We start from the raw sequence: 234,287 nt of genomic DNA on the forward strand, positions 1-234,287 counted from the left end.
ACTTTGTGTTTTAATAAACTGCCGTTTCCATGCGATCAGAGAAAAGAACAGTTTTCAATCCTCTTCAGTCAAACTGATTCAGAATCAGTTGCTCATGGACGCAGTCAGAGATTCAGTGATCAAGCTTCAACCACAGAAAAGCCTCAAAGTCGAACATCTGCAAAAACACTTTGAACTATGAAAGAACTCCCTTTAGTTTGTGGCTGATTTAGATTTGGAGTGGGGCTGCCGCTGACAGATTATCATGATCATTTAAAGTCCACATTATTCTCTTTAAACAGTCTGCTTTTGTAGGGCATCAGTCCAGAACCCAAAGAGATTCAGTTTACTGTGTTAGAAAACAGAACAGCAGAACACGGTCACAGTGGAGAAGCTGCAACCAGAGAAGCAGAGAAGCATCTTTAGCACAGCTTACAGTGTGTGTATATACAGGATATATTCTTCAAAATGCCCACAGCATCCTTTGGGTGTTTGTTCCTGAAGTGTTTTGGTTGACAGACAGCTGAGGGAATATTTGGCTGAAAGTCTGAACAACAAACCTGCAAACTGATGGATCAGACGTTATGAACACAAGAGATGCTTCAGGGAAGTCCACAGCTCAGAATGTGGAGCTGATGCTCAGAAAGACTTCAATAGTTGGTGAGTTTTAGAGTGAAAGAAGAAGAAAAGACTCCAGTTAAATTCGTTGTTTCATGTTTCTGTTTGGCGGTTTCTTTCTGCTGTGGGACCGCAGACACGCACTCATTCACAGCAAAGCTTTCAGATATTTCAGGCAGTAAATAACTCTAATGTTGGTGAATTTATTCATTATATTTCAGGTTAATCAATAAGTTGTTTTATCTATCTTGCTTTGTTGGACCAACAGCCTGAAGAGATCTATGACATAATTTTCTGTCCCCTGACTAATGGAGATATTATCTCCTCATTGTGAATTATCATCTCATGACAACAAAAACTATCTCATCATTCTCAGAATTACCGTGAGCTAAACGTCTGCTGACGGCCGTCTTGTGCTTCTCGTCATGACACATGGATCTCGCAACAATGGAAAGATCTGTATGCGACACTTACGAGAGCTCATTATTATGATGTAATTATGACTTCTGCGAATGATTTAGTGTCTCACAGTTATGGGATCAGAAAGGCGATGGAGACATGTCCCTACAAATGTCAAGGTGCTGCTGAATTGTCCCTGCCAATACTTTGACAGATGTTTGAACTCCACAGTGTCACCGGTCAGATCTGTGCAGAGCTGCCAGTTTGTGTGTTTCCTGTAAACACAGTTTTATAGCTGTGAGACCTGGATCTCAAGCTCACAAGAAAACTACATCCTAATTCTGATCCTTAATGTACAGTTGTGAAATTGTTGATACTGATCTCGTAACTGTGGGACTTTTATGCAGAATTCTGACATCTTTTGATGAAGCTAAGTCACACATAATCTTTTTTTTTTTTGGTGAAATCAATGTGAACAGATTTGTTGTGTAACATTTGTGGCCTTCCTGATTGAACCCAACGCTCCTCCAGCGGTTTGCAGGTTGTCACACAGACGTGGTTTTATACAAACAGTCGTAAATATGAGTGCAAAGGCATGCAGCACCACCCACCTCCACCAGTGCAACATCATCAACAGCTAAAATTCGACAAATCCAAAAGAACTCAGTGTTACAGGATAAAAAACAGAGGTTATAACTCTGAGTTAGTGAACAAAGAAAAGCACAATGTGGTCACTGTTAGTGTCCATGCAGTGGGTGTTGATAAAGTTGGACCTGGATGTAACAGTGGTGTCTGTAATCTGAATCCAGGATGGATGCAGGGTTACTTCATGGAGGAGGACTGTCACCATGACAACCAGTGCTGATGCAGAGCAAGTGGAATAAAACATTCTAGTGATGCATTCATGCTTTGCTGATGGAGACGGGAGGATTGTAGATCCTGTATTCAGAAAGTTTGTGTTCGTTTGGTTCGAAGCTGAGCTGAAAGTGACTGAATGTGCAGATTGATCGTAGGACGACGTCCTTAACATGAGGTGAAGCACAGCTGCTTTACAGTGAGAGGTGTGAACTAGAGGGAGGGGCAGCCGGTAAACAGGGAGAAAAAGGTGCATCATCTGCCTAAAAATGTTTTATCTTAATGTGGAGCATCCATTTGTCTGAAAGATGAATCTCAGAGTGTTGTTAACGGCACTCCACGATTTCCACTTGATCTGAATCCTCTGGAAAAAAAATATCCCAACTGTTGCAGAGACTCACAACCCAGACTGTGTGTTGCTAACCCAAACAGGCGAGTCTTTGAGGATTCTGCAAATACCTCCAAAATGCCTATAATATATTCTATATGTGTGTATATGAACAATAATACATACGTGAGATAGGAAAACTTCCATAGGCTTAAATCTCTTATCTCAGTGAGTGATCTCAGTGAGGGTGAGTTTTTATCTGTCTTCCCTTAGTTAAGGCAAATTTTCGTTGTCCTGCTAATCGATGTCTGTTACTGGACAGTTTTGGAGGTTTTTACCTGAAAACCAGTAAATTTATATCAATATTGTTAAAATTGTAATTTAAGCAAGTGACAAACATGTTTGTGTTTGATTTGTTGTGTAACTTTCGAAAATATGTTTACATTAATACGGAACATGGAAAACACAATTTTCAATCTCCTGTAGTGACAATAGGAAGACTGAGGGACAAGTTGTTTCTCTATCTGATGTAACTTGCTGTTGAAATAGATTTGTGAACCATATTTGTGAGGGACAGGTTTCATATTTTCCAGGAAAACTGTTTAAGTTTATTTAAGTCATTGATAAACATTACTGATCTAAACACGATCAAACAGCACATGTAAACTGTGCTGATGCTGAATTTACTGTTCTGTCCTGTAAGGTTTGTGTAATTCTATACTTAGTCCCAAACTTTACTCTTAAATTTGAAAACGTGATTTTTGGTTCACAGATTACAAAGACCAAATTCTGAATGTCAAATCAATCTGTCCTTTCTATACGCAAAGTACGCAACATATACAGTCAGTCCGAATTCCCCTGCCAAACTGTTCTAAATTGTATGAATGTGCCGTACACGCTGGGTCTGTTTCTCTTTCCCATATATGAAAGCTACAAAAACATGTAAATGTATCTCTCACCTCCTGGCTGGGCTCACTGGTGTTCACTGCATGAAATGGATTGTTGTTATGTTCAATAAAACATGCAAAAATTGTGTGTTTATACATATATATATGTTTAGAATTTGTACCTGTAAAATAGTATGTCGTCTGCATACAGTTTGACGTCTGCTGCAGGTTTGTATTACTTTGATGTTTGTGCTGCAGCCAATGGTTCCATGAAAATTGGAGATAAAGAGTGAAGGAGTGGATATCGCTGTTGAGCACCCTCATGTTAAATGAAAGCTTAATTCAACATTATTTTCCCCACAAAACTTTGAAATGTGTCAACTTTCTGTCTAGAAAACAGGAGATTTGAATACGGGACCCTTGAGTGCTACTCTTCAACATTTAAAGTAAAATATTCCACATGGCTGCCTGTGCTGAGTGTTAGTGCTGCATTTGTGTTCATCAGATGAACTAAATTACAATAATCAGATTTTACAGCTACTGTCAATGTGCTTGGCTTAGAGGAGAACGAGGGAAGAGGACAGAAGAGAAAATGAAAGGAAGGAAACGAGAGAGAAAACATCTGGACTCACGGGTCAGCTGCTCATCTGCCCTGAAAAGCATTGTCCTGTTTCAACCAGCTGCCAGACCAGAGACCAGGCCACGACCCACGGTTTGAGACACGGGTCTGAGTGAAATCAAATCCACCATCCTGTTCATGTCCTCGTCTTATCACATGTCTCTGCAGGAGACCAGCTGTCCACCTGCCTGCTGTCTGACGGAAAACCAACTGAAGCTGTGAGAAAAGTTCAGGAGAAACCTGGTTTGACGGAAACAGTAAAAGGAGCACAGAACGGGAACTTACTGGTGTTTTTCCATATTTTAGCTCATTAACCACAAATCCTGTTTACTTTCACATCTGAAGACAATATTCTGGTCAGATTTAATGTTCTGACAGATCAGCAGAGAAACAGCAACGTTCTGAGGTTTCATTTAGAAACTGGCTCCATTATTTTGTCTGTTCCACTTGTGGGTCTATCATTCAAATCATTATTTATTTTTTATATATTTCACATTGTATATAATAAAAAAACAAGTTTTGTCTCTTTGTTCTTTTGCATTTTTGATTTCATTCTTATTTGATACTTTTGAACAAAGTCAAAGTAAACTTGAGTGAGTTTAAAGACTCCTGTTCAAAGTCTCAGTGTTTCTCTACAAAACTCTTGAGGTTTGAATGTATTTCGTTCTTCTTTCTCTTGCTGGTGTGTTTCTGTGTTTCTCTGCGTCTTAACATTTTATCAGCTGTTTTTAGATTTAGTCTTCATCTTGAGATCAGTGAGTGTTAGTTTTAGTTTTAGTTAGAAGTCTGAACATTTCAGTCCAGTTTGAGACTTCAGAAAACTGCTTTGAGATAATGTTCTAAATGATAACCTGAGAGGCTGTGTTGTGATAGAGTATGCTACAAACTGTTATCTTCATACATGTTTAAGTGTTTAAGTATTTGTAAAGTTAATTTCTATGGCTGCTGGATGAAAGGAAGCCGATCTGATAGTGGTGATGATGATGATGATGATGAGCGGGAATGTGAAGGATACAGGATTTCTAATTAAAGAGCTACAAGCTGAAAAAACAGCAGAATGGTCCTTTAAGACTGAAGGCCATCACTGTGTTTGACTTCCTGTTGTTCAGTCAGTTCATTTCTCCTCCTGTTCTCAGTCGTCAGTGGGTGTTTTACCCAACTGTTTGTCTGTCAGGCTCGTCGTTGAGTCATGTGACCTCTGTCTTAGCTGGAAACATTCATCTATCCGGTTTCTCTTCTTTCCTTCCTTGTCCCTCCATAAAGCCCCTCTAATGTCTTTCTTTTTTTAGTTAAGCCTCCCCCCACCCCCATCCGGCTACCACATGTAAGTCTTTGTGGTGTCGATCTGACTCCCCCCTGCGTCCTCCTCCCTCTGTCCCGCCTCCCTCTCTTCCTCCTCCTTGTCTTCCTTGTCCTTCTCGGCCTCGCTCTCCCACAGCGTGATGAGCGGCGGGTACAGCTCGTTCAGAGGGATGGATGTGGCGTGCTGTATGTACTTCTTCAGCGAGTGTCCGCAGGATTTGTGCTTCTGCACGCGGCGGCCCATGTAGACAACCAGCAGCGCCATGATGGACAGGGCAAACATGGAACCCATGACGGCCGCCAACGCCACGCTGCTGCGCCGCGATGCCACCATCTCCACCGAGAACCCCGCCTCCTTTGTAGTGACGTTCAAACAGGAGGTGTGGACAGCAGAGGAGGGGGAGGAGGAAGTAGATGGGGGAGTGATGGGGGTGGGGGAGGAGCTAGGGGAGGAAGAGGGGGAGGTGGGGGAGGGAGGAGAGGAGGAGACGGTGAGGCAGACATGGTACTCTGTGGCGGGAAGGAGGTGAGTCAGATTATACTCCTGAACATCTACAGGAACCTGTGAGGGACGGAGAGAGAGAACAATGAGTCACAGAGCTGAAGTCATGACATCACTTCCTGTCCAGCCTCCGTTCATCATATAGTACAATATCAATATAATCTCTTCAGCATGTCTTTCATCAGACTTCCTGAGCTTATTATCAGACAGATCAGCTCCAGCTCCAGATAAGAGAAATTAAAATCAAAATTGTGATTTTGAAACAGTGATTTTAGCAACTGTTAAACAATTTAATAAAAACAATCTCTTAATCAATGTGTGCAGTGAACTAACCACAGACACTCGTCTGTCCTGCAGTTATTACAGACGGTGAACTAACCACAGACGCTTGTCTGTCCTGCAGTTATTACAGACGGTGAACTAACCACAGATGCTCGTCTGTCTTGCAGTTATTACAGACAGTGAACTAACCACAGACCCTCATCTGTCCTGCAGTTATTACAGACAGTGAACTAACCACAGACGCTCATCTGTCCTGCAGTTATTACAGACAGTGAACTAACCACAGACACTCGTCTGTCCTGCAGTTTTTACAGATGGTGAACTAACCACAGACGCTCGTCTGTCCTGCAGTTATTACAGACAGTGAACTAACCACAGACACTCGTCTGTCCTGCAGTTATTACAGACAGTGAACTAACCACAGACACTCGTCTGTCCTGCAGTTGTTACAAACTATTAAGTAACCACGGGTGTAGAGAGGGTGGATGTGTTCACCTTGGCGGTGTAGCTGATCTGAGGGTTGTCAATGTGCACAGTGGCACTGATCCACCGGGGCAGGGGGAGGGGGGAGTCCTGCTGGGTGTGAGCCACAGATGATGAGCCTCCACTGGGATACAACTTCCACTCCAACACCACCGACTGGGCGTGAACCACCTGACAGGAAACAGGAAACGTCAGTAAATATCCACTCTTTCAGGGATCAGAAATGAATATTTTGATAACAGCAATAATAAGAATATAAAAAGAATATAAAGAATATAAAATATATTGTCCATTACCTTCAAACGATAAAAAGCACACATAAAAAGACTGAGTGTAAACGCAGGAGTGTTCAAGTCAAAGCAGGTACCTTAGCCAGCACCACCAGAGAGGCTGCAGCACTGGACAAGTTCCCCATCCAGGGCTGCTCTCTACTGGGCTCGCCGCCCCATCGGTTCCCTCGGCCCCACCGCCAGCCCGCAGATCCCTGAGAGTCCACAAAAACTGAGACACTCCTCGTGTCCGCTCCCTCCATGTTCCACGCTACACAGGTGTACACACCTGAGAGAAGACAGACAGGTTTGTTTTTAGATCATCATGTGGTCTACTAAATCTACTTTCCTGCTTGTTTTCAGACCTGCAGTGCATCCCAGTTCTCTTAATCCACATGTCCTTCACTTCCTACACAGCCTGATCGCAGCCTGATCACACCTGGACCACACTTGGACCACACCCAAACCGCAGCCTGACTGCAGCCTGATCGCAGTCTGATCACAGCCATATTAATAGAATCCTGCATTCTGTATTCACACTGAGCTCAGATCTGTCGAACCTGTGTGTTACAAGACTTCACTGCTCACATGCTGAATGCCAAATAAACTGGATTTATTTAGCATTTTTGTGGTTGTGATATTATGCTATGAAGTCTTATAGATTGGTTAATTTGTCAAAATGTTCTTCGGAAAATGGAAATGATGTAAATATGTGACATTATTTATGATGTAGATTAAAAGGATAAATTACAGATCATGTGGTGAAAAATTTGTGGTTATTTTTTACAAGAACACCTAACAGTCTTCAGTTCTGTTACTGGTCCCCGTCAGGATCAGACTTTGAGAGGCGTGTCGGGCTGATTAAACACTTCAGGTAAGGCGAGGAAGGCCCTGAACGACTCTGAGCCAGACAGCTCCCCCTGCTGGCCAGATGTGGACCAGCGGCTCAGACTGACCTGTGTCTGACGGCTCTGCGTGTTCGATCACCAACGCTCCGGGCTCCGAAACACGATGCTTCTTCCTCTTCCTGCTCAGGCCACGCCCCTCCTCTGATATGATTGGTGCAGCCATCGCCTCAGAGCTCACCTGACCAGGAAGGAAGAAACAGAATTATTTTATTACACATTTTAATACTGAAAATGATGTCACAAAGCGTTGATTTAAACAGACATTTAGCAAAGTGAATCCACAAAGGGAGCATATGATCACGTTTCATGATGGCTGCAGGACATGAAGAGAGAACGATGGCGAGCGTGCAGCCCCTAACAAGAGCCTATAAGACCACTTGCTGTTTTTAAAACCATAAACTTCTGCATTCTACTGAAGGTCAGTAACATCAGGCTCAGTGTGCTGATCCTGCTGCTGCTGTGAACTCTGAACGCCCGCAACTCCCCCGACACAAGCTCTTGGTCACGCCCACCTTGTCTCCAGTCGGTGTCACCCAGTAGAACTGGGGGGCGGGGTCAGCGTCCGCCCAGCACTCCAATGTGATTGGCTGCCCGGCACTGACGTTCATGGCGGGCGGGAAGGCGTGAGTAGAGATGTGAGGCAGGCAGCTGTTGGTCCGGCCAACGACGCCATCGGCCCCGCCCCATCCAACCGCCACCACCTCCTGCAGCTCCCGACCAATCAAGTGAGGCGGGGAGGAACAGAGGGTGATGGAGGACTCTAGCATCTTGAGATGCGATTGGTTGCCAAGGTGAGGACCCCAGGAGGAGAGACAATCACATCGCAGGGGGTTCGAGTGAAGAGACACCTCCTCCAGGGAGGGGAGGGAGGAGAGGAGGTCTCCAGAGAGGAGGCTGAGCTGGTTACTATGGAGCAGGAGAGTCCGGAGGGAGGACAGGTCACTGAGGGAGGAGGAGGAGGACAAGAAGGTGGAGATGAGGACAGGAGAGAGGGCAGAAGGAGGTGAATGATGAAAAGAAAGAAGGAGGGATGAGATGAAGGAAAGAGAGGAGGAGGAAAGATGACAGTAAAAAAAAAGAAAGCAAGGAGAAGAAGAGAAATGAGAATGAGCAAGACTTGCATCCTTCATCGTCTGGTTTCATTCATTTGTTTATGAAAAAAACACACACAGAGAGACACAGAGAGAGACAGACAAAGAGACAGAGAGAGACAGAGAGAGAGACAAAGAGAAGGACAGACAGAGAGAGACAGAGAGACAGACAGAGACAGACGGACAGACACCTGAAGGCCTGCGGGTCGATGTAGGACAGTCGTGGGTTGTTGCAAAGCTCCAGTTTGGCAATTTCTGGAAGTTTCTGGAAAGCTGCTCGTTCCACCATCAGCAGCTCCTCCATGTTGTTCAGACTGAAGCCAAAACACAACCAACATTATGATGGTGATGATGATGGTGATGATGATGATGATGATGATGATGGTGCACAGTGTTGAATCATTCACAGTGATCAAGATTCACATTTCAATTGATCAACATTACAGTTGCAGTAACTGATGCTGAGTCTGTCCAGCAGGTGAAGCTGTTTCACTTCATGTTACATCCCTCATCATCATCATCATCATCATCATCTTCTTCTTCTTCAGTGATTTAAGTACAACAGGTCTGTTGTGTCTATTGACTGTGTCTGTTTTCTATAACTGGAACACCAGTGGAGCCAATTCAGCAGATACTCAGTATACAGATCAGAATCTGGGACCAATGAAAACCTCAATCAGGACAGTCTTCTTTTTGCAGTTTTGTTCTCAGACTGACCTGAGCTCCTCCAGGTGCTGAAGGTTCTGGAAATCTCCTTGCTGGATTCGGCTGATTGGGTTCCTGTTCAGATCCAGGAACTTGAGGTTAGGGAGGACGCTCAGAGCATCCCGAGGAACAGACCTGCCAGGAGAACAACGTCATGTCAGCCAGCATTGCAGTGAGCGAAGGTTACTGGGGGAGTTTCAGGGGAACTGATTCAGAGACTGCGTTCAGGCACACCTGAGCCTGTTGTCGTAGAAGGACAGACTCTCCAGGTAGTCGAGGCCCAGGAAGGCGGCGGAGGGGACAGAGGCCAGGCCCATCCCCGCCAGCACCAGGCTGTGGAGGCGGGACAGAGGCAGGAAGTTCTTCTCCTCCAGACCCAGGATGGGGTTCTCACCGATCATCAGGATCTCCAGGGACGGCAGGGACTCGAACCAGCGACTGTCGATGGCCACCAGCCGGTTGGAGTTCAGGTGGAGTCTACGGGGCAGAGCAGAGGGCAGGAAATGGATTCAGATAGAGTGGAGGCCTGCCCTGCCTGTCATTACATATTCAATGAGCTGCAAGGAATGATGGGTAAGACATGACAAGACAGAAAAACTCTAAACTGAAGAACCTTCATCGTCATGAGAAGAAAAATGTAAGACCACCTGAAGGTCCTGTAGGTGGTCTTTCAGGTGGTTCTAGTGTAGGAGACCCTAGGGATTCTGTAAGTGGTTTCAGTGATCATTCTAAAGGTTCTGCTTTTAACAGAGTTGAATGAGGAAGTGGGAGTTGAAACAAAGAAGAAGAAGAAGAACAAACTACCGGAGCAGGTTGGTGAGCCCAGCAAAGGCTTTTGGTCCAATGGAGGAGATGTGGTTGTGATTGATGTAGAGCTCCTCTAGGCTGGACAGGTTCCTCAGACTGAAGTCCTCCAACTCCTCAATATGGTTCTCCTCCAGGTACAGAGTCACCAACCGGCCCAGAGAGGACAGACCCATAGAGCTCACCTGGACAGACAGAAACTTGAGATGTCAACATATTCATGTACTGTGCTGTCAGTCTGTCCTGTGAACTGAGATGTGGACACCTGTCAGACTGTGCTGAGGGCGTTTTTGTAACAGCACTGTCAGACTGTGCTGAGGGCGATGGAAAACAGTCCTATCAGACCGTGAGGAGGGATAGGATGGATGTACAGGACTGTTATACTCTACTGAGGACTGAGATGCACAAGCCAGTCAGACTGTACTGAGGGCGGAGATGTGAGCATCCTTTCAGACTGTTTTGAGGACTCCATGTGCTTCTGCTCTTGTCGTCACTACTTGCCTGACTTGCTGTAAATGGACTGGTTTTATAGCACTTTTCTATTTCACTTTTGGCCTCATGGGATATGTTGCACTGTGGAGTGAACAGTAATTAACACACAGCTGTTTTAATACAGCATTGCTTCATCGACTTGTCCTGTGACTGACTGCTGCGGTCACAGGTGTGTTACCTGTGTGAAGTGGTTCTGTGACAGGTCCAGTTCTGTCAGGTTGGTCAGACTCTGCAGTTCAGCGGTGATGGAGGAGATGTTGTTACTCTGCAGCAGCAGCACCTGAAACACACACGTTTACTGCTCAGTTCAGACTCAGACGCAGCAAAAAACGTCACTCTGTGATAAACACTCAGCAGCAGGTGTGTCAGGTCCGTCCCGTCACCTGCGACAGGAGCCTCCAATGTCTACATCCATCCATCCATTATCTATACACCGCTTAATCCTCTGAAGGGTCACGGGGGGGCAGGAGCCTAAATGTCTACATTACAGTGGCTGTCTGAGGCTGCTCGGGTCAAACTGTGAGACTCGTCTACTGATAGCTGCTGGACACCACAGACAGCCAGCAAAATTCAGGGCCAAATTCGGTTGGAGGGACGTGTCCCCTCACTTCCAGTCTGATTCATTGAGTCCTCTGACTGTCCAGCTGTGGTGCAGATGTTAATTTATCAGCAGGCGCTCACAGTATTTAAACTTTACAAGCAGCAGCAGTTACTTAAAGACAGTTTTAAATGTAATATTTTGTCTGTTGTCTAAAATCAAACAACATAGACGTTTGCTAGCAGCTAACATGCTACGTACCATCAGGCTAGCTGACCCCAGTGTGACGGACATGGTGTCATGTGACTATGGAACTTACCTGCGTGTCAGAGGAAACGTTGGCTGGTACTCTCTGCAGGTGCAGTTCATTACAGTCCACGGTCCGGGCCTGGTGGTACACAGACTGGGGGGTGTACCAGGGCCTCGTCTCACACACACACTGCAGAGGACACAGCACAACGCCACCTGCAGGCCGCAGCACAAACAAAACCCAACCTCAGGTTAAAAACTCATGATTTACACTTCACTTCATGTGTCCATCAGCGCCTATAAAACTGTTCTTTACCTTGACTGGCCCCGCCCACTCCAGCAACCACTGATGATGTCACCAGAGAGAGGAGGAAACCGAGAAGGACCGCAAATCCCATGGTGTACTGATGGAGCGGAGAGGGAGTGATGATAGATTGTGGCGACAACTTCCTCCAGCAGGTCAGAGGGGGGCGGGTCACATCGACAGCTGGATGGAAGCACACAGGAAGTGATGTCAGAGAAGATACTGGATACTTTTGACCAGGTTTGACCAACAGATCTTTCACGATCTGTTTTTCAGGTTTAACTCAGAAAACTGAATCAGTTCACTTTTGGATTCTGGATCAGATTCTGATGATTCGGCGGGGTGTTCAACGATACTTCCTGTTAGACGTCAGTATGTCGACAGATCTCACAGATGTGTCAAAGTCAGTTATTGTTGTCGTTATATACTGTAGAGCTATGTTGTGACACATGATGCTGCAGAGACTTGATACAGTTTTGTGATTGGTCAGCCCTGCAGACGTTTCCTTGCAAAAGATTTATGCATTACTGCGTGTAGATCAGGCGTGTTAGCTTAGCATTTAGCATATTTCCCAAAACGTTCAATCAAACAGAAAGTCCACGTGACGATGATTTTTCCTCAACTTTATACAACATGAATGTGACTCTAACACACACACACACACACTCACACAGAGAAAATGTACACACAGCTCATTAGCAGTAACTGTGTCAAACTTGTGTTGCAACAACCATCAACACACACCAGCAACACAGTGTGAGAAGGCAGCCAGATCAGTGTGTCTAACACAGCCCTCATTTATATTGCACACACACACACACACACACACAGACAGACAGACAGACACACACACACACACACACACACAGACAGACAGACAGTCAGACACACACACGCACAGACAGACAGACACACACACACACACACACACACACACACAGCGGGGCAGGAAATGAGGACACCTTGCCTCTGGCGCCATGGCAACCAGCTAGGAAGTGATATAGAATAGAGTTGGTAGGAGGGACCTCCAAGCAGCTCTATGATTGGCCCAACCAGTTATCAGGTGTGTTTGAGTCCAAAACTGATTCAAACTGTTCAGTCGTGATGAACAGAGAGAAAATACAAACAGTGTATCGATAATTTAAAATTTTGAACAAAAGATTCAAATTGTATTTGAGTCAAACTTTCATTTTTGTTCAGAAAATTGATTTTCAAAAGAAAATTTGCATCCATTTTCATTTTATTAATGGAAACAGAAAGAGAAAAATAATTTAAAATCAGTATCTGACCTTCGTCAGACTTGTGAGTGAAGCAGCAGCTGACAGCTGACAGCAGCAGCCGGAGCTCTAGACAGGAAGTCACTGAAACACTCATTTCCTGTTAGCTTTAATACGATGTCATGAGCTTGAGCTCAGCCTCCAATAATAGCACAGACTATTAAAGTATGATATCAGCTATCTGTGATCGTCATGAGCGATTATAGTTCAACGAGCCATCAGATCAGCTCACTGCTGAACCGTAAACCAGCTGACAGACCGCTCGCCCGCTCCCTCTCTAAAGCTAAAGACGAAACATTCTTGATCTGTCAGATCCTCACATGGCTTCACGACACTGAACTCAGTCATGTTCACATTGTAGATCAGAAGTCTCACAGATTGTATTCAGTCTGTCTGGATGAATTGAGCCTCTGTGACTGACAGACGACATCGAACACACAGAGCAAACTTTCACATATAATACATGAAACGTTTCTATAAAACCTCATTTTAATGATCCAGCATTTAAACCAATCAGCTCTTAAATCTGCTGAAGAGATACACGTACTTCCCATCATGCCCTGCAGCTTTGCAGATGGTGGAGGGCAGCCGCTTCAATCTCGTCAGGTGACATCACAGAAATGATCACCTGTGATTGATCTGCTCAGGGCTGATGTCGCCAACGAATGTTTTTCTGTCCAGTTGATGCTCGATTACGTCAGAATGTGAAACCCTCACAAACATGTTTCACCTTTTCACTGACGGGACAAACAGACACTGCTGGGGGATGTTTTTCGCAGCAGGAGATTGTACTCTCCAGGTTGAACCTGAACGCAGCGCGGAGAGCAGCTCTGACAGAACGTTCAAACGCCTGAACCTCCTTCTTCTTGTTAACGACGGACCGAAGGAGGTTCAGCTCTGCTCCAACATCTGAACACGTCTCCTCCCCCCTGCTGCTGCTGAGCACATGGAATATTGATGAGGTGAGATTAATTATTTAACGAGCTGCGAGGGCCTCGTTAAGTGTCCTGCTGAAGAAGCTGTGATTGGAGGAGAGCAGGAGACGCTGGTTAATTAACTCTGAGTGGTCAGACACACATACACACACACACGTACACACACACACACACACACACACACACACACACACACACACACACACACAGAACAATATAGAACAAAGCAGCCCACACTGCTAACGACCTCTCAGAACAACACAACAGGCCCAAAATAAGGCAGCTGCTGGACGTCTCCAGTCAGAAGGAGACAAGAGGCGTTTAACTGCAACACGCCGTGAGCCTCTGCAGTGATTGGCTGATGCTCCTGCGTTCAAGCACTGAATTGGGTTTGTTTTAGTTGTTGCTGCTCACAGTTGGAACATTTTCTAAAACACGTTAAAACATTTGCACCTGTTGTTCCATTTAAACCAGGATTAAAAACGACCGCATGTCGAATGTGTGACGGTTTTAACTGTTTCTTTGTTTTCTCCTTCAGGATTTTAACTGTTCTCTGACATCGCCGCTGTCAATGATCCTCTGAGCTGTTAAATAATGGTTGGAGGAGCGTGGATAAGGAGCAGTGTAAGTGTAAACGGTTTCTAGGTCGGGGTTAGATTCTTTCACCTGTTCACTGTTGCCATGGTGATGTGAAGGTGTGCAAACTACACAACTAACCTCAGACCAGATGTATGAATTACAAGTTTACACCATTTGGATCAATGCAAGGCTGGGTTGAATAACAGAAAATCATGTGATCGGGGCTGTGGGTCGGATTGTAAATGTTTTTTAATCTCCAGAAACATCAATGTCAGTCACACGGTGACGGAAACACACAGCAGGAAATGAACCAGAGCAATGAAAAATGAGTTGAAACTGAAGAAACTTGGAGTGAAGTGTCCTCAGACTGAAAGCAAAGCGAACAGGAAGCTGACTTTTCAGATAATTATATTATAACATTAGAATTCTAATATGACTACAGACTGCAGCTGAGTTCACCTCAGCGCTGTTCTGAGATCTGAAATATCTCACCTCCACCTGCTGACCTCTGAGCTGCTGCAGCTCCATGAAGCTCGTTTATGATTCCTCTGTTACATCAATAACATCATCCTGTGACAAAAACACTGCATGTCTGTGTGTGTGTGTTTGAGTGTATGTGTGTGTGTCTGTGTGTGTGTGTGTCTCCGTGTGTGTGTGTTTGTGTGTGTGTGTGAGACTCGGAGACTCGAGCCGCGACTCGAAGGTTTCAGTCTCAGATGGAAGAACAAATCATGGCTACAGGTGGGAGGAGCGGTCAGAGTTAACTGAGAGTTGAGGAGGTGAAGAGAAGGAGCTGATTACGTAAAGCCAACTGGTTGTTACCGTGGAAACCTTCTGACTGTGAAACAACTCTGCTGAAGTGAAGAAACTCTGTGACCTAGTTTGATCCAACAGATCCACAAGAAAGATTACGCAACAACAAGTCAACTCATCAAGACAGTCAATCTGTGAGTCACTGAGGAGGAGAGGGAGGAGGAGAGAGAGGAGGGGAGGAGAAGAGGAGGGAGAGGAGAGAGGAGGAGGAGAGGAGGAAAGGAGGAGAAGAGGAGAGAGAGGAGAGGAGGAGAGAGAGGGGAAGGGGGGAGAGAGAATGAGAGAGAGGAGAGAGGAGAGGAGGGGAGGGAGGAGGAGAGGAGGTGAAGAGAGGAGGATAGAGAGAAGGGAGAGAGAGGAGGGGAGGGAGGAGGAGGAGAGAGGAGGAAAGAGAGGAGGGGAGGAGAGAGAATGACAGAGAGGAGAGAGGAGAGGAGGCGCGGGAGGAGGAGAGGAGGCAAGGGTGGAAACAAGAGAGGAGAAGCTCTGGCAGCTGCCCAGAAGAAGCAGCATGGCCGACAAACAAACTTTAAACACTGATGAAGTTCATGTCTTCGGATCAAGAGCTCCTGAATCAACAACAACAACAGCGACAACAACGACAGGCCTAAATATATAAAACCAGAATCAGTCATCAACAATCAAACTGTGTTTCAAACAGTTTCCTGAAGTGTTCCTGAGTCCAGGTATTAATCTCTTTATCCAATCACGTGTTGACAAAGTGTTGAACCTCGCTCCATCCTCGCTGTGAACCACTGAGCCTTTCAATCATAATACTATCACCTGTTACCAATCAACCTGTTTACCTGTGGAATGATCCAAACAGGTGTTTTTGGAGTGTTCCACATCTTTCCCAGTCTTTAGCTGCTCCTGTCCCAACATTGTATGAAACATGTTGCTGCATCAGATTCAGAATCAGCAGATATTTACAAAAATCAATGAAGCTGATGAGCTCCAACATTGTATATACTGACTTTGTGCTGTTTTCAGGTCAGTTTATGTCAGAAAGGATCAGCAGGTGATCTCATTTAGTTATATTGATTGTTTTACACAGCGTCTAAACAGGCGCCATGAAACTGTTTCAGTTTTGACTAAACCTGACTCACCTGTCCAGATGTTCAAAGGGTCAGAATCACCTGTGATCCGCTCATCGTACCGGGCGGATGGTGACACTGCTAACAACTGCTTATGAAGAGCTGCTGGGTGGAGCCAGGCTAGCTGTTTCCCTCTGTTTCGTCTTTATGCTAAGCTAAGCTAACTAGCTGACTCCAGCTCTGTACTGAACAAACAGTGAAGGTAAGTTGGTGTGGACTGCTGTAGTTTTACTGTTGCTGTTAAACTGGATCTCATATTATTGACTGATCAATATGACGTGTCCACACAGCTGCCGGCTGGATTACGTCATATTCAAGCGTTTTTTTATATTCTGTGTGGATGAAAACAGATGAAGTCACGTCTTTTTCACCATCATCTTCCTCAGTCAGATTATCAGCCAATGAGAGAGCAGAGTCGGTGGGACTAGTTAGTGTTCAGTGAAATATTCAAACTGATCAATAATACAATCAAACATTTTTTTCCGATCATATTCACCGTGAACTGTGACGTCAGCCCCGACTCTGACATCATTAACTTGAGTTTCAGTTCATTTGAAGCTGCTGGATGATGCGTTCAGGACATTCGTATTTATGATTTACCTGCATTAATATTCAGTTTTCCAACAGACTCTGAAGCGGTTTAAAAAACGGATCCCTGTGCAGAACCGCGCGGTCCTCTGAGCTGGAGGACAGACGCCCATAGTCTCACCTTGCTCCTCCGCCTGCAGCTCCTGCAGCTCCTGCTGCTCCTCCTGCTCCGCCGCTCCGAGCCGCAGCGGGACGACCAGAGTCCGGGAGACACGCACAGAGTCCGGCACAGCGGGGGATCTCTGGTTTATTCGGGTTTTGTAGCTCCAGATGAGGACGAACTGAGTCCTGCTGCCGCCGCTATAATCTGAAGAGCCCCCCCCCTCTCTCTCCTGTCCTCTGTCAGGTCCGCAGCAGCTGACTCGGGATCAGCCAACCGCATTTATAGGCCACTGGCTGACGGACCAATCAGAGCTCGGATGCTGCACAGCGGTGATGGAGGGGAGGGGGGGTCTGCTACCATGACGTAATGCTCCAGATTTTCCTGATGACTGATGATGATAATGATATCTTCCTGCTTCATCTCACTTCAGTCCGCCTGAAACTTCACGTGGAGACTTCAGGATGAAGCTCAGGTCACCTCCCTCAGTCTGAGGAGGAGTCACTGTTGATCATGATGATCCAACACTGAAGTTAATTATGCTTCATCCTCACAGCAGTCAAATCTCACACTGAGCTGATAAAATACAGTGAAATGAAAAACCTCAGAGATCCACTTTTTAAAAGAAGAGGAGGGTTAATATCACAAAACACAGTATTTTTATTATCCCTATTAACCATGTACAATTCAAACATTTTCCTCTGAGGAAATCCTTCCAGACAAACTTCATTTTATACACTTCTTGTGTATAATGTACATACATATATAGTAGATTTTTGATTCATTTCTGATTGATTTTTATTTTTTTCTACATCTCCTTCTTTATTCTTGCTATAAGTGCTGACTCAGCATGGGATCAATAAAGTTTTATCTTAAATGAGAGGAGGAGCAGGTTCACAGACTGACAGGACAGCTGTTAGCAGCGCAGCTAACAGAGAAGCTAATGTCATGTTAACTCAGGCATCGGTCCAGACCCTCTGGAGCTTTGATGGGACACAAACACAACATTTATTAAATGAGGTCATGTTTTCTGTGACTTCATCGTCACTGACACACAGCACCAGCAAACACTTCTTTAAATTAAAAAAAATACATTCCTACAAAGGGGAAGAGATAGAGAATCTGATTGGCTGAAACCAGAACTGATGTAAGCTTCAGTTTGAGTACAAACAGACACCCAATGAAACTGATAATCAATCAATCAATCAATCACTCTGATGCGTTAGTTGAACTGCTGGGACAAACATCAGGCGACTGTTTGTGTCATGTGATGGAGAGGATGACTCCATTACAGCAAGAGAAGAAGAAACACCAGACGCTGCTGACATCATCAGTGACGTCACACACATCCAGTAAATCTGCAGTCAGCATTACTGGACAAGCGATGAAGACGAGGATGACCACACTGAGGTGAAGAGGGTTGAGATGGAGGGAGCAAGGAAGATGACGATGATGATGCTGATAAAGATGACCACAGGAAAATGATAATGATAAAGATGACCACATGAATATGAGGAAGATGTCAGTAGGTCTTCAGTGTAAAGACAATGTGGATGAAGAGCCTGATCTCATCTGATCTGACAGCAGCCTCTGATTCGTTGGCTCGTCTTCTGACAGCAGCTTCTGATTCGTCGGCTTGTCTCTCTGTTGTTTCAGACTAAAACTAAAAGGATGAAGTCAATAAACCTTGTTTATTGAAATGCTGGAGCTCCTCAGCACTTTATAAAGAACAGACTCCCTTCAAACAGGTTGTTCTGGACTCCTTCATTTAATCTGCGGACTGAACTCTGAGCTGCTCAAGTCTTGATGTCCTTTACACCGTTTGGTCTCAATGGCTTCAACTTATGTGCTGAGCACATAAACCAAAAGAGTTTCAGCGTCCTTCCACATCCTCAGGAGGGTTTGTCCTCAGACGTCACATCAGGACCAAGACTAGGACAGAGTTTTGCCTTTGAAAAGTGAGTAACAGCAGTGAGTCACATGACTGGATCCCAGAACTGATCGAATCGTCAGAAAGACCGTCTGTCCGTCCTTCAGCTCTGCGTTCACGCGTTTGATGCACGTTTAAAAGACAAAACAAACAGAAAACAGCAGGTTAAAGTGTGACAGGACAAACTGCTGACTCAGCAGGTCAGTTTCCTCTCCGATGAATGGCGGCAGTTTTCACTTTCTGTCTCCTCAAAGTTCTCCCACAATGCAACGCTGTCTTTCCTGCCAACCTGTTTCATCTGTAAATGTATGTCAGCCTGTACTCTGAGCCTCAGTGTGTGTGTGTCTGGCTTTAGTCCCAGATGACAAAACACACACACATGCACACACACAGTGTTTTAACAATGATTTCAATGAGTGAAGAATAACTTTGCTTTATTAAACTGATCTGAGGGCAGACGTCAGTACAGACGCACTGCGGCTGATTGTGTGTTCAACAGTCATGTATTGTGTGTTACATAGATCACTAATAGATCATTAATAGATCACTAATAGATGATCTGTTATATTGATGTGTTTACATGACACTTTATGAGCTGCAGCAGATTCATGAAACATCACCTGAAAGTTTGATCAACAATGAAAGAAAGAACTCCAGCTTCCATTGGAGGTCTACCTGAAACTCTCACTGCTGCTCACACACACACACACACACAAACACAATCTGCCCGTGTGTGTGTTTGTGTGTGTGTGTGTGTGCCTCCGTTCTGAACTCCCACCGAGTGAAAACAATCCTGCTGCCTCTGAAATCCAGCTTAGTTTGGATTAACACTGAAGTAAACCTTAATTCCCATCAGGAGTGTGTGTGTGTGTGTGCGTGTGTGTGTGCTGGGGTGAGGGAGGGTGATAGAAGGCAGGACACTGACATCAAAATCTACAAACTTTGCATTGTGGGATCATTTGAACTCATTTGTGAGGACATCTCTCTCCGTTGTCCCAGGGTCCCTGAACTGCACACCAGCTGCAGCAGACACCAGCCAGGCTCCGACGGCCTTAGCAACAGTAACTACTGGGGACGGAGCTCATGGCCAGGTGGTAAAACCGTTGATGTTTGAGAAGAAGAAAATGTAATTGTTGTTGTGCTTTTTCTTTTTACAAGCAGCATCTGCGTCCTGCAAACTACTCAATCCAGCACGGCATGATGGGAAACGTTTGCGTTTGTCCACACAAACACGGAGGACAGCAAAGGTGACACAGGACGAGGTCTTTCTGCACAGAAGGACTCTGACCAGCTAAGCCAGAACCAGGAGCTCATACCTAAAAGAGGGGCAACTTGTGCCACATGGACCTACTTTGAAGACTATGATGCAGACCAGCAGCCTGAAGGACCAATCAGAGAAGACTGGACTTCTCATGGAGGCAGCAGCCAATCAGAACGTTTAGAACAAAGGGTGAAGAGAGGCGCTTCGGTGACGTACAGTATGAGATAAACAACGTATTTTAACATTAAAGCATGTAAAACTGTTCCAGTAGACCCCCAAATACAAGCATGCACCTGAGATCACGTCACCTTTAAAGTCACCTGACTTCAGTGTGTTTGTTACAGATGGAGACTCAGGAAAATGCAGAGTGCATGAAACACTGATTTCATGTTTCTCTGAATGTCAGTGTCAGCTGTTTTCATCTCAGTACACCTGACAGAAAAAAGAGAAACATCTTTTAAATGTTATTTCACAATCAGTTCATCATCATCATCGTGTGCTCAGGGTGGTCCTCTGGTGTTCATGAGCCCTTCCCCAACACACACACACACACACACCTCCTGTAACACCACGAGTCAGTGATCAGACAGACGAGAGATTACAGAACAAAATAGTTTTATTACGTCCTCCCAGAGAGAGTGTGTGTCTGTGTGTCTGTGTGTGTGTTTGTGTGAACGTTCATCTTGTAGAAAACCAGGAATCATCTGTAGAACATTTACACCAACAAAAGTCCATAAAAATAGCTTTTCTTCTATTGTCTCCAGTAAACGACACGTGGAACATGTAGAACTCTGTCTCAGAAAAATAAAAGCAGGCCCGCCCCCTTACATCAATAAACTCCCCAGCCAATCACAGCTGAGGAGGGGCGGGGCCACGCAGGATCTGACAGCGACGAGAGGCCACAGAAACAACACATCAGCAACACTCCCCAGGCCCGTCACACGTACACAATATATAGATTTGTACGATCAGGTTATATTTAGATTATGTACAGAAAAGGTTTCCACACGAACCTGCTGATAGAAAACATGTTTACAATTCAAGGTAAGAGTCATCGCCTGCTCCCAGAGCTTCCTGTCTGATGTCATCTGCTGCAAAGAATCATGGGACACTCCCAAAGTTAAACTGCACGGAGTCTTCTTAGTGACCATGTTTCAATATAAATTCACCACATGGCCGTAAGTATGTGGTCAGTTAGTCTGGTTTGATGTTTTAAACAGTCAGACTGTTTTTTATTAGACTTTGTGGCTCTTAGCAGAAATTCACTTATTAAAAACAGTTTTCATGTCAGCTCCACAGGAAGAACTCTGCATTGATTTCATTGATTGATTGATTGATTTCTGCTGGGGACCTGCCTGCAGAAACACTGGAAGCTTGATCAATAATTTCTGATTCTCGCTACATGAACACTACGGCTGTATTAAATATTAAAGGTTAGACCTGTTCAGTCAAACAGTGTAGCAGTCATTTGCTTTCATGTCATTCAGCTGATCACACAGCAGAGCACAGGTGAGGGCTGGAGACCCACAGTCAGTACAGATCAATACATTTGATATGTATCTGTTCAGGATACCTTTCTGTGGACTGGCGTTAAGCGCTGTCCACATACTTTTGGCCACTGAGCTGACTGTGTTCATTTCAGGGAGGTCCCAGAGGGCATTGCTGTCAGAATCATCCAATCAGAGAGCTTCAGTGTTTGTTGCTATGTGGTTGATGCAGGTTGATCTTTGACCTCAATCAATTCACAACTCCTGATCAATTCATTTTTAGATAGTGGATCAATGACTGCAGCTCTAATGGAGTCATCTCCATGGCAACAGGAGGATCAGACAGAAAGCTCCAGATTCCAACAGATGTTCCTAAAAATCTGATGGCAAAAATAAACTTCAGAGATCAGAGGATGAACCTCCTGAAGTTCGACAACAATCGTCGACAGGTGAGAACAGCAGCAGTCAGACATGTGACCGAAGCGTGAGCCTATGAGAGCTCTGCAGTACAAACGCTTCTGCAGTTTGAGAGCGACAATCTTCTGAGAGACGTGATGCTGCCGCAGTTTATGATCTGCGATCAGCAGGGAGCAGATCACTCAGATCAGCGCTGGATTCTTCAACACGTGTGAAAAGTGATGTGCCAGATCTCGACCGAACATCGTCAACGCCGCTTCAGGTGTCCGAACGCGTCGCCGCGTCTGGATCTCATCGCTGCTGTAATCACTCTGTATTTAATTACTGCTAGTCGCAGTGCTGCGGATGACTGCAAATGTCTCAGACCTCAGAAATGTAGAAACCTGTTGATACCAGTTAATCTGTCCCTTTAATATCTCTCCCTGCGTTCGATCATTTCATCAATCGATAATCAATCAATGATCAATCTGTGCTGATTCACAAAATATTGGACTTTGTTTTTTATCTCACATTATTTCACATGTTGGATTACCTAAAAACATTAACTCATTTTCCAGGAAATTTATATCACAACATAAACCGATATCAGAAATTGATAGACCCTAATCAATACTGCAATAATGTTTTCAACCATGGTGGCTGACTTTTCTAATAACAAACACCTAAACATTCAAATGTTTAAAGGTCATTCTGTTGTAGTACAGTTATCGTTACTCATGATTCAACCGGCACATCATTTTTTACAGTGTACTTCCAGCAAACATGACGGCCAGTTTTAAAAATGGTCTGGATGTTACCCAGAATGCAACACGGTTACTAATCAATATAAAAACATTCTTCATGTTCTGCTGGTGAGAGAAACGTTAGCTTGATGTTAAAGATGTCGGACTCAAAGCTTTCCACTAGAAATGGCTTATTTTCATCGTCATGCTCTGAAAGATGAAGCTGTGATCATTTTAAAAAACAATGATGCATCTTTCTTCTGCTGCAGCTCGGAAATCTTTAAGGCTTTGTCGCTCTTTAGACTTTATACACAATAAAAACACGTCGTCTCTGGTAGAAAAATAGAGTCATGCTGTAAAGGAGAGAACAGTCGAACACGATGGCTGGGTGCTGCGTTTATGTCACCACTGAGGCTGGGAAATCACACCGTCAGGAACTGATCTGAGGCTGAAATGAACTGAATGAAAACGTCGGCAGACTTTCAGATTTTTATGCAGATGTCTCCTGAGTGGAAGGTTTTTCCACTTTTGGACAAAAAAATTCAAAGAAGTCGGGTCGGGTTCTGATAGCTGATTCAAGGTGGGATCTGGTTCTAGGTTGGATCTGGTTGATCATATCAGCTCTAAATAACGAATAATAACACTGGAAGCAACTGGATTTTCTAGACAACCCTCCGTCCTGGGCGGTGCTGAGGACTCCTCGAACGCTGTTACCTCTGACGGCGTCTGAACGTCACCTGGTGTTTGAAAAGAAAACTATTTGACAAATAGCTGTGTCATTAACGAATAAGTACAAGCAGACACCAGGTGACGTTCACGAGACACCAGGTGGCGTTCATGAGCTCACGAGACACCAGGTGACGTTCATGAGACACCAGGTGACGTTCATGAGACACCAGGTGACGTTCACAAGCTCACGAGACACCAGGTGACGTTCATGAGCTCACCAGACACCAGGTGACGTTCATGAGACACCAGGTGGCGTTCATGAGCTCACCAGACACCAGGTGATGCTCATGAGACACCAGGTGACGTTCACAAGCTCACGAGACACCAGGTGACGTTCATGAGCTCACGAGACACCAGGTGACGTTCATGAGACACCAGGTGACGTTCATGAGACACCAGGTGACGTTCACAAGCTCACGAGACACCAGGTGACGTTCATGAGCTCACCAGACACCAGGTGACGTTCATGAGACACCAGGTGATTCTTCCAGCGTCTCAACTGACAACCTCCTGCTTTTATTTTTCTATTATTTATTTTTTTGGTCAGCTGAGTATTTTTGGGTTTTATAGACCAAACAATTGATCAACTAATTGAGGAAATAACTTTCATCACCAGCTGGAGTCGAGCTGAGTCTGATTTACAGATACACTATATTGCCAAAAATATTCGCTCACCCATCCGAATAATCAGGTGTTCCAATCACTTCCAGGGCCACAGGTGTATAAATTCAAGCACAACGGCATGCAGACATTTGTGAAAGAACGGGTGGCTCTCAGGAGCTCAGTGAAGTCCAGCGTGGTACTGTGACAGGATGCTACCTGTGCAACAAGTCCAATCGTGAAATGTCCTCGCTCCTAAATATTCCACAGTCAACTGTCAGTGGTATTATAACAAAGTGGAAGTGATTGGGAATGACAGCAACCCAGCCACAAAGTGGTAGGTCACATAAACTGATGGAGCGGGAATCAGTGGATGCTGAGGGGCATAGTGCGCAGAGGTCGCCAACTTCCTGTAGAGTCAATCGCTATAGAACTCCAAACTTCATGTGGCGTTCAGATTAGCTCAAAAACAGCACGAAGAGAGCTTCAGGGAATGGACTTCTATGGCCGAGCAACTGCATTCAAGCCATACATCACCACGTGCAATGCAAAGCGTTGCATGCAGTGGTGTAAAGTACGCTGTTATAGCTGCAGAGGGTGGGCCGACGTCATATTAAACCATATGGATTAAGAATGGGATGCCACTGAAGTGCATACGCGAGTCAAGGCAATACTTTGGCAATATAGTGTACATCAACAGAGTCTTAAATCTGATATGAAACACTCAAAATGAAACCTGAACCCAAACTCTACTTAAGCGGAAACCGTCTGATCCATCATCAATCTGAGTTAGCTTAGCATGACACGACAAAAATGGGAACAGCTGTGAAGTAATAAGTATTTAAACATCCTTTTGTCAGAAGTGTTCATGTTGTTTTTACTCACGACTTCAGTTTCACTGAATTCAAAAGTTCAGCTTCACTCAGTTCCTGGTGTGTGTGTGTGTGTGTGTGTGTGTGTGTGTGTGTGTCAGCAGCCTCGTCGTCACACGCAGAAGCATAGAAACACGTCAACAGCGTCATCACGAGGAGCTTCAGCTCCGCAGCAACAATAACAGCAACGACAGCAACAACCTGCAGCTCAGCAACAGTCAGGGGGTCGGGCTACCGTGGCAACCACAGAGCTCATATAGCATCATAAACAACAACAACGACAATAACAACAATAACAACAACAGTCTCTTTAGAACCATAACACGCGTCACTGTGTGTCCACCGGTGGTTCAGCCTCACTTTGGATTTGGGGGGAAAAAAAACACAAATTTAAAACTTTATGGTTTGCAGAAAGCTGCAGCTCTGTTTCGGTGTTTCTGCTGATTTTGATGTTGCCACAAGTTCAAGTTATTCAAATCACGTCGAATCTCAGAGGAGTAACACTGGATGGTCACACACAGCTAATAAGCTACGATAGCTTCCTACATTTTTGACTCAAAGGTCAAAGTTGATGTAGTTCACTGACTCAGCGACTGACTGACAAACAACATGAGGTCTAAGTGGTCTACCTCATTGGAGTCACTCAGTCATCAGGGAAAAGGTGTAGTTGTCACAAATTGTTCTCAAAGCAGCCCTTTCCATTAATATGCCGTCAGGTGTGAATAAGGCTGTGAGGAACATTCAGTCGTCACTTTAACAGACAGATGAAGCAGCAACGTTCTCGAAGGAAGAGAAAACGATTGTTAACGTGAAAACTTGTGGCAACATCGCCGCAGATTTATAACACCTGGAATCCAGCAGTCACCAGTCAAAGCTGCTCAACAAACGCCTACTGCACGTCTGGAATGAACGCTGAATTAAAGCAACATTACGCAACCACTTCGCTTCAAAGCAACCCGTTAAAATCCTTCTGACGGTGCAATGACTGAACGTCACACTCTGCAACTCCGTCACACACCTTCAACTACAGGTGTCAGCTAGGAAGAAGTTAGCGTCGTCAGCACACGTCTGTCGTTTTTCCAACAGAAATGTGAGAGCTACAGCAGCTACTGAACATGATGAATTTCCTGTTTGTCGGACCACAGATGAGACATGAACGAGGTTGGATGAGCGACAGACGGCGGAGCGGAGTGTTTCTGTGGGCGGCCTTGCTGATACTCTACCAACATTTTACAACTTTATTCACTGAGTTTGGTGAAACTGGATCAAATTTTATGGAGAAAATAATTAGGTGATTTATGAAGTTTCATAACGTAAAGACAACTTTACTTGTTGCTAATGTAACCGCTAAAGGCTGCTAACTGCCATTAGCTGTTAGCTTAGTCAGCTGTGCAGCTAGCTTAGTCAGCCCGAAATGTGAGCTCGGAGCACCGGGGGAGTGTTGGTGTTTACACCACTAGAACAGAGGGCCTGGACCACCCGTAGGTGGTGAAGGTTTAGCAGGGACTGCCGGCAGGGGCAGGGCAGTGGGCTAGCTGGCTAATAGGACCTCTCACTGTACGGCTAACTGAGCTATCTAGCTAATGGCAGCCACAGTTAGCGGCCCCTTTAGCAACAAGTGAAGCTATCTGTCCTTGAGGAGAGTTGAGGCAGAGAAGCTGGAGGACATCAGAGGAAAAACCAGGAAACCTTTGCTCCATAAAATAAGATCCAGATCAGGGTCCTGGTCGCAGCTGCTGTAAGTCACCTCAGTATGACAGCGGAGTAAAAGCGAACTGCACTCAGAAACTGTAAGCGCTCAAAAATATTAAGTCTTGCATGATGTTGCTTTTAAATGATCCTCAGTTATTTATCAATAAAACAAACGCATCATCGACAATTTGAAGCCGAAGGAATGTGACTATGTCCTCAATAAAACCTCTGAACAGATTTCACTCTGTTCTCCTGCAGAGTCGCTTCAGTTCACATGGAAAACTTCTTCCTTTATAAAATATACAATCTGTCACAGAAAGAGACTTTGATACAGAAAGAACTTGGCTGTGTAAAAACTCCCGACGAAGGCTGAAAATCCATCACCATCCCCATCCCTCCTCTGTGATTGGTCAGTTCAAAATGAAGCAGAGGAGTTCTGTCCAATAACAGGCCATGCATAACTGGAGGAAAGGTTGCGGCCAATAAGAGCGAAGCAAAAACCATTAAACAGACCTAAAAGTGGATGAGAGTTAATAAAATGTTTATCTGGGAGTGATTAAATCAAGCTTGCCCAGTACAGTCAGGAGCCATGATGACCACCAGAAAGCAGCCAAGTATTATTAAAGAATGTGCAGAGAACACTGCACTGAAAACAGGAAACTGAAATAAATAACTACTTAAAAAAAAGACGATAAACATCAAAACGCCCCGAAAGAGACGCAGCGTGAAAGATTTGCGATCAATCTGAATCCCGGCTTCACGTGAATCCAGAAGTTTCCTCATGAACACGAAGTTTCTGATCAAAACCACTTCGGTTACTTTGGAAAAGTCTTTTCTGCTTGATCCGAGATGAACTGACAGGAAACGAGGTCTGCCGGCCTTCAGTCTTCGGTCAGTCTGTAACAGTAAATCAGTTCTGATATTAAATCAAAGCTTCTCCAGTAACAAACATCTGGTTCCAGTTTATTTTACCTCATATAAACTGAGTCTGTCGGTTGAACTGAAGCATCAGTTTGTTGACAGACCAACAGTTAATCCGTTATAAACTATCTTTATATCAAAGTTGCAGCCCTCAGTAGAAGAAGAAAAGAAAGCCCTCCACCTCGTCGTTCTCCACCTTTAGATGTGATTTCTGTTCTGCTGTCAGCTTTCAAAGACGCGTTCAAAGTCAGGAGAAGCAGCTGTTTTCAACCGACCCCTCGACAGTGTCCGACTGCTGCTACAGACGCTCTGAGAGAAACGAGGGGAGGGTTTCAGGTGGATGAGGCCCAGACACCCACCTGCTCTCTGCACATTTAAAAAGCATCGTCAGAGGCGTCCGGAGGCTCCGGCATCTCCAACGTTCAACAAACTGGGACTTCTGTCTGTTTGGACGATGATTCTCTGGCTGTGACTAATTCCACAAATGAAAGGTCCCCATAAACCGCCTCTCCCAGTCAGGCAACAGTGCCCAAAAACTACGTGGCTCCTGGTTCCTGAGAGTTTCAGAATCAGTCCAGATCCAGTCTTCCTCCGGGAAGCGAGGCGAGTTCTGTGCCCAGTGAGGAGCTGCTTGAGGCGGGCAGGGAGCTCAGGGTTTCTGGGGTCCGGGGGAGAGAACCACAGGGGTGGACAGACCATCGACGCTCAGAGCCGGGATGTGGATCTGATTACTGCCGTTAGTGGGGAACTGAAGAGGACAGAGAGGGAGGAGGTCAACATTTAAGTTCACTCAGAAACACAATCACACCTTCAGCCACTTTTTCTGCTCATTACACGTCTCAAAGGACCAGAACGAACGGAACCAGTACATTTACTGTACCAGTGTACTCCAGTACAAATCTGAGGTACTTGGACTTTACTTGAGTATTTCCATTTCATATATGTATGTCTTTATTCTTCATTTCAGAGGCAAATACTAAACTCTTAACCTACATCTTTAGCTATTTTTCAGATTGCCATTTGCTCCATTAGCTCCAGATTAGCCGCTTAGACGCTAATGAACCGCGAATTCACACTTCGAATGGAGTAATTCTGCATAATGAGTACTTTCACATAAAGAATGAATTAATCGGAGTATGAAATGAGTTAATAAACAGCTGCAGGTGTGACAGACCACAGTGACCTTCATCCTGCTCGACCTTCACTGCTTCTGTTAAAGTATCGTCAAACAGTTTACTACACGTCTGAATCACATCCTCTGCTTTTAATGTAAAATATCCCAGAGACTCGATATAAAGCTCTAATCCTGCACTTCTATATCACGCACACACACGCACACGGTTGAGTAAACCTCTTTATCTTCATCATATATCTGGATAATCCGCTCTGAGTGTTTCATCTGTCCATGAAGCTGCTGCTGTATTTTCATGTCTGTTTGATCTGAGAATTGAACTCACTTGTTCACTCGTTCATTTTATAAATAAAGCTATACACGAGTCAAAGCAGCTGTGGCGTCTGTTTGAGCATCAGTTCACTCGACCAGAGGGAGGCGACAAAGTGACACATCAGCAAACACACACACACACACACACACACACACACACACACACACACAAGAGGAAGTCTCCTTAAAGCTATTTGTTTTTTCATCAAAGGAACAAAATTACTCAATGCAACAAAACGTTTGTCTCCAGTGTGTTCAACTCAAACCTGAACACACGAAACCGACACCAACAGAGGGTCCACGGAGAATCTGCTGTTTATCATCTCAGTGAACTGAAGCTTTAATAATTCTCTGTTATCTGGTAACAGATGGTGTAAAAACTGAGCCAGAAACCTGCAGACTCTCCAGCTCTGTGTGTGTGTGTGTGTAATAGATAATATATATAATCTCATAGTTTTAAAATATGATCAAACTTTAAATATCTGTTTTCATGTTTCTTAGATGACCTGATGGTGGCGCCAGAGGAACAGGAATTCCTGCTGTGGGCAAAATGAACGTGTGAATCAAACAGTTCTGTTTTGTGTAACAGGCATGTAAAAACTCATCTGTGAAGGTTCTCTGTGTGGTTTCAACACTGAACGTCTGTGACGTTTGCAAAAGTGTGATATGAGCTCTGCAAACCTGTGAACAACCTGCAAAACAAACTTCAAACTCCTCTTTGAAGATGAGCTCTGCAGTTAGTGCAGCTGATCGTCACAACAGCACACATAAACACTGTGTCTGCTCAAAACCTGCCTGTGACCATTTGGTCCAGGTGAATTCTGCGACCCCTCCCTGAAAACACAAACCAGGTAGAACTCTGAGGCCTGTTTCTTACCTTGACCACCTCTCCACCTGCCATCCTACAGGTGACGCCCCATCACTTCTCTGACACATTCTTTAAGAATACTTAGAATATTAAGGTATAGCTACTATTTAAAAAGTAAGCGTGAGACTCAAAACACACAAAGCTTTGAAGTTTTACTTTGGCAGGTCATGGCCAATCACTTCCTGTTACAGACTTTGAGGATATAAGAGACTGACAGTACACCTGAAATGAATGAGAGTAATTTATCTTTATTTGCCTCAGCGGCAGAGACAATCAGGCTTTAATTTTTCTTATTGTCTGTTTTCTGATCAGCTCCTGTTTTGATCTGCTGCTGATACAAACTCAACATTTCCTCCATGTTTACATGTTGCTTTGATAATCAGTGTCAGTTTCTTTTCACAATAAACTACTTGCAGCAGCTCACAGGGCAGAATAACTTCCTTTCCAGTGGTGCTTTTAATGCAAAAAATGACAACGTTGTGTTTTTTGTTTCAGTCTATGTGTGCCATTTAAATAAGAATCAATGCATGTGAAGTGCAAACAGAGAGGTACACTGAATTTAGCATGTGAGACATTAGAGTGCTGCACACTGCACCTGACTATGATCAGAGTTATGAACAGTGGGATCAGTCTATTACCTGGAAGGAGAGTTTGGCCGGGGAGCGAGGAGCGATGGGACTCAGTGTGCTCCAGAAGTGGATGGTGGAGGGAAGAGGACTGGGAGTCAACAGGACCGGAGTCTGGACGGACAGACAAGAACCCATCAGAACAAGAAACAAAATCAAGTTCTCACAGTTCTTCTTCTTGTCTCATTAAGACAGAGAGTCAGAGAGAGAGACAGAGAGAGAGAGACAGACAGACAGACAGACAGACAGACAGACAGACAGACAGGTGTCTACCAGAGCGTGGGAGGTGATGACTGTTGGGGTGAGCGTGTTGGTCGCTGATCCTGGAGCCAATAAACTGTTAACAGCCGCATTCACCTGCAGAGGGAAACACAGGATATGATGTCACAGGCTTCACCTGACAACGCACCTGTTGTTTTAAATAACCTGTTACTAATTCACTGGTTAATGATCTTTAAGGAAACTGTTATATTCAGGCTTCAGACCTTATCCAGGGAGAGGCCAGGGGGAAGGGAGGGGGAGGAGGGCAGCTCCAGGCCCCGCGGCTTCTTTGGTTTGGGAGGAACAGCGTCGGATGTCGAGGTCACCGGAGGAGTCACAGCCGAGGAGGACATCACCGGAGGGGTGGAGGGATCTGATGGAGACAGACAGACAGACGTGAAACTGCTGTCTGCTGTAACACACACAGAGACTGACATCATTAACGCCAATTCAATCAAACTTTTCTTCACTGAACAGCCGGATCTACAGTCACATTCTCCAGATAAACTTTCAATATAAGATCAATAATTTAACATGATCAACTTGATAGTTTTGAGTCAGGACCTTCAGTATTTGGATGAAGCAGTCAGATTTAGTACAACCCCGATTCCAAAGACGTTTAGACGCTGTTTAAACATCAATAAATAGAATGTGATCACCTGCTGATCCTTTCTGACATAAACTCACCTGAAAACAGCACAAAGTCAAGATATTTAATGTTTGAGCTCATCAGCTTCATTGATTGTTGTAAATATCTGCTTATTCTGAATCTGATGCAGCAACACGTTTCAAACCAGTTGGACAGGAGAAACTATAGACTGGAAAAAAAAACACCTGTTTGGATCATTCCACAGGTAAACAGGTTGATTGGTAACAGGTGATAGCATCATGATTGGGTATGAAACGTCCTGGAAAGGCTCAGTGGTGATGTGATGTATCACCTCTGTTCATTAATGTTAAACTGTGTAAAAGTGTCGAAACATGGTCAGATGTTAGTGGGGGGAGTCGTTATCTGTGAGGCCGCAGCAACAAAAACATTCAAAACCGGCTGCAACAGAAACCTCAATGAAAACCTCCATCAGCAAGCTCATGTAACAGTCACTTCCTGTTACCTGTTGGCGTGTCCTTGACCTCCTCCTCCGTCACCCCCTCCCCTGCATTCTGCTGACCTCCGGCCCCAGGCTCCATGCAAGGTGGGCTCTCCACAATGGTGAGCGGGGACTCCGGTTCCCCTGAGCCACAGATCAGCTGAGGAACCTGGAAGGAGAGACGTCACGAGTCATCAGTCTGAAGCACGACTCAGCAGAAATCAGGAGCTCGATCACTGACACAAACTGTTCACGCAGGTCTGATGAAGCTGAGCTCAGTGACATGTATTGAATACTGGATCAGAAGGATCAGATACTGATACTCTGATCAATAAAGCCATTTCATACTTGATTCTTGTGTATAAATTAAACTCGTCAATAAGAGACATTTGGACTAATCACAAACTCTCGACTTCCAGCCTGTTTAATACCTTCTTAATCTCGTCTTTCACACACCACACTGATTTAGGAGTTCACCTCCTCCTCTCACCTCCTCCACCTGTTTCTCCTCCAGAGACACCATCTCCAGCAGCTCCTCCTCTGACGGCAGGTTCTCCTCCTTGATGACGATGGGGGGAGGCGGGGGACGGGTGGGGGGAGGAGCAGAGGGAGGAGGAGCGATAGCAGGAGGAGTGGCCGCCATAGGCGCCTGCTGCTGCTGCTGCTGCTGCTGCTGCTGCTGCTGCTGCTGGGGGGGAGGAGGGTTGATGATGACGAAGACAGGTGGGGGGTGAGTCGGGTGAGGGGCGGCGTGAGGAGGGAAGGCAGCCGGGTTGGCGACTCCCCCGCAGTCATCCTGCTGCGGCCCCTGGGGGCCCATGGACACGTGGGGGGGCGGGACAGGACTCACCGACCCCCCGACCGGACCCAGGGGGATGAGGGGGGTGAGGGAGGATGGATCCCCGACGCTGGTGAGATAAATGTGAGGAGGGTCGCTCAGAGGAGGAGCAGGAGGATTCTGGGAAAGAAAGAGAGACAAGACTCTGAGAGGCCGGCCGAGGATCAGTCTGGACCTGAGACCCTTCAACACACCTGTCCCTCAACCGCAGACCACACCCCCGGTTTTTCATCGATACACAGAGCAGCTCTGCCGTTAAACCCCCCAACACGCAGCTCTTTGCTTACATTCTTTCATATGTCTGTAGTATTAATGTGACCACATTTATATAGGAGGTCAATACAGGTTTTAACCATTCCAGTAACTCCCAGTAGTTCGTCTTTGTCATTCAGGAATATTTATTTTATTCTACAGAGAAATATTGTCAATCTTAATAATAACAATAATAGAATAATACAAATAATTTACAAATACTGTAACATTACTATGAATATCAATATCTGTAGGAATATGCAGAATGAAGATCATCGTTTATTATTATTCACTCTTGCTGTAAAGAATAAAAATTCTCCACTGGTGGAAAATACATGTTTTATTAACAGCACAAAGTGACCATGCAAGGGGCGGGGCCTGATACTGACCTGTGATTGGCTGGCAGTGTTGGCTGGTATCTGGGGGCTGAGAGCTGGAGTTGGACACGGAGACGGCTGAGTGACGATCACCTGGAGAGCAGAGTCACCGACTGACGGAGAGGATTTAGACTCCGATAGTACGCAGACCTGAGGAGGAGGAGGAGGAGGAGGAGGAGGAGGAGGAGGAGGAGGAAAAACGTGAGAGGAGAAAAGATGAGAGAAGGCATCAGCACAGAGGAGTATTCAACATCCTGCTGAGCAGGAAGGCACTGATAGTCCCACATCTGATCCCCGCTCTGAGGCGACCTGCAGGGACCGAGCGCTGATCTGAAACCAGCTGACATTTTGTCCCCACAGTAAAATCTCTCTGTGCGGCTGATTAAGATAATATTCTATGTGTACGACAACATGACACCACAATTCTTAACTATGTGTAAATGGAGACATTCACATACCAACATCCTGTCTGGACTTCAATCTGAATTAAGTGTCTTAAATGCTTCGTGTGTGCCATATTGTTGATGTATCATTAAATATCAGCACGTTTTCTGCCCTTTTTCAGGAGATTCTAACACACTGAATGAACTAATAACTGTTCTGATTACACGCTTGTTAAAGGAAACAAGGCCTAATGTTAGTGATGAATGTTTGAATTAAAGATTATCTCACACACACACACACCTCTCTGGGCGTGCGATCCACCTTAGGGGCAGGGTCTTGTTGCAGCAGCAGCTCTGTTTTGATTGGCCGTGGGTTGGGTGAGGCCTGCAGCGATTGGATGGTGAAGGTGGAGTAGAGGCCGGATTTCATGTAGTCATTACGGGAGCTTTTCTGGGAGCTGCTGGGTGACGAGCGCTGAGGATCAACACAGAAATCAATCGATCAGTCTATCAATCGATCAGTGAGCCAGTCAGTAGATTCACAGTATATTTATCTCACTGTGTGTCCATATCCTGCAGAAATCTACAGCAAAATGAAAAAGAAAGTCAAAGTGTACCTGGGGTAAGCCCTTTGTCGGGCAGCCTGAGGTCACGCCCCCGAGGACTTTTGATTGGCTGTTTGGGTCGGCACTGTCCCTTCTCTGGCCCTCCTCTCCGTTGCGGACCCCCTCAGGTAGAGAGGGGTCGGGCTGACTGACGAACTTGTAGACAAACTTCTGCCCGCTCACCTTCTTTATGATGTTCTGAAAGAAGAACACAAAATAAATGGAAAACCAGCAGCAGGTCTATACAATCCGCCGACTCCGAGACGTCACAACGTTCTGACACTTTTCTTTGGTACGAGGAGCCACGTGTGCTGAACTGCACTTCACGCACACATAAAACACACACAGAGCATTTAGTGCTCAGGCTCTGGCGTTATCTCTTCACACCACAGAGCAACATTCACTCGTTCACATCAAATATGACACTGGACGCTTGGTGATGTAGTGAATATTTTTCTTCTGTAACACAGTAGCAGCATAAACAGTTCTACTGCTGTCAGCTGTAATAGCTTTGACTAATTCTACTACTACTACTGCTATTGCTAAGAGTACTACCTTGTGGTAGTGTACCAGGGTGTTTGTCATAGCTTGTGTGTGGTCCTTTATAACAGCAGAATGTGTAGCAGTAGTATTACATAGCAGTAGTAAAAGGATAGGAAGTTAGTATTACACAGCAGAATTATTACTAGTAGTAACTTATAGTTATACTGGAGAGCGGTACTATAAGGTACTACTTATAGTAGTCTGGCTCAATTTGTTGTAGTTTATGTTGTGTCTGTTCCTGTGCAGCAGCAGTAGTAACAGTTGTATTATTAATAGTTTTGGCAGTAGTGCCTTGTCGTAGTACAGCTGCCTCAGTTTGTCGTATTTCACGTTCTGTGTGTTCTTGTGCAGCAACTGTAGTCACACAACACCGAGTCCAAAAAGTCTGGACTGAATCAGTCATTTCCAATCAAACCAGTTTTCTCAAGTGTCCATGTCCTAATCTCCTGCCCTAGCAGACCACTCCATAGAAGAGCCAAAAGGTCCTCAGGAGCGCCCCCTGTAGTCCAACAGACCTGAGTCTCCTCAGCAGATCCAGTCTGCGCTGGTCTTTCTTATATGGTGGATTTGGACTGTGAGTCCAGTCCAGTTTGTTATTCAGGTGAACACTCAGGTACCTGTAAGATTCAACCATGTCACTGTCTGTTCCCAGGATGTTCACTGGTGGAAGAGGAGAGTGTTTGTCCACCACCAGCTCTTTAGTTTTCCTTGCACTGATCTGGAGGTGGTTCCACTGGCACCAATCCACAAATCCCTGGCTCGGTTCTCTGAACTCCCTGTTGTCCCCATCTGTGACGAGGCTGATGATTCAGAACTGTCAGAGAACTTCTGCAGCTGGCAGTTAGTTCTTTTGTGCCTCAGGTCTGCAGTCTAGAGGTCCTCCTGAGCTCTTTCCTCATTGGGTTTGTTGTGAGGGACAGTTATGTTGTTGGGAGGGGGTCGTCCTCATGGAGGACTGAACGGGGGGAGGGACAGAGGCCTGATCAAATCTACTGACAAAAAGGTTCAGATCTTTCACCCACTTTCAGTCCCCCACAGGCTGAGAGTTGGGTTCCTTTAAGCCAGAGGTGGTTTTAGGACCCTTCCAGACTTTACTGATCAGGAGTAATCCAGGGTTTGTTGTTGGAATAACACCAAAGAGTCCTGGTCAGCATTCTCCACACAGAAGTTGATCTAGTCCATGGACAGTGTGAGAGACTGTCGATGTCCACTGTTCCATGTTGAGAGTGACAGCTTGTACACAGGCAGGAGGTTCAGCAGACTACAATCAGATCTTCCCAGGGGAGGCAGAGCTGAGGTGTTATATGCCTCCTTGGTTTTGGCATAGAATGAATTCAGTATTTTCTTTTTTGTGGTGTAAGATGCAACATATTGAGTGAATGTGGACAGAGAGGCATGAATATAAACTGCCATTGCAGTAACATGCAGGAATTCCCTCAATAATTACCATGTTTTCATGCTAGCTGCTAACAGCTCATTGTCCTCAGTGCAGTGTTGTCCTCTAATAGTGATCCTGCCAAGAGTTACACCATCTGTCATTAACAAATACTGCCGGCCCTCCTCTCTTCCTCTTACCGCTCTCCCTCATCCCATCCACCCGCATCTTCTGGAAACGACCAAGGCGTTCACGTCCAGAGTTGGTGTGGTTAGCCTCGTCCCCACGAACACCACAATGCTACATGCCTGGTATTCCCTCTGTTCTTGAGTCAGAGATACGAGCTCATTCATCTCGTTGTGTAGAGGTCTCACCTTGCCATGAAGATGGAGGGTGACCCTGGCGCAAACAACGGGCTCATGGCTGCTGGATACGATTATAAATGATGCAAAGGCCCAATTGAAAGACCAGGACATGGAGGACGAGCTAAAAAACATTAACTGTACATAGAAAGTACTGAACTAAGCTGAGCAAACATGAGCTAACGTACTGCTGCATTCACATGAAGTTTACAACCACATGTTAAGTAATTCCTTCACACTGGGAGGAAACAGGCGTGATGTGGATAAAATAAGCTAATAATTAATAGCAATTAGCAATTAAACTGACAATATGACATCACCATAGCAACATAGTGTCAAGCATGTCTAGTATAATAATTAGTGGTACCTTGTCATAGTAGTATCGTAGTGCTCGGCTCAGTTTGTCGTAGTTCATGTTGTGTTTGTTCTTGCGGAGCCCCCACAGTCGGGCGACCTCCTCAGCGTCCAGCAGCTTGAACTCTCCATCCTCACCTGTCCACGAGATCAGGTGACGCTGCCGCTGGTCCTCCAGCAGGTGGAGCAGGAACTGCCACAGTGTGATGGAGGGGTCCATGGCTGAGGGGGGACACATACATGCAGACAGACAGACAGACGAGGTTTGGCATCATTTCAATGTTCAGAAAAATGGCGCCGATACGTTCATTTCATTTCGAAAAACCAACCAAACTTCTTACATACACACACATCAGACAGTGCGCTCTGGTGGACAGACCCCGTAATGACTTTCTCTACTGGTATTTATTGTTGTTGGCCAACATAAACTGGAAGCTCACGCTGCTATTACGAATGGGTCATGATATATAAAAAGAATGAGTCTAAAAACGATTAAGTTTAATTTCAGAAAAACAGAAAGTTAAAATCAAATACTATTAAATACTCTTTCAAGCACTCATTCTTATTTTTTCGATGATGTAAGTGTTTTCTCCACGTGTTTCCATCCATCTGCGCAAATTCGTGAATGGAGCTGTGGATCGATCGTACAGACACAGTGTCTGTGTGTCTTAATGTGTGTGTGTGTGTGTGTGTTAGCTCACTGTGTAGCAGCGTAGCAGTACAGACACTGCGTCTGTATGTATTCACTTGTGTGTGTTAGCTCGCTGTGTAGCAGCGTAGCAATACAGACACTGTGTCTGTGTGTTCATGTGTGTGTGTGTGTGTGTTAGCTCGCTGTGTAGCAGTACAAACACTGTGAATGACAGGGTGTGAATAAAGGATAGCTCCCACGGTGGAGACATTCACACCGTCACACAGTTTTTACCGTCACACCACTCAAACCTCGTAGCTAGTAACATATTTCATAAAATAATTCTGTTCTTCTCTCAGTTTTATTCAAGTATTTCTTTGAAGGACTGACGTAAAAAAAAGGTAATACAGTTAAAATTACAGATACGCTGGCTACGAGACGCTGGTTAATTAACTCTGAGTGGTCAGACACACACACACACACACACACACACACACACACACACACACACACACACACACACACACACACACACACACACACAGTGGAGTGGATTAAACTGAAGAAGCACTCTTCATGAGAAAGTGAACCTGTGAGCGTCTCTCCTGAAAAGGTCAACATTAAACAGATCACAGCGATGCCAGTCAGCCATGCAAATGAGCCTCATTACCACTGGCTGACCTGTTACACAACTAACCTATCAAACATCTTGGAAACCATTGCCATGGTGAGAGACCTTTCATTAATGGTAACCAAGGCAGAAGGCCGGGGGGGTGAGAGACAAGTAAACACAGACAGACAGTGTGTGAAAGGCTACTGTTGTTCAGTACTGACACTGCTGCTGCCGCTGCCCTGCTCGAAAGCACTTCAACACAACTACTGACGCTTAATGACATTACAAGCAATAGCTGAATCTACCTTCTTTAATTATTACTATTATTATAACCCCCCCCCCTCATCAATTTCATGTTCTGATTGTAATGTAAATTACTGCAGTATGTCTGCATTTTACTGTGGTGTTTTGGTTTTGTTCCTCTGTTTCCTGGGTGAAGGTCTGAGGGTTGTGAGGGGTTCAGGGGATGTTTTTAAAAGGGAATGCGGGAATGGGAGGGAGGGGGATCCGACAGTTACATGAAACTGTTTAAGTTTAATGCGTCTATATCTTCACTTCTCAGTATGAACTGAAAATGAATAAACAGACTGCAGTGTCCAACCCAGAGCTGCACAACACATCGTCCCAGCGTTGCCATCGTGATGTAAGTAAGATAAATGAGCTCAAACATGTCATGATGGACTTCTGACTGACTCTCAGCTGACGTCAGCTTCGTCCTCAGCGTCAGATCGTGTTGTTAAGTTGGCGTCACTGAAGCCAACTCCTGCTGAAACATAAGCGTTGGTTCTGGACTCAGGAGGAGGAATAATCTGGTGGATGTTTGCATTTTCTCCAGGAGTTGCCGGTCTTGTGGGGACCGGCAGTCAAACCTGGAGCAGAGTTTTCAGTTGTCTTTCTTTCTGTGGTTAGTAAGTGGATTGGAGCTGAGCTGTTTCGGGAAACAAAACGGTGTCTTTACAAAGTGGACTGAGCTGTGGGACTGTGGGGGGCATCTTTTCACCATCACATACACACCACTCTTGCTTTGCTTGCTTGATCTAACACACCTACTGAAAGCTGAATTGAGTTGCGGCCTGTTTGTTTTTTCAGTGCTGGTTTTTGGTGACGCACATTTCCTTGCTGCTTGCTTTTTGTTTTATTGTTTCATGTGGTTTGACGGAGCTATTTTATAATTATTTGTCAGACGTGACTGACTGGCACCCCTCTTCATTTAATAGTGTCAAACCAGCTTCAAAAAAGTTCTAGAATGATTCATTCTTTCCAAATAGAGCTACTGAAGCCATCTGGTGAAAACTCTGTTCTTTCATATCACAATATGCACTGCAGGAAAAAGAAGATTGCGATGGCAGTTTTTCCAGTATTATGAAGCCCTAGTCTAAACTAGAGCCAAACACCTCATTTTAGAGTTTTTTTAAAATTAAAATTATACCAGTGTTAATTTTGATTTGGTTGATGTAAACTAGTTTCTGTCAAATTCCAGTCATTTGATTTTTGTTTGTTTTAGTCAGCACAAATTAAAGACATTTTAGTCTTGTTGTCCTGCATTTTTAATTTCTATATATTCTGAGGATTTGAGGCCACAGCTGTTGCCATCGTTACAGTTACCACGGTTACAGCTGTCAATCTCATCGCTGTTTACTTGTTGACACGTAGCGTCCATGTGACTCTGCAGTGATTCGACACACTGACTCTCCTCAGGATTGGCACCAAAACCCAGAATCAAACGAGCCCTGGAGATGAATTTTTAAAGAAGTCCATCACATGCATGAACATCTGGCTAAAGTGTATCACATACAGGCGGATGATACTTTTATTTTTATTTTACTCAAGTTGCAGCGACGATGGACCAAGCCACTACACCTTCTACTGCCAGTGGTCCAAGCCAAAGACAAGCCCCTTCACAACTGCAGCTAATGGGAGGGTGAGGGGGGAGCAGGTGAAGGAGCGAGCGTGTTGAGCCATCTACTGTGGCCCGCCTCCCGTCCCCACGGCGGGTGGTGGTGGAAGAGAGAGCTACTCTGCCCCTCCCCACAAACCTCTGCGCTTCAGCCTCCTGCACAGTGTGAGAGGGCGTTTCTGACTGCAGCGAACACCATAAGCCAGAACCGTTAAAACCTGAACGAGACCTGTACCCAGTAAATCCAGTTGTGATTCTAAACTCTGAACAGTCCTGTCGGTCTTCCCTGCTCACCTAGCATTAGCATAGTTAATTTAAACACAAGATACTTGTGCTCAAACAGAGGATTCATTCTCAGTGAAGAACCTTACCTAACCTAACCCTAACCCTAACCTACCATTTAGCCAATGCTAATGCTAATGCTAATCACTAAGAAGAACAGAAGAAGACAATACAGTTCTGATGCTACCATTTAGCTAATGCTAAGTGCTAACCGCTACCTGCTAAGAACAGAAGAAGACAATACAGTTCTGATGCTACCATTTAGCTAATGCTAAGTGCTAACCGCTACCTGCTAAGAGGAACAGAAGAAGACAATAAAGCTAGATTCACCTATACTGTTAATGTTAACTGCTAGATGCCAATGCTAACTGCTAAGATACTATCATACTACCACCGTTTTAGCTATTGTTAGCTGCTACAATGCTACCACAGGCCTAGATGCCACATGTAACTGCCGATTGCCACACTACCATCATCTACCCCTGCCTCTCACCAACTGCAGCATAGCTAGCTGTTCTCTCCACTGCAGAGCAGCTGATCATCCAGAAGCTGATTCTCTGAAGATCTAGAGGTGGATTTAGATGTTTGACTGTCACCATCAATCCTGAACTGACTTGATCCTTCTGATCAGGAAATCAGTGATGGATTTATTGTGAAGATTCACACAGCGGCACGTGAAGCCGGATAAACACATAAGACATAAGGATACTGTGTGTGTGAACAGTGAATGGATGAAGCAGCTTATCTCAGTCCTCCAGGCCTCTCTACAACAAAAGGTAGAGCGTGCTGATGGTTTATTTCCACAGAGACGTTGACTGAGCTCCACGCTGCTTTTCATCCCAGTCTGACTCACTTCACGCTGGGAACTGACCAGAGCAACCACAGCTACAAACAGTAGGAAATACATTAAAAACTGTGGAAAAACTGGAACACACCAATTAAATTACAGTTTCTGATTCCCAAAAACTGACAGTGATTAAACATTTATCTGACAAATAGAGCTGTTATTCTGACTCTCTGCGTGATGCTGACAGCAGTGACGGTGCTGGTGATTCACAAAAGCATCTTTTCCTGTTTTTATGTGCTCCACCCTTTTTTCCCCCACTATCTTCTTATGTTTTTGTATGTAATCCTCATTCATAGTCACCACAGTATAATGGGTTCAAACATTGTTAACAGTCTTTCTTCTTGTTCTTGTTGTTACTTGTGATGCTGCTGTTGTTATTAGTGTTGTCATTATTATAATTGGTGCTGATGCAAACTTGTGTCAGTTGACGCTGGACTGTGTTTGGGCTCACATCCACTCAGTTTGTTCAGTGTTCAGAAAGAGAGAGAGGATGAAAAAACAAACCACTTTCTCCACCAGAGAAGAAGAGTGTGGTTTCCTGCCTACATCCTGTTCCACTGTGATCAGTCTGTCAGTCAACTGACACGCAGACGACCTGCACACATCCTTAAAGATACAACCAGTAATAGTAATACTACAGTTCCTGCTGATAGTACTGCGACTGCTCACCGGTCCTTCCCGTGTTCATCCTGTTTTCTGACTCACATCATTGACATGTGATCAGAAACGAGTCATATCTCACCAACACTAACACTCGCATCAGAGTGTGTCAGCGTTGCCAAGACAACGTGTGATAATTACATCACTGACTTCAACCTGTCTCCATGATAATAGTCTACATCACGGCTGTGTTGACATTTTTTCAGCTGTGTCAAACATCCTTGTTACTTTTTTATCATATTTAATCAGCCTCGTCCTGTTTAAGAGTCAAGTCAGGCGTCAGCTGAGACACCGTAACCATGTTTTTAGTCAATGAAAGACGGTTTTTTAGTCATCAAAATATATGGAACTTTTAAATCAATCATATGAAGTGTTTTGTAGCAGTTTTATTTCATCATCTGATGACAAACACTGGTTGAATGAGCCACAACTCTGCCTTCTTAATGTAACACCACCGCCTGTTTCCTTAACCTGTCTCAGCCTCTGAGTGGTGAGTCTTAATGAGTCTCCTCAGGTTTGTGATATTCATACCAGCTATTTACCTGCTATATTTTTGTGTGTAAACTGTTGCCGTATTGCTGATACTCGTACAGCACTGGAAATGGAAGTCTGCAGTCACTCTACAGTATTTGATCTGAGCTCTTTTGTCAATGAAAATAAAGACAGATTCTGCTAAGATTATACCTTTTAACTACATTTTAGTTGCATCTTTTTTCTTTAACAATACTGCATGATGATTTCATCAGTCAATGTCGACGTTGGAGCCGTCTCCTCATGGTCTCCTCTTAGTCAAGAAATAAAAGTCTTTGAAGGACATTTCGCTGCAGTTTCAGTTAACAAAATGAACACTATTGAGGTTCAGTCACAACCCAGATTCAATACAAACTGATCCTTTTTATTTCTAACCAGGGCCATACAGTGCAACATCTGAAAACATGGCTGTGTGTGGTGAATGAAGCTACCGCTGCAGTAACAGCTTTACGATATTTGTGCGAGGGACAGTCTGAAATGGTGCTGAAACTCTCGTCTGACGGAGATCATATTGTTTTAAGACACTGTTTTAAAAAAAAGCCAGAGCCTCTGGTTTGTGTGTAAGCTGAATCGATGCTGCAACGGTGTTAAAAATCACGTCGTCCGCTGCGTAGAATCCATGTTTTCACCAACAGTTCCCACAATTCCTAGGGAACTAGGCCACACATGAGTGTTCAGTCTATCCAGGCAGGAGGTCTGTCCACAATTCAAATCATCGTAATTCGCTGAATACTACTCACTACAGTGAAATATTCACATTTTGCTAACTTATTTTAGAAGTCACATGGTGTATATAAACACACTGTGTAGAGCTGCAGTTTCACAGTTACAGTCTGTAAATTAATCTCATATAAATGTTTAAAAAGACCTGACATAAATGATCTAAAATAAGTATCATGACAGTCACTTAACTTCATGTTATCTTAAAATAAGGATCACTTATTGTGATAAGAAACAATGAAAATAAGGTGAAACAAGAGATCAATCACTGGATGTAACGAGTGAACGATGTAACTGAGTGTGGATGAGAAGCAGCAGCTCTCGTCGTGTTGCTGCAGCAGAACTGATTCCAGGAGACGAGCCTTAAATAATGAGTCCTTTAATGAAGTGACTGTGGTCAATCACTGCAATCTGTTGGCTTCTGCTGAAGAACAGAGAAATCTTCTGGACTCTAGTTTTGGTTGCTACACGGCTTCATGTTTGTTTGTGTAAATCACTGATAAGACACGGATCACAGATTTGTTCTGTGTGATCAATGTGAATCTAATGTAAATGGGTATCATTTATTTATTATCATTTTGCAGTCAGAGGTGTTCTGTATCCGCAGTTTAACATCAGGGACAAATAAAGAAAATGTTTGTGTGAAAACATTTCCTGTTGAGGTTCGGATGGTGGCCTGAAAGTAGCATTGATGTCTTCTGTCAGTAACACGACTTTTTCAGTGATGAACTGAGCTTATTGTGGTGGTTTTTAGAGATGCTAACAGACGTTTTATACTTGTGCAGCACACTTGTGTAACAGACTTTCAACTTCTGCAGCACCCATGATATGTGAAAAAGCTCATGAACAGCCCTGCTCACTCTGTGTTTCTTTGCTGTACTCTGTCGTGTTTCTTTACTTACAGTTGTCATGAAATTAGCTATAGAGACCAGAACCGTATTTTTGCACCAGGCTGTAATAATATGGGGGTCTATGGGGACTGACTCACTTCTAGAGGCAGCCTCAGGTGGACATTTAAGGAACTGCAGTTTCTTGCCCTTTTTCAGCCACAGAGTTTTATGCTTGGTTTTAAGCACCAAGCTGGTTTTGTTTCTGGTTTGCACCTCTTCTTCTTCTGCTCTGTTGACTACAGCCACGCATGACAAAGCCTATCCCACCGAGTCTGACGAAACAATGCTTTTCTCCTTTGTGCGATATTTAAATTTGGTTTGACACTTTTCATTTAACATGACCAGTGTAACTTAACAGTTTTCTTGAGGACTTGTGACCTCACACCACCTTGGCTTCGGACCTGATTCAGGTGGTTCAGCGAGGACGGAGATGTTTACAACCTGAAAACACACCTGAAGGCACCTGGTTTAGAGCAGACGTGTTCTCAGGCTGCAAGTTTCTACATGCTGCTGGTGCATGAAAACAAACCAGGTCCAACCCAGCTTTTAATATAATGATAATAACTGCTTTCACATCCCACCTCAAAACACACACACGTTCACACACGCGCTGAGCTGCAGGCTGCTGCAGGCCTCAGCAGCTTCCACACACCTGTTGCAACGCTGCTGCAGCTTCTCTCCAAACTGCATAGAAACACAGGCAAGGCTGCAACACACACACACACACACACACACACACACACACACACACACACACACACACACACAGAGAGAGAGAGAGAGGGAGCTGTATCCTCCATCAGCAGCATGTAAACACAGCATGAAGAAGCTCCATTAGCAACACGTCTTACCGTTTATCAGCGGGTTAGAATCCATATTCAGCTCAATGTGCCGTCTTGTGTCTGTGCTGTCTGTCTGTCAGCAGGCTCAGTCCTCCTCCATGCTGCTGTGTTGTGGTGGTTGGTGTCTGTCTGTCTGTCTGTTGGGGGTTGTCGGAGCAGTTTACAGCTGTCAGAGCCGGACTGAGGAGGCGACGTTCAGCAGCTTCTCCCGCGACCTGCTGGCGTTATGTAACCGCTCCGAGCTGCTGCCGAGCTGCCGTCGCTCCATGCTAACAAAACCACTCACCGACAGCTCGAAAATCAAGCTAGCTCGGCCCAAGAAACACCGTCCAAAAACACCGACAAAACAGAAAAAAGTCAAATTATGTCTCAGAAATCACTACCAGGCGCATTTACAGCCCTTAGCCCCACATCATTTAGTGCCAATTAATATGCTAATGTTAATTTTTGACAGCCTTAATTAGCATAAAAATGTGAGTTACCTATATTTCTGAACATGTCCATAAAGTGAGTTGAGGTGTTTTAATTTCCGTTACATCCCTGCTGTCTGAACCTGGACGTGTTGACAAACGCTGATGGGAGTTAGCTGGCAATGCTAACGCTGCCAAGCTAACGCGTTTTTTACGGTAAAATTGTGTTATTTTTATCTTCCCGACGGATTCTGAAGCAGTCGCTTAGCCGACGGGCTGCCGCTCATGTTTTAGCCCTGGCAAAGTTTCTCCAACTTCAGGGTTTTCCTAGGGCTGAAGCTGCTAGCCTAGCATGCTAATCAGCTAGCCTAGCCTAGCCCAGCTTGCTGCTGTGACAGCCCCCCGCCTTCCTCTCCTGCTGGTGCGTCAGCCTCAAAACAGCGCTGTTGACTGCGGACCAGATCCACAGAGTTCACCAGAGACCCTCCAGCGTCCTCCGACACGGAGGAAAAGTAGTTTGTAAAATCCGTCTGATTGTTTGTGGGCAGCACGCGGACTGAAACCTCCGTCTGTAAACACTAAATTCATCACTTAGATGTGTTTTCCCACTTTCTTCCTGAACAGACGAACGCCTTTTCACGACTTTGACCACCGTCAAGTTACCGGCAATTCAAACAGTCACACTTCCGGTGATGGATTTCAAGATAAAAATGGTCTGTTGCGTTTGAACGTCCACTTTTCACTCCGTCTGCTGATAAAGCCCACCAGATGCGTCAGAAAGCCCCGCAAATTTTCCAGTAGTCTTAGTGGACCGGGTAATGATTTTTTTTTTATCAAGTAGGGCTGTAAATACCAACAGACTTAGGTCATGATGGATATTATAGATATTATGGATACCATCTGGATTATTATAGGCACTGTTTTTATGTCAAGTCCATTTAATTTCTATAACCCAAAATCACAATCAAAAAGTTATCTTACAACACCTCAAGGCTCTATTCAGAGGAGGAACAACTGCACAAAAAGCACTTTAATGGAAAGATTAGATGGATTCTAGAATCAGAATTACATACATGACACCCGACCATAATGTAGAGAGATACAATTTTCAGAAATTACAATTGAACACTTAAAACAATAAATAAAATTGATGAGACTGTTATTTTTAATACAAAGAAAATTATAGGTTCAGTTGGTGTGGCTCTGCCTCGGGGAACTCGGAACTTCATTTCTAACTTCCTGTTCATGATTCTGGTCTGCTGATACACAAAAAGAAATACTGTCTTCAGAAGTTCAGTATTTTGCTGCTTTGTCAACTTTTCAAGAAACTGTGGAAACACCATTTGATGATGAAGACCATGAGGTGTAGTCGAAAGCTTCTGAAAGAAGAAAATTAAAGTTTTATTTATAAAGCACCATCTCATACAAAAACAGCTCAAAGCTCTTTACAGAAAACAAAAGAGCAAAAAGGTGCTTATATAAACAAATACATTCATGAATGCATATATACATACCCACCTACAATCAGTGCAAACGCAGTGTGTTGGTTTAAAGGCCAGCGGCAAACCAAACTGTTCCTGTTCCATAAATGTTGAATCTCACCAGACTTTGAAAGTGCTTGAGATGGAACTTAAGTTTGTTTTGTCAAGATTGTTATTATTATTGTCAAAAAATTTTACCTGAGATTGTCTACTTGTGTGAGTGTATTAAAACAATTAGTAATGCATATTCATATATGCATCATATATAGTATGATCATTAGTACCTTGTACTGATTTACGTTTATGTTTATGTTCATATTTGTCACTAAGAATAACAGCATGGAAGTTCAGGATGGTAAAGTGTCTCCATTCTCAGATAAAATAGGCTCCTATATTTATTTCTGTTGTTCTGTGTTTAACGTGAATATGACAAATGTTCGGGTAAAAATGATAGTGGTGGCCTTTTATTTTGGAGGGAAGCCATCGCACTTTGCCGGAATTCCGGTATGTTGTATGATGTGAAACTTGACGCAGCGCGCTGTTGCGTCTGCAGCAGCGGGGTGGTGACGTCAGACGCTCTGCTGCTGTTTGATCACCGTGAACCTGAAGCTGCTGTCGAGGAGCCGTTGAGCAACACATTCGATCAAGAGTTGTTTCATAATCACGCTGGACTGGTGACTTTCTGTCAGCCAGCACCTTGGAGCTTTACGCCCCACTAAATACTCAGAATACTGAACAGAGTTTGGTTGGTGGCCAGTCAGAGATTTTAGGTGGGTGAAGTCTCACTCATGACTATTCCTAAAATCCAGATGTGAAGTTTTTCTTCTAGAGGAAAACAAATTTAACATAAAACAAATCTATTTTCTTCATTTATTTTGCTGCTTCTTCAATTTTACAACTGAAAAGTTAGAAACTCTATCTGCTCATGAAGACCATGACATGTGGTCAAAAGCTCAGAAAATTGATTTGCAACTTCGTACCAAGACGGACAACTTTACAACTATGATGACTTTATCCAGCTTCTGTGTGTGTTCTTCAAAGTCAAGAGAGGATGAGAGGCCGCTGCTGCCGGGGAGCCGCTGAGCAGAGCACCAAGCCAGTTCGACGCTGGTGCTGGTCTGATGGTGGCTGGACTCAGACTGTCAGATGTGAATCAGCTGCAGTCGTTCAGCCAGCAACGAAATTCATCTGAGACCCAAACTGAACACAAGAGGAGTGTGTGTGTGAGTGTGGGAGTCATCTCTCAGCTTCTTTACACCACTGCCTCTATTTAGCATCAGTTTCCATGGCAACAGGCTCAGTGTCGTCGAGAGCAGCCGAGCTGACGCCGAACGCTCCAGTTTTTATTACGACTGTTATGAAATGCATCACATCACATCTGTTCAGCGGCTGCTAAAAACTGATAATCACATCTGGGACAAAACAACAACCATGGCCAAAAGTCAGTGGACGGCTGAGCATGTGATAGAGGCACCATGTTCAGCTCCAACAGCCTCCACTCTGCTGCTTCCAGTCTTTCACCACATGTTCAACCTGCTGCATGACGTCACTGTGAAAACAGAGTTTCTTCAACAAACAAGCAGCATTCACGACCATACTGCTTCAACAATAACCCAGTATCAATGAGGAGTTTGGACCAAACCAAGGAACACTGGGCTGTCCACATATTTTAGACCATATGGTGTATTTTTTTAATTAGACAAAACATCCACACAGACAGGAAGAATTCAAATTCAACAAAGCAAGATTTACATTAATGAGAAACATCAATCACAATAACGGGATGTTATTTTGAAGGGTAGCAGAAACTTCCTGTCAGTCAAGTTGCAGTCTGACATTTTTGTCTTTAATAAACAAAAAACAACACAGAAGTCAGACACTTATATTTGTGGTCAGTTGCGCTAACAGTTTCCCCCCACTCCCAGTCTTTGTGCTAAGCTAGGCTAAACATGTCACGGGCACAGATACGCAGTCTGTAGAGGTGATGTTCACAGCTGCTGCTGTCAGTGGTAACATGTCTGTGGGTCATTTTCCCCTCAGTAATGACTGCAGACACGGTGAGCTCCTGTCAGTCTGTGACCTGGCTGCTGCTCCTCTCATTTAAACCTCATCTTTCTATTTTAAAGTGGATCATTGAGTTTTTATATTTTACTGCATTTTATCAGCTCAGTGTGACTTTTGACCTCTGGGTGAAAATGTTTCTGCACTCCGATAGGTGCTAACACGAAAATGGAAACATAAGGGCCTATTATGAACCAGTATGATGACAGACACCATTAAATCCATCAGGAGAACAAGAGCCTGTTGCCATGGCAGCAACAGGATGGGGCTCATCTGTTTACAGCCTGTTTTTGAGCCTTTTGGCTTTATCTCCTTTACAAGTCTGCTGAATTAGCTGTTAGCCGCTCCTGTTAGCTGTGTCCTCATGGATCTACAGACAGCTATCACTGGATCACTGTGATGCTGAAGACATTTTAAAACATGAAGATTCTCAGGAGGTTCTGCAGAGTCTTCTTCTCTGGTTTCTCAGTGGATTTCTGGAGTTTATTCTGGATCCTCGGAGATAAAGATCTCCTCAGGAAGTGAAGTCACACTGAATGAGATCAACATGTGTTCCGTGTGTGTTCTGACTCTGAGGAGGAGTTTTGCCTCCCCTTGAGTCTGTGCGTTACACAGCAGACCCTACAGTTCCACCAGGGTTAAACTGAGTCCTGAACGATGAGTGAAATCACTGAGGAGCTCAGAGGAGGTTTCATTCTCCTCCTCCTGTGATGTTCATCTTCTGAACGGAGCTTTATTCTCTTCCTGCAGAACATCGACAGTCAGGTTTTATTAAACGTCCATGTTGAAGCTCGCTGTTGTGAAGAGGCTGAGTATTTAAATGTCCCTCCTGAACCGTCCTCTGGTCGTCTACAATGCGGACCAGTCTAGAAAACCTCTCTTCCTGTGCTCTCCGGCAGGTCTGTCAGTCCCTGCAGCTCCCGCAGACCCTGAGGAGAAGAAGAAGACGACAGCAACCAATCAGATGTCTCATCTGACTGAAAACAAGACGCTGACTCAACCAACATCTACTCGGCCCCTGCATTCCTGTCTGAAAGGACAGGAACTGATCACTGAGTACATTGATTAAACTGATGTAACACTACTACACTACTACATCAGCACTGCGGCCGCAGGAAGTCAGTGTCCTGCTGAGAAACAGCTGGAACAGAGTCACACAAAAGCCTCGAGCGCTGCTGCTGGATGAGCTGCATTTATTATCAGTCGTTATCAGAATTTACTGTCACTCACTGACATTCAAGACACAGTTACTATTTCATGAAACAAAGAATAATTCATTGATCAGTAACTGTCAGCTGCAGCTCTGACGCTTGTTACAGCTTTTCACTGTGAATCATAATAAAATGAAACATGAAGAAGAGAGAGATGGAACTGACCTCCAGCACCATGCGGATGTTGGCTTTAATCTTAGCCGAGTCTTTGGTGAGCTGCTCTGTGAAGCTGAAACACATAATGTTAGCATAGTTAGCATCTCTCACTCATAACAATGGACACAACGAGCATTGAGCTAATGTATAACTGAAACTCTACAGATGTTTCCCCAAAGTCAGGTTTTCATTTCAAACTGTGCATGGACAGCGTTTATACAGCACTTTCCTGGTCTTCCCACTGGAGGAGCCACCGACACTCTGACCACCACCTGCTCTACACCCACTCCACCCCCTGTAGGTGGTGACTCTATCTCTGGCTCGACTGAAACAAACTGTATTTTATCTTCCACTGCAGATAAAGTCAGAGCTGAGGTTGATTCTCTGCTGGAGGTGAATGGTTCCTGGAGATATAAAACCTCAGAAGAAGAAGAATGGCTTCGGCTGCTGTGTTTTAATATCCTGTGATGGTGAACTGACGCTGTGAGCTGACTCGTCTTCTTGTCGATGAATCGCAGAGCTTCGTCGTGGTTCATCTCCACAAAGAAACCGTAACCGACTGCCACAAAGATCCTGGACGAGTCCTCACTGACAGACAAGAAGAAGAGAGGTCAGAGTTAAAGCATGCATGGATACTTCCTTCAGGTTCTACTGCATCTTCTGAAACAACCAGAATGTTTTGTTTTGGTTCTAATGTGACAGCTAATTAAAATCTTTGAATGCCTTTAACTCCAGCAGAGGGTCTTAATGAGGGGCAGGCCTGTATTAGAGACAGGCCTTTATTTCTAGTTCCTGCTGCTGTATTGATAGGTGTGTCATCCTCCTGACATCATCCACTCTGTCACAGTCACTAATATGGTTTGTAATTGATCAGTGTGAATTGTGTCTATCAGAGTCATTGATTAGTATTAACAACAGCTTACACTTCAGCCTGGACGAAGAAGTTACAGCCAAGATCAACTTCAGTCTTCAGCCGCTGACAGCCCAACTCCTACAGGAACACATACACACACACACACACACACACACAAACAGTTTGTTTCATTGATTTCCATGTATGTGTGTGTGTCCATGTGTGTGTGTGTGTCCATGTGTGTGTGTGTGTGTGTGTGTGTGTACCTGCAGACTCTGGATGGTGTTCTTCAGCTGCAGGTACTGAGAGATCTTCTCATAAACTGAGTCTCTGTGCTCCAACACCTTCCTGAGAAACAAACAGTTTCACAGGTCATCACTCTGCATTAACATCGCAATCTTGATAAACTTTATTGATACAACACATTTCAGGAGGCAAATAAAATCAAACAGTTCTAAATAAGATTGAAACAAATTGGGATAAAGTACCCAACACGACAATACCACAATCGACAACAATAATAATAATAATAAAACAAAGCAGCGGAAATGAAAGAGTGAGCTGACATGAATAAATAGGGGTTTTAAAAAGGTTGGAGGGTGACTGAGTTCACTCGGTTAGAAGTAGTTCGTATGACGTCAGAAATCGTTTCCTCTGCGCTCAGAAACCAGCTGTCGATCAGTGTAGAAAAAGGCTTCGGGTGACTGAAAACGTGAGAGGCTGTTACAGTGTCAGTTTGATCACAGTCTCAAACTTCTCCAATCAGATCGCTCCTGATCTAAATCCTCATTCGTCCTGTTTCAGGCTTGACTCCGAGTGTTGAGTCGTGATAGAAAATCTCTGTCTGATGATCTAATGCTAATCGCCCACAGATCTGTGAGCTCCACCCTGAAGAGCTTAAAGATCATCAGCTCAATGTTAAAATCACCCAAAAAGGGACTTAAACCCAAGAAATTCACTGAAGTAAACACATAAGATCATATTCGTAGACAAAGGTGAAAAAACTTGACAAGAACAAACTCTAATCTTTGCCTGGAAGAGTTCTGTAGTCAGAGGAGGAGCTGTGAGGGAGCAGAGGAGGAGCTGTGAAGGAGCAGAGGGGGAGCTGTGAGGGAGCAGAGGAGGAGCAGAAGGAGCAGGAGGAACACACACATTCTGATTCAAGAAGCTAAGCTCTGATTGGCTCCACAAGACACCTCTTGTATTACACAGGAAACCTTCAAGAGCTTCAAGACCTTCAAGAGCATAAAACCCCTTTTGTCTTTCCTCAGACATTAAGTTTAAGTTTAAGTTTATTCACTTTATTGATCCAAAGACTGGGACAACGCAAACATGCACCATGCAGTGAAACACACATTTGGGGTGGGCTGCAGTCAAGCGCACTGCAGCATATTGGGGGGGGGGGGGTTAAGTGCTTTGCTCACGGGCACATCAGCCGGTTAATGGAGGGGGAGGGAATACTCCACCACACCCACATTTTTCTGCCGGTGGGGGAATCGAACCAGCGATCTTCCGGTTCGACTCCGGCAATCTTCCGGTTCGATTCCCCCACCAAGCCGCTTCTCCAACCTCTGTTGGACTCTGCAGGACTCTCCACCAGTCAGTTAGACCTGAATATGGTCTTTGGATGAGAGGCAACACGTTTCAAAGCTTCTGCAAGTCCAGCAGCTCTGTGTGTGTGTGTGTTGTCGTTGTTTCGTGCAGTGTTGTAGCTCTGCTGTGTGTTGGTGTCAATAAAGTTTTATTCTACTCTCTCTTCGCTCTGCAGTCCAAATATCTTGACTATCTCTATCTGACACTTTAAATATTGACTCTGGATTATTGTTCAAATGAAAACTGTCCACTGGACCATCAGAGTGGGTGTGTTATGGTAATAACGTGCAGAAGCTCGTGCAGTGAGTGTCGTTTTGTGTCTCTTACTGTAAATCTCTCTTCAGAACTTCGTTGATGAAGTTTTCATACTGCAGAACCTTCTGATCCACGTTAGCATTAGCATCAACGGGCGGAGTCATCCTCACTGTCTCTTGAGATGCAAACTTCCGCTTGTTATGAAGATAAACTCCGGCAGTAACCTGCTGAATGTCTGACGGACGTTAATTTTAATGCTTCTGTGTCAATACCAAGCCGCAAACTGTTCGGTTAGCACGCTGAAGCCTCATGAAAACACTGATCTGACCCGGCTGTAGATTCGCTGTAAACAAGTACTTCCTGATTTCACAATAAAAGCATTACACTTTTGAGCCACAGAATTAGAGTCAATAGAAAAAATCTATTCTAAAGATAAGATAGATATCAATATTAGCATTTCAAACAACAGCAGGAGAGTCTCTTTTCTGAGATAAAAGAAAAAACATGCAGTGGAGCATTCAGAGGAGAGGTAGAATGAGATGACTTGCTAAAATAATATTCTACAAATATGAAATGAGATTTTTCATGAAGTGCTGATGATGTCAGTCTTCATGTCAGTTTCCATGTGAGTGATTGACAAGTGCAGCAACTCATTATTTTCATTTATTTTTGTTTGTTGCACTTATTAAATGCCATATCGTAACCTGTTTTAAACATCTCTACTAAGTACACCATGAATAATAATGATGATTTAATGATTATTATATTTTACTCTTTGAATGACAATAAATGCCAAACTTTTTTTAATCACCCCATCAGTAAAGATAGCTGTTGTCTTGTGTAAGGTGATGGACCGACAGGTGTATCTCTTCTACCTGCTCTGCTTCTGTAGATGGACTACTCACGTGACGTCACTGTAAACAAAGATGGCGGTGGCTCTGTAACTAGCCCGTTTAACAGAAAATGTGTATTTAAAACTGCCCTGTGCGTGAACAGTTATATAAATATCGTATTTTATAAAAGACATACGTCTGCGTCTCTTTAGTTTGTGTCAGACACAAGTGGCGCGTCGCCAGCAGCTCTTTACAGCAGACAGTTCTCGTTAAAAATCTCGTTTTAGCTTAGCTAGTTTCGCTCGTAGGTTACCATGGCAACATATGCCAAGACGATGTTAGCGAAGAGTTAGCTAGTTATTAGCTCGGGTTGGTGCTTGCTTTTGTAAAAGTTAATATTTCCTCACAAAAGGTTGTTTCGTCGTTGTTTCCTCCTCGCCGCATGAAAGCGCACTGTTAATATGTCTAGAGGATTTGCAAGATTGTTAGGTACCGCTTTTTGGTATTGAGTCGATAAGCTCAACATCAATGAACTGCTAGATTTCTTAATGGAGTTCGTTTTTATTTTTAATCTCATAAACAATTAATTAGTCACGACTCAGGCGTTGTCATCGCTACTGACGATATTCAGGAGCACCCCACCGTCATGTTTCATAATAGAACCTCTTATGCAGAACTACGATTGAGAAATATCTATTTTTCATGATTCTGACTCCACGCGAATTAAATGCAGTTGCAGTGTAGTGGAAACAGTCCACTTCTTCACCGTGAGAGATCAGTGTGAGTCAGTGTGAAGACATGGAACAGTACAGCATTCTGGGTCGGATCGGTGAAGGGGCTCATGGCATCGTCTTCAAGGCCAAACACATCGAGGTATCACTGGTCCACAGCACTAACATTAGCTGACGGTTATTTTTATTTAGGGGTAAGTCAGTTAATCAACATGATACATGACAGAAAATTATTGATGACTACCTCTGTAATTAATGAATAATTTCAGACGGATTTCCAACAAAAAGGCAAAGATACTGTGGTTCCAGCTTCTAAAATTTGAGTTTTTTATGCTTTATTTTGCTGTATATGATAAATTGACTATCTTCTGTCTGATTTTGGACTGTTGATCGGATGAAAGACGACATTTGAATATGTTACGTTTGGCTTTGGGAAATTATAATGACCATTCCTATGATCAATATTATCATAATTATGGGATATCATTTACATACATGTAAATGGAAAAATCAAAGACCATCACTAATAGCCTTAAAAAATGAACTAAAAATCTTGTTATCCTCTCTAGTACTTTTAGCTGAAAAATATGGTCCAATACAAGAACTTTGCAACAACCTGTCACTTTTAATGCCTTAAATGACTGTAATGGAAACGTCTTCATGTGTCCTTAAGCAGCACTTTCATGGGTTTGAACTGTGAATGTAATGGAAAGAAGGACTGTCTCATGTCAAAAGATGGACTGCCTGCTTTATTTAGTTATTTAGTTTATTTTCTATATCATCTTAATTTCTAATATCTTGGTTAATATATAGATTTTTATTTGCCTTGCACTTGTTTATGTTTCTGTAATAAGTCATAGTGGAGAGACGTACTGGAATTTATAAATATTGTCAAGTTCAATAAAGTTGAAAAAATAAAAAAATAATGACCATTCATCACTATTTTGTCACATTATATTGAAACAACTGGTAAGTCTATCATGAAGAAACTCATCAGCAGATCATCACAGGTGATGAAAGTAGGAAGTAGTTGCAGCCCTTTTTGTGTTTCCAAGTAAAACACAATCCTCATTTTAAATCAGCAGCAAACAACATCCCCAAATTTCCTCCCAGCTCAGCAGTGATGTTCTTCAAATCAAACACAACAGTATGCTACTGTTCCACCAACCAAAGGAAAGCACAGACTGACGACTGGTGTCAGAAAAATAGTTTTAAAAAGCTAAAAAAGTCTTATTCTGAAGGTCAGAGGTCCATCACTGCCAGGAACACAGCTGGACTGGACTGAGTGCTCAGTTAATTCATCAGCGCACATGTCTTGCTTTGTCAGTAAAGAAAGTATTGATTATGATGTTTTGAATGCTGTCTGTCAGACAGGAGAAACAGTGGCTCTGAAGAAAGTGGCTCTGAGGAGGCTGGAAGATGGCATCCCCAACCAGGCTCTGAGGGAGATCAAGGCCCTGCAGGAGATCGAGGACAACCAACATGTGAGTTTGAGTGGACGCCATGTTAGGGTCAGAGGTCAGAGGTTAGCCTCACACTCCTCCTCCTCCTCAGGTAGTGAAGCTGAAGGATGTCTTCCCTCACGGCACTGGCTTCGTCCTGGTGTTTGACTTCATGCTCTCTGACCTCTCCGAGGTTATCAGGAACTCTCAGCGACCTCTGACCCCTGCTCAGGTCAAAGGTTACATGATGATGCTGCTGAAGGGCGTTGCCTTCCTGCATCACAACAACATCATGCACCGGGTGAGTTTCCATCTGTGTCACACAGACTCTTATTTTATCTTCGTCATGTTGTGTTATTTCTGACAGATGTTATGATGCATTCATTTTCAGACGTGGATTGTGCACAGTGCATTGTGGGATTGTTTTTAGGAATGAGTGGACATGTCATGTGTGAATGTTTGAGGATACATATTGAGCTTCACACTCTCACACTCTCAATCAAGCGGAGGACAGTAAAAATAGTCACACATGTAGGAACAGGAAAAGATTTCTGTTCCTGTAGCTCTTCAGAATAAAAGCTCTGACGTGTGTGCGTGCATGTGTGTGTGTTTGTGTAGGACCTGAAGCCAGCAAACCTCCTCATCAGCTCTTCAGGTCATCTGAAGATTGCAGACTTTGGTCTGGCCAGATTGTTCACTGAGGAGGGGGAGAGACTGTACAGCCATCAGGTGGCCACCAGGTAACACACACACACACATACACACACACACTGAGCCATACTATTGTTATTGTTATTATTATTATTATGAGCTAATTTAGCAGTGGACTGATGTTTCTGATTGTTAGAGAGACAAACAGCAAATCTTCCTGCTACCCTGTATAGAGACACACGCTTTGATGAAAATACACTAACAACTCAAAACACTCTGAGCCCCAAACCAAAGTCAGGATTTAGTTGGAGAAAGATGTCACCATGGAAACAGAAACAACATCAGAGCCTTAGAAACAGCAGCAGAATCAAACCTGGTTCTTCTGTAGAGCTGTTATCATCTGTGTCTCTCACCACTTCCATCACAGTTTCTCCACAGTCTCTCATGGATTCTTTTATAAATGTCACACTGTGGTTACAATGATTTTGTGGTGGTTTTCCGTTGTTATCATAAACTATAGAACTGGATGGTGATTATAATTCATGTTGGGAATCTAACATCTAACACGCTGTCCGGGAACTGTTCACTGTTTATGTCAGTAGAATAACTTTAAGTGATTTTACTCTACAAAAGCATCCAGAGTCATTGTGAACAGTATGTGTGTGTGTGTGTGTGTGTGTGTGTTTTAAGGTGGTACAGAGCTCCTGAGCTGCTGTATGGAGCCAGAAAGTACGACGAAGGAGTCGACCTGTGGTGAGAATACTGCAGCTGCTCATAATAGTGCTGCTGCTCACACGACTACCCGGTTTACTGACACTCTGAATATGTTTGAGATGTGGTCACTGATGATGGAGAATAAAGTTGTTCTGTACAGTCCAGATCATTCTGACCAAAATTAATCCTTCAGGTGACCCTGGAGCATCTGTCCACTGACTACACATGAAAACTTTAGCTGCAACTCAGCACCTTTCTGAACTTGCATCAAATACATGAATAAATAATGAAGCGCAAAACTCACAGCTGAGCACCAGGGGGCAGCAGCAGTTTGAAGTGTGTGTGTGTGTTTCAGGGCGGTGGGCTGTATTTTCGGGGAGCTCTTGAACTCGTCTCCTCTGTTTCCTGGAGAGAACGACATTGAACAGCTCTGCTGTGTCCTCAGAGTGCTGGGAACACCAACACAAGACAGCTGGCCTGTAAGACATGCACGCATGCGCACACACACACGCAAAAACAAACACACACACACAGATAGAAACCTTTCACATGTTCTGCATCCAGTTTCTACACATAATACACACAACAAACAATAGCAACAGTAATAAACTTTAACCTAAACTAGCAGTACACATACACACAGTTCTCACCACCAGTGTTGTACCTAAGCTAATACTGCAGTACTGTCTCGGGTGAAGTGATGCATGTAAGACTACAAAATGATTAAGTTAATACTTAGTGTTTGTGTGTATTAATATAGAAATACAATAGAAATATACGCTACAACATATGAACATGATATATAGTACAGGACTATAGCATAGAATATAAAATATTATGTAGTGTAAAGTAGCCAAAAGCTTAAACACTGAATGTGATCTCATCTCTTAGTTGTCAGCGTCTGTATTCATTAAGGCAGGAAATGAAATGATTGCAGTAAACAGGGCGTAATGAACTAAAGTTTAATTGTCTTTAAAACAGCTCAAACATCTGATGTTTGTGTTCTTACATTAACTCTTACATTAAACATGGGTCGAAGCTTCATAATTATCCAGTAATTAAAGGAGAGATGTTGCAAGAAAAAATTATGGATTTGCTGATCAGAAATCTGTTGATGGGCAATAATAAAAATATCTCTCTTGTCTGGATTTAATCAAGAAAACTGGAAACAAACACATATCATGTTCTCTATAAGTTCAACATAGAAGCTCAGTTAGCTTTAATGGAAGAACCGGGTTCAAAGTATCCCAGTACATTTACTCAAGTACTGTACTTACAAGTACAAATTTTCCATTTGATGTTGCTTTCTGCTTCTGCTCCGCTCCATTTATCTGACAGCTGCAGTTACTTTTCGTAGATTTGACATTATGCAGAATGCAGAACTTGAGCTGTGATTGGTCGAGTCTGTGCTGATGTTGGATCCGTCTGTCAGTGCACCTGTTGATGTTGTCTTTGTGTCTCCAGGAGATCGTGGAGTTGCCAGATTACAATAAAATCACCTTTAAGGAGAATCCAGCGATCCCATTGGAGGAGATAGTCCCTGACACGTCTCCGCAGGCTGTCGACCTGCTTTACAAGTTCCTTGTTTATCCGTCCAAACAGCGCTGCTCCGCCAGACAGGTAAGAAACAGGAAGTGAGCTTCACATCAGTTCCTCAGGGCTCCGTCTGAGGTCCCTCTTTGTGTCTGTGAGTGCTTTTATTTACAATAAGGTCTGGCTCAATGTTTCTGTACCACTAGTGGTCTCTGCTGGTATCACAGGTGGTCTCATGGTATGCATTGCATTGTGGGAAATGTGTTTGTGTATCTTCACATCTGCTGCTCAGATTTGGGCTGTTGTGTTTGTGGGTAGAGACTAAAGCATCATTTAATTAAAGAAGCTTGTTGGGTTTTGGACTGTTGGTTAGATGTTTGATGGACTGAATGATTGATTAAATCAGAGTGACCTCATCAAACGGTTTGTTTTAGTCCAAAGATATTCCGTTTATTATCATATTAATATATAGACGTTTACATGTTTAGAGGTTTTTGTCTGTGGTTGACTCAAAATGTTCAGCGTGGAGGATTTAGTGACATCTATAGTGACTGCTCAGCTGGTCCAGAAACAGTAAAACCTGCACCTGACTCAGTAATTGATTGATGTATTGATTGGTGGTCCACCTGTGCTCCGCAGGCTCTCCTCCATCCATACTTCTTCTGCTCTCCTCTTCCTGCTCACCACTCAGAGCTGCCCATTCCTCAGAGGGGGGGCCGACCCCCACGCCAGCGCCTGCAGGCTCCACCCACTGACTTTTCATTGGACCTGCCCCTGCAAAGAAGCGTGGTAGACCCTGCACTGCTGCAGGGACACGCCTCCTGCCTCTGACCACCCGACCAATCATCTTTGTCCTTCAGTGACTCTGCACAAAGAGTCGTTGACGTGTTTTTATTTTCTGTCACCTGCTGAAGCTCTTTACACATTTTCATTTGTTTCGCTTCAGCTCAGGTGTGAGGCCGACCTTCATCTGACCTTTAGACAGCATGAGATGATGATACAACACGTTAAATGTTCACACTACACGCGGGATGTTGTCATGTCAGTCCTCTGGCCTCCAGCTGGCTGTTGGTTTTCATTATGTTCAGAATGGAACAGTTACCTGGAGTCTAAAAACACCTGGATCTTCAGCTCCTCACACACACCATTATCAGTCTCTGTAGGTGAGTGTGGACTCACCTGTGGACTTTGCTGCTTCTGAATTCATCAAAGAGACTATGATGAATTCATGATGCTTAAGTCTCTTCATAATGAAGACGAAAGCATCATCACTGTCCAGTGGTGAAGTATTCTGTCCTTTAAAAGCAAGAGTAAAACTGCTAACACCTCACTGGAAATACTGTGTTACAAGTAAAACTGTGTATTAGCCACTGTGTATGTACTTAAATGATCAAAAGTAAAAGTACTTGTTCTGCAGAATGACCTGACCTGTTGTGTTGTTTTATTAATGGATCGTTAATTAATGATGTGGGAAGATGACAGCAGTACTTTAATGGTGTAGTTGGTTGTCATGGATACTTCACATTCTTCTGGGTAGTTTATTATAACGTCACACATTTTTATACAGGTCCTTTTTTAATTTTTAATTAATTTTTTAATTTAATTTAAGTGTCAAATTACTGTTGTATGAGTAAAAAGTAGCAGAAAAGTACATTACATCTACCTCAAACAGTACTTGAATAAATGTACTTAGTTACTTTCCACAACTGGGATTATCATTAATGAAGATTAAAGCCAACTTATTAAATAAATAAGCAAATCAGTCCCGTTCATCTCATTTCAAAAATAAAGGAACTCGAGTCAAAGTGCGGCACCTCCCACTTCCTGTCTGCCCTCCTGTCTGTCAGCTCAGACAGACACACAGGCAGACAGACAGACAGCAGTGTGACTGTGAGCAGCTCCTCAGCTCTGTGAGTATCAGCATCACTTTAATGTCACTGTGTGTTTCTTTACCATGAGCAGGTTCCTCCTGCTGCGCTACAACGAACCACTGATTCACTCTGCGTTCCTTTAGTTTGAGGATTTAAATTTGTTTTATCTTTTATTACTTCTCCCTTTTGATTCTGTGATTTATATGTTGTGCTGGTATTGTCACAGATATCCTGTGTGATTAGCAGAGGTGGAATATAATTAAGTACATTTGTTCAAGTCTTGTACTTAACTTCCAATTTGATGTACTTGTACTTATTTCCATTTCATGTACCCGTATACATCTCCTCTACAGCTCAGAGAGACACGTTGTACTTTTTCCACTTTTATCTGACAGCTTTGGTTACACTTCAGATTCAGATTTTACAAGTCAAATGTGATCAGTTATTAGAATTTTGATTGTTCCAGGTGAAACTGCCCACCTGTACTTACAGGTGAGTGTTGAGCTGCAGAGTGTGGTCAGGTGTTCAATGGCCGCATGGTTTGGGATCCTTCCCGTTTGATCACAGTCATCAGATTGTGATGAAGCTCTGAAATTCGGTTTTCATGAATGCCACACTGGCTGGACCATTCAGGGCTGCCGCTAAAACAACTTGTGTTTCTTCTTCTGTTCTTAAAAAATGTAAATGTTGTGTGTCTTGCAGCCTAGCCCCACCCCTTCACACATCTTCCTCCAATCAGCAAGCATGTCCCATGAGGCTGAGTGGCTGACTGCTGCCAGTCACCAGGTCATCAGTCAAGCTCACTGGTTGGACAACTCCAGCTGTCAGTCACTGAGCTCTGCCTACCTTCTTCCTGTTGATTCAGCTCTGACCCCAACCCCCACCTGCCTTTCTTCTGCAACACTTGGCTGGAACAGTTACTATGGCATCCTTAACCCCTCCACCTCCGCCTCCCCTAGTGATTGGGCGCTCCCTGGCAGTATGTCATGGGGGCAGGGCAGCGTACCTGGTGAAGTATCTAACTGTCTGTCTGAGCTCCACCTGTCTGCTGCGCGTCAGAGTGTGTTTCATGGTTTTGTTGGTGTGTCTGTTCAGACCAGCGGGAGTGTGTGAGCTGCGGGACGAGCAGCGCCTCCCTGTGGAGGAGAGACGCTGCAGGAGGTCACCTGTGTAACACCTGCTGCCTCCAACAGAACACCAACAACCGACCCCTGCTGAGACCAAAGAGGAGAGCGGTGAGACGTGCACACACACACACACACACACACAAACACACAAGCACAGACACACAGGATGAACAGCAGTGTGTATTAACGAGCACAGTCCCTGTTACATCGATCAATAAATGAAAATAAACTGTTTCCTGAACTGTTCGTTTGTCTAAACTGTCTGATGTGTTTTCAGATTGTGACTCAGAGAAAAGGAACTCAGTGTGTGAACTGTTCAACTGGAACTACCACACTGTGGAGGAGGAACAGCGCTGGAGAGCCAGTCTGCAACGCCTGTGGCCTGTACTTCAAACTGCACCAGGTACTACACCTGTCCCGCAAACTGCACCAGGTACTACACCTCTACTTCAAACTGCACCAGGTACTACACCTGTCCCGCAAACTGCACCAGGTACTACACCTCTACTTCAAACTGCACCAGGTACTACACCTCTACTTCAAACTGCACCAGGTACTACACCTCTACTGCAAACTGCACCAGGTACTAAACCTGTCCCACAAACTGCACCAGGTACTACACCTCTACTTCAAACTGCACCAGGTACTACACCTGTACTGCGAACTGCAGCAGGTACTATGCCTCTGCTTCAAACTGCACCAGGTACTATACCTTAACCATAAACTGCAGCAGGTACTACATCTGTACTGCAAACTGCACCAGGTACTACAACTGTATGCAAACTGCCTCAGGTACTACACCTGTACTGCAATCTGCACCAGGTACTACACCTGTACTGCAAACTGCAGCAGGTACTACATCGGTAGTGCTAACTGCAGCAGGTACTGAAACTTCACTACAAAGAACAGCAGCTACTTTAAGGTGTAACCTTTGTGTGTGTCAGGTCAACAGGCCGTTGGCGATGAAGAAAGATGGAATCCAAACCAGAAACCGCAAAGTGACCAATGAGGACAAAAGGAGCAGGAAATCTGACCAATCGGTTACTAAGCTGGCCAGGCTTGTCCCGCCCACTGAGGAGGCCATGTTTGACTCCTTCAGTCAGCTGCCATGTGACCTCTGCTCCTCCTCCTCCTCTCTGCTGAATATGAACATTTAAAACATTTAAAATTTTGTTAATTTTGTGTTTTTTGTACTTAAACTAATAAACTACCTGAGAACTGATTCTTGAAAATAAATCATTTTTATACTTTAACATTTGTCAGCTGCTGCTCTCTGTTTGCTCTTTAATGAACTTATTATTATTAATATTATTATTATGTTGAAGGGATTCCAGATGTTTTCAGACACAGTGGTATCATACATTCTTTACAAAAATATATAGATTTTCATACTCAATAGATCCATCACGTGTTGGTAGAGATGGAAATATTCTCATGATAGGTTAGAAATAGTGTTTTTGACATGTGGCTCAGTTTACAAACTGCCCTGACCTGAATGCAACACGTGTCACTCACTCAATGTGAAAACGTCCAACAGCATGAAACATCTGGAGCATCTGCTGCTGACAGATGTGAATTCATATCGCTGATAAGAAGAATCATGTTTTAATGGTTACCATGAAAGGAGAAGCTGTTGATGATTGAGCTCACGTACTGCACACTGATTATTCTGGCAGATTAAGGTGAACTGGAACCTCACATGTCCTCAGCAGCTCGGACACCAGCTCAGCAGCCTCTGGGAGACGCTGCAGTACAGAAACACACACAGGACGAGATTAAAGCTGCATTTACTAACACAAATGATGAAAACAAAACCTGATTGTTTCCTTCCTCCGCCGCCGTGTGAATCTGATCAAACAGCAGGTGGAGCTGATTCTCCGCTACCATTAAAACCACCACCGAAGAAGAGACACAACGAGGCGGCGTCATTCAGAGAGCTCCAGTCAAAGGTGAAACGATGAAAACAGGATGGACATCAGACATTTCTGTTAGCTTCATGTGTTCAAGTGAGGAAGGCCACAGCCTCCTCCTCATCGCTCCACACACACACACACACACACACACACATCTGATGTTTTCACTGGAGCTTTTAGTCACATGACTCATCATTATTCACTCAGTCCGTGTTTCTGGTTTCATCCACAGACGACAGGAAACACGTATGAATTTCCATGTTTTCACGTGGATGAAACACTGAGCTGTCTCTTCCTCTCTGAGGTCGGACCGTTCGCAGCGCTTTGACCTCTCAGGTGCTTCAGGTGTCACACTCTGGGACACTCTGGGCACAGACGCCTCTTTGTGTTTTCAAATGTCTGCTGCAGCCTCAGCTTGCTGCGAAGGAGGAAGACAAACTAACGAACAGAAACGAACGCCGTCTCGAACATCCGTTCAGTTATCGTCCACACTGGAAACGCCCCGACAGGAAGTGAAAGCTGAGGCTCAGCGGAGCGCCATGGTTGCCGTTCATCCAGGCGATGCTGATAAGCAGCTCTGACAGACGCCAATGTATGCTGATGTGCAGGCAGACAGTGAAGGCAGCCCCCCCTCAGAGCCACCTGCCTGCTGGAGGCCGATGTTGTGCAACGCAGGAGGCTTCTGGTTTCTTCTGGTTTTCCGGACCCAGAAAAAAAGGCCAAGAGAGGAAAAGGGAGATGAAGTGAGGGCGGTTGGTGGTCTGAGGCCGGCCAGAGGATCTCTATCTCGATCTACCGCTCTCTCGCTCTCTGATGTGTCCGTGTGATGGCACTGAGCTGCTGATGGATGACACCAGGAGATTAGCAACCACAACGCACACACACACACACACACACACACACACACATATATATATACACAAACGCACACATACAGAGAGACACACAGACACATATACACATATATACACACCACACACACACATATACACACATAGTGAGTGAGACACACACACACATATGTGCACACACATATACACACACGCACACAAACAGAGACACGCACACACACAGAGATACATATACGTAGATACACAAACACATATACACACATGCATACATACAAAGAGACACACACACACACACAGACACACACATATATACATATACTCACACATGGAGATACACACACATAGAGAGACACACCCACACATATACACACATGCAAAGACACACACGCACACACACACACACACATATGCACACATAGTGAGTGAGACACACAGACACACACAGACACATTTTACACACACCACACACACACATATACACACATTGTGAGTGAGACACACACACACATATACACACATATATGCACACACATATACACACAGGCACACATACAGAGACACGCTCACACACAGAGATGCACATACATAGATACACAAACACATATACACACATGCATACATACAAAGACACACACACACATATATATACTCACACACATATACACACATGCAAAGACGCACACACACACACACAGACACGTACACACACACTCACACACACACATAGAGAGACTCACCCACACATATACACACATGCAAAGACACACACACACACACACATATGCACACATACAGAGTGAGACACACACACACACATATATACACACCACACATATATATACACACCACACATATATATACACAAACGCACACATACAGAGAGACACACAGACACACACAGACACATATACACATATATACACACACCACGCACACATATATACACACATAGTGAGTGAGACACACACACATATATATGCACACACATATACACACACGCACACAAACAGAGACACGCACACACACAGAGATACATATACGTAGATACAGAAACACATATACACACATGCATACATACAAAGACACACACACACACACACACATATATATACATATACTCACACACGGAGATACACACACACACATAGAGAGACACACCCACACATATACACACATGCAAAGACACACACACACAGACACGTACACACACACTCACACACACACATAGTCTTTTTTGGGGACACTACATGGACTTACATTCATTTCCTGGAGACCTTAACCCAAAATGATTTACATTATGGGGGTCTGCAGATCCTGCTGTCCCTTTCTCACGACATATCCCAGCATGCTTTGCAGCGTTAGCCACAGTTTGTAGCTGTCAGTCACACAGTGTACCGTCTGACGCTCTGAATGTGATCTGAGCTGTTGGTGTCGGTCTGAAATCGCTCTCTGATCTCTGTCTGAGCAGGCTCAGAGTGTGTGAATGTGTGTTTCAGATGCTCTTCTCTGTTTCTACAAACACAAAGAACAGAAACCAGTTTTCAATCAATTCAAAGCAGGAAGGAAAGAATCAGTGTCACCGGTGTTGGTACAAATATGCTACATGGCCAAAAGTATGTGGACGCATTGAACGAGTCTTTTCAGAAACGTGTCGGTGTCATTTTTGGATGAAGCTCAGTGAAACTACAGTCCTTTGATTTTCTGTTTCTCTGCTTCATGTTTTCATTTTTGACTCTGAAGCACTTTAATCCTGTGAATGTTTCAGTTCAACACATATTTCAACATTTTTCCTCAAAATGACAAATTCCATCTGGTATTTGTTTCTTTTGAGTTAGTCTTGAGTTTTGTTATATCAGAAATTCAAATCTTAATATCCAACCTCTAATTTCTGAGTGCAGACAATCAGAACACCAAACAGCAAGTTCAATAAAAGCGTTTTATTTCTATCTGGTAATAACTTTTGTTTGAATTCATGGATCATCTCAGTGTAACTGTAAATTATTTTTCACTTGAATTCCTGTCAGCTGCATCCGCAAAGCAAACATCAGAAACAATCCAACAGTTTACAGAGCTGTACAGGTGTGACATCACCAGTATGTACAAATCAGCTGATCTATGATGTCGCTGACAGGAGATACTTTGTGTCTGTCACTGAGCTACACTATAGCTGTATCTGCTCATCTCCACGGTAACTGAACCTTTGATGACACTTTTCACATTTTTCTGTAACCCTGTGTGGCCTGCAGGGGGCAGCACACTGCAGACTGAACACTGACAGTGAGCCCCTTCATGAATCATTTTTCTTTCTTATACTTTTAAACTTGTTTTCTTTTAGAAGCTCAAAACTTGAATTTCATGTAAACACGACGGGTCAAATGTTTTCAATACTAAGACATTTAGATCTATAACTCGTAGTGATGAGTCCAAAATTTTGACTTGATGGAAAAAAACTGTGATGAATTGAATTCAATATTCAGTGTTGTGGAAGCTGAATTTGCACTTCACAGTTTGACCACCGGTAGGTGCAATACTGGAGACTGTACATTCATCCATTTAAAAGTCAAAATTAAAATGACAAGACTGGAAATTGTGTTTATGTATCACTCGTTCCCACTGACTTGATTTTTCTGTCACCAGCAAAAACAGTAACCAGCACCAATAATTTAATTTTTATATCCAGAATTTTCTTTTCTTTTTTTTGTGCTGTTTGTTTCTATCAAGATTGAAATTTCTGATGTAAGGAAATGAAATAATTTGAACTCATCAGACGTGAAATAGTCACATGATAAACTCACATGTGCTGCTGTTGTGATGGTTTTTACTTCAGGAATTCAGGTCTTGATATCAAATTGACATAAAATCACAGAACAGTAAAATGCAGGAGGCTGCGTGGCTGAAAAATGACGTGAAAAAAAACTGAAAGCTTCAGTCAGCTGGAGAGGAAAAGACATGTTTCTGCTTTTATTTTGAAATCCAAACCAGCCTCATTCTGAGAGGAAAAGTTTCTGCTTCAGAGGAGAAAGCTGCTCTTGCTCTTTGAGTCAGTTTCTGAACTGGTGACATCAGTGAATTAAGTTGTAAATGTTCATCTGGATCTGATCCCCCTTCAGACTGAATGAGTCGAACATCACTGATCCGGATCCGGCCCGGAGCTCGGATGTGTGTCTGTGTTCCTGTGATCATGGCTGCTGACCTTGGTGTGAAAAAGGAGGGAGTGAAACGCGTTTCTGGTAATCTGGTAGATGCTAACATGCTGACAGCAACAGAAAGACCTATGTGTGAACCAATATTACGACAGAACCAGTTACATTCATCAGGAGAGTGAGAGCCTGTGAAAGCTCATCAAGTGTTGTTGCCATGGCAACAGGAAGCTGCTGCTCTGTTTACAGCCTGTTTTTGAGCCAGTCAGTCAAACTGTCTCCATGAACCGTTAGCAGCTCCTGTTAGCAGTGGACAACGATCGCTGTGATACTGAAAAAGCTTAAAAAGCATGAAGACTCTCAGGCGGTTCTGCAGAATCTTCTTCTATGGTTTCTCAGCAGATTTCTGGAGGTTTATTCTGATTGGGCCTCAGAGATAAAGATCTCCTCAGGAAGTGATGTCACACTGAATGAGATCAACATGTGTTTCATGTGTGTGTGTTTCGACTCTTCCTCACCTCCTTTGCTGTCACCTGTTCAGACGTCTTAAATTAGTAGGTGAGCTTTCATTCCTCCTCTGTGGTGTTTATTCTGTCTCACTGGGCCTTCACTGTTTCATCATTTGAATGAAGAAACATTTTCCGAGGTTCGTCACTTTGCCTTTAAAAGTGTCTTGTCTCAGTTTCTCTCAGCTGTGACTGTGAGCTTGTTGTGATCAGATATCAGATATCATCATCTTCATGTCAGTAAAATTCACTCATGAGCATTTTTATTTTCCTCATCTGGAATAGTCTGCAGTTTTTCCATTCTCTTCAATACAGTCAGAGTTTTTTTTTTTTTAACATCTAGTGACCACTAGAGGGACTGGGAGTGACAGGGCTGATGGGAAGTGTAGTCCTAACATCGAGAAGCAGAAATTCAAGAGATGAGCAGCAGCTGAGAGCTGATCGTAGTTTTTCAACAGTCCAACAAGAAGTGACATCATTAAAGTTTCAAACAGAGGCAAAAGAACGAAAAATAAATCAGTTTTCTGAGCTTTTCAAAATAAAAGACCTGCTTGTTATCTGAGGCTGATGGACACTGACCAGGCAACAGGATTCAAACACACAACTCTGGTTCTCCCTGACGCTCACATTTCTTTCAAAGTGATTCAGATTTAAAGACAGAAGAAACGGTTTTAAGTGGATTTGTAGCGCGTGAATGAATCCTGTGCGTCTCCTTGCTGTGGAGCTGCTGCTGTGTTTGACGTGGACTCAGGATGGCTTTTATTGCTGAAGGCTCGAGGTCTGAACTGGAGATGATGCACCAGCACAGTAATGACTGTTAACTGTTCATTCCCTGACAAGTGTTGTCATTCACAACAAAATACAGGATTGTTGTGTATTATTGTATTGTGGTACCTTTGTGAGGATTTACACAATAAAATAACATGGTGTAATCATTTGTTTTCCTGATAACTGATAATAACCTGGGTCATATTTTTATAGAGGAAGTTTTAGAAGTCAGGTTTCAGTTTATCTATCAAGCTATTGATGAAATACATGCAGTCTGTAATGTGTCTTTTTTATTTGGTGTATATGCTGTGTTTTTATTTTAAAGATTCTATTACATGTTTGTGTTGTTTAACATCCTGAGAGCATGCTGGAAATAAATCCTTTGACTTTAACAGAGGTGTTTTGTTGATAAGGTTACATCTCCACATTGCGGGAAGAAGTACTCAAAACCTTTACTTCAGTAAAAGTAGAAGAACACCGCGATGGTACACACGTTAAAGTCCTGCATTTAAACAGCCTCTTACCACTCCAGTAAAAATGAGCCTATCCAAGGCAGACCCGAAGTCATCTGAAAGCTCTTCTGTCCATTTGGACAACATGCATGGTTTTGGTTTCTTTTGAAAGGTAACACTTTTGTATCTCCAGCAGTCAGAATCACTAAGTGCTGCTGGCACTAAGTAACAGAAGTATGAACACACTGAAGCAGAGGGTTTTTTTTCTACCTAAATATTTGAAAATGAATATTCTAATTTTTTGTCTTTCATCAAGGTGTTCTCCAAAAAAAAGACAATTTATATTATTTTCTATTTATGAAATGTAAATTTTGTCCATCTGTGTTCAAACTATGTGCAGTATCTCAATTAGCACTGAAATTCTCGATATGAAGCGATTTGAGCTGTATATAATCCACTAAATTGGCAGATCTGCGTATTCAGAAATTCATTGGCTATTCAAAGTGTCAGTCTTCTTCAAACCCAGTCGTGATTGGTCCAATCTTCGGATTTGAGAGGAGAAGGCGGGCTTACATTTAACTCAGACTGTTATTGGCTGCCCAAACTCAGAGAAACTGGAGCCAAAATGGCGCCCGTTTTAAAACGTTTTAACACATAAACACATCACCTGCGAGTTTAAAAGTTTAAAACATCTTTCTGTGGATTATTATCATGTTTTGGACTAAATATCTTTGCTGCAGTGGATCTACTGGACCTTTGTGGATGTTTCCAGACCGTTTTGTCAGTGTGTTTTTGTTCTGTGGATCAGTGAGAGACGTCATTGGTGAGTTGCCGCAATGATACGTCAATTTAAATCTGTTGTTTGTCTTCTGTTGGTGTTTCTTGGGTCTCCTGTTGTGATTGTATCTTGAAATGGTTTCCATCAGTCAGTTCTGGAGAGTCTTTATCTCTGTGTGTAATAAGAGTATAAACATGAACATGGCTTTGTGTCAAGGACGAGAGGGACAATAACCAGTGAACGCTCCTACAGCCCAGGGGTGGGACGTCCAGATGTTGTGTTGCTTCAATAAAAATAAAAAGTACCTTCAGCCAAATATATTTAAATATATTAAATCCATAAGGATTCATCATATTATAAAACTATCTTCAAGCACTAATGTCCACTGTCAGGAGTGCAGTTAGAAGTACAACAGTCCCTCTGAAATCCAGCAGATTTAAAAAAAAGCTCAAGTGTTTTCCTGTATTAAAGAATGATCCACTACATTTGTCTGGCAGCTTTAGTTACTAGGTACTCTTCAGATTCCTTTCTGTCCAGTGAAAAGCTCCTATCTCCAGTCTGGATAATCTAAAGGATGTAGTTTTCCTTCATGTCTTGAGAAAATTCTCCTTCTTCAGCTAAATAAACTGTTTAAAAAGCCTCTTGGATCAGCTGAAAATGCATCGTCACAAAGCTGAAAACAGGCTGTTTTTCTGAGATACGAGGTTCTCACAGGACAGCCAGGCTACAAACATATGATGATCTTATAGAATATGTAGGAGCCAAATATGTGTGTCATTCACTGATGTGAACATGGGGTGTCGCTGTAATGCCAGCCTATTTGGAATTACCTATAAAGATAGAAGGATGTATGTTGACGTCAGGTGTTCAACCCGGAAGGGCAAACGGTTTTTGACCGCTGTGGCGCGGAGGGATTACGGGAAGTTGTATGTTTTGGATATCTGTCACGAGCGGTGCATCAAAGCAATAAAGTATTGTCATGTTGAAACAAGCGCTGTCTGTGGATTATTAAAGGAGCAACTCAATCGCGGCATCTCAAAGCGAAGCGCGTCGACCAGGTCACACCGGGGAAGACATCTCAGGAGTTAGCATTGGGCTAACCCCTTCATTCTGTCAAAAACCTGCACCTTTTGGAACCAGAGGAAGCCCCAGCACGTTTGGGCGAGCCAGCGGGCGATCCAGGAGGACGAGGAGAGCCGCTGGGAACTGTTGGTTTCCTGACGCGGTTTGGAGCCAGGTTTGCCGCGGTACGGGAGAGACGCGGAGGAGCTAGGTTGCTAATGCTAAAGCCGGCTGTGGAGCATCGGACCATCGCACGGCGCCCAACGCAACGCAATGCAAGGAGGTATGTGTAGCGCTACACTCTTTGATGGCCATCTAATTTGTGTGCACACATAGATATAAATTCAATGCATTGGTAACCGGCGCGCGTGGATAATACATTTTGCAATTGATTCTCGTTTCGTTGCGGCAGACTGCTAACGACTGACTGTTCACTCAATATGGAAATGCGCGATGCGGCATCGGACATAGCCACCAGGACTGATGCACGAACTGCTAGTAGACCCGGTAGTGTGACTAGCAGTGTTGAAACTCAGACTCAAAAACGGGTGGTTAAACTGACGGCTAAAGCGCTTGCCGAAAAACTGGACAGGTTGCAAAATGGCAGAAAGGCCAAACTAAATAAAGCAACTACTCTGAGAAATGTAATACAAAATTTAATGTCAAAAGGTGAAAACACCAAGGTTCAAAATGTTCTTGACGATTTGATTGAAATGTGTGAAGAAGCAAAATGCATGCATGATTCTTTGTTGGTTTTGTTGCCATGTGATGAAAGAGAAAACCATGAAATATGGTTCAAAGCCAAAATGCTTTCAAATGATAAGTGTATTGCCAATGTGAAAATGTGGGTTTCTTCTGTTGAGGGTAATGCACATGATAATTATGTCGATGATGACGTAAATCCAGATGACAGTGTTTCAAATGTTGGTAGCAAGCATTCAAGCCAAAGGACTGGTTATAGTGGAAAATCAAGTACCACGTCCTCTGCTAGGATTAAAGCTGAGGCAGAGAGAGCTTCACTCATCGCCCGCATTGCAGCTTTAAAGGCGAAACATGCTCTGGAAGAGGAGGAACAGCAGCTGAGAAGAAGGAAAGAGCAGCTGAAGTTGGAAACTGAGCTAGCTGCCTCTGCTGCTAAGTTGGCAGTACTACAGGCCTCTAGCTTGAAAGGCACATCTCAAGCACCTTCAAATGGCATGAATTCTTATGTGGAAAGGGAACAAAGGAAAGGGGATTTCAGTGTCTTAAACCCAAAGGCAAAGGAATTCAAACCTGAAACCTGTAAATCAGCACAACAAAATGACATGATAAAAGTGTTATTACTGCATGATAACACAATGGATGTGCGTTCAAAGGGAACAGTTCAATTGTTAAAACCCACTTCAAGTTTTCAACATATTCCCAATCAACAGCAACAGGAAAACAATCTCCTGGGAATGTCACAGCCTTTGCAGGATCAACGTGCAACTGCTCACATTGAGGATGAGGAAGTAAAATCTGCATATCTCCAACCAGTCAATCAAAATCCATCTGGAGACCTTCTTTCCATCATGCAGAGGCAAAATGAAATAACAGCAGCTCTGGTACGACAGCAGCGGTCACTGTCTCTACCACCAAGAGATATCCCCATATTTGATGGTGATCCTCTCCGATACAGGTCCTTCATTAAGGCCTTTGAGCAAGGAGTGGAGGGAAAGGCAGGACAAACGGATTGTCTGTACTACTTGGAGCAGTTCACTAGAGGACAACCACGGGAACTGGTGCGTAGCTGTCAACATATGGCTCCTGAGCGTGGCTATGCAGTGGCAAAGAGTCTGATAAAGGCACATTTTGGTAACCAGTACAAGACTGCAACTGCGTATATGGAAAGGGCATTGGCCTGGCAGTCAATAAAATCGGAGGACGTGAAAACACTCCAGGCCTATTCCTTATTCTTACGCGGCTGCTGCAATGTAATGGAGGAAATGGAGTACATGCAGGAGCTGGACATGCCGGTAAACATGAGAGCCATCATTTTGAAGTTGCCTTACAGAATGAGAGAACAATGGAGAACCAAAGCTCACGACATCATGGAAACAGCAGGCCACAGAGCTAGCTTCAGTGATTTAGTCACATTTATTGAGCGTCGTGTCAGCATTCTTTCTGACCCTCTGTTTGGCGACATACAAGATCAATCAATTAGTGCCACTGGGAACAAAGCTCTCACCAGATTCAAGTCACAGCCCAGGAACAAGGTTAAAGGAAGTGTTGTTGCCACCACAGTAACCTCTACCACCACCATGGAACCACCTGAAGAAGTTAAAGAGCCAACATTTCATCCAGAGAAGGCTGAATGTGTAGGATGCCTCTGCTGCTCTCGGAATCACTCATTGGAGGAGTGTAAGCACTTTAAGGGAAAGAAGCACAAGGAAAAACTTCTCTTTTTGAGGGAAAGGGCAGTTTGCTTTGCTTGCTTGTGCGTTGGTCACATGAGCCGGGATTGCGAGAGCCGCTTGACATGTCAAGTTTGTGGTCAAACTCATCCCACTGCGCTTCACATCAAAAGGCAAACTGCAGCACCGGAACAGGAAAGAGAACCATCCAAACATTCTGGTTCACTCACAACATGTGGACATACAGGGGCCGGTAAGGACCGGTGTGTGTTGTCCATCCTTCCTGTAAAGGTCAAAGCATCAAAGGGAAATCACATCATAAGTACTTACGCCTTCTTGGATCCTGGCAGCTCAGGCACATTTTGCTCCGAACATCTAATGCAGAAGTTGAATGTTACAGGAAAACGAACAAACTTCCTGCTGCGTACAATGGGACAAACAAAGGTGACTCCAGCCCACTCATTATTTGGTGTAGAGGTATCTGGTCTTGACAGCAATGACTTCTATCTTCTTCCAGAAATTATCACACAGCAGAAGATGCCAGTCACTACCGATGACATGATTACATCTGAGGACCTGTGTAAGTGGCCATACTTATCCAAGGTGCACATCCCCAGCATAAAGGCAAACGTTGACCTGTTGATAGGAACCAACGCACCCAAACTTTTGGAACCATGGGAGGTCATTAATAGCCAAGGGAGTGGCCCATATGCTGTTAAAACTGTGCTAGGATGGGTGGTTAACGGGCCGCTGGATGGAGGCAGCGATATGGACCAGGAGCCTCACTCAGCTACAGTGAACCGGGTGTCTGTGTGTAAACTGGAAGAAATGCTGGCAAACCAATACAATCAAGAGTTCAACGAAAGAAATTTCGAGGAAAAGCAAATGTCCAGAGAAGACCTCAAGTTTCTGGAAATCATGGAGAATTCAGCAGTTCTTAAGGAGGGAAAGTACTGTTTGAAGTTGCCCTTTAGGAAAGGAGAGGTTTCTCTGCCCAACAACTTTGCAGTGATCAACCAGAGGATTCAAGGATTAAAGAAGAGGTTCCGTCACGACACTCGCTTCCATCAGGAATATGCTAGGTATATGCACGAGCTAATTAGCGAGGGCTATGCAGAGCAAGTACCTCAGCAACAACTGTGTCGTGACAGTGGGAAGGTGTGGTACATTCCTCACCATGGTGTCCACCATCCAAGGAAGGGATCTCTGCGTGTGGTGTTCGACTGTGGAGCCACATTCCAAGGTGCTTCTTTAAATAATGAACTCCTGCAGGGTCCTAACCTTACCAGCTCGCTGCTTGGTGTCCTTGCTCGTTTCAGACAAGAGCCGGTAGCTTTCATGGGAGATATTCGAGCCATGTTTCACCAGGTGAAGGTTCTAGAAGAGGACCGAGATTTTCTTCGTTTTCTCTGGTGGCCAGGTGGAGATATCACGAAGAATCTTGTGGAGTATAGGATGACTGTGCACCTGTTTGGTGCTGTGTCTTCTCCTAGTTGTGCAAGCTATGCATTGAGGAAGACTGCAGAGGATAACCAGTCCGTATTTACAGACAAAGTTTTTCAGGCAGTGAAGCAAAACTTTTACGTGGACGACTGTTTGAAGAGCTCAGCCACAGACGCAGAAGCAATCCAAACAATAAAAGATCTCATTGCTCTGTGTCGAAAGGGAGGCTTCATCTTGGAAAAATGGATCAGCAACAGTCGAGTTGTTTTGCAAGCCATCAATAAGGATCAAAGAGCCAAGGACCTGAAGGACTTGGATTTGGATCAAGACAAACTTCCGATGGAGAGAGCTCTGGGCCTACAATGGTGTGTGGAGACGGACTCTTTCAGATTCAAGATGGAGATTAAACATCAGCCCCTCACTAGACGTGGCATGTTATCAGTCAACAGCTCCGTATATGATCCTCTGGGTTTCTTGGCACCAGTCACTTTGCATGCAAAAATGATGCAGCAAGAACTCTGCAGGAGAGGTTGTGGATGGGACGATGCTTTACCACAGGACATCTTACACCGATGGCGAAGGTGGATTGAGGACCTGGATCTGCTGACTGCATTCAATGTGGACAGGTGCATCAAGCCAGTGGACTTTGGATCGGTCAAGCACGCCCAACTGCACCACTTTGCAGATGCCAGCGAAGCTGGATATGGAACAGCAACCTACATCCGGATGCTGAATCAAGAAAATCACATCCAAGTCACTTTTCTGCTTGGTAAGGCCAGAGTAACACCACTGAAGGCTGTAACCATTCCCCGACTCGAGCTGACAGCAGCCGTCCTCGCTGTCAGAGTGGACTCAATGGTGAAGGCAGAGTTGAACATCCAGTTGGAGGATTCAGTATTTTGGACTGACAGCACTTCAGTGTTGAAATATCTGAACAATGAGGACAGGCGCTTTCACACATTCGTGGCCAACAGAATCTCAACCATCAGGGAACTATCTGAACCATCACAGTGGAGACACGTCAGTACTAAAAACAATCCAGCTGACGATGCATCGAGAGGAATGAAGGGCGCTGATTTCTTGAAAGGCAACAGGTGGCAAAAGGGTCCAGCTTTCCTTTGGATGGAAGAAGAGGATTGGCCTAAGACTGTGTTGGATGTCACACTGGATGCCACAGACAAAGAAGTCAGGAAGGAGGCAACAGCCAATGCCATCAGGTTGTGTGATGTTTCTAGTCCCACAGACCAGCTCATTACCTACTTTTCTGACTGGAGGAGGCTCAAAACAGCAGTTGCCTGGATCCTTAGGTTAAAGGCCATGTTGTTGGAACGAAGTCTCCGAAGGAAGCAGTCAGAAGCTTCTGTGGTGGAGCTTTCTGAGTCTGCAAAGGGAGAGAGACAGCGGATCACATCTCAGCCCAGGAGCAACATCTTGACACTGAACGAGCTAGTGAATGCAGAAATTGCTATCATTCGCTTTTGCCAGCACCAGAGGTTCAGCAAAGAGGTTTCTGCTCTGTCATCAAAAAGAGCAACTGTGAATCGACAGAGTCCCATATACAGGTTGGACCCAGTTTTGGAGGATGGACTTTTAAGAGTCGGAGGAAGATTGAGCAGGGGATCAATGCCAGAGGAAACTAAGCATCCACTCATTCTCTCCAAAGAGCAGCATGTTTCTATGCTCATTCTCAAACATGTACATCAAAGTCTGGGCCATGGAGGGCGAAGTCACACTCTGTCTGCTGTGAGAAGGAAATTTTGGATCACCAATGCCAATTCAGCAGTTAGGAAGATTGTTGCTGAATGCGGCTTTTGTAGACGCTATAATGGAAGAGCAGTGGAACAAAAGATGGCAGATCTTCCTGAGGCAAGAATCCTTCCTGATTTGCCACCATTTACCAACACAGGAGTGGATTACTTCGGACCAGTCGAAGTGAAGAGAGGAAGATCAACCTGCAAACGCTACGGTGTTTTATTTACCTGTATGGCGAGCAGGGCTGTTCATCTAGAGGTGGCACCTTCTCTGGAAACAGATGCGTGCATAAATGCTTTGCGTCGGTTTATCAGCAGAAGAGGACAAGTGGAACATCTGAGATCAGACAATGGTACCAACTTCATTGGGGCAGAAAGAGAGCTGAAGGAGGCTCTTGCTAATCTGAACCAGGACAAGATACAAGGAGCTCTGTCGCAGAGTGGAATCCGCTGGAGTTTTAACCCACCAGCAGGCTCGCACCATGGGGGTGTATGGGAACGGATGATCCGGTTGGTGAGAAGAGTTCTCAGCTCGGTACTGCGGCAGCAAAGGCTGGACGATGATGGGTTGCACACGTTGTTTTGTGAAGTGGAGGCCATTTTGAACGATCGGCCAATTACCAAATTCTCGGAGGATCCCAATGACCTGGAACCACTCACACCTAACCATCTGCTTCTCCTAAAGGGCAAACCGTCTTTTCCACCCGGAGTATTTGGACCTGATGATCAATATGTGAGGAGGCGATGGCGGCAAGTGCAATACCTCTCAGATCTTTTCTGGAAGAGATGGGTACGGGAGTACCTACCCTTGCTTCAAGAAAGACAAAAATGGAACCAGAAGAGGAGAAGCTTGAGTGCTGGAGACATTGTTGTGATCATGGATCCTTCAGCTCCTCGTGGTTCCTGGCCACTTGGCAGAGTTCTGGAGGTGTTTCCCGATAGGCATGGTTTTGTGCGTTCTGTGAGATTACAGACGAAATCAAGTGTCATTGAACGACCAGTGACAAAACTTTGTTTGGTGTATGGAGTGTAAAAAATGTTGGTGTTTACTGTGAAATTTGACTCCTTTTTGTATCACTTTAATGAATTGTTATGTCTGGTGGCCATCACAATTAGGGGCCGGTGTGTAGGAGCCAAATATGTGTGTCATTCACTGATGTGAACATGGGGTGTCGCTGTAATGCCAGCCTATTTGGAATTACCTATAAAGATAGAAGGATGTATGTTGACGTCAGGTGTTCAACCCGGAAGGGCAAACGGTTTTTGACCGCTGTGGCGCGGAGGGATTACGGGAAGTTGTATGTTTTGGATATCTGTCACGAGCGGTGCATCAAAGCAATAAAGTATTGTCATGTTGAAACAAGCGCTGTCTGTGGAAGGAGCAACTCAATCGCGGCATCTCAAAGCGAAGTGCGTCGACCAGGTCACACCGGGGAAGACATCTCAGGAGTTAGCATTGGGCTAACCCCTTCAGAATATGATGCATCGCTGTAGATTAAACCAGCCAACAGTATATAAAGTAGTTCAAATGAGCTCAACCTGAAACATCTACAGCAGTAATATTAATCCACAAACATCAGATATGATGAGAAACACTGACAGCAACATTTTACTGATACACCAACACTTTGACAATAAGTGCTTTAAGTGCATTTTACTGATAACACAGCATCACTTTTATACTTAAGGAAGGTTTTAAATGCATGGCCTTTACTTGAAGTGGCGAATTTTCACACTGTTTTGTAGTACTTTTACCGAAGTAAAGTATCTGAGTACTTCTTCCACCTCTGCTGATGCTGCTTGCGGTGACTGTGATAAAATTTTCTTCTGCTGTTGGTGTCGACAGCCTTCTTTATGTATTGTCTGTAATTGTTGTTTAGTGGTGTTTTTCATTGATTTCTTCCTCTCTTGTTGTATTTATATTTGTCAGCCTGTTGTGTGAATGGCTGAATACACTGTGGATGTTTTTGGGATTCACACACTAAGTGTGTGCAGTTATAAGTTCTGCTTGTTATGATTCAGCAGTTGGATTCTGTTCATGGATCCTCATCAGTTTCCAGCGTGGTGGACGGTCTCTCAGAGGTCCAACAGAACCAACAATGGAAACAGACAAGTGTCTAATTAGCAGCATCATTAATACAAATCAATTATAAGCTACACATTGTTGAAGCTGATTCCCCTGTTTGTCAGGATGTACTTTGTGCTGCTGTTGAACTGAGCTGTTGTACAGAGAGGCGTTTCCATTATTTCGTCCACCCTTCGTGATATAAATGGAACATTTGAACTCTCAGGAAGGTTTTACATACGTGAATAAAGTGCAGTGGAGGTCATGAACTGTGACCCTAGAACAACTCACAGCTAACACAGCTAGTAGAAGCTAATGTTAGCATATCAAAGGAATAGTTCAACACTGTCTCTGTGTTAAGAGCTGGAGTCAGGACACGGTTAGCCTAGCTTAGCATAATGACTGGAAGCATAGAACAGCTAGCCCAAGAAACAATTTCAACTACTCCTAAAAACAAACTGTAGTTATTACATGTGTGTTTATTTTCATGCCACTCATTTAAGTAGCCAGGCTAGCTGCTTCCCTGTGTTTCCAATCTTTATGCTAAGCTAGGCCAACCACATCATAACTCCAGCTCTGTACTGAACACACTTCAGTCTTAGAAAGAGAATAAATAGAAATCCTCCAAAATGAACTATTCGCATTAGTTTGTTAAACGAGGCAGTCGGCTAATTTACGAGCTAACAGTTAGTCCAGGGTGACTGATCTCAGACTTTCAGAGTCAGGCTGGATCTAGACAGACAGACAGACACATGTACATTAAACACTGACAGACCACGAGCTGCTGCAGGCAGCTGTGTGTTTACAGCCCAGTTTGACACTTTATTAAAGCAGTTCAGTCATCTTCCTCCGTCATCTTCCTCTAATGTTCCTCTATTGTTCCTCCTGCTGTCTGGGAGCAGGTCTGACGATGAAACTGCTGAATCCTGTTCAGACCTCGGTGCTTCCTGGTCGTCTTTGGACCAGAACCTGAATATTCAGACCCATCATTAAAAGCAGAGTCCCAGATCAGGTGATCCTCTGATCAGCTGCTGGTCAGAACCGATCAGAGGATCAATCACCAGGACACAGTCTTAGAAAATGCATAGAAGACAAAGATCCAAATGCCCTCAATGAGAGCAGGCTGAGGGGCGGGGCTAAAGGGCAGCGCAAGGTGCATGGGAGTTGTAGTGTTGCTGTGGAGGGCATGCATGCAGGCAGACAGACAAGTGATGGATGGATGGATGAGACATCACAAACCACTTCACCAACAATGTTCATAGTGGATTTTTCCCATCAAGATTTGAACCTCTTTACAGACTAAATTTTATTTTACTTTTATTTTACGATCCCAATCCAATTTCTTTAATATTGATTATCTGCTGATTCCCAGTCTGGTCTGATACTTGAACTGTAGATTAAATATGGATATGACCCATTGAAATAACAGCTGTAGATGCTAAATCTGACACACTTGATTTTTATGACCTATCAGATCCAATACTGCAGGTTGAAAGCGACAAAGTTAATCATCTTAAATTATTGATCTGGTATGAGCCAAAGTTTAACTGGAGAATGTGTGATCTCTGTCACAGAGAGTCTCAGTCCACTCTGGTTGTTCAGTGGTGTTACAGAGTGAAGCTTCTTTCACCTCCTAAACAATTTTTGTCTAGTTCAGACGACAAACTGGCAACTGTTTATTCTCCCATCAAGTTATTGACTGAATTAGCGTTAGTTAACTGTCTCTCTCTCTCATTCACAGTGCCTTTAATTTAGCTCATACTGATCGATGAAATTATTCCTGCATCAGCCTCAGACTGATCCCTCAGATCAACATCAATCAGAAATGAGACACAGACAGGTTTTCAATCAGTCAATCAATCAATCAAACCATTGAAATGTTTTACATGTAACTATTTTGAGAATTAAACACTTTCGTCATTTTTCAAGCAACAGATGCCAAAAATCTGCTGGTTCCAGTCCATTTCTTTGTCAAATATGACAGTGAATGTTAGTTTAGAACAAGGCGGCGTTTGATGGGACACAGCGGTGCATGAAAGGTTGAGCAGCAAATGGCGGGGTGAGAACAGGAAGTGACAGGGTGAGAACAGGAAGTTGCAGGGTTTCAACGGGAAGTCGCAGGATGTGAACAGGAAGTGTTGGGGTGAGAACAGGAAATGGTGCGGTGAGAACAGGAAGTGGCTGGGTTTGAACTGGAAGTGGCAGGGTGAGAACAGGAAGTGGCAGGGTTTGAACAGGAAGTGGTGGGGTGAGTCGTGGCGGTGTCTTTGCCTGCAGCTTCAGCATCAGTTTGCAGGACGAAGGCTGAAATAAAATGAGGCACTTGTTATGATCCAGAGCTGCAGGTTGTCGGCCATGTTGGCCACAGAGTTCTGCTCTACCATGGCGGTTGCTATAGAAACAGTTCATCCTGTCATCTGAGTTGCCATGACGATGTTATGGTTATTGACAGCCAACAGGACCACAGCTGGACCTGAAGTGTGTGTGTGTGTGTGTGTGTGTGTGTGTGTGTGTTTAGAGTTTATGGCTCTGTTACGTCATCAGGGCAATTTTTTTTTTTTTTTTTTACTTTTTACAAGCAAGCAGGCAAATCTGATCATCTCTGCGTCTATTTAATCTCTAATAATTATAATAATAGTAATAATAGTAATTGAGCCTTTACATGTTCAGCTTATAAAAATAAAAAATCATTCCAGTGATATTCACATGCTCAGATTACACAGGATCAAAAAACATTGCCTTCAATGTGCGACAGCAGTTTCGTCTCGGAGGCTTCGGGACTGAAAGGTTCTCATGTTGTTTGCATACAAGTTAAAGTTAGAAAGATGAAGATGCGGATGAATGATGTCACAGACAGACCTGTATCAGTCCAACATCAGTGATCCTGACAACTGGTATCATGAAGCTGGTCACCTACTGGCTCAGTTTATGGACGTTCAGTTTACAGTTTGTCATTTCTGAACTGCTGCAGTCATTTCACACCACAATGTGTAAAATGTCTTTGCAAAAATATTTGGTGACGTTGTGAAGACTCAGGGCTAGCTGGTGAACTGCTGGAGTTGCCGAGCTAGCTGCTAAGTTGCTAGCCCGGGCTAGCTCCAGTTTGTCACATTAGCTCCCGCAGATTCCCTCTGCTGTCGTTTACTCTGCGTCACATTCTGTTCAATAAAGTTACTGAAGAGGGCAAATAATGCAAGCTAACAGGCTTGCTAACAGTCTTGTTAGCTTAGCTTGGTTGCTAACAGGACAGTAAGTGTCCACTGTTTCCTCACTGTGTATGAACCACGTCTCTGATGTGGAGCAGTTTTTACTTTTGAATGAAACTGGATAGTGACACAGCTAATACGCTAAGCTACGGTAGCTGGACTCTCCAGCTCTCCATCCAATCAGAGCTCAGCTCAGTCATGATGGTCTGTTATTGGTCAACAGCACAAAGTGGCAGATCTTGGTGGTCCCTGCTCACTGCCTCTGTGTGTGTGTGTGTGTGTGTGTGTGTAAGAGCTCGTCATGAATATAGATGAAATATGTAAACCCCATTGACTGTATATGAGGATCGTTGACATGATGACTCCTCAAAAGTGAAGTCAAACCATCACTATTGCCCCCTGGTGGCTGACAGCAGTATAGCTGTCCATGTTAGCAGTTGGGACATAGACAAAAACTCAATGTACATGTTAAACAAACATGGTTCCTATAATTTTACGTAGTTTTACACGCTGATGTATGTTCAAGTGTTCATTTGATACTATACAAAGGGGGTATGGCATCATGATTGACAGCTGAGCCCAGTGTTGGAGTCAGGAAAGTGTGTGGGCGGGACCTCAATATCTTAGCTCCACCCTCCGACCACCGCTGCACAGACTCTGCCTCCAAATTACATCAGCAACACAACATGGCAGCACGTGTTTAGTTTGGCTTCATTTTTGTGCAGTGGGAGGAAGTGGAGATAAGTCGTCCATCTTTATCTTTACAGTCATTGCTTCACCCCGTTTTAAACGTTGGCGTGTAGCTGTGACGTTGTTCATGAAACACTATCGTCTGTTTCGTTAAAAGTTCTTTTCATCATGTTATCCTTTCACTTGGTGTGCAGATCCATAAAAGAATCAAATCAGTCAAACATGATCACAATCATGAGTGGAGTATTTAATCTGATGTGGGATCAAACAGATGATGCCTGTTAGTTACTGCAGATACTCAGCTAGAATCAGCCAAGAAGAAGCTGTAGGAACAGACAAAATACCATTGGCGAGGCTATCAATATGTGTCGTCCATCTTTAAACATGCAAAATACATTTTCCATTAACAATCCAAGTATTTAAGGTGTCGCTCTAATAAAAGGTGAGGGTGGGTTTCCGTTCTTATTTCAAACCCTGATCTGCATGAGTCTAAAAAGATGTTAAAGGTTCTCTGTCTTAGCTGCAGTGTTGGAATGAGAGTGTGCGAGTCATGTCCGGAATAAAAGGAACTTATTTCAATATATGAAGCTGTAATCACCATTCGTTCGTCTGTGAGTGAAGCTTTAATTTCTCTGTTAGATATTTTATGTCTGACATCATAGACCTGAAAGAGATTCTACTGTCTTATAAAATAATCTGTTGCTCTTCATTACTGTTGTCCCTGGCAGGATCCTGTAGGAATGATGATGGTCAGTAGTCGGCCTGTTGACAGCTTTTGATACCCTGGTTACCATGGTGAGCTACCCTGTTACCATGGTGAGCTACTGTGGTTAAAGGTGCACCAGCATCATGATACCAGAAAGTCAGAGCTGGAATACACCCTAATCTGGCCTCATGATACAGGTCTCAGGATGCACTGAGGGATGATGGGTAAAATAAAAATAAAATTGTTGGTTAATTAGGCGGCTCTGTGTGCAGCTGTTATGTCATTGGCCAGTCAGAGGCCTCAAAACCCACCCACCAGCCGATCAAAAAAAGTCCTTATCTGTTTGCTTTTCATCCTCCAATTAGAAACAGAATTGGTTGCTGTCATCCAATAAGAATCGGGAAGAGGCGGGTCTTCTCTCTTCAGGCCAATCAAAAAAGCCCTTTTAAAGCAGCCAGTGAAGAAAGAGAATGTCTTGCTGTGAACCAATCAGAGAGAGAGCCCGCCCACTAGTTCCTGCCCACTGAGCCGACTGCCAATCAGAACCTGCGTTAGTCTCTGCGGGCTCGGCTTCAGCCAGGGGCCTGGGGCACTCCCCTGTTCCCATGGCGACTGTGCTCTCCTCCAATCAAAATCCTCTCTCCACCCCACAGTGGCGATGCTAGCTGCTGATAGGCTGACCTCTGAGAAACTGGCTGCTGATTCGCTGTCAGACAGATGCTGGCTTTCATCGTCGTCCATCGGTCTGAGGAAGGAGAACGCTGCCCTCTGAGCTGTAGCTGAGCTCCCAGAATGCTTTGCACGGCGGGTGATGCTGTCATCTCTCTCCTCCCTCCTTTCCCTCCCCTCTCCCTTTTCCTCCTTCTCTCTGTCGGTCTCCGCTGCCTTCCTCCTGCTCTTCGTCTCGCTCCTCCTTCTCTCCTTCACTGCACCTCCAGGACCCCCCACCTCCACCCTCTCCTCCGGCGGAGATGTGTCCCGGGATCGAGCACTGTTCCTGGGTAAACTCCTGCTCCTCCTCCCCTGCTCCCTCTGGCCATCCCGCTTCTCCTTCTGCCTGACAGTCTGGCTTGTTTTCCTCCTCTCCTCCTCTTGCCGCCTCCTCTCCTCCTCCTCCCTCCTCCTCTCCTCCTCCCGTGCCTCCTCCTCCACCAGGTCCAGGTCCAGATCAGGAGGCCCTAACCCTCCTCCTCCTCCTCCTCCTCCTGTTCGTCGTTTGGTTTCTCCCTCTCTCCTCGCCCTCGTCCTCCTCTCTCCTCCTCCTCCTCCTCCTGTACCACTTCCTCCTCTCCTCTGCTGGCTGAGGGAGGCGGTTGTCATGGTTACTGTATCCACATCCTGCTCCTCTGCGTGTGAAGAGGTGGAGGGGGAGAGGGCTCCTTCCTCAGGGCCTGGCAGACAAACAGAGAGAAAGTGAGTGCTGACCTGCAGTTCTTCTGACGTTCACCAGAGGCTGCTGTGATCAAACTCATTGACGTGAATGTGAACACCTGCACCAATCACTGAGCTTGATGTTCCACTGTGGAGACATTCAGGAAGACAGTGTGATGGATTGTCAGCACCCTCACTTTGTGTCCGGTTGGGCAGTGGTGGAAAGTAACTAAGTACTTTTACTCAAGTACTGTAGCACAACTTTGAGGGGTCTGTACTCAGCATTTCCATTTTGTGCTACTATACTTCTACTTGGCTGCATCTCAGAGGGAAATATTCTTCTTTTTACTCCACTACAATTAGTTTAGTTACTAGTTACTTTACTAATTAAGACTTTACATCAATGAAGTTATTTATTGAACAGATTCAATCAAATGGAGAGATCAAATGAGTCAGTATTTCACTGAATTGATCAAAGGAAAGAAAAATAAACGTTTGTATTAGAACTTGTTTTTTCTTCTTCCATTGATCTTCTGACGACCCCTCAGATCAATCTGGTGACCCTTTACAGGGCCTGACCCCCAGGTTGGGAACCACCAGACTAGGCTACTGAACTTGAATGTATAAGGTGCTAAAACTAACTTTGCTGACATCCACTGTAGTACTGATTCAGCAGTATTAATAATAATGTAAAATACAACAGAATCATTCACAGAACAAGTACTTTTACTTTTGGTACTCTGAGTACCTTTTGATTAGAATACCTCTGTTCTTTTGCGGAAGTAAGATTTGAAAGGAATTACTTTGACTTGTAATGGAGTACCTGTACATTGTGGTACTGTTACTTTTACTGAAGTAGAAGATCTTAGTACTTGTTGCTGTACTGCGTCTCCATCCTTCACGTCCTGTCATTCTCTACTCTTCTCTCGTTAATCACATCTTAGACCACATGACCACCTTATTGACAAGCTCTCACATGAAAATACGTTTGGAACTCGTTAATACTCATAACTACCACTTTATCAGGCTTCTCAAAACATACATGTGTGAACGTCTGTGATGAAAACGTGAAGATGAAGAGGTGAGAGTGAGGAAGTGAAGAAGATGAGAGGAAACGCGTTCAGAGGAGAACAGAAAGTTACCAACCGCGAGTTTTCAGTGCGTCCAATCACGTAGAAGCAGGGCTCACCCTGTTTAGAGTTGGTCATACACAGAGACAAGCTGGACAGCTCCACTGAGGAAGAGGAGGAGGATGAAGAGCAGAACAGGAAGTACAGGAGGAAGCAGTAAGAGAAAGAAATCAAACAGTAAGAAGGCTGAAATCAAGAGGATCCCACAGCTGTGATTGGACGATTCACTGAGGATTTAAACTAAATTATAAAAGTTTTCTTTTAATTCATTTCTTGTTCTTACCAGTGGTGGAAAGTAACAACTTGAAAATGAAACTGAGTATTTGTGAGAAGTTTTTAAAGATGTATCTCTTCAGTAGGAACCAATGAGCTGAGAGTCACAGACAGGAAGTCGGACAGTTTTGAGAGACGGACTAACGCGTTGTTGGTTTGAGTCTGAACATGAGATTTGATGATAATAAGAAGAATGTGAGTAACACTACTGTATCTGTAATTATGATCCAATAATATTAAATCTGTTATTTAGAAATGGGCCATTCTGCATTATGAGTAGTTTTACTTAAGCACTTTAAGTATATTTTGACAGTAATACTTTTGTACTTTTAAGTTTTACATGTAGGACACATCCTTGACACTTGAGTACTTTACTGTGGTATTCCTACGCTTACTGAAGCAAAAGATCAGAGTACTTCTTCCACCTCTGTGATGAGTACATAAAGTGTCAAAGGTAGAAATTCACAGAGAAACAGCAGGAGAAACAGAAGAGATGAGTTCCTTCAAACACAAACTGAGATGTGTTTCCTGCTTCAGCTGTCAGTCACCTGAGTGTCAGGTGTTGCAGTACAGTACAACAGTACACAGCTTACTGCATCTGTACTGTAAGTGTATCAGGTCTCACCGTAGTCGGGCACGTATCCGTTTCCTTTCTTGAGGACGAGGTGGATTCGATGTCCTCCTCTTCTGATCTGCTCCACAGCCTGACTGTGAGTCATCCCTGATGTACTGTCTCCATTTATCTCCACCAGCTGATCAGACACCTGAGAGCAGGTGATATAACAGATAATTTAATAACCTCCAGAGGATGAACCCTTTACTGTTCAATGACCTGCTGCAGCCAGTAGAGGGCGGCAACAGCTCTTTGCTTTGTCAGTTTTGAGCAGTTTGTTGTTAAATATTTAAAGTACAGAGAGCCGTGAAGCAGCTGCGATGTTGAATGTTTGATGCTCAGAGTCTCACAAAAACTCAGAACTGAATCCTAAAGGAAAGAATCACCGACAGCATGCAGGAGATCCAGAGTGAGCTCCGTCTGTCGGTCTCTAACAGAAGCACTGATCACCTGCTCTGACGGGAAGTGATGAGAAAATATGATTATTCCTTCTATTTGTCAGATCATCTCGCTTCCTCGAGGCTGGGAGTAAATATTCCATGTAGACTGATGATCTGTCACTGAATCGATAAGTTCTATTATTGATTAATAGCTGAAGTCATTTTCATGTGTTGTGGAGGGAAACAGCTGCAGCTGTGTTCTGTAACAACACTGAACTTTGAATTAATTAATTTGTTCTTTGCGGCTTCACAAATATGATTTATTTGTTTCCTTTTACATTAAACTGAATATGTTTGGGTTTAAAGCTAAAACAAGACCTAACAATAATCCACTTCAGCAAGAAAATAGTAAATAATCAGCTGTTTGCTGCTAGTGCCCCCTAGAGGCCGCAGTGTTTATTACTGGAAACATGGAAACATCACTGATCCTCACAGTTCATCATCTGAAGATCTGCTGCGTTGTGTGTGTGTGTGTGTGTGTGTGTGTGTGTGTGTGTGTGTGTGTGTGTGTGTGTGGTACCTGTATCTTGTTGCTGCGTTGGGCCGGCCCCCCATCCATCAGTCCCAGTACATACAGTCCCATGTTGTACTCACTGCCTCCCCTCAGAGAGAACCCGAACCCTGTGGGACCTCGTTCCAGATCCACGCTGTAGAACCTTGGCTCGTCCTGACAGACAGATTATAAAACTGCTGCTGATACTCGTAGTACTACTTCATTACTGCTCCTGTTACTCTTAGTACTGCTGCAACTATCCTGGTATTATTATTTTTACCACTACTGTGATACTACTACTGTTCCAACTAATGCTGCTACTGCTGCTTGTACTATTCCCATTAATACTGCTTCCTTCACTACTACTTCAGCTGCTACTACTAACTGTGTTACTGCTGTTTCTCACCACAAGAAGAAAAACTGAGATCTATTATATTTCAAGTGCCGACTGTCTCCTCCATGTCCCCCAAAATATCCTAAAATCTCTAACAATTAGACTCTTATTGTTTGTAACATTTCGTTCAGTCACATCTTTCATGGTAATATTACAGTTTTACCCTCAAAATATTAGTTTAATATTAGTATTAGTAATAATATTATATTACTTTATTCTCATAGTACTGCAAGATTTAAAGGTGTCATTTTTCTATTTTACTTCAGAGTATTACAACTCTTTGTCTTATAAAAGTACAAAATATTTGACTTAATTCTCTCACAGTAGCTGTGATACTTACTACTACTTTAGTGTGTAATGGTACTGCTACAGTAGTGTGTACTGGTACTGCTGTAAGACTGTTAGGAGTCAGAGGGAATGTGAGACTGACCTTTGACCTCCCTCTGGATCCTTTCATCATCCGACCATCAATGTCCAAGTCTGCTCCTTCTGACAGAGAGGATGAGTCTGAGGAGAGGAGACAAGGAGAGGAGACGAGGAGACAAGATGTTTTGTGAAATGAACATGGAGACGAGACATTTTATTTCATGTTTAACAACTTGATGAAGGACATGAGCAACTGGACTTTAAAACACTGCTGGAGGATCAACAGGGATCACTGTTTAACGCAGAGTTGTTTATCGCGAGTGTCCCTGAACACAACAGCAGCGAGCATACATGCAAAGTCTCATGTGTTAAGTCTCATGTGTGAAGTTACATGTTTGAAGTCACATGTGTTAAGTCACACACCTTCTAAACAATCTAATTTCTTAAATAAATGTCTTATTTCTTTAACTGTCTTCTACAGCCCTGAACACAGAGCTGATACACAAACGCATCTGCATCTGCGTTGAGACGTAGCGATGCCTCACAGAGCTAACGTTAGCTGTTCAACAACTGTAGCTAACCGCTAACTTGCTTTGCTGGGCTAATGCTGGTCAGTCACTGGGGTTCACGCCCCCTTCTGTTATTGAAGAGGGAAAACAAAGCTCTCAGATCTAATGAGCTTGCAAGAGGTCAGTTAGCAGACCTGCTAACTGTTAGCTTAGCTCATTGGCTAGTGGGACAGTGTTTTGACAGCTGCATCAGTCGTGACTCCTCGCTGTGTGTAAACCAGGTCTCTGTTGTGGAGAATTTAGCCTCTGACAGATCAGGTTTAATGACACTGGATGGTGACCCACAGCTAAGCCACGATGGCTTCCTCTGTTTTGGACTCTCCGGCTCTCTGTCCACTAAGTTTAGATCTGTCAGGACGGCTTGTTTTTATTGGTCAACACAGGGAACTCATTCATCAAAACTCTGTCTCATTTGTGTGAAGTTTCAGTTCTGAATTGTTCAGCAGTTGAAAAATGATGTGTGTTCATAGCCTGATGTTAGTTTACAGACGTGTTGGTGGTATGCTGTGGTGTAACTTTGGGTATCTGCTCGTATCCTGAGGTCAGGTGTTGCAGTCAGTATCAGGTGTGTGTCCATACGGTGTCTGGGTGTGATGCTCAGTCTCAGCGTGTTCCCGGCTCTCCTCAGGATCTGAGCGAGGTCTCGGTGCTGCAGACCTCCGACCGGTCTACCCTCCACCGCGTCCAGCTGGTCTCCAGGCTGAATGTGGCCGCTGCGAGCCGCCGGGCTGCCGCGACGCACCGTCACAAACCGGTGAGACATCAGGGAGGGTGCTGCGAGGGGGGAGGGGTCACATGGTCAGACAGCAGCCAATCAAACTAAAGTACACCTGTAACCATAACAACATTTGGTCAACGCTTGTGTTTGGTGGCTTCTATCAGCCATTCACAGTGTTCGCACATTAACAACATTATTATGAACAGAAATGATAATAAAATCAAGCAGAACAATCCTGGAATCCAGTTTTTTTGTGATGAAGACTTTAAACCACTCTTAGCACCATCCTTCCTCCCTCTCCTCCACTCTGACAGCTGTGTAATAATAAATGTGTCCGAACTTTAATAATTGAGGTCTGTTCAGTGTGCTTGGCTGAACTAACAGCTGCTGCAGCAGAAAGAGGAGGAACGAGCAGAGATGAAACAACAGCATCTGTACAAATATGACCGCCGTAGGTTTTGACCTTTGACTGCAGGTGGTCGTTTCAACTGAAGCAAAGCATGAAGAAGCAGCTTTGATGCTGGATATCGCTCTTTCTTTAACCATGATAGCCGTCTTCTCTAATCTTAACCAAGAAGCTTTTGTGCCTGATCGATGGTGGGTCACTGTGAACTCATTCAGCAGCATTTCAAACCACAAACTGCAGCAAAGAATGTTTTTCTTCCATAAGTTTAATCAGTGTAGACTGGATAATGATGGCTTTCGGTCTATGAGGCAGGATGTATTTCAGTTTGGAAAACGTGAAGAAAGAAAACAACATTTGTGGGAGCTGGTTCTTCCAACTCAGACTGCCAAGTTCACACACACACACACACACACACTTGAGCCTAAATTAGCCTAAAGATTCTGTCTTGGAGAAACAAATTACTGAAATCAATGAGGACAAAGAAACTGGAAACAAGACAAACTTAAAATCGACAGGTCACATGACAACAGGTCACTGACAGTATTAAACACCGAATGATGTACATAAACTACACACTGACTGTGAGTCATGTTCATAAACTACACACTGACTGTGAGTCATGTTCATAAACTACACACTGACTGTGAGTCATGTTCATAAACTACACACTGACTGTGTAACATGTTCATAAACTACAGACTGACTGTGAAACACGTACATAAACTACAGACTGACTGTGAGTCATGTTCATAAACTACACACTGACTGTGTAACATGTTCATAAACTACAGACTGACTGTGAAACACGTACATAAACTACAGACTGACTGTGAGTCATGTTCATAAACTACACACTGACTGTGAAACACGTACATAAACTACACACTGACTGAGTCATGTTCATAAACTACAGACTGACTGTGAATCATGTTCATAAACTACACACTGACTGAGACATGTTCATAAACTACACACTGACTGAGTCATGTTCATAAACTACACACTGACTGTGAATCATGTTCATAAACTACACACTGACTGTGAGTCATGTTCATAAACTACAGACTGACTGAGTCATGTTCATAAACTACACACTGACTGTGAAACACGTACATAAACTACACACTGACTGAGTCATGTTCATAAACTACAGACTGACTGTGAATCATGTTCATAAACTACACACTGACTGAGACATGTTCATAAACTACACACTGACTGAGTCATGTTCATAAACTACACACTGACTGTGAATCATGTTCATAAACTACACACTGACTGTGAGTCATGTTCATAAACTACAGACTGACTGAGTCATGTTCATAAACTACACACTGACTGTGAAACACGTACATAAACTACACACTGACTGAGTCATGTTCATAAACTACACACTGACTGTGAATCATGTTCATAAACTACACACTGACTGTGAGTCATGTTCATAAACTACACACTGACTGAGTCATGTTCATAAACTACACACTGACTGTGAATCATGTTCATAAACTACACACTGACTGTGAGTCATGTTCATAAACTACAGACTGACTGAGTCATGTTCATAAACTACACACTGACTGTGAAACACATACATAAACTACACACTGACTGTGAGTCATGTTCATAAACTACACACTGACTGTGAAACACGTTCATAAACTACACACTGACTGTGAGTCATGTTCATAAACTACAGACTGACTGTGAATCATGTTCATAAACTACACACTGACTGTGAGTCATGTTCATAAACTACACACTGACTGAGTCATGTTCATAAACTACACACTGACTGTGAAACACGTACATAAACTACACACTGACTGTGAGTCATGTTCATAAACTACACACTGACTGTGAAACACGTACATAAACTACACAATGACTGTGAAACACGTTCATAAACTACACACTGACTGTGAGTCATGTTCATAAACTACAGACTGACTGTGAAACACGTACATAAACTACAGACTGACTGTGAGTCATGTTCATAAACTACACACTGACTGAGTCATGTTCATAAACTACAGACTGACTGTGAATCATGTTCATAAACTACACACTGACTGTGAGTCATGTTCATAAACTACAGACTGACTGAGTCATGTTCATAAACTACACACTGACTGTGAAACACGTACATAAACTACACACTGACTGAGTCATGTTCATAAACTACACACTGACTGTGAAACACGTACATAAACTACACACTGACTGTGAGTCATGTTCATAAACTACACACTGACTGTGAAACACGTACATAAACTACACACTGACTAAACTACACACTGACTGTGAGTCATGTTCATAAACTACACACTGACTGTGAAACACGTACATAAACTACAGACTGACTGAGTCATGTTCATAAACTACACACTGACTGTGAAACACGTACATAAACTACACACTGACTGAGTCATGTTCATAAACTACAGACTGACTGTGAATCATGTTCATAAACTACACACTGACTGAGTCATGTTCATAAACTACACACTGACTGTGAATCATGTTCATAACCTACAGACTGACTGTGAATCATGTTCATAAACTACACACTGACTGTGAGTCATGTTCATAAACTACACACTGACTGTGAAACACGTACATAAACTACACACTGACTGTGAGTCATGTTCATAAACTACACACTGACTGTGAAACACGTTCATAAACTACACACTGACTGTGAGTCATGTTCATAAACTACACACTGACTGTGAAACACGTTCATAAACTACACACTGACTGTGAGTCATGTTCATAAACTACACACTGACTGTGAATCATGTTCATAAACTACACACTGACTGTGAGTCATGTTCATAAACTACAGACTGACTGAGTCATGTTCATAAACTACACACTGACTGTGAAACACGTACATAAACTACACACTGACTGTGAGTCATGTTCATAAACTACACACTGACTGTGAAACACGTACATAAACTACACACTGACTAAACTACACACTGACTGTGAGTCATGTTCATAAACTACACACTGACTGTGAATAATGTTCATAAACTACACACTGACTGTGAGTCATGTTCATAAACTACACACTGACTGTGAAACACGTACATAAACTACACACTGACTGTGAAACACGTACATAAACTACACACTGACTGTGAGTCATGTTCATAAACTACACACTGACTGAGTCATGTTCATAAACTACACACTGACTGTGAATCATGTTCATAAACTACACACTGACTGTGAAACACGTACATAAACTACACACTGACTGTGTATCATGTTCATAAACTACACACTGACTGTGAAACACGTACATAAACTACACACTGACTGTGAAACACGTACATAAACTACACACTGACTGTGAGTCATGTTCATAAACTACACACTGACTGTGAAACACGTACATAAACTACACAATGACTATGAAACACGTACATAAACTACACACTGACTGTGAAACACGTACATAAACTACACAATGACTATGAAACACGTACATAAACTACACAATGACTGTGAAACACGTTCATAAACTACACACTGACTGTGAGTCATGTTCATAAACTACAGACTGACTGTGAAACACGTACATAAACTACAGACTGACTGTGAGTCATGTTCATAAACTACACACTGACTGAGTCATGTTCATAAACTACAGACTGACTGTGAATCATGTTCATAAACTACACACTGACTGTGAGTCATGTTCATAAACTACAGACTGACTGAGTCATGTTCATAAACTACACACTGACTGTGAAACACGTACATAAACTACACACTGACTGAGTCATGTTCATAAACTACACACTGACTGTGAAACACGTACATAAACTACACACTGACTGTGAGTCATGTTCATAAACTACACACTGACTGTGAAACACGTACATAAACTACACACTGACTAAACTACACACTGACTGTGAGTCATGTTCATAAACTACACACTGACTGTGAAACACGTACATAAACTACAGACTGACTGAGTCATGTTCATAAACTACACACTGACTGTGAAACACGTACATAAACTACACACTGACTGAGTCATGTTCATAAACTACAGACTGACTGTGAATCATGTTCATAAACTACACACTGACTGAGTCATGTTCATAAACTACACACTGACTGTGAATCATGTTCATAACCTACAGACTGACTGTGAATCATGTTCATAAACTACACACTGACTGTGAGTCATGTTCATAAACTACACACTGACTGTGAAACACGTACATAAACTACACACTGACTGTGAGTCATGTTCATAAACTACACACTGACTGTGAAACACGTTCATAAACTACACACTGACTGTGAGTCATGTTCATAAACTACACACTGACTGTGAAACACGTTCATAAACTACACACTGACTGTGAGTCATGTTCATAAACTACACACTGACTGTGAATCATGTTCATAAACTACACACTGACTGTGAGTCATGTTCATAAACTACAGACTGACTGAGTCATGTTCATAAACTACACACTGACTGTGAAACACGTACATAAACTACACACTGACTGTGAGTCATGTTCATAAACTACACACTGACTGTGAAACACGTACATAAACTACACACTGACTAAACTACACACTGACTGTGAGTCATGTTCATAAACTACACACTGACTGTGAATAATGTTCATAAACTACACACTGACTGTGAGTCATGTTCATAAACTACACACTGACTGTGAAACACGTACATAAACTACACACTGACTGTGAAACACGTACATAAACTACACACTGACTGAGTCATGTTCATAAACTACACACTGACTGTGAATCATGTTCATAAACTACACACTGACTGTGAAACACGTACATAAACTACACACTGACTGTGTATCATGTTCATAAACTACACACTGACTGTGAAACACGTACATAAACTACACACTGACTGTGAAACATGTACATAAACTACACACTGACTGTGAGTCATGTTCATAAACTACACACTGACTGTGAAACACGTACATAAACTACACAATGACTATGAAACACGTACATAAACTACACACTGACTGTGAAACACGTACATAAACTACACAATGACTATGAAACACGTACATAAACTACACACTGACTGTGAAACACGTACATAAACTACACACTGACTGTGATAGATTATCTGTTCTTTGGAAATCAGTTTGAGTGCTGCGGAAACATTCACTGAATGGTCGGTGGTGATGTGAAATACAGCGACAGGAATTAAAGGATGAAAAAACCTGCCATGCTCCTTTTAGTGTGTAACAACACTTTACAGGCTTTAAAAAGACTAACTTTCTGTGTGTAAGAGGCTTTACAGTTACATCAGGGATCAGCAGCCAGCTGTGTCTCCATCATGGACCAACTGGACAATCAGCTCTTATCTGAATTCTCATTTCAAGATACCGACATAATGAATGTAACGTCTCTCCTGTCTGTAAGAACATAGAAACGCCCAAAAAACGTACGTGCTGGTTTGTATGATCTTTAGAAAAGAGTGCTGGAGTGTGTATCACAAAGATTACTGACACACACCGCGACCACAGAACACTCTGCTGTTTCAGCTGCTGGTTGAAAAACTGCAGCTGAGCATCAGCTTTAGATGACTGTGATGTTTCTTCTCTCTCTGCAGGTTCATTTTCATACAAACATTAACTGAAAACAATGACTGTCAGGAAGGAAGGAAGTGAATCTAAACACTTGGAAAATGAAAATAAATGGAGATAATCTTAAACCAAGCTGGTTCATCATAAACATGCATAAGACCCAAATAAACATATAAATACAAACACTGACAGTAGACAGTAGGTGTACCTCTGAGTATAGATAGAAATATAAAAATAAAAATACAGGTATGACACTGACTGTGATAGAAATGAAATGAAACCAATGGTTGCCTCAAAGTAAGGAAATCTAACAACTGAGTGGGGTCAGAGTGGGCTTTTTTTGTTTTTCTTGGTCTTCTAAGAGAGTTCGTGCCGGTCAGGAACGGTTGTCGCTGTTGTTGTTGCCTGTAAAGCTCAGAGACGCAGCATGTGACCCTGGTCTGAACAAATAAAGCGGAGTGGACTCCGAGTGTAAAGTAAACAGGATTCATAGAGAATGGACTGAAACAAAAAAAACACCAGCGTGGTCCTTTAAAGTCCCTTTAAAGGACCTTTGAAATATCAAAGAGTCAGAAGTCTGTGTGTTTAATTGTTTAAACTGAACACAGAGCTGGGGGGGTGAATGTTAGCATGTGAGCTGATAAGCAAAGTGCTGAGTTCAACATGTTCAGAGCCGCGGAGGAGGAAACATGATGCTGCAGAGAGAGAAAATAATGTTATGAAGGAGAGGACACAGGGGGAGGACTGTGATGTTACCCAGACAGACAGCGATTTTAAAAACCGTGGCCCTAAAAATAACCAAAAAACAACATTAACGTATGAAATCATACAGCGTGTCTGTTGGATATCGATGATGGAGCCTTCAATTATAACAGCTCGGATGTGGGAAGCTAAGACATTGTAAAGTCCAGCTAGTGTCCCGCAGAGGACACAGTGGAGTCATTATCTAACGCGTCCTGGACCTGATTCTCTGAGAAGATCAGGTCCAGATGAAGTTGGTTTCAGTCTGCTGAGGTTGTGGTGTGTTCACTGTCTGATTGTCAGTGTGATGTGTTCACTGACTGAGTTCATTTCGCTGCACTTGACTCTGTGAATCATGTATAAGAACATTTGGTAAAACTGTTCTTTCAATCACAGTTTCTCTGACTCCAGATCTGCTGCAGATGGAAAACCAATGAAACATGAACCTTAACTTGATGTCTCCTCCTTTTCCATCATCACACATCCAATGTTGTGTAGATACATACAACTTTGTCATTAATGTTTACATCCAACAGCTCGGCTCAGTCCTGTTCAACCTGTGTGTGTGTGTGTGTGTGTGTGTGTGCGTGCGTGTGTGCGTGTAATTTCACAGTACAATAAACTTGGACTCACCTGCGCTCCAGTTTGTCAAACACACACACACACAGAGCTCCACATGTCTGATCTGATGAATTATGGATCATAGTGACTATTATTAGAAAGTTTCATATTTCCTATTCAGCGCGTGGTAACAGCAGAGCTAATGACTCGACACGCACGTTTACTTTTCCGCCATTGTTTCAGCTGCTCATTTGTTCTCCTTTAACGAGCTATGTTTCTATTCTTCTAAAAACATTATGAGGGAAAAATCTTCACTGACGGTGAACGTCATTACGTCATAACCACTTCCTGTTTCAGAGTAAAGGCCTTCATCAGGTCACGACTGGCACTGATAGTGATCTAGCCAATCAGACTTTGGCATTCCAACCTATGCAGATGTCTCATGTGTGACTTTAGAGCTGACGGGACATTAGTTTGAATATGACTGTATGAACATTGTTCATTTTGTTTTTGGTTGATTGTGTTTTAAGATGAAGTCACAGCTGGAAACAGATGACACATCTGGACACAAGCGGCGCTCCATCAGTCAGCTGTGGTGAAGTTTACAGCGTCTGTCGCTGATGCTTCCTGTTACATAAAACACACAAACGCACACAGGGTTGCACTTCTATCATTGTGACAACCCTCATTGACATTCCAGAGCCATTTACCCTCACATCAAGCATCACAACTGAATGTCTTACCCTAACCCCTAAACCCTAAACCCTAAACCCTAAACCCTAACCCCTAGCCCCTAAACCCGAACCCGAACCTAGACCCTGACCATGACTCTGACTCAAACCTAGTAAATGTCCTCCCTTTCCAAGGTCAAATACTCAAACTGGTTCTCACAAAGATAGCTGTCCAAGTATGCACTAGCGCACACGCGCACACATTCACACACACACACACACACACACACACACACACACACACACACACAGTATCTGAGGAATATTACATGTGGCAGATTCAGCACTGAATACACTGGACCGTGTGTGTCAGTGTTCTATTTTTGGGTTCCTGCAGGATCCTCCACAGTCATAGAGGAAATACTCACACACACACACACACACACACACACACAAACAAGATGGAAATTCAGTGTACAGTTCACAATGAAAGACATTTTTAGTTTGTTTTTAATTGTTAAAAGTAAAATGTGTGTGTGTGTACAAAATAAAATAAAAAAATACATGTAAGTCAATGTACAGTAATTGAAGTAATGGAAACGTGTGTGTTTGTGTGTGTGTGTGTGTGTGTGTGTGTGTTAATCTTCCTTTCTGTACGACCAGAAGAACCAGAACCTGCGACTTTTCAGTTTCCACTGAACATTAACACTGAACACAGGTCAGTTTTGTTCAACGACAGTTCCAATAAAGTTTAGTCAAACACGACCACTATGTCCTCAACAGTGTTGACAAAAAGAGAGAATGAACAGAAAGTAAGAAGTATGAAAGACAGAAATCGAGCTGGAGACACCACAATAAATAAAATATTACTACTTTAAAATACTACTACTTTGAAGTAAGTGAACAACACACCACAGCACAACAACAGCAGAACTTTTAAACTTCTCTTGAAGTATAAACTGTAAATCCAAGACTTTCATTCCATCACATTTACTCTGGAGCAGTTTGAGGTTCAGCAGATCGAACCAACACTTTGATTGATGACCGACCTGATCGATCACTGAGCTGCAACCGCTAAAAACGTGCAGGAGGTTTTCAAAGATACCAAATCTGTCAGTTTGGACTTTTCAGAAGAAACACAACTTCCAGAGAAACAACTCAAAGTCAAACATTTTGTGTTTCAACCAACAGAAACAGTTTGTCCTGCTGACTCTCTGTAGCTCTACGAGTCATAAATGCAAATCCACTGATAATCATAGTGAAACCAGCTGGTACTCGACTGTAACACACACACACACACACACACAGATGAGGTGAAACTATTTCAGACATTCCTGAGAGCTGATAACGACTGAAGAGGAGGGCGAAGGCAGAGGTGGAAGAAGTACTCAGATCTTTTACTTCAATAAAAGTAGAATACCACAATGCAAAAATACTCACAATACACATACACAATACACTTAAAGTTTCATAAGTAAAAGTACTCCTGATGCAGAATGGCTCATTGTAGAATCATATATATTATATTACTGAATTCTAATTGTTGATCCACTCGTGTTCATCACTTTCATGTTGCACCTGGTGAAGGTGGAGCTCATTTCAACATAGTGTAGTGAAGTAGAAGTACAAAGTAGCATTGAATGGAAATACTCAAAAAAAAGTACCTCAACATTGTACTTAAGTACTTGTACTTGAGTAAAAGGAAGGAACAGACAGAGAATTTACTGTAAATACAAACATGTTGTAGTTTGAAAGAAATCTTCATAATCAATACTGAAGCCTATAGATGGTGACGTCTGTCACGCCTCTGAGCCAATCACAGCAAAGATTTATTACACTGTGATCAGCTGGAAGTTTTTGCAGTGCGTTGCTGTTGACCTGTTTGGTGGAGACCAGACGTGGAAACAGGAAGTCAGGATCTCCATCATTGGTGACGTTCCTCCGTCTATTACCTGTGACTTCACCTAACAGCTGAGCTGAAACCTCAGGAGGAGAATTAGTGAAGGAGAGCGTTGTTGCTGCTGTGGAGCTGCTAACACCAAAGTCAAACTGTTCCAGAGTGTCAGTTTGTCTGGAATAATTTATAGAGATGAAGGAGAGGCTGATGTTGAAACTAGCAAGTGTGTGTGTGTGATTTGACCTTCATGGTGGACATCACCAAGAAGCTCTCAAAGTGGTGTTTGGTGAGAGGTTTCAGGACATGAAGAGTCAACAAAAGGAACTGAACATATTTGCTGTTTAATGAGGAACCAGCTGATGTTTCTGACAACCAACAACATGAAACCACTGAGCTGCAAAGCAACGAGCTGCTGCTGAGAGCAGCTCTGTTCAAAACCAAAACCTGGAAAACCATTATCACCATCATCATCATCACTACCATCTGACCCCAGGCGCCTCACCAAAGTGAAGTTCAGCAGTTCAGTCATCACAGAGGTTACTGTGATAGATGATGGCCCTGAAAGGATGGTTTAAGAACTGAAATGGCCCTTGATGTGACCACACGTTGGTCCCTGACCCATCACAGATTGCAGTCTTTTACTACCTGAATGATGAAGAAGTTGCTACTGTTCAACTCCCTGGAACAAAAAACTACAAAAAAACATGGCGTCTGAAGCTGTGTGTATGATACTGGCTGTGTTGAAAAGACGAAAGAAGAAGAATCCACTTGAGTTTTCTTCTGTTTCACCTCACAGCACCAACAACATCGTTCTTCCTTCACTTCAGCTTGTTTGCAGGTGAAGAGCTCTGCGCTCCTATTGGTCAGTGTCACCAACGCGTCGTGGACTTTCTCAAACTCGGTGAGAGAAGACAGACTGTGAACTCCTCATGCACAATACAAACACAAACCCAACTATAAGAATATCTGCTCCACAGAGCTGCAGGTGGTGAAAACCTCCTTTAACCAAACCAGGACAAAAACATGGCAGGACTCATAAAGACGGACTCATGACCTCAATGTTTCTAAATTCCTGGTTACAGCCCTGACAGTGAACATTACACCATACTAAAACATTAGGAAGGGATCAGTTCGTAACCAGGAAGGATTACACACATGAACACGTCACAAATCTGTCTGTTAATATACAAAATGTATCTTTAAATCAGTACACAGAGTATTTCTATTTACCACACACACACACACACACACACACACACACACACACACACACACACAGTGACTTACGTTTGGAGTCCTTCACAGTTTTCAGAGCTGACTGCAGTCGTTCCAACATGATGATCAGTTCAGACCAGAAACACCAAAAACTACAACTGCATGCTCTGCCTGTACACCTGTCTGTCTGCCCACCTGTCTGTCTGCCCACCTGTCTGTCTGTCCACCTGTCTACCTGTCTCTGTGTGAAGCAGTTGCGCCTCTGAGAGCGGAAGAGTGAGACTGAGTATGAGCTGGAGAGAGAGCGAGAGACAGCTGGGGGGGGCGTGGCCATCAGAGGCAGATAGAGGTGGGAGGGAACTGAAACTAACACACACACACGCACACACACACACACACACACACAGGAATGTTAACAGTAGAGATTTTCTGTGTTCAGAGTAGAGACTGAGATGCGTTCGAGTGCTCCGTCACTGTGTTGTAAACCTCGCTGTTCCTTCCAGTTGAATGCAGCTGAATCAGTGGAACAAACACTGAAGCTCAGCTGCTGCTCAAATCAACCAGAGACTCACAATAACTGTGCATGAACACATTCGCATTTACTGCAGTAAACTGCAGAACTGCACTAACAGAGAGCTGCCAGCGCCCCCTGGAGGCAGCAGAATCCATTACAGTCACAATATGATCAAACTACCTGCTGAAGATTTATCTGTTCTTACAGCCTGTTCAACTACTAATGTTTGTTACTCCAGTACTCTACTTGAGTACAAATTCAAAGTATTTGTACTGTAAGTATTTCCATTATGCAACTTTGTACTTTTACTGTCTCACATCTCAGAGATATATATTGTACTTTTTATTCCACTACATTTGTCTGACAGCTTTAGTTACTGGTTACTTTTCAGATTCCTTCCTGTCCAGTGAAAACCACTTATCTCCAGATGTGTTGATGCTATTGCTTATATTCTTAACAGATGAACCTTCATAAATTCTCTTAGGAATCACTCAAAAAAGAAACCCCTTATAACTTCAGATTCACCTGACAATCATCAAATTCGTTTTCTTCAGCACCTTGTGGCATGTGGCATGTCGTGACGACGCCATGCGCCTGTAGATGTTTGAGTGAAAACCAAGATGAGTAAAAAAATTAACTGCAGCTCACCTCCATTAGTCACTTCCTGAGAGGCAATGACGAATCCAAAGCCTTCTCCTGGCCGCCTCCTCAGCTCCACCTCCATGGTCTTTACTCCCCCTCTTCCGTCCTTGGCCACTGCTCCCAGTGCTGCTCCCCCAACCCCTCCTCTGACTGGAGGAGGCCCACCGGCACTTTCCTCTACACCCAACAAATCACGTGGCTCTAAGGTCAGTGTCACAGGAACTGAGTCCAGGAAGCTGGTGCTCTGGATGAGGGCTGAGGCTGGGGGCCCGTTAGGCGTCTGGGCCGGAGGGGCTCCTGAAAAACAAGGAGGAAACAGGGTGTTGGGAGCAGACTCAATCAGTGTAAACATGACAAATTAAAGCTCTGCATTGCTCAAGGGCACACAGCACTAGGCAGGAATGTGGTCACCTTGGTGGGTTCCTGGGGCTGGTAGGTGTCCCTCCTGGGGACTCTCCGGGGCCAAGCCGGCTTGGGTGAGTGGGGGGACGCCCCCCACCAAGGCACCCGTGGACTGTGAAGGCAAGTCGGTTAAATTGAGAGGGTGGGATGAGGAGGGGGTGACCGGATTGTGTGGGGAGGGGAGTAGCTTGTACAAGTTGGGGGTGACGAGTGGGGAAGACATAGGACCTGAGGGAGAGAGAGAGATATTAACTGATTTATTAGTTCACAGAAACAGAACAAGTGTCACCTGTAGGTCTACTCATGTTTTTATTGATGCCCAATAATCAAATGTATTTAATTCAGTTGCTCCAACTGAGAATCCTCCATGAATGGATGACAGGGGTTCAGATCTGATGTTCGGTTGTACCTCCTCTGTAGACCAGGAGTACCACCTCTCCCTGTTTGGTGTGTTCTTGCAGGACTCTCTGGACCTGAGGAAAGAAATGTAACGATGGGTTTTATTTTTGAAGTGTTTAAATGGAAACTTGTTCCAGAAGATGCTCCACACTGCTGTAAGAGTAAGGAGTTATCTGGGAGTCTGACCAATAGGCAAAATATTGCTGTTAACATTAGCAATGTACACAGTATTGGGTGTACTGTGTAACAGTTCAGACTATGACTGCTGTCAAATTTTCTAGGAAATCTAGTACTTTCTTTTGTTTCCCTCCAGTTTCATCTTGTCTCTGCATGGTGAACACAGATGTCTTCAGTTGTGGTTAGCCAATGAGAGTGGAGCATTCAGAATCTGGAGGTTCATGAGACTGCATTGATCCTGACTGGTTGGATGTTGGATCAGTAGTAGTCTCTTACCTGGGAGAAGCTGAGGCTTTGTACATCTGCTCCGTTGATCTTCACTATAGCGTCCCCTGACTGCAGCGAGGGGCAGTGCCTTCGATCCCAGACCCGCCTCACCACCGCCAGCTGACCTCCTTGCCCTCCCGCTGTTACACTGAACCCCAGTCCCCCACTCTCACTGCGCCCGAGGGCCACTGGTACAAGCTCCCCACCAGGAGCTGAGCCAGGCGACCCCGCGCTGAGGGGGAGCTCCAACCCAGGGTTACCCCGGGTGGCTGGGGAGGGTGCTTGGTGATTGGCGGGACAGCCGTTAAAGCCGCAGGGTGGGACATCTCTGGGTGGGGTCAGGGCGAGGGAAGTCTGGGGCATTGGTGGGCGCTGCACGGGAGCACCAGGAGGTGTGGAGGAGGAAATGGGGTTGTTAGTGGTGGTGGGGCTGGAGGAGTTTTGTAGATGGCCTGTCTCTGGCTGAGAGAGGGGTAGTTTGGACAGAGTATGGGAGGATGAGGAGGTGATGGGGAGTGTGGAGGAGGAGTTGGGGAGTGTCGAAGTAGACAAATCACTCTCTGATGACTTGGAACTCTGATGGTGGAGGAGGGAGGAGGAGAGGGCGGGGAGAGTGTTGCTGTTGTAGCGAATCAGAGAAGACCTGCGAAAAATGGAGGAGCAAGAGGAGACAAATGTTTATTTTTAAGAGGATCATTATAAAATAAATAAATGACTACAGATACTACTACTACGACCCCCCCACCACATATCATCCAAATAGAGCTTGTGTTGTTTTTATTGGTGGCAACAACTACCGGACTAACAGGGACACCATAATATTCCATCTTTAGTTAGGACAAACAACCAGTCATACACTGAACAGTCACCTGCATCAAGGTGTGCTCGCAGACTGATCTTCTTCTAGCACTTCTGCTATTGTTGCTAACACTGCTAATGCTAACGCTGAAGCTCCGCTCACCTTCGCGTTCCAGCATTGGACATGCCACCATCGGAGTCACTGTGATTGGCTGCTGTCCTCTCTGGAGGGGGTGGTGGACCCAGTGGGGGGTCAGAGGAAGTGGGCGTCGGTGGGCCTGTTAACCCGTTCGTCATTGGTTGAGCAGTGTAGGTGGGTGGAGTTTGACTCAGTCCTGGATTTTAGAGTGAACCAGACAGTAATTATTAGTCAATTAACTGATGAATGAGTGAAATAAAAAATTGACAGGAAGATAACAGGTGGATGAATATATAGGTATACATTATATTAAATTATAAATGTCTGTATTAAATTCTCTGTAGACATCAGACAAAGCAGATGTTCATGTTGTTCAACACATGAAAGAAAGTTTCATAAAAACAGCATGAAGAGAGCTTAGCTGATTGACTGGATATGATAAATATGGACGGTTTTGGTTTGGTGCAAACGTCTCTGTCATTTGATTTTATTGGTTTGAAGTATGACAACAGCTCAATGTCTCTCGCTTCTCTAACTTCAGTGCATTAAACCTGGGAGTTTGATGACGTGGACCTTGATGCTAACATAGACGTGTCACCTTCCTGACCTGGCGTGCTGCCGTTGGTGTCCAGCGGTCGGCTGTAGGTGAGGTGTGTCAGGCTGCGGCTCACACTGGGGGGGTTAGGAGGCTCGCTGGGAGTCTGTGGCTGTTGAAGGTGTTAGAAGTCAGATACAAGGTTATTGTTTTATACAGGGCCACTGTTTCTGCAAAATAACAAGAAGAGAAATTATAATAGTAGTAAAATTACTGAGAATAGTGAAAGTGAATAAAATATACTGCGTACCGTCTCCAGACTCTGTTTGGGACATCCATCAGGGTTATAAAGCATTGGGTATCCTCTCCTCAGCACCACATCCACGCTCTGACCCATCGGCACTGACTTCAGCATCTCCACCACCTCTTTATGAGAGCGACCCAACACACAGCTGTCATTGATGTAGACCAGGATGTCCGCTGGAGGACCAGAGACCAGGACACACAGTCAGTCTACAAGTTGATATATCATAATCTGACATGTTCAGTTGTCAGGGTCTTGCTCATCATTGAGGCTGAGAGGAACTGCAGGTGGACAGTCAGACTGCAGATGAGCAGAAGTAATGCAGTGTTGTGAACACCACCACAGTCCGGTACATCAACTCAAGAGTCAGTCAGTGGTTCAACCCTCAGCTATGCTATTACACTGTCCAAAGAAGGAGATCACAGAGGTCACCAGAATCAGGTACAACTCAGGAAGGCAGTGAGTCATACCTGTATGATGCACAACCTGTTTCATTTGCTCTGAGGGAAAGTCAGCTGAACTGCATGAAGCTGATCAGAGAAGCTCTGCTCTGATCTGTGTGTTACTCATCTGTGAGCGGGAAACACACCGTTGCCTTCTCAGTGTGTGACAGAAACACCTTTCACACAACTGGACTGTCTCTGTCTGTGTTGATTTGCCCAAAACAGCCGATGTACCGACTTTACATTAGCTGTACGTTAGCGCTGACACCACTAACGTAGTGACTTTATGCTAGCTGTACGTTAGCACTAACAACACTAATGTTGCAACTTTTTGTTAACTATACGTAGCACTAACGTAGCAACTTTGCGTTAGCTCTATATTACTATTGGTCACCTAGTTTTTTCTCAGATTTTTTTCTATTTTTGGTCTTTTCTCTGCTGTTAAACATTTTTCTGCAGCTGCTGAAACTCTCAGCTCTGTTTCCCAGGAGATTTCATGAACTCGTGTGTGTGTGTGTGTGTGTGTGTTACATTCCTGACTGTTTATCCTCAGTACATGTGAGCAGGTCTGACAGTGGGAGAGAAAGGAGGCTGTGTGTGTCGGACAGATTAAACAGAGTGTGTGTGTGTGTGTGTGTGTGTGTGTGTGTGTGTGTGTGTGTGTGTGTGGATTAGTTGTAGATCATGAGATTGTGTCCCTGAGAAAAATAAAGACCTGAGAACGAAACAGCAACATAATCCTCCAGAGAGAGCGAGCGTGTATTTAAACCACCGTCCGTGTTTTATAGCAACTCAACATGTCACAATACCTCCAGCCTGCATGTGTATTTAAAACTGACTGCTACATAGAACAGACATTACTGACCTGTGATTTTCCTGCAATGACATAAGAATCTGATTGAAATAAAGGAATGAAAAGGTGCCCTGATGACGGCAGAGTTTCCAGGAAAAATAAAACGGGTCAACATGGCAGTCAAATATAAAATGTGAGGAAGCCTGATGTGCAGCAGGAGGAATCTTTTTTTATTCGTACACCAGAAACATTCCTGCGAAATGAATCTGACTTCTCGTGTTATCATAACTGGTAGATATAAATGCAGTCATTTAACTGAGTCAGTCAGGTGACAGACCGGCCTGCTTGTTGGAGGAGAATCTCAGCACCTGTTGGGTTCACTGAGTTGAGTTCATTGATTCAGATCTTCAGGCAGGGAGTTCCAGGTCTGAGGTCTCTAACTGTGAAAAACAGGTCACCTTTAGTCCTGAACCAGGACTCAGGAGCAGCCAGCAGAGTCCTGCCTGAAGATCTGAGGTCGTGGCTCATGGAGGAGCAGAAGTTTAGCAATTTAACTGGGAGCTGAACCCTGAAGTGTTTCAAAGGTAAGAGAAGACCTGAACTTAAAGATGCTCCTCGACCGATTAAAAAAAGACTGAACAACTGTAATAAGTTTTTCAAGTGAAAGATTACTGTCAGATACTCCACCCTGGTTTCTGGCTGCAGGTTTGACAGCGAGCCAACATGTTTCTGTAAGATAATGACGGACCTTGTAGCAGCAGAAAGAATGATTTCAGTTTTTTTCATTTTGCTGCAGAAAGTTTTGGTACATCCAGAACTTTATTTCTGACAGACAAGATAATTTCTAATGAAACTTTGTCTTCTGATATTCAGTGTAATCACTCTGTACACTGAACAACAGGGGGACAATGACGGAACCTTGGGGACCACCACAGGTCAGAAGGGCCACAGAGGAGGAGGCATCACCGACCACTACTGAAAAAGTTCTGTCCGATAAATAAGATCTGAACTAGTCTGGAACAGTATCCCTGATACCAACCCACTTTTCAGGGTGATCCAATAGAATAAGATAATCAGCTGTATCAGATGCAGAGCTCAAATCCAGCAGAAACACTGAGTTTGTTTTATTATGACTCTATTTAGAATTTATTATCTATTATCGCTCCCAGAAATGTAGTTTCAGTCACTCTCACCCCCAAAAATTCTGAATTTCTTAAATTCAGTGATAGTTTGTTCAAATCAGGCTCAAACTCTTTATCAACAGTTTCAGTTCCTGTACTGGCCGTCCTCCAGGTGTGACACCTGTACAAACTGCTTGGCTCTGTGTAACTGACATACTGACAGTAGTAGTGGTAGTAGCAGGAGTAAAAGACTCTCAGTACCTGTATTTAGTGCTGGTGGCCCTCCAGGCGTGACGCTGTACACCTGTAGAAACTCTCTCGGTCGACTTCCTCCGACAATGTTGAAGCCGAACCCTCGAGCACCTTTAGACAGCCGAGTGTGGATGGAGTAACCCTTCAGCTGACTGGGCTGCTCAGTGAACTCTGGGACTGAGGACAGGTGAGGACAACAGGACAATCATTGATGTTTTTCAAAGCTCAGCTTGTCATCCAGGCAGAAACCAAAGTATTTCTAATATCTACATTCATTCCAGTGGGACTGTTCATTTTCAACATGCAACCTGTTTGATCAGGATTTAACAGCAATTTCAGGTCAGACTTTGCTGTGCAGGTGCTGCTGCTGTACCTGGCCAGCAGGTGATGTAGTGAAACACACTTTGTGCCAGGCAGCATCTCTCAACAGTTTCTGAACTCCTGCTGCTGCTGCTTTTCTGAGAGGTTTCATTCTTTCCTGCACTGGAGTTTAATGTTTGTCTTGATAAACCCACACATTCACATTCTGTTATATTTATGTTTTCAAAAGCGTCTCAGCTTCTTTGGGTTGTTTAAAATACAGCAGATTATTGTTGGTGGTAGAGATGAACAGATATGTTAATGTCAAATCAAACATAACTAAAGCTGTTAAATAAATGTAGTGAAGCAAAAATCTGAAGGAGCATAAACATAAATAATCATTTAAAGTACAAATACCCAAAAATTGTACTTAAGTACAGTACGTGAGTGAATGTACTTAGTTACTTTCCACCACTGCTGTGGTCAAACACTTGATTACAGCCTTGGTGTGAAGGATCTTCTGAAGGAGAAATAAATGATCTGTTTCGTGTTTTTAACATGTGAAAGTTGAATCACAGTTAAGTGACTGATGAGTTCACCTGAAGTCATTTAAAGCTGCAGCAGACTGCGCAGGTGAAGAAGACAGACAGAAAGATGAGTAGAATAGAGCTACCAGGATATTAAAGTGAGTCTGTGCTGCCCCCTGCTGGCTTTCAAAATAATAGTCATATACAGTAACAGGAAGTGAATTTGCTGAGATTTTCATGTTCATCAGTTGAGATTTTCCAACAAAAAACTACTTCCAACCGGAAAAAAGTTGATTAAACATTGAAATATTAAAAATATAATTTAATGAAAGTCTCACTTTGGCCTTTATGTATTATTTGAATGACAAGTCCATCTACTGATGTTGGTTTGGACACTTTATCTTAAACCTGTATTGTGAAACTTTTTTCTCCCCCTTCTGGCAGTGAGAGTAATTACACAAACACTGTCGACGTGCTTTTGACGCCATCCTCCTCCATCCTTCTAGGTTCTGTAGTCTACTCTGTTGCTATGGTTACTCCCCCTTCCAGTCCCCGCTGGTTGATGTAAAACACATCACATCCAGAGCAGGAGAGTCTCCTCAGACTAAGACTTAAAACTCTGCTGAGAGCATTCAGCACTGTGTGAACTCTTTTGACAAACGCTGGAACAGACTTTCATTTATATGTAAAAGTCCTACATTGCAGGTTTGCAATCAATCAATCAATCAGACAAAGAGACTTACGTTCTGTACAGGAAGTCGTCTCTTTGCTCTGAGCTCGAGGATCCAGCCAGCTGGTTGTCTTCGAGTTATGACTGAAAGAGAGACGTCATCATCATCATCATCTGCATCAGCATTTATCTTAATACATCCAATGTCACAAGGAATTCTGGGTAAGGTAGGAGTAGCGTAATTCATAATTTTTTTAAAAAGTAAAAAGTCGAGATTAAAACTGAGGTATTGTTTGTGATAATAGGACCTTTAAAGGATAAAGCCATTCTTATGTACCAGACTCCAGTGAAAAAACATTAAATTTAAGGCTTCAACATGGTCAGAGTCCACAGTGAGAACAGTCAGAGTCAAACTGTTCAGCAGACACCAAAATAAAACAAAAGTCTGATTACTGATGCTTTTAAATGATCAGTCACCATCAGTGTCATTACTTACTCAATGTAGTACGGCTCTCCTGAATCACTGAATGCCATCTCCCAGTTTTCAGGCAAGGGACCACCTAGTGCTCTTCCTCTACCTGCTCCTCTTCCTCCCCCTCCTCCATTCTCTGTTCCCTCCCGACTCCCCACCGCAGTCTCCCACGATTGGCTGAGAGGCAGAGTGGTGGGCGGGGCTCCGGCCGAACCCGCTAACAGAGGGAGAGGTGTGCATTTGTTATTTTTACTTATTTGCCGTAAGTCAGTACCGCTGACTTTTACGCCTTCTTGTTCAGAAACTATTTGATCCATGTTATTGATCTGATATGAGGCATCTACTCCTGAGCTCGAAGTGGTGTGACAGAGTGGAGCTTCTGTCTCTAACTAATGATCTGTGATCAGTACAGAAACTGACTGCAAAGAGAACGGACCAGGTGACAGAATTAATATTGATCAGTAACAGCTGATATGAGCTGCAGGCGGAGGGTGACGAGACGCTGCTTCCTGAACGCTTTCTACACTGAGCTTTGATCAAGAGACACCAGAGATAACAGATTCAATCAGACATTCATGAGAGTCACAGTCTACTGAAGTGTGTGTGTGTGTGTGTGTACCTGACAGTCCACTGTCCTCCTCACTGTTGTCTCCTTCCTCCACAGCTTTCTCCAGGTTACTCAGAGATTTGCTCCTCGTCCTGAAGTTCCTCAGCAGGTTTCGGTGTTCCTGGTACGTAATTGGTGGACTCTCTGGGCCGATGTGGACAGGCCGGGGTGTACCGTAGTAGTTCCCTGTCAACGGAAAGAAAAGAAATGACCCAAAAATGAACCAGTAACAGAATGTAAATTTCTACATTTAAATATATATACTTAATTAATGTTGTCAATTTTCCCCCAAGTTATGGTCGTCAAATCAGAGTTTTGGTTAACAGAGCTGAAAATAAAAGAAATAAAGACCAGAGAAACAGACAAATGATTTATGACATAGGGTTTTGAAGCCAGAGAAAGGTTAATTTTTTACTAATTTAAAAGAACTTCTGCATCCTCACTTTGTTCAGTGGGACCAGAGATATTTACGTGTGAATTCAGTTTCTATTTTTGTCTCATTAATCCCATCAGATTAATACTGCAGAGAGAGAGACATGGTAAAAGAGAGAGATGGATGGAGGACAGAGTGAGGCAGGTTTGAAGGATTAGAGACAGAAAATCCTCTTTTCCTCCCAATCGCTGTTAAAAACTTGCCTCGCTCAGGGTGTGAAAACACTGTACCACATCCTGCCCATTGATGGAGGCTTTTTATTTTCCCTCTGTAAAATCATTTGTAAAAAATAGCTATTCAGACTGATGACGTCAGATGATGGACGGTGTGATGCGAACGGCCTGCTTGGATTTAATGTAGCTGGGTTTTAATTTTGGATGGACGTACATGGATTTACCATATTTCCTCAAATAAAGGCCTGTCCCAAATACAGGCCAGGGCATAAATAAGAGCGTGTAAACTCCTGGTTCCAATAAAACATTGTGTATTTTTCCAGCTCTTTAATTTCATATTCAACAATATAATCATGCTATTTGTTGCTCTGGATTACTCATCTTAAGTAGTATAGTCCTGTTTTAGTCACTGCAGGTTTTTGTGTGTTAACAACTCAGTGTGTATTTTGTAGTAATGGACAAGGGCCACAGGACGGCAGTAGTTACATATGAAGTACACATATGAAGTATTGTATATAGTAACCATAATCTGATGAGCCAGATGGCTGACTCAGAACCATCTGGGAAGTTGCTATCTGTCTATCACCGGCTAACTTCAACCGATCAGATCAACAGACTGTGTTTTTAGTACGAAGCCAGACGGTAGAAAAACATCTTCCCCATGAAGAAAAGCCTTCAGTGTTCTTTGCTCTTCTTTCAATGAAGAAATCCTCTCCAGTTCTGACGGAATTGATGCTACAGCAGCATCTACGCTAACCTCCTTCAAACTAACAGTCGCTTCTCTCGCAAACCTCACACCTAAACCACGGCCAGAGCAGCCAGCACTTCCTGATGGACCGCTGATTGGTCCGAGGCACTGTGTGCAAACGTGGCAAGACGGATTCTTGACTTGATCTCATGAGATCTCATTTTGTGTCATGTGATCTTATGAATCCAGCTGCCTTACCGCAAGGCAGCGGTAACTATACAAGTCACTGACTTTTCCACATGTTCCTGCAAATATTTCACAATAAAAGCCTTGTTAGGAAAAGTCCCAAAAAAGTCAGGCCTCTGTGTAAAATGTAAACAGAAACAGGATGCGATGATTTGTGAAGCACTGAAACTCCAGATTTTATTGAAGTTAGCACGAAGACGACAAATTTCATAGTTTTTTAAAATGATTTCCTCATTTAGACTCTGATGCAGCAACACGTTTGAATAAAGTCCTGTCAGGCTGATGTTTCGCTCTCCGCTGCAGCTCCTCTTCTTTCATCAACACTCAGTGAGTGTTCAGACCAGCTGCTGTCATTCTGAAAGTGGAACGTTCTCTCATTCAGGTTTGACGTTTGATTTCAGCGGCTCAACACTTCGGAGTTTTCTTTCGTCATATTTTAGGCTTCATAAAGCTCTGAGTGGGACTGCAGACAGGTCGGTTCAGCAGCTGGACTCTCTGACTGTTGGAATACGAGCAGAATGTGGTTTGACGTCGTCTTGCTGAAATAAACAAGGTTGTTCCTGAAAAGGACGTCGTGTACTCGGCAGAGTGTTGCTCCAAAACCTGAATATGTGGTTCAGCATTAGTGGAGCCTTCACATATCTGCAGGTCAGCCATGTGCACTGATGCCCCCCCCCCTCCCATACCATCACAGGTGGTGACTTTTGAACAAGCTGGATGGTCCCTCTCCTCTTCAGCCTGGAGGATACAGCATCCATGATTCCCTAAAAGAATTTTAAATGTTGACTCGTCAGACCACAGCACAGTTTTCCACTTCGCCTCAGTCCATCTTCAATGAGCTCGGGACCAGAGAAGGATCTGGATCTGGTTTCTATACGGTTTCCTCTTTGCATGGTCGAGTTTCAGCTTCATTTGTGGCTGCAGTGATGAACTGTGTTCACAGACGATGGTTTTTAGAAGTGATCCTGAGCTCATGCAGTGACGTCCACTACAGAATCTGTCTGAGGCCTGAAGATCAGGACCAGCCAGTGGTGGTTTTCAGTCTTGTGTGTCGTGTGCAGAGATTTCTTCAGATGAATCTTCCAATGACATTTTGTTCTGTAGACAACGAAATCCACAAATTCTTTGCAGTTTGAGTTGAGAAACATTTTTCTTAAATCGTTGCAGTATTTCCCAGCACAGTCTGTCACAGAGCGGTGAAGCCCTCCTCATCTTTACTTCAGAAAGACTCCGCCCCTCTGGGAGGCTCTTTTTATAGCCAGTCATGTTACTCACCTGTTGCCAGGTAACCTCATTCATTGTGAGGTGTTCCTCCAGTCTTTTGTTGCCACTGTTCCAACTTTTTACAAACGTGTTGCTGCATCAAATCCAAACGAGGACATGATTTTCAAAAACAATGAAACTTCTCAGTTTCAACATTTCATATGTTGTTTTTGTGCTATTTTCAATTAAATCAGTGTTTGAAAATCATCACTTTGTGTTTGTATCTATGCTTCAGCGTCCAAACCCTGTCCTTTGGAAACAGGGCTGTAAAGGGACAGTCTGCTGTTGTATTATTGTGGGTGTGTTTGTTTTTCAGACCTTTGAACTTGCCGCTCTCCAGCAGAGCTCCAGACTCCTCCAGAGAGAAAAACTCTTCAATGGACACAAAGTTGTAGTCGACGCCTGAAATCTCTCCATCCCGAGGCTGCCGGGTCGTACCTGTGGGGCGAACACCGTGATGTCATCACAGAGGGACAGAGCTGCTAAGATAATTAGCAGGTGAAGAGGTCTCACTCAGTCAAATTGTGTTGAGTTTAAACTGTCAAATATTCCACTCTGTGTGTGTGTGTGTGTGTGTGTGTACGTTTCCCAGTTCATAACCAGACTCAGCCTTCTCGCAACTTTTCCATTCAGTGTGTGACCTTCTACACACACGCACAATTTAAATACCACGAACACCTTTTGGTCCACTTCTTGTAATCATTAACAGAGTTAATCTAGACTCCAACACTTTACAGAAATTCAGAGGACAGAAACCTGCTGCTCTGATCTTTTTCATCAATGACTGAATCAATCAGTCTATCAATCAATCAGACTGATTGATTATCAGTACTGTATATCAGCTGAGGTTGAACTTTAACCTTCAATTCTAACATTCATTTTAAGGATTAACCCAGTGTTTTATTTCAAGGTTTGGACCTTTTCACTCAAAATCTAATATGGTGAGGTCTTGTACTCATGGAGCTGCAGATACCAGTACATTAAACACCAGTGTTACATTAAACACTGTAGACTGGGGCCAGTGTTACATTAAACACTGTAAACTGGGGCCAGTGTTACATTAAACACCGTAGACTGGGACCAGTGTTACATTAAACACCGTAAACTGGGACCAGTGTTACATTAAACACTGTAAACTGGGGCCAGTGTTACATTAAACACTGTAAACTGGGGCCAGTGTTACATTAAACACCGTAGACTGGGACCAGTGTTACATTAAACACCGTAGACTGGGACCAGTGTTACATTAAACACTGTAAACTGGGGCCAGTGTTACATTAAACACTGTAAACTGGGGCCAGTGTTACATTAAACACCGTAGACTGGGACCAGTGTTACATTAAACACCGTAAACTGGGACCAGTGTTACATTAAACACTGTAAACTGGGACCAGTCTAAAATAGTGGTGCACAATGCATATTGACTTTTATTTAACTGTGTGTGTGTGTGTGTGTGTGTGTGTGTGTGTGTGTGTGTGTGTGCGTGTGTCACAGTTGCTACCAGCTGGTTTCACTGTGACTCTGTCAGTGGATTTACATTTATGACTTGTGGAACAGAGCTGCTCAGTGTTCAGAGCTAAAGGAATAATGTGTGTGTGTACAGGTGTGTCTTACAGGGTACAGCTCGCAGGTACAGGTTCTCTCTGATGAGCTGCTGCAGCTGACTGTCCATGGAGCCTGGAGTGAAACACTTACTGAGGTACAACCTGAGGTCCTTACAGAGCGACGAACCTGACCGACCGACACACACACACACACACACAGAGGATATGATATCATAGTGATGTCATCAGATAACAAACATCACATATAGTCTGTATTACAAACTGGAGGTGTGGAGTTTGAAAGATGCGGCTGGAGGCTGTAGTGAAAGACGCTATACAGCTGCATTGTGGGAAATGTAGGATATAATGTTTTTGGACTTGAAGTCAGGATGTCTCCATCGCTGCTGCTCAGATCAGTTTTTAATCTGCCCCTCACAACAAGTACTGCTGTCTGAAAGAGACACACTCAATACACTTGAATGTCCTCTCTATTGAAAGCATGGCGGTAATAAGGAGAACTGGACACTGGGTTCAACGAGAGCTCATAGAGCATGCTCAGTGCAGACTAGCTGTGTTTCAGTGTTTTTCCTGTGTTTAGCATCAAATTACAGTTATTTCCTGGAAACTACATTTTTGTCGCTGCACAGCTTCCGTCACACGTTACGCACTCAGCTGCTGCCATTTAAGTCTGGCCTTCAAAATAAGAGTCTAGGGTTGCAACGAATTATTATTTTCATTATCAGCTAACATGAAGATTATTTTGTCCATTAATCAATTAACCATTTAACCCATAAAATGTCTGAAAATAGTTAAAAATGTCCATTATACTTTCACAAAGCCCAACATGACTTATTCAAAAGACTTGTTTCATCTGACATTAAGTTTGAAACATAAAGACAGTCAGTTTACCGTCATATCAAACACTGATCACATATCACATGAGACAAACTGGAACAAGAACACTTTTGGAATCTTTTCTTGAAATATGACTGAATCAAATCAATTAATTATCAAAATAGTTGGCAGTTAATTTCCTGGTGATCAGCTAATGTTTTAATAATTTCAGCTCCATAAATTTCCCTCTGAACTTTCTTCACGTAAAGTTCAGAGGGAAGGTGCTTCAGAGGTAAATAAAACATGCAACAAGAATGTGAAACAAAATAAATAAGAACAACATGAAACCAATACCGTGACTTTTTATAGGTTAACTGACCTGGTGAGACAGTCTTAATTCTGATTGGATGAGGACAGGAGTTGAGGACTCCTCTGACATCCCCCAGAGTCATTCCTAACACAGGCGTCCCCCCAATCTCTAAAATGATGTCGCCCACAGTGGCCCCGCCCCCATGGGCCGCCGTGACGAATGGGAACTCGCCGTAGTCTGCCCCGCCTCCGATGGCCAGACCCAGCTCTCCTGAGCCGCCGCCCAGCGGGACGAAGCTCTCCTGGACCTGAAAAAACAAAATCATGGAGGACGTGAAAGTGGCGTGAACACTGGAGAGAGAGTTCCGGTTTTCATTCATGTATTAAACCTTCATCATTACCTTGGAGCGCCAGTGCAGCTTCTTCACTGTCGCTTTAGACATGGCGGCTGAGCTGCAGACAGGAAAAAACAAACAAACAAAGTTACTGAGCATGCTCGCTCTGACTCACACACACTCACACGTTTTACCTGCTCTTCACACAACACAGCTTTAAAGGTCAGCTGGCTCTCGTCAGTTTGTCTTAGAAGACAAGGTCCAGTTGCGAACGATTGAATGCCCTAAAGCTTACAATGACCTGGATGAATGAAATATATTCACAGGCAGCTGGCTCTTATTTACATTGAATTGGAAAAAAAAAACAGTGTTGTACCAGTAGCGCTCACACCTGTAAACACCTGTGAACACCTGGCGTATACCTGTCCGCACCTGTAGTCATCTCTTTACACCTGTGAACATCTGTCCTTGCTCTGAATCTTCTTTACCTCCTCACGTCCTAACTTGAAAGCTTATTGTCCATCTTACTACCTCATTAGGAAGCTTCTTTACCAAACTCCAGACCTCAGAATGTCCCTTCACAAACTGACACCACATACAACACAGCTACGTGTAAACACCTGTTCACACCTGTAAACAGCACCTATTAAGGTAAGTAACCAATTGTACGCATTTGCAGGCACCTGTTTTAAACACATTTAGACATTTGTACACACCTGTTCACGCAAATAAACACCTGTGAACTGTAAGGTCCCGTAGACACCTACACAACACCTGCAAACCAAATGTAAACAATGTAAACCCTGTATCGAGAAATACACGTGGACACCTATGAACACTTGTTTACACCCGTCAACAATTGTTCACACCTGTAAACATTCGATGTGGGACGGTTTAGGAAATGAAAGTTAACGTGATTAAACTCTTTATCTGGCACAATTTGAATACGAAGCACTTTATGAAGAGAAAGCTAGTAGAAAGCTTCTTTACCTCCTCGCTTTCCTCCTTGCTTCCTTACAAGGAAGCTCACTACCTAACTGAATGCATCTTTACGTCCTCACTGAGGAACCAAGAAGTTCCTTCACATCCTCGCTATCCAGCTCGGAAGCATTTTAAACTCTTTGATTCCCCACAAAGAGGCCTCTTTACCTTCTTGTTCCCTTACTAGGAAACTTCTGTGACTCATCACTACCTACTACTACTAACTAGGAAGCATCTTTTTCTTCACTAGGAAGCTTCCTCAGTGTGTAACCAAGAAGCAAGCAGTTACCTTCTGGCTAACTAGCTAGGAAGCACTGTTTTCTTCTTTCTTCCTTGTTAGAGAGCTAACTAGGAAGCTTCTCAACCAAACTCCTGAATCTAAATGGACCCTTCAGAAACAGAATCCACAGATGTGGTTTTATTCTGTCTGCGGTTTTAATTCGTCCCCCAGCGACAGTTAAACTGTGATGAAATGTTTAATCAGCAGAGAGCTGCAGAGAACAGTTTCCTGTGTTCTCCGAGTGTTTGGGATCAGTTCCTCCATCAGCTCATCGACTCTGCTTCATCTCAGAGAACAGCAGATGGTGGCAGACAGCAGGGAGCCACACACACACATTATATACACACACACGGCCACAAACACACACTGATACACACACAAACAAACACAAACACAGGCAAACCAGCCACTGACACCATTTCATTTATACACAATCAGACCCGCAGGGAAACACACACACACACACACTGCTAGACGTCGTGTATTAAATATGGATGAGCATATGTGAAGGTGGGAGTCAGTGAAGAAACAAACAAACGTCCCTGAGCAGCGTCTCAAACAATCAAACTTTAAACTAGAAATTTAATAAAAACATAAAGATGGAAGCTTTCTCTGAAGTCCTGGTGTAATGTGGCAGGAATGGAAGTGAAGGTAGTGAGGAATTAAAGAAGCAAGGGAAATGTCTGGTAATGAGGTAAGGTGGCAAAAAGCATCCTAGTTATGAAGCAAGGAGGTATAACAATGTCTAGTTAGGAATCCAGGAATAATTAAAGGAGGGAGGAGGTGAGCAAGGTCCCTTGTTAGTTGGAAAGGAGGAAAAGAAGCTTCCTAATTTACCTTCCTTGTTATGTAGTAAGCAGGTAAGTACGAGGCAACAAGATAAAAAAGCTTCAAACTTAGGTAGTGAGGAGACAAAGTAACTATCTAATTAGTGGAGAGGAAGCTTCCGTTTAGGAAGCGAAGTGATGCTTCATTGTAAGAAAGCAAAGACAAAGAGATGTTTCAGAGTAGCTCCTTGTTAGGTAATGAGGAGGCAGATAAGTTTCCTAGTTGGGTATCAAGGAGATAACGAAGCTTAGTGGTAAGGAAACAATACCACCTTGATAGCTAGGAAGACAGAAGGCATCCTTGCTTCCTAGTAAGTAAATAAGAGGAACATGAGAAGGTAAAGAAGAGTCCTCGTTCTGTATTGAGGAGGTAAAGAAGCGTCCTCGTTCTGTATTGAGGAGGTAAAGAAGCGTCCTTGTTCTGTGTTGAGGAGGTAAAGAAGCGTCCTTTTTCTGTATTGATACGGTAAAGACGCGTCCTCATTCTGTGTTGAGGAGGTAAAGAAGCGCCCTTGTTCTGTATTGAGGAGGTAAAGACGTGTCCTCATTCTGTGTTGAGGAGGTAAAGAAGCGTCCTTGTTCTGTATTGAGGAGGTAAAGACGCGTCCTCATTCTGTGTTGAGGAGGTAAAGATGTATCCTCATTCTATATTGAGGAGGTAAAGAAGTATCCTCATTCTATATTGAGGAGGTAAAGAAGCGTCCTTGTTCTGTATTGAGGAGGTAAAGAAGCGTCCTCGTTCTGTATTGAGGAGGTAAAGAAGCGTCCTTTTTCTGTATTGAGACGGTAAAGACGCGTCCTCATTCTGTGTTGAGGAGGTAAAGAAGCGTCCTCGTTCTGTATTGAGGAGGTAAAGAAGCGTCCTCGTTCTGTATTGAGGAGGTAAAGAAGCGTCCTTTTTCTGTATTGAGGCGGTAAAGACGCGTCCTGATTCTGTGTTGAGGAGGTAAAGAAGCGTCCTCGTTCTGTATTGAGGAGGTAAAGAAGCGTCCTTGTTCTGTATTGAGGAGGTAAAGAAGCGCAGTAAAGAAGCATCGTTGTTCTATATTGAGGAGGTAAAGATGTGTCCTTGTTCTGTATTGAGGAGGTAAAGAAGCGCAGTAAAGAAGCATCCTTGTTCTATATTGAGGAGGTAAAGAAGCGTCCTTGTTCTATATTGAGGCGGTAAAGAAGCGTCCTCCTTCTGTATTGAGGAGGTAAAGATGTGTCCTTGTTCTGTATTGAGGAGGTAAAGAAGCGTCCTTGTTCTGTATTGAGGCGGTAAAGAAGCATCCTCGTTCTATATTAAGGAGGTAAAGAAGCGTCCTCGTTCTGTATTGAGGCGGAAAAGAAGCGTCCTTGTTCTATATTGAGGAGGTAAAGATGTGTCCTTGTTCTGTATTGAGGAGGTAAAGATGTGTCCTTGTTCTGTATTGAGGAGGTAAAGAAGCATCCTCGTTCTATATTGAGGAGGTAAAGAAGCATCCTCGTTCTGTATTGAGGCGGAAAAGAAGCGTCCTTGTTCTATATTGAGGAGGTAAAGATGTATCCTCACTCTATATTGAGGAGGTAAAGAAGCGTCCTTGTTCTGTATTGAGGAGGTAAAGAAGCATCCTTGTTCTGTATTGAGGCGGTAAAGAAGCGTCCTTGTTCTATATTGAGGAGGTAAAGATGTGTCCTTGTTCTGTATTGAGGAGGTAAAGATGTGTCCTTGTTCTGTATTGAGGCGGAAAAGAAGCGTCCTTGTTCTATATTGAGGAGGTAAAGAAGCGTCCTTGTTCTGTATTGAGGCGGTAAAGAAGCGTCCTTGTTCTATATTGAGGAGGTAAAGATGTGTCCTTGTTCTGTATTGAGGAGGTAAAGAAGTGTCCTTGTTCTGTATTGAGGCGGAAAAGAAGCGTCCTTGTTCTATATTGAGGAGGTAAAGATGTATCCTCATTCTGTATTGAGGAGGTAAAGAAGCGTCCTTGTTCTGTATTGAGGAGGTAAAGAAGCGTCCTTGTTCTGTATTGAGGAGGTAAAGAAGCGTCCTTGTTCTGTAATGAGAAGGTAAAGAAGCATCTTCATTCTATATTGAGGAGGTAAAGATGTGTCCTTGTTCTGTATTGAGGAGGTAAAGAAGTGTCCTTGTTCTGTATTGAGGAGGTAAAGAAGTGTCCTCGTTCTATATTGAGGAGGTAAAGATGTGTCCTTGTTCTGTTTTGAGGAGGTAAAGAAGCGTCCTCGTTCTATATTGAGGAGGTAAAGATGTGTCCTTGTTCTGTATTGAGGAGGTAAAGAAGTGTCCTTGTTCTGTATTGAGGAGGTAAAGAAGCGTCCTCGTTCTGTATTGAGGAGTAGAAGAGTCTACTTGTGAATGGATCTGGAGGCTGAGTGCTGTTTCTCAGAGACAGGATGTGCAGTGATACTCGTCACAGTGTGAGGTCGACGTGTGCTGCCATTAACACATCATTAACACATGCTCGCTCGCTCTGTCTCTCTCTCTATCACTTCCTGTCTGTCACCTCGTTCACTTCAGTTGCTCAAGCCTCAAAATAAAAGACGTACAACGTTCAGTTATTCAATACGTGAACCCCGCTGTGTGTGTGTGTGTGTGTGTGTGTGTGTGTGTATTGTACCTCTACAGATGGATGGTTTGGGTTGGTGTGTGTTCAGCTGCCATATCCAGATTATCTCAGTGTTTCTGTTGGTTTCTCTCTCTCCTATGTTTCTCGTTATGTCTCTTGCACTTCGTTTTTTTCTCTCAGTTTTTCCTTCACTTCCCCCCCCCCTCTCTCTCCCTCTCCCTCTCCCTCTCTGATAAGCCTGGTCAGAGTACAAAGTGTGATGTAAGTCAGAGTGTGTTTAGGGAGTGGACTTCATTACTCTCTTTATGTGCACTGTTTAAAGGAATGTGTGTGCGTGTGCGTGGTTTCGATCTACAGAAACTGTCCATGTGTCACACCTGTGTGACCTTTTGTTGACATACATCATGGGTGGAGCAATAAGTGGACATGCAGGCAGAAACCACAACTGCTGACTGTGATTGGCTCATACACCTGTCAATCAAGACAGCAGTGGCATGGCTGCAATGGAACATCAAAGTAAAGCCTCAGGCCGACAGTAGTCGAAGAAGACGTGTGAATCTGTACTGATTTCAGAGAAACGTTGGAGGTTTTCTCATTCACTTCAATCAGAAGTGAATGATCAGATTTTCTCTTTCTTCACATATTCTAGTCAGTGTTTTGCACATTGTCTCTTGTAAACGCTGCGCAGTTCATTTCATTTTAAAACATATATGTTTATTGTGACCATTTTGCACCAAACTATGAAACAAATTCACTGTATGTAAGAACCTGCTTGACAATAACTTGATATCTGAGTGTGACTCTGATTCTTCAGTAGTTCACAGTCACACAGTCTCTCACCTGGACCCAGTAGTCGCTCCTGATGAGCAGTTTTATTTTGGTGTCCAGTCTGACTGTTTCCCCGTTACAGTAAAACCGTTCATCTCAAACCAACCCCTTTGACCAACAGCGAGCCGTCCTGACAGAGCTGAGCTTTGAGTGGATGGAGAGCCGGAGAGTCCAAACCTGATGAAGCTGTCGTAGTTTTTAGCCGTGTGTCGCCATCCAGTTTTCTGTATTTTTGCTCTGCGGGAGTTTCAGCTGATAACAGAGATGCTGCCAGTCAGTTCATGATGCAAATCAACTGTGCTGCTACTGCTTCGCTATCTGACAGTTAGCAATCCAGCTAGTTTGCTCCACCATGTTCTGAGCTAGACAGCTTGTTAGCAGTTAGCTCGCCAGCTGCAGCAGTTCATTAGCTACAGGAAGTCATTGTCAGGAAGCACCGAGCTGTCGGTGTAAAGTTGAAGTTGGACTACAAACAGAATCTTTGGTTGTTTTTTATGAGACTGGAATACTTTTCTCTCCACGTCGCTGTATTCCAGCTACCAACTGGATTATTTGTGCTGAATCTGGATTAAAGAGCACAGCCTCTGATAGGTTTAATCTGTGAGGTGTTTTATTCTGATGAGTCTGATTTAAACCCTCCAAAAGAATGAAACCAGCACAGACGGACGGCAGAGAAAATCTCCCAGCATGCCTTGTGTGATGATGATAATTTGATGCAGTTGGATTACAATCAAACATAATGGATCTCAATAGAGTTTAGATGATACCAGACACAGGATGACTGAGCTGAAAGTCATGGAACATCAGGAAGCAGTGACTTCATCCAACAACACTAACCAATAACAGGCTAACAAGCTAGCAGGCTAACAAGCTAGTGGGCTACGAAGCACTGAGTCTACTGTGACTCTGGAACGTGAATGAATCTGGCGAGCCCAAAGCTTCAGTCGGTTTCTTTGTTTTTCTTCAGCGCCTGAGTGACAGGAAGTGAGGAGGGCAGCGAGTCTGTGCGCTTCTTGAGCTCTGGTCAAATCATCCTTTTGCTCAGGAAGCTTCCTCACTGAGTGAAATGACCTGAAGTATCTGAGTGGCAGCCACGATAAGAGCTGTCTGAATGCTCAAGAAAGGTGCTCAGTGCTTCTTTTGTCAATTCCTTCAGTGAGACACTGGATCATCCTTCACATAATGGAAAGGATGATGCCTGTGAATATTCTCATTCATCCAGGTCATTGTAAGCTTTAGGGCATTCAATCGTTCTCAACTGGACCTCGTCAGTTTGTCTTAGAAGACGTTTCGCCTCTCATCTGAGCAGGCTTCATCAGTTTGTGCGCACCAGACTAGATAGGTCAGCTCTAGTCCAGTGCAATGGTGTTAGGTTCAAGTATTTATCCCCTGAGTGAGGCCAACCCCCCAAAACCAAGAATGGTATCACTCTATTGTGAGGCAAACGATCCTCCCATTAAGGCGGGGTAGGGTGCAACCCTTGGGTGTCAACGACAGTCGTTTGCCTCGTTAGTGTCCCATTGTTGTCATTGGGAGGCTCCTTGAGCCATGTGTGAATGGCTTTGTTGTTTATTTTCAGAGGCTAAATCTTTGAATCTTTTTGGGAGAGATGAAAGGACAGCATTGTATGTGGGAGATAGGTGGTGTCTCAGACCCCCCCTCTGTTCAGAGATGGTTTTTCAACCTTGACATAGATGGCTTCTCTTACTCCTCTTTCAAACCATCTGTCTTCTCTGTCCAGAATATGCACATTTTTATCCTCAAAGGAGTGTGCTTTCTCCTTGAGATGCAGGTAAACATCTGAGTCTAGACCTGAGTTTGTTGAAGATTCGCTGTTTCTCTGATACACCAGACACATATGGAATGACGATGTTATGCCGTCTGTCCCTCTTTTCTTCCTCTGTCACCCTGTTCTTTCTGGAAGCAGTGGAATTCAACTCACAAAGTAATTAATATAAAATATTGTTTATCCTTGTAATAGAGCATTTCTACAAGGTAGTTTTGGTACTTTTACTTCAGTCAACGATCGGAGCAGTTCTACCATCACTGCTGGACTGACGGAGGGTTAGAGACTCTGTAAAATCAGTGTATTTCTACCTGCCCATGGTAGAGGTAAAATATTTGTCTTTGTAAATATTTTAGAATCTGTTCAGTGTCTGATGAACTTCCAAACTCATGGATCTGTTACTCAAACTGTCTGTAATGCAGAATTTCAGTCCGCACAGGTGCTCGAACACATCCTCGTGTTATCTGTGGCGTCTCTGAAACAGATGTCACAGGACAGCAGAGCGAAGCAGCAGCTCGAAGGGAGGACGTGAGCCGGTCGGAGGCGAATTAAAACGTTAGAGGGAACAAATTATTAATGTGAGAGCAGAGTTTTGAGACTTTCCAGCTCCGTGGACTCAGACTGATTTTTATTCAGCAGGTCATATGTAGGTCAGTCACATCCAGAGATCCTCGTGCTGTTTGTGTGGATGTTCACTGTAGCCTCGTTTTCGTTGTTTTCCTGTCTAACTGTATGTAACCCATTTTTCATCCTCTGCGAGTGTGTGTGTGGTCAGCTGGATGCTGACTGATATTTCCAGTGTCTCTAATGAGGCTACGGATCTTCAGACTGTGCACTTTAAACCAGCTCTGACACTGAATCACAGCAGTAATGACACGCAGTCAAACAGGGTAAACCGAGAGAAAATGACTCCATTCTTCTTACTGATAATCTGAAATTTCTTATTCAACTTGCAGACGCAGAAAACAAATGTTAAAAGAGATGCATCACTGTTTACCTGGTCCTAAACACATCATATAATCTCTGCAGTGAAGACTCTTGGAGTTTAATTAAAGGTTTTCAGTGTTTGTTGGTGAGATGGAAGACTGATGTATGATTCCAGTGAATAATGTCCAGAGAGACACATGTTGTCTTCACTAAGAGACTGTGTGTCCGGAGGAGTCCAGAGGACTATTATAGAGCTTCATCACATGGAGCAACAACAATCATCTGAAGAATATCAGCACAACCAATCAGCTCGTGGAGACTGCGATGCTTCAAATATGGCCGCTGCTGCAGAGAAGCTACAGACTGAAACGTGGAGGCTTCACAGACATGTTGGACCTGCAGATCAGAAGATCCAAACAATCAGCTCAGGGTCAAGATCAGAGTCACTAACTCAGGATCTGATATGTGAAGTATGGTCACAGTCTGCCTTCTGCGCCTGAGCTTAAGAGAGACACATGACATCAGGGACCTGAGGACAGTCAGACCAGGTCTGCCAGACCCAGAGGATTAGACCCACGTCTACTCAGCCAGTCCTGATCCAATCCTGATCATCACAGTTCACAGTCTGCCTGCTTCCAGAAACACATTATTCTCCTGTGGTGGTGAGGATGATGATGCATGATTATCCTCATCCTCATCATTTACTGTTCCCTGAGCTCCTCCCCTGACCACTGATTGTCCAATCACAGGGTAGCAACAGCAGCGAGTAACAGCAGGCGAGTCCACAAAGAGTTTGCTGCAGGAAGTAAAGGTGTGTTTTTTTCTGTCCAATGGAAGCTGCTATTGTTCGCATGCCTGCAGCACGAGCTCATGTCCCTTCCAGGCGATGGTATATCATTAACTAACAGCATTAACGAAAGGTTCCTGTTAAAGGACTGGAACAGTGAGCCAGTCGGCCCTGGATCACGTTAGCCGCTCTGTCCTGATCTTGTTCACTTTACGGTCAAAGACTCAACAAACGATGAAGCATCAAACCTTTTTAACTCCGCTGTTCATCTGTAGGTGTCGTCAGTGCTGTGTGAGACCTGTCAGCGTCAGGCGGCACTGACTCACACGCTCCTCTGGGAGCTGTAGTCTTTGGCATCAAAGATCTTCTATGTAACAGCTGACTGTGAACGATGAATGAGATTCTTCTTCAAAGCCAACAGCAAACACCGTTTAATCTTCAAACTCTCCGTTTACAGTCGAACAGCTGCTGTTCCAGGTTCATGTACAGGTCCACCAGGAGGCCAAAGAACAACAAATCCAAGCTCCTCAGTCACAAATGTGAGAACGTGGTGTTGAACGGTTTTGTCAACAAGAGGTCCTTTACTGGAGTCTTTTCATGGCACTTTCTTCTTCTACTGCACCACATTTATCTGACAGCTTTAGTAACTAGTTTTAAACTCTTTATATGTTTTACACATGAAGAGTTTATAAAATCTGATGCTTTGTTTGACTACTTTTACTTTAATACTTGTTTAAACTGTTGGAGTTTGTTAAACTACAACAGCTTAAACAAATACAGCTAAAAAAGAAAAGTCCATTACTTAATTAGTCGACTGGCTAAAGCTCCTCTTCCTTCCTCTCTGATAGTCAGATGTTCGTCTGGATTCCACTCTCATGTCTCTGCAGTAAATATGATGCAACAGCCAGCAGCTGATTAGCTTAGCATAAAGGTCCTGTTCTCTAGTGGTACTGTGTTCTTTTGCCTCAGTAATTCTGTCCTCTGGACCCCAGAAATCTGTAAATCTGTGATGTTTATAAAAGCACTTCTTCTTCTTCTTCTTCATCGTTTGCGAGCAGAATCTGCAGATGAAGCAATAATAAAGCAGCGTCTGTATGTGCTGACGGTCTCATGTCAGTTCGCATTTCAATCTGCTGCATCAGACACTAAAACTAAATGTTCACACTGATTCTTCTTCTCTCATTCTACGGACAGCTTCATCCACCCAGCGGGCGGAGGTCAGAGGTCACTGCACCCGACGCGTGTGAGTCTGGAGACAGGAGGATGATGAAGCTGAAGAGGATGGTGGCTCCGTGTTGTTGTTTCCTGTCTGGAAACACTGAGCGCCTCTGACAGCGGCTGTCGGCCTGAATCTCCGAGAGCCCGCAGACACACGGCGAGCAACCTCTGATGACATCATCACCACACAGGGCTGTTTACGATGATGTCATCGGCCGACAGATCGACGGACTGTTGCCGGGAGACAGAGATAAGCATTACAGCCTGCTCTGCCAGGGGTCAAAGGTCAGCGTTTGGTGTGTGATCACATTTAATGCAAACTCAGCAGTTCCTCCATATTCACTCAGAATAATGTTCATTTCCACTGATTCATGTCACACTGTGAAGCTTTGTGAAGGACCTTTCACTGACAGCAGTTTAACGCTCTTCACAAAAACAGCAAAGAGAAGCAGGACGACAGACGTCTTTAAAATATCAGAAATGGTGAAAAAAGTCTGAGCTTCACAGCCTGAGAACCAAACAAATTGAGGTTGAACGGACAGAAAAGCTCAACATGATGAATTCACATCGCTTCTTCTTTATCGTTCATCAGACTCAACACTTCCTGCAGATGTTTCACATTAAAAGCAGCTGGAGTTCTATTAAAAATAACTGAACAAGCATCAAAAGAACAGCAAAGAAGAAGTGATGCTGTTAACCAGAGAAAGAGAAGTGACTCTGCTGGAGTCATCGGACGTTCGGGTGCAGCTCGCTCCACCTCCAGCTGACCACCAGGAGATCGTTAGTATTTATGATTTTAGCTAAATCGCTGTTTTCATTCACATAACAGCTCACATCACAAATACGTCAGGAGACAACAGTCAGCCAGTGAACACAAGCTACACTTAACAAACGACACCACATCTGACACCATCCACCTCCACCCAAAGGGCTCCAACCAGCTGCTGAAGCTTCCATCACTTCCTGTTCATCAAGCACATGAAACGCCGCAGACCCTTGAAAGGGTCACGTGACCGCCGGGGTGCCGAGTCGGCACTACCGCTGTGAGCTAATGTGTTAGCATCTTTACTGCCTGCTAACTCCTGTTAGAGCACGCTGACTGGCGGCCTGACGAACCTCTCAGCAGGAAGTGATTCTTCGTTTTACGGAGCAGAGGTTGGTTCTTCTGATCTGAAGACGCGAGCTGAAGGATGAAGGCCTTTCACATGAACACTCGTGGTGGATAAAACGTCCCGCTTTGAGGGAGGAAATCTCACCGTACGATGTTTGTTCAGCGTTTAACTTTGTGTCACGCGAAGCTTGACATTCTCCTCTGAGCTGAGTGATAAACTCGCTCTGATGATTCCAGCGCCTGAAGCTCTGAACTTTTCACTCTCTGAAGTTTATGTGAATGAAACACAAACAGAGAGAAGAGACGGCTTCATGTTGCCGATCAAAGCTCCCGAAAACGTCACATCAATCAGGCTGAAATTTACAAGACGAGCAGAGAGAAAGATGAATCCTGTCGAGTGCTAACATGAACCATCTGAAGCACCTCCTCGGTCTAAAAGTATTCTGTTACAAGTCCTGAATCCAAATACGACTTCAGTGAAAGTCTTATCAGCAAAGTGTACTAAAGTATTGAATGATGTTACTCTGTCTCTTTCATTAAGGAAAACATGTGAGAGCTTTTTGATGTAGTTTGTCCACATAGAGTCAATTCTGCACTTTGTATATCAGCACTGCATCATATCATATAAGCACGCCATGCTTCTTATAGTAACTAGTAACTGTGCCAGACAGATGTAATGGAGTAGAATTATAACATAATATAAAATTGAAATTCTCAAGTAAAGTACAAGTATGTCAAAATTGTACTTAAGTACAGTAAATGTACTTTCCACCTCTGGTGAGCAGCTCCTCTTGTATGTAGCACCTCCTCTCTCATGACATACAAAGGCCCGCCTCCTGTTCCAGGTGACTCACCTGCTCTCAGTGATTTAATAACATGTCACACAGCTCAGGCTGTAGCATGTGATGCAGCCTGGTGTTACCACTGAACCACATCGGCCGTCAGCAGGAGTCATCGCACACGTCCACCTCATCCTGTCCAGTCAGGCCATGAGAACAAAGACTAACAGTTGTGTTAGTTAACAGCTGTAACAAACATGGAGGCTGCTGCAGAAACAGGCGATCAATAATCAATCACGTCCTAATCAAACAGCTGTAAGAACATCAAATATGTCTTCACAGCAGTGGTGGAACAAAATGTGCTTCATATCTGATCAGAAACCACTGACATGTTTATTTACTGGTGATGAAAGCTGAATAGGAACATGTATTCACTCACTGACAGACCACCTCCTCTCCTGCACATCAGTGTTAGTTAGTCTCCTGCTGTAACCTGCTCCTCTCTCCTGCTGTAACCTGCTCCTCTCTCCTGCTGTAACCTGCTCCTCTGTCCAGTTACACATCTTTAGTGTAATAAATTCTCTGCTTTCAGGTGTTCCACCACCTCCTGCCCAGGACGAGACCTGCTCCTCCTCAGCGACGGAGCCTTCTGTTTGTGCTGCATCTTCCTAATAATTCACCTCCTCTTCAGGAGGAAATCATATCCCACTGACAGCACCTCCTCACAGTGGGTTCGTACATTTCAACACATGTTAACAAGCTGCTCTTCAGTAGTAAAACACCTCAGATACACGATCTACACCTGCATCCACCCACATCAGCACTCACTAACACAGCAGCTCCTCTCCATCAGTTAGCCACAGTCTCCCATCGTAAGCTGCTCCTCCTGTGTGAACCTCCTCCTGCTGCCATTCATTATAAGCGGTCACAGCAGACAAAGAGCAGCTTCTATAGCGCAGATCCAGCTGCTGTCCACCATGTAAACACACACACACACACGGTGTCACCTCCGTTCACTCACACTGATCCCAGAGCAGCTGGTAGTTTACAGTTGTGGTTTTACACGGTGACAGATGAGACCTTCAGGTACACACACTCTCTCTCTCTCTCTCACACACACACACACACAAACACATGATGGAGGTTGTGACCGACAGTCCGCTGCTCCTCAGCCCGGGCAGCAGGCGGCATGTGTCGGCTGTGAATGTGCTGACAGCGCCGTTTGTACCTGCAGGAGAAAAACACGCCGACAAACCGGGTTTCTCGGTCAAAACGGCCGAGAACGCGCCCCAGTTCTCGTGCCTGGTGCCACGGAGACAGAACACGAACCGGGACCCCGCGGCTCCGTTACCTTCATATTTCCTGCCGTTTTCCTCCGGTTCTCCCAGCCCCGCGCGACGCGTCCTGTCCTCGCTCCGGTGGAAATCCTCTCCGGGATTTTAGTGTATTGATCGCTCCCTCGGTGCTACTGCTGCGTGCGTGCGTGTGCGCGCGGCAGTGGGCGCGTGCACGCGTGACAATGCGTGATGTCCACTGCAGGTAAAAACGCAAAGCGCTGAAAGGTGGAAAATTATACACACACACACGTGCACGCGTGTTTTTGTGTAATTGTGTGTGTGTGTGTGTGTGTGTGTGTGTGCGCGCATGAGATGCCCGCAGGTAGCTGTGCAGCAGCAGCTTAATGGAGCTTTACTACACAGTGAAAGCAATGACGAGTTAATGTCGCTCCACCATCCTCCCTCTCTCTCATAGAGGCAATAAGGAAAGAGAGGGTGATGATACAGGAAGTGTGTGTACGTGCGTGTGCGTGTGAGGGGGGGGGGGCACCAGGAAGGAAAAAGGAAGGAAGTGAGAGAGAGAGAGCTCCACCTTCAAAAGGAGGAGTCTGCGTGATGATGGGGGTATTCAGGGTAATAGGCTGACATCAGCGTGTGTGCGTGTGTGAGTCTAACCCCTCCAACATACTACAGTATCTGCAGTCATAGATACAGAAGATGCAGATTAGATTGAATTTGATTGTCACTGCAGAGTTCAGGAGACAAGAAAACCAGTGAAGTAACACACACACGCACACGCACACACACGTATAGTAACAGTAATAACAATAGTACTAATGATGAATGCTTTTCAGAGACGCTTTATTAGGTTCAGGTTAGTTCAGTTAAGTTCATTGATCACAGAAAACAAGGCAACATTACTGACACATAAGGAGCAGCTGTGAAAAGGTGAGTTTTGATCAGCGAACATTCACACGTTGGCGAGGTCTCAGATGTGTTTGAGGAGACGTTCCAGAGGAGGGACAGCTGTGGAGGCTCTGTCAGTCCAGGTCCGGTGCCTGCTCCTGAGTGCTGGAAACAGGAGGCTGCATCAGACGAGGCTGTAGTGGTGGAGCCGGCTGCTGAGGTGGGAGGAGGCTTTGTGAGGAGAAGGGCTTAGATTTGGATGTGTTGTGGGCCTGGGAGCTGGTGGAGCAGGTGGAGGTTCTGGGGGACATGGGCGTTGTGAAGAAAGTTGCAGCAGCCGTGAGTCCAGAATGTGATGAAGGTCTGGATCAGTGTTCCAGCAGCAGAAAAAAGCAGTTGTGGTGATTTGACCGATGTGGTGTTGGAGGACAGACTGCTGTTGGAAACAACAGAGTCAGAGTGGACTTATTGATGATGAGGCAGGAGGTGTGAGTGGATTTGGGTCTGATGACGATCACATCTGATTTTCACTGTTTAGATTGAAGACGCTGGTTTGAACCCATGATGTAATGAGAGTTCAGTGAGGCAGTTGGTCAGAGTTGGGGGAGCCGGTTGATGGATGTAGTGGAGACGTGGAGCTGCACATCATTGTCCCTGACGATGCTGCACGCCCTCTGCAGAAGACAGCCTCAGTGATGGGGGGTGGGCAGTTTTCACCACCCTCAGCTTTGCTTCCAGTCTGTTGGTTGGAAGTCCAGTATCCAGCTGCAGAGGGAGCTGCTGATGTCCGGGTCACAGAGTCAAGAACTGAAGTCCATGAACGGTGTTTTCACAAAGGTGTTACTGTTGTCCGGGTGGGAGAGGGCGGAGCTGTGCAGATGGTGTCCTCTGTACTCCTGGTGCGAGGCAAATTGGAGGGGGTCCAGTTTGTGTGGTAGGCAGTTTCTGAGATGAGCCAGAACAAGCCTCTTGAAGCCCTTCATGATATTGGGGTGGAGATCATGAAGACTCACTGCAGGGGAGTGTTTAGGCACCAGCATGTGATTTTAAAGCACCTGGGGACAGCTGCTTGGGCCAGAGACAGGATGAAGACATGGTCGGGGCCTCAGTCAGCTGCACATCTCTGAGCGGGTGTCTGGGGAATCCATCAGGACCAGCAGCCTTACCTGCATTGATCCTGCTCGTGCATGATCACGATCACGTTCAAGCACATCAGGGATAGGAGGCGCCGCTGGTCGGAGAGGTGGTGTTGGTGGGTGTGTAGTCCGTGATGGGCTGGATGGCTTGCTACACTCATCAGAGGCATCTTGTTGACGTGCTCTTCGGTCCAGCTTGAGGCTCAAAGAGATCTTAGCTGTGTGTCTTCTCACCCTCCTTCTACTTTAAGTGGATCTCAGAGTTTTTTCCTCTCCTCAGGAGGTGAAGACACACTCACTAACATCGACATGTGTTTCATGTTATGACTTTTAGGAGTAGGAGAAAGATTTTTGACTCTACTGCACCTCCTTCATATCTTGACTCTCCGGCGCCCCCCTGAGGAAGCTTTAGTCTTTGTCCTGCTGAATGTCTGTCATAGAGCAGATCCTGTAGATCCACCAGAGTTAAAGCGAGTCCTGAACAGACTGAGTGAATAAATGATGACATACATGAATCATGTGACCTAAAAGTCTCTTCCAGCTAAGAGCTGAATGTGTGCTGCGATGATGAGGAGCCTGTAACCTTCCTCACATTAACACATAAGACACAAATGTCTGATTTCCGTTATGTTTTCATTCACATGACCTTCTTCTGTGGTGGTTTAGTGGCATCGTCTGGAGAATCACCTGCTGTTTATCCAGTGAATCATAATCTCACAGCAGAAGTGGATCGAGACAAACATTCAGTCATGTTCTGTTTTCATGATTTTATTGAGATTGAGTTAAAATTTCAGGTACATTTGGATGGAAACCAAGCAGTGATATAATTCAAAGAGTAGCACATGAATAGTTACTTTATTTTCACAGAAATGTGAACCCAAAATAAAGACCAGGGTGAAAGAGTGTCCAAACTTAAATAAAGAATAATTTAAAACTAAAACTGACAGAAGCCAAACAGTGAAAGCAGAACAAGCAGGGTCACCTCAAAACAAAGAAAGAGCTGACAGCTCACCTGGTGACCAGCGAACCAATGTCAATATTAAGACGTTTAAAATGGTGATAAATGATAAATTTAAAAACATGTTAAACTGAGTACATCCCCTGTTTGTGTCCTCACAGTACGGTAAATGTCCTTCAGCGCATCGTGTTCCTGTCTTATTAATCTGCTTCGTCTTTAGTTTCTTGTATCTCATCACGTTTATCTTTTGGTCGTTTCTCTTCTTCTTCATCTGCTGGTTTATCTGCTGAGTGTTTCCTCTCAGTCTCAGTTTCTCTCTCTGAGACAAAGATCTTCTATCACTGCTGAGACCTCTCACTGCAGGTGTTTCCAACGTTTCACGCTGTCATCATCTCTACGCCCACAGGAAGTGTTTTTCCTTCATGAAGCTCATATTCTACACCGTCCTGTTGGTGTCCATGTTTTTGATCAGTATGCTGGAGATGTCCCTGCCTGTACTTGTACTGATGGATCAGCAAGTTTAAACTGATTACTGGTCGCGGCAGATGGTCGTTCACCATGATCCCGCTTCTGTTGGAGGTTTTGTCCTCCCAAAAGGAAGTTTTTCCTCAAAAGATGCCTCTGCTGAGGACGAGCTGAGCCTTCAGCTCTTGAGCTGAGGTGAGAACTGGACTTGTGTCAGTGTGAACATGTTTCTGTGTTACGGGTGAAGTTGGATTGATGGAGACTCAGTCTGTTCTTCTTCTGTCTGCCTGTTTGTATTAACCAGTGATGAAGATGAAGACCACCGCCTGGAGACACGAAGACAAGGACTCGAAGCCTGACTCAGACGACCTGAGGTACGTGACATAGATGTGAGGTTAGATGCGTCTTTAAAGATCAACTCCTGTTAATGCTAATGCATGCTAATCACTGTATTGAGCTGCAAATCAGCTGTTTCAGCAGTTTGTGGACGAAACAATAAAAACAAAAACATGAAAATTACGACAGCAGCATCAAAATGCTGCTGACTGGAGAGAAGAGGAAACATTTATGAACACAGAAACCTCTGGAGTCCAACAGCGTCCGTCTGTCTGTCAGTGGTCTGAACCGGTGTTGTTTAATGAAGGCGAAGAGCCAAAAATATTCTAAATTTATACCATGGTCTGGGTGAATACTTGATTCTGATTGGCTGCAGGGTGTCCGTTAAAAAGTGTTATAGGACACCTATAAAAGAAGTTCCGGTCAAATTGCCTGATTGTTCTAAATTATTGCGCTGGCTCAAACGCTAGTGGGTAACCGTGGCAACAGAAACTCAGAACATACGATAACACGTTATTTCACAGTTTATTTATCAAAATGGCAAGACAGTAGACAAAACATGAGTGATTTTATAGTTTCATTTAACCTGTTTGGTAAAAACGATTTAGGAAACTATCTGTTTACTTTGATTCTTTGAAACAAATTTTCGCATCATCCTCTGGACAAACTCAAGCGGTAAGAGGTGCACTTCTCCTCTGAAATGATACTTTGTAACGTAACATAACGTTAAGCAATCATCTCACTTCCCTCCACTGATCAGGCCTAATATAAGAGCTGCAGCCGACTGAGCTGCAGGTTCTGTGGCCAGAGCTGGTTACCTTGGCAACGCGTCACAACGAGAGTTATTTAATAGTCCGCTCAGCCGCTTCTTGTGAAAAACTTAGGATTTTTAACGGTAAAAAACAACATTAAGGTATACATACTTGATTTAATATTTATTTTTTTCATAAGTGACCATGGTATAAGCGGGATAATGCCCTTCGAGGTGTCCATTATCAGAAATGAATGGACTTCGCGGAAGCAGAAGTCCGCGTCATCCATTCATTTCTGATAATGGACACCTTGTCGGGCATTATCCCTTACTTAGTGGACAGTTAAACTGATAGTGTAAAAAAAAATTCCATCAAAATTTTCTACTATGACATTTGAAAATGTGCATAAAATTGCATTGATGAGGTCAGTCGTCAGTTTTGGCCTCTGGAGGTTAATGTGCTGTTGGTTAATACATCATTAATACGGAAAAAAGACTGTACTACTCTTAACAGCAACCTTTTCATATAAATGTCACCAGTCGGACTACACTGGTCACCAGTGTCATAGAGTTACTGGTTCAGCTGCAGCAGCGTCTCATGCTAACAGCTAACATGTAGCATACAAATAATAAACATGGATCACATCTGATGGATCAAAGTTACAAACCGGAAGGCAGAAGTGTGACGAGTGAAGGAATAACAAATCAGAGCTACAGGAGCTGAAGATCAAACTGAAGACGCTGTAGGAGGTCAAAAAAACACGAAAAGAGCTGAACGAGGAAACACGATACATGAATTACAACCACACCTGGTCCAATAGAGTCACCTGGTTCACCTGTGCGTCTCTGCTGCTGACTGTGTGCTGTCAGTGTCCTCATAGTACAGTATAACAGGAAAAGACACAATAAACACAACTGGAGAACAACAGAAACAGGTTACAGAGTATAAAGACCAGTGGTGGAATGTAACTAAGCACATTACTCAAGTACTGTACTTCAGTACAAATCTGAGTATCTATTTCCATCTTCTGCCACTTTATATTTGTACTCTGCAACATTTATCGAAGTTACTTTACAGATTAAGATTTTAAATAGAAAGTGTCGGATGACATCTGATGCTCTGTTATTGATAAAACTGCTGAACTGGATACAAAGTGGTTCAGCTCCACCTGCAGCAGCTCCAGCAGTAACAAACCGCTCCAGCATTGATGCTCCGGAAATATTAAACTATTCAATTCATGTATAAACTCACAGGGGACATTTTACTGCACTGAGTACCTTTACTTTCAGTACATTTTTCTGATTATACTTAGATTTTAATGCAGGACTTCACACTGTGGTATCATTATGAAAGTAAAACATCTCCTCTACCGTCTGCTGATGTGTTTCCGCTCCAGAGGGAGGCTCTAATCAATAGCTCTTCAGTTAGTGTCATGGAGATCTCCAGAGAAACACACACACACACACACATACACACACACACACACACACACACACACACACACACACACACTCACACACACACACACACACACACACTCACACACACAGGATGATGAACTGGTCATCAGGCTTCATATGACAGCGAACAGAGAAAGACACTAATGGACCTGTGTGTGTGTGTGTGTGTGTGTGTGTGTGTGTGTGTGCGTGTGCGTGCGCGTGCGTGTGTGTGCGCGTGTGTTTGCGCTCTTCTACATATCTTTCCGAGGACCGGCACAGTTAGAAGAGTTTTGTCCAGAGGTGAGAGGACTCAGATCTTTCACTTCAGTAAAAGAAGGAGTACCACAGTGTAGAAATACTGCGTTCAATATCTGACAAAAATATTAGCATCAAAATATACTTTAAAAGCTAAAAGTAAAAGTACTCTTTATGCAGAATGGCCCACTTTAGAATAATGTATGTTAGAATTATTATGTGTTGCAGCTTGTGACGGTGAAGCTCATTTTAATTTCTCTTCATATACTGTTAATGTATAAAAAAAACACCTTCATTGATTACTTTATTAGAATTAATATTAATTATCTATCAGATACATTTAGTAGAGTGAAGGCAGAAAGTAACATAAAATGGAAATACCCAAGTAAAGTACAAGTACTTCAGAATTGTACTTAAGTATAATACTTGAGTAAATGTCCCCTCGACTTCCCTGCATCTTCCGTCCTGTTTCTCCTCCAGCTTCCCCACCTCCTCATCTCCTGTTTCACCTCATTCTCTCCATCCTATTTTCCTCCTCTGTTTTTTTCTCCCTCTGTCCCTCTTCATTCTTTCCTCTTTTCCACCCCCCTCTCCTTCTTCACCCCCCCCACCCCTCCGTCATCGTCCACTCCTCCTCCACCTCCTATCTTTTTCTCCCTTTCTGACTGTAACACTCTGTTCATCCAGCAGGAGGCAGCAGAGCTCTGTTTACTGTTTGAGGGGTGACATCATCAAGAGAGGATTATGGGAGAGAAAAATGAGAGCTGGAAAAGTGAAATAGGATGAAATGATTCTGATTCATCAAGAAAGAAAGAAAGAAAGAAAGAAAAAGACTTTTCTGACTCAGTGATTTTTCATGAGAACATGTTGGTTTATGTCTTGTTGAGGTTTCTGTTTGACTTTTCTTTCATTTGAAAGGATGAAGGATGGAGAGAAAATGGAAAAAAGGAGGTTAGAAAGAGAAACTGAAAGAAAAACATGTCGACTTTTATTTTGTTTTTATTTTGACAGAAACAACAAATGACAGAAAAGAGAGAAAGAGGTAAATCCTCTCTGCAGCAGGATTATGAACGGCTTAATATAGAAGCTTAGTGACACACACACACACACACACACACTCACACTCTCTCTCACACACACACTCTCTCTCTCCCTCTCTCTCCCTCTCTCACACACACACACACAAAGCATCCTCCCATCTCTGATCTGATGGAGACAGAAAGAGCTGTCATCCATCCATCCATCCATCACCAAAGTGGGAAAAAAGAGGAGGTGAAGAGGAGAACATTACAAATTAGAAAGCAGAAAAGGAGGTGACTCAGGCGGAGAACAAGGGAGGAGGTGAAGGATGAGAGGAAGATGTAAAGGGAGGAGGAAAAATAAGAAGCCTCAGGAGGAGGAGAGGAAGTAGAAAAGGAGAAGAAAAGGAGATAGAGGGAGGAAATAAGGAGGTAGAGAAGGAGAGAAGGTTAACAAAATTTAAGACAAAAGGAGGTAGAGGAGGAGATGAGGAGGCAGCTGGGATCCAGAGTCAGATCCCGGTCCAGAGTCAGATCCTGGTCCCGGATCCCGGGCCAGAGTCGATCCTTGACTTTGACGAGAGAGACGAGAGGAGGTGAAGCGGCTCAGAGCTCCTTCTTGACTTTGTGCTGAAATTGAACAACAAGACTTCATCAACCAACAGATTAATACCTGTGTGTGTGTGTGTGTGTGTGTGTGTGTGTGTGTCTGTGTGTGTGTCTGTGTGTGCGTGTGTGTGTGTGTGACCTCTGTCTCGGTGAAGGTCGAGGTTCCATCATCGGCCTCTTGAAGCTTTAATTCACCTGAGCACAGGTGCTGTTGTGTCCGTGTTCAGTTTAGATTTGACTTCTGCTGCAGTGAAAACACGCTGAGACGACTCAGAGTCCAGCTGTGTGAGATCAGTGAATCTGGTCCAGATGCTGGTCTGGATCTGAGATTCTGGACTCAGCTCTGTGTCTGTGGTCGGTAAACGTCAGAGAAGCTGCCGCTCACCGCAGTGTTTCACCAATGATTCCTGTTTCACACATTTAGATTCTCACACCGACAAATGGGTGAGGACTGATCCTTCAACAGGTGTCTGTCAACAAGAAGAACGTCTAACCTGTGCAGGTAACAGAACCTGAGGCTCCCTCTCACACAGCGTACAGTAAAACTCTATTAGTGACCAACATGAGGTTCCTGCAGCTGCAGCAGTTCAGCCTGATTACGACACATATTCACCTTTAATGTCAGGCAGCGACCTCTAGTGACCAAAGAAACTATGACGGGAGCGAAGGAGAATTTAGGTGACAGGATGTTTTGACACGTAAACCAAGGTCTGCCTTCGTAATACCGGCCTGTCGTTGGTCGCTTGTGTTGTTTTTGTTGTTCATTAGCAATCAATCAGTCGTTCAGGTATGAGGACGTGTTGGCTGTAACGTGTGTCTCTCATCAGACAGGTGTGTTAGTTGGCGTGTGTACACATAGAGGGAGGTGATTGGTCCACAGGCTGCCAGTGCCTGCAGGTGACTGGCTGCAAACAACATTTTCATGAATCTTTATCGTTGGGCTTTCTGTAGAGAGAAAATCACAGGAAGAAATCAGAGAATGTTTTTATTAAAAACATCAATGAATTCAAATCCTTCTCTCTGAAACTGAGACTGAAAAGAATCAACCCGAACCTGTTTCCACCTTTCTTTGTTCAGATCTTTTGTTGTGATCAGTAAACCTCCTCTAGTCTGACTTTTATTCTCTCTGCGCCTTTAATTCTCCAGCTGACCTCCCCTTTAACACACTGAGCTTTTCTCTATTTAATCCTCAATTGAGAGAGAGAGAGATGAAGAGAGAGAGATGGCATATAGATGGGGGGTAGAGAGACACTAACACAGAGAGAGAGAGAGGTAGAGAGACACTAACAGAGAGAGAGAGAGAGAGAGAGAGAGAGATGGCAGATAGATGGGGGTAGAGAGACACTAACACACAGAGAGAGAGGTAGAGAGACACTAACAGAGAGAGAGAGAGAGAGATGGCAGATAGATGGGGGGTCGAGAGACACTAACAGAGAGAGAAAGAGAGAGGGAGAGAGACACTAAAAGAGAGAGAGAGAGATGAGGAGAGAGATGGCAGATAGATGGGGGTCGAGAGACACTAACACACAGAGAGAGAGAGAGAGGTAGAGAGACACTAAAAGAGAGAGAGAGATGAGGAGCGAGAGATGGCAGATAGATGGGGGTAGAGAGACACTGGCACGCAGAGAGAGAGAGGTAGAGAGACACTGGCACGCAGAGAGAGAGATTAGTGAAGCGGAGCTGACAGGAGCAGCGTTTGTTTCGTCTCATTTCTTCTTCTCTTTGGATTTATTGGACTTCCTGTCACTTTTCTGGATATATCCGGATGAATAATCGATGAGCTGATCGGCAGCTGCAGCAGAACAGACGTAGATTGATTGTGAACAAAGTGATCAGTGATCGCGGCTAAAATGCGCAGAAGTTTGTGAAAGAAGAAGCAGCTGATGAGGAAACTGATCAGAGTTCGGATCGATTAAAGATGATTGTTTGGAGCTGAGAGAGAGAAGCAGCGGAGATGTACGAGGAGAAAAGCAAAAGTAAGAATCTGATTCTGTTTCTGGGCGTTTTATGTGCCACCAATCAGCTGATTGATCCGGATTTTACCGCCAGATTTCTGTGCGATGAATCTGGAATGTTTCTGTTCAACGAGTCGTTTAAATAAAGATTCAGTGTATCCAGTTCACACTCAGTCAGAGCTGATCAGTCCTGTTCCACTGTTCGATTTTTACCAATCAGCATAAGGCTCTGCTTCTTCCTCTTCTTCCTCTTCTTCTTCTTCATGTAGACATGATGTTGTAGCTGCACCAAATATTAATGGTTGTTGTTTTTTTTTTTACAATCAAATTATTAGATAAACTGAAAGACTGAACCATCACACACACACACACACACACACACACACACACACACACACACACACAGGCAACATCCAGTCTCTGTCCTGAATGTTTGTGGGATCAGTTTTTAGAAAGCTTGTTAACAGACTCTAAACTCCGGCACATAAATTTCATTTATTTAGATCAGTGTCTCAAATATTTCACTAAGAATCAAAGATGAGAGAAACATCCAGAACCTGAAGGAACAGGTTTGTGTATTAAACTTCACCTGGCGACCCCTCAGATCTGTTCAGTTCAGGTCTGACTTCCTGTCTGTGGACGCGTCCTTTCAGTGAGAGGAGGACAGGAAGTGTCACCTGTGCGTCCTCTTCTTCATGATCTTGAAGCGAAGTTCCTCCTGAAAATGGACCTCAGATCTGATCTGACAGATCACCTTTGTGTTGAAGTCGTCGTATGTTTGTTCAGTTTACAGCTGATATCATGTGTGGACACGTGGAGACAGCTGTCCTTTGTTCCACTGAAGTGTCAGCAGAGTCAGTGTTTACTGGACTGGAAACTGCTCATTCATTTATATAGAAGGATGAAGCGTGGGACTGTAATGTGTCAGTGGACCCCCACAGGTTGACGTCCAGAGCTCCCCCAGATTCAGCAGCTGTGTCACTGTGACTCTCAGACTGTTGCTGTGACCAGTCATTAGATCCTGCAGAGCCACTTCCTGTTTCCCGCCCCTCCACGCAGTGTGATGTTAGTCAGACAGAGATGTGATGAAACGTTTGGTCGGTGGTCCCACATGTCACCATGAGACACATTCAGATCAGTGCTGTGGATGAGAGGCTCAGTACTCAGTGGTGGTAGAAGTACTCAGATCCTTTACTTCAAGTAATGATACTCCACTACAAGCAAAGTCCTGCATTCAAAACCTTGCTGAACTAAAAGTATTATCAGCATCATGTACTTGAAGTACTTAAAGTAAAAGTGTTGCTGTTGCAGTAAAATGTTGCTGTCAGTGTTTCTCATCTTATCTGATGTTTGTGGATTAATATTCCTGCTGCATTAATGTAGATGTTTCAGGTTGGGCTCATTTGAACTACTTTATATACTGTTGGCTGGTTTAATCTACAGCGATGCATCATATTCTATAAGATCATCATATGTTTGTAGCCTGGCTGTCCTGTGAGAACCTCGTATCTCAGAAAAACAGCCTGTTTTCAGCTTTGTGACGATGCATTTTCAGCTGATCCAAGAGGCTTTTTAAACAGTTTATTCAGATGAAGAAGGACGAGAGTTTTCTCAAGACATGAAGGAAAACTTCACCCTTCAGTTTATCACAAACGTTCAACATCAACACATCTGGAGATACAAGCTTTTCACTGGACAGGAAGGAATATGGAAAGTAACTAGTAACTAAAGCTGAAATCTTGTGGAGTAAAAAGTACAATATTAGTGAAAGGAGAAGAAGTATGAAGTACAAATACCTCACAGTGTTCTTGAGTGCAGTACTTGAGTAACTGTACTTGGTTACATTGCACCTGTGTCTGTAACATATCAAATACAACAAAATCTACTCATGACTCCTGGACAGATCACTGTGTGAGTTGTCAGTAGTTGCAGCAGATATCAGTTTTCTGTCTTAAATTGTTTAATTTGAAAGATTTTTAAGATTTTCAGTATTTGAGATTTTTTTTTCACCTCTTTCATCATTTTCCGACCCCTCAGATTTTTGACCCCCCTTCTTCCCGCCACTTCTTTCAATACCTGACATCTAAAGATGTGTCTAGCAAAACATAACTGACAGGAATTATGGACTGGACTTTCAAAATAAGAGCCTGGATGTTTTGTCTCTCAGTCAGCTGACTGTTGAACCTGAACAGACACTCAGCAGGTACACACCTGCGTGTTACATTGTGAACTGTGACCTTTGACCTCAGTTTGGACAGGGTTACCAGAGGTCACTACCTCCGTCATTTAGAGAGTGACTCAGTTTAATCCTCCTGATCCTGCCGAGGGATCAGAATTCCTGCTCTCTGCTCACTGAATTAAGATGGCCTCCACGGACCTTCTGATAACGTTGTCATGGAAATGAGCATTAACACACGTGACATCATCGGTTACCGTGGCAGCAGAGTTAATCCGCCCATTGTTTCGATAATGAAACGAAGCTTTTACTTTATCTTAACCTCAAAGAAACCTTTAAAGTGACTTTCATCCTGATTCACCCGGAGGCGAAAGCTGACAGGACGTCCTTCTTTCCAACTGATCAGATATTTTCATCTCAGGAGACAACAATTAAACATGGACAGTGTGAAAAGAATAAAGTGAATTTGGCGGGTTTTTTTGTTCAGAGTTGAATATCAGATTCAAGATAGCTCAATGTCCTTGAACGTGCCAACAGAGAGACTTGAAAACTGGTCGTCTTTGATGTGTTATGACACACTGATAACATTGACAGAAAACTAAAGCCTTTTAAACATTGACTGTAATGGATGAGCTCTCTGCAGGTTCATTTATCAGAGAAACAAAGTGAAACCAGGCCTCCTGGAAGGAGCATCCGTCTAAAAACCTAGGAAACGACGCGACTTTTTTAAAAACACTTATTTTTGTAATGTCGACAGCACTGTGTTAAAATGATGGATGTAAACTTGGTGTACCACACAGCTCGACACTCGGTCCTGTGCTCTTCTGATTATGAATATATAAAGAAAAAATATAAACCAAAGCTTCCTGAATATTGTGTGTGTGTAATAATGTGATGCAGTGTCAGCTTCGCCAAGAAAACGAATGAAATTATTTTTTAAATGAAAGCAAAACTGAAGCAAAATAAAAAGTATGGACAAATGGACTACTGCATTTCCTCAAATAGTAGCTGGGGCCTTTATTTACCTCAGCTGCAGAGGGTACCAGGCCTGTATTTCCAGTCATCTGCCATCCTTTGGCACTTGTGTGTTACTACAAAACACATTTTGGCTGAGACGTTAAGATACAAACACTGTATGGCCAAAAGTTTGTCTGTAGACAAGCATTTAGAATTTTGTGCAGGTCAAAAGAGCTCAGTGACTTTGAATATGCCACTGTCAGAGGATGCTACCTTTGCCACAAGTCACTTTGTGAAGTTTCTGCCTTACTGGATCTGCCCCTGTCAACTCTAAGTGCTATTATTGTGAAGTAAAAATGTCTAGAAACAACAACAGCTCAGCCACAAAGTCACTCGCTACAGCTGGAATTTGGCAGATTCCAGGAGAATAATACGTACCTGAATGCATCGTGCCTACCGTAAAGTTTGGTGGAGGAGGTCTTGGGCTGTTGTTCAGGGTTTAGGCCCCTTAGTTCCAGTGAAGGGTCTTTACGATGCTACAGGAAACAGACATTTTAGCTAATTTGGTGCTTCAAATTTGTGGCAACAGTTTCCTTTGCTGTTGCAGGATGGTTGTACCCCTGTGCACAAAGTGAGGTCAATAACAACATGGTTAGAAGAGTAAATGAGTTTGGTGTGGAGGAACTCGATTGGCCTCCACAGATTCCTGACTTAAACCCCACCGAACACCTTTGGGAGGAATTTGAACACAGATTGTTATTAGGACCCTCTTGTCCAGCAGACCTCACAAATCTTCTTTTGGCTGAAAGGACACAAATTCCAAAGCCTTTCTCCTAATTCTCCTTCTGAATGAGCATTCAGCGTCTTAGCCTTTAGCTCGCTCACAACAAAACTCTCCACAAAAAATGCTACTTTTCCTCGCTGGTGATGACCCACCTTCCTCTTGCTGCTCTGCAGTTCATGGCACTCGATCCCAGCTAGCCATGTCTTCATCGCCCCCACACCTTTCTCTTGTTGTCAAACTGGTCTCCGTCACTCTTAGAGGCTGCGCTCGGTCTTGATCTGGCCGTGTTCACTGGAGGCTGCGTAGTCGGTTCTTTTGCCCGCAGTGTAAACACCAAGAATCCCCCGGTGCTCTAAGCTCTCAAGGCAATAAGCTAGTAGGTGTAGCTGAGCTAACTAGCTAGCAGCAGTTAGTCGCTACAGCCAAAGACAGCTAGAGCTAAGAGTGTAGGGAGCAGCTGTTAGTGGTTACTCTGGTGATATGCTGCCTACTTCAACAGGGGGCTAATTCACTAACATTGTACTTTTAAAGGTCTCCCGTGTAGCATTTTTTGGCATCTAGTGGTGAGTGACTAACTACCCCTTGCTTCACCCTTCACTATGGTGGCTGCCAAAAATGTGAAATCTGTGAAAGGCATCCTCTCGAGTCAATGTTTGGTCTGTCCATTCTGGGCTACTGGCGAAACGTGGTGTAGCATGATGGACTCTGTGAAGAGGAGCTGCTCCCTTAGTAGATATAAAGACTCACTGTAAGGTAATGATAGCACAGCACTTCTTATTTTCAGGTGATTCTACACTTGTGAATAGGATTCAACTTCTGCTAATAGATCCGTCTTAATTCTTCACACTGCAGCTTTAACATACTTCTGGACGTGTGTCAGCTAACATCAGGTGATGACACTGGACGTGACGCCTGGTGATCAGGCTTCATTGTTAAAAGATGCGCCGCCGCTGCTGCTGCTGCTGCTGTGAATCTGTGATCTGAGCAGTGAAGAAGAAGAAAAACTGCCCCAACATTCACTAAATGAACTGATGACCTTCCAGCTGGACCAGGCTGGAGGGCAGCGTGACACACACATCATCACACACACACACACACACACACACACACACACACCACCAAACACACGCGCTTACACACCACCAAACACACGCACTTACACACCACCAAACAAACACACACACATCAACCCACACACACACACACACACCACCATCATCACACACACAGACTCATACTTTGCTTGCTTTCGGGGACATTGCATAGACTTCCATTCATTTCTTGTAGACTTACTTTAACTTTATTCACTGACCCAAAAATCTGTTGTTTTCCAGTTGAGGACACCACTTTTGTCCCTAGTCTTTCCCAAGTAACTGGTCTGTAGTCCAAAACGTGTCCCTGAAAACAGCCTAAGTCAGAAACACACACACACAGGGCAGTGAAAAGCAGAAAGTTAACAAGGCGGCTGCAGGGTTGTGTGTGAGCAATGGGATGCCCCCCCCCACACACACACACACACACACACACACTCTGTTGTCATGATGATGTGAGTTGACTCGGGGTAATTCAGGGATAATTAGTCGGTTCTTGTCGTCCTGCGGGTGAAGCAGCTCCTCCACAGGAAGAAACAACGTGACCCACAGTCATGTGACCTGCACTGTCCAAACCTCAGCTGCTCATTGGATGGATGACAAACCTGCTGGGATGCTGCCAACTCTGAGTTCAGTGAAAGGAAAGGCTTTAAATGACCATCTGAAAATTCACCACAGTTTTCATGAACATGGAAATAAACCTTAGAGACTGAAGCTGTTTTTTGTATCAGCCTGTAAACATGTTTATTTCAGATGGCCATTTTAATATTTGGGTCTATGGGGATTGACTCGCTTTTGGAATCAGTCTCTGCTAAATCTAGAATATATTTTGGTCCTAGACCGTTTAAAGCTTTGTAGACCAACAATGCAATTTTATAGTCTATCCTTTGGCTCACAGGAAGCCAGTGTAGTGATCTGAGGACTGGTGTGATATGGTCCATTTTTCTGGTGTTTGTAAGGCGTCTTGCAGCAGCATTTTTGATCAGCTGTAGTTGTCGAATTGACTTTTTGTTTAGGCCAGTAAAGATTCCATTACAATAATCCAGCCAACTGAAAATGAATGCATGAACAGGTTTTTCCATGTCTTCTTTGGACAGACATCCCTTAATTCTGGTTATATTTTTCAGGTGGTAGTAGGCTGATTTGGTAATGAGCTTTAAATGGTTGTTAAAATTCAGATCAGAATCAATAATCAAACCAAGATTTCTGGCTTTATCTGTTGTTGTCAGTGACATGGCGTTAAGGTGAGCGCTGGTCTTTAACCTTTCATTTTTAGGGCCAAATACATTCACTTCTGTCTTATCTGCATTAAGCAGAAGAAAACTCTGGCACATCCACTCATTGATTTGATGAATACACTCACTCAGTGAAAGTAAGGGACTGTAGTCATGTGGTGACACGGAAATATAAAGTTGTGTATCATCTGCGTAAGTATGATAAGAAATACTATGATGCTGCATAATCTGAGCTAGGGGCAACATATAGATATTGAAAAGAAGTGGTCCGAGAATGGACCCTTGTGGCACCCCACACATAATCTTTTTTCGTTCAGACACATGCTCACCAATTGACACAAAGTAGTCTCTATCTTGTAAATAAGATTTGAACCAGTGTAGTACAGTGCCAGTAAGTCCCACCCACTTTTCCAGTCTGTCAAGAAGTATGTCATGGTCAACTGTATCAAAAGCAGCTCTGAGATCTAATAATACTAACACTAAAGTTTTAGAGCAGGCATGTCCAAACTATTCCATAAAGGGCCGTGTGGCTGCAGGTTTTCGTTCCAACCAAGGAGGAGCACACCAGGCCAGCCAATCAACATCAAGGGATCACTGAGTTATCAGCTGAAGACTGAGCTCAGCTAATTAAGCTGGTGTGCTCCTCCTTGGTTGGAACGAAAACCTGCAGCCACACGGCCCTTTATGGAATAGTTTGGACATGCCTGTTTTAGAGGCATCATTATTCAGATGTATGTCATTTAAAACTTTGATAAGTACAGTCTCTGTGCTGTGGTGTGGACGAAATCCAGACTGAAATGCATTAAAAAGATTGTTCTCCATCATGAAACATGCGTTTGTTGAAAAACAACTCTTTCAATAATTTTTCCTAGAAATGGAAGATTTGATATTGGCCTGTAGTTACTTGTGATGAAATGATGTCAGTCTGTCACTACTTCATGAGGTGGCTGCCTGACTGTTGTTTAAAGGCCTTATTTCCTACTGACAGCACAGAAGCACTAATCATGGATGCACAAGAACAGTCCCTCAGTACCAGATAAATAGTCACAGGGGTCTACCACACTAAACAGGACCCCAGGTACAAGCTGTGCAAAGGTGCTCTAGAAACAGTTCAGCACATTGTATCAGGGTGTAAGATGCTGGCAGGACAAGCGTACACGGAACGCCACAACCAAGTGGCCGGCATAGTGTACAGGAACATCTGTACTGAGTATGGGCTGGAAGCCCCAAGGTCGGAATAGAAGGCACCTCTTAAGCTGGTGGAGAATGACCGACTACCAGATCCAGACAGACAAGATGGTGGTGACCAACCAACCAGACAGACAGTCAGACAGTGTTGACAGAAAAACAGCAAAAGAAGCCAGTAGTGATAGACGGAGGGATCCAGAGCGACAGCAACATCAAGAAGAAGGAACACGAGAAGCTTGAAAAATACCAAGGTCTGTCCCAGGAACAGCTACGATACTGAACCCTCAAACTGCCAGGCCTCAGGTAGAGGAGCCGAGCTTGTGTGTGTGTGTGTGTGTATATACATACATACATACATACATACAGCTGGACACAACAGCAAGTCATTGTGGGAAACAGGATATCTAGGAAACCACTAACGAGAGAGGGAGAGAGAGAGAGAGAGAGAGAGAGAGAGAGAGAGAGAGAGAGAGAGAGAGAGAGAGAGAGATCATCATGTAATCTCACTGTGCTGTCATCACTGGGTTTATCTGTGTGTGTGTCTGTGTGTGTGTGTGTGTGTGTGTGTCTGTGTGTGTGTGTGTGTGTGTGTGTGTGTGTGTTCAGGGTCCTCAGGTACTAACACATAAATCACGGCCCAGATCACACACACACACACACACACACACACACACACACACACACAGATCTAGGTCACAGCTGTTCACTACAATATTCCTGTTTTCACTTCCTCTGGAAACTGTCACCTCTCTCCTCCTCTCTCCTCCTCTTTCTCTCTCAATTAATTTTAACCTCTTTTCTCTCAATCATCCTCCTCTTTGACCTTGATGGAAAACATGTGGTCGGTTGTGGAAGGAGCACATTGCCTAGTATCGAAGTCTATTAGCATATTTGCATTGTCTCGTGCTACTTAAAGCAAGTAAAATACAAAAACCTTGAATTTGTAGTGAAGCACAGTCCTTGAGTAAATGTACATTTATTCCACCACTGTCCTCCACTCATTGTGCTGTTGATCAGCTGTGTGTCTGCTGTTCTGTATTTGTCTGTCTGTGGGTCCAGAAGACACGAGAGCAACCTTCTTCATGGTTTTGAGGCAATAAAATCTGCTAATAAGCCAATGTTAAATTAAGTTGTTGACTGTTCGTCTTATTGAATCGTTACGTTTTTCACTGTCCTACAGTCTGTCATAATTATTGAACTGTTAAGAAACTGAATCCACCCATAATGGCTGTTGACCACCTAGTAACAAAAACACTATTTAGCACCTATCAATCATATGTTAACTCCCTAGCAACCACCTAGTAACGATGTTGCAATTTGCTTTAATTACTGTTTTTTCTATTTCTATGTCTGTTTTTGTTTTGTTTTGTTCATTTTATTTTAAACTCTCATTTTATTTATTCTTTTAAAATCCTATATTTTTTTTGATTGCCTTAATTCATTTTATGTCTCATGAAACAGACTTCTGTTTTTTGTTAAAAGGTTTTATTTTCTATTGTCTGCGAACTACATAGCAGCCACTTAATGATACCCTGACACCATAGTAAGATTTCCTAACAGTACAGCAACCACTGTGTAGCATTGTAGCAATTATGACTCAATATAACAACAATACAGCAACAATGTTTCTTTCGGTGACATGGCAGATCAGCTGGTACCCCAGAAAACACCAAGTAAAACCATTGTAGGCCCAATGAGTTACTTAGAAACCACATTGCCACCGCAGTGCTGGACAAACTGGGTTGACATCTCTGACATAATTCTTGGGGAGATTAGGTCTTACTTAACTGGTCAACAGTTCATAGAGCTGTGAGTCGTGAGGAGTCGCTGGTTCTGAAAGTGTTCTTCCTCTTTCTACTGTGTATTCTCAGTCCCAACACTCTCTTCAACATTACTGAAACTCAGGACTCTCCTGGATAATGTAATCATATAGATTTATGTATGTAATTATTTCAACGTTATTTCTGAAAAATTAGCCTTAAATACTTTTAATACCCATGAGCCTTGGCGGCCATTGCCATGGAGAAGAAGCCAGTCAGAGGCATAAATCAGACCAATGATGAATTCAAAATGCTTTGCTGTTGCAGTTGAGAACAAAAATGTCGTCATGGTTACTGAATTCATCCAAAACCAATCCAATCCAATCTAAATGTGAACTGATTCAAGATACTTTAGCTTCCATTTGCCATTAGCATGTTACAAAAGTTGAAGCTCTGTGATTGGCTGTCTGTTAGTGAAACGCACCTTGCAAAACTTCTTGTACCTTTGACCCAAAGAACCAGATATTTACCAACACAGCTGTTGATTTGTGGTACGGATGATTGAAGTGGAGAGTCTCATTTCAAGACTTGAAGAGAGAGAGCTGTCATTCACCAACACTGTCCGGAACCAGAAGTGCCATAAATGACTCCTGACACTTTGCAGCTCTGCTTCATGTGCAACCATCACTCACATAGGATAGATTCAAGGCTTTATTGAAGGCCCAAGTCATTTTAGTTTGTATGTTGCCACTCAGCATTATTAGAAAACATAACATATATTTCAGTAGTTATGCAGATGATACCCTGATGTGTATCTGCATATGTTTGGAAGCCTATTATCCTATTGACAACTTGATAACATGGAATTATGAGATGAATTTATGAATTTCTCACAGCTGATAGTAATTTTAGTTATTGGAGCAAAAGCTGAGACAAATTGTCATCTCACCTGAAGTCATTTACACTTAGCACCAATTAACAGGAAGAAAGCCTTGGTGTCGTTAATGATGCTCACCCAAACTTTGAGAGTCACACTACACATATTAAGTTAGAAAAGAATCATTAATCAAACACAGGTGAACTACTTAGCAGCAACACAGCACCATTTCAACACAATGCTCAAGTAATGTCATGAATGTCATTAACTTATTTATGTGTCATCATAGCAACCACCACTGACTATCCAGCAGTCACCCTGTAAATATACCCGATACACCCTATCAACATCCATTACCCACTTAGCAGAAACATTCTAGCAACCAAACCCCGCCAGTCTTTGGAGGAGGACATATTGTACACTTGAAGTGGCGGCTACAGCAAACATGCCACGTTTTCAGAAAAGATTAAATATGATTTAAAAGCTGTTAATTGAAGGTGACTCCATCTTCTCTGTCTGCCTGTCTCCAGGTTCTGGTCGTAATGGCTACACCAAAGCGGTGGATGGGGAGGAGGGAGGAGGTGAGGATGAGGAAGAGGAGGAGGAGGGAGGAGAGGGGGACGGAGGAGGAGAAGGAGGAGGAGGAGAGGAGAGGGACGCAGAGTGGGATGAAGAGCTGGACGGAGAGGGTGAGGGAGGAGTGAGGATGACGAGAACTGACACGCTTCACTCGACCACAAGTTCAACGGGAACACAGAGGAAGAAAGGACAACATGCTAAGAAACAGGTGAGACAGAGAGACAACACGCTACGAAACAAGTGAGACAGACAACATGCTATGAAACAGGTGAGACACCACGCTAGGAAACAGGTGAGACAGACTACATGCTCTGAAACAGGTGAAACAGAGAGACAACATGCTACGAAACAGGTGAGACAGAGAGACAACATGCTATGAAACAGGTGAGACAGAGAGACAACATGCTATGAAACAGGTGAGACAGAGCGACAACACACTAAGAAACAGGTGAGACAGAGCGACAACATGCTACGAAACAGGTGAGACAGAGAGACAACATGCTAAGAAACAGGTGAGACAGAGAGACAACACACTAAGAAACAGGTGAGACAGACAACATGCTATGAAACAGGTGAGACAACACACTAAGAAACAGGTGAGACAGAGAGACAACACACTAAGAAACAGGTGAGACAGAGAGACAACACACTAAGAAACAGGTGAGACAGACTACATGCTCTGAAACAGGTGAAACAGAGAGACAGCATGCTACGAAACAGGTGAGACAGAGAGACAACACACTAAGAAACAGGTGAGACAGACAACATACTATGAAACAGGTGAGACAACACACTAAGAAACAGGTGAGACAGAGCGACAACACACTAAGAAACAGGTGAGACAGAGAGACAACATGCTACGAAACAGGTGAGACAGACAACATGCTAAGAAACAGGTGAGACAGAGAGACAACACGCTACGAAACAGGTGAGACAGACAACATGCTAAGAAACAGGTGAGACAGAGAGACAACATGCTATGAAACAGGTGAGACACCACGCTAGGAAACAGGTGAGACAGACTACATGCTCTGAAACAGGTGAAACAGAGAGACAACATGCTACGAAACAGGTGAGACAGAGAGACAACACACTAAGAAACAGGTGAGACAGAAATGTGACCTGCTGAGAAACGAATGGTAAAACACATTACTGTTTTTATTTTTACCAGAGAAAATGTTTTGTGGATGAGGAACTCCAATAAATCCAACAGACATCAGTACAGAATGCTAACATTAGCTTAAACTCCCTCACAGGGTGATGTTGTCCTGAAGGTAACATGTAACCCCACAATATAGTGTAGTTAGCAAATGATATGCTAACTCTTGGCCTTGGAATTAACGATCAGTTGCTACTTCTGGTAGCAAGCTAGTTAACATCATAACATTAGCAGGTTATGGTGCTGAATAGTGATGACGATGAAGTTAATTTTATTTATATAGCCCAATATCATAATTATTAACAGTGATAATCACAGTTGTGATGGTGATGTTGTCAGTGTTGATGATGATGATGATGTCTCTTATTCCTCAGGTCCAGGGCAGTAATCAGGTCCAGCGAGCTCCCAGAGCGTTATTCTGTCTAAAACTCAACAATCCAATCAGACGAGCTGCTCTCTCTATCGTGGAGTGGAAGTATCCTTTATTCTAACCAATCAGCTGTCAGCTTATACTAGTTTATTTACTCTTTTATTAGCTAAATGGGCAATTAAATGATTCATTAGATAAATTATTTACAAAAATGAGAAAATGCGTCGTTGACATTTAAACTCTTAAATGTACATCAAAGATATTGCAAAGTTGATAACTATAACTGTGTATCAGTGACCCGGGCCTGTATTCACCTCACCTGCAGACGGAATCAGGCTTCTAAAGCAGGTTGAAATTAGAGGCAGACCTTTATTTCTTATTCCCTATGTTCAATGTGTAATTGTATGGATGTATAATGAAGCATAATTGGTCATATTTTTGGACGACTCCTGTTTGCCCTGTTAAAGTTTGGATTGCACTGTTAACACAAGTCTACACAGTCTGTATCCATTTCAAATTAAAAGCACTCTAGCATTTCCATGGACAGAATCCCTTCATTTCTTGGCTTTTCTTGTGAAACATATTGAACAGCATGTAAACTTATCTGCAGGTCTGGTCAGATGCTGGTGTGTGTTGAATACCACCAACAACACCCAGACAAGTAGCCGGCTGAGACCAAAAGGATGTCCCCCAGCATCCCCTACGATGGCTTTTCCCTTTTAAAAGTAAACCTTATACATACATTTGAAAACGTGCTGACATTTTTTGTGACTGCATGAGATGACTAAATGTCAATTTAGTTGGACTTTCAGTAAATTGAGACCAGTAGTTACGATTCTAATAATCTGGATTAAACAGATTTCCGTGGTGAAAAAGTTGATAGTTTTTATAGTTTTGTCCCTCCTGAGCTTCCTTAACGTGTCTCTCAGACCGTTTGATATCTTCATTCTGTTAGCCATCTTTGCTAACTGTGTCGCTCTGGGAGTTTCTAAACCGTTTCCGGAGGACGACTCCAACTCCACGAACCATGACCTGGTGAGAACAACTACACCACTACACAGATAGGGAAGTTACTGAATGAAGAATTGTAATGAATGAATAAAGATGGTTGGAAAGAGTAGCTCAGAGAACAGAAGTTTGGGTTTGAGTGTGTTTGAGGTGAACGGACTCAGGTGGTGTTATCCTTTCAGCCTCAGGTTAGTGTGTTTATAATGTTAGACCACATGGTCTCACATCACAGTAATATCCTTAAATGTCACATCCAGCAGATTTTTTTTTCTTTTAATGGAGCTAGACAAGCAGTTTCCCCCCCCTGCTTCCAGCCTTAATGCAACATCTGGAAAACCACACAAGGTGCAACAACATATAAAAACAGGTACAAAATCAGGATATGAAAGAAGGTACAAACATTTATACAATACACAGGACAACTGTACAATGCACAACTACTTTTAGGAAGTAACAAAACCACAATTAATTTGTACAAACAAGTTTATTTTAAGGTACAAATATCCACCTTCTCATGTTAAATGGTAAATTTACTTTAAACCTTATTCCTAGTTAATAATTTACATTCATCTAAAATAAATGGTTCATAAGACACTTTAATCTAGGCAGATATAAGATATTTTTACATGTTTATACAGTATTTGTCAACAATTATAACCTCTTATACGAAGACATATTTTGTATTATTACAGCTATGCTTAACCATGTCACTCATTATCTGTTTATACAGCAGCTTCTACTTCTGTTTGTCCGATTCAGTTCCATTTAGAAACACTTTGATCTTCCTACAAGTACATCGTAGACAGTTATTTAGCAGATATCAAGTGTTTATAGCTATAATCGGGTCTTTTTTTGTCTGTTTGTTCCATTCATCGCTGTGAGCAGGAAGTTGCTCTATCGTATTCCTTCAGGATATTTGGTCAGCTGATGTGGAGCTAATGAAATACTCCTCACTGCTGCTCCTGTCCTGCTGCAAAGGTCAAAGGTCACAGCTAGATACAGTCAATGATTGACAGGTCTGTGATCAGATCTGATCAGCTGAGACTCTGTTGAGTTTCTGCTCTGATGGTTCAGCTCTCCCCCCTCTCTCTCTCTCTCTCTATGTCCTCTTTATGTCGATGTCTCTCTACCTTCAGTTACAGTTGGACTGTACACACTGTTCATGAAGTCATTTTATATTGAAGTGACGGGTGTGTGTGTGTGTGTGTGTGTTGTTCTTTGTTGCATTCTCACTTTTCACGGTCACATGATCACATGAAAGTAGACAACGACTGCAGATCAACGAGTGGAAGAAAAGAACAACAGCACCACTCCAGAATTATTTCTCTTAAACTTTTTAAAGATGCATTTTTCAGATTTTCATCACATCAAAGCCACATTTTTGATACTTTTCTTGATTAATTCTTTTAGTGAAGCTTGTGTTGTCACTCTATGGATAATTAGCCAATGTTAACATGCTACATTGCTACATGCTAACATTCTTGTTTAAATGCAGCCTCTGTTTAATGTGATGACCTCAGGCTAGCCCAAAACCTTTTGATGTCCAAGTCTGTCATAATGTGCAGGTGTGTTTCTCTTATTGACCAGAATGTGGACTTTTGTTTTTTATGCATTCATCTATAATGCAGTAAAAACCCCGACTGAGAATAAAGCCTGATTCAGAATATCCAAACAGAACCTGGTCTGTACGTGACCCGTATGAAACTCAGAATGGTGTCAGACTCAGTATAATAGTGGAATATTCAGTGTGAAGGTTGCTGGTTTGATTCCAAGTGTTTGCATGCAGCTAACAGAGATTTAGAGCTGTGTGGAGGACCAGATGAGAGACGGCAGAGTGTCTGTGTGTTTGCTGCTGAGCAGCCATAGTTGTGAGGACCTGTTTGAACTTCATTAGAGGTGGAGACATTATGTCTTCTTCGACGGCTGTCAGTCGTCATGGTGAAGGTGAGAGTTAACAGCTCAGAAACGTATTAAGTCAATGAGAGTCCTCCCAAGTACAGAAAGACAAACATGTTTGGGTGTGTGTTTGTGGAGCAGGGATGATGAGAGATTGGTAATCCTCTGAAATGCTCAAATTCACGTCTACGAGGTCACACAACACACACACACACACACACACACACACACTAGCTTTCTGTTTTACTGTGTGAAACCTCGTAAATGTCCTCCAGCATGCAGAGAGCTTTACGGGTTCAGGTCACATCTTCTGTCCACACTGTGGGACAGTTCGGTCCCTCGTCCCGACTGAAGCGGTCTCCTGTGTGGATTATCCAGATGAACGCGGACTCTGTGTCTGACAGAGACGTCTCTGCTGAATGTGTTTCAGATCTGAGAGCAGCACGAAGTCTGACACAGAGAACTATCTGGCTGGACAGATATGAGACACCGCCTGTCTTTTTAAGATGTTTGACCAAATCTCATCAGCTGATTGATTTTTACATAAATGCATCATGAACAATGATGAAAAAAGATTTTTTCTGCAGCTCAGCAGCGCAGTAAAGACTGCTGGTCAACACAGTATCAAGGTATCGAGGTTCAATCAAAACATTATTTATACCCCACAGAGAAGCTGCTCTGTTATCTGCTGGTCTAGCAGCCCTGTAGTCTGGTAGTCCAGCAGCTCTGTAGTCTGCTGGTCCAGCAGCTCTGTAGTCTGGTGGTCCAGCAGCTCTGTGGCCTGCTGGTCTAGCAGCTTCGTGGTCTGGTGGTCCAGCAGCTCTCTAGTCTGCTGGTCTAGCAGCTCTGTGGTCTGCTTGTCCAGCACCTCCATGGTCTGGTGGTCCAGCAGCTCTCTGGTCTGGTGGTCCAGCAGCCCTGTAGTCTGGTGGTCCAGCAGCTCTGTAGTCTGCTGGTCTAGCAGCTCTCTGGTCTGGTGGTCCAGCAGCTCTCTGGTCTGGTGGTCCAGCAGCTCTGTAGTCTGCTGGTCTAGCAGCTCCGGGGTCCGGTGGTCCAGCAGCTCTGTGGTCTGGTGGTCCAGCAGCTCTCTGGTCTGGTGGTCCAGCAGCTCTGTAGTCTGCTGGTCTAGCAGCTCTGTAGTCTGGTAGTCCAGCAGCTCTGTAGTCTGCTGGTCTAGCAGCTTCGTGGTCTGCTGGTCTAGCAGCTCCATGGTCTGGTGGTCCAGCAGCTCTGTAGTCTGCTGGTCTAGCAGCTCTCTGGTCTGGTGGTCCAGCAGCACTCTGGTCTGTTGGTCCAGCAGCTCTGTAGTCTGCTGGTCTAGCAGCTCCGTGGTCTGGTGGTCCAGCAGCTCTGTGGTCTGGTGGTCCAGCAGCTCTCTGGTCTGGTGGTCCAGCAGCAGATTCTTTTGTCTCTGTGTCAGGAGGCAGCAGGTGAACACACTATGTCTGTTGAGATCGTGTTGAACGCTGAGATGAAGTCAAAGAACATTCTGATTCTGTAGCTGCTGTTATTTTACTGTTATTAAGACTGAGTGGAGGACTGTGGATCTGTTGGTTCTGAATGTAAACTGAATGAAATTAATGTTAACCAGGCTGGCAGGTTTGATGTAGAACCAGGTTCTCAAAGCACTTCAGAATGGGGACGTGGGCCGCAGGGTGGGAGATGTAGGATGCTGTTGGATGGAGGCTGTCTTGAAGCAGGCGGGAACACTCACCTGTGACAGTGATATGTTAAAATGTCAGTAATAACATCAACTTACTGGTTGACACATGTTCTCAGTACATGATCAGGGACGTTATCAGAGCAGCTTAACTCACATTCACTCTCAGCAGGATTCTTCTCTGTGGATGCCGACAGTGGTCGGTCCTCTGGAGCTGGGCAGAGTAGACCTTTCACAGAGGGTGGGAGCTCCTGCCTCTGTAGCCTGTGGTGGTCTGGATTGCCTGTGACGTGTCTTTGGTGTTGAGGTCTCTCTCCAGTCTCTGCTGATGTCTCCACTTTGCCTCCGGCTGCCAGCTTTCAGTCTCGGTCTGGCGGTGTTGCATGTTTCGTTATCACCTGTCTGAAAAGCAGCTATATTGGCTCTAGATATGACCCTCACCTCTGTATTCATCCAGACTTTCTGGTTTGGTCTAATTCGCCAACAAATTCCATCCTCATCCAGGGCTCTGTTAACAACAACAGAAAGGACAGATCCTGTGTACATCAAGTGCTCAGAGTTTTACCAGTGGTAAAGCTAAAAATAGAAAGTTTGTCCTAAGGGTAGAGCAAGAGGAAAGCTCATTGAATCATTAAACTCTAAAGGATTCATCTCCTGGAGAGCAGGAACACACACAGAGACTTTCATTTAAATCTGATCGGTCGTTGTTGAGATATGTTGCTCATCTTGTTTTTCAGTAGTCTGTTCTTACCCTTACAAACACGTAGATATACAGGAACATGTTCTCTCTGTGTTTCAGGAACAAGTGGAGTACGTCTTCCTCATCATCTTCACTGTGGAGACCTTCCTGAAAATCTTGGCCTACGGTCTGGTGATGCACCCCAGCTCCTACATCCGCAATGGCTGGAACCTGCTTGACTTCGTCATCGTCATCGTTGGGTGAGAAAACACAAGATCTGATGGATGTGTCGGTTCTCGGCTTAGCTTTCCAGATGTTGGCTTTGTTTTGAGACATTGGTTCTTTCTTTAGATTCTGGATCTCTAATTGGTTCCCAGTTCCCTCTTTAGATCATAGTTATCTCGATAATCCCAGATTGTTTTGTTATATCATGGTTCTTTCTTTAGATCCTGATTCTCTCTTTGGATCCTGATCCCTCTTTACATCTCCATTCTCCCTTTAGAACCTGGATCTCTCTTTTGATTCCAGTTACCTCTTTAGATCCCGGTTGATTTGTTATATCCTGGATCTTTCTTTAGCCCGTGATCTCCTTTCTTTTTGTTCGCATTTATGTTGTTTGAAATGCTGTAAAGCCTCTTCAGTTCCTGGTTCCATCTTTAGATCCAGTTTCTCTATTTAGACTCTGGCTCTCTCTTTAGATTCAAGTTCTCTCTTCTGGTTCTCTTTTAGACAGTGGTTCCTTCTTTAATTCCTGGTCCTCTCTTTATATTCTGGACTCGGGTTCTCTGTTCTTGTCCTCTGTTGCTCTCTGTGTGAGTCTCTCTGTGAAGTTGAAGCGGTATTTAAAGAGTTGTAGCAGTAAATCGGATCTGACTTCAGTAAACTCTGCAGCTTCCTGTCTTGTGGTCAGTGGAGGAACAAACCCTCCAGCGACGCCACAATTTATCTCATTTTAGTGTTTTTGTGTTGAGTGTATGTGACAGCTGACTGTGATCACTGTACGCTGTAACTAAATATACACATCCACCCTCCTACAATAAACCTCAGCTGTCACCACATAAACAGAGTCACCGCAGTGAAACGGGGAATTTAACCTGCCACTCTGGTGTGACGAAGCCTTGCCGCAGGGCTGCTGCAGCTCCGGTTCTGAGGTGAGATGAGTTGCTTCTCCTCAGCTGACTGAAGAACAGGACGTTGCAGTCTGTGGATGAACTCCTGAAAAAACCCAGAAACACGTCCTTATGTTCTGTCAATGAAATGCCAACAACCATTGAAGGGACTAGTTTGGAAATTAGCTTCAGATGTTCAGAACATAAGACAGTTTCTTCTTTATTTATCAAATATTGACACTACAAATCGTTTTTGTATTAGCAGTATGTTAGACACCAACATAAATGTCATCCTCAGAAAAGAAACAAAGTAAATAAAATCAGGTAGCGTCACCATAAATAATGAAAACGTCTTTGGTGAATGAGTCATTATTTGCTGCATTTTGCTATGAAGACGTTATGTTGTGCTGTTATTTTTCACAGCATGTAGTGTATGGAAGAAATACTAGATCTTTTACTTTAAAGTAAAAGTACTAATACCACTAAGTCCTGAATTCAAAATGTGACTTTAGTGAAAGTTTTATATATATATAAAAATATTTTATTATATTATTGGATTATCATTATTGATGCATTAACATGTTCATCACTTGATGTTGCAGCTGTTGAAGGTGGAGCTCATTTAAGTACAAGTACCTCAAAAAGTCAAATATCTCCAGAAAGTGTTGACAGAAGCAAACAAGCAGCAGCAGGAATGAGTGGAAGTGAGACGTTTGACTCAAATATCCTCAAATATAAAACAGGAACATCAGAAGTTTTTAATTCAGCCTGTAATAAGCCAACAGCAGCGGGGTCAGAGTCACCTGCTGAGGCCACGCGGAGTCCTGCAGGTCCTGAGCTTTGTCCTCCATGTTGGTTTATGTCCTCGCTGCAGGACGCTGACGTGACTCGGGACGACCTTGGGGCGATGATGATGATGATGAAGCCTGTTGTCGTGGTGACGCTGCCTGAGGACACTTCCATTTTAGAGTCAGTTGATGCACAGAGAGGCTGCTATATGTGGGACACTGAGGGTTTTCTTTTAGGAGTTTAGTATTTTGACTCGACACAGCTGAAAAAAATACTCGCACGCACTTGATTTCTATTCTAAATAACCAGAATAATCGTTTAAAGCTATGCTAGAGGCTCTGTAGGGCTGCACGTAGACAAAATGGTGCTTTGAGATAAATGATACTTGTGCTAATGCTAATGCTAAATTTCATAACAGTCCATCCAATAGCATGGCTCATTAATAGCTGCTAGCATGGCTGCTCAAAATATTTATTAAAACTCTGGAGATATTTGTTTTTACTGCAGCACTTAAGCAGCTCGGCTGATTTTCTCGCAGCTGCTTCTGGTGACTGTGCCGTCTTCATACTCTCAGATTTGAGCTTGGCCTTCCATACAGTTGTTCACAATAGATTTTTTCTTTGGCTGGTAAATACGTTGGATTGGCAATTGGACTCTGGTCATTTTGTCCAGTGGTTGTCCAGTGCTATACCTCGGGGTGAGATGTCCAGTCACAGTGACCATCAGAGCAAGAGAGAAAGCTTTGTCATGAAAGTAAAACTCATACATACATCTTAAGACTCGAACAGCTTTACATACAGGTTTCGGCTGCTTGTAGGACATACGTAGATATCATTGATGCATTCACAACATCACATCTGTGTGAGCAGGTTTTCTTATCCCTGATATCAGTGAAAAACAAGACAAAGACTGAAGTCAGACCTACAGGTTCTGCTCTCTTTGAACGCTTCCTGCACCAATGTCACCGTCTTTTGTACACTTTTAAAGTAAATCTACACAGCAACAGCTACACAGCCTTAAATTGCTGACTTCCATGTTAATGTTGTCCCTCAGGGGTCAACACTGGGACCACTCCTCAGTCTACGTCCTCTTAGTCCTTTTAGGACAAAAGATTCACAACCACAATTTATTTCCACCGTTATGCAGATGATACCATGCTGTACATCCCTGTCCATCATCTTTTATCTCTGTCTTCATGTTCAGAGAATGAAAGTTTTTAAACATTTCTTTACCTTCGAACTGCAGCTTAATTTCTGTGAACTTAATCTTCAACAGTTGTCTTCTTCTTCTTCTGCCTTTGTTGTTGTCTGTGCAGGTTATTCAGCGTCGTCTTGGAGACAATGACTCATAAGTCTGGTGAGCAGGCGACCACTCATCATGTGCCGGGGAAACCTGGAGGTCTGGATGTCAAAGCTCTCAGAGCCTTCAGAGTCCTGAGGCCCCTCAGACTGGTTTCTGGAGTCCCCAGTGAGTTTACTGAGCTGGTGTGTGTGTGTGTATCCTGTATTGTGGTACATGTGTAAAGCTTTGTGTGTCTGTCAGGTCTGCAGATTGTGCTGAACTCCATCATGAAGGCGATGGTTCCTCTGCTCCACATTGCTCTGCTGGTCCTCTTTGTCATCATCATCTATGCCATCATTGGTCTGGAGCTCTTCATAGGACGCATGCACAAGACCTGCTACTACACTGGAGCAGGTACACACACACATACACACACACTCCTCCTACTCTGCTTCTACAATATATTAATGTGCTGATAATGAAGACTTTGTAAAAACAGAGGGTGAGGGTTAAGGTTAGGGTTGGAGCTGCAGATCAGTTGACATTCAAGCATTAAATCTTTCGATCATTTTCCAGATAATTTCGTGGAGGACGACCCGGTGCCGTGTGCGTTCGCCGGTCACGGCCGTCAGTGTGTCATTAACGGCTCAGAGTGTCGGGGGAGGTGGGACGGTCCCAACGGAGGAATCACCAACTTCGACAACTTCTTCTTTGCCATGTTGACCGTGTTCCAGTGCATCACGATGGAGGGATGGACCGACGTCCTCTACTGGGTAAAGGGCGTCTTTGACCAGCGGTTGTTCTTTATGTCCTCATGAAAGAACAGATTGTCCCGTCTCACTCTTTGTACTCGTTTGTAATCAAGACCAGTAATATCTTCTGTTGTGTGTGCAGATGAATGATGCCATCGGGTTCGAGCTGCCCTGGGTTTATTTTGTTAGTCTGGTGATTTTTGGATCTTTCTTCGTTCTCAACCTGGTTCTGGGTGTCCTCAGCGGGTTCGTCGTCTCTCGCATCATAAAAAACTCACTTTCCCACAAAGACAAGTTGTTTCTTCCTTTAAACTTGCAGTGAGCTGATGTCGTTCCACCGGTCCGTTGAGACTCTGTTGTGTTTTAAATGTTGTGTGAACGTTGCAGAGAGTTCAGTAAGGAGAGGGAGAAGGCGAAGGCTCGCGGAGATTTCCAGAAGCTGAGGGAGAAGCAGCAGATGGAGGAGGATCTGTGTGGATACATGGACTGGATCACTCAGGCCGAGGACATGGACGAGCTGGACGAGGACGGAAACCCACGTAAGACAGAGACACTTTGTGTGTGTGTGAGACTCATGTCAATTTATTCAGAGTTCATTAAAACATCAGTCGGTGACAACAAGCTAATGGACGTCAATTAATGAAGCCAATTAAAATTAATTAGTCAATCAGTGAAATCAGTGAGGCAGAAACTCCAAACACCTAACTGAGTACATTCACTCCTGGACCTTTACTGCATGGAGCTGACAATACTGCTGACACCTTGTCTACATGACACTGAGAATACACATGGTTGTATTGGTACTTTTACTGAAGTAAAGAATCAGAACAGAATATCAGATAAACTTGTCAGTGGCTGAAACGTAACATGGTGCTGAATTGCTTAATACTTCAGCGTGTAAATAAAGAAATGTTCTGTTTGTCTGTGTGTGTGTGTGTGTGTGTGTGTGTGTCAGGTCCGTCTCTGGGCGATCTGTCAGATAAGAAGAGAGGGAAGTTCGGATGGTTCAGTCACTCCAACGAAACCCACGGTGAAGCTTTGTTCTTTATTCTCATAAATAACAACTTTTCACTTAACGTGTGTGTGTGTGTGTGTGTGTATGGGTGTGTATCTCTCTTTGTGCATGTGAGTGTGTGTGGGTGTGTATCTCTCTTTGTGCATGTGAGTGTGTGTGGGTGTGTATCTCTCTTTGTGCATGTGAGTGTGTGTGAGTGACTGTGAGTGTGTGTGTGTGTGTGGGTGTGTATCTCTCTTTGTGCATGTGAGTGTGTGTGAGTGTGTGTGTGTGTGTATCTCTCTTTGTGCATGTGAGTGTGTGTGTGTGTGTGTGTGATTGTGCACTTCTCTTCCAGTCTAAATGTAGACAGACTTGACTCTGTCCCTGTTAAATATCTGGGTCTCTGTCTGTCCTCATATGTTGACCCCGTTTCTAATCACAAGGTTTTTCTGTCTGTGTGTCACTTCAGCATCAAGTTAACTATAGATCATAACCAGAGTCTGATCAATTATCAATACATGTGAAGGTCTGGTGTCAATAAAGGAATAAAGGATATAAACAATTAAAGTTTATCTTAAATGTTATATACGTACCTTTTGTACACACAGTGTATAAATAGCATAGTGTGACAGTATATGAGTATTTACATGTGATACTGTGTGTCAGTCCAATAACAGAAAATGACATGATGATGAAAGTGAGGTGTCAGTGATGATGAAGAACAGTGACCTGATAACCTGGATGCTGGATGTTGTATTTGCAGCTTCAGAGGAAGGAGCTTTGTGTGTTTCTGTCCTCTGTTTGACTGAACATGTAAAAACGGATTCAAACGCTGTTTTTTACAAACAACATGAAGAAGAAGACGTGATGTTTTTCAGCCCCGAGTCGTGTCTGCAGAGCTTCTTCTCACGGTGCACAGCTCCAGCGAGCGGCAGGAACAAACAGGTCACATGACTCGTTAAATCCTGTGATCGGGCATAAGAACAGACGAGTGCATGTTGGACATGTTGGACAGTCAGAGGACTGTCTGGACACACAAAGTCCTCATAACACACCGCACGGACTAAAACAACTAATAACTGATGTTAGATAAAGTGGTGACTTTCCATCTGTGTGTGTGTCTGACAGCGAGCCTTCCTGCCAGTGAAACAGCCTCCGAAAACACCGTGAACATCGACGAGGAACACACCAACTGCTGCCAGGCCTGCTGGTAACACACACACACACACATACACACACACACACATACAGACACACATACAGAAACACACAGACACACACATGCAAACACACACACAGACACACAGAGAGACACACACACACACATACACACACACAGACAGAAACACACACATACACACACACACACACACACACACACAGACACACACACACACAGACACACAAACACACACATGCACACACAGTTTAAATACTTTATTTGAATCCTAAAGTGACACTACATGTGTACAGATGTGTACAGATAGAAGTGTACAGATGGACGTATACAGATGTGTATAGATAGATGTATACAGATGTGCACAGATAGATGTATACAGATGTGTTCAGATAGATGTATACAGTTGTGTACAGATAGATGTATACAGATGTGTACAGATGTGCACAGATAGATGTATAAAGATGTATACAGATGTGTGCAGATAGATGTATATAGATGTATACAGATGTATACGGTTGTGTACAGATAGTATATAGATGTGCACAGATAGATGTATACAGATGTATACAGATGTCCACAGATAGATGTATATAGATGTATACAGATGTGTACAGATAGATGTATATAGATGTATACAGATGTATACGGTTGTGTACAGATAGATGTATACAGATGTGCACAGATAGATGTATACAGATGTGTACAGTTGTGTACAGATAGATGTATACAGATGTGCACAGATAGATGTATATAGATGTATACAGATGTGTACAGTTGTGTACAGATAGATGTATACAGATGTGCACAGATAGATGTATATAGATGTGTACAGATCGATGTATATAGATGTGTACAGATAGATGTATACAGATGTGCACAGATAGATGTATACAGATGTGTACAGTTGTGTACAGATAGATGTATACAGATGTGCACAGATAGATGTATATAGATGTATATAGATGTGTACAGTTGTGTACAGATAGATGTATACAGATGTGCACAGATAGATGTATATAGATGTGTACAGATCGATGTATATAGATGTATACAGATGTGTACAGATAGATGTATACAGATGTGCACAGATAGATGTATATAGATGTGTACAGATCGATGTATATAGATGTATACAGATGTGTACAGATAGATGTATATAGATGTGCACAGATAGATGTATACAGATGTGTACAGATCGATGTATATAGATGTATACAGATGTGTACAGATAGATGTATATAGATGTATACAGATGTGTACAGTTGTGTACAGATAGATGTATACAGATGTGCACAGATAGATGTATACAGATGTGCACAGATAGATGTATATAGATGTATATAGATGTGTACAGATGTATACAGATGTATACAGTTGTGTACAGATGTTTAGCTCCCCTACCTGAGAGGGTTTTGAACTTGAGTCTCCTTTCAGCTCACGGATGATGAAGATCAGCTGCTGGTGAGTTCACTGACTGTCAGACATTCAGGAGAGAAACCTTTTACTCCTCACACTCTTCACTTCAATGGCTGACTCTTCTCTCTCTCAGTCGGACGCTGCGTCGGTGGAATCGAGTCTGTCGCAGGAACTGTCGCACCGCCGTCAAATCTGTGACGTTCTATTGGCTGGTTCTGCTGCTCGTCTTCCTCAACACCTCCCTCAGTGCCTCAGAGCACTACAACCAACCAAACTGGCTAACACAAGTCCAAGGTAGCAATACACACACACACACACTTACTTTAGTAAAAGTAATAATACCACAGCGTACAAATACTCTGTTACAGTACTGCATTCAAAAATTTACTGAAGTAAAAGTACAAAAGAAAAAGTAGGAGAAGAAAAGGAAGAAGAAGGAGAAAGTACTCATTATGCATCTGTTTGTTGGTTAGAGTTTGCATCAGTAATCTGAATTTGCAAAGTAACTAAGTTTGTCCATTACATGTAGTGCAGTAGAAGCATGAAGTAGCCAGTAAATCCTTAGTAAATTACAGTATTCTATTATATAAATTAAGTATCTCAAATTTGCTTTTAATGACAGCCTTTGAGTAAATGTACAGTTACTTTTCACCACTGTACTGTACAAACATCATCAACTAACTGTGATTCCAGGAGGAAACACAAGAAGACAGTTTACAGGTCATGTGTATCTCATACTGTATACATGGACATGATGGGACAGTTTGTGTGATGGTGTGATAATTATTGATTACATTTATTAATTAACACGCTGTGCATCACATGATCAAATGTTTTCTGAATTCAACCTTTCACATCAGAGTTCATTCATTTCAGAATGAACTGATCTCAGTGTGAACAGACTGAGGACGTGAATGTCTCTCTGTCTCTCTGTCTCTGCAGACATCGCCAACAAGGTGCTGCTGTCTCTGTTCACGGTGGAGATGCTGCTGAAGATGTACAGTCTGGGATTGGCTCATTACTTCGTGGCGTTCTTCAATCGCTTCGACTGTTTCGTGGTGTGCGGCGGCATCATGGAGACCATCCTGGTGGAGCTGGAGATCATGCCTCCTCTGGGGATCTCGGTGCTGCGCTGCGTCCGCCTGCTGAGGATCTTCAAGGTCACACGGTGAGAAAACGCACCTGAAGCAGGTGTTCACACACGCACCTCGTTACTGAGTCACCGGCTCTGATGTCACTCTCTGTCTGCTCAGCCATTGGACGGCTCTGTCCAATCTGGTGGCATCCCTGCTGAACTCCATGAAGTCCATCGCCTCCCTGCTGCTCCTCCTGTTCCTCTTCCTCATCATCTTCGCTCTGCTCGGCATGCAGCTGTTCGGAGGGAAGTTCAACTTCGACGAGACGCAGACCAAACGCAGCACCTTCGACGCATTCCCGCAGGCGCTGCTCACCTGCTTCCAGGTAAGCAGCTGCAGCTCAGAACCTCATCGGTTAGTGTGGAGCTGCTGGCAGCATCTTTCCTTCTCGCCGGGCCTCCTCCAGCGCAGCCACATAACACTAATGAGTTTCTCTGAAGGCGTTTTGGACACATTGAGTCCCATCAAAACAACGCTGGTTAAATTTTACAGAAGCCAGAGCTGTTTCAAACACGACTGTGGAGCAGAAACGTGTCGCCGCGTGCTCGATGTGCTCAACATGACATGACCTGCAGGTGGTTTCTGCGATGCATTTAAACGTGTATTACCTTTCCTCTGAGGGTCGGACGTTTAAAGGGGATGATGGTAACTGATGGATGATCAATGACCCGGCTGATCAGTGACGGTGTTGACTGTGTGTGCAGATCTTGACGGGTGAAGACTGGAACGTGGTGATGTATGATGGCATCATGGCGTACGGAGGCCCCGTGTTTCCAGGGATGATCGTCTGTGTTTACTTCGTCATCCTCTTCATCTGCGGTAACTGTATCCTTCACCTGCAGCCTGAGAACACCTGTGTCACCTGGAGCACTGCTGTCAGTGGTAGAGGAAGTACTCTGATGCTTTACTTAAGCATAAGTACTGATACCACACTGCTTCACTACAAGTAAAATCCTGCATTCAAAATCCCACTGAAGTAAAAGTATATCAGCAAAATGTACTTTAAGTGTCAAAAGTAATAGTGGTCATTAATATTGATGCGGCAATATGTAAGTATATGTATATGTGTTTATATAAACATATACATGTACATACATACCAACATACATACATATGTTAGCTAGTTTAGTCCAATGGTCCCAACCTCGGGGTCGGGCCCCTCCAAAGGACCACCAGGTCAATCTGAAGGGTCGTCAGATGATTAATGGGAAAGAAGAAGAAACAAAGTTCTGATACAAAAATAATTCTTTGGACACATTGTTGTGAAATATTTAATAATTTGGCCTCTTTGAATTTAAATTAAACTATGTTTAGAAAAAAAATGTCAACAACTACCAAGTCAGACACATCTGACAAATGACCCAAACTAGATTCCTTCTCGAAAAGGAAACTGGTGTCACCTTGATCAGTGTGTTTGATTGATGTACAGTCTTCATCAGAAGGAAACTGGTACCTAAAGCTCACATAAATGTAGCGCAGCAGAAGTACACAGTAGCATAAAATGGTACTTAAGCACAGTACTTAGATGGATCAGATCAGAATCAGATTTATGGGCTGTCAGTATGTGAACACAAAGAATGTGACTCTGGTTCTGTGTTGCGTTCAATGTCTCACAGAACAATTTACAGGAAGATAAAAGAAACCACTTTAAAGAAGAACGACGAGGCCGAACAAAGAACCGCGGTGACGAAATACATGTTTCTGTAAGAGCAACAAACGTCTTCATCAGGACATCAGGTGGATCCATGAGGACAGTCCACCAATCAGTCATGCGGCTTATTGATCACAAATGTGTCCCAAGAAAAGCTTCAGTGATCAGTTTTAATTCATTTGAAGACATTAATGAGCAAACAAGCTGAAGCTGAAGTCAAACCTTTCAACTCGTATTTGTGTGTCCGGAACACAGTCTGATGGTTGTTGCGTGTCCTTAGCGTGTGTCAGACATCCTGCTGAACGTCTTCTTGGCCATTGCTGTGGACAACTTGGCAGGAGGAGACGGAGAAGACAAGCAGAAAGAGTGAGTGATGGAGGGAGGACAGAGGGGCAGAAAATAAGAGGAGGAAAGATGTAGTCAAAAGAAAAAAAGGACAGGGTGGTGTGTGACTTTCGGTCTACTTCCTGTTTCTCAAGGAAGAAGACGGAGGGAGCAGAGGAGGAGGAGGAGGAGGAGGAGGCCGAAGAAGTCAAGGTGAACATGGGCGTCTGACTTAAATGTTGGATCTTAATTGTGAGTCCATCAGTCTCACTGTTTGTCTCTGCAGGTGGACATCGATGAAGACACCGAGTATGAGGAGGAAGAGGAGCTTCCTGAAGGAGAAGACGGTCAGTTCTGACGAGTCGAGTTAATTTGTAATTATAAGACGTGAAGACAAGACAGACACATGATGATAATCAATCGACAGATTATTTTCAGTCAGTTTTTATCTCTTTTCTCTCCTCCTCTCCTCCTGCTGTCCTTCTTCTCTCCTCCTCTCCTCCTGTCAGATGGAGGAGTCCAGTTAAAGATGGCCGACCTGGCTCCTCCTAAAGAGAAAGTTCTTCCCATCCCAGAAGGCAGTGCATTCTTCTGCCTCAGCAAGACAAACCCGTGAGTGTGACTCCAGCTGCTCGTTGTGTTATTGTTAGCGTTAGCATTAGCAGATGTAGTTCCTCTGTTGTTTCTCTGCTGAGAATCTGTGAAAACATGAAACTTGTTCATGAATGGGGATCTCCTGCAGATCAGAGCCAGAAGCTCCCAGTGTTGTGTTGTCTCAGTAAACCTGGTCTGGTCCTGGACTTTCTCTGACAGTCTGAACATATTTAAGCTACATGATGCCTCCACCTTCTGTGTGACAGCTGCTTTTCTCTCCACCCTCCGACACTGTCATCACAAACTGCTTTCACTCAGGAACCAACTTGTACTCTAACCTTCTAAGACATGCGCTGACACGTATCTGTGGCCACTTTTAGGGAGGTGTACTGTACATACACCTGTCCGCAGGTGTGTATTCACTGTCTACCTGTGTACGTTCACCACCACACCTCTGATCTTCCAACAAAGCAGGTCAGGTCTTGAACCGGGTCCTTGTCTCGGTTACTGGGAGTGAACATCTTTAACAGTCTCTCTCTGTCTGTCTGTCTCCAGAATCCGAGTGGCCTGTCACACTCTGATCCACCATCACATCTTCACCAACCTCATCCTCGTCTTCATCATCCTCAGCAGCTGCTCATTGGCTGCTGAGGATCCAATCAGAGCCCACTCCTTCAGGAACAACGTGAGTCTCAAAACTACAGCCAAAATCATCATTTATCAAATCAACATGTAGTTGCAGTCTGCTAGCTGGAACATGCTAACATGCCTGTCGTGGGATCACATGACTGTTTTTTCTTGTTTTAAATGAAAACTCTTGATTTGATTGGTTCCTGGTGTGAAGAAAATTCACTAATAACAAAATTTAAAATTAAATGTACCTAATAAAAAGCTAGCATTGTAGCTAAGCTAACAAGGGAAGGAAGACAAAACAGAGGTGACAGAAGTTTTGGGGTTTGTGGAAGAATCAGAGCTGCACGTGGTTCAGTGAGGTCATCGTCTGTAATGATGATGTCATCAACACACCTCTGTGGTTTGAGCTGGGGGCGGAGCTTCAGCAGATTACACAGCAGAAGTGGGTCAGTGACCAACCGAGTTAAAGAGAAACACAGAGAGAGAGAAAATCACCAGTTTACTGTCTGAAACGTTTTATGTCAGAAAAACGTAGTTTTAACATCCAGAGAACGTTCATAAACGTTCCCACAACCAAAAATATTCTAGCTGGGTGTTCCCATAAGGAAGGCGAGTCCCCACAACATGGGTTATACATGGCCACACACACACACACACACACACACACACACACTCGCTTTGCAGCAGCTGTCCTCATGCAAGAAGTAGCAATTAGCAGCAGCTGAGGAAAGAAATGACTTCTAACTTTAACACACACAATGTATTTAAACACACACACACACACACTTTGAAACTTTGACATGGCAGGTGTAGGAAGCGGTAGTGATGTGTGTACTTACTTGTGTATTTCCATGTGTTTGTGTAGATTCTGGGCTATGCAGACTACGCCTTCACCTCCATCTTCACTGTGGAGATTCTGTTAAAGGTAAAATTCACCTTCAGGATGAGATTACTCGGTCAGATTTGTTCTTTCTCTTCTTCTGTTGATTTAATGCTGACTTCATCTCTCTGTGTCAGATGACGGTCCACGGAGCGTTCCTCCACCAGGGGTCGTTCTGCAGGAACTGGTTTAACTTGTTGGATCTGCTGGTCGTCAGCGTCTCACTGGTCTCCTTCTTCCTTCAGTCAGTATCGAAATTTGATTCATTTTTCAACATGTTAGACACATAGAAGCAGCTGATTGGCCAAGAGGTGGAGGCAGGAATATCTTTAGTTTTGAAATATTGCTCATCTGATTTAGGTGCTGATTGTGGGATTATATGTATTATATGTTCTAAAATGTGGGGAAAAACAGACTAAACCTTTCAAAAGAACCAAAGTAAATTTAGCAAACAACAAAACAGGAAACACCTCAGCTCCACCTGCTGCTGTTTGCAGGTTCAGTAACTCTTGAGGAGCTTCTGCTGAAACACGAAGCTTATTATTAAGCAGCCATGCTAGTCACATGATGCAAAATCACTAGCGAACATTAGACGGCATGCAAGTCACACGAACCAAAATCACTAGCGAACATTAGCAGCCATGCTAGTCACACGAGCCAGAATTACTAGCCAACATTAGCAGCCATGCTAGTCACACGAACCAAAATCACTAGCGAACATTAGCAACCATGCTAGTCACACGAGCCAGAATTACTAGCCAACATTAGCAACCATGCTACTCACACGAACCAAAATCACTAGCGAACATTAGCAGCCATGCTAGTCACACAAGCCAGAATCTCTAGCCAACATTAGCAGCCATGCTAGTCACACAAACCAAAATCACTAGCCAACATTAGCAGCCATGGTACTCACACGAGAACATTATGACTAGCAAACATCAGCAGCCATGCCAGTCACAGGTGAACAATGTTATTAGCTAACATTAGCAGCCATGCTAGTCACACGAGCCAGAATCTCTAGCCAACATTAGCAGCCATGCTACTCACATGAGAACATTATGACTAGCAAACATCAGCAGCCATGCCAGTCACAGGTGAACAATGTCACTAGCTAACATTAGCAGCCATGCTAGTCACACGGTAACAATGTCACTAGCTAACATTAGCAGCCATGCTAGTCACAGGGGGGCAATATCACTAGCTAACATTAGCAGCCATGCTAGTCACACGGTAACAATGTCACTAGCTAACATTAGCAGCCATGCTAGTCACACAAACCAAACTCACTAGCTAACATTAGCAGCCATGCTACTCACACGAGAACATTATGACTAGCAAACATCAGCAGCCATGCCAGTCACAGGTGAACAATGTTATTAGCTAACATTAGCAGCCATGCTAGTCACACGGGGACAATATCACTAGCTAACATTAGCAGCTATGCTAGTCACACAGGAACAATATTCTTAGCTAACACTAGTAAACACGCTAGAGAAGAAGCCCTGGCTAACTTTCTATTGCTTGCTCTTAAATAAAAAAACAGTTTAATATTATTTGCCATAAAATGTATGAACTGGAAGCGATGCAGCCTTGAAGTGACTCTGCATGTGCTGCAGCCTAATATCATTTTTTTTGCTTAATGTTCATAAGCAGCAACAGGATGCGTCAGTCAGGATTCATAGAGCTGCTTCTTCTGGGTTTAAACTCAGTTTGTGGAGGCCAAAATAAGGATCATCTGTAAAAACTTTTCACTGAAGGAAATAGAAAGAGGATGTTTGGTGATTGAATATTAATAGAAAAAAATTCTTTATGTCTCTATGGTCGTCTGTGCAAAAAGAGCAGTCAATCGGTGGTCACTCAAATATTATTTATTTAATTAATAAGTTTTAATGCTGCGTTTCTGATAATCCAAACCCTCCTTCACTTTTAAGATTGAGTCTCTTCCTGAGTTCATTTAACTTCTGTGAAACTCGACCTGCAGACGCTTCCCAGTCTTTCAGCGTTCTGATGCTGTTTGTCTGAATTGAGGAAGATCTGAACTCCTCAGCTATTTATGTGATGAATGTATAACATGAAGCTCCTGAAGTCTGACTGACAGAGAGAAACCCTGCAGGTTGATTTTTCTAGAAATAAACTGAAGCTCACGTCTGTCTGGAAGGAAGAAGATCAACATAAATATGGATTCAAACATAAAGAAATTATCCTTTACCCTTTACTTGTATCTAGTGTTTGTGTGCGCTGCCCCCTGCTGGGAGAAAACAACAGCTACAACTCTAAACTAACTGGTGGAAGAAGTACTAATACCACAGTGTAGACATACTCTATTACAAGTAAACGCCCTGCATTCGAAAATGTATTAAAGTTCAAAAGTTTAACATCAAAATAAAAGTACTCATTATGTAGAATGGCCCATTTTACAATAATATACATAATATTATTGGATTATATTTATTGAAGCACTCATGTGTTCAACATTTGAATGTTGCAGCTGGTGAATGTGGAGCTCATATCAATGACTTTATATCCTGCAGATGATAAATGAAGCAAAAAGTACCTCTGAAATGTAGTGCAGTACAAATATAAAATGACAAGGAATTACTCAAAGTATAAATACCTCAGGCTTGTACTTGAGTAAATGTACTTGCTTAGTTTCCAGCAGTGCAGACTGCAGCTGTCTGTGATGTGAGCTGCTGACCGACTGACTCACTGTGTTTGCGTCTGTAGCTCCAGCGCCATCTCGGTGGTGAAGATCCTGCGAGTCCTCCGAGTCCTCCGACCTCTGAGAGCCATCAACAGAGCCAAAGGACTCAAGGTGACTCTGCACTGACGGTGTTTGTATTTAAAGCTCGAGCTGATGACACAGAAAGGCAGATCCCTGTAATTCTTACACAAATCTGGTTTGTTAAAAAAGCGGGAATCTGTGATTTTTTAAATGCTTGTGCTCATTTGATTTTAGTTTTGTACAAAGGTCTAATTTTTCAATAATACACTAGATAATGGATCATTTACTGGTGTAAAATGGAGGAATTAGTCAGGATCAGCGGTTAGTCAGGACCATGACCAGCAGGGTGCAGGGACCAGGAGTTGGTTAGGACCAGCAGTAAGTCAGGGCCAGGACCAGCAGATGGCTAGGACCACGAGTTAGTCAGGATGAGTAGTTTAAAGATTTAAACTTGATGTTTAAAGTGTGTGTGTGTGTGTGTGTTGCAGCACGTGGTCCAGTGTGTGTTTGTGGCCATCAGGACGATCGGAAACATCATGATCGTCACGACTCTGCTGCAGTTCATGTTCGCCTGCATCGGAGTGCAGCTCTTCAAGGTGAGACTGAAGAAGAAGAAATAAGGTTTCACTAGTTTGAATTTCAAACGTTTATTCTCACCACTAGATGTCACTAAATCACTAAACTTGTACTTGAGTAAATGTACATATATATATATATATGATGTCACTTCTTACCCCTAAATTCTGCGTAACGTCCACGTTCTGTCCGCCACGCGACCGACAGAGCTGATCGCTGCCATTCCCGCCGACCACGTTCTGTCTCTGTTCAGAATAGAGCAGATCGAGCCAGACAGGAAGTCAGGCACAACACTGTACAGAAGCTGTTAAATTTTCAAAATAAAACATCCTGTGCAGACTCCTGATCGTAGGTCAATAATAACAATTGAAACAGACAAAAAAAAAGGAGAACACGTTTAACTACGTAGCTACTCACCCGTGACAGAAGCACAAACATCAAGGAAAAATGATCAGTCAAATCTGAGCTGCCTCATAAACACTCCCCGTGAGGTTTCAGCCACGTGGAGGTCAGATCAGTTTTCTTGCCCAGGTGTGTCACCTGTGATGATCCTCTGTCTGCTGACTTCCTGTGTCTGACTCACCTTTTTATATTTAAACTGGTTTCAGGAGTCACATGTTTCCTCGTTTGTGTTTCAGGGTAAATTTTATCGCTGCACCGACGAGGCCAAACACACTCCTGAACAGTGCAAGTAAGAGTTTAACTCTTCAAGTGTCAAACAGCTTCTGTCGCAAATACTGAGACATGACGTCACTGTGTGTGTCTGTCTCTGTGTGCCTCTGTCTGTCTCTCTGTCTCTCTGTGTGTGTCTCTGTCTCTGTGTGTCTCTCTGTCTGCGTGTGTGTGTGTCTCTGTGTGTCTGTTTCTGTGTGTGTCTGTCTCTCTGTCTCTGTTTGTCTGTCTCTCTGTGTGTGTGTATCTGTCTCTGTGTCTCTGTCTGTCTGCCTTTGTGTCTCTGTGTGTCTGTCTCTCTGTCTCTGTTTCTGTGTCTGTCTCTCTGTGTCTGTCCGTGTGTGTCTGTCTCTCTGTCTCTGTTTGTCTGTCTGTCTCTGTGTGTCTGTCTCTCTGTGTGTGTCTCTGCTTCTGTGTGTGTCTGTCTCTCTGTGTCTTTGTGTATGTGTATCTGTCTCTGTGTGTGTCTGTCTTTGTGTGTGTGTCTGTCTCTGTTTCTCTGTGTGTCTCTCTGTGTCTCTGTCTGTGCGTGTTCAGAGGGACCTTCGTGGTGTATAAAGATGGAGATGTGAACCATCCGATGGTCAGAGAGAGAATCTGGCAGAACAGTGACTTTAACTTTGATAACGTGTTGATGGGGATGATGGCGCTCTTCACCGTCTCCACCTTCGAGGGCTGGCCCGCGTGAGTATTCAATTCAAACTTTATTAACGGTGTTAGAACAGAGACAGACTGACAGATATTCAACCCCTCGCTCTCCAGCCTGCTGTACAAAGCTATCGATGCTAACGGAGAGAACTCCGGTCCCATCTACAACTATCGAGTGGAGATCTCCATCTTCTTCATCGTCTACATCATCATCATCGCCTTCTTCATGATGAACATCTTCGTGGGTTTCGTCATCATCACCTTCAGAGAGCAGGGCGAGCAGGAGTACAAGAACTGTGAGCTGGACAAGAACCAGGTGAGCAGCCTCACCTGGATCGCTGCAGGTGCTAACAGGAGCTGCTAACAGCTAATTCAGCATTGACTCCATGTGATCAACTACAGCTCAGTGTGACTCGCTGAAGCCACGGCAACATTCCACTTCCTGTTCACGAGTGTGTGACGGTAGAGGTGAACTTTGTGTTTCTGTCTGCAGCGTCAGTGTGTGGAGTACGCTCTGAAGGCTCAGCCGCTGAAACTTTACATCCCAAAGAATCCGGTTCAGTACAAGTTCTGGTCCATCATCAACTCGACAGGATTCGAGTACGTCATGTTCGTACTCATCCTGCTCAACACTGTCACTCTGGCCGTTCAGGTGAATAACACGCTCTTTGTGTTTGCTGTCCGCCATTAGCCCCGCCCCCTCAGATCTGAAATGATGAATCCTTTTTTTCCTCTCCTGCAGCACTATGAACAGTCCAAAACCTTCAGCCACATCATGGACATCCTCAACATGGTGTTTACGGGACTCTTCACTGTGGAGATGCTGCTGAAGCTGCTCGCTCTCAGACTCAGGGTGAGAAAACCAAACACGCCTGCTGCCACAAACACTCACTACAGCACCGAATGTGGATTCATCTGTCACGGAAAATAGTCCCAACTATTGCTCTGTTTCCAGTGTGAAGCTAATGAGGCTAATCAATGACTGTGAACGTGTTCTGCTGTAGAAACGTCTTGCGTCTCTTTGTCTTCCAGCATTACTTCATCGACGCCTGGAACTCGTTCGATGCTCTCATCGTGGTCGGCAGCGTTGTCGATATCGTCGTCACGGAGTTCAGTGTGAGTAAGCTACATTCTGATTGGCTGACAGCTGTTCACTGAAAACATTCACATGATGCGGCTGGCAATGGTGGAGGTCGTAATGACCTGAAGTCCATCAGTGTGTAATCTCTGCGCTGCCCCCTGCTGGTACTGACAGCAATAACACTTTCACTTCAGGTTTAATCTGTATCATCACGTCAACACCCATCAAATATTTCCTGTCTCACTCACCTGTGTGACATCAGGATGGTTCTATACTGAGTTTTAATGGAGGAAACGAACAGAGCAATTACTGAGTCACAGTCATTTACATGAGACGCACTTCAGCAGTCCAGTGAGGACAGACTGAAGACACCTGACAGGAAGGACATGTCCAACATTTAAGAAAGAACTGAAGCTGTTCAATAAGCCTGCCTCTCTGTCTGTCTGTCTCTGTCTGTCTGTCTGTCTCTGTCTTACTCGCTCTCTCTCTGACTGCCTCTCTGTCTGTCTCTCTCTGTCTGTCTGTCTGTCCCTCTCTCTGTCTGTCTGTCTGTCCCTCTCTCTGTCTGTCTGTCTCTGTCTTACTCTCTCTCTCTCTGACTGCCTCTTTGTCTGTCTGTCTGTCTCTGTCTTACTCTCTCTCTCTGACTGCCTCTTTGTCTGTCTGTCTGTCTGTCTCTCTCTGTCTTACTCTCTCTCTCTCTGACTGCCTCGCTGTCTGTCTGTCTTTCAGAGTGGAGAGGACAGCTCTAGGGTGTCAATCACCTTTTTCCGTCTATTTCGAGTGATGCGATTGGTCAAGCTGCTGAGTAAAGGGGAGGGGATTCGTACGCTGCTGTGGACCTTCATCAAATCACTGCAGGTGAAAGGGCGGGGTTACTTGTGAGGGGCGGGGCTAACAGAGAGCTTGCTCCAGGGCACAGCGGCAGCAGTCTAACCTCCTCCTCTGTCTCCCCCCCAGGCTCTGCCATACGTCGCTCTGCTCATCGCCATGATCTTCTTCATCTATGCTGTCATCGGGATGCAGGTGAGGTGATACAAAGGTGATCCTGCAGGAGCTGTTTGTGATGAAATGTTAACAAGGCAAAATATGAAGGAATAAAGAGCTGCTGCAGCCGAGAATTGAACCTCTGACATTTACCCTCTTCTCTCACCTTCTGTCCGTCTGTCAGACGTTTGGAAAGGTAGCGATGCAGGATCACACTCAGATCAACAGAAACAACAACTTCCAGACTTTTCCTCAGGCTGTTCTCCTCCTCTTCAGGTCAGACTTTTTTCTTTTTATGTCCTCGTCTTCTTCTGAGACTTGAAAATGAATCTTGTGATCGTCTCTGTGCACCAGAGAGACTCTGCTGCTCATACAGCCCTGTTTCCAAAAAGAAGGGACGCTGTGTAAAACTAAACTACAAACAGAAAGTGATGATTTGTAAATCACTGGAACTCGATATTTTTTAAATAAATGTCATTGTTTTTGAAAATCATATCCTCATTTAGAATCTGATGCAAAGTTGGGACAGTGGCAACAAAGGTGGACCGAGGCGAAGTGGAAAACTGTCCTGTGGCCTGGAGCATTAGAAAACGTAAAATATAAATAAACCCCGAACTGTTGAGCTGCTGAAATTTCTCAGTTTCAACATTTGATATGTTGTTTTTGTGCTATTTTCAATTAAACATGGAGTTTCAGTGTATTGTAAAACATCACTTTCTGTTTGTAGTTTGTAGAAGTGAAAACTGTGAAACCTACATATGATCCAGTTTTCTGTCTCCTCCTCAGATTTCTGCTTTTAATCCGTCTCAACAACTTCATGTCCTTTAAAATGAAAAGAACAGCTGTAGCTGCTAACGGCTAATGGCTAACGGCTAATGGCTAACGGCAAGACGAGACGAGACTTGTGTTCCTCCACTGACTCAGGTGTTCAGTGTTCTGTTACCTGGATGTTTGTGTGTCTGCAGGTGTGCTACAGGTGAGGCGTGGCAGGAGATCATGTTGGCCAGTCTCCCAGGTAAACGCTGTGACCCCGAGTCGGACTACGAACCAGGAGAAGAGTTCAGCTGTGGAAGCAACTTCGCCATCGTTTATTTCATCAGCTTCTTCATGCTGTGTGCTTTCCTGGTCAGAACACACACACACACACACACACACGCGCACACACACACACACACACACACACACACACACACACACACACACACTCACTGTCTCTTATCTTGTCTCTGTCCACTTCAGATCATTAACCTGTTTGTCGCTGTCATCATGGACAACTTCGACTATCTGACACGTGATTGGTCGATTCTGGGGCCGCATCATCTGGATGAGTTTAAGAGGATCTGGTCTGAATATGATCCGGAGGCCAAGTAAGAGCGATTTCATGTCCGTGGGTCCAGTACAGACAGATCCAGGATGTGGTTAGGTTAGCTTAGCTTAGCACAAAGCCCAGCAGAGGGAAGCTGACCCGTCTGATCAGTGAGTGGACAGTGGAGAGATGACAGCACATGAAGGGACAGGGGGACAGGGGGACAGGACGACGCTGAGCAGAAACTGATCCTTTAACAGAGAAACTGACAGAGCAAAACATCTAAAAACACAAAAATACAGAAACTCACACATATGATCACGTCATAAAATGTGATGATAGAACATTACTTTATATAGATTTGAGTACTCAGTACTAAAGTAATAAAGCAGTAAAAATGTTCTCTTCCACCTCTAACTACAAAATCAACAATCAATCAATAACAAAGATCCATAAATATAATAAAATATTACTAATAGGGGCCATTCTGTATGAACAGTGCTTGATACTTATTTACTCTTGATACTTTAACTCTGTACTTAGATACAATTTGAATCCAGTACTTGTGATGGACTATTTGTGTACTTTCTGTAGCTGGGTGAAGGATCTAAGTGGTGTTGTGTTGTACTCCTCAGGGGTCGTATTAAACACCTGGACGTGGTGGCTCTGCTCAGGAGGATCCAGCCTCCTCTGGGCTTCGGGAAGCTCTGTCCTCACAGAGTGGCCTGTAAGGTAAAGCATGCTGCGCTCGGTCCAGTTCATCCCGTTCAACATGTGTTCCACTGGTTTGTCGGGCAGGGGGTCACGTGACTGTTGAGTTTCTCTGACCTCGTCACTTCCTGCAGGGGGAGGAGTTTTATGCTTGTGCAGGGCGACACGCCGTCACGTACTAACAGTAGACTCTGCTCCTCTTCCTCTCTGCCAGCGGCTGGTAGCGATGAACATGCCTCTGAACGCTGACGGGATGGTCACCTTCAACGCCACGCTCTTCGCTCTGGTTCGCACCGCCCTCAAGATCAAGACTGAAGGTATCTGATTGGTCCAGAGCAGCAGGAAGTAAAGGAGCAGAGTAGTTGGTGATGATGACTCTGTGTTTCTGTGTGAAAAACACGGTGACAACATCAAACTTCTTAATGTTCAATTCATCACACATGAACACAGCTTCACCGGAATTTAACTCTGACCCCGCCCATTGTGTGCTGTTGCTAGGTAACCCTGACCAGGAGAATGAGGAGCTGAGGGTGATCATCAAGAAAATCTGGAAGAGAATGAAACCAAAACTCCTGGATGAAGTAATACCACCACATGAAGGTACTAATACTACTGGTACTACAACAACTACTGTTTGTACTATGAGAAACACAAACAACAAACACTGTTAGTTCTATGACAAACACTGCTAATACTATACAAACAGTGCAAACACTAAAAGAAATAGTACTACTACTACTACTACTACGAACACCACAATGCTAATACAAATGGTACTAATACTGAATACTGCTGGGAATCCTACTGACTGACCTGTCTGATCTGTCTGTCAGAGGAGGAAGTGACAGTCGGGAAGTTTTATGCGACCTTCCTGATCCAGGATTACTTCAGGAAGTTCAGGAAGAGGAAAGAAAAAGGAGATCTGACCGGAGAGTCTGATGCCACCAACCCGTCTGCTGTCCAGGTCTGTCTGTCTGCATGTCTGTCTGTCCATCTGTCTGTCTCTCTGTACATTGGTGACACCATGAGAACATGATCTCAATAAAATAAGGGTAAACTGTGTGTGTGTGTGTGTGTGTTCAGCTGTGTAAAGCCGGTCTGAAGACTCTGCAGGATCTGGGTCCAGAGATGCGTCTAGCTCTGAATGAGGACCTGGAGGAGGACGAGGAGGAGGTCCTGATGGAAGAGGAGGAGGAGCTGGAGGAGAACGCCGCCTATAAGGTTTAACTTAGTTTTAAAAAGTCCTTTAAAGTGATGCTGGAGTCCAGATGTTTGGTTTCTCTGTATGCAGCTGATGCTCTCTGGGTCTCTGCAGGGTGAAAATGGTTTTGGACCCGAGAAAGAGAGACGAGGCTCCATACTGACCACGCCCACAGGTAAACCGCTACACTGCATCATGTGACTTTATCACGTTACTATGGTTGTTGTGGAAGAAGAGGAAAGCTGTTGAACAGTACTGATGTACAGTCTGTCCACCCCCACCTCCTCCGTCTGCCTGCAGGTCCCGGTGGCGTTGTTGGGGACGGCGGCGTGTCCAACGGAGGCCTGATTCACCGGGTCGGTTCTCTCACCAAGATGCCAAACGGCAGCGAACATGACGAACATTATTGCCGTGGAGACAACATGAGGTCATCTGTCAATCATCACCATTCCCACCGCCCATCAGTGAAGAACGGCCTGCTGGACCATCACAAGAGACCATCATACTACAAACATGGAAGGTACGCACTCATACTGCTGAGCTCCGGGACAATAAACACTTCTGTGTGTCGGGGGCTGTTTGTTTTGATTGACAAATCTCTCAGCCAATCACAATCTTTTTTTCTGCAGGAGGGATTCGAGGGACAGATACTGGAGAAACGGAGACAGGGAGGCGTACGGAGAGCAGGGTTACTACAGCAGAGAGGAGGACACTGACAGCATCACCTCCAGAGACAGGTATACAGACAGACAGGTAGACTGGTGGACAGACAGACAGACAGACAGGTGCACTGACAGATGGCAGACAGTTATTCTGTGTGCTGATGTGTGTCCTTGCAGACATTACCCCGACGAGCCTCCTCTGTACAGAGACCACTACGATGGCCACGCCTACACCAACAGTAGCTACGGTAACGGCTACAGTGACGGCAGGAGGACGACCCGGAGACGCCTACTTCCTGCCACGCCCACAGGTGAGAGGATGTCCTACCCAAAAAAACACTGTGATGTCACAGCTTGTTAGAGTTATAACGACATGTGATGAGAGTTAATAAAATGAAGCTGAGGTGAGATTAGAGGAGATGAACTCCGATGACATCAGGCTGACGTAAAATGAGAACATAAGACGACACAATGACGACATGAGAGCAGCTAAAATCACAAAATGAGCTCATGTGGAAGCAGTGAAAGACTTATTTCTGTGATGGAATAACATTCTGTTGTCGTCAGATCTTTTGATTATCTCATGGCATCCATAAAATGGACATGAGATTAGAGGACACTGGATTAGACGATATTTAAAAAAGATAACTGTCGGTGAGCTATCGCTCAGCGTGACATCATCATCGACAGCTGAGCAGGTGCGTTTGTTTCGTTGTTGTCTGTCAGGTCGGAAGCCGTCATTTAACATCCAGTGTCTGAGGAGGCAGGGCAGCAGCGACGACCTGCCGATTCCCGGGACATACCACCCCACCTCACCGCCACGCCGCACACGCGCACAGGTAACACACATACAGATTACACACAGGCAACACACACACACATAGGCAACACGTAGCACACACACAGGTAACCTACAGGTAACATACACACTCATACAGGTAACACACACATGTGACACACACACAGGTGACCTACATACAGGTTAAACACAGGTAACACACAGATAACAGACAGGTTACACACTCCCCTCTTCTTCCGTCAAGTGTGACCCTCCTCTCGTCCTCTTCCTTAGCAGATGTTCAGCAGTTACGAGTCTCGTCACTCCTCCGGTCGCTCCTCAGTGGCGTCCTCGGCGTCCTGGGCGAACCCGTGTCCTCGCCGTGGTCGCCTTCTTTACGCTCCTCTCATCCTGGTAGAGGAGGAGGGCAGCCCACCCTGGGGGGTAGGAAGGGGTGGAGGCGGAGGAGGGGCAGGAGGAGGAGAAGGGAAGAAGGGAGGAGCAGGAAGAGGTAAGGAGACTGGACACAACTCAACCTGAGATGTCCCAGAGGGCTCAGTGCTAACGCTTTAGCATTCCCTGTGTCGAACAGTGATTGTAGCTTGTCTGAATGGGTATGAATTAGATTTTTTTATTTTGTCCTGTACTGTAAATTCTAGAAGCTGGACTTTAAAAGGCCTGCATAAACTAATAAAGGTTAGTTCCTTATAAAGTTAGGATAAAAGCATTGAGGGCAGCGTAATTACCTGGTAAATAAGTAAGTAATAAGACCTGGTTCCATTTTGTGCTTCTAACAGGCAGTTGGGTCTGCTTTATGCATGAATTTTGGCCCAGCTGGGAGTACATCACATGCCTGATGGCCTTTGCCTCCGGTGATAACCTATAGCAAAGCTAGTAAGAGGGTGTAGCACATACAAAACGGAAATAGTAGCTACTGGATGTCAGTCCAGCTTCACTGATAAATATTAGGGATGTAACAATACCAAAAACTCATGGGACAATAATACCTCGATAAAAAGCCCATAATATGATATTTATTTCGATATTTTAAAAAAAGCAAAGCAAGAAAGAAAAATTTGCCCTTTATTAATAGATTAGTGTTTACAGCATTTTTTATTAATATAAAACTAGTTTTTAACTTAAAGTGCTTCTGCTTTTCTTCTTTCATAAAATAAAAGTTGCCAACCATGAGCTAAGGATGTGCAAAAATTGGCATTGAATTGTTTTGGTAATGTAAGATTGAACTGGTCTTATTGACAACTGTGATTGCGCCCTCTGCTGTTCAAAGATAAACAATACAATTTTTAACAAGGAAAGATAGTAAGTAACTTTGTCACGGCAGATAGCGTTGCAGATCCACGATGGCATCGAGCCATATTTTTAGCGCAATATCACGAGATTCGATAAATCGTTACATCCCACATAAATATAATAGGATAACATCTGTATTGCAATGAAAATGTATGTTTTCTGATAATAATGTCTAAAGGAAGCATGTGTAGGGTGAATAGAATTGGTCCAAGAACAGAACCTTGTGGAACTCCGTGACTAACGGGGGAATCATTACGCTAAACTACTGGAGAATTTCATTACCCATTAATTTTACAAAGGAAATCAAACAGTGTATGGGACTCATTTAAATCACCTCACTTAGTTTTGATATTGGATATTATTTAGACGCGTCCGTCAGCGATGGAAGCAATGCAACAATTCATGTGACGACAACCAGTTTGTTGACACTTCTGCTATTTTTCTCATCGACTAAAAGATACATGATTTCTCAAACTCTTAATTACAACGAGGAGGTAAAGTAACAATTCTTCCCACTTAGATGTTCATCATTACAGTTAGAACAATATGATGTGAACAGGGCAATAATTCATCGAGTATTGTACCTTTACTGCGTACGTATACAGGGTTTCACCTCCGGTCTCACACTGCCCAACCACACTGAGCTCAAAGCACAAACTACACACAGCAAAGTAATCCAGATAAAAACCTGTGGATATGTTACCGACTGTTAAACTCACCAGGTTTGTTCGTGTCTGTCATCCATCAGGCGTCAGTGTGACAGGTGCAGCACCCAGACCGGCCTGGTACGGTGGCCCTGCAGGGACATCAGGTAGGAGGGAGGAACAAACGCACAACAAATGACCTTTGAAAGTCTTTAAAATGTAATCAGAGCAACAAGGCTGTTATCTTTGTTAGTGTGTATCTGAAGGTGTCATGTAACTGTTGTTGTGTTGTAGCTCCTCCTCCATACAGAGCTTACACCACCCTCAGAGTTCCCTCGCAGCTCGGCGCCCAGCTCACTGAGAAACGAGGATCAGCCGACAGTCTGGTGGAGGCGGTGCGGAAACATTGACTGATTACTGATACTGATCGTTAACTTCCCATCAGGCTGTCGTCACTGATTCCTTGTTCTCCTCTCTGCAGGTTCTGATCTCAGAGGGTCTCGGTCTTTATGCTCGAGATCCAAAGTTTGTGGCGTTTGCCAAGCGGGAGATCGCCGACGCGTGTCACATGACGGTGGACGAGATGGAGTCTGCCGCCAGCGACCTGCTCGGCACGGGGAGCCACAGTTTCCTCAGCAACTCAGCCACTGACCCCGCCGCGCTCTACAGCGATGAGGAGCCAATCAGGACGGGCCGTGACGAGGACGAGCTGGCTGACGAGATGACCTGCGTGACATCATTTTGATGGACTGAAGCACTTGACCAATCAGAGATAAGACTGAGATGAGGGCAGGGCTTACTTGAAGTTACACTGACTGATTTTTCACCAATGGGAGGAAAGTGATTAAAGGTTAAAGGTCATCATGGAGGTAAATTTTAGTAAAGGTAGTAAAGGAAGAATGGTGTGAAAAGAGAGAAGGAAGACATTAAGAGCTCGAGGTGAAGGACTATTTTCTGAGTCGACTCGTGAAAAACCGATGGAAGATGGCCACCAGCAAAGCATGACTCAGTGCTGTCATGTTGTCATGGTGACGCATTTCATCAGCTGGTTACCGCGGTGGATGCCGCTAAGCTGGACAGAATCACACTTTACCCACAATGCATTGATGCGAGTTCGCAAGTTGTATCGTCATTTTATAATTCTCTGACAGGAAACAACTGGTTTAGGTCCCATTTCCACAGTTACTGTTAGGATGCTAAACAAAGATTAGCATTGTACTGTAGCTAGCCAGGTTAAGATGCAAATTGTATCCACAACCTCAAAATATAGCACTTCACAGCAAGCTAGCTGAGCACCAAATTTCAACCGCCATTCACACAGCAGTTAGCCTGCATCAGTTGTCATGATTCGATAAATGATGACTGCTTTACTAGCAGCTAACTGAGCTACATCAGAAGTGAAAAAAACACACCAATGCCAACTAATAGCCCAGTAAAAACCAGCAGCTGTGTAGCGTTAGCTCAAGCTCCGAGAACAGAAAGAACCAAACACTGCCAGCTAACCGCAGAAGACATTATCAGGCAGTTACTTTTGCATAGCACTGAGTTCAGATGGAGTTAGCCCTGCAGTTACCGCTAACCAGCTTAATAAAGATCGTGCCATAACTGATTAGCTTGAAACGCAAACTCTGCCTCAAACATGGGTGTAGTGCTGCCAGAGCGCACCTGAACAACACTCCATTTTTTTTCTCCAGGTGAGGAAACAGAATTTCATAATTCACATAATCAGGAAATTGAAATTCATGTAAATATTTTTAATCGCTCAAAGATCCAATCATCATTAAAGTGTGTGTCGCACAAGAGAGCCAATAAAAAGTGGACTGGTCAAAGTTGTCATATTGACATTTAAGGTGTGTTGGTTGATTCATGAAGTCATCTCACGCAATGCTGATTTTCGGGACAGGAAGCATTATAACACACACTCACAAAGGCTGTGTTTTGCTTCCTTTATGGTTGCTCAAATCGATCAAAACCGAGAAACCACAAAGAGCTTTTATATAATACCAAAAGTTGTTCATAAGGGTGAAAAATGCAAGAAATTAATCAAAAAACGTCAGAAAAATGTCTTATTAACTGTCTGCAGTCGGTGGAAGATTAGCTATTGTTTTACATCTGTGGTTATCAGCGTTAGCAGTTTCACAGGTGAACATAAATAATGTACCCGGGCTCGTTTTGTCGTGACGATCTACGTCTTTGGTGGCGTTTCACTTGACCTTCGCGAGCAGACACCCGTGACATACATGTCAATATTCAGCTCCTCACAGGACAATAAAAGCTTCACCCTCACAAAAATGAAACGACAGTCATCCCGGAGAAACCGAACCGCTAACAAACCAGTTGTACTCCTCCACACTTTTGTAAGCTTTCATTTGGTTTCTAGAGTAGAACGACGTCTGAATGAGCAGGTAGTTTGTTTTATCTGCTGCCTCAATAGCAGGAGAAAAGTCGCTCTTCTTCATAACGTAAGAGGCACATCCAACATATGTTCTGATTTTCTGTTTATACCTTTATCTCATCATTTCATCCAAACTAGCACAGTAAGAACTTTCCTCCATCTCCTCCATTGCGGTTTTCACTTCCTGCCCTCCATCTGAATTTAACACCATGTGACTGCTAACAACCTATTAGATCAAAAGTGAAAAACACATCCGCACCAACAACTTTAAACATGTCTGACGCTAATGAAGACAGCCTAGCTAACAAATATTAGCCAGCTACATTGCTCACACGTTAGCCACTGTTACTGTTGTCTCCAGTCCAAACCTGTCTGTCTTTTACTGTTGCAAAACGTCAGAACAATAACCACAAGAAAACTTAAGAAGTATGAAAAGAAGTTTGTGAGCGTGATGTTGAACTCCACAAGTCGAATAAATACAAACGAGAACAACCGATGATGAAAGTCAAAGTGAATTCTATCTGCTTGCTGTTCAGACGTGCACGGAGGTGTTCAGTGTGATCCAGTCAGCTGAGCTTCCACCTGCTCTCAGGTGTGTTTCAGAGGTGACCCCTGAGGTTTTACATGTATGCTGTACAATGATGTGTTGAACGTCCGGCCCTGCGGCTCGCTGAGCAGTGTGGACGATGAGGTTTCTCATTTTTATTAATGTGTATTTTTATTCTCATCAGTGAAGTTGTTGTCTTGAATCAGACGATGAACCTTTTTGTTTATTTGTTGTTTTTTTATTGGACCAGAGAAACTGAGTGTTTGTTCAGTGTATTAAGCTTTTCTTTTTTTAAATGTTTGAAGTTTTTATTCATTCTGACAGAAAGAACTGAGTTTTTGTTTGTTTCATTCTCAGCAGCCGACAGTCCGGTGGTGTTTTTGTCTGTTAATTTTTGTGTTTCCGTCATCTTTGACTTTTTCTATCCAGCAGTTTGGACAGTTTCCCAGCAGTTAAGGGCTTTTCAATTCCACGCCTGGATTCCCCAAAAATCCTCCTCAGACATTGAGAACTGCTATGTTCAGCTGAGAAACAGCTCTGTCTGAACCTTCGTTTACCTCAAATAAAGACTGAAAACAAGATGCTATCTGACTCGATGTTCTTTCTTTTTTAGTCTTTAAATTGGTATAATTGGTGTTTTTAATAAGTCACAGATATAGTTTTAGGTAGGCCAAGCCCTGCACAGACAGTCGAAGTGAAAGCAGAACTTCCAGGTTCTGATCCAGACGTAAGAAAATCTCATTCTACAATCTCTAACAAAACTAAAAATACAGCCTTGGAACACAGCAGTATATTGAGCGGCTTGCTTCATATCTTTAAGGGTAAGATAGATAATTAGATGGCAGTTTCTTGAAAACCAGTCGAATATTGTTGTTCATTCAGGAATTCTGTTTTTAGTGGTCTTAAAGGGGCATTTGAACTGCTGTGAAGATGCTGTTTTCATAAAACTGGCCTGCCTATGCAGAAGACAGACGCAAATATTTTTGAAGTTGGTGCTAAATGTCGAGTGAAGGGCTGGGGTATTCTGTTCTGCTTCAAAGGTAGAAAACCTGTAACAACCACAATGCACTGGGCCCATTAAACGCTCCAGCCGGTGGGTGACGTTCTTGGTTTTGAGTTGTCCAGTTTCAAGCAGGAAAATGGCGGCAGAGAAATATTCGATGCAGGGTTAGGGTCTTGGTTCATATTTGATCAGCTCCGCCTGGTTGGACTTCGCTTGAGAGGCGGCTGGATCCACGAGATCACGTGAGACGAGGATTCAGAGAGAAAAGATGTTTCCTTCCCAGATGGTTCTGTGTAACAAACCATCTGTCACATCAGGTTAGAGTTTCACACTTTGAGTGTCATGGGTGTCTTCCTGGGATGTGAGGGAGAGTCACATTTTATATTTGATCAAATGCAGGTGAAGCTGATCACATCTCAAATTACACAAACAGACACACCGCCACTTCCTGTGTAGACAGGAAGTTAAAAGACAAAATGATGGAGTGTCTATGGGTGGTAATGATCTGTGGCAGCTCAGTCAGGGCTGACATGTTCTCAGCTCCCTCTGCTGTCTGTCTGATGTCACTGCAGGAGCTTCAGACTCAGTTTGGCCTGAAAGACTTCAGGTCCAGAGGTTCAACATCTGGACCCAGTCCTCACATCTGCCAGCCTGAGGCTCACTCATCAGCTTCAGTTCAGCAGTAAACTGAATAACAACGCATTTGTTCTGTCTTTTCTTTATCTTCTGTCTGTTTGGGGCTGGGGGACATTTCCCATGTATCCCTGCGTTGAACACTAATTAAACAACTTTACATTCTTTACTGTTGGCACATGTTTTTATTTGCTTTTTGAAACATTCATTTACTGCTCATGATGATAGTCTGGCCAGAAACTCACTGTGCAGCAATGAGATATAATGAACGATATTATTAACTGGAAATGTTCTTTTTGAAAGTGAACTAAAATCTGTCCAGAGAGCTCTCATTGTGTTCTTTCGTCTGCTTTGATTTTCTGCAATTTCTAATATCCCAACATAAAGTCTAACTGCTGATTGAAGCGTGTCTCCACATCAGCAGTATTAAAAGGTTGAGTTTTTGACTGCTAACAGCATTATTATAAAAATGATAAAATTAAAAGGTGTTTCAAATGTTTTATGGTGAAGAAATACAGTCAGTTTTTTTGTTAGAGCTCAGTGAGGTCACAATGTGTCATAGAAACACTAAATGTAAACAGAAACAAACAAACTGCCCTTTGCCTCAACACATTTCAATATTTCATGTTTTAATCAATTCAATTCAAAGCTGCCAAAGCATCAATACAATTTGCCAAAAATATATATATATAATATTATAGTACAGTAAGTATATGCTTGAAAAATAATCATAATATAGCACCTTTCATGCAAGACATGCAGGTCAAAGTGTTTTACAACAAAGAAATCACATGCAGACAATTCTTCGCATAAAAAGACAGAATGCTCATATAAACAGGGAGAGAAAATGTAGAATAAGAATAAAATCCACTATATTACAATAAAAAATGAAACAGAATAAGGATGAAAACAAAGACAGTGCATGAGATGAGGTGGAAATAAAACCACTGAACAATAGTAATAAAATAAAGTTAAAAGTAGAGAACATACAATGCATTAAATCAAATAAAATCCATCATGTATAAAGGAGGGCAGCTGTGCAGGCCTGGACCAGGAAGTCCAGGACGACAGAAAACCCACAGAGAGACAAGACTCTGCAGCTCAACTATGAATCAGATCCAAGAGCAGATCGGGTTAGTCCAGTTCCAGCTGCTCTGCACTGGCCTCCTGTAACATTCAGAACTGATCTGAGGTTCATCCTCCTTGTATAAAAAGCTCCTCATTGTCAACTCCCTCGTTTATTACTACTATTATTAAATGGTTTTATTTTCCAATTATTTCCAGTTCATGTTCATTCTGTCGCTTTCAGCTGCATTTCTTGTATGGGAGGTGCCACACAAATAAAGTTTTTTTTATCACTGTTATTATTTGACCCACTCTGACTCTCTCTACACACACACACACGCGCGAGCGAGCGCGCGCGCACACACACACACACACACTCACTGTGAAATATTTTGCTTTGTGTGAAAACGGTTGTTTGATCTCTGAGGAAAATCAGAAACTCGATCCGGATCAAGCCGCACTTTCTTATTTTTGCGTCTAAACGCGGTGAAAATTCATTTGGAAGAGTAGAAACATTAGAGATGAGTATGAGGAGCAGGAACAGTGCGCAGCCGCTGCACTACTTAATAGTAAATACAAAATACATGACGCGGCCACAGAGGCGGCCTCCTCCTCCTCCTCCTCCTCCTCCCTTCATCTCGTCTCGCTCCTCTCGACAGGCAGCAGGATGGACATCGTAAATCAGGTACAGACACTCAGCATGATGAACCTTTTATTTGGTTTCTTCTGCTTAATGTGTACACATTAGTGTATATTCATGTGTGCTCGCTGCTCGGGTGTGTTTGTGTCGTCTTTCCGGGCGGCCCGACGGGCATTCATGTTTGTATTCGCCCCCGGTGGAGCGTCTGTGTGTCGGCCGCAGCGCGGAGACATTACACATCATTTTCAAAAGAAGCGAAGAATCCCACAAACGATGATCATTTCTCTGATTTCATTCATGGATCATTTGGCAGAAGTCAAAAGCAGAGACGCCGCACCTTCCTCAGTCTGTCTGCGGCTCAGCCTCAGTGTTGGACTGCTGATTCTGCAAGACCATCACATGGAGCCGCCGGGTCCGGCCCGGTCTGTGAGGGTCCGGCTCGGTCTGTGGGGGTTCTACTGGCTGTCAATTGGGTTTCATGCGCCCTGCGGGTGCTTCTGACAGGGAGGAGCAGGGCTGTTCTTGGGGTTTTCAGCCCTGCGCTCTGCCTGCAGGAGATCGGAGCCAAAAACACAAACCGTCCAAATGTCGATATAATTTCTGAAGCTTTGTGTTCGCGTGATGACATGATGTTTCCCCTGCCTGCGTGTGTGTGTGTGTGTGTGTGTGTGTGTGTGTGTGTGTGTGTGTGTGTGTGTGTGTGTGTAAAATGGCAGCCAGAGGAGGATGAGAGAGGGAGGATGAGAGGGAGGATGGGGGGGGGATGCTGCTGATTGTGATGTTGTTGTTGCGGGTCTAAACCGGCTCCGCTTTCACGTATTCACACGGTTTCGCCGCCGACCTGTTCCCGTGCTACTGAACCCGGTTTCACCCGGATTTACCCGGGTTCACCTGCTCCCCCTCCCCCTCTTCCTCTTCCTCCTCCTCCTCCTCCTCCTCCTCCTCAGCAGCTGCTGCCGCGTAAGATGGAGACCGATAGAAAAAACACCCAGTGTTTACTGGAATATTCCTCAAGTACTATGATTACATATATTACCACAGTATTACTGTAACCTTACAGTATTTCCCAGGTTTCGGTTCAGTGTGTATTCTGCTGGTCTCAGGGCCAACATGAAGACTGCAGTCTTATTATATTCATGTAAACACTGAGCCGCTGTTTTTATGCGTTTATTATATATATATATTAAAATAATTCTCCAATCAAACAGGCTATATGTTATATTTTAATATATTATCAGGTTCTTTTATGAAAATTATTCTCAAAGTCTTTTATTCATTTTCTCTTTCAAGTCAAACATTTGTGTTGATTCCAGTGATTGTTAATGAGAAAGTCACATGTTGGTAATTTTCTCTTTTGTGGTTTTTGTAGATGAAAATAAGATTCTTGTCATGTCTCAGTGTATTTAACGCTCCTAATATTAATGTAATAATATTACTCCTGTAGTCCGAGCCAAGTAAATACTCCATTACAAGACACATTGTACTGAAGTACATGAGTATTATCACCTAAATGTACTTCAAGTATCAGAGTAGAAGTACTTACGTATGCAGTCTGACTGCTTCCAAAGTGCTACACTGTATATGATTATTAGTGATGCAGCAGTTTAATGTTGCGTTCAGTGTCAATATGTACTGCTGGGTAGTTTCGTCTGTAACAATGCAGCATATTTAGTACTCTGATCATGTTTTGTCTGTATAATCTCAATCAATAAAGTAATCAGTAACTTCACCTGTATAATATTTCCCTCTGACATGTAGTACAGTGTTTTCTTGTGAGATACTGAATACTTCCATTTACTCAAGTACTGCACGTTAGTACAATCTTGGGGTACCTGAGTATTTCCATTTTCTGCTACTTGATACATCTCCAGAAGCTGTTATTAATCATCTGACGACCCTCTCAGATTGATCTGGCAACCCGTTGGAGGGGCCCGAAATCGAGGTTGGGAGCCAACAAAACAGTGGACTAAACCAGCTAACAGTAAATGACGTAGCAGAAAGTAGCTCCACCTGCAGCAGCTCCGCCTGCAGCAGCTCCACCTGCAGTAGCTCCACCTGCAGTAGCTCCACCTGCAGCAGCTCCAACAGTAACATGCTTCTCTAACATTGATGCTTCAGCATCAACAATCTAATAATGTCTCATAGAATCAGAGATCAGACACAGGAGACATTTTACTGCACAGACAGTACTTGTACTGCATGAAGCTGACAGTACTGCCATACTTTCACTGCATGAAGCTGACAATACTGCCGTACTTTCACTGCATGAAGCTGACAATACTGCCGTACTTTCACTGCATGAAGCTGACAATACTGCTGTACTTTTACTGCATGAAGCTGACAATACTGCCATACTTTTACTGCATGAAGCTGACAATACTGCTGTACTTTTACTGCATGAAGCTGACAATACTGCTGTACTTATACTGCATGAAGCTGACAATACTACTGTACTACTGTACTGTATTTATTAGCTAAATTATTAATAGTGATCATCAGTATATGTTTGCTGTTTTAGCCTCAGAATATTTACAGTTTGTTCCTCTGTACTTCATTGACTTTCTTAATGGACTCTAACGGATCATTTACAGAAACAGACGCTGTGCAGTAACTGATCTGAAATCTGAATATTAAGTATCACATCAGTTGTATTGACTGTGAAAACAACAAAGTGAAATCTCAGGAGAAACAGTGATCTGTTTGTCTGAACAGCAGACTGTCTGTCCGTCTATTCATCTTATATTAAATCATTTCTGTTGACTGACTCAGGGCTGTTTACTGACTTCTAACATCCAGCAGAGACCTGGTTTTCTTGTTTGGGTGAAATATTCCATCATAAAATAATATTCCTCTTAAACTGGGCATACACTGTACATTTTTGAAGCGTCGTTGTTTCATTTTAACTTCTTCTGTACCAGTGAATTGTCTGCGATGTAAAGCCAACTTTAAGATTTCAGTGAGAAAAAAGGCACCGCGAGAGCCTGACAACGGCCGACCAAAATTTCTGACATGTCAGAAATTCATCCAAACGTCCGGCGGCCTCCCCCCTCGCCCCTGTACACTACACGTCAGACGCACCCGACGAAGCTGAAATTTAGGCCGACTCTAAAATGAGCAATGCGGCTTTACTTCTGCTGAGTTTGAGTGATTTTAGCCTAAAATACAACAACAGTTCAATGACTTAAACTGTACTCATGTCAGACACAATGCATGATGGGAAGCGGTCCCACATGAGCAAATGATGTTTTAGCTCTGTTTCTGTTTGACATTCTCTTGTTTGGCTCAACATCTCTTTGTTCAGTTTGTCACAGGGGTTTAAAAAGGGGCTCAGTGAGGGTCTGAGGGACTCTTTGAAAGTATGCAAACAGAGAATAAAGTATGGATTACAACATAAGCAGCTTCAGTCCTTCATTAGCAGGATGCGCTCAGTTTCAGCAGCTCAGGTTGGGCCACCTGTGCTTCAGCAGCTCAACGCACAATCACAGGAGCTTCGCACGAAAAATGAAAGAAAACAGACTTTAAACCCAAAAATAAGCTTCAGGTAAAGGCTACAAGAGTTTAATGGAAGTGAAACACAAGCCATCAGTATCCTGTGAAAACAGCTGTGGCGATTAAAATGAAAAGGTACCTGCTGTCGTATTCAGGCTAAAAGTTTCTAAAAAGAATATTTGTAACACAAGTATTTGAGCTGTCAAAGTATGTGGTCAGTCTGAGAGCTGCTGATTATTTGATTCTAATTATTCATCAAAGCAAAATTGCTCTTCAGGCACTTCATTAAGTGAGCATTAAATAATGACCAACTGAAATAAATACACAAAGACAGCAAATCTCGCGTCCATCACTGGATTATCCTGTCAGGTTGTTGCTGTATTTAAAATGATGAAGTCACATGATGATGATTTGTTCAATCAAAAAACATGCAGATGGTGAAAAGCACGATCGACTGGTCATCATGATGTCATCATGATGTTATCCTCCTCTTCTCTCAGCAGCTTTGTGAAAACTTTTCAGAGGAAACTGAGTTAGAAACTATTCGTGACATTTAGGAGGACTGCCGGAGCTGAAAGAAGGTCCTTTGTTAAAACACGACTGAGACGCCTTCTGTGTGATGAACCAGAACCTCAGTTGAGTCTGCAGCTCAGTTCATGCCACCCAGAACCAATCAGCATGTTCGTGGACACTTGTGTCTGACTATTAATACATCTAAAATTCTCTCGACTGTATGTGGGAACAGTCTGTTGTCTTTACTAAAATCTTCTATCCCCTAATTTTACGATTGTTTGTTTTTGTACCGCTGTTCTCTAACAGGTTTATTGTGGAAATATGTGGAAAAATATTTTACATTGTTTTCATCTGTGGTTTATTTTACCGGTATTTATACCATACACCTTGAAGAATCAGTGACATAAAACCACTTGTCCAAATGTATCCTTTCAAAACATGTTTTATACATTCTAGCACACTTTTATTTTTTACTTGTATTTTTGTTCTATATTTTATTTATTATTTGTTTACATTTTATCATTATCGTTTCATTTTATTTTTATGTCTTATCTGTTTAAACAATCACTACATTACTGCAGTGGAAGGGATTGTGTGTCCCTGTGATCCAGGGAGCTGTGTTGTCTGGGTAATAGCACCTGGTAGGGCCTTCCACTTTCTGTAGCACTGGTTCTAGAACCAAACTCTGGGGGGCTGGACTCTTCCACAGTTTCCCAGGTTTAAAGGTGCTAGGAGGATGTGGAGATACTCACAAGCCCAGGCTGAGCACCGCTGTGAAGCAGTTCTTCCAAGACAATGAGAGAGTCGCCTCAATGCGAGTGCAAGTTGCTGAGAGGACGGTTCTGACATATGTACCAAACAGCAGCTCAGAGTCCCCAGCCTTTTTGGAGTCTCTTGGTGTCGTCCTGGAAAGGATTCCATCTAGGGACTCCATGGTTCTACAGGGAGACTTCAGTGAAGAGAGGAGCACTGCGTGAGGTCTTCACCTCCAATGTGGACCAATTTCTCATTGGTCCAAGGGTCTCCTGAAGCAGCAGGTGGGCTGCAGCTTTGGCAGTCGCTGATGCAAAAACCCAGGTTTGGGAGGAGCTCTGTGAGACTATGGAGAAGGACTTTCAGTGGGCCTCAAAGAAGTTCTGGCAAATGAATGTTCAATCGCTCAGGAAGTTAGGGCTTGGTTCAAGCTGTAATCAGCCGGGGAGGAGAATTGCTGACCGAGACTGCGGATACTGTCAGTGGAAAAAGAACTTTGAGGAACTCCCAACAACAACTCCCCGAACAACACGTCCTCTGTGAAGGAGGCAGAGATTGAAGACTCAGAGGAATTCTCACCCATAACCCAGGCAGATGTCACTGAGGTAGTCAAGAAGCTCCTCAGCAGCAAGGCACTGGGTGTGGATGAGATTCGCCATGAGACACTGAATGCTTTGGACTGTCTTGGCTGGCATGCCTCTTCAGTGTGGAAGCTGGACACAGTACCTGTGAAGTGGCAGGTGGTTCTTATTTTTAAAAGGGGGATTGAAGAGTATGCTGATATTATTGAGGAATGACATTGACACTGCTCAGCCGGTCCAGGAAAGTTTTTGCAGGGTGCTGGAAAGGAGGCACCGACTGATTGCTGGACCAGAGATTCAGGAAGAGAGCTACGAATTCTGTCCTGGCCTTGGGGCAGTGTACCAGGTCTTTATACTTGGTGGGTTGTTGGGGGAGTCTTTTAGTTTTCAGTGGTTGTTGGACTCTGCAAGGTTGCCCTTTGTCTCTGATCCCATTTGCAATATTTTTGGACAGGATCTCAAGGTGCAGTCAGGGTGAAAAGAGGGGCTAATTTGGGAACTTCAGAATTGTATCTCTGGTTTCTGTGGATGAAGTGGTTCCGTAGGCTTCATCAGACCATTCATTCGTGACCTTCAACATACACTGGGGCAGTTTGTAGCCAAATGCGAAATGTCCGGAATGAGAGTCAGCACCTTCAATCCTCCATCTCAGGATCTTGTCAACAAGTGATGGTAAAATGTTACTTGTGATGGACAGGCGGATTTGTGCAGCTTCAGCAGTGTTGCAGCCATCGTCCTGGACTATAGTGTTGGAGAAGGAGATGAGCAGAAAGCCAAAGCTTTCAATTTTTTCAAACTACAGTCAAACCTCCATCTATGGTCATGAACTGTGAGCAGTAAAAGAGACATTACAGGTAAAAGCAGCTGAAATGAGTTTCCCTTGAGGGTGGCTGGGCTCTGCCTTCAAGATAGGGTGAGGAGCTTGAAACTACCCAGGGAACTCTGTGTAGAGCTTCTACTCCCTTGCGTCGAAAGGAGCCAGTTGAGGCGGTGCTGACATATGATTAGGACGCCTCCTGGGTTCCTTCCATTGGAGGTTTTTCAATGCAGGTCCAACTGCGAGGGTAGACCCAGGGCTCCCTGGGAACACCTTGGTATCACCCTGGAGGAGCTGGAAAACATTGCTGGGTTGAGGGATGTCTGGAATACCCTGCTCAGCTTGCTGCCACCACAATCCCAGATAAGGAGAGGAAAATCTACGGATTATCTGTTTAATGATTATTGTTGTAATCTAATATTATTGTTGGGTATTTTATTCCTTTTTATTTTGTGTTTTTACAGTCAGATTTTATTTTCCCAATTCCCTCATGACATTTTTTAATCCTGGTTCAACCATGTGAAGTGCTTCGTAATTTTGTTTTGAAGTGCTGCATAAATAAAGTGTTTTGCTGTGAGTGCTGGATTCATTAGGATGGGAGCACTGTGACTTTAGAATTGCATGAAATCAAACTTTGAACCACAAACTAACACTAAATGCTGTTTGCTCTCTGTCCCTCTACAGCTGGTGGCCCAAGGTCAATTCCGGGTGTTGAAGGTTCCTCTGGGCTTCATTAAGGCCTTAGAATGGGTGAGTGCATCAGATGAACACCAGAAATAACTCCAATTACACTTGTTTTCTGTGTAAGGCAAATTGTAAGCCTAGCTTTGATGGTTTGAAGTTTGGTGAACAGGCAGTTTGAAATTTGTTTAGGAAGCTTTTTAACCGGACAGAGAGTCACAAAATGCCAAATGCCTCCAAAACATTCTGAGAAGGTTTTCAAAATGTTTTAAAAATTCTTCCACCACTACCTGCCTAACCCTAACCCTTACTCCAACCTTAACCTAAACCTAAACCTAACCTTACCCTAACCTTAACGCCTAAAACTGTATCATTTACATTATGGGGACTTGCATTTTGGCCCCACAAGGAAGGTGAGTACCTGCAATGTGACTGAGTAAACATATTTATGTCCTCATAACGGGAGTAATACATGGAGACACACACACACACACACACACACACACACACACGCACACACACACACACATACATACACACACACACACACACACACACACACACACACACACACACACAGGTCACGTTTCCATCTCTTCTGCAGACATTACATTTATTTCTAATTGTCTAAACCTAATCTTAACTGTGCTCCTCAAATTTTATGATTTACATTACGGGGACTTTGTTTTCCCTCCATGGGGAAGTCACAATGAGCAATACACACACACACACAAGGAGAATGCCAAGCAGGGATTGGACAGAAAGTCTGACTGTGACCATCTGCTCACTGAGTGAGTGTGTGTGTGTGTGTGTGTGTGTGTGTGTGTGTGTGTGTGTGTGTGTGTCCTCTGTAAACCGACTGCTTGGTGATGGTAATGATGACAGTGATAATGGTGGTGATGGTGTTGGTGTTGATGATGATGATGATGGTGATGGTGGTGGTGACGATGACGACGATGACGATGATGCTGGTGACGATGACAATGATGATGATGATGATGATGTTCTGTTGAGCAGCTGAGCAGTACTGTTGGGGTTGTTGGTTAGATCCTCACTGATCTTCTGCAGTTTAAAGCTTCACACAGTGAGCCTCTATAGATAGATGTGATGATGAGTCATCATCCTGCAGGAGCTTCACATAATAACACTTCCTCTGCTTCAACAGAACTACATTTGAAAAATACGTGGGCAGGCTGTTCTTTTTTTTTTCATGTGTTGAAATAATATTTGGGGAAAAAAGGGAAATGTTCTGTAGGTTCTGTTGGTAACTGCAGTTAGATTATAGAGCTTCATAACAACAGAACATAACATCCTAAATTGCAGTTTGACTCATAAAAATAAAATGGTGCCAGTATGACTGTAAGTGTTAGGTAAGCAGATAATTATCAAAGTGAAGCCTAAATTTCAGTCAGAAGTCAATATTTACTTTGGTTATATACTGAATCTCAGCCATATCGGCAACTGTGAGAATCACCAGTGAATGAGAAGTTCTGATTTCATTTTTTCTTTCTTTCTTTCATTACTTGAGGCCGGGTTATCTTCTAGACAAAGTGGGAAACTGCCACAGGCCCCTAGAGTCAGGGGCCCCAAAGCCTTCAGGGGTATTTTGTTTGTAGTAATTTGATTAACTACAAATTAATTAGAAAAGTTTTGAGACTGTGTGCATCATTAAAGCCCAACAGAAACCAAAGTGAAAAGGGCCTTGAAGAGTCGGTTCAGACAGAAACATCTCAACTGTTGGATGACTGTGATGAAATGTGACTTTTCACCTTGCACCACCATCAGGTCAACATGTTAATGTGTCCAATACTTTGGTTTACTTTATGAGCAAATACCTGCAGAACTAATGACATCAGCCTCAGTTGGATTTTGTGCTTACTGATAATTAACTAATGCTAGCATGCTAGCATGCTAAAATGAAATTGTGAACATGGCAAACATTAGCCCTGCTAAACATCAGCATATTAGCATTGTCACTGTGAGAATGTTAGCATGCTGATGTTAGCAATTAGCTGAAAGCACCATGTCTAAGTAGCCTACAGCCTCAGAGCTGCTAGCAGCTGTAGACTCCGGTTTAATCGTGATAAGATGTTTCTCTGCATTATTACTTACATTTTTTTTGTTGCTTCTCCTCTAGTTTTTTGCCATCTTTGCCTTCTCCACGTGCGGCAGTTACTCTGGGATGTTCCGGATGGCGGTGGAGTGTTATAACCGGACCGACAGCGACCTGGGTATAGAGGTGGAGTTTGAGTATCCATTCAGGTCAGTACAACGCTAATCACTCTATTTATGTTGATAATAACTATAACAGAGTTTTACACTGAAGCTCCATATGCTCTCTGATGTCACATCACATCGTGACGTCTGATGCTGAACATAAAGTTAAAACACAATCAAAGTTAATACATAAATGGACACAAATAGATGAGGACGAGGTGACGGTGAAGATGCTGCATGTTGAAAATGACTCCTTTGATATATTAATTATACATTAATTAAATCTGAAATAAAGCTAAAGGCTTTATTTTCTCTCCAGTGGCCCGTCTAGGACTCTTAAGGCTGAACTTATCAGCTCAGTTCTACGCTGTCAGACTGGGATCAGCTGTCATCAGACTCAGCTGTGCTGTGAGCTGAGTACTAACATGGTCACGTTAGATGTTTATAGTCACCATGTTACTGTTAGTATGAACTGAATGTTCAACATTCTCTCTTTCATTAGTTAAAACAAAATCATCAAAAAGCCAGTCACTAGATTTAGAAATATCCTTTGTTGGACAAGACGTGTAAACTTTGGCCTGTTTATGGTGCTACAGGAAACGTCTCAGGATCACAAAACAATTCATGAATGTCTGAACGAAACTTGACAACACTCCATTCAACAGTCAACATTTTTCCAAAGTGTTGGACTGACAGACTTCACCAACGTTAGAGCCAAGCTGTTAACGCGGCTAGAAAGACTGAAGTATTTTAAACTCCTCCTTCCTCTCCCTCTCTCAGACTCCACCAGGTGTATTTTGATGCCCCCACCTGTAAGGGCGGAAACAAGGAGCGTCTCTTCCTGATTGGTGACTACTCCTCCTCGGCCGAGTTCTTCGTCACCATCGGCGTCTTTGCCTTTCTCTACTCCACGGTGGCTCTCAGCATCTACATCTTCTTCTTCGAGAAGTACAAGGAGAACAACAAGGGTCCCCTGATTGTAAGTTCACCAAAGTGATGTGAGTAATCAAATTTTGGGGGGGACTCTCCCTACCCCTAACCAACAAGGTCTGTAATGAACACAACATCAGATTCCCCTAAAAAGCCGGTTTGTTCCCGACTCTCCAGCATCTCATTTGAGTTCATGTTGACCGAAACAGTGAACAAGGTCCCGCAGGCCGCTGCTGCTCCAGCCCTGCATGTTTCTGTTCTCCCTGAACTGGTGTTTTAATGTCACAGAGTGGAACTTAACATGGAGAGAACACAGTGCTGCACACAACCTCCTCTCAGCAGACTCTGCTCCATAATGAAAACTGCTGAGCACAAAGCCTCAGTGTGTTTGGCTCAGCAGAGGAATGAACACTGCTCCAACACCACATACCAACTTTCATGTATTCTGCTTCGTCGTTTCTATAGTATCACATCTATAATCCACCGAGATGTCCATTAACATACAGATGATAATGTGCATCAGGCAGGTGTGTCAGATTAACTCGTACAGTGATGTCGTTCAGGTGTCACTGAATGTAATCAGAAACATCAGTGCTGTTGTGTTTGTTGGCTGTACGTCACATTCTTTCCTTTGAGTTTGTTATTAACACCTGCAGCATCACACAGCAACTGACACCATGAGTCTGTCCTTAAACTGAGAGACTGATGTGAATATTTACACAGCGGCTGTAGTTATGGTATATCTGATGGTAATTAATGTTCTGTTTCCTGTTACACATCTACACAGGTCAGCTGTTTCACTCAGATTCCAGGTTTATACAGTGGAAGTGTTTGTAATAAAGCAGCCCTTATGGATGAATGCTGAGCTCCATCATGTACCCACAATATCTGACTGAAGAGTTTGCTGACAGGACCCCTGGAAACTGTCACTCCTACACTGTGTGTGTGTGTGTTTAGGACCTGGGCGTGACCGGAGTGTTTGCCTTTATGTGGCTGGTAAGTTCGGCCGCATGGGCCAAAGGTCTGTCCGACGTGAAGGCAGCAACTGACCCAGACAATGTCATCACTCTGATCTCCGCCTGCGACATTGAGGGGAACCGCTGCCGTGAAGTCCACGACCCAGTCATGTCTGGACTCAACACCTCTGTGGTAAGACCATGACCAAGCCCAACGATTCTGTGGATCTGGGCTGTTGGGGTTCAGGACTGTATGACATGTTAGATCTCTGAACAGACTCCGCAGTCCTGAGTAAGATGCCAAGATACTTCAACTTCTACTAAAAGTTGGCATCAGCTGTCTGGTCAGAGTCACAATGTTTACCAGTTCTTTGGTCAGGTAGTTACTGATTTAAATCATCTACTCTGGCTTCAGGTTTGGAAATATCTCTTCTATTGGCTAAAGTGTAAAAAAGACTGAACTGACCCAGAACTCAGGAGGATTTTAACATGTGGACCTGCGGACTGCTTTGTGTCAGCACCTTAGGATTTCTGTGTGATGGGGATGGGTTTCAAACTAACTAAATAAGTTAGCACTGCATGTCAGATTCATTATCTTGTTAACTAATTCTGAGATCAGATAGTTCCTGATTTGCTGAAGGCATAGTTTCATTGAAACTGAAACTCAGATATTATATTGAAACCAGCAGTGTAAAAGTTCAAACTGTTTGTTTATTTCAATAGACAAATGAGAACTTTTTTCATCTTCTCCTCTTCCAGGCTTTTGGCTTCATTAACCTGATCCTGTGGGTGGGAAACCTCTGGTTCGTCTTTAAGGAGACGGGCATCATCGCTCCCTTTATGCGTGCTCCACCTCCTCAGGAGAAATCTGCTGCACCGGACGCCTACGGCCAGCAGGGGGCATATGAACAAGACCCCTACGCTAGCAACCAGGGAGGCTACCAACCCGACTACAGCCAGCAAGGATACAACCAGGTGATCAGCCTACTGATGGAAGTGATATGAATTAGTTTCAGATGATATGATCTGCTGCTGTTGATTTTTCAACTGCTAAAACTGAGAGACAAAAGATTCACGAGGAGATGTGTTAGCTCGAGGTCTAGCAGATCTGGGTAAACCTGAAAACCAGATGCCAAACAGAGATGGAACCTAATCCTAGTCCAGAGACCCTCTACTGTCTGACTGCAGTACATTCACTCTGTGTACTGCAATACATTATCGTTTCTGTGTGTCATGTTGTTTGCTGTTGTGTTTGCTCCAGGATGCAGAGTACGGTCAGGGCTATGGCCAGCAGGGGGCACCCACCTCCTTCTCCAATCAGATGTGAATTGACAGGAAGCAGGTGAGTCACACAGGAAGTAGAGGCTGGAGTCGCTGTCTGATTGGTCTAGTAAATTAATTCATTTAAGTCACTTTAAATGATTAGTCTGCTGATGATTTATATCATCAGTTAATCTCATGTTCAGCCTCAAACCAGCAGTGAATGCTAACTGCTAACAGTTGTGTGTATCACAGGCTTTCTCTGAGCCATAGAGCTCCATTAAAACTGTGAGCCTCACTGTTGCTCTGGCTAACAAGTTGGATCATTACCATGAACACACACACACTGTGGGTTATTCTGATTCAGTCCCACACACACCGCCCTGCTGCCACAAACACTCACTACAGCACCAAATTCATCCGCCGCTGAAAACAGTCCCAACTAATACACTATTTCCTCCTGTTTGACAAAAACTACAGTGAGCAGCTGTTTGAGGAAATGACTGGGCCATTTCAACATGAAACTAAATATTTGTGATGCGTTTCTAAATAATTACGTCTTCAGTAGGAACCAATGAGCTGAGAGCCACAGACAGTCAGACAGTATTGAGAAACATGCCAACATGAGATATGCAGACTATAAAGAAAATATAAAATAACACCAACAGCAGCCTGCAAGTGTATACTGGGACAGGATATTCAAACAACTACTGACCAAACCTTCATGAGATATATTCATGGTTCATGGTCCTCTTGACCCCCAACCTTTCCTCTTGCATCACCAGTAGGACACAGTGTCCACGTCCACAGCACTAACTTCATCAGACCAACAACAGAGTCCCCACTCTGTGAAAAACACTCTTCTCTAACAGAAACACTGTTCTTGTTCACTAATTATTACCATCACTTCTACTTAAATGTTTTTTCAATCACTTGAGGATGTTGTCAGTGAAACTTCACACTTCCTGCACATGCTTTACATGAAAAGCCTCCCAGCAGCTCAAAGGGATTAATCTCTCCGTCTGCTCATAGGCCAGTGGCTCAAGGCCCCCGGGGACTCAGAGTCTCAGGGTGCCCTATAGGCCCCAGGTCGTGTGTGTGGCAATTACTGTTACTATTATCATCCAATTATTTGATAAAATGCTATTTTTTTTTAATTATTTAGTAACCATTAAAGTACCATATAAACCGGAATGTAAAGGGCCTAAGGGGAACCCGTTCAAGTTCTATGTCAAATTCTAGTTTTATGGTGATATTATGCACACATAGATTCTTATATTCATTTGTATTCAATCAAATTATCATAGTAAAACAACAACAAATCCAGGGCTGGATATGCACATGTGGGAATACTGGTTAGTGTCTGGGGCTCTACAGGGACCCTCAGTGGGTTAGGTTACGAGACTCTGCAGTGTAAATCTGGGGACCTAAATTTGACTCTATTAATTAATCACAATGTATTTGATACTGTCATCACGCGTACTCTGGACTCTCACTACAAAACCCTGGTTGGAACAGAGCTGCTCACTCTGCTGTTGCTTGATGTTGCTGCAGCCTCCTGTTGCAGGGCAGTGTTCGAAGCAGACTGAGACCAGCAGCCAAATCACTGCATGATATTAACGCTGCGATGCACCATCAGGTTTGAAGTGTGAAGTAGACTGATGAAGTAGACTGTGGGCCAGCGAGCTACAGTGTGCGATTCCATCAAAAACACTCAAAACAGTTAGTTCATTTGCCTGTTTGTCTTTCACATTATCATACAGTTTTTATCTGTTGCCTCATAGTTCTCCTTTTCAGCGATGACGTTTTAATCTTGGTTTAGTCTCATTGTGAAAACAGAAGCCTGTCAACAAGTAGACTTCACTGATTTCAACTCTGATACGCAGCCATGATTCAAACACCAGCTTTTATTAGAGAATTTACTTTATGTCATGTTTGTCTTTCCCACAGATAATGTCGGAGTGAACCAGCAGTGGGTCGACTGCAACCTACCCACAATGCAACACTCCTATCTGTCTGCAAGGTTAAAGGGTGGGGTGGGGAGGTTAAAAGAGTGGGGGGGTTAGATGTTCACTATAATGAATCAATGTGTAAATGATAAAAAATAGAGTTATAAATAACAAATCCACAACTTCAACAAAGTGCCAAAATAACAACAACAACAAAAACAACAACAACAACAACAAAGCTGGCGAATAGAAACCTTCTGAAACAAGTGATGATGTTGATAAGAGTTATTCCTATTAAAGTACATAATCTGTGAAGAGAATGTATGTTTGTGTTGTATAGATATCACTTTGAACTGATATATAATATAGATTCAACTGTTTATTCATGTTTCCTCTTGAACCCAATGATCTGCCCCGCCCCCCGCCGCAAGATCAACAGACCAGGTTCACATTGGTCAATCATGAAGCTGTCCAGACTGGGTTCACACTGAGACAAATCAGATCCAAACCAGATTCTAACCAGATTCTAACGACAACCTAATGAGAACCAGATGAATTGGGATCCCAACCAACAAGCCTGCGTCCACCATCATCACCTCCCAGCTCTTTGCTGTTTGTCTTGCTGCATGTAAATATCAACACAGGAAGTGATGTCATTCTGGAGACGCAGGAAGCCCAGTCTGGACTCTAGCTTCATGATGTTCCCGGTGGAAACTGGATCATTACGGTTTGCACTGTTTGTGTGTTTGATTAATGGGCTCAGCTGGAGCTTCGTCGTGCTGTCTGTGACATTCCTTCAGCTCCTCTCAGAGACTGCAGAATCGAGAGCATGCTGCACAAACATCCGTCTGAACTATTATCATAACTGGAGAGACCAGGTGATCCTACTTGGTCTTACTGCAGTTGCTTTTACTTCAACACTTCCGCTGCTCTGATGGAGTCTGATGCAACATAAATGGTAACTATCGGGTACGTTGCTAGTTGCCTGGCGAATGGTGTTGTCCTAAATTTAGACGGATGTCAAAAATCACTGCGAAAGGATTGTTGTTGTGGCAAAGATCAAAGTTAGAATTAAAGGCTGCTTCCCAAATGTCTGTTGTACCCTTCAAGCTCAGATAACTCAAACTTGAAGGTGAATCTCCTTCAGTTACTGTGGCGGTTATGTTAGCTCGCTAGGCTGTGTAACAGTGGGCCTTGCTGATGGTAAACATTATATTGTCGCTGCCACAAACTACTGACTCATCACATCATTTATTTAGGCTAAATAAAACAAGCAAAGTTAGATGAAAATGCTACCGCTACAGTGCTTAGCTGTTGTTAGCTAGGCTGCATTAAAACTTGGCGCGATTGAGACGTCTGCAACTACACATGTTGACAATTTCCAGAAATAACCCTGAAATCAATGTATTTCCTTGATCAACGTGAAAAACGTAACTTGGTTACTGCTCCAAACAAGCTGTTAAACAGTTAACACAGCTGAACGTGACCAGCAGACCACAGCTAACATGAACGCCATGACGCCTGAAGAACCCACGTGAGCTGCTCCTGAACAGGATGAAGAGAAAACAAAAGTTTAAACCTTAAGACGGACGTTTCTGTCAGCTTGCTGTTTTTTATTTGTCAGCTCTCAGCCAATCAGCTGCAGCCGTGAGCTGTTTTTGTAGAAGTCTTTCTGGAAAGTTCTGAGTCTGAAAAACAAGAAAAAAAACCTTGATGCTTCCTGTTTGGTTGTTTGTTTTTGTTTGGTTTTTTTTCTTTTGGGTGGGGGGGGGGCTGTTTTTAGCGTCGGTATATTCCTCCGCATGGTGACGTGTTTTCTGCTCGTGTTGTACAGTAACTGATGATTGCTGTGATCCTACTTCCTGTTCTCCTGTACAGGTGTGTGTGTGAGTGTGTGTGGGTGTGTGTGTGTGTGAGTGTGTGTGTGTGTGTGTTCACCCTCATTACCTGTCTATACTTCCTCTGTATCTCTACATTTTGCATCACTTTTTATCTCCTTTCTTTTCTCTGTCAGGCTCTTTGCTCGCCCACTTTCTTCTCTTTTTATTTCTTCTCCTCGCTTTCTTCGTCCTCTTGTCAACGTCTTCCCTCCCCCTTTCTTCTTTTGTCTCCTCCTCACACTTTGTTCATTGTCCTCTTCTCCTCCTCCTCTTTTCATTCTTCTCCTCCTCTTCCTCCTTGTCCACATGGTTTTTTACACTTCCGTTCCTGTCTTTCTTTTCCTCCCCCACTCTTTCTCTTCACCACCTCTGTCTGTTTCATGCTTCTTCCTCTCCTCATTGTCTTTCTACCCCTCCTTTCATCCTCCCTTTGCTTTATTCCACCTCCCCACCACCTTGTTTCCCTCCTCCATCTCCTCACTTTCTCTTCTTCCTTCTTTTCTATACCTCATCTTCCTCCTCTTCTCTTACATCATCACCTCTTCTTCCTCCTGTACCTAGATTCTTCCTCACATTCTCTGCTTTGTCTGCCTCTCTTCCCTTCCACCTCCTTTTTGTTCTCTTCTCCGTCTTGTACCCTTCCTCCTCTCCTCTCCTCTCCTCTCCTCCTCTCCTTCTTCCACTCTTTTGTTCTTCTTCTTAATGTTCTTCTTCGTGACCCTCCTCTCTGCCTCTGTGATGTAAATTCCTGTGTGATAATATTCTATTCAGCATCAGTAACCATGGCAACGGTGTTGACAGTGATGATGATGTGTGTGTGACTTGTTGCTATGGAGACCCCCCCATCCGGCTGTGTTAATTCAGTGTAAAGTTTCAATAAACTACAAACTCGTCTCAGTCGGTTTCTGATTCTGTTCATGAATGAGTGAACGAGTGAACGAGTGAAGGAGTGAATGAAACACAAACAGACCTATGGACGGATGAATGGATATCAGACTGTTGATCACAAACGAATGAGAAAAATTGAAGTGAACAAACAAAAATCTATGAATCAATGAAAGAATGAATAAAAGAAGGAACAGAAGAATGAAAATAAATCAAAGAAATCTGAACCAACTGACAAACTAATGAATGAACTAATGAATGAATGAAAGAGCACATAGAAACAGGCAATGAGTGAATTATTTATGAATGAATGAACATACGGCTCAATGAACTGCTGAATTACTACAAAAAGACATGAACAGATGAATGAGTGACAGAAAGAAAGCAAATGAACAAAAAGGTGCAGAAATAAATGAATGAGTGAATGAATCCCACTCTCCCCTTTTCACTCATCTTTCTCCTTCTGGTCTCGGTACTAATCTATTTTTCTGTCCTCTCCTCCTCCTCCTCCTCCTCTCTGTGTCTCTTCTTCTTTTTCTCTACCCTCTTTCTTCATCCCTCCATTTCTAATTTCTTCTCCTGTTTCAATTCCTCCTCCTTTTTGTCCAAACACCCTGCTCCTCCATCTTTCTCTATTTGCCTCCCCTCCCCACTCATCTGTTTGTCTCTCCTCTTCTCTTCCTCTATCTCCCCTCCCACCTGGCATGTCTCCTCCCTTCTTCTCTCCCTCCTTCCATCCTTCTATCCCTCCTCATCCCTTCCTCCTACTCCATTCCTACTCCCTACTCCATTTTTTCTCTTCTCCTTTCATCTCATGGCTCCTCCCTCTCTCCTTGCTTGTCTCCTCCCTTATCTCCTTCATTGTGTCCTTGTCCGTTTGCTCTCTTCTCCTCCCATCCTTCCTTCTCTTCTCTCCTCTGCTTCCTTCCTCTTCCTCCTACTCCTCCTCATCTCCTTGCTAGTGTTTCCTCCCTCCATTTCATAGCTTCTCCCTCTCCCCTCCCCCTTTTTCTGCCTCAATGTGTAATTTTTCCTCCTCCCTCTCTTTCTTTATCGCTTCAACATCTCTCGCCTCCTCTCCCTTGTCATCGCTCCTCCCACTCTCTCTCTCGCTGCTGCCCCTCTGCTATCAGATGAGTCTGTAGATAGAGTCAGTGTGTGTTCGTGTGTGTGTTCAGTCAGCATGGCGTCTCTCAGCCTCCTGCTGCTCAGCACTGCTCTGATCCACACCGTCCAGGTAAGGAGAGTCTGTGTACCTGTGTGTCCTATGTGCTGAGCTATCGTCATGGTGTGATGTCGCCACGGTATCCTGATAGTGGCATAATGATGCTGCTGTTTATCTTATAACTGTCCGTCAACAGTGTTACATCACAGTGTGTGTGTGTGTGTTCTGATGTTTATATGCTTTTATGTCTGGTTTAGCTTCCATCATATGTATTAATTGATCAGGTGAATAAATCAGAGAGAAACGGAGGCATCAGGGAGAAGACTGTGGGCTGTTTGTGTTCAGAGGCGTTTGTGTGTGCGCAGGCCGCTGCTATGATGGAAGGAACATTTCGTTTCAAATTCTGTCACCATAGCGACAGGAGACAGTAACCCACGGCAACAAGGCCATATATTACACAGGTTACCGTAGGTCTGCTCTGTGTGCGTGTGTGTGTGTGTGTGTGTGTGTGTGTGTGTGTGTGCGGTCTTGATCATCTATCCTTGTGAGGAACCATTTGAGTTTGACAGTGAGGACATGTGACGATGTTTGAGGATCAGCCGCAGACAGTTTTTATATCAAAATCACAACCTGAGTGATGAACATGCATCTAATTTAACCTAAACATAATTAACATCTGTGAAAGTTTTGGTTTGAAACTACTGATTTCATCAGCTCTAATGTTTGAAAAAAGAAGGACTTCAGAGTCTTGTATTTTGTGTTTTGCATCCCATCACTCGCTACATTTCAAGTAAATGCCTTAAAACACAAACGTCTTATTCTCAGAATAACTGTCAGGCTACCTTTGAAGAAGATCCTCTGCAGTTACGTACAATAACTAATCCAGGGGGCTGATGTCTGTGTTTACTTTCAGTTGGGCCTTCATGGTCTCAAAGACCATCGTTTGAGATGTTTTCTGTAAGAGTGAAGTTTATTTGGAAAGCTTTATGATGCTCACGCTGCTTGACCTGACGCTCTTTGTTCAGCTGGATTTTCCTGAGCCTCGTAAACAGAGGTTGTGAGTACAAAGCTAGCATGACGCAGAGTCAGACAGGACACAATGAGGGGGATAAAGTATAAATACCAGAATCTGAATTTTATCATTTTCATCATTTTATTAAATCATATTGGTCCAGGCTCATGCCTATAGTCAGTGTTGATTGATAAGTTTGCTCCTGATTTAAATTATTATGCCTCCAGTTTCAGACTGGATCGGAGTTCAGTACAGCTGCTTGTGTTTGAATCAGTATTAAATGGATACGAGTATCATGCTGGTACATGTATGGAAACATTTCCACATTTTGTCCACATCCGGCTCTGATTTCTGCAGAAGAAAACAGAATCCTGCAGCAAGTCGATCAAGAAAATGCTGCTGATTTCAAAGTCATTTATTAGGACAAACCCCTCGAGATGTGCGATCTTGAGGGCTCACACACAGAATCACAGATGTAAACCTCCTGTACTGAAGAGTCTGCATCATAAATCTGTGCTGATTCAGTCTGTGAGATATACTTGTCATAAATCACACTGTGTATGAGCCACTGATGAGTCCACTCTTTCTGTTTATCTCTGACAAACACAAAAAACATTTCAGCAGGAAATTAAACCAGCTCTACTTTCCACCAGAATGAACCTGAAGATACGTTTTGCTTAAGATAATGACAGCGTGGATGATAAGACATGTAATCATGGGAAAGAGCAACAAGGACTGAGTTAACCGTTTCAGAATCAGACATCCTGCATCACATGAAAGGGCAGATAGTTTGTGTATTATTGGAAGATATGAACTCATCACTGACACATTTTGAGAGAGGCTGCTGGCAGTCAGACAGCTGGTAGCAGAAGCTGATCATTAAATGATGGCAGAGATAGTATAAATACAGTCATTAGTGGAGCATGTTTTTGCTTATGTTTGGCAGATTTGTTGCTTTTCCATCTGCGTGATTCACTAAAATCTGTGACATATTTTACAAACAGCAGAACTCTGACAGACGTTACTCTTCTTTAGGTTCAGGTGAGCCTCCTCCCATTTGGTGAGATAAATGCACAAACTGTTTGTCAGGTACTCCATCTCTCCCACAGTTATGCTTCTTCTTCGTGACTTCTCGTCACTTGGTATAACAGCTAACGTTTCACATACTGCCACCTGCGTTACTTTAACTTGTCGATTATGTCTCCCATCAACGTTCCAGCCTAGACTTTTTTTCTGTTCAGAAAGGTTAAAAATACAGGAGATTTTTGGGGCTATATATAAATGAGAGGACAGTGGGAGTGAAGTGTAAAATGAGGGAAAAGCCTGCACGCACAGCTGCAGACAGATTCAGACATTAAACTGAGAGTGAATCTGTTGAGACGTGTGAGTAGGAAAAACACTTCTGATAAAGATGATAAAATTTCTCTCAAAACCAATCACAAAGTAGGATAACATTGCCATAGAGACAGACTCTCTGTTGAGACTGCTAACTCAGTGTTCAGACTGCTAACTCACTGGCCAAACTGCTGACTCACTGTTCACACTGCTGACCCACTGTTTAGGATATTCACACTGCTGACTCACTGTTCAGACTGCTGACCCACTGTTTAGGATATTCACACTGCTGACTCACTGTTCAGACTGCTAACCCACTGTTTAGGATATTCACACTGCTGACTCACTGTTCAGACTGCTAACCCACTGTTTAGGATATTCACACTGCTGACTCACTGTTCAGACTGCTAACCCACTGTTTAGGATATTCACACTGCTGACTCACTGTTCAGACTGCTGACCCACTGTTTAGGATATTCACACTGCTGACTCACTGTTCAGACTGCTGACCCACTGTTGAGGATATTCACACTGCCGACTCACTGTTCAGACTGCTGACCCACTGTTAAGGATATTCACACTGCTGACTCACTGTCCAGACTGCTAACTCATTGCTCAGGCTATTCACACTGCTTTCAGATTCAGATTGCTAACTTTTTTTTTTCAGACCGTTGACTCACTGTTCAGACTATTCAGACTGCTGACACACTGTTTACCCTGTTCAGACCACTGACTCCCTGTTCAGACTGCTGAGTCAGTGTTCAGACTATTCAGACTGCTGGTGGCTCTCTGTCCAAACTGCTTACTCATGGTTCACACTGCTAACTCATCTCCAGAGTACTGACTCACTGTTCAGACCACTGACTCCCTCTTCAGACTGCTGAGTCAGTGTTCAGACTGTTCAGACTCAGGAGTGGGAATCACAGAATAATTCACGATATGATGCTATCACAAAAAGGATGGCTTGTAAACAGGCATTGTTAGGAAAGGCCAGGTGATGTAAATGTGAAAATTTTATAAATTCTCTGACTCCTGAAACCTTGTCCCAACAATAGGAAGCCATGTTCTCCTCTAAGCAGCTGCCTGCACTCTGAAAAATAAAATAATTGATGCCCATAAAGCAGGTGAAGACTGTAAGAAGTTCTAATGTTATAATGTAATTAAGAAATGTAAGTTAACAGGAACAGTGGAGGGCAAGTTGAGGTCTGGAAGACCAAGAAAACTTTGAAAAAGAACTGCTCATGGGATTGCTAGAAAGCAAATCAAACCCCTGTTTGACTGTAAAGACCCTCATGAAGATTCAACAGACTCTGGAGAGGTGATGCTCTGTTCTACTGTACAGTAAGAAAACCTTTCATTCGAAATTCAGAAGTTTGCAAATTAACATCTAAACAAGCCATTTTGGCACCAATCAAGTTAAAATAGCACGTCTTGGCCACAATGAGCACAGTAATGTTTGGAGAAAAAAAAGGTGCAGAATTTCATGAAAAGAACACCAACTGTCCAGTCCTGCTGCAGCCGGTGGACGGCGAGCATTTCACTGACAGAGGGAAGAATGGATTCAATTAAATACGAACAAATTCTGCAATCAAGCATCACAGCGTCTGTAAAAAAAAAAAAAAAGCTGCAGATGAGAAGAGGATGGAGTCTAGAGCAGGATAATGATGCTGAACACACCTCAAAATCCACAACAGACTACCTCAAGAGGACCAAGCTAAAGGTTTTGCAGTGGCCCTCACAGTCCTCTGATCTGTGGATAAAGAGCACTTCCATATTCCAATAAGAATATTGCTAATAGCCACCATTGTAATGGTTATGTATTTCAAGGGGAAGTATAATGATGTGTGCCCGTATCATGAGTGTCGAGTCACTGCTCAGAGTGTTGAGTCACTGTTCAGAGTGTTGAGTCACTGTTCAGAGTGTTGACTCATTGGTTAACTGTCGTGCAGACAGTAGACTGATAGAACAGGTGATCCTCAGAAGTACAGACATATAAACATGTCTCCATCTCCATCTCTCTTCTTTTATCTCACTCCATCCCTTCTCTCCTTCACACCAACCTCTCTCTCCCCTCTCTCTCTCTCTCACACACACACACACACACACACACACACACAATCAAATTACTGGAGGCAGGAAGAGAGAAGAGCTTGTTATGTTGCCATGGCAACAGCATGTCTCATCACACACACGCACGCGCACACACACACACACAGGCTTAATCTAGTGTAGATGCTTCGGCTGAAAGCTGCAGTCGTGTCTGTGCAGGAGCTCAGACTGAATCAATGAAAATAGAGGAGAGGTTTCTTCTTTTCTTTTCCTTGTCAAAGGGGTTTTTCCTTGTCTGAATTGTGGGGGTGGAGGGTGTCGCATAATTTTAAAGCTGATTTGTGATTCTCGTGTTGTCTCCCTGCCTGTATGAGCCGACAGCAGACAAGTAATGTGACCACTATCATGGCTTACAAGGACACTTGGCGGAACTGAGCCGTCATAAACAGAATTAGTTTCACCTTTTCCTGCCATGACAAGTCAAAACATTACATTATACAATGAATGTCTATCATTAGCAACAAAGTGTAAAATATAATTTAGCTTTTTGTTGTTGAAAAGAAGTGTAAGTCAGCAGAAAGTGAACCTAAAATAAGACAACTTATTTTGTTTATGATGGGGCTCCTGACATCAGTTTCCTACACGAGAGGCATAAAGAGAAACAACATGACAACAAAAAGACACAAAGCAATCATAAAGAGACACAAAACGATCACAAAGAGAGACAAAAGAGTCACAAAGAGAAAAAACTGCCACAAAAAGACACAAAATGAAAAAGAGACACAAAAAGACACAAAGCAATCATAAAGACACACAAAATGACCACAAATAGATACAAAACAACCACAAAGACAGACAAAACTGCCACAAAGAGACACAAAACAGCCAAAATGAGACAAAAAACAACCACAACAGACAAAATAACCACAACAATAAAGAGACAAAACGACCACAAAGAGACACAAAATGACGGAGTTTCAATCCCTGGGCCCTTTTGCTGCATGTCGTCCCCTCTTCCTGCCTCCCTCCAGCTGCTACTATCAATAAAGCAACTTAGGTGAAATTAAATATGTTAAAATATCTGAAAATCTCATGTGCTGAAGTCACGTGAGTTCACCACCATGTGTTAAACACTCGTCTGACGTGATGAATTTATTTTCTTGTCGGGCTGTTTATCTTATGTTTACTCTGTTTTTTTATTTTCGCTTGTTCACTCTGTCACGGCAGCTTTGAAGCAGTGTTGGAATGTCACTCGCGCTGTCTCACGTAGGCAACTGTCTGACACGGCTGTTGTCGAATAGTCAAAAAATGAACGCTTTGCTTTGACCTCGTTGGAAAACGTCATGAGATCAAGGAAGGACGTGAAAAAGGAATTCAGGGCCTCAGGAAACCTGCAATCCCACTGCACTCGCACGAGGCTACATCATCACGAGACATAGATGTTACTGATGCACGTCTGCTGTGGTGAAAGTATAATGTTCTGAAGATGGATGACTAAAAATTCATCTTAAATACTTTTCCCTGTGTGTTCTTACTGAGGCGGCTGTGTAAATGTGGACAACCCGGTGAATATTGTCATTGCATTCTGAAGCTTGGAATGGAAAGACAAAGGGAGGATATAAGTGGGCACACATGTGAACAGAAGTGTGATGTAAAATCTCAGCAGGATCATGAAGCCTAACGTTCCTCTAGAGTTCTGTGGTTCATCAGTGTGTCTGAACGGCAGTGCAGACAGACAGAGGCAGACTGCCCCGTGGTTAATCTGCTGATTATGAGTCTGCACATAGAACAACTTCAGAACCACAACTCAGCAGCACGTTAAGTCATCTTAAATATTGCTGCTGCAAGGAATTGTGGGACGGCATTATCTCCATTCCTTTCATGAAGGGTGGTTCAGTGTATCCTTTGCTGAAGGAGATAAGAAAGGAACCACTTCACTCTGCGAGGAACCATTCTAAGACAAAAAGACCGTTCCACCACGACCACGAGCGACTTACAGGGGATGAAAGCTGGGTTCACCCTGTCCCCCCCTCTCTACAGCTGACATCCACCCTGTGCCACCTTCCTCCACACCTTCAACGCCCCCACAACACACATCCATGTACTGCTAACGCACTCAGCTGTTAGTTTTAATAAACATCTCTTGTTTTGAGTAAAACCTTCGTGTTTGCTCTCGATGAGAGTGCCAGTCAGTCAATGCACGATCAAAAACACAAACTTCAATGCAGAGCTGTAATAATACAGAACAGGATCTCACACACACACACTCACACACACACTTCTTTTCATCACAGGGAAATGTTGCACTTTTTACTCCGTTATCTGAAAGCTTTAATTACAAGTTACTGTATAAATTCTGATTTTTACGTACAAACATATGATAAAACATGATGCTCTGTGATACATGAAACTACCCAACAGTTTACTGGAGAACAGCTGAGAGGATTAGAGTATTTCCTTCCTTTCTGTCAGTGAAGTTTACTTTCAGAATGAAAACAGCACAAAGCGTTCGGAGAGCTCAGTCACAAGACCGGCTGAATTAGTGGCTACAGGTGAGCTTTGAGATTCCTCCCACCTGCCTAACATCGAGCCAAACTCCCTGATCCTGATGAAGAGCAGATCTCCTGCACCTCCATCTCATTCACTTCACATCTGGGACATGTTTTGCTTCTCCGCTCCTACGACCCACCCCTGGGCTGTAGGAGCAGTTAATGTTAGGTAAGACAAGCTTAGATTCACCTGAGCTGACTGATGGGAACCATTTCAAGATAAGGCAGACAAATCTGAACCAACGTGGTTCAGACAAACAACTGATTTTAAAATTGACACAACATTGAGGCAACTCACCGATGATGTCTCTCAGTGATCCACAGATCGACCAAACTCTGACAAAAACGGTCTGGAAACATCCACAAAGGTCCAGAAGATCCACTGCAGTCAAAATATTTAGTTTCCAAAATAAGATAATAATCCACAGAAAGATGTTTTCTCCTTTTAAACTCTCTGCTTCTCTTCTGTGCTTTTTTTTTCGAGCCGCCTTCCAGTCTTTTAATCTAAGTAATGCTGAATAATACAGTTTAAATTCATTCATTAAACAGGAAAATCTTCTGTGCCTCCTGCCTTAAAACCTCCAGAAACATTTAAAAACGGGCGCCATTTTGGCTCCAGTTCCGCTGTGGAGCTTCAAATGACCAATCACGATCTGGCAGATGAAGCCTAGCAACCAGAGCAGCCAATAACAGTCTGGGTTGTATGTAGGTCCGCCTTTTCATCTCAAGTGTGAAGATAGAGCCAATCACAGCTGAATTTTAAGATGACTGACACTTTGAATAGCCAATGTAGTTCTGAATATGCAGCTTCAATTCATATCAAGGATTCCAGTGCTAATAGAGCTACTGCACACCGTACACACTACACACACAGTTTGAAGTGATAAATATAGCGATTGGCCCCAGTATAAATATATATAGCCAAAAAATAAGTATAGATACCTTAAATATGAATACAAATGGCCAACATTTAGGTTTCATGAATATAAACATAGACATTTTTACAGATAAATATAATAAATTGCCTTTTTTGGAGAATGCCTACATATACTGTTAGAGAAAACATTTCTGTAGTATTGTTATCAGTTTATATTGAACTTGGACTAGTTTAAGGCTTCATGCTGTGGTACCATTGTATTTTCCAGCTGATAAATCCCAGATATAGTCATCTGTAGGCATCCATTTGCAAACAAATTTTCAGGGGGAAAAAAACCCTCTGCTTCAGGGTGTTCAAACTTTATAATAACTATAAAATAACTATAATAATAATAAGAAGAATAATAAGAATAATAATACGATATTTTATTTATAACACACTTTACATTTGAATACAAATCTCAAAGTGCCCGACGACGACAGTGATTCTGACTGCTGGAAATAAAAAGTGTGTTCAGAGTGTTACCTTTCAAAAGACAACAAATCCATGCATGTTGTCCATATTCCAACTGAATGAATGAATTGTGGAGGGTTAAGGTGTGATGTTATCAACAACATTAATGTGCTGTTGAACATCTTCATTGTGAGCTTTTGTTGTTTTCCAGTTTGCTTGTTTCCCTGCTGGTATGTGTTTGTTCTGTTTTTTTAGTTAGCGGGTTTGATGCCCACTTTTTACAAAAATATAATCATAATATAATATAATATGATATGATTTATATTGATAGAAATGTTGTGTAATCCTGCAAACTCAATAAATCTAAAGCTTGAGGGTGTGTGTGTGATAAATCTGCTGGCTGTGAAGACAGAAACCATGACTCAGCAAAAATCAGGCACAATAAATACTGAACTCATCGACTGGAGTTAAACAGGAGAGGAGATATATATGGCCAGAAGTATGTGGACAGTCCCACAAACCATCAGTGTTGGACTTCACTCATGTTTTTGTCTCTGCAGCAGGTTCAACATCTGCTGGAAAGACTGAAGCCAGAAAAGCGGAAGCTGTTCCATATGTCCATGTTGTCCACAAACTTTTGGACATGTGGTGCAGCAGGGTTGAGTAATGCTGTGTTCAGATTTGACTGCAGAGCGAAGCATCTTAATAAACAAGCTCTGGTCAGGGTAAGAGACAGAGCCAGAGGGCTAAAGGAATCATTAAAAAGATAAAACTTTATTCATCAACATGATGTCACACTGCAGGCGCACTGTGTGTGTGTGTGTGTGCGTGTGTCTGAGTGTATTGTTGTGTAGTTGAGTGCTGTGTCTCTACAAAATAGTGACAACTAGACTCAGAAAAGTCACTGCCGTTGTTCATCAAGACGTAGTTTCAGCACAAAACTCCCCTCAGATTTTTACCATTTGGAACAAAATAAAATGAAAGAGCCTGTAAACAAAACGTCTGATGATCAACTCTGCAACTCATAAACATCTTTCCCATCTCTCCCTTTCATACCACATGACGTGAACACGGTGCAATAACAGAAAACATTGTGGTAATGGTTCAGATTATGGCCTGCAGCATAATAAAACAGCGTAGTCCTTTCCAGTTACACGGGAAGAAGATGTGAAGCCAAGGAAAAAGGGCGTTACAATGTGGGACCTTAAAAAGGGGCAATGTTAACGTGATGATCGTAGAATTGTCAGCACCTCTCCAGCTCCACAAAGCTTCTCAGCCTTGTTCACTCCTAGCTTTGGTTTTCATGTATTCATGTATTCATGTATTCATACAGGGTCCAGTCTGACCCACTGAACAAAAAGCTGATTGAGCTGCTCAGTCACTTGTTTGTGACAGTAATGCTGAGAGAGAGCTCAGGCTGTCACTGTTTGCATAGTCATGGAAACAGCTGATATGTTTGTGAATGACAGAAGCTAATGGCAGCTTGTGCAGACAGAAAAGAACGAGGCCCAACATAGAACCCTGGAGAACACTACAAGAAATGGGAATGGGTTTCATGGGAACTGTAGTTATTGAAAACACAATAAAACAATACAGAAATACAGGAAAATGTTTTCATCTTTTCACAGAGTTTGAGGGGCTGAGGGGTGGGGCTTAAAACAGGTGAGAAGGTGGGGCTTCAGCTGTCTAGGTTAGTCTTCCTGTCCCAACATGCAGGTAGACTTTCATTCTGTTCCCGACCTCTGACCTCTGGCCTCTCTCTCTGTCTCAGTCTCTACCCGCAGCTCGCGGTGGGGGGCGTGGTCTGGATGTGTCAGTGGGCGTAGCCAGACGACAGCGCAGAGACCTCCGTAACCTGCTGCCTTATGAGGACCAGATGATGTCATATCCTGCCACTCAGGGAAGGAGTGGTGTCAATGACCTGTACTACCAATCAGATGACTGGGGTGGGCGGGGCTTGGATCAGGCCCTGCAGCGATTGGTGGAAAGGGACCAGAGGCGGGAGCAAGAAGAGGAGCAGCGAGCAGGTTGGAGAGCTTTAACCATGTCACACATGACCAATTCTAACTTTTTACAAAAAAACATATCTTTTTTCTCTGCAGTGCAACTGTTGTTTGGACTATTGTTGTTTTGACTAATCAACCAATCAAATGTGCTCACAGCCTACCTGGCCGCTCTGTTCCGCCTGTTAAGTGAGGCGGAGAGAGCAGGATTGGTTGGCCCAGGTGATGTGGAAGTGGTGGAGGAAGAGGACGATGAAGAGGATGATGAGGGGCCACCGGGCGACTTCCAGGGCCCGGCCCTACCAGACTACGATGAGACAGGGAGGGGGCTCAACATGGGGAGGCCCCCGGCTGCCTGGTGGGGCCTCCTGGAGCCCCAGCTGGCTCAGGCCCTGCTGGACAGGTGAACAGCACTTCCTGTTTCCATTTACACCAGCGTGACCAGGATTAAAATCTTAATTCATCTGTGTCCGATGTCTTCAGGCTCAGCTTTCAACATTTGTCAGTAATTAAGGTTTGAAATGATAACATGTGAGCTGTGGTTGTCAGGATGGAGCCTCAGATGGCTCAGACTCTGCTGGAGAGAGCGAGACAAGAGAGGCTCCAACAGGCTGGACGAGTTTCATCAGGACTGAACAGAGGAGACCAGGACGCTCTGAGGTGAGAAACACATTCACATACACACACTTTCAGTAACATCCAACCAATCAATATTTCTAGATGTGCAATAAATCAACTGAAGGTTTGTAATGAAGTGTAGCTGTGAACACAGAGACTTACTGCAGTTCGACAGAGATTTTTAGCCTCTTTCAGCTGCTAGTTGTGGTTCGTATGTATTTATGTCAGCAGTGTATGTACAGCCAGTGTTAGAGGCACATACGTCAAAAATATTTTGGTAAAAAATAAATATATAAAATACATACACATGTAGTGCTGTAGGTATTAAAGACAGCGAGGACCAGAGTCCAGGTTCAGAGGAGCAGTTCTCAGGAATAACAGACCACAGACCAAATAGTTCAAGTTCAATTCAACTCTCATCAACATAACATAACATGAACAATAAAGAGGAGCTTTTTCTCAGCTCATTCACAAAATGAAAGACTATTAAACACCACAACAAAATTGCATTATGCTTATTTCGTCATTCTGCTATGACAAAATAAGCTGCCACACGTGATCTTGACAGGTATGCAATGCTCATTTGTCTAATTTGATGACTTCGGAGCAGTAATGGTACCTGTATATCTGCTCCTTCTCAGACGTCTGGTTGCTAGGTTACTGTCCAGCATCGGCCCTAACAGCGTCCCAGTGATGTCGACTGGTCGCCGATCGAGGAGGGACCTGTCTGTCACAGCAGCTGAGCCTGTTAGCTCCGCCCACAGGAGAACCCGCCGTTCCCTTGATGACATAGCTCCTCCGTCACCTAGCAACGACCCCCCACTGTTCAGAGTGAAGAGGCTGGAGGAGGAGGGTGACGAGGAGGAGACGCCCCACCCCCCGGCTGCCGGGCTCCAGAGGATGAAACGCATCGATACCATGGCAACCACCGCCATGGAAGAACTGAATCATGGGAGTCATAGGCGTCGGAGGAGAGCTGCCCTGAACTATGACCCCCAAAACCTGATTGATCAGATAGTAGAATACATGAGGGAGTAAGAGGAGAGGAGAGAAGGTAAAGAGTAGAGTGGAGGACGGAAGGAGGAGAGGTGAGGAAGAGAGGAGAGGAGGAAAGGTGAGGAGAAGAGGAAGAGAGGAAGAGAAGAGGAAAAGAGAGAATGAGGAGAGGAGGAATAGGAGAGGAGAAGAGGAGGAGAGAAGAAACGGAGGGAAGGACAGGAACAGAGGAGAGGAGGAAAGGAGAGGAGAGGAGGAGAGAGGAGGAGAGAGGAGGAGAGAAAAGGAGAGGATGAGAGTAGGAGAGAAGGAGGAGATGAGAAAAGGACAGGAGAGATTTAGAAAAGAGGAGGAGGACAGGAGGAGAGGGGAGGAGGAGAAGAGGAGAGGACGAGTGGAGAGTAGAGGGAGAGTAGGAAAGGAGGAGAGGAGAAGACAGGAGAGGAGGAAAGATGAAAATGGAGGAATGAGGGGAGGTGAATTTTGTCGTCTTTCAGGAGTTTTTTTCCTGTATTGTTCTGTTTCTTGCTGCTTTTGGTGAAAATGTATCCGATCAGTCGTATGTTGCTAAAATGACGAGAAATGAAGTGAAGATTTTCAAGCTCATCAAAACTAATTTCCCAAAAGAAATTCCTTCAGGTTTCCTGGAAAGAACAAGTTAATTGATTTCTATTTATAGGAACAGCATAATTTAATAAGGATTTAACTGATATGTTTCCACTTCAATATATTTATCAAATGTGAGGAGTCTCACATTTACAAAAACACACAGAAACTTGATGAAAAAAGGAAAAACATGGCAAAAAAAAAGATGTATCATGATGATGATGATGATTAATGACCTAATCTGAAAAAAGGCAGGGGCGTTGTTTTGACATTTATTTTTTCTAACGATATCTAAATGGAAAAGAAAGCTCAGAATCAATAACAGCAACTCAGAGCAACTGATAACAAAGATCCATCACAGGGGTTAAAAAAGTACACGACTTTTGATGCTGTCTAAAGCCAACAAGGATACTATAAGATCTTTGTATTTATGAACAAGCTCTGTAAGTATCAAACCTTCAGTGAAGTAAATGATTAAATTTAATGTGTAAATAATTGTGTCATCTGCGTACAGACACAGTCAACAGAATGATGTTAGATTGTTGGTAAATTATAGAAAATAGAAGTGGTCCAAGGACTGAACCTTCTGGGACACCGTTCTCCATGGTAATTAAATAGGAATTTTTGGCACGATAAATCCAGATTAATTGCTGTAAAACCTTGGTTTTTAAATCAGAGCACCATGGCAACATGTAACATTTGGTGTAAGAACAATTATATTTATTTGGGCTTGAATTGAGTTTTTCTTTCAAAGAAATTACTCTGGAATTCAGATAATAACAGCCCCAAAACTCTGTCAATATTGATCTATAATTAGTATCAAACTACATGTTTTTTTCAGGAAACTTTCTCAGAAGTTCTAGATTTATTCCTCACTTTGGTCAGTGGAGTGGCTTTAAAAACTATACTACCCACAGTCCTCAGCAGTTGTGACAGAATCCAAAGACAGTCGGATCAAATGTATGAATTTATCCATCAAATCTACAAAGTACTGACACCCAGCGACAGAGTTTGAAACTCTCTGATTGGTTGCTTTAACGGACTCTGGGACTTGAAGTTGACCCCACCCACTCTGCTTGTCTAGAAAAAGGTCCAAATTTGAAAGAATGACGGTTAAAAACACCTTCACACTGACTACATCTTCCCTCCATCAGTGTGAATCTGTTTCTGGAAAAGACAGACAGATAATGGACAGCGACGGTAACGCAGCGACAGCTCATCCGCTCTGTGATTGGTTCGTTCCTGTTGTGTTCATGTACTTCAGCTTGCGTGCTGCAGCTCTGTTAGTGTGATCACTCGTCTGTCTGTGGTAAAACAAGAAACTTTTATTTATCTCAGTCTCTGAATTAAAGTCAGTATCCACCACAAACCTCTCAGTCTGCTTTCTTCTGTCTCTACTGCAGAATCTTGAAAGATTTATTGTTAGTAGTTGTTGCTAGTTGTTGCTAGTCATGGTCTTCATCGAACGATATGCAGCAACTGTCGCTGGTAGAGCTGTAGTCCACTTATTAGACGGTTGGTAGTTTGATCCCTGGCCTCGGAAGCCTGCATGTTGAAACCAAAATTTCTCCTGATGCTGTACATGTTGTACATGCTCGTAATGAGCAGGTTGCCTAGCTACCTTTGTGTGAATGGGTAAATGCAGGCTTGTGTTATAAAAGTGCTTTGAGTGGTTGTCAGAGGTAAAAAGCACTTTTTAAAAGCACCATTTATGATCTCCATATGACAAGAGGATATGATGAAGACTGTTTGATATGACGAAAAGCCCCAGAACAGCTACTAATTGGACCTTAAGGTGAGATCAGCGGCTGTTTTGAGGCTTTAACCCTAAATTAATATGATGCCTCAGAAGAGCTGTTTTATTTTAAACAGTCTCAGACATTTGAAACAGCTGCTCTGTGAAACAGGGGGACATCATAAAGTACCTTCAGTGAAGCTGGTGACATCTTCTAAGCTGGCAACTTCACTTACACAGGTAACTTTACCTGAAAAGATAATGTCACCTGGTAGCATCAATTAATTACTGCATCAGGTAACATCATCAGATCTAAAAGAGGCAACTGGAATTCTGCATGTGATCTAAAATGGACCCAGACATTGGCTTGTTTTCTATCAGCTTTATTTTGAAATGTCTGCTCTGTGGACCAGGACTCACCTGGTCAGGTAACATCATCAGTCACATGACCTGAACACCAGCTGCTCTGTCTCTGATTGGCTGTCTTTCATGAGGAAACTGATAAAATCTATGTTTCATTCACAAACATACATAAATACTGATTATGAAACAGCTACTGAACATTCTGTACGCACCGACATGCAGGAAACAGTCTGCAAATACAACTAACAAACAGCAACAACCTGCATACAAAAGTTATTCTACCAAACGATCCGACTTTAGACAGGAAGTCGTTTTCTTTTCAGGTTACAGGAAGCTAAACTCAGACTTTCATGCAAGACAAAATTCTGAGGGGGGGGGGGGGGGGGGGGGGGCACAGTTAGAGCGGGGTGGAGGGTTGGGGGGTCATGAGGTCCTTCCCCAGGGGAAAAAAAGAAATTAATTACAAATATGTACTGTAAAACTTGATGAACTGAGTTTTTGGAGCTCAGTAATCTCCTGCTTCAAATCAGGGTAAATACGTACATGTTGTCTGAACCTTCCAGAAAACACTGTGGGACAATATTAGATATGATCAACCATCAGGCAGCCTGTTAAACACTTCAGTAATGCTCAAAGAGACCTTCAGTGTGAGACACTGACGCTTCTCCTGCCAAAACATAACAGATGCATCAGTAGAAGATACTCTGCGTTCTCTACTTTTACTGTCTTTTCTTTCCTTTTTTCTCATCTGCTTTTTTTTCTCATTCTTCCCGCTCCTCGTAAGCCTTTTTTCCTCACCATGACAAGATTGAGGTGGATACGGTTGCCAGGAAACCAGGTGATGATGAGAGGAGAGGAGGAGGAGGAATGTTGAATTCTTCTTCTGGCTCATTCTCATTTTGTCACTTCCTCCTCTGTCAATGAAACCCGAAGAAAGAAAACAGTTTGAGGTTGTGTAAACTTTTAAAAAGACAAAGTAAGTGTAGAAGAAGAAGAGATTCACCTGGTGAGTCTACGCTGACATCAGCAGACCTGTGGTCACTGCAGAAACACACACACCAGGTGAGTTATTAAAGGGCACTGCTGGTTCTAAGAAGATGAAACCAGAGGCTGACAGTACCCATGGCTAACTCTATGCTAACCTGACACAGAAGCTAACTCTAAGCTAACGGTACCTGAAGCTAACTCTTAGATAACTGAACCCCCAGATGCCCCGACCCCTGCCTCACCCTCCTTGGCGTCTGGCGGCAGCAGGGCATCCTGTCTGTTGGCGAGGACAAAGGCCAACGTGGCCAAGATGGCAGCATCCAGAACCCCCAGGATGGCCAGGATGTAGGCCCAGTGGACCGAACAGTTACCTGGAGAGAAACTGCCCACCTGGAGACAAAAATACAGGATCACTGAACACCTGGACCACACACAGGCTTCCTGTGTGTCTATGGCAGAAATACAGGTCTGACAGGGATCCTGGTCTGAGAAACAGAGCTGTTTGTGGCTGGTCCAGTTGATCCAGTCTGCTTAAAATCTAGTCTAAGCAGCCATACCTCTATATGAGGTCACCAACCGTTTCCAGGCAAAGATTATTCTTACTGAGTTTCCTTTTTATACAAATATTGTACTTTTTACTCCACTACATTTGTCTGGCAGCTTTAGTTACTGGTTACTTTTCAGATTCCTTCCTGTCCAGTGAAAAGCTTGTATCTCCAGATGTGTTGATGTTGAATGTTTGCGATAAACTGAAGGATGAAGTGTTGAGGAAATTCTCGTCCTTCTTCAGCTAAATAAACTGTTTATAAAGCTTCTTGGATCAGGACAGCCAGGCTACAAACATATGATGATCTTATAGAATATGATGCATCGCTGTAGATTAAACCAGCCAACAGGATATAAAGTAGTTCAAATGAGCTCAACCCGAAACATCTGCAGCAGTTAAACATGCAGCATTAATGCAGCAGGAATATTAATCCACAAACATCAGATATGATAACACTGAGTGTGTGTTACGAGTGTCCATAATACTCACAGAGTCTCCACACAGAGCTCTCATCTCTGGACTCTCCCATGAGTCTGGAAACAGAAGACAAGCTAATGCCAGACAGAAACCTGAGGAGACAGACAGACAGAGAGACAAACAGACAGACAGAGAGACAGACAGAATGATGACGGCTTCAAACTCTGCTCTAATGTGCAGCACTGCAGAGACAAATCCTCGCTAAAAACAATATTCTGTTCCAAAGACCACAAAGTTTCGGTGTCTGTCGTCTTTGAAATAATCTAGTTCCAGAAGTCTGACAGCTTACGAGCCTAGTTGGTAAATTACTGTAGCTAACGAGCTAGCAACATTCTCGGAAATGCACTCATTGACTAGAAAGGCAGTGATTCGCTACGTCATACATACTGTGAATGGAATGTGGACATCGTACGCCTGGTAGAAATTGGGGCAAAGAGCGCCACCTGCTGGTGCTGAACTAACACAAACCACACTGAATATGGATCAAATCACGAAGGCTCGCAGTACACAGCCGGACACAAAGGGAGGCGAAAGTTGTTTCCACTGCCAGATACCAGTGGGTTAATCATGCATTGTTAGCATTCAGTTAGCATACATCAGCTAGCCCTAACACTATCATGAACTAACTTCAGTTCTGCAGACGATGAATGATTTGAGCGCTGACAGTGACAGATGATGAAATCCAATGTGCTATCCTTCAAAAAGTGGCGGCTGCTCCAGAATGATCTGCGTTTCCATGTTTCAACTGACGGTAAGTGGATTTTTTGTATATGTGAGAAATACCTGGATGATTGGCAAGAATTTCTGAGTATGCAGCGTGAGCTTACTGGACAAACTTCACCATCTCTTCAGACTGAACGATGGTGGACTGGTTCTAACTGTATGTTTTTTTCCCATTATTACGTAAGTTAAGCATTGCTGTAGTTAAACTTGTTAAACTTTATAAGATAACTTACATAACCAGAGACAAGTGCTAAGATAGCGCCTCCTCCTCCTCCTCCTCCTGCTGGCTCTTCTCATTTACAGTTGCCTGTTCAGTTCAGCTCCTCTTCTGCTTCTCGGTAAATTACACCAACAGCATTTTACCTAATTCTTTATTCTGCCTTGAATCAAAGATGAACCACAAGCAAGCCTTTTTTCCTTTATCTTCATTTTGCCTTAAAACAATTCTGGAAAATGTTCCATTGAGTGGAAGAGAACCTGTTGACACATGAGTATACTTCAGTGTGAACATGTTCTACTCTGACAGATCTATAAAAATGATCATCAGCTACGACGGCTTCCTACATTTTGGCCTCTCCAGCGTTCCGTCACCTCAAAGGTTAGCTCTGTCAAGATGGCTTGTTATTGGTCAATAGTACAAATTTATGTGACAAAGTTGACCAATGTGGAACCAGTGAGAAATTAATTGGCCCACAACTGAATCCAGTATTTGCTCTGATTCAACTGAATGACTTGAAGTCACCACAAAATTTCACTGTTTAAAGTGCTGCTGTGACGCAGCCTTATACCCCCCCATCCAGCACAGAAGATACAGCCGTTAAAATGAGATCTGACAGGATGTCCAATTCAGACCTGTTTAACATCAGACTGCTTTAATTACCAAGTCCCAGTAGAACCAGTTACTGACCTGCAGTGAGCTGCAGCCATGCGCAGATCTTGTAGACGGTTGCAGCGCTGCAGAACCTGAAGAGACACAGGCAGAGGACGCTGGTCCACACTGCCCACAGAGACACTCCCACCAACACTGCCACCGACTGGAAGGACGGCAGAGGAGACAGACTGGACAGACCACCACGACAGTCTGGGACTGGCCATTCCGACTCCACACACACCTGACAACACACAGACATACAGGGACACAAAAACATACAGGGACACAGACAGACATGTAAAGAGGTCTTTGAAACAACGGGTCCTTCATTTCAACCATCAGCAGAAACTAATTAGGTAATTAAGCTAATTTTAGTTTTGTGAGTTGGATGGAAACGTCATCACCAGCTGGCTCATGTGGAATGGATGGCTACATACAGTATATGATATCATGCTAATAGACTGAGGCTAAAGCTAACAATTACCAGGCCATGAGATTCATGCATACAGTGTATGTTGTTTGGCTGCTTAGCTTAGCTTGCATGGTTGTTTGCAGTTTGTTAATCGTTACAAGAGAAAAATGTTTTAGAATGAGGACTAATGAGGAATGAGGAAGACGTCGGCTGTGGCACAGAGGTAGAGCGGTCGTCCACTTATCAGAAGGTTGGTGGTTTGATTCCTGGTCTACATGTCAAAGTATCCCTAGGCAAGTGTGTGAATGATTAGAAGCTTCCAAGGAGCAGGTGGCCATCGTATGAATGTGTGTGAAAGGGTAAATGCAGATTTATGTTGCACAAGTGCTTCGAGTGGTCGTCAGACTAGAAAAGCTCTATATAAATACAGTCCATTTACTATGTTATGCCTGTTACATCTCCCATGTAAGGTTTCCCTTATCCAGTAAAGATCAGGACAGAGTCGTTAGTTTTAACTGATTTAGTATCATCCAGAACTGGTTTCCACACGGTGGACGTTCCACTCCTGAGCAAAGCTTTCTGATCTTATTTCTAATGCCATAAACTAATGTAGCTGAGCAGGGTTACGACTTTATGCTAACATTAGCAGCTCACATTAGAGCAGACAAGCTGTTTCATTCATTCCTTACACTTCTGTTCTTGTGTTTTATGTTTCTATACAGAGTCTCTCTTTGACTACAGCTCCATGTTCAACATGTGGAGAAACACAAACCCTGATACTCCCATCAAATCTGGATACCAAAATCATCCTTTGAGAAAAAAATCAGAAATTTATACGCTATCTTTGTGGTTTCATGATGGTTCCCCCTTGTTTTTCATTAATTCAACACAGTATTGTTCTGGTATGTGTTCACGTGACTGGAGACCATGTTTCGATACAGCAAAGTCTGCATAAAGCAGTGAGGTCACTATCTACCTTAACAGCAGGTGAATATACCTGCAGGTGTCACTTGGGTCTGAAGATGCTGGGGCGGTCCTTTTCAACACCACCACCATCACACAGTCTGCCATCACATGTAGCTACAGCACACGTTTGTTTACTTTGTCTCTATGGTGTAAAAGCTGCCAGCTGCTGTAAAGAAGACTCAGACAGGGACACGCCCCTCCCGCCAACTGGGACCAGGTGGAGTATTTCTGATTTGTGGTATTTCATTAATGTTATTTTTGACTATAAGAGACAAATAAATGTACAACAAAACAGCACGATGCACCAGCTGAGTAAAATACAACATTCAGCAGTGGCCCCCTCGACTCTTCACAGTACAGGAAACCAACATTTACACAAAACATCTACACTGACACTCACAGCACAGACGAGCGCGACTCCCCAGCTAGCATCCAATCAAAGGATGTGTCGAGGCAATGTGTACCAGCCGAACACGACACAGCAGGGCGGGACTAGTGGTCTTGAGTGGGAGAAAACCTTCTCACCTCAAACAGTCCCAGGGTTCCACTGGGCGGGGCCGGTCCCACCCCCTGGTGGCGGGTGGCGGTGGTGCCGATCCAGGATGGCTGCACCAGGACGACCACCTGGATGATGGCGAAGCAGAGTGTACAGACGGCCCAGAGGACGCCGACCGCCCGGGCGCTGCGAACAAACTCTGTCTGATAGAGACGAGAGAGGTCGGCGACAGCGGGCGACACCGACATGACTGAGAGAGAGACACACAGAAAAAAATTAGATTTTTAGAATGGACCCTTCACGAAAGCCCTCCTCTGAACAGCAACCGTCCAATCAGAGCTGAGTAATTGTAGCAGGCAGTCAAGCTTCCCATTTCTCTACATAGTGACGTGGTGATCATGAGGCTGTAAGAAGACATAACTCACTAACTACCTAAAACAAAAGGAATCCATTCAACTGTGTCTTTATCTGCTCTAATGTGAGCTGCAAATGTTAGCATGTCTGGCTAACTAGCCTACTACCAACACTAGTGACCAAGCATTATGTCCAAAGGCAATAAGCATGTTATCAGTTTTCTACATGATGACATCAGAGAAATACATGTTCAGGACGGACACATCCACTGTTTGTGGATCTGTCTGTGAGCCAACATGCTGCTGGATCAGAGTCCAGAGTCATGACAAAGCCGAACCTGCATTACATCTGTCAAAGTCATGGCTGATTCCTCACATCCTCAAATCTAAATATAAGCGCTGTACTGCTGGAGTGTTTTTCTGTAATAAAAATCCAAACAACTCAAGGGATGTTACAACAAATGACATCTGAAGTAGCCTCTATTTAATTATTTTTATTTTTAATTTCATGCAATGAGGTGAACTAGCTCTAAACACACAAACAGTGCTGCTCCCTAAACATGGCATGGATGAACAGCTGCTGAGGATAAACATTATGTCATGTACGCCGTTAAGAACATATTGAGACCCTTTTACAGGCTTCACGTTTTAAAATGTGTCATATGGAAACATCTGCAGGAGACCGACTTCTCAGATGGCTCACACAGTTTTAAGTTAGCATGAGCGAGCACATAAATTGTGGTAGTGATGACCAAGTCTTTCAAAAATTATTCTGAATTTTAATGGTGAATCTGCCGCCGTTATGGTCAGAGAGAATGGAAAGATTGACTGCCGTAGCAACAGTAACTAGGAGGTAAAGAGGTCAGCTGGTCAGCAGGTGGGAAAGTCCGGAGGTGGTGAGGAGGTGAGCAGGTGAGGAGGTCAGGAGGAGTTTAGAGGGGTCTAAATGTCTGTGGAACAACCCAGAGTTTCAGCTTTGTTCATGTTAGACAGAATCTGTTGTTTTGGATCATCATCAGCAACAGCTGATCTTTATGATGTAATTTCCTGCAAATAATGGGTTCATGTGCACGTCTGATGTGACGCTGATGCCACGTTGTTGCACTTCCTGTGTGCTGGACGCTGACTGATCGATGGTCTGATTCACTGATCAATAACTGCTGCTGATCTCTGATGAACACACAGAAGAAGAAGAACGGACCTCTGATTTCTTCTTCACCTCCACACAACAAAGCTTGTTTTCCCGATGTGACAAAATAATGAGGTCATAACTGAAATCACTGAAATTATTCAACAAATTGAGTCAAAGTAAAAAGTAGCATGAAATGAAAATACTTCAGTAAAGTACAAGTACCTCAAAATTAGCCAACTGTACTGGAGTAAATGTACTTAGTTACTTTCTGCATCTGTTCAGCTCTGTGGGACCAGATGAAAATGAACAGTTTGAATTTATCAACGTGATACGAAGACGTAGTGAATATAAATACACATGATAATATTTCATACGCTTACTTGTCTGTTTATTTGAGGTTCAGTGTTTGTCAACAACAGCATCAGTCAGAGCCCGACAGCCAATCAGCATCAAGATACACCAAACATAAACAGCCCGCACCCACCCACGGTTACATCACCACCTCCGTGTTATTTACCGAGGACACACATACACACGCGCGCGCGCGCACGCACACAGTGTCAAAGCACGACTGTCTGTATTTACAGAGAAACGAGGCTGATCTGAGACCTGAACCCATCAGCTGAAACGCAAAGAAACCGGAAACAAACCTGCGGCTGGAGGAGGTCCACCTGTCTGTCTGTCCGTTTATCTGTCGGTCGGTCCGTTTGTCTGCAGGATGAGAGGATGCAGGCGGAGGAGAGGATGGAGGGAGAGGAGGGAGGCGGGGGGCTCTACATCCCCGGATGTGGAGCTTCCTGCACCGCCAGTTGTCATTTAATTTATCATTTCAACTGAATCAAAGCGTTGTAATAATAAACAATGAATCTCTGCAGAGCATCGACTCGCTCAGCTGAGTTCATCCAATCCTCTGCTAATGTTTCAGATGACGTCACAGCGCCTCCCGCAGGCTGGCTGACGAACTGCAGTTGGAACCATCAGGAGACATATGACGGAAACTGTGTCCAAGTGGACAAATGTGTCAACACGCAGTTTATGGGTCAAATTTATTTGTTGTTCACTGGTCACACCTGAAGCTGCAGGTGAGCTGAAGGTGAGCTGCAGGTGTGACCAGTGAACAACTCACACCTGGAGCTACAGGTTACTCTTTCTGCCCAACAGAAGAATAATCTCAGCACATTCATAGAAAGCGCATTATCATTACAGTTATTGTAATTCATGGTGAAAAACATATGGAATGAAATGAAACCTTGAAAAAAGTTAACTCCTCTTCATCACTGTGTCATCATGATGTCATTCACCAGTCATCATAGTGAAGGTCTTTTAAACTACAGGTTTTAGGAGGCAGGTGAGGAGAGGAGGAGAAGGGACAGGTGAGGAGAGGAGGCAAGGGAGGAGAGGAGGCGGGGGAGGAGAGGGGACAGGTGAGGAGAGGAGGCAAGGGAGGAGAGGAGGCAGGCGAGGAGAGACTTTGAACAGAAACTCTCAGGTAAAAGAAAGGAAACTTCGGATGAAACAAACTGTTTGAATATCAACAGAGTCAAATAGAGTTTTAAGGTTCACTTTCTTTTATTTGCTGGATGCATCAGCTGCTGAATGAAAACTTTTTGCTGGTTTCTGTCACTGGAAAGTTCACTGATCACTGAATGTTATTACCGTTAGTCCAACATTTACAAGCCGAGAAACAAACACTTTCGCTCCTGTCATAAACTGCTGCTGAACTTTAACGAGCTGCTTTAACGAGCTGCTTTAACGAGCTGCTTGTTGACCACTTTGTGCTCCAAATTCTTATCAGAATAAAGTCTGGCGTGAAAAACCTCAGTGGATCATATTTCAAAGAGTTTGTCATTAATTGAACATGAGAAATAGTTACACTAAACACTGTGAAATAAATAATGAGAAGCAGATTTTCGTTGTTCTGTCACAAAAATTAAATTTAAAAAAAAGGACAGTTTGTGGGCGTGGCCTCTTGCTGACATCATCACCTCTCTGACCTCCAGAGCACAACTCTTCTTCTCTGCTGAACAATTGGCTGCTGGTGATTGGTCACATTTTCACAACCTGCTGACAGGTTTAGATGATGATAATAAAGATGATGAAGATGATCAGCACCAATCTGCAGTTAAAAAATATGAAAAATAAAAATGTAATTTCTTTGTTTGTTTGTTTTTTGGCAGTTGTGGGACACCGTAGATTTCCCACAAAGCACCAGTGCTGCTGGATGTTGAACAAATGAACACACTCAACAGTCCAATTAAACTGAAGGAGGAGAGACAGAGAAAAATAAAAACATCATCTCCTCCTCCTCCACCTCTCAGATCCATGGAGGGATCTCCTCTCCGAACTTGGCGAAGTGAGCAGCGTTTTTGGCTTCAAACAGAATCTGAAGAAAGAGAAGAAGAAGGTGAAGCAGTAGCTGTGTGTTGGTGTGAAATCACTGATCTTCACCTGAAGCCTGAGCAGCTGAACACACCGTCAGATGTGTGTGAAAGCAATGACGCTTCAGACGAAGGCCGGACATTCGATGTATGACATCGTTTGTATGAACGCTTCCGTTCGGGTCTGAATTCTAATCATTTTATTGATTTAGTTTTTACTTTGTTGTTGTCTTCATGCTTCCTCTGTGTATGTTTGTCCTTTTGTACATCACAGTCAGTATTAATGAGACTGATATCAAACCTCAGATAAGAACTAATGGTCCATATTACTGTGCAGCTTTGAATCAACAACAATATCATTGTATGCTGCACATCATGTGTGCTGCCTTCACTTTATACTATTTATTATACTATACCTGAAACTACTGCCATTTAAATACTGTCACCACTTTATATACACTGATCACCTTTAACCAGGTTCACTACTTTCTATATTTGATATATTCTTGTACATTTTGGTGTATTTCTGTCTGGTATTTAGTTTTTAGTTTAGGTTTTGCAATTTTTCTACTTGCATGATTAACTTGGAGTGAATATTTCACTGTATGAACGTTTATGTGATGAATAAAATCTCCTGAATCTTAAATATATGACGAGTGTAATGTGCATTATCACGTGTATTATCTCCACCTGACTCCACTGACTGGCTGCATCATTCTACAGAGCAGTGAAGTGTTACCTGGTTGTGGATGTAGGCCTCACACAGGTAACACCATACTGACAGATCAGAGAAGCTCAGAACCATCGGATGTTCGGATACGACGCCGTGAATCACCATGTGCTCGTTAACGTAACGACCGCAGAACACCTGAGACAGGAAGGAGAACAGGTGAGACACTTCTACTGCATCATCAACAGGTGAGACGCAAGGTGTGACAGGTTACCTGGTAGCAGGTGAGACAGGTCCAGTTCTCAGCATCAGAGCCACAATCCTGGCATGCCAGGAAGACATCTATACCTGAGGGGGGGAGGGGCTTAACAGCATCCAGGTGAGGACACCAAGACAGAGGGTTCACCACATACAGAGGGGCCTGAAGACAGGGATGCAGAGAGAGAGAGACAGGTTAATGACATATAGACAGACAGACAGGCAGGCAGACAGACACATTTTGATATACAAATATTTGCTGACATCCGTCTGTCCTCCACACATCAGCTCCAGAGACGTCTGAGACTTCGACCAACCACAGGCTCCCTCTGTCTCTGGCTCCGCCCCCCCTCCACCAGCAGATGACTCTGACGCTGCCGTGGCAACAGTCTGTAAAGAATTAATTAAGACAGATAATATATACAAAACGCAAGTTATAAGGAACAACAAGACATGATGGAAACAGTAAATATGAGGTTAAAGACAAACACAGTCAACTGTCTGTCTCTCTGCCTGTCTGTCTGTCTCTCTGCCTGCCTGTCTGTCTCTCTGCCGCCTGTCTGTCTGTCTCTCTGCCTGTCTGTCTGTCTGTCTGTCTGTCTGTCTGCCTGCCTGTCTGTCTCTCTGCCTGTCTGTCTGTCTCTCTGCCTGTCTGTCTGTCTGTCTGTCTGTCTCTCTGTCTGTCTGTCTGTCTGTCTCTCTGTCTGTCTGTCTGTCTCTCTGTCTGTCTGTCTCTCTGCCTGCCTGTCTGTCTGTCTCTCTGCCTGTCTGTCTGCCTCTGTCTGTCTGTCTGTCTCTCTGCCTGTCTGTCTGCCTCTCTGTCTGTCTCTCTGCCTGCCTGTCTGTCTGTCTGTCTCTCTGCCTGCCTGTCTGTCTCTCTGCCTGTCTGTCTGTCTGTCTCTCTGCCTGTCTGTCTGTCTCTCTGCCTGTCTGTCTGCCTCTCTGTCTGTCTCTCTGCCTGCCCGTCTGTCTGTCTATCTGCCTGCCTGTCTGTCTGTCTCTCTGTCTCTCTGCCGCCTGTCTGTCTGTCTCTCTGTCTGTCCGTCTGCCTGCCTGTCTGTCTCTCTGCCTGTCTCTCTGCCTGTCTGTCTTTCTGCCTGCCTGTCTGTCTGTCTGTCTTTCTGCCTGTCTGTCTGTCTCTCTGTCTGTCTCTCTGCCTGCCTGTCTGTCTGTCTGCCTGCCTGCCTGTCTGTCTGTCTCTCTGCCTGTCTGTCTGTCTCTCTGCCTGTCTGTCTCTCTGTCTGCCTGTCTATCTGTCTCTCTGCCTGTTTCATGAATGTTTGCTTTTCTTCACCTCTGTTCTTATTGACTTTATTGCTTCTGTATTATTGGCTGTCACTCAGCTTTAATATCTTGTGTTTTTCCAGAACGCACTGATTCAGCCAGATTGTAGCATGTAGTTTGCAGTGCTGAAACAAACACACAATCAGCAGGAGACCAAAAATAGCCAAATGTTATTCTGATGCAATAGACCAGTCTACCTCACCTACTGTGTCCCACAAGTGCTGGAGCATCACAGCGACCAGCTGGACCAACAACAGGAACCAACAACAGGAAGTGTGTTACAATGTTCGTAAGTTATTTCAACTGTAAATTCACTTCTGACGCATCCGTCAGGTGGTAAATGAAAATTTAGAAAATCTACATTTATAGCTTCTCTGTTTTAGAGCAGAGGATGAAGCTGTACAGCTGTGGTGGTTTGACATTAACTACGTTACTGTTTACTTCTGCTTTCTAAAAGCAGAAACTGGCTAACATACTGCAAAATAAACCGATTTAACAGGTTCATTCTGCGTATTACTATAAACAATAGTGTGCAGTGTGTAGTACATATGTAGTACATACTGTATACTGCATCATCAGTAGTATGCAGTAGAAAACACCTTCGATTTCAACGTGACAAAAACCATCAGACTTCCTGCTCACCTGAGTCTGCAGCAGTGTACTCCCTTCTGATTGGCTTTGCTCAGGAGTCACTTCACTTGACTCTGTCTTCACTTCACCTTCACCAGTGACCTTGTCCAGGGCAAGGCGGACCTTCGGCCTGGCCCCACCCACTGGGGTGGACGTAGAGGTAGTGTGATTGGCTGAGGTTTGACTGATGTCCAAACTGGCCAGTCCCTGTGTGAGCTGCTCCAGACTGGACTCCGTCTGATTGGATGAAAACAACAAATACAAAACACAAAATACTGATTTCATTCTTTTCTT

At 43.6% G+C, this 234,287-nt stretch overlaps 11 protein-coding genes across 12 annotated transcripts in view; 5 read left to right on the forward strand and 6 right to left on the reverse strand.

Moving 5' to 3' along the window:
* Positions 1-5,000: 5,000 nt before the first annotated feature.
* si:ch211-180f4.1 (uncharacterized protein LOC100144405 homolog) lies at positions 5,001-17,423 on the reverse strand. Its single transcript, XM_041944967.1, has 15 exons — positions 17,361-17,423; positions 17,022-17,142; positions 11,670-11,797; positions 11,381-11,509; positions 10,702-10,803; positions 10,032-10,216; positions 9,462-9,704; positions 9,240-9,362; positions 8,714-8,836; positions 7,944-8,373; positions 7,480-7,609; positions 6,622-6,812; positions 6,267-6,425; positions 5,471-5,549; positions 5,001-5,386 (listed from the first exon to the last, which is right to left on the reverse strand). The coding sequence occupies exons 1-15, from the start codon at positions 17,421-17,423 to the stop codon at positions 5,001-5,003; spliced, it is 2,592 nt and encodes an 863-aa protein (XP_041800901.1).
* A 3,372-nt stretch (positions 17,424-20,795) lies between these two features.
* On the reverse strand, positions 20,796-45,983 carry elk1 (ETS transcription factor ELK1). Its single transcript, XM_041945933.1, has 12 exons — positions 45,403-45,983; positions 44,930-45,225; positions 37,021-37,229; positions 34,386-34,571; positions 34,070-34,243; positions 33,398-33,535; positions 32,409-32,876; positions 31,943-32,087; positions 31,055-31,203; positions 30,843-30,926; positions 30,582-30,683; positions 20,796-28,379 (listed from the first exon to the last, which is right to left on the reverse strand). Exons 2-12 carry the CDS (start codon positions 44,952-44,954, stop codon positions 28,281-28,283), a joined length of 1,779 nt encoding a protein of 592 aa, XP_041801867.1. The 5' UTR covers positions 44,955-45,225; positions 45,403-45,983; the 3' UTR covers positions 20,796-28,280.
* A 2,040-nt stretch (positions 45,984-48,023) lies between these two features.
* Positions 48,024-53,269, reverse strand: uxt (ubiquitously-expressed, prefoldin-like chaperone). Of its 2 annotated transcripts, XM_041945509.1 has the most exons (6): positions 53,013-53,269; positions 51,359-51,440; positions 51,163-51,230; positions 50,720-50,827; positions 50,249-50,312; positions 48,028-49,801 (listed from the first exon to the last, which is right to left on the reverse strand). In XM_041945509.1, the coding sequence occupies exons 1-6, from the start codon at positions 53,102-53,104 to the stop codon at positions 49,739-49,741; spliced, it is 477 nt and encodes a 158-aa protein (XP_041801443.1). In that variant the 5' UTR covers positions 53,105-53,269; the 3' UTR covers positions 48,028-49,738. The 2 variants fall into 2 exon arrangements, 1 of the variants encoding a protein (XP_041801443.1); XR_006007154.1 differs by having other exon boundaries at positions 48,024-49,801; positions 50,249-50,827.
* A 1,036-nt stretch (positions 53,270-54,305) lies between these two features.
* cdk20 (cyclin-dependent kinase 20) lies at positions 54,306-59,797 on the forward strand. Its single transcript, XM_041945510.1, has 8 exons — positions 54,306-54,646; positions 55,875-55,988; positions 56,059-56,247; positions 56,565-56,686; positions 57,288-57,350; positions 57,667-57,790; positions 58,776-58,931; positions 59,484-59,797. Exons 1-8 carry the CDS (start codon positions 54,572-54,574, stop codon positions 59,673-59,675), a joined length of 1,035 nt encoding a protein of 344 aa, XP_041801444.1. The 5' UTR covers positions 54,306-54,571; the 3' UTR covers positions 59,676-59,797.
* A 930-nt stretch (positions 59,798-60,727) lies between these two features.
* On the forward strand, positions 60,728-63,016 carry gata1b (GATA binding protein 1b). The gene is made up of 5 exons (XM_041946623.1): positions 60,728-60,754; positions 61,418-61,724; positions 61,811-61,950; positions 62,120-62,245; positions 62,787-63,016. Exons 2-5 carry the CDS (start codon positions 61,460-61,462, stop codon positions 62,997-62,999), a joined length of 744 nt encoding a protein of 247 aa, XP_041802557.1. The 5' UTR covers positions 60,728-60,754; positions 61,418-61,459; the 3' UTR covers positions 63,000-63,016.
* Positions 63,017-79,333: 16,317 nt separating this feature from the next.
* On the reverse strand, positions 79,334-116,322 carry LOC121612713 (membrane-associated guanylate kinase, WW and PDZ domain-containing protein 3-like). Its single transcript, XM_041945766.1, has 19 exons — positions 116,278-116,322; positions 115,947-116,184; positions 114,804-114,920; positions 113,508-113,627; positions 110,399-110,572; positions 109,804-109,996; positions 109,381-109,451; positions 107,820-107,987; positions 105,208-105,377; positions 104,970-105,069; positions 104,387-104,558; positions 103,435-104,068; positions 102,992-103,055; positions 102,592-102,810; positions 102,187-102,477; positions 89,774-89,968; positions 88,690-88,766; positions 86,945-87,083; positions 79,334-84,936 (listed from the first exon to the last, which is right to left on the reverse strand). The coding sequence occupies exons 1-19, from the start codon at positions 116,317-116,319 to the stop codon at positions 84,035-84,037; spliced, it is 4,086 nt and encodes a 1,361-aa protein (XP_041801700.1). The 5' UTR covers positions 116,320-116,322; the 3' UTR covers positions 79,334-84,034.
* Positions 116,323-146,900: 30,578 nt separating this feature from the next.
* Positions 146,901-183,599, forward strand: cacna1fb (calcium channel, voltage-dependent, L type, alpha 1F subunit). Its single transcript, XM_041944968.1, has 50 exons — positions 146,901-146,997; positions 149,990-150,246; positions 151,572-151,672; positions 152,497-152,602; positions 156,931-157,070; positions 160,024-160,175; positions 160,251-160,403; positions 160,566-160,762; positions 160,884-160,987; positions 161,129-161,280; positions 161,697-161,771; positions 162,867-162,948; positions 164,353-164,379; positions 164,468-164,628; positions 165,277-165,502; positions 165,588-165,795; positions 166,175-166,295; positions 167,412-167,487; positions 167,601-167,658; positions 167,732-167,792; positions 167,955-168,057; positions 168,595-168,724; positions 169,538-169,597; positions 169,690-169,796; positions 172,280-172,367; positions 172,766-172,873; positions 173,492-173,544; positions 174,063-174,209; positions 174,288-174,489; positions 174,667-174,825; positions 174,916-175,026; positions 175,206-175,289; positions 175,987-176,115; positions 176,215-176,280; positions 176,426-176,517; positions 177,207-177,366; positions 177,481-177,608; positions 178,183-178,279; positions 178,473-178,575; positions 178,757-178,858; positions 179,092-179,222; positions 179,342-179,479; positions 179,574-179,634; positions 179,760-179,979; positions 180,089-180,196; positions 180,299-180,432; positions 180,848-180,960; positions 181,197-181,410; positions 183,149-183,249; positions 183,336-183,599. Exons 1-50 carry the CDS (start codon positions 146,901-146,903, stop codon positions 183,597-183,599), a joined length of 6,267 nt encoding a protein of 2,088 aa, XP_041800902.1.
* Positions 183,600-189,149: 5,550 nt separating this feature from the next.
* On the forward strand, positions 189,150-203,369 carry sypa (synaptophysin a). The gene is made up of 8 exons (XM_041946295.1): positions 189,150-189,182; positions 195,975-196,040; positions 198,109-198,233; positions 198,969-199,167; positions 200,076-200,267; positions 200,834-201,049; positions 201,336-201,416; positions 203,285-203,369. Exons 1-7 carry the CDS (start codon positions 189,165-189,167, stop codon positions 201,399-201,401), a joined length of 882 nt encoding a protein of 293 aa, XP_041802229.1. The 5' UTR covers positions 189,150-189,164; the 3' UTR covers positions 201,402-201,416; positions 203,285-203,369.
* Positions 203,370-207,213: 3,844 nt separating this feature from the next.
* Positions 207,214-219,147, forward strand: pcsk1nl (proprotein convertase subtilisin/kexin type 1 inhibitor, like). Its single transcript, XM_041944972.1, has 5 exons — positions 207,214-207,285; positions 217,260-217,515; positions 217,651-217,894; positions 218,041-218,151; positions 218,751-219,147. The coding sequence occupies exons 1-5, from the start codon at positions 207,232-207,234 to the stop codon at positions 219,145-219,147; spliced, it is 1,062 nt and encodes a 353-aa protein (XP_041800906.1). The 5' UTR covers positions 207,214-207,231.
* Positions 219,148-222,821: 3,674 nt separating this feature from the next.
* On the reverse strand, positions 222,822-229,553 carry lhfpl4b (LHFPL tetraspan subfamily member 4b). Its single transcript, XM_041946482.1, has 6 exons — positions 229,424-229,553; positions 227,318-227,538; positions 225,451-225,655; positions 223,833-223,912; positions 223,039-223,186; positions 222,822-222,850 (listed from the first exon to the last, which is right to left on the reverse strand). The coding sequence occupies exons 2-6, from the start codon at positions 227,534-227,536 to the stop codon at positions 222,822-222,824; spliced, it is 681 nt and encodes a 226-aa protein (XP_041802416.1). The 5' UTR covers positions 227,537-227,538; positions 229,424-229,553.
* A 785-nt stretch (positions 229,554-230,338) lies between these two features.
* hdac6 (histone deacetylase 6) overlaps positions 230,339-234,287 on the reverse strand; it is a 15,273-nt gene continuing 11,324 nt past the window's right edge. Inside the window, exons 24-28 of the mRNA XM_041945553.1 lie at positions 234,006-234,230; positions 232,344-232,469; positions 232,096-232,242; positions 231,891-232,019; positions 230,339-231,156 (exon numbers count right to left, since the gene is read on the reverse strand). Coding sequence (XP_041801487.1) covers positions 231,088-231,156; positions 231,891-232,019; positions 232,096-232,242; positions 232,344-232,469; positions 234,006-234,230 — 696 coding nt within the window. The 3' untranslated portion in view covers positions 230,339-231,087. The remainder of the gene's footprint in view (positions 231,157-231,890; positions 232,020-232,095; positions 232,243-232,343; positions 232,470-234,005; positions 234,231-234,287) is intronic.

Source organism: Chelmon rostratus, chromosome 10, assembly GCF_017976325.1.
Source record: "Chelmon rostratus isolate fCheRos1 chromosome 10, fCheRos1.pri, whole genome shotgun sequence".
Classification (NCBI taxonomy): domain Eukaryota; kingdom Metazoa; phylum Chordata; class Actinopteri; order Chaetodontiformes; family Chaetodontidae; genus Chelmon; species Chelmon rostratus.

Bases quoted from the DNA above. Each gene is read 5' to 3' on its own strand.
- si:ch211-180f4.1 (XM_041944967.1), bottom strand. From the start codon at position 17,423: ATGAAGCAGGAAGATATCATTATCATCATCAGTCATCAGGAAAATCTG. The intron at 8,837-9,239 runs GTCAGTCTGAGA...TTTTGGCTTCAG, and splicing joins CAGCACCTGGAGGAGCTCAG to TCTGAACAACATGGAGGAGC. The intron at 5,387-5,470 runs CCTCTCCTCCCT...CTTCCTCCTCCC, and splicing joins TGTCTGCCTCACCGTCTCCT to CCTCCTCTGCTGTCCACACC.
- elk1 (XM_041945933.1), bottom strand. From the start codon at position 44,954: ATGGATTCTAACCCGCTGATAAACG. The intron at 37,230-44,929 runs GTAAGACGTGTT...GTCCCCCCTCAG, and splicing joins TTCTAACCCGCTGATAAACG to CCATGGACCCCTCCATCACA. The intron at 30,927-31,054 runs GTCTGAAGCCTG...TTCCCTCTGCAG, and splicing joins CTGGCCTCTCCCTGGATAAG to GTGAATGCGGCTGTTAACAG.
- uxt (XM_041945509.1), bottom strand. From the start codon at position 53,104: ATGACTCCGCCCGTTGATGCTAATGCTAACGTGGATCAGAAGGTTCTG. The intron at 50,828-51,162 runs GTAAGCTGTTGT...CTTGTCTGTCAG, and splicing joins TTCTTCGTCCAGGCTGAAGT to TGAGGACTCGTCCAGGATCT. The intron at 49,802-50,248 runs GTCAGTTCCATC...TCTTCTCCTCAG, and splicing joins ACATCCGCATGGTGCTGGAG to GGTCTGCGGGAGCTGCAGGG.
- cdk20 (XM_041945510.1), top strand. From the start codon at position 54,572: ATGGAACAGTACAGCATTCTGGGTCGGATCGGTGAAGGGGCTCATGGC. The intron at 54,647-55,874 runs GTATCACTGGTC...GCTGTCTGTCAG, and splicing joins TCAAGGCCAAACACATCGAG to ACAGGAGAAACAGTGGCTCT. The intron at 57,791-58,775 runs GTAAGACATGCA...TTGTGTCTCCAG, and splicing joins CAACACAAGACAGCTGGCCT to GAGATCGTGGAGTTGCCAGA.
- gata1b (XM_041946623.1), top strand. From the start codon at position 61,460: ATGTCCCATGAGGCTGAGTGGCTGACTGCTGCCAGTCACCAGGTCATC. The intron at 61,951-62,119 runs GTGAGACGTGCA...ATGTGTTTTCAG, and splicing joins TGAGACCAAAGAGGAGAGCG to ATTGTGACTCAGAGAAAAGG. The intron at 62,246-62,786 runs GTACTACACCTG...TGTGTGTGTCAG, and splicing joins TGTACTTCAAACTGCACCAG to GTCAACAGGCCGTTGGCGAT.
- LOC121612713 (XM_041945766.1), bottom strand. From the start codon at position 116,319: ATGTCTAAAGCGACAGTGAAGAAGCTGCACTGGCGCTCCAAG. The intron at 109,452-109,803 runs GTAAGTAATGAC...TCTCTCTTTCAG, and splicing joins GGAGAGCCGTACTACATTGA to TCATAACTCGAAGACAACCA. The intron at 89,969-102,186 runs GTGAGCTGCAGT...CCCCCCTCGCAG, and splicing joins TCAGGAAGTGACTAATGGAG to CACCCTCCCTGATGTCTCAC.
- cacna1fb (XM_041944968.1), top strand. From the start codon at position 146,901: ATGACCGACTACCAGATCCAGACAGACAAGATGGTGGTGACCAACCAA. The intron at 178,280-178,472 runs GTAAAGCATGCT...CCTCTCTGCCAG, and splicing joins CTCACAGAGTGGCCTGTAAG to CGGCTGGTAGCGATGAACAT. The intron at 179,635-179,759 runs GTAAACCGCTAC...GTCTGCCTGCAG, and splicing joins CATACTGACCACGCCCACAG to GTCCCGGTGGCGTTGTTGGG.
- sypa (XM_041946295.1), top strand. The intron at 196,041-198,108 runs GTGAGTGCATCA...CTTCTCCTCTAG, and splicing joins TCATTAAGGCCTTAGAATGG to TTTTTTGCCATCTTTGCCTT. The intron at 201,050-201,335 runs GTGATCAGCCTA...TGTTTGCTCCAG, and splicing joins GCCAGCAAGGATACAACCAG to GATGCAGAGTACGGTCAGGG.
- pcsk1nl (XM_041944972.1), top strand. From the start codon at position 207,232: ATGGCGTCTCTCAGCCTCCTGCTGCTCAGCACTGCTCTGATCCACACC. The intron at 217,516-217,650 runs GTTGGAGAGCTT...ATGTGCTCACAG, and splicing joins AGAAGAGGAGCAGCGAGCAG to CCTACCTGGCCGCTCTGTTC. The intron at 218,152-218,750 runs GTGAGAAACACA...GCTCCTTCTCAG, and splicing joins GGAGACCAGGACGCTCTGAG to ACGTCTGGTTGCTAGGTTAC.
- lhfpl4b (XM_041946482.1), bottom strand. From the start codon at position 227,536: ATGTCGGTGTCGCCCGCTGTCGCCGACCTCTCTCGTCTCTATCAGACA. The intron at 225,656-227,317 runs GTGAGAAGGTTT...GTGTGTTGTCAG, and splicing joins GAACCCTGGGACTGTTTGAG to GTGTGTGTGGAGTCGGAATG. The intron at 222,851-223,038 runs GTGAGGCAGGGG...GTGTTTCTGCAG, and splicing joins GCCGCCAGACGCCAAGGAGG to TGACCACAGGTCTGCTGATG.